This window comes from Scyliorhinus canicula, chromosome 6 (assembly GCF_902713615.1).
Source record: "Scyliorhinus canicula chromosome 6, sScyCan1.1, whole genome shotgun sequence".
Taxonomy (NCBI): Eukaryota; Metazoa; Chordata; class Chondrichthyes; order Carcharhiniformes; family Scyliorhinidae; genus Scyliorhinus; species Scyliorhinus canicula.
The window spans coordinates 118,371,685-118,628,897 of NC_052151.1; the positions used below are offsets into that span (position 1 = coordinate 118,371,685).

The following is a 257,213-nucleotide window of genomic DNA, read 5'->3' on the forward strand; positions in this document are numbered from 1 at the left end:
GACTTTCTCCAGGTAAGTCCAGAGTGTTTTGCGTGTGTTCTTTCGCGGGCGTGGGGACATAGCCCCATTATTGGAGAATCCCGCCCAGGGTATTATGTGTTTAAGCACAATAACCATTATGTGGGTAAGCAAAGCAGCCAATTTTGTTTCTGATAATATCTCATGAACAGCAATGAGAATAAAAACCACTTTGCTTTTATTGTTTTGGTTGAGGAAGAAATGCTAACCAGGGGAATTCTCTGATCAAATTCAAATAGGCTTGGGATTTTTTTTACACCCATCTGAACAGGCAGGCGGAGCCATATGGGAGTTTGATTTAATGTCTCATCCAAAAGGTGGCGTTTACAACAATGCAGGCATCCTTCTGTACTGCACCGAAGTGGCAGCCATGTTTGGTGCATCTGCCCTGGAATGTGGTATGGAGCCACAACATCTGGCTCAGAGGTGAGGATGCTGCCATCAGATCCAAGCTGCCTCTTTCTCATTCCTATCAAGGGCTTGGAATTCACACAAAATAACTTAATTTCATTTAATAGTGGTGAATGTATAATGCTTAATTCACACTATGTAGCATTGTGCCCCAGTGGGCTCGGTCTGTGAGCCGTTGCGCGGCTCTGCCCACAAGGGGAGATGAGGAGCTTGTGCAGGGCTCCACACTTGGCTCCACCCATGGCCCCTCTCACTACCGGAAGTATAAAGTGCTGCGGTCTTGTGAGCCTGCCCTCAGTTCTTCTGGTCGCAGGCAGGCTCAGTTGTAAGTCTATTAAAGCCACAGTTTACTTCCTCTCGTGTCTCGAGTGAATTGATGGTCACATCAATAGGCTACATCATTACTTTTTTAATTACACAAACCAATAACACCAACGTACCCTAATATTCTTGTATTTACAGATGCACATCATTTTCAGAAAACGGATGGACAAGTACAAGAGCCTACACATTCTTTAGGCACATCTGCCAAAAGCAAGGAAATACCTGGAATGGACATTAATAATCAGCAGTGTGCAGAGTGATGCAGTTTTCTACCGGCACATAACTGGCATTTAATTTTGACTGCAACGTGTGCCTAACAGTTTCAGCTCTATATTGCATATAACAAATGAATGATTGCCAATATTAACAAGGGAGATGCCAGGTCTGATTGGTTGCAAATCATCCATATTCTTGGAGGAAAAGTATGTAAAAGATCTGAGTCGCCATCTACTGCAAATTTGGAGTTTTTACTACAGTCAGTGCAGAAAATAAATTGCCTTTAAAACGACAAGCCTTTTTTCTGCAGTAACATAGGGTGTTCATAAGAAGCTACGGATATAATTTTCCATGTTGACTATTTGTGGGATGCTGGGGTGGTTTGGGTTTGGACAGGGGTTTATGGACTGGGTCCGGTTACTGTACTAAGCACCGGTAGCGAGTGTGCGGACAAACTGGGTAAGCTCAGAGTATGTCAGACTGATTGGGGGAAAGGAGGTAGGGATGTCCACTCTCCCCATTGCTCTTTGCTTTGGCTATAAAACCATTGGCAATGGTGCTGAGAGCATCAAGGAAATGGCATGGCATAGTACAGGGGGGTGGAGAATAGGTCTCATTGTACGCAGATGACTTGCTGCTTTACATTTCGGACCCATTGGAAGGTATTTTAGAGCAATTCGGCCAGTGCTCGGGGTACAAACTGAATATGTAGAAGAGCGAGGTTTTTCCGATCCAAGCAAAGGGGCAGGAGAAGAGGCTGGGGGAGTTGCTGTTTAGGGTGGTGGGTGTAACTTTCGATATCTGGATATTCAGGTGGTGCGGGGGTGGGTGTAACTTTCGATATCTGGATATTCAGGTGGTGCGGGGGTGGGAGCAGCTGCCCAACCTGAATCTGGCTCGGTTGGTGGAGCAGATGAAGGGGGCTTTTAGGAGGTGGAATGTACTCCTGTTGTCATTGGCAGGATGGGTGCAGTCAGTGAAAATGATGGACCGCCCAAGGTTCTTGTTTATGTTCCAGAACCTCCCGATTTTTATTCCTAAGGTTTTCTTTAGGAGGGTGAATGCGATGATTTCAGGGTTTGTCTGGGCTGGTAAGGCCCCGTGGGTGATGAAGATGCTGCTGGAGTGGGCCGGGGCGGGGCGGTTGGGTCTCCCGAACTTTATTAACTATTACTGGCCGGCGAATATAGCTATGGTTAGAAAATGGGTAGTGAGGGAGGGGTTGGTGTGGGAGCGGATGGAGGCAGCCTCTTACAAGGATATGAGTTTGGGGGCAGGGGAGCTGGGAAGTGGGGAGCCGGATGGAGGGGTGTTTGTTGGAGTCCTTTATTTGCAGCCCTGTCAGCTTGTTTTGTTTTGTGATTATGTTTGTTGTGTGAATATATAAATACCTCAATAAAATATTTTTCAAAAACCCGCATCCTCCATGGGGTAGTCACGCAGCCATTCATGCTTCCTGGCTTCTCCTCCATTTGTTCTCATCACATTCCATCTGTCTTTATGCAACAAAAGTGGCCCTAGCCCCAGCCCACCTTGGATGATGCCCTTACTGCGTTCACTTGAATCCTGCTGCAGCGCAGAGACACACACATTGGTGGGTCCCAGATCTACATTAAGCTTGGGTTCACCATCTGGAGAAAACCTCACAGACATGTCCCCCTTGCAGGGACAGCCAGGTGTCTAGCACTTGGAGGACTGCTGGAGAACAGACCTCTGCTGAATCCAGGTCAGATGATGAGACTCTGCAGTCGCCCATTGCACACATACTGGAGATGCAACGACAGGCATGGGAACTTCAGGCAGAGTTGTCCGAGGCCGTCACCAGACTAGAGTGAAGGATGGAGGAGTCTGTCTGCATTCTCTCTAATGTTGTGACTCCAGTATTGCAGTGCATGGAAAGGGTGTCTTGGAGCAGTTTCTGCCGGATTTACATACAGACCTACACTCCATTGCCCTAAGCATAGGTGAGATCCATCTGAGGCTAGGCGATAGGGATCGGGGAACCTCAACCCCCTCCGTGCCCTCTCTCCTTAAGGAATCAGGCCGTGGCCCTCGGGAATCCAAAGAGTGAAGCCACATCTGCCGAACACCCCAGGACCATCCATACAGGAGGCTGCAAGTGTGTCCAACTGTTCCCAATCCCCTCCGCCTGCCATCCCATCAGCTCCAGCTGCTCAGGCCAAGGTGGGTGAAGCTCCCCAGTGCAGGAGGGCCATGCAGGCCCTGGTTGCCCTGTGGATGCCCAGCAATGTCAGCTCAGACAATAGAACATAGATGTTAGCAGGCTGCCTTCACATCTGTTGCCAATGTCAGGGCTGCATCCAGGGATAATTGTATCTTGTGTAAAGGAATTATGATTGGACACTGGAAGCCAACCTTATTCCCGCATAAGAGCTGTGGAGGAAATGTGATTACAGTTTCACGAGCTAGCCAATGAGCAGTTTTGACAGGGACTTATTTAACATGGAATTGCTGCAAATGTTCTCCAACATAAGATTATAGGAGTAACAATGGGCAGACATCTGCTGTGATCAGGAAACAATTAAAAGAAGGATGGTGGGTGGGAAGGAGTTTTAGGTATCTGGGGATTCATGTGGCAAGGGACTGGGGTCAACTTCATGAACTAAATTTGGGCAGGGTGATTGAGAAAATGAAAGGGGACTTCTGAAGGTGGGATGTGCTCCCACTGTCGCTAGCGGGGAGGGTAAGACTGTGAAGATGACAGTCCTCACAAGATTGCTATTTGTGTTTCAGTGTCTCCCAATCTTTATCCCCAAGGCATTGTTTTGGAAAATGAAAGCGGTGATCTCGGGTTTTATATGGGCTGGGAAAACCCGGAGGTGAAGAAGGTCCTTCTTGAGCGGTGGCGCGAGGAGAGGGCTTGGCCCTTCCGAACTTTATTAATTACAACTGGGCAACTAATATTTTGATGGCTAGGAAGTAGGTAGTGGGAAAGGGGTCAGTGTGGGAGTGGATAGAGGCGCCACCTTGTAAGGGCACAAGTCTGGAGGCTCTGCTAACGACACCTCAGCCGTTCTCGCCGGCTCGGTACTCCACAAGCCCAGTGGTAGTGGCAGCCCTCAGAGTGTGGGGGTAATGGAGGCAGCATATGAGACTGGATGGGGCATCGGTGTGCTCACTGATCTGTGACAATCACCGGTTTGCTCCGGGGCAGCTGGATGGGGTCTTTAGGAGGTGGCAGTGGGCAGGGATTGAGAGATTTGGGAATCTCTTTGTGGAAGAGAGTTTTCCGAGCATGGAGGACCTAGAGGAGGAGTTTGAGTTGCTGGGTGGGAACGGATTTCGGTACCTGCAGGTCCCAAGTTTCCCTCTCCTCCCTCTAAGGAGATGACAGTATAAGGTGACGTCAAAAACAGGGGTTGGGGATGGGAGGGTCTCGGAAATATATAAGGAATTGATGGAGTGGAAGGGGTTCCAACAGGGGAGGTGAAGAGGAAGTTGGAAGGCGAGTTGGGGAGGGGGAGGTGGGGGCGGGTCGGATGTCGGGCTAACTATGGGAGAAGGCCCTGAAAAGAATCAATGCATCCTCATTGTGTGCCAGGCTTAGCCTGATCCAGTTCAAAGTGGTCCACAGGGCTCATATGACTGTGGCCCGGATGAGGAGGTTTTTTGAGGAGGTGGAGGATGGTGTGGGAGGTACGGGGGAAGTCCAGCGAATCATGTACATATGTTCTGGGTGTGCCCGAAGCTGAGGGGATTTTGGCAGGGATCCTCAGATGTCATGTCAGAGGTCCTGGAAGGGTGGGTGGCTCCGAGTCCAGAGTTAGCAATATTTGGAGTGTCGGAAGATCCGGCAGCCCAGGTGGGGAGAAAGGCTGACGTTTTGGCCTTTGTCTCCCTAGTGGCCTGGATACGGATTTTTCTGGGATAGAGGGACATGGAGCTTCCAAAGTTGGGGAGTGTGGGTCAGTGACATGGCAGTGTTTCTCAGGCTAGAGAAGATTAAGTTTGCCTTAATGTGTTCAATGCAGGGGTTCGCTCTGAGGTGGCAGCCGTTCATCGACTTCTTTAAAGAAAACTGGCCGTCAGCAGGAGGGGGGCTGGGGAATGGGGGGGCGGAAGCATGGAACTGGAGAATAAGCGCATGGAATCTAATATATGGGTAGCTAGGAGTTAGGGCGGGGGAAACTTGGGTATGTTACTGTGGGGTTTTTACGTGTGTCGGACTATTCTGTTATTTAGAATGTTAATATATTAAAATTAAAAATGCCTCAATAAAATGTTTCCTAAAAAAAGGAGGGCACACATTGGGCGTCACGGTAGCACAGTGGTTGGCACTGTTGCTTCACAGCTCTAGGGTCCCAGTGTCGAATCCCAGCTTGGGTCCCTCTCTGTACAGAGTCTGCACGTACTCCCTGTGTCTGCGTGAGTTTCCTCCGGGTGCTTCAGTTTCCTCCCATAGTCCAAAGATGTGCAGGTCAGGTGGATTGGCCATGATAAATTGCCCTTAGTGTCCAAAAAGGTTAGATGGGGTTACAGGGATAGGGTGAAGGTGTGGGCTTAAATAGGGTGCTCTTTCCAAGGGCTGGTGCAGATTCGATGGGCGAAATGTCCTCCTTCTGCACTGTAAAATCTAAGATTTACATGACAAAGGAGGAATGGCAAGAATCACATAACTGCCAGACGGGTACAGACATGTTGACCAAAAAAGGGCAGGGGCAGAGGCAATGGGTATCAAGAGACAGAGGGCTTGGAATATTCAAGAAGCTAAGCAGTATCAGCTACAGAAGGGAACATCTCATCAGAGCGAAAGAAGCAGAAACCTGCAGGAGGAACCAGCATGCAAGACCAACTCGGAGCAAAGACACAGTGAAGATCCTTCACATGAAGAGCCTGATCAGCTCCACCTCATTGGATAGTATCCTTAAGTCCAAGCTACTGAAACTTATTCTTGTCCGTTCTTAATAATAATCTTCATTGTCACAAGTAGGCTTACATTAACACTGCAATGAAGTTACTGTGAAAATATATAAATACTTGTTTATTAGTGGATCCAGTAAGTGTGTATTTACCTGCAATTTCTGTTGATCAGATTGGGACTCTAACGCTCAACAGTATGGAAGCCAGAAAGATAAGAGGCCGTGACTGTCTTGAGTGCTAGCGCAACATACGAGGCAGTAGCTGGGAGACAAAAAGCACAAGGGCCTGGCTTGCTGCAAATGATGGAGGTAAAGGATCTCTTGTTACTATTTGAAGTAGAGCATGAGAGATAACCCCAGTTCCCTGGCCGATATTATAATAGTAAGCAGTCTTACAACACCAGGTTAAAGTCCAACAGGTTTGTTTTGAATCACTAGCTTTCGGAGCACAGCTCCTCCATCAAGTGAGTCACCTGATGAAGGAGCTGTGCTCCAAAAGCTAGTGATTTTAAACAAACCTGTTGGACTTTAACCTGGTGTTGTAAAATTTCTTATTGTGCCCAACCCAGTCCAACGCCGGCATCTCCACATCATCAATATTATAATAATAATCTTTATTAATGTCACAAGTAGGCTTACATTAACACTGAAATGAAGTTACTGTGAAAGTCCCTTAGTTGCCACACTACGGCGTGTGTTTGGTACACTGAGGGAGAATTCAGAATGTCCGATTCACCTAACAGAACGTCTTTCGGGACTTGTAGGAGGAAACTGGAGCATCCGGAGGAAACCCATGTAGACACAGGGAGAACATGCAGACACCGCACAGACAGTGACCCAAGTGGGAGTCGAACCCGGGTCCCTGGCGCTGTGAAGCAACAGTGCTAACCACGTGCTGCCCTATAATTATCCCTCAATCAACATCACTGAAACAGGTCTGGATTTTGTAATTGCTGACCTCAGAGAAAGCAGTACTCACAGATCTCGCAGTCTTCGTGATGTGAACTTCACATTTCTCGGTTATTGTGAATCTGGCACCAAGTTATGGGAATCTCCAGCTGTTCAGCAACAGTGACATCTTCAAGCAGGCAAAACAGTGAATCACATTGATGAATTCTCACATATGGTAGACCAGGAAGTAAAATGCTCTAATGATCCTTCACTTCTAATTTTTTTTTTGCAAAGCACAAAATACAAAATAATGATTGGGACATTAAACTCTGAAATATAGGCAAACTTATTATTTGATATGTTGAAACGCTACAGTTTTTAACATAATGTAAAAATTGACATCACACAAATTCTCACAGCAAACCAGAAAGTAATAAAAAATCATTGATTATCATTCACCTTTTAATCATTTTTACAGTAAGTGAAATAAAGATTTGTTTTATTCTTTCATAGGATGTGGGTGTCACTAGCACGACCAGCATTGGTTGCCCATCCCTAATTGCCCTTGATACGGTGGCTTAGGCAATTAAGGTAGAAGTTGAGTATAGACAAATATAATTCCTATTATTTTAAACTCTTATGAAACTTTTATCATGGAATGGAAAGAACAGCATTCTAGATTCTAAAATTAGTTTTTCAGGGCCAGAGAGGCTGTTCAGCAATAACTATGATCGCCATGAAAAATCCAATTATATCTCATTCTCAAGAAGCCTTCACTTTATCAATGTTTTTTACAGCAACATTAGAAGTTGAAGTTCATGTGAAATCGCATGTTCTTTGCCAGTATCTGTGGAGAGCTCCTTGATGAAACGTTCATTGACCAGAAACATTAATTATTTTATCTCCACAAATGCTGCCTGATCTGCTGAGTATTTCCAACATTTTCTGTATTTTATCGCTGAGAAAATGGCACGAGTACCTTGAATCACTGGCAGCGGCTTCTGGATTTCTGAATTTAACTGTGCATGCATGGACACCAGATGTTGCTGACAGTTTCACTGTCATTGCCAATATCTGATTTATTTTCAAAAATCCTTTATCTGGATTTGGATTTTGTTTATTGTCACGTGTACGAAGGTACAGTGAAAAGTATTTTTCTGCGAGCAGCTCAACAGATTAAGTACATGAAAAGAAAAGGAAATAAAAGAAAATACATAATAAGGCAACACAAGGTACACAATGTAACCACATAAACACCGGCATCGGGTGAAGCATACAGGGGTGTTAATGAGGTCAGTCCATAAGAGGATCGTTTAGGAGTCTGGTAACAGTGGGGAGGAAGCTGTTTTTGAGCCTGTCTGTCTGTCTGTGCGTGTTCTCAGACTTTTATATCTCCTGCCCGATGGAAGAAATTGGAAGAGTGTGTAAGCTGGGTGGGAAGGGTCTTTGATTATGCTGCCCGCTTTCAGCAGGCAGCGAGAGGTGTAGATGGAGGAGGAGGATGGATGGGAGGCAGGTTCGTGTGATGGATGGGGCTGTGTTATCACGCAAATTGTTATCTCAAATTAAATTAAATCCACGGAAACATCAAAATGTGATTTTTCAATATGTAAATCTTAAATTGTATTTAAGCACATGGTTGATATCTCTGCATATTTATAACAGAAATAAATCTCTGAACACCAGGTTTAAATCCAACAGGTTTATTTCAAATCACAAGCTTTTGGAGCGCTGCTCCTTCATTGGGTGAAGTGGGGGCAGGTTCATAAACACAGCATATACAGGCAGAGACACAATTGTCAGATAATTAGAACGGAATACATAGAATTTACAGTGCAGAAGGAGGTCATTCAGCCCATCGAGTCTGCACCGGCTCTTAGAAAGAGCACCCTACCCAAGGTCAACACCTCCACCCTATCCCCACAACCCAGCAACCCCACCCAACACTAAGGGCAATTTTGGACACTAAGGGCAATTTATCATGGCCAATCCACCTAACCTGCACATCTTTGGACTGTGGGAGGAAACCGAAGCACCCAGAGGAAACCCACACACAAACGGGGAGGATGTGCAGACTCCGCACAGACAGTGACCCAAGCCGGAATCGAACCAGGGACCCTGGAGCTGTGAAGCGATTGTGCTATCCACAATGCTACCGTGCTGCCCCAATGTGAAGGATGTGAAGGATGGTTGGAATGCAAGTCTTTACAGGTCTTTATAAGTACAAACAGTATGAGTGAAGTGAGGTAATCCAGGTGTGAATTGTCTCAAGTCGGCACAGTTAGTAGGATTCTACAAATCCAGTCAGTATTGCTGAAGTGTTCCCTGACTGGAAGGGAACACTCCTGCCTGGCAATTGCTGTGCAGTGTCCATTCATCCACTGTCGTAGCATCTGCATGGTCTCGCCAATGTACCACGTCTGCAACGTATGAGGTAGACAACATTGGCCGAGTCAAATGTACCTGGTGTTCTCATGTGTGATAGTAGTATCCATGTCGATGATCCACATGTCCTGCAGCGGTGCCGTGGCAGGTTTTGTGGTCTCTGTTCTCCTGAAGGCTAGGTAGTTTGCTGCGAACAATGGTCAGTTTGAGGTTAGGTAGTTGTTTGAAGGCATGTCAGTGTGGAGTTTGCACTTTCTTCCAGTGTCTGCTTGGGTTTCTTTTGATTTCCTCCCACAGTCCAAAGATGTGCAGGTTAGCTGGATTGGCTATGCTAAATTGGCCCTTAGTGTCCACAGGGTTAGGTGTGGTTACTGGGTTACGGGAATAGGGTGGAGGTCTGGGCTTAGGTCGGCCCTTTCCAAGGGCTGGTGTAGACTCGATGGGCTGAATGGCCTCCTTCTGCACTGTAGGGATTCTATGATTTTATTCTATGATTCTATGAAGTAGTGGAGGTGTTGGGATGGCCTTGGCAAGATGCTCGTCATCATCGATGACATGCTGAAGGCTCTGAAGAAGTTGGTGTAGTTTCTGGTTGGGCAGCACAAGTGGCTAGCACTGTGGCTTCACAGCACCAGGGTCCCAGGTTCGATTCCCCGCCAGGTCACTGTCTGTGAGGAGTCTGCACGTTCTCCCCATGTCTGTGTGGGTTTCCTCCGGGTGGTCTGGTTTCCTCCCACAGTTCAAAGACGTGCAGGTTAGGTGGATTGGCCATGATAAATTGCCTTTAGTGTCCAAAATGGTTAGGAGGGGTTTTTGGGTTACGGGGATAGGGTGGAAGTGAGGGCTTAAGTGGGTCGGTGCAGACTCGATGGGCCAAATGGCCTCCTTCTGCACTGTATGTTCTATGTTCTCTGCTCCGGGGAAGTACTGGACGACAAGGGTATTTTGTCAGTCATATCCCATGTTCGTCTTCTGAGGAGGTCGGTGCAGTTTTTCACTGTGTCGCGTCGGAATCCTCGACTGTGTCAAGCGCCATATCCCGTTCTTACGAGGGCGTCTTAGATATCTGTTGCGTTCCTCCTCGTCCGAGTAGATCCTGTATATATGGAGGGCTTGACCGTAGGGCATGGCTTCTTTAACGTGTTTAGGGTAGAAGCTAGAGAAGTGGAGCATTGTGAGATAACAGTAGGCTTGCAGTAGAGCAAAGTGCTAAGGTGTCCATCATTGATAGATATACGTGTGCCCAAGAATGCAACTGATTCTGGAGAGTAGTCCATGGTGAGTCTGATGGTGGGATGGAAATTGTTGCTGTCATCGTGTAGTCATTTCAGTGATTCTTTGCCAAAGGAAGAATATAGACCAGAAGACATATGTCGGTGAAGTATTTTGTGTACAGTGTCGGTTGAAGGTCCTGTGCGGTGGAGGTCTTGCTTGAACTTGTGCAACTTCGTAAAAGAGCAACACACACTTGATGCTGGAAAACTGAAATAAAAACAAAATGCTGGAAAATATTCACCATGTCTGCCAATATTTTTGGAGAAAGCTCTTTGATGGAGAGTTCACTGACCTGAACACTAACTCTACGTTTGGCTCCACAAATGCTGAGTATTTCCAGCATTTTCTGTTATTTCTGCATACTAAATCTTCAGAAATTTCCTACAACAGCACTCTACAAAGTACTTAATTGGCTGTCAGGCAGCACGGTGGCACAGTGGTTAGCACTGCTGCCTCACAGCACTGAGGACCCGAGTTCAATCCTGGCCCTGGGTCACTGCCCATGTAGAGCTTGCACATTCTCCTCATGTTAGCGTGGGTCTCACTCCCACAACTCAAAAGATGTGCAGAGTAGATGGATTGGCCATATCTTTTGATTAAAACAGTAACCATCACATTTGTACAAGGGCAAACATAAAATTACATTGATGCTGCGAAGTAACCAGTGAGTTAAAGCTGACTCCAAATTGTCCCTTAATTGGGAAAAAAAAAGGAATTGGGTACTTTAATTTTTTAAAAATTGGCCATAAGGTGCTTTGAGTCTGCTTGGGGTCATGAGAAAGGCGCTATAGAAATACAAGTTATTTCCTTACTTGTGCAGCAAACGTTGGATTGTAACAAAGGTGCAATTGAGTTACACACAACGAGATGGTGGCACTGAGTTGCAGAAACCTGGTTCCATTCATTGCCATGATGTGGAGATGCCGGCGTTGGACTGGGCTGAGCACAGTAAGAAGTCTTACAACACCAGGTTAAAGTCCAACAGGTTTGTTTCAAACACTAGCTTTCGAGGCGCTGAGGAAGGTACCTACACCTGCTGTTGTAAGACTTTTTACTCCATTCATTGCACCATCTCCCAGCTGGAGACTCGAGCATGCGCACTGGCCGCCACTATATCCCATCGAGCATGCGCAGACGCGTCAGTTGCTTTCCAGGTCGAACGTTAATTTGGATTTCGAGGGCCCGGGACGAGGATCCAACTTGCTGAATGCACGGATCTGCAAACCGGGTGTAAACGCTAAAGTCGCTGTAGCCGATTAATTAGTTGGAGGCCATCGGTTTGAGGAGATGGCGATGCTGGCGGAGCGTGAGTACCGGACCGGCACGTGCGCCGCTTTGGAAGGTTCCCCCGGAGCACGAGCAGCAGGTCTGCCCGAGTCCTGGGACTGCAACGTGGTGCAAGGCCATCCGTTAAAATGTTGCACAGGAAAATCATGCATTTAAACAGCACCTTCTGTAGGCCCAGGGCGTCTCAAAGCAATTACAGCCAATGAAGTACAAACAAAAGTGCAGATAAACGTGGCAGCAAGGTCCCACAAACAGCATCCTGGCAATCCGTTTTTGTACTGTTGATTCATACAATCGTAGAGGGAGAAATACTGGCCAGAGGGTAACTTCTCTGCAGCTCCTCTTCAAAATATGTGTCATGTCCACCTGAGAATGGGTTTAACATTTCATTGTTTAAAAAAAAACTGCCAATAGTGTAGTACTCCCCTCAGTACTCATTTTTTCTGTACAGTAAGAAGTCTTACACCACCAGGTTAAAGTCCAATGGGCGAAATTCTCCCAAAACGGGAGAAATCGTAAAACTGCCGTAAAACCCGGGCGGGTTTTACGGCAGCGCGCCCCTTCCTGACGGGGGACCGATTCTGGTCCCCCGTCGGGGCTAGCAGCCCGACGTCGGAGGCTCCGACAAGTCGGGCTTAACGAAAATCGGTAAGCCCGCTTGCCGGAGTTAGCGCCGGCTGACGCGTCATATGACGTCAGCCGCGCATGCGCAGGTGGGAAGACTCCACCCGCGCATGCGCGGGTGACGTCATCGCGTTTTTGCGCAAAACCCGCGCATGCGCGGGCCGGGTTGCCCCTCAGCCGCCCTGCGTATTGATACTGCGGGGCGGCGGAAGGACAAATCCCGCTGCCCGCGATCGGTGCCCACCGATCGCGGGCCCATGGCACCCTTGGCACGGCCATGGTACTGCCGTGCCAATCGGTGCCATGGTTATTTTTTGCGAGTTTGTCACGACGTTTTTACGAACGGCAGGACCAGGTGTGTTTGCCGTTCGTAAAAAGGTCGTAAAGGGCTGGGACTTCGGCCCTTCTAACAGCTGAGAATCGCTGCCGGCCGTAAAAAAACGGCGGCAGCGATTCTTGTCGGGATTTCGGCGGGGGGGGGGGGGGGGGGGGAGAATAGCGGGAGGGCGTCAAAAAAGTCGGGAAGGCCCTCCCCCTATTCTCCCACCCGTCGTGGGGGGGGGGGGAGAATTTCGCCCAATATGTTTGTTTCAAACACTGGCTTTCGGAGCAATGCTCCTTAGGTGAATCCGGAGCAGTGCTCCGAAAGCTGGTGTTTGAAACAAACCTGTTGGACTTTAACCTGGTGTTGTAAGACTTCTTACTGTGCTCAGCCCAGTCCAACGCCGGCATCTCCACATCAATTTTTCTGTGTAAGTCCTGGAGTCGTAGAACTGTCTGGCCAAGTCAGCCACAGCTAATTCTGACAAATGTGTTATAAACTAATAGTAATCACTGGTACAAGGGACACGTTTTTCTTTTAGCACAATCTTAGTGCAAGTATCTGCTGAGGTTGTACTTGACAGCACTCTTGTCGCTGAGTCATATGGCTCTAGGTTCAAGCCCCACCACTCGGAGCTTGAGTAGAGAAATCAAGGCTGACACTCCAATGTAGTGAAGGGATCATAGGGTCCATACAGTGCAGAAGGAGGCCTATCAAGTCTGTACCAATCCTCTGAAAGAGCACCCTACCCCGGCCCACTCCCCTACAACCCCTTAACTCCACCTGCACACCTTTGGACTGTGGGGGGGGGAAATCGGTGCAAACTCCACACAGTCACCCACATATGCTTGCTTGAGCGGATGCAAAAGGTTCCATGGCACTATTTTGAAGAAGAGCACGGGAGTTCTCAGGGATGTCTTGATCATTACTTATCCCTCAAAACATTGCAAAGAACATTATCTGCTCATTATCACATTGCCATTGTGCAAAATTGTCTGCTGCATTTCTTGCATTGCAATAGTGATTATGCTTCAAAAAGTACTTAATTGGCTGTAAAGTGCTTTGAGACATTGTGGTTGTGAAAAACTTGATATAACTCAAGTCTTTTTCTTTGAAGCTGCTCGACTGTTCCAGTTTTATGTGCACTGTTATACCACTGTTTTTGAATAGAACGATACAGCGCAGTACAGGCCCTTCGGCCCTCGATGTTGCACCGACATGGAAAAAAAAACTAAAGGCCATCTAACCTACACTATGCCCTTATCATCCATATGCTTATCCAATAAACTTTTAAATGCCCTCAATGTTGGCGAGTTCACTACTGTTGCAGGTAGGGCATTCCACGGCCTCCCCACTCTTTGCGTAAAAAAACCACCTCTGACCTCTGTCCTATATCTATTACCCCTCAATTTAAGGCTATGTCCCCTCGTGCTAGCCACCCCCATCCGCGGGAGAAGGCTCTCGCTGTCCTCCCTAGCTAACCCTCTGATCATTTTGTATGCCTCTATTAAGTCACCTCTTAACCTTCTTCTCTCTAACGAAAACAACCTCAGGTCCATCAGCCTTTCCTCATAAGATTTTCCCTCCATACCAGGCAACATCCTGGTAAATCTCCTCTGCACCCGTTCCAAAGCTTCCACGTCCTTCCTATAATGAGGCGACCAGAACTGTACGCAATACTCCAAATGCGGCCGTACTAGAGTTTTGTACAACTGCAACATGACCTCATGGCTCCGGAACTCAATCCCTCTACCAATAAAGGCCAACACACCATAGGCCTTCTTCACAACCCTATCAACCTGGGTGGCAACTTTCAGGGATCTATGTACATGGACACCGAGATCCCTCTGCTCATCCACACTACCAAGAATTTTACCATTAGCCAAATATTCCGCATTCCTGTTATTCTTTCCAAAGTGAATCACCTCACACTTCTCCACATTAAACTCCATTTGCCACCTCTCAGCCCAGCTCTGCAGCTTATCTATGTCCCTCTGTAACCTGCAACATCCTTCCGCACTGTCTACAACTCCACCGACTTTAGTGTCGTCTGCAAATTTACTCACCCATCCTTCTGCGCCCTCCTCTAGGTCATTTATAAAAATGACAAACAGCAACGGCCCCAGAACAGATCCTTGTGGTACGCCACTCGTAACTGAACTCCATTCTGAACATTTCCCATCAACTACCACTCTCTGTCTTCTTTCAACTAGCCAATTTCTGATCCACATCTCTAAATCACCCTCAATCCCCAGCCTCCGTATTTTCTGCAATAGCCGACCGTGGGGAACCTTATCAAACGCTTTACTGAAATCCATATACACCACATCAACTGCTCTACCCTCGTCTACCTGTTCAGTCACCTTCTCAAAGAACTCGATAAGGTTTGTGAGGCATGACCTACCCTTCACAAAACCATGCTGACTATCCCTAATCATATTATTCCTATCTAGATGATTATAAATCGTATCTTTTATAATCCTCTCCAAGACCTTACCCACCACAGACGTTAGGCTCACCGGCCTATAGTTACCGGGGGTTATCTCTACTCCCCTTCTTGAACAAAGGGACCACATTTGCTATCCTCTGAACAAAGGGACCACATTTGCTATCCTCTGAACAAAGGGACCACATTTGCTATCCTCAATGTTAGGGGCACAGTGCAAATTGATGCCATTTACAAAGTTGTAAAATTGACTGCTTTGATGTGGTGCGAGGCAACATCGAAGTGTTGCACTGTTAGGGATTGTTGATTTGTTGCTGTGCGGATATTTTTAAACTTCCAATTTGAAACTTGCAGTGATGATAAAGAACTAAGCTTCCTATACACATTAAGTTATCTGTTTGATTTAGTTTTACCGGGTATGAGAGCACAAGCGGTTATGTTGTCATGTGTGCTTTGCCTGAGACAGGTTCTTGGCTCATGCTTTATCCGGAGCTGTTTCATCAGTGTTTATTTACCATTACCACCCACTCTGGGACAGGACGAGGAGGCTGGTCCCAAGTCTACCTCAGCCGGAAAGGAAATTGAACCTGTGCATTCTGAACTAGATGTCTAGCCAACTAAACTAACTTGAAGCACAACCAGGGAGTAGTGGAGATGATGCTTCTATCTAGGGCATAATGGTAACATGCGGTGCTTTGTTACTACTGCTTGGGCATTAGCAATTGTCAAGGCTGACTTAGACTGAAAAAATATAACCACTGACATCAGTAAAGATGAATTGTTTCAGAACTGAGTGAAGGGGTTAAAGAGTTAATTGACTCTGATACCCCAAATTCCAATATTAAGCAGAAAACATGTAAAACTGTGCTGCCAGTTGTGGTATAGTTGAGTTAAAGGAAGAAATATGAAACTAAAACAGAAAACACGCAGCAAGCATGTCAACATTTGAAGAGACTATAGCGAACTGTGGAAAATAATTTGCCTCTGCCATCCTCCTCTTTCTAACCTTTCTCCACCCTTTTCTCCTCTTCTCCCCATTCCCTCTTTCTCCAATTTCCCACTTATTCCCCTGCTGGACATGCAATTCGTCTTGACTCCCTGTGTGGACTGACACAGGAGTGGGACTTGTGTCTCTAGTGTATGCATTTGCAATCACTGTGTGAGGTCGTGGATCTATAATGTTATGTCAGTCTTTTATTATTAGCAGCAGGGAATAGAATTCACAGTACCAGATGGCAATTGTTTTGTTTGTAGCCCGTAGAAAGCAGAAATGGTCTGTGGATCCAAGGAACAACACTTGGAGCAATGATGAATCCAGGTTTGGGCAGAAGATGTTGGAAAAAATGGGATGGTCGAAAGGAAAGGTGACTATTATACAGCTAAAGTTGAGATGCATGAATTATGAGTGATTTGTCTGCTTTTAATTACCGTATATTTAAAAAATCACTGATGCAAATGCGATTTTGCCCAATACTGCGTTAGTTGATCCCAACTAGTACAGTGGTGTGGGTGCCACAGCATCCAGGAGTTGAGGAATTATAATCATTTTCCCAATGCCGCTCTATTTAATTTGTTCCATTTCTATATACTATCCCCACTGCCTTTCCAGATTTGCACCTTACAGTAATTTTTTAAATTAAATTTAGAGTACCCAATTCATCTTTCCAATTAAGGAGCAATTTAGCATGGCCAATCCACCTAGCCTGCACATTGTTGGGTTGTGGTGGCGAAACCCACGCAAACACAGGGAGAATGTGCAAACTCCATATGGACAGTGACCCAGGGCCGGGATCGAAGCTGGGACCTCGGCGCCGTGAGGCAGCAGTGCTAACCACTGCGCCACCGTGCTGCCCACCTTTAAAGTATTTTTAATTTCTTTTTCAAAGCTATTGGTGAACTTGCTTCCACCACCCTTTCAGGAAGTGCATTCATCAGAACTTGCTGTGACAAAATGTTTCTCCTCATGTTGCTGCTAGTTCTTTTGCCTTAAATTTGTGCGTTCTGATCACTGCCCCTCTGGAAAGGCCTTCTGACTTGCTCTTATCAAAACCTTTCATGATTTTGAACATCTCTATTAAATCTCCTCTTAACCTTGTCTGCGCTAAAGAGAACAACTCCAGCTTTTCGATTAATAAAAGCAAAATTATGCGGATGCTGTAAATCTGCAATAAAAGCAGAAAATGCTGGAAATCTCAGCAGCTCTGGCACCACCTGTGGAGAGAGAAACAGAGTTAATGTTTCATGTCCATATGACTCCTCTTCAGAGCCAGACCTGTTGAGGTTTCCTCGCATTTTTTGTTTTTACCCCAGCTTTTCAAGTCTTCTAAAATCCAGCATCCGTGGCACCATTCCTGTTTTAAAAAAAACCCAATATATTACGGATATTGGGAACTGACATGAGAACAAGAAATGCTGGAGTTATTCAGCAGGCCGGGCAGTATCTGCAGAGAGAAAAAACAGAGTTTTTTATGGAAATGTTTTTTGTTGAGTTTTCATATTTTATATCCAACAAATTACAAATTATTAGAGAAAAAAAACACGCAAAGATTATACATGTATATTTACAGGTAAGCATCTTCATAATAACAACTGTGGCCGCCCCCTTTAACCGGCATACATATGTTATATTCCCCAATATGGCCGAGGCACATGTTTATAGGCATTTATTTACAATTTGGTTTTGGGCCTTAGCTTGCCATCAGACTGTCGCTTGCGGCTTTGTCCTTCCTTTTTTTTTGGAATAATTTTTATTCAAGTTTTCAACAACAAGTTTTATCACAACAGAGAAAAACAGTAACCCCTCCCCTCCAATACAAAAACAATAAATTAACAAGAAAAATAAATAAGCGTAAAACCATGCGAACAAACCCCCATAACGAACCCGTAGCACCCCCCCCCCCCCCCCCCCCCCCCCCGGCTACCTTCCCCCGATTCCCGTCCATTTTCCCCTGATTCTTGGCCACCCGACTATTCTTCCTCTTGTTCGTTGGCCACAAACAGGTCCCGGAACAATTGCATGAATGGCTCCCACGTTCTGTGGAAGCCGTCGTCTGACCCTCGGATGGCGAATTTGATTTTCTCCATTTGGAGAGATTCCGAGAGGTCGGACAGCCAGTCTGCAGCTCTGGGCGGTGCTGCTGACCGCCAGCCAAACAGGATTCTACGGCGGGCGATCAGGGAGGCAAAGGCAAGGGCGTCCGCCCTCCTCCCCAGGAATAGATCTGGCTGGTCTGAAACCCCGAAGACCGCCACTATTGGGCATGGCTCCACCCTTTCAGGTCGATGACCCTTCATCTGAACTGGGAACAGGTTAGAGTTGTTCTAGGTTTTAGGTAAGTGCAGATACAGGGAAAGTGTGGATGGGGTTGGTGGTTGAAGGGTGGGAAAGAAAGAAGAAATTGGAGCCTGTGATCGGGTGGAAGGTAGGTGGGTTTCTGACAAAAGGATGATGGTGCAAGACAAAAGGTGATGGCAATGGAACAAGGAAAGAAGAAAAAGATGAGTCTGGAGCAGGTTAAATAGAGAATAGCAGCAGCTATTACCAACAGCTGCTTTCTGAAAAGAAAGTGGGAGCTGAAATGATTAAAATGCATGGTGAAAGCTGTAAAGTGCCAGATCAAAAGTGGTGCTTTTTCTCCAGCTTCCGTTGAGTTTTGTATAATTCCAGTAAATCTACTTTGCACCTTTTCTGCCACCTTCCTAAAACGTTGAACGAGATTCTCCAGCTGGTGCCCAAACAGCTGTTTATAAAGATTTAGCATAATCTCCTTGATTTTTTGTGTTTTACTATTTAGAACAGTTCCCATTTGCTTTTTTTAAACAGCTTTCCAACTTGCCCAGTCACCTTTAAAGATGAATGCACATACACCCCTCAGGTCTCTTTCTTCCTGTACCTCTTGTTAGTTTACATTGCTCCAATCCATTAATCCTACCAAAATGCAACACTTCCAGTTTTCTGTGTTAAATTTAATTTGCCTTATGCCTGCACCTATGCCCTATCACCAGTTTGCCTAAGTCCTGAAGTCTGTTATTATCATCCTCATTGTTTATTTGCATCTCTGAGGTAACCATCATTTGCAAACTTTGAAACGATGCCTGGTCAAGACAAGTCCAGATGACTAATGTATATAAAAAGAGAAGTGGTCCTTGCCAACCTCTGAAAAAAACCATATCCTCTAATTCGTAAAACAATTGTTCATCTCTACTCTAGTTTTCTGTTATAATAAAAGCAAATTACTGCGGATCCTGGAATCTGATACACAAACAGAAAAACAGCTTTTGACAAAAAGTCATCCAGGCTCCCTTCTTTCCACAGATGCTGGCTGACCTACTGAGATTGTCCAGAATTTTTGTTTTTGCTCTAGTTCTCTGTCCCTGGGTAGGTTTGGATCCATGCTGCCACAATCCCTTTTATGATATGGAGTTCGATTTTGCTAACAAGTCTATTCATTGGTTCTTTATCAAACACCTTTTAAAGTTAATATGCATATCACCCATACAACCCTCATCAACCTTTCCCATAACCTCATTAAATAACTCAATCAAGCTATTTAAACATGATTTGTTTTCAACAGATCCTTGCTGACTACCATTTAATTAGCTAATTTTTCAAAGTGACAATTAGTTTTGTCTCCGATTATTGCCTTTTAAAAGATTCCCCATTGTGGTCTTTAGGCTTACCGATCTTTAGTTGTTGGGTTTATCTTTATCCCCGTTTTTGAACAAGAATATAACATTTACAATCCTCCAGTCTTCTGACGCCATTCTCCAATCCAAGGAAATTTGGAGAATTGCATCTGGAGCCTCTGCTATCTCTGACTTTACTTTCCCCTGTAATCTAGGGTGCATCCTATCTGGAGCATTTAACTTTTCTATTTTGAGTTGCAACTTCTTAAATGTTTCTGCTTTTATCTATTTTATCCCCTCAAATTTATCTCCTGCAGGGCAGCACGGTGGCCTAGTGGTTAGCACAACCGCCTCACGGCACTGAGGTCCCAGGTTTGATCCCGGCTCTGGGTCACTGTCCGTGTGGAGTTTGCACATTCTCCCCGTGTCTGCGTGGGTTTCGCCCCCACAACCCAAAAATGTGCAGAGTAGGTGGATTGGCCACGCTAAATTGCCCCTTAATTAGAAAAAATAATTGGTTAATCTAAATAAAAAAAAAAAAAATTATCTCCTGCTTCCTCCTTAAATATGACATTGCCAATATCCTCTTTGGTGAAGGTGGATGCATGATATCTATTTAATGCCTCCGTCATGTCCTGTGCCTCCACTATAACATTTTCTTATTGGTCCCTGATTGCTTCCATCCTTCCTTTGACTACCTTTTTACTATTTATATTTTTAAAAGACTTTTGGGTTCCTTTTTATGTTAACCTGATGAAGTATTCTCATACACTCTCTTATGCCTCTTTCCTTTTTCAATTTTCAGCTGTATTTTCTTTATTTAACTTGATTCCCTGTTGTATAATAATATATGCAATATTTGCAATATATGTAAGGTTTCCATTTTCTATTTAATTTAAACATCTCGATCCTCATTCATGTTGCTCTAACTTTAGATGCCAGTCCTTTCTCTCGGATGAGAACGTGTCCATTCCGTTCTCAAGCCTCCTTGAAGGCCTTGTAATGCCCATGTGCTACTTACTCACCAGTCTTTGATTCCCATACACCTGATGGTCCAGGCCTCCTGTTAATACAATCCCAGTTGATGTTATAACAGGACGGGAAGATCCCAGAATGAAATACTGGCTCAAACAGCTGTAATTTTGTTTTATAAAATGTGGAAGAACAGAATCACAGGACTGCTAATTAGATTCAACCCCAAGGAAAAAACATTTATTAAACATGAAAAGTTGGATAATTTTCCAAGTACATCTTAAGCTACAATGGTCCCATTAACACAAAAAGCCCCTTTTACGCACACAAATACATACACACAAACACACACATACACACACACACACACTGGCTGTGGTGAAAAACACACATTCCAAGTTAGTGTCTGTGGGTTTCTCCTTGAATCCACCCAGGTAATGATCACTTGAGAATTTCCAAACTCCATTTCCAAAAACATACTTTAAAATCTTCTGTCATAACAATGCTTTCCTTAGAAGTTTGCAGTTCGAAATTCAGTCCAGGTTTTAAAAATTACACCTGTTAGGCAAAACCTCTGCTCCATTTTTGACAACGAAGCCAGTCCAGGATTTAACACAACTCTTTTTTTAGGATTTCCTTCTCTTAACTGCTTATGCAGAAATTCTGAGATCCATCCACCGATTTCCAGGGGTCAGTACTCAAACCTCAACTGTCTAAAATCTAAATAAATGATCTGTAAGCAGGGACAAAGTGTAACATAGCAAAATTTGTGGACGATACTAAAATAGGTGTGAAAGCAGGCAGTGAAGAGGAGAAAAAGAGTTTACAGACGGATATAGATAGGCTAGGAAAATGGGCCGAAATTTGGCAGGTGGAGATCAATGTGGATAAGTGTAAGGTTATCCATTTAAAAAAAAAAAAAATTTTTATTCTCCTTTTTCACATTTTCTCCCAAATATACACGCAACAATAATCAGTAACAAATGAAATGTCAATCCCCATATCAATAACAACGATCCCATCCTCTCAGCAAACCCCAAACATTAGCCCGCATGTTAACATAAACAAATGACACCCATAGTCACCATTAACACATACTGTTCCTACCCTCCCAGCCCCCCCATCCCAATGTTCAATGTAATCCAATTCTCGAAGTGCATAATAAATAACGCCCATGAATTGTGGAACCCCTCCATCCTTCCCCTCCGTTCAAATTTGACCTTTTCAAGCGTTAAGAATTCCAGCAGGTCCCCCCGCCACGCCAGGGCACAGGGTGGAGAGGTTGATCTCCACCCTAATAGGATCCTCCTTCTGGCGATCAACGAGGCGAAGGCTACAACATCTGCCTCTGCGCCCGCTTCTAACCTCGGCTGGCCCGACACCCCGAATATGACCTCCCGAGGGCCCGGATCCAGTTTCACGTACGCCACTTTAGAGATTACCCTAAATCTTCCAGCTTTGGACAGGACCAAAACATACGAACATGATTTGCAGGCCCCCCACCCCCCCGCCGCAACATTCACTCACATCTTCTACCCCCTCAAAGAGCTGGCTCATCCTCGCCCTTGTAAGGTGTGCTCTATACACCACCTTCAGCTGTATCAGCCCCAACATTGCACACGAGGTGGAGGCATTCACCCTCCGGAGCACCTCACACCAGAACCCCTCCTCTATACCCTCTCCCAACTCTTCCTCCCACTTTGCCTTGATCCCTTCCAGTGGCGCCTTCTCCAAAATAGCCCCATAAACTGCCGACACTACCCCCTTCTCCAGTCCCCCTGTCGATAGCACCTCCTCAAGCAATGTGGAAGCCGGTTCTACTGGGAAGCTCTGTATCTCCTTTCTGGCAAAGTCTCGAACCTGCATGTGTTTAAATATTTCCCCCTGCTCCATTAGCAACCACACCGCTACCTTTCAGCAAGATTTTTCTGAATCCGGTAGTGGTGTCCATCCTCAGCATCTGGAAGCAGATCAGGCAGCATTTCAAACATTGTTCCATGTCTTTGCTGGCCCCTATCTGCAATAATCACCTCTTTTGCCATGGGAGGGGAAGAATTTGAAGAAGTTTGGGGACTTCTTCTAGGAGGGAAGGTTTGCCACCTTTCAGGAGCTGTTGAAGAAATTTCAATTACCTGTTTGCAATATGTTTAGATGTTCTCAGATTTTAGTTTTTCGCGCAAGGCTTTCCCTCTTTTCACTTGGCACTCCCTCATCCCTGTTGAAGAAGGTTTTGTCTTTGGCCAGGTCTGGTGGGGGGAGTATTTCTGTATTTATGGCCATATCCTATCAGCGGAGTCGGCCCCATTGAATGAAGTAAAGGTGAAATGGGAAGGTGAATAGGGTCCTACTCTATATGATGAGGTATGGAATGAAGCTTTCCCCAGGGTCAACTCCAAATCCTCTTGTGCTTGGCTTAGACTGATTCAGTTCAAGGTGGTGTACAGGGCTCATCTGACTAAAGCGAGGATGAGCGCATTCTTCTCGGGTGGAGGACAGATATGAACGTTGTTCTCGGGGGCTGGCTAACCACACTCATATGTTCTGGTCTTGTCCCAAGTTAGTGAGCTTTTGGTTCTCTTTCTTCAACGCCATGACAAACATACTTAATGTTGAGCTGGAGCCATGTCCACTGGTGGCCTTTTTCAGGGTGTCAGACTCGCCGGTGCTCCAGACGGGGGTGAAGGTGGATGTCCTCGCCATTGCCTCATTAGTTGCCCGGGGACGATTTTTGCTTGGTTGGAGGCCTCCTACTCTGCCCAGTGCCTCTGGTTGGTTGGGTGACCTGATGTCTGTCTTGCACTTAGAGTAGGTCAAGTGCACCATTAGGGGGTCGGTAGAAGGGTTCTACCTAAGGTGGCAGCCATTAATTTCCATTTCTAAAGAGCTAGTCACCGTCAATTGTTAAGGAGTTTAGTTCAGTACAGGCGGTGGGGTGTTAAGTTAATTTGTGCATTTGATTGTTTGTTGTGTTTTTGTTGTAACTTGAATTAATTATGTTATATTATTTTGTTTGTCATTAAAAATTTTCAATAAACTTTTTAAAAGTGTGCAAATTTTGACTTGTTGGATAATTTAAGAAGGCAGCAACATTTTAAAACTGCCAAGAGGTAGTTGTGTTAATTTGCAGGAGATAATACAATAATAATCGTTATTATTGTCACAAGTAGGCTTACATTAACACTACTGTGAAAATCTTAAATTTTATTGGCAAACTTGAATCTTTAGTGCCAATTAAAAATGTATCTAGCATAAGCTAAGAAAAAAGGCAGACCACTACGGCTACATATGGACTTCTGATAAATTTGTGGCCTAATGTTCTTATAAAACATTATTTTCTTTTGTTTTCGAGGGTCTTGGGGCTCGTGAACAAGGGTCAACAGAAAACATTAAAGTTCAGGTGAAGAACAACACAGTGGGTCTTGGAGCAGCCAAGAATTATGAGGTAAGTTTTGTAGCAGTATACAAATTATTAAGTATTAGTCTTAATTTATGCTTGCCATGAATCCATTATCATAGAATTTACAGTGCAGAAGGAGGCCATTCGGCCATCGGGTCTACACCGGACCATGAAAGAGCACCTTATTCAAGCCCAAGCCTCCACCCTATCCCCGTAATCCAGTAACCCCACCTAACCTTTCGACACTAAGGGGCAATTTAGCATGGCCAATCCACTTTACCTTACTCTTTGGACTGTGGGAGGACACCAGAGCACTTGGAGGAAACCCACTCAGACATTAGAAGAAAGTGTAAACTTCACACAGGCAGTGACCGGAGTCTGGAATTGAATCGGGGTCCCTGGAGCTATGAGGCAACAGTGTTAACCACCGGGCTGCCCAGGATGTTGCCCAATTTAAAAATTCTAAGCATCTTGAATGTGTTCCATTGCTCAATTTATTCAATCTCCTGTCACCTTCCTTATTGCCTAAAATTTTAAACCAATTGAAATTCTATAGGTTTCAGCAGCTGACGCTACTGACGAGGGTTGCTGATGGACACCAGCCACGTCGCGCCCGAATTGGTGATGCGATGAGGCTGTCTCGTTGAGATTCCCGGCGCTCGAGACATCTCGCGAAATTCAATTGAACCTCGCGAGACATCGCGATCTGGATCTTGCCCTCGCTGGGTGAGATCCAGATGTACATATTTAAATGAGCCATTAGGATTCGCCTGCTGCCCGGGAACTAAATCCCAGCGAGGCCTGGACCAGGCACTGTTTAGTAATGGTCCTCGCAAAGGTCCTTGTTCATTGGAGATTCCTGGGTGATCAAGGACAGGACAGGGTGGCTCCTTGGCTCTCCATCAGGCATCTGGGCAATTTGGCACTGCCACCCTGGCACTGTGAAGTGCCTGAGTGGCATTGCCAGGCTGGCAGGGCACTTCCAGTATGCCCAGGTGGCAGTGCCAGGATGCCTGGATGCCAGTTGGCACTGCCATGGGGGTTATGCCCATGAAAGCGGAGATGTGGTGGGATATGAAGGGTGGGGTGGTGAAGGACGGGTATAAAGGTTGGAGGTGTCAAAGGGTCGGGTTCTGAAAGACGGTGTGGGGCCCAAAAGGGGATTAAGAAGGCCTGAAAATGGAGGGGGGGGGTGCCCTCACTTGGGGATTGTGGAGTAATGCCCATGGGGGGGGGGGGGGGGGTTGACCCTCAAGCTCACTTAGAGATCAGGGCATCCTTTCAAAATGGCGGCCTGATTTTTAAAAAAAAAAGTTTTTTTGCCAATTAAGGGGCAATTTAGCGTGGCCAATCCACCCACCCTGCACATTTTAGGATTGTGGTTGTGGGGGTGGAACCCACGCAGACTTAGGAGAATGTGGAAACTCCACACAGACAGTGACCCGAGGCCGCGATCAAACCCGTGTCATCGGCGCCGTGAGGGGGACCGAGCTCCGAGGAGCAGGTCTCATCGGTGAGTTCATTTCCCCAGCGTTGAAAACGTTTCTAAGTGTGGCTTGGAGAAACACTCCAAGGCCCCAAAAAATTACTAAGGGCGGGACTTACCGATCTCCCCGCTGTGTGTTTTGGCGGCAGAGATGGCCCGCCAGTGGATCTACCGGTCCCAACGTTGTCGGCGGGATTTCCTGGGTAACCCGTGCGCCGGCATGGGACTGGAATTTCCCATTTGCGTGAACAGCAGTGTGGTCCTCACTCAAAAACCGGCGAGAAACATCCCGCCAAACACACCCAAAGTGACACTTGATTCACGTCACATGTTTCAGTTTTGTGTGGGGTTGTAGATTTCAACCAGGCTCAAGTCTTCAGCTTAGGCACGGTGGCACAATGGCTAGCATTGCTGCCTCACAATGCCAGGGGGCCGGGTTCGATTCCGACCTCTGTCTCTGTAGTTTGCACGTTCTCCCCGTGTGTGCGTGGGTTTCCTCTGGGTGCTTTGGTTTCCTCCCACAGTCCAAAGATGTGCAGGTTAGGTGGATTGGCCATGCTAAATTGTCCCTTAATGTCCAAGAGATTAGGTGGGGTTACTGGGTTACAGTGCTAACCACTGCACCACCGTGCTGCCCCTGGAGTAATGGTTGCTTTTAGTTTGCCTTGAATACGACGGTGAAATCTGGTTGGTCTCTGCTAACCCTGTCAACGATAACAAGGTTTCCACTGATCATTCAGAAAGCAAGACTACACTTATAGAATCACATTCACAGGCTCAAAGAGTGTATTTCCTCAAACCAGTGCAAAAACGGCAAGTACCTGTTGGTGGTATATCAGAGTAACTAGGGTGCATAGCTGCTGTTCTTAATTTCACTTGGTTTCTGCCCATGATAGTCCAATTGAGTTTGGTGGAGTAGAGCTGTTGTATTTTGACTCAATTTTATTCAGGTGCAAAAGCAAAATTTGGGAAGAATTAATGAATTTAATCTTATAATTGTGCAGAGTTCACGGCTACACCTGACTTTTAAAATATGCTTTCTAGGTTTGCCTGCCATTTTGAAATATTCTAACATTTCAAGAGAAACTCTCAAGTCCAAATTCTGATTCCCGAACTGTTGTCTATTTTTATTAATGCTCAGTTTCCAAGGAAGAGCTCAGTGACGTAGCTTTCCCCCTTCCCTGGAGACAGCACATTCAAACATGCAGTCATTCAGCTTCTGAATTGCACTGGCAAGATAAATATTTTTGATCTTTATGCAGATAGAACTTGTAACATAATGTAGACCCAGCATTAAGAAATGTTAATGCTATATAAACTGACCCTATAAAGACCAGAGAAATAAAAACAAAAAATGTTGAAATACATAAATCAGTACCGTTGGAACACCCCCCCTCCCCCGAAAATGCAGGAAATACTCAAGCCTGTCAGCAGCTGTGGAGAGAGAAGCAGAGTTAATGGCTGGGATTTAATGGGAGGAAATTAATGCCTGCAGTGCCACCCTGAGCAATGAAAATGAAAATCGCTTATTGTCGGTAGTGATCCAGGGACTTGAGGGATTATTGTTGGCCATGGGCAAGTGAAGGTGTATTGGGGAAGAGGGGGGGCTGGGGCGTGGAGGAGGGAGAGCTGTGTGGCTCCCATTTAATCTGTTGCTGAATTCCATTGAAATAATTGGTGTCAGTTGGTTCATTAATGAACCTAATGGTCACCCTGTTGTAGCCAGCTTGTGCCTCTGACTTAATTGCAGGAGATTTTCCCATCACCAGCTGATCTGACCAGTGGGCCGCCTTGCGATTAAGTGAGTCCAAACACTATCTTTACGACCATGATGAGCTGGATTAAATTCCAGCCTCTGCTTCAGGTTTGTGACCTTTCAATAGATGAGCGATTCTGATGAAAGGTCACAGGCCTGAAATTTTAATTCTCTCTCTCTCTCTCTCTCTCTGCCCCTCTCTCTCTCTCATATTCTCTCTCTCTCTCTCTTCATATTCTCTCTCTCTCTCTTTCATATTCTCTCTCTCTCTCGCTTTCATATTCTCTATCTCTCTCTCATTCTCTCTCTCTCTCATATTCTCACACTCATATTCTCACTCTCTCTCATTCTCTCTCTCTCTCATTCTCTCTCTCTCTCATTCTCTCTCTCATTCTCTCTCTTTCATATTCTCACTCTCTCATATTCTCTCTCTTTCATATTCTCACTCTCTCTCTCATTCTCTCTCTCACATATTCTCTCTCACTCATATTCTCACTCTCACGCTCTCATATTCTCTCTCTCATATTCTCTTTCTCTCTCTTTCATATTCTCTCCATATTCTCTCTCTTTCATATTCTCTCTCATATTCTCTCTCTCATATTCTCTCTCATATTCTCTCTCTCATATTTACTCTCTCTTTCTCTCTCTTTCTCTTTCTCTCATTCCCTCTCGCTCATATTCTCTCATATTCTCTCTCTCATTCTCTCTCTCTCATATTCTCTCTCTCTCTCATATTCTCTCTCTCTCACCTCTCATATTCTCACTCTCACGCTCTCATATTCTTTCTCTCATATTCTCTTTCTCTTTCATATTCTCTCTCTCTTTCATATTCTCTCTCATATTCTCTCTCTCATATTCTCTCTCTCGCTCTCATATTCTCTCTCATATTCTCACTCTCTCTCATATTTACTCTTTCTTTCTCTTTCTCTCATTCCCTCTCTCTCATATTCTCTCTCTCATTCTCTCTCTCTCATATTCTCTCTCTCTCTCTCCTATTCTCTCTCTCTCACCTCTCATATTCTCACTCTCATGCTCTCATATTCTCTCTCTCTCTCCACACAGACTGTCAGATCTGCTGAGTATTTCTAGCATTTTCAGCATATCCAATATTTTGCTTTGCCTGAAAGAAAACAAATAATTAGGTTTCACGCTTTGTTTCCAGGTTTTGATGAAATGTTACATCTGAAATGTTAATCATCTTTTATCTTTTGGATGTTGATCAAGTTGCTTTGCACAATGTGTGTTTGGTTTCATATTTACACTATTGTTTACATGCACTTTTACAAATAAAATCCATTCAATTTCATTAGTGACCTGTTACTTTATTTTTGATAGGATAATTGGATAGCGCACCAAGATGAGTTTAACAAGCTTCTGTCTGAGCTGAATGACTGCCACGGACAGAACGGCAAGTATTTAGTTTGATCTTTACTGTTCAATACATTAAAAGTCACTGGATGGCAGCAGTTCTGCAGTGTTGTACTGAGGTCGCCATTCCCTCCTCGTAAGTGACACAAATTAAGGAAACAATTTTGTGTATCTGGTCATATCTCTTGTGTGGCTTTTTAAAAAATTATAAATTTAGAGTACCCAATTCATTTTTTCCAATTAAGGGGCAATTTAGCATGGCCAGTCGACCTAGCCTGCACATCTTTTGGGTTGTGGAGTAAAACCCATGCAAACACAGGGAGAATGTGCAAACTCCACACGGACAGTGACCCAGAGCCGGGATCAAACCTAGGACCTTGGCGCTGTGAGGCGGCAATGCTAACCACTGCGCCACCTTGCTGCCCCTTGTGTGGCTTTTCAATAGAACTGCTGACTAAAGTGCCTGAACAGGACTCTGCTTTTGATGCCACAGAAAAGAATGACATTTTATTTTGGAATGAAAAGTTGATTTATCCCAGTTGTTATGAAGGAAGTTTGAAGGTTTGCTGGTTATTCCACTATGTAAGATTCAGCAAGTTGTGTATTATAAACCTTGTAAATTAAATTTGTGCAGTAGCTCTTCCTGTAACCCTCGCAAACCACGTAAATGGTGTCGCAGACCCCAAATCCCGCAACAGTCGGCAAATGAGTTTCTCATCAGTGAGATCTCATTTCCTGATTTTCCCCATCGGTGATGTAACAAGGTTCCTGTGCAGAAAGGGCAGGAACCTCACTTTAATATGTTTTAGTAATTTCAGTATTATTAAAGGCCTTCCAGCAACTGCCATTAAATACGTATTTTATGACTTCAGTGTTCATGTGTTGTTTGGTCAGATCCACCCCTTCTGGAATGGTGTAGAATGTATCCTGGAATTGCATATTTTATATTGCTATCCAGGTGTTAATGATTTTGAGCCAAAGTGCCAGTTTAGATTGTGTTTTCCAAGTGGATACATTTTACTTACTTTTTAAGAATTGAATATTGGTAAATTGGTTTCCACACCTTTGCCTAATTATTCTGTAGATCACGTAAAATAATGTGCAAAACTAGGCTCCTGTATTCGACACTGTTCCTGGACATTTTGGGGAAAAGCAGTAAAATTACAAAGGATTAAATGGGCAGCGCAGTAGCACAGTGGTTAGCACAACAGCTCCAGGGTCCCAGGTTCGATTCCCCGCTGGGTCACTGTCTGTGCGGAGTCTACACGTTCTCCCCATGTCTGCATGGGTTTCCTCCGGGTGCTCCGGTTTCCTCTCACAGTCCAAAGATGTGCAGGTTAGGTGGATTGGCCATGTTAGATTGCTCTTAGTATCCAAAAGGTTGGGTGAGTTACTGGGTTACGGGATAGGGTGGAGGTGTGGGCTTAGGTAGGATAATCTTCCCAGCAGCCGGTGCGGGCTCGATGGGCTGAATGGCCTCCTTCTGCACTGTAAATTCTTTGATCATGAAGCAATTGCAGTTTACTGCCCCTTCTTCTATTTCTATGCTAATGTGGCTCAGATTTTATGGTCAGCAGCAAAGCAATGGTGCTCGCCATTGACCTTGAAGATAGCTGCCCACAAAGACCTAGTGATCTCTGTGAATTCCCCCTTTCTCAGTGTTTGTTTAAATTTGGCCCCAAGTCAGGAATATCCAGATGTCCAGCAGCACTGGTGTCTTCAATTGGCCAGTGAAGCTGTTTGGTAACCACTGCACCACCGTGCTGTCCCCCTGAGTTGTCCACATTGTTAAAACAATTGCATCTCATTCAAAAAAGGTTGAACATTTTTGAAGGATGTTTACAGTGAGACTAATAACACTGCAAGAATTCCTCAGGGTAGTGCCCTAGGCCCAGACATCGTTAGCTGCTTCAACAATGCTTCATCATAAGGTTAGGAGTGGGAATATTCACTGCTGACTGCACAATGTTCAACACCATTTGCGGCGACTCAGATGCTGAAGCAGTTCATGTCCAAATGCAGTAAAACTTGACAATATCCAGGCTTGGGCTAACAGGTAGCAAGTAACATTTGCACCAGTGCCAGGCAACAACCATTTCCAACAAGAGAGAATTTAACCTTCGTGCCTTGACATTCAATAGCATTACCATTGCTGAATACCCCACTATTAACATCCAAGAGGTTTACCATTGACTAGAAACTGAACTGGACTAGCCATATAAATACTGTGCCTCCAAGAGCAAGTAAGAGACTAGGAACCATGACTCCCCAAAGCCTGTCCATCATCTACAAGGCACAAGTCAGGAGCGTAATGGAATATTCCCCACTTGCCTGGATGAGTGCAGCTCCAACAACACTCAAGAAGCTCGACACCATCCAGGACAAAGCAGCTTGCTTGATTGCTCCTCCTTCCATAAATATTCAAACATGCACAACTGATGAACAGTGGCAGCCATGTATACCATTGACAAGATGCAGTACAGGAACTCACCAAGGCTCTTTTGGCAGCACCTTCCAAACCCACAACTACTACCATCTAGAAGGATAAGGGCAGCAGACACCTGGGGACACACTAACTGGAGGTTCCCCCCCAAGTCACTCACCATCCCGACTTGGAAATATATCGTTGTTCCTTCAATGTCGCTGGGTCAAAAATCTGGAATTCCCTCCCTAACAGCACTGTGAGTTTACCTACACCTCCGGGACTACAACAGTTCAAGGAGATAGCTCATCACCACCTGTTCAGTGGCAACTAGGGATGGACAATAAATGCTGGCTCAGGCAGAGACACTTACATCTTGGGAATGAATTAAAAAGCCAAAATAAAAGGCTCGGAGTCTTCAACAGTGCGCCCTCTGGGGAAATATAGACCAAGGTTTCTGTCATGATGGAGAGTCTCTCTGTTGTGGAGAAAATAATAGAACTGCCCAAAAATCGCAAGTCCCGCCGTCTAACAAGACAATTCCCATTTTTGTGAGGGCGGGGCATGTTTCGCACATGCAAGTTTTACTGAGGCAGCTGGCCATTTAAGTCATCAGCTATCCACACTGAAGTGGGATTTTGGTGTGAGAAACCCTAAGTATGCAGAAAAGACCTGGTAAGAGCTGGCCTGAACTTTGTGGATTCATTTGGATAATGAAGGTACCGCTTTAGAGAGGTAAGGTACCCCTCTGGATCTGGCCCTGCAACATCTTTGGGGGAGGTACAGTTCTCCTTTGGTGGAGGTGTGGTGTCCTTTAGAATTGTTGAAGTAAGCATAAGTGTGTGTGATAAATGCATGAACTTCTTACTGGCAAATCCATTGGAACTGTCAGCAGACCTGTCAGAACAGTTAGAAGCAGGGGCAGCACATGGTGCAGTGGTTAGCACTGCTGCCTCATGGCGCCGAGGTCCCAGGTTTGATCCCGGCTCTGGGTCACTGTCCCTGTGTCGTTTGCACATGGGTTTCTCCTCGTGTCTGCGTGGGTTTCTACTAAATGCTGTTTTTTTTTGTCTGCGTGGGTTTCACCCCCCCCCCCCCATAACCCAAAGATGTGCAGGGTAGATTGATTGGCCATGCTTAATTGGAAAAAAATAATTGGGTACTCTAAATTTAAAAAAAAGTTGGAAGAATCTGTCAAGAGGACTTGGCAAAGAGAGCTGTCAAGGCATTTAATATCCTGCTCTTTATACCTTTAAAAGAAATGTGTGCGTGTTTTTAAAAAAAAGACAGCTTTGTACAGAAGCCTGAATGTTTCCATTATTGGATTAGTGCTGCATGTCTGACTACACAACCATCCATTAACACAGTAGAATGCTGCCATTTCACTGTTTGATTGACAGTTACAAGTAGTTATAAGCCTCTTTGATATGGGACTATGAATTTCAATGTATGTTGTTATAAGGCGTTATTTCGTTATGAAATGAAAATGAAAATCGCTTATTGTCACAAGTAGCCTTCAAATGATGTTACTGTGAAAAGCCCCTAGTCGCCACATTCCGGCACCTGTTCGGGGAGGCTGGTACGGAATATAAATGTAATAAATAGGTTTTTAATGAATGAAAGTATTTGAATATTGTGAAGTCTGCGATAGGCACATTGAATTTTATTTGATTTAATGTCTGCATGAGTCCTGAGGTCTGCCCATGGTGGACTGGGTGAGTTTGCATGGTAGGTGTAAAGGGAAATGGTGATGTGTCAGTGGCATGGGTTAGCAGTAAGTTAGAATTAGAATTGAATTATAATGGGCCATGGGGTGGATGAAGGGCATAGATTGGCATAGTTTGCATGGAGGATTGTTTGAGGAGGGGGAAAATACCTTGGCATGGGGGCATGAAAGGGCCATATGAGTTGGGTGGTGGCATAGCAGACATGAAGGGTCAGAATGGTTGTTTGGGGGATGGGAGAATATGTTGACATGAGGGGCCACAGGTTTGGATGGGGGCATAGCTTTGCATTGGGAGTGAGCCACAAAGTGTAGGTGGGGCATGTGGTGGCATTGGTTGGAATCAATGGGACAAACAAGAGTGTGTTGTGTGGGTTAAGGGCTGGAGGGCTGTTTTAAGGTTTTTTTTATTAAACTTTGGGCATAGTGCCCGATCGCCGAGGTAGGCCTCTGCCCAGCTTGCCTATGTACCCAGCAGCCTCCAATGGAGTCGCCCCCTGACTAACCTGTCCCCCATAAAAAGTGATATCCAGGCAGCCATTTTTAAAGGTCAAATTCAAGGTGCAAAGAATTCTCCTGTCTCTGCGCATCCGACCCAGAAGAAAACATTGGGCCCGAGAATCACTGACAGTAACTTCTGGATTTTTGTATTAATGCTCGTGTGTCTACTCCAGAAGTTGGTATTAGTTTCTGAGGAGTAATGATGATGACAAATGCTGATAATTTATTTGTTACTGTGAGGTCCTGGAAACTGTTTCCCTCTTGTCTCTTTTTACTACTATTACTAATAATCTTCACCGAACATCACAGTTCTGGAATTCCCTTCCAAAATCTCTTCCGTTACCAATAGTTCTCCCTGGTTTCCAGAGCCCCTCAAATTCTGCCTTCCGAACCACGTCCTTGGTTGCTTCCATTAACCTATTCTCAAAGTGCCTTGTTACTTTTCACTATATCAAAGGTTCTATATCAGTGTAATTTGTTCGATTACTGTAAATTGATTAGTAATTGTTGTTGGGAGGTTGGGAGGGACTATACTCTGCCATGCTATTTATTTGAAGGAATACTGTTTTAAACAATGCCAGAATAGAAGGAAGACCACAGGCGGGATTCTCCTGTACCCGGCGGGGTGGGGGGTCCCGGCGGGACGGAGTGGCGTGAACCACTCCGGCGTCGGCCTGCCCAAAGGTGTGGAATCTTCCGCACCTTCAGGGGCTAGGCCGGCGCCGGAGTTGTTTGTGCCCCGCCGGCTGCCGTGGAAGGCCTTTGGTGCCATGCCAGCCGGGGCCAAAGGGACTCCGCTGGCCAGCGCGAGTCTGCGCATGCGCGGGAGCGTCAGCGCCTGCTGACATCACCCCCGCGCATGCGCAGGATGGGGGTTCACCTACTTGTCTGCCATCGCGGAGGCTGACACGGCCGAAGCGTAGGAAAAGAGTCACCCCACTGCACAGGCCCGCCCGCGGATCAGTAGGCCCCGATCGCAGGCCAGACCACAGTGGGGGCAGCCCCTGGGCCAGATCCCCCCCCCCCCCCCCCCCCCCCCCCCCCCCCCCGCAGGATCTCTGAGCCCACGCCGCCAGGTCCTGCCGGTAAGGGACCTAGTTCAATTTACGCCGGCGGGACTGGCAGAGAACCAGCAGGACTTTGGCCCATCGCAGGCCAGAGAATCGCTGGGGGCGGGGGGGGGGGGGGGGGGGGGGGGGGGGGCGATGCGAGCGGCCGCCGACCGGGGCGATTCCGGCCGCAGCAGAATCTCGGGTGGTGGAGAATTCGGCGGGGGCGGGATTCACGCCGCCCTGTGGCGATTCTCCGACCCCGCCCCACTTCTTCATTGTGATTTTAAACATCTACTTCAAGCTGAATGTTCATAAACTTTGATGAAAGAGAAAGTATATGAGAGTTCTGAATGCTGCGGTTTCAAATATGTGCATTCTGATTGTTGCAGTGACCACCTTACCACTGATGAGTACAAGGTACTTGTCACTAGGGGGCACTGTTGTCTAACTTTTATTGCATTCAGTGATTAAACTGACACCATTTTTATAAAGTTTGAGAGAGCAGTGGTGGCTGGGTCATTGAATTTATTCAAGGCTGATTTCTACTTCTGCTCCTAAGTACTGTTGCCAATGGCCCATAACTTCCTCGTTCCCCAGTGTAGTAATCCACGGGAGGCAGGAGTTCCGTCACCACACCAATATTTAGTTACAATAACGATATTACAGGAGCAGCTACAAACAGTGCTGCTCGCAGTCCAGTCAACTTAAGACTGCTCACAAAGCCTACACAGGTGATTATATGGGCCCCCTCAATGAGCTATCATTTAGGGAGCTCATACTCCAATTGGCCAACCAATAAAGCCAATTGGAGTTCATTACACCCAGTATCGCATTTAAGGAGTACAGGAGTACCCCAATGATGTGCTGGGGAATACCTCTAGGAACGTCCCACAGAAGCGCCAACTTCCTCTAGACAATTGCACTGGGCTGGGAATTCTCTGACAGAAACGATTTAAATCAGTAACTTGGGATGGTTCTGCCTGATAATTACTCTGAAAGAGTTAAAGGAATAAAATCAATTCTAACTCCAGAATAACTATTTAAAAAAAACCCCAGACCCAGCCTCACACGACACCCTGCGCACGCACATCCCACCACACCACCATCCCAACCCAATCCCTCTCGCGGAGCGACCCATTCCGACCCCCACCTCCCGGTCCGAACTCTTCTGCCCATCTGGTCTGGCTCCCATCTCTTGCTGCCAATTCTATGACCTGTGGCTTCACATGCTCCCTGATTCACCCCTCTCACTGCTCCTTCCTTTCGCCAAACGTCCCACTCCCTGACTCTCCCGCCTACTGCTTCCCTCTCCTGAACTTGCGTTCCCTTTCTCGATCCAGATCCAATCCGAAACTGGAGTTCCATGGTTGTGAATGTCTGGGTCCCGATAGTGCAGCTGAACTCGGGCTGTTATAATCCATGTTTGTTTTAAATGCTCCCACTCGCTACTTCCCTCTATTGCACCCTCACTGAAAGTGAGTGCTGTGGGGATGAGTGCCGAGACATGGGGAGCAGCTTATGTCTCATTGTTTTGCTGGATCAGACTGGTGAGCTAATGAAATTGTGGCTTAACGATTTTGGTCCTACTGTACCAACAGCCAGTGCTACCTGCGCTATTCATGTGCTGTATTCCTGAAGACTAATGGACATGTCAGCAAATGCTAGGTACACAGGCAGCCAGTAAGAGAGCTTGTACGCATTTACTTGGAGCCATTGAAGGAATCCATTGCCAGTGTGCATTGCTGCTTTATGCAAAGCATGCGAACCATTCAGTCCAGTGTGGACCAATTGTCTGTGTGAAGTCTGCACGCTCTCCCCGTGTCTGGGTTTCCTCCGCCGGGTGCTCCGGTTTCCTCCCACAAGTCCTGACAGATGTGCTATCAGGTGAATTGGACATTCTGAATTCTCCCTTTGTGACCCGAACAGGCGCCGCAGTGTGGTGACTGGGGGATTTTCACATTAATTGCAGTGTTAATGTAAGCCGACTTGCAACACTAAAGATTATTATTACATTATTATTAAATGGTCAGTTGCCTCTGTTGACTATTCACATGGTTGCTGTGGAAGTTCAGATGACTGCTTTCTGGTGTTGGACCATTACTTAAAGGCACCTGTCTATGACATCTACATGGAATCCGATATGACGGACACCGGGCACATTCTGCTGAATAAAAATTCCAGCTGAGTCCAGTTACACGGGTTTATAGTTTGTTTATTGGTTATTAATTCACCGTACCTTTTTAACTGCAACAATAGATTGGGTTGACCCAAAGGGAATAAGTATTTGTGCAGTGTAATTTTATGATCCATATGTGCAAACAGATTTCAGTTGCCAAAGACATAACCACTCGTGGTTCAAACCAGATCCTGGATGAAGTTGCACAGAGGGTTGGATCTGTTCCAGTTGCATTCAGAATTGATCTGGTTCCTTTACAGCTGCTTTACAGCTGACACACTTTTATGTGTCCATAAACAAAATACCCAGTGGGAACTGGGACAGTCTTGGGAAACACAGTACAAGGTTGTAAGAATCCCAGAAATGAAATGGTATGTTTATTAGAAATCACGTTACTTCAGAAGGCAGGAAAATGGTCTGGTTTATTAGTGCCTATTTTTTTAGAAAATATTTTATTAAGGCATTTATATTTTAACATTTTAAACAAAGAGATCCAACACACACAAAAACATGCCCAACACCCTGCCCAAGCATAAACTCTAATTACCCATACATTGGTTTTCCTATCCTTATTCGTCACTTCCACTACTCTTCTCTCTCCCTCTCTCTCTCTCTCTCTCTCTCTCTCTCTCTCTCTCTCTCTCTCCCTCTCTCTCTCTCTCTCTCTCTCTCTCTCTCTCTCTCTCTCTCTCTCTCTCCCCCCCCCCCCCCCCCCCCTCCCCTGCTGACGGTCAATTTACCTTTTAGAAGTCAATGAACTGCGGCCACCTCCAAGCGATCCCTTTGAGGCGAACTTAATTTTCTCTAACCTAAGAAACCCTGCCATGTCACTGACCCAAACACCTGACTTTGCTGGCTCCGACTTTGGAGGTTCCAAGTCCCTCCATCCCAACAAAATCCGTCTCCGGGCCACCAGGGAGGCAAAGGCCAAAACATCGGCCTCTCCCTCCCACCCTCGGCTCCCGGATCTTCCGACACTCCACATATTACCACCTCTGGACTCGGAGTCGCCCTCTCTTCCAGGACCTCTGATATGACATCTGAGAATCGCTGCCAAAATCCCCTCCACCTCGAACACGCGCATCTGTCCACCTCCTCACAATCCTGCTCATCCGGGCCACAGTCATATGAGCCCTGTGTACCACCTTGAATTGGATCAGGCTGAGCCTGGCACACACACGACGAAGATGCATTGACTCTCCTCAGGGCCTCCTCCCATAACCGACTTCCAACTCTTTCTCCCACGTCTTCTTCACCTCCCCTATTGGAACCCCTTCCCACTCCATCATTTCCTTATATATTTCCGAGACCCTCCCCTCCCCGACCCCTGTTTTTGACATCACCTTATCCTGTCGTCCCCTTAGAGGGAGGAGAGGGAAGCCCGGGACCTGCGTCCGGACAAAATACTGCACTTGTAAGTACCGGAACCCATTCCCCCCGGCAACACAAACTCCTCCTCTAGCTCCTCCAAGCTCGGGAAACCCTCCTCAATGAAGAGATCGCCAAATCTCTCAGTCCCTTCCCGCTGCCACCTCCTAAAGCCCCCGTCTAACCCCCGGAGCGAACCAGTGATTGTCACAGAACGGTGACCACACTGACGCCCCCTGCAGTCCCATGTGCTGCCTCCATTGCCCCCATATTCTCAGGGCTGGCACTTCCACTGGACTTGTGGAGTACCGAATCAGCGCGAACGGCAGAGGTGCCGTTAACAAGGCCTTCAAACCCGTGCCCTTGCAAGATGCCTCCTCCACTCGGTCCCACAGCGACCCCTCCCCCACTACCCACTTCCTAACCATCGCTATATTAGCTGCCCAGTAATAGTTAATAAAGTTCGGAAGAGCCAAAGCCCCCTCCCCGCACCAACGCTCAAGAAGAACCTTCTTCACTCTCGGGGCTTTCCTGGCCCATACAAAACCCGAGATTGCCGCGTTCACCTTCCTAGAAAATGCCTTGGGGATGAAAATTGGAAGACACTGAAACACAAACAGCAATGATGGGAGGACTGTCATTTTCACCACCTGTACCCTCCCTGCCAATGACAGTGGAGCACGTCCCACCTTCGGAAGTCCCCTTTCATTTGCTCAATCAACCTTCCCAAATTTAATTTATGAAGCTGACCTCAGTCTATTGCCACCTGAATCGCCAGGTGCCTAAAACACCCTACCACCAACTTGATCGACATCTCCCTCAGTCTCCTCTCCTGCCCCGTTGCCTGGATCGCAAACACCTCACTCTTGCCCATATTCAGTTTGTAACCTGAGAACCGGCCAAATTCCTCGCCACCCCCCTCGTTTTAAAGTCTAACGCCGAATAGAACACCTGCCCAATCAATCCCTTCCTTAACCTAAACAGATCCCTCACCTTCTGATGTGTCTCCTGCAACATGGCCATGTCTGCCTTCAGTTGCCTCAAGTGCGTGAACACATGGGCCCTTTTGACTGGCCCATTCAGTCCCTGACTGTTGCACATGGCCAGCCTGATCGGGGGTCACCCCGTCCCCCTCCCCTGCTGATCATCCATAGCCTCTCCTAGGCCAGTCTTCGACCCATGTCTCGCACCTCACCTGGCCCGCCCTTGGGCAACCACCGTCATCAACCCTCCTCCTCCTCCTTCACTTTGAAAGTCTTCCACCCCCCCCCCCCCCCCCCCCCCCCCCCGTCAGCAGTATAATTCCCCCCCCCCCATCGATCTTCTGCTCACCCCCCACTTTGCTTCCATAAACTAGCCCGCCTGGCAGCCCTCGCCCATGACGCCTAACATCCTACCCCCACTGATTCTCCTCCCTCCGCTCTTAGTGCAAACAGTCATAACAAAGGCACGGAGTAAAAACAAATAATCCCTCCCAAGGTCTGAAAACGGAGACCCACCCCTCATTCCTTAACAAAGAACTGTAAACCAGCCTGACCCCAAAAGAAACAAAACAAATGAGAGAAACACGAACACCAAAAACCCAAATTTCTTTACAGTACAATACAGTGCACTCCACTTCTCCTCCATCAGAGTTCAAGGTCCTCCTGCCAGTCCATTCTCCTTCATGACGTCCAATACCTCCACTGCCGAGCCAAAGTACAGCTCCTGGCCCCCATAGGTCATTCCATAGGCGAGCTTGGTACAGTAGACCAAACTTACTGCCCTTCTTGTACAGGGCCGACTTGACTTTATTAAAGCTCGCCCTCCTCTTCGCCAGCTCTGCCCCCGGGCCCTGGTACACATGAATCTCGACGCCTTCCAGGGTCCATCGCCTCGTCTGTCTGGCCCACCTCATGATACGTTCCTTATCCAGGAACCATCGCCCTCGGCGGCTTGCCACCCCGGGGTTTGCGCATCAGCGCCCTGTGAGCTTGATCCACTTCCAACGGGCGGTCAAACGCACCTTCTCCAAGCAGCTCCTGCAGCATTTTCCCAACATATGCACTCGCATCTGTTCCTTTGTTCCCCTTCGTCAAGCGATCCGGATGCCTACGAGAACGGTTCTCCAAGTCTCCACTTTCTCCAGCAGTTGCTTCTGCATCAGCCTCATCTCCGCTGCCATCGAGGTGGACTGTTCCTCATGCTCTTCCGCCAGCTCCTCCAAGCTCTGGATCGCCTGTCCCCGGGCTGCCAGTCTCATCTCCACGAGGTCAACCACCGCCTTGATTGGGTCCACCGCCCTGGCCAGGCTCTCAAACTTTCCTTCCGCAAGTAGGTGACCTTCTCGTTCACAAAGCTCACCAACTGAGCCGGCAGGTCCGGACCCTGCTCCTGCCCATCCGCCATCTCCGCTAGCGTTGTCAGCTCCTCACCCGACTCAGCCAACTGGTTTGCTCTTTTCCGGGCACTTCTGGTCTGTCATTCCATAGACGAGGGTGACTCTCTTCTGCTCTCACTTCCGCACCTTTTTCCTTCAAAATTCTTGCTACAAATCGGGGTAAATGCTACAAAAAGACCACCATGAACGGGAGCTGCCAGATATGCGACCACTCACTCCATGGTCGCCACCGGACGTTGTGCTCTCATTACTCCTGAGGAATAAATCTGTTTCTGTCTTTTAGAAGTTTTATTTTTTAGTAGATTCTTCCAGCGTTGTCATGCCCCGGAACACTTTGGAATTTCTGGACATCTTCACTGTCTGGAAGCAGTGCTTAGTTTAGAATACTTAGTGTAAGGTCTTGTTTATGCCATGTCTTCAGTATTCAATAGCATAGAATGTTAGGGATAAGTTTTACAACACCAGGTTAAAGTCCAACAGGTTTGTTTCAAACACGAGCTTTCGGAGCACGGCTCCTTCTTCAGGTGAATGATTCACCTGAAGAAGGAGCCGTGCTCCGAAAGCTCGTGTTTGAAACAAACCTGTTGGACTTTAACCTGGTGTTGTAAGACTTCTTACTGTGCTCACCCCAGTCCAACGCCGGCATCTCCACATCAGGGATAAGTTTGTTATTGAAGTTTAAATCCATGTACTGTATTGTGACATAAGTTAAACTACGGATGTAGTGGGGAACTGATTGGTGCTGTTCCCTATAGGGGTCTTAAGTAGCCTTGGGATAGAATAGGTTTTCTTTTTCACGATGGCTGAAACACAAGAACCTGGGGAAATGTGTTATGGCTTTTCCAAGAGGAAGTGGAACACAAAGTGGAAATGGAAATATCTCCTACAGATTTTACACTGCAGCCAGGTCAATAACAGTTATGTTGCCCTTTGAAGGCACTGCAGCAGGTGGATTGTAGGAAGCGAATTACAGCATATTCAAATTACTTCTTGTTTTAACATTTTTCACCATTGTGACAGATGAGGTGAACATAAAACGTAAGAAACAGGTGCAGGAATAGGCCAAATGGTTCCTTGAGCCTGTTCTCTAATTTAATAATGGTAACTTCTGCTCCCATGTCTTATTGACCAATAAGGTCATGACAGCTCCACACACCAGTCCAAGTCTTGTGTCCCTCTATTCCCTTAGACTCCAAAATTCTGCCAATCCTAGCCTTCAGTATACTCGTCAACTGAGCATTCACAGCACTGGGGTGGAAAATTCCAAAGATTCCCAATCCTCTGAGTGAGAACATTTTGCCTCATCTGTCCTCAAAAGCTGACCCTGAGCCTGGGACTATGTCCCCTCTGGTCTCTCCATGTCTACCCTGTCAAGGCTCTTAATTTTATATGTTTCAAAAAGATCAGCTCTCATTCTTCTAAAATCTAGGAATACTAGGCTTAAGTCTACTGAACGATTGCGGCAAGACTGCATTACGCTTGTACTCAATCCCCTTGCGTTAAAGGGATGAATAGTCATCCTGAGGAAATGAACAAAAGGGGATGGCACTGAAGCATTGTGGGTAGTCAGGCTAAGTCAGGAGCATCATGGTGAGGGGGATGGGTGATCATAGGGGCCTCAGGCAAAAGGAATGTGAGGGCAGCCTATTGGGACCAGTAATTGCTAAGATTACCTTATATGGCTAGGTTAAGGAATGTAAGGGAACTTATGGAAATCCTACAGTTGCCAAGTTAACTTATTTGGTCGTGTATGTAACCTCATATTTTTTTACCATTGTATATGAGACCAAGTTTCTTTGTTCTGTGACTCACTCACTCTGGGGACTCTACAAGACCCAGGCAGAGTGAGTCAACTTGCAAGACGCGCAATTAAATTAAAGTTGTTACCTACAATCCGATTTGGTATTTTTACTGAGGGCAAAAAGAACTCAAATTCTCAATCCAGACTTGAAACGGTGGCTCCTTTCTCTCCACGGATGCTGTCAGACCTGCTGAGATTTTCCAGCATTTTCTCTTTGGATATTGGATTGGAGTTGTTTATTGGCATGTGTACCGAGGTACAATGAAAAGTATCTTTCCACGAGCAGCTCAAACAGATCATTTAGTACATGAAAAGAAAATACATAATAGGGCAACACAAGGTACACAAACGTACATAGACACCGGCATCAGGTGAAGCAGACATGGGTGTAATATTAATCACGTCAGGCCATAAGAGGGCCATTTAGGAGTCTGGTAACAGCGGGGAAGAAGCTATTTTTGAGTCTGTTTGTGCGTGTTCTCAGACTTCTGTATCTCTTGCCCGTTGGAAGAATTTGGAAGAGTGAGTAAGCCGGGTGGGAGGGGTCTTTGATTATGCTGCCCACTTTCCCCAGGCAGCGGGAGGTGTAGATGGAGTCAATGGATGGGAGGCAGCTTCGTGTGATGGACTGGGCAGTGTTCACGACTCTCTGAAGTTTCTTGCAGTCTTGGGCTGAGCAGTTGTCATACCAGGCTGTGATGCAGCCCGGTAGGATGCTCTCTATAGTGCATCTGTAAAAGTTGGTAAAGAGATTTTTGGTGCCCCTTGTATTAAGGCCAACCCATCATTTGCCTTCTAGTTTCTTGCTATACATGGAGTTAACTTCTTGTGTTTCATGTACAAGGACACTCCTTAAGAACACCCAAGATTTAATAGTTCCTCATAATTAAAAAAAATATTTTTTTTCTATACTTCTCACCAAAGTGAGTGACCTCACATTTCACCACATTAAACTCCATCTGCCAGCCTTTTGCCCGCGCATTTAACCTGCCTATATCCCTGTGCTGGCCAGCAAAGCCAACTGTTCCCATTGATATAACTGTACAGTAATTTTCTTTACTTGTGAAAATCAGCAGCAGGTTCGAAGTCTACACTGTAACTGAACAGTGTGTACCGTGCACCATATATTTATAATGTGATATTGTTATTGCCATCTCTCCACTGGACTTAATTTTCACCTCCCTTTACTCCAGGCCAGTTCTGTGATGCCGTTTAATTTAATGGGACATCATTCTGGAGTGTTCTGGCAGTGGTGTGAGATTCTGTCAATGAGATACACCATATCCCTTTGGCATTGTGCCAGATTGTGTCCAAGCTCCAAAAGGTTTAAAAAAAAAAAAATCCAATTATGTGGCAATTTAATGTGGCCAGTCCACCTACCCTGCACATCTTTGGGTTGTAGGGTTGAGACCCACGCAGACATGGGGAGAATATGCAAACTCCACCCGGACAGTGACCTGGGGCCAAGATCGAACTCGGGCCCTCGGTGCCATGAGGCAGCAGTGTTAATCACTGCGTCATTATGCTGCCCCAAGTTCCAAAATGTTTGAGGGCAAAGTACTGTTGATGCTGGAAATCTGAAATAAGAACAGAAAATGCTGGAAATGCTCAGCATGTCTGGCAGCGTCTATAATGGGTGAAACTGAGTTTATGTTTCCGGCTAGTGATCTTTGTCAGGAGTGGGACTGCTTAACGATGTATGATTTGATGCAAGGCAGGGGAAGGGAAGAAACAACAAATGGGAAGGTTTGTGATAGGGTGGGAAGAAAAGAAAAATCAAATGACAAATGGGATGATAGTGAAAGCCAAAGGGAGATGGCGGTTGGACAAGAAGCAAAATATATATCTAGAAGAGATGTAAATGGGAAGACCATTATTGCCATAAGCTGAAGTCAAGAAAAAGGAGCGGAGGTTATGAATTGTTGAACTCTAAAAGTGTTGACTGCAAGGCTGTAAAGTGTGTGATTGATAGATGAGGTGCTGTTCCTTGAGCTTGCGTTGAGCTTCATCGGAATAATGTGGGAAACCAAGGACAGAAAAGTGGGAATGGAGTGGCACATTAAAATGGCAGGCTCTCAGAAGTTCAGCGTCACTCTTGAGCTGAATGAAGGTGCCCACAATGATTACCCAATCCATGTATGGTCTTCCCAGTGGGAGCTAGACCTCATTGTGAGCAGCGATTGAACTAGATTGAAAGGAGTGCTAGTAAATCACTGTTTCACCTGGGAGGAGTGTCCTTTTGAGTGTAAATGAAATTTCAACAATGTGGCAAATCTGAATTATTGTCAAACAACCAGCCTGGTGCTGAAAATTTACTTTTACAAACATTGAGTCTCATTCCCTCAGGGTTAATTATTGCTGAAGGTATGAAAAATTAAAATACACTTTTTTACTTTTTCCTTCAGTCTTTTATCTCTCTCTTAATCTCATCTTTCTTTCCATTGGTTTAATTTGCTTTCTGATTTGCTAATTGAATTAAATATTCTATCTTGCTCTTCCTGACTTATCCATGTCTCAGTGCAGATTCTTCAATCTGGTTGAAGAGACAAGCTGTTGTTTGTCCTGTATACATGGGCCACACATCCCAGTTTCTGGTTTCTGGCTCTTACTGGACCCCTGATGATTGGTGATTGTTGCTCAAAAATGCTTTGGGTAGCTGCAAGTGTTAACGAACAATAAGAATGTTTGTCTGCCAATGACTGCAAGATCTGGGCTAGTATTTTCATTTTTCTTTGTGGTACTTTTCGATATTGTGCAGGAGGCAAAATAAAAATTGGTCGAGTTACTTTAGTTCAATCTCTTTTGAGGTGCAACAGTTGTTCGCGATGCTCGTTCCAAAGTTATTTGTTGGCATGTCTCCCACTTGTTTTCCAGTGTGCTACATATGTAGTTTGTATCCTTTATTTATTTTGTATTTGGAAATATTCCAGGCACAAGATTCAACCAGGTTTTATTCAATCATCTTTCCTGTTCAGATATTTTAGATATGCAGTTGTCATATGTTTGGTTTAATTTCAATGGTCATTTCAATATGTGGATTATTTTTGTGTTTTTAGCATTTACAGAAGATTTGTAACTATTTTACAAGTCTTCTGTAAATGATGAGTTATCTCCCCATTGATGTTGGCGTTTGACATTTATTTTTCATTAAAAAAGCAGCTGAGTAAAATTTGGGGAATAGGAATTTGTGATTGGTGACAGTAGAACGTGGATATTGGCAAAAAAACCATAGTTTTTCAAAGAGAGGGTAAAATATGATGTAGAGGGACTAAACAGATAATCAGCATTAAAACATTCAGTGTGATTATTGTACATTTTTGAGATTTTGACACAACTCAGAAGTTGCATTTCCTGAGCCTTGCTTGGGAGTCTTCCTCTTACTAAGGTTAAATAATAATGTTTGTGTATCTCATTTTTAGACTTTGGTGGGATTTTAACCCCCCCACCCCCCACCCCCCACCCATCCCCATCCCCGTCACAACATTTTACCAGCGGCTGATGCAGCTCACCATTGGCCTGGAAAGGTCCCACTGATGTCAGTGATGTTTTGCGTTGTTCAAAAACCGCACCACCGGGAAACCCACTGTGGGGGACGCCGTTGGCGGGACCAGAAGATTCTGCTGCCGGGAAGGGCCAAAATACTCTCCCCTTGGTAATTAGCTTGGGACTGAAGTAAGGGGATAATTGATCTTGGTAACCGGCACGTTCGCACAGCACCTGGTTTCATTTTAACCACATAGTTGGATAGGTGATTAAAGGTTCACAAATTGGAATTCTCTGAACCTTCCCTTTAGTATTGCCTGACTGAATTTGTTTGTTTATGGCTTCAATTAACTTTAGTCAAAGTATTCCTGCCTAAATGTTCTGAGTTTTTGTTTTTAACAGATTCACCAGTGACTGAGGGTAAAACTACATTTAGCCTTGAAGAAAAATCTAAATCTTCCAAGAAACGAGTTCACTACCAGAAATTCACCAAAGGTGAGATTGAGTACAAAAGCAAGACACTGCTGAATCTGGAAATCTGAAATAAACATAAATGCTAGCAGGTGCTCGGGAGGCCCAGCAGTGAATGATTCAGGTCAATGACCTTTTATCAGAACAGTTTAGGACTCAAAATAAAGAACAAAATGTGGTATATTGAAATCAATACATATATTCGTCCAAATTCTGCCATTTTGACTTTTAAATGTTGTTATATTTAAAATACTTGTGCAATGATATTTTCTGATTAAGAAGATTTGTAGCTTAGTGTATGTAGTATAATATGCATCAGTGTCATTTATGGACATGTTATGGTTATTTGTATTTGCTGCAAGAAATATGCGTATTATGGGAACAGGTCATAATTATTAATTACAGAACACCTGAGCAAACATTTTTCCCGAGGTTCTCACTGTGCCTTCACTCTCCATTTACATCTAATTATGACTGAAAGGGTGCTACTCTGAAAATTGTGCTTAATATTTTATAGGTGACTTGGAGAGTTTGCTATGATTCCTAAGTTGAAAGAAGACCTGAAGATATGGCTGTGCAATTTCAAATGTAAAAGATAATTAAAAATTTAAAAAAGTTCACTTTCTAATTGGGAAAAATATTGAATACCTAAGTTTTTATGTATTTTTATGTTATTTGGTATTTTAGCTTATGAATCTAATTCTTAGGGCGGCACAGTGGTTTAGCACTAATCTTTGGTCTGTGATCAATGTTTTGTGCTCATCCGTGACCTCAATGAGAAACAAGGGAATGCACTCAGCAAAATTGTTCATTCAGCCTAGATAATAAGTCATGGCATTGCTGAATAGATGGGGAGCCATCTTTCCAGCTTCCCTCAAGAGAACCTACTCCACAATGGATGGATCAAAACTAGAAAAATTTACTTGAAGCTCTGGGGTGTCAACTGTGTGCTGGATAATATAACTAACTAGATTGATGTACCATTAGTTTGCCTCTGCTCCACAAAAGTAGGTTAAGCTGAAGAAGATGCTTTGGCCTGTTTGATCTCTTTGTTACAGGACATTTGTTCTACATCTTCCCATTGGAGTATGGAGGCATTTCTTAAATGAGCCCATTGTCCTGGTTCTTTACTAACTCTGTTCAAGTCCGTGGAGCCCATAGTGAAACCACTTTTAGAACAAGGCAGAACTGAGCTCGTGACCCTTTTCTTTTAAACATCCACATGTACATACTTTCATGTGGTCATTGTATAATGATCATGCATAGGAAACTTGGCTGACTTTTCCCCACTTCCCATCCTGTTTTTCTAACCTAAGAGCACTGAGAATAATAATAATGCCAACAGTACTGCCCCAGCTGGGATTAAATATTGAACCATTTGGGCCTTCGTGGTACCAGCTCATGTATTTCTCCTCTGAGAAATCAAGGGATCCCTTCGAGAAATGCATCTTGATTGGAAGAAAATAATGGACTTGTGTTGTTGCACCTATTGGCAATGATATACACCCCAGTACACACTCAGACTTAACTAAGTTTATTTCCTCCTTACAGGAGATATGGTAACAATATGCTCTTTGTTAGCTGAACAGTTGATTTGTGACGATTTGAAGCAAAATTAAAATGTACCTTGTAAAAGAAAAAATATTGATGAATTTCATAACCCATGATTGGTTTAGAGTTTATTCAGACTGTACGAGATATGTTGTACAATCAGTTACTCAGGTTAATAAACTTTTCTTGATAACTTTGTCTGTTACAAATTATGGGTAATTAACTGCTGACAGAGGAGTCCTAATTCTGTGAGTGTTTCACCTGACGGATACAGTGCAGTCGTTAGGATGCTGGCCTAGCAATTTTTTTCTTTTTTCTTTTAAATTTAGAGTACCCAAATCATTTTTCCCAATTAAGGAGCAATTTAGCATGGCCAATCCACCTACCCTGCACATCTTTGGGTTGTGGGGGTGAAACCACACAAACACGGGAAGAATGGCAAACTCCACGCGGACAGTGACCCAGAGCCGGGATCGAACCTGGGACCTCGGCGCTGTGAGGGCAGCAGTGCGTCACCGTGCTGCCCTGGCCTAGCAATTTTGAGATCATGAGTTGATGTCGTGCTATGGCAATTTGTGAAATTGAAATCAGTAGATTTATTTATTGTAAGCTGGCATTAGAAAAAGATGACTGGAAGTTGTTAAATTGTTGTTTATTTTTTTCAAAAAGCCAACTGGGTTCACTAATGTCTATTCGGGGAGGGAACTTGCCTTCCTCCAATATGTGGTTGACTCTTATCACCCTCTAATGTGGCCCAGCGACCATAAAGGCTACAGTGCTCCAAGGCGAAGGCCATCAGCTCCCACTTGGGACAACTAAGGATTGGTAATAAATGTAACATTGATGGTATTGCCTAAACTCTTAAGCACACAGTTTTAAAAGAAGTTACAATAGTCAACTTCTCAGCATGTAAAAAATCTATTTCAATTTTTTTTAAATGAGCGTTTGTTCGCTCTTTAAGCTCTTTATGTAGCTCTTTAAAGCTTAATGTGAAATATGCAGTTGGATTGCAGTGTATAGATCATGAATAATAAATCTGTAGTAAACAGGCACTGATTCAAAGCATTAAGCAGCTCACTCCTGTGTGGTAGTATTGCTGTCATTGGAGAGGCTTTTAGTTTTATGTATATTCTGCCTTTCGATGCCGTTTCTCTCCTGAACAGGTTATTGTTATTGCCTGGATTGCACATCATCCCTTATCCAGAAATGCAATGTTTTGGGACAAAATAGTTTTTGTTTTCCCAAGCTGGTTCATTGAGCAGCTTCTCTGGAAGCATTGACACTTTCAAAAGATGGTCCCGTTTTGTGAATGTCAGGACTGGGATTGGAATTCTGACACTTTTAAATGGAAGCAAGAGACAATCTCTGTTTACTATCAGAAGCTAGATACTTTTATATCTTAAACCAAAGACAGCAGTGTTCATTGTTTGCTTTTCTGTTGCAACACCCCTAAGCTTCCTTGTGGTCAGTGAGCTCCAATATCAGTGCTTTGTACAGCCCTCTACATGGTGCATGGCAGTAGTCTTCTGACCATCCCTCCTCCACATCACAATTAGCAAGAACAGGAAGTCTGTCTCATGGAGAAAATGATGGCTCACATCTTCCAAGCTGCAATGAGCGTTCAATTGCTGTTACGTCTGTAAATTCCCCCGACTCTCACTGCCGAACATTTCTGCCAGGGTTTTCTGATCCTGACTTTCACAGAAATGTGCAGCGAAGCGTCCCTCGGCAATCTCTGTTGAAAGAGTAGAGTTGGGGAAGCCAGGGCACAAGCCCCTTTTTACAGCAGAAGCTGGTGTATAGTAAGTTCAAAGGTCCAGTTTGATGTTTGTGAATGGGTGTGTGGATGAGGTGGGTAAGTAGCTGGTGTGGGATGAGTTGGTTAAGTGGGTAGGGGGCAACGGGGTGAGTGAGGAGTCAGAGTGCAAATTGAATGGTCGAGAAAGGTAGTTAGGTACATACAGTGGTGATCGAGTAGTAATTGGGTGGTCGGGAGGGTTGGTAATGTCGGGCGAAGGGGGGTGTGGAGGCGGGGGCAGTCGGATGGTTGGGGTGGATAATTCTGATGGTTGTGAGTAGACTGTTTGGGTTTCCTCCGGGTGCTCCCGTTTCCTCCCACAGTGGGTGGCACAGTAGTTAGCACTGCTGCCTTACAGCTCCAGGGACCCAAGTTCAATTCTGGCCTCGGGTGACTGTCTGTGTGGAGTTTGCACTTTTCTCCCCGTGTCTGCATGGGTTTCCTCTGGGTGCTCCGGTTTCCTCCCACAGTCCAAAGATGTGCAGGTTAGGTTGTTTGGCCATGCTAAATTGCCCCTTAGTGTCCAAAAGATTAGGTAGTGTTACGGGGATAGGGTGGAGGCATGGGGTTGCCTTCCCAAGGATGCAGACTCAATGGGCCGAATAGCCTCCTCTGCCATGTAAATTCTATGATGTGCAGGTTGCGTGATTGGCCATGCTAAATTGCCCTTTAGTGTCCAAAAGGTTTGGTGGGGTTGCGGGGATAGATTGGAGGTATGGGCTTAAGTAGGGTGCTCTTTCCAAAGAGTGGTGCAGACCCTATGGGCTGAATGGTCTCCTGCACTGTAGGGATTCCTGTAATCTGATGGTCAAGAGATGTAGCTGGGTCGGATTAGGAGAAGGAGCCAGGTTGGTTGGGGGCTCATTGGGTGGGGTCAAGGGGTAGTTAGAGACTCAGTGGGATTTATGGTGGGAGTGCGGGGAAGGTCAGCTATGTTGTTAGTCCACTTTTTAACCTGTCTAACATTTCCTGGATAGTTATTGGTTACATACAGTGGAAATAGCCAAAGTCTCTGACTCAGAACTTAGAGTTGGAGGCTTTTCCGGACAATCCGGGCAGCAGGAGAATTGCCTGTCAAAATTTGAAACTTCCCGGACAATTCCCATAGGGGTCCATACATCAGGATTTCCACAGTGTCCCGACGTGCATCTTTGGCCGTACATCCAGGTGGGGGAGGGAGTGGGGGAATGTAATGATGACGTTCTGTGACTCTGACGAGGCCTTGAAAGTTCAGACGGTTTGAGAAATTGCTATATGACTTGACATTGACGTTTTATAAATACTTGTATTATTTAAAGGAAAGGATCTCTCTTCTCGAAGTTCAACAGATCTTGCCTGTATTTTTGGGAAACGTAGCAAACGTGTTAGAGGACCCAGAGAGCAGGAAAAGCAAGAGAAGGTAAGATCTTTTACTTTTAATCATTAATGTACTTACAGTAACTTTCCTTATTTCCCTTTCTCCATCAAATTTTTATTTATAGCTACATTTGGGATATTTACAGAGAACTTCACTGGCTAAGAATATACTCCCCTCTGTCCTGAAGTGTGAGTTGCAGCACAAAATCACAGTTATGAAGGGTTATGATTAGGTAAATTCTGATGAGTTGTTTCCATTGGTTGGCGAAAGGGAACACCAGTTTAACATCATTAAAAGAGTTCATGGAAAATGAAGGAAAACTTCTCTTTAATAAAGAAGGTAGTTGAAATTTGGGATTCTGCTCCAAACTGAAGCAGTGGGAGTTCGACTGGAGAGCCAGATTGTTGCTTGAGAACATGAAAGGGTATAGAGAGCAAAGAAAAGTGGGATTTGATTATTTTAAAGGAAAAACATCTGTGCAGACTGGATGGCCTGAATAGCCTTTGTTTGTGCCGATAGACAATGGGTTATTTAGCCTTTTAAAAAAAATATGACCATTACCTTATGGAAGTGATCTTGGTGCTTATTTGAGCAAGGCTTATCTTTATTCATCAAGAAGACAAACAGCTGCTATAATTGCTCCTGATTAATGAAAACAAAAATGGAAACATCTATAATGTTCTCAAAGCCGATAAAAAGATTGAAAAATGGAATGAAATGAAAATAGTTTATTGCCACAAGTAGGCTTCAATGAGGTTACTGTGAAAAGCCCCTAGTCGCCACATTCCGGCGCCTGTTCAGGGAGGCTGGTACGGGAATTGAACCGTGCTGCTGGCCTGCCTTGGTCTGCTTTAAAAGCCAGCTATTTAGCCCAGTGTGCTAAACCAGCCCCATAATGTTAAATTAAAATTGCATTTGTGCTTTCTTGTTGCTCACACATTCAAATAGAATGAATAATTTCTATCAGTTCCTATCAAATTAAACTTCCTGACGCTCATAGTTTTTCTCTCACTTTGTTCAGACACCGTTTCCTTCCTTTTCCAGCTGTGTTTCCTGATATCGCCTTATCACTGGAGAAAATAATGTTGAATAGACAGGAGCTTGGCATAGACCACTCGCAAACTTTATAATTAAACAATATGTTCCTGAAAGAAATTGAGATATGGGGGTGGGGAATGTCTCCTGTTACCTTTAGGTACACTGAGTCCTTACAATTCAAAATAATTCATTCCGATGACTTGACGTAACTCAAGATGTGCAGTGTATCTTCATTGCCCTGGAGCATGTGACATTTTGAGGAATTCAGCCAGCCTGATTTAACGTTCCGCTGAGACTGGGGCTGTCTTTTTTTAAAAACGAGCAAACGGGAGCGTAATAATTTCGCACTTGTCGGGTGCAGATGATCTGTTGCCGTGACACATTTGTTGTTGAAATGAAATACTATTGGCGGTAAATGTTGGTTCACCAATTGCATTTTAAGGAACAATTAGATCCACCTGCATTACATACGAGTGACAAAGTATGGTAAAACTTTTATTATGCAGCGTGTGTGGCAAATGGGTGGTGCCAGTTAATCAAGAATGCTGGATATCTAAGAATTCCGTTTTCAACCAATCCCGGGTGATCTCGGGGTATCGGTCCCACATACGTAGAGCAGGGAAACAGCTCTTGGGTGTTGAAATTGGAGCGTTTCAAACTCAGGACAAGTTGCAAGGAATGAACAGGGCTGTCAGCATTTCTGTGGATACGTTAGTCTGTGACTAAGCCTCTCACTGTAAGCCTGCCATCATCCCGAGACATGCCAACCCTCACAAAATGATTGTGATGAGACACAATTTCTTAGTCAAACCCAGCTTCTCTCATGATCTCGCGAGAGGGCTGCAAAATCATGTGTTTTTTTTTTGCCCAGGGGTTGCTGACTCTGGAATTGGAGTGGCAGCCCTGCCTTTTTCCCGTGGCTCAGGCATTACAGAAGCCTTGGAGAGCTCACTTGAATCGCTTGACCTAGTTTTCAAATTCCTGCAGGCTGCCGTTTAACTTTCTGTTTATTCTGTGATCCTTTTTAACTCTTTTGCCGTTAGTTTAGTGATTGATTTAAAATAAATGGATGTCAGCAATTCCGATTGGTAGAGTGCCGGTAACACAAATTTTATCGTAGTTTCTTACCTCCGGTGCAATGCTTAAATATAGCATCATACTAGGCCTCTTGCCATATGCTGTTGATGCATAATCCTAACGTGTTTAGAGCTTCAATAACTAAAATCGATCAAATTATGGCAGAGGATGACATTGTTTTAGAGTAAAAGAATTCTCAAGGCTTGTATTTATTCTTGGATTTTCTTCATATATTATGTAACTGCACTATAAATTGTACTTTGTCCTTTCGCATGGTTATTCATAAACCTGAGTCCTCATGATGAGGGACTTAGCTGGTACAATAATGTTGTTTAGATAAAATATGAAATTTGTATTTTAACACTTCTGACTTTAGGTATTTATTCCTATAAAATGAAAGTCATCATAGTCCTTGAGCCCCCTTGGCTGCTCTCCTGATTTGAGAGAGAACTGATTGGTGGTGATTTAACCCAAGGGTCACCGCACCTCGGAAGGTACAAGGTTGAGAAGGTGAGGTCTTCATGAATAACCTCAGCCGGTACGGGAATTGAACCTGGTCTGTTGGTGTCGTTCTGCATCATCAAACAGCGGTCCAGCCAACTGAGCTAACTGGCCATTGGAGGGATGCAAATCAGTTTCCCTCCAGCCACTCCAGTGGGTTTCCCAATCCGCCATGGTGGACACAGAGGAAGATCCCATGGGAAATTCATCCTTGTGTAAAACCGATTTTTGGACCTCCCACAAAATTTCCCCCCATCCCCTAGTGAACCCACTGATGGGAGCTTGAGAGAATTCCGTCCAGTAACTCAAAAAGCCTTTGGGTCAGAATGTTGACTTTTTCCTTCCACCGATTCTCTTCCTCCTTAGTCACCTGTGTAAGATTAGCTGATGAAACACAAATCAGAACTGAAACATGGAACCTTCTTGACTTGAAACCACACCACCTTAGTTTTAAGCTAATCAAAATATCTTTCACTACCTTTACTTTATCGAGCCGTTGGTCTTTGAATCTTGAAATACAAAATTTCCTAATTTACCAGCGGTCCTTGTGTTACACTATTTTATTTAGTACTGTAATTGTTCTTCTATTGTTGCTCGCAATATGGTCTAATCCCTTATGCAGGCTGCTTCCCCAGTAAGTGAAAATTTAGTAAAGTTTGGAAGATAATATTGCTTTGAAAATATCGGCAAGGTGGTACAGTGGTTAGCACTGCTGCCTCACAGCACCAGGGACCTGGGCGACTCTCTGTGGAGTTTACACATTCGCCGCATGTCTGTATGGGTTTCCTTTGGGAGCTCCGGTTTCCTCCCACAGTCCAAAGATGTGCAGGTTAGGTGAACTGGCCAGGCTAAATTGCCGCTTAGTGCCCAAATGTTGGGTGGGGATACTGGCATAGTGCAGGGGAATGGGCCTAGGGTGCTCTTTCGGAGTGTTGGTGATGGGCCGAATAGCCTCCTTCATTTTGAGATTCTATGATTCTTCTATGATCCTAAGATTGACAATTTAAGTACTGGTGTTGCTTTGATTTAATAGTAGGTTTCGCCTGCTTGTTATACTGGGGCTGGTTTAGCTCACTCAGCTAAATCGCTGGCTTTTAAAGCAGACCAAGCAGGCCAGCAGCACGGTTCGATTCCCGTACCAGCCTCCCCAGACAGGTGCCGGAATGTGGCGACTAGGGGCTTTTCATAGTAACTTCATTGAAGCCTACTCGTGACAATAAGCGATTTTCATTTTTTCATCCCTCACTCTGTGCGACAGGTTTCAGCTGAGTGGGCCCAGCTTTTATTCGTTGCGGACTTGCTTCCAGAGTTATAGTCGCTTTTTACTCTGTCAGTAAAGGGCAGGAAGTACAGAAATGGCCCGCTGATGTGAGTGCTCAGTCTAACAGCTTACCTGAAAACTGGTCATCCAGGAAGTTGAAATAACCATTGAGTCATGACCCTTAGTTGAGGGTACCAAAATAGATTATATTTTTAAAAAAAGCTTGACCAAAGAAATTTCATACTGTGAAATACACGGCTTAGGATGTAGGATGACTCAGATTTAGTGCTCTTTTGATTTGTAGCTGATGATTTGCTGTGCAAAGTTTGCAAAGCATACAGCTGGTGTTGACAAATCGGCAGTGAAGTTCTTCAGATGCATGTAAATTGACTATAAATAAAGTCTCTTGAATTTGTTTGGCTTTTGAACTTTAGAAATGGCCTCCTTCTGCAATGTAAATTCTATGATTCTATGAAATCAGTGTTGACGGTCCCTTATTAACTTGCAGAGTAAATTTCCTTTAGTTGTTTCTGTTCAGTTTCTCCAAGGACCCGAGTTTGCTTCCCGGCTTGGGTCACTGTGCCATGTCTGCACGTTCTTCCCGTGTCTGCGCCGCCGTGCCACCCTTGGGCTGCATTTTATGAACCCCCACCGATGTATTGAAGGCCTGGAGGGTGGTGTTGGTTTGTAAAGTAAAGTGGGTAGCCTTCCTGTTCACCTCTGACCTGTCTCACATATTATGGTGGGTGGTAAAGGCATCAGGCATCCTGCCCACCCCTTAGACCTACTGAAGTGGCCAAATAATAACCACTTAAGGGGTTCATTCTGCTTCCACCACTATCTTAACTTGCATTAGAGAAAGGCAGAGGCCTGGTTTTCACTGTTGGGCAAGAAGTTGGTTTACCTTGTTTAGGAGTGCCTTGTGCAAATTGCAGGCAGCCCCTTCCTGCCCAAGCAGATTGTCCGGCAACTCTCTAGGATGGGATGGGGCAGCACGGTGGTGCAGTGGGTTAGCACTGCTGCTTCACGGCGCCGCGGTCCCATGTTCGATCCCGGTTCTGGGTCACTGTCCCTGTGGAGTTTGCACATTCTCCCCGTGTCTGCATATATTTTGCCCCCACAACCCAAAGATGTGCAATGTAGGTGGATTGGCCACGCTAAATTGTCCCTTAATTGGAAAAAAATAATTGGGTACTCTATTAAAAAAAAACTAGTATGGGACTTTCTTCCTGATGGGAGACTCAGTCCCACTCTGAATCTCCTGAGGTTGCCTCTGTGTATTATCGCTGCGGGACAGCCAACTTCTGAGTCGGCCGCCGGGCTCAAGACTGACGCTTCTGTCAGGGGGCCGGGGAGTACGTCTCCACATAAAATCCAGATCCTTATTTCAGGTAAGAGTTCCTACTTCCTGCCAATTCCACCCTGTCCTGAAGAGTTGAGTGGTTGGTGGGCGCTGATTTCACGAGAGCGGGTTGCTCTCCAGTACTTTGCCCAAGTGACCAATTGACAAGGTTTCCACACTAGTTGGCAGGTTATTCAAGTGAGGATTTGAGGTAGCCGGATATCAGGCTGTACCTAACGATTTTTTTTGTTTCGCCCTACTCTAACCACGTGCACTGAGGGCAATTGTTGACCCTTTACCACTGCAGCCCCTGCGAGATCAGTAAACTCAGCTGAGCCTTCGGGCAAACAAAGATAATTTTCTAATGCGCATTTAAAAGCAACCTTGGTTTATGTGATTCTCTATCATTCTGATCACGTAACCAATGTAAAAGGCACAGGTGCTCAATGAAACCATGGCTACAATGAGATTACACTAGGCTGTTAAAAGTGGGACCCTCTTAGTGGCACAGGAAATCGCCACTTCAGCCATTATTGTGAATGTGTCAATAAATCTACGCCTATTTAAAGACATTCCCTTTAAATAATTGTATATGACATCCATGTCGAGCTGTTTTCAAATTCAATAACAAGTAGGCTGAAACAAAAGGGAAGAAGGAAGCAATGAGTTATGGTTTTGAAGTGTTGTGATTTTGTTAAATTTAAAATTTCTTCTCACAAGATCTTCTCACACCAAATGTGAGACATTCTGCTGTATTCTTATTGTAAGTCACACTGACTTCCTATTTATTGTAAGAAAAAATATTACTACGGTCAACAATTTTGAGTTTCTGTGGGAAAATGGACAAAACTGTGGACCATGATGCAAAAAATATTTTAAAACTCCATGCACTAAAAACAGAATTTGGCTTATCCAGACACTGACACCTTGATTGTTTTTTAAAAAATCTTTCATGCTATTTATTTTATACCTATTTTTGTTGTGTTTTTGTAGCTGCACATGCAAACTTAAGAACTGAAAACTGACAGGAACATTGCAGTACTTTCTATATGTTACACTTGTCCCTGTGGACCACCCGAGGATCATATGCTTACTCTTTGTTTTTAATCTAAGGGGAGAATTTTCCATTCATAAGCCTAAGTGTAGTCACAGATAGGTTTGGCGGCGTCTATCCTGCTGCTTGGAATTGTGAGAACTCTAGCCCGATTGCTCAATCGAAAGCATATTATTTTTGCGCAGGTGAATATTGGACTGAATCACGTGATGGTTTGGGAACTGATTAATCTGCTGTCTGTTGGCTAGCAGGGTGAAAGATCCATTGAAACACCAGCTGAACACACACATCTGGGCTGGTTTAGTACAGTGGGCTAAATAGCTGACTTTTAATGCAGAACAAAACCAGCAGCATGGGTTCAATTCCTGTACCTGCCTCCCCGAATAGGCGCCGGAATGTGGTGACTAGGGGCTTTTCACAGTACCTTCATTTGAAGCCTACTTGTGACAATAAGCGATTATTATTATTAAACCTGACTACCACTACCATAGGTTTTCTTTTTACTCTGGGGCATACTCTCCTTAGCATCACCGCCTATACCTCCTTTGTATGGACACCCGGGGGAGTGCACTTCCCCCACTGTTACTAAAAAAAAAAGATTACGTCTGTCCCAACTGGGGAGACCCCATCACCGAAGAGAAGAAAAATCGTTAAGACACCCACTGACTGGGTGTCCTGGGAGGCGGCCATCTCCCTCTTCCTCTCGTACAGTACGGGGAACCACAGCATCGGACCTGGCCGAGCCTGGCACCCTCTGACACACAAAAGCCAGCTTCACCAGGACCTTCAGCGCACCACAAAATCTATACCACAGGTGGTCCTGCAGCTCCTCAGCCACGTTAGGGCAGTGTATCCGCCACACTGAACAGCACACTGCTCACCCAGATTAAGAGAAGAAAAAAAACCTTTAAGGGAAAAAAACTCGTTGGTCTAGGAACAATCAATCAAAGATTAACTGATGCCATCTGAACATGCACGGCCACTCATTCCCTAAAAATACCAACCTCCAGGAAAGATCACAAGGAACCCAGTCCTCCCCATGATACATAATCTGTCCAGGCCATCATTGGAGGTAGGCACGGATTCTTAAATTCAAAAGACATATGGACGATAAGGGAATAGTGTAGATGGGCTTTAGAGTGGTTTCACAGGTTGGCGCAACATCGAGGGCCGAAGGGCCTGTACTGCGCTGTAATGTTCTATGTTCTAAAATAATAAAAAACAGATACAATTAGCTCTGACTGGGGGACTATCCTCAATCTCAGTGAGGATTTAACTAACCCTATCACCCAACTCTCCACTAACCACCCACCCATCGCCCTGCTGTGGCCCCACTCATCTTCACTATTAAGATGATAAGAGGTGTCCAAAATACACTTCCTCCCCATAACCACAAGGATAACAGCACATAAAAAGGAAGGAGTAAGACTGTGCACATACCACTTAATCGACTTAATATTGTTTTTGTTAGAACAGGGTAACAGGCGACTTTGCCCTCGAGCACACACCTTGCACACCCTTACAGGAGGAAAGAAAACACTGTCAACTGCGTAATCATAAGGGAGTAACATCCAGGATTATTGGAGAACTGCAGTATAATAACACCATCTATGTTGCTTGAAAAGGCCAAAGCCATGACAGGGTCATTGAACAATCCTCAGGATTTTTCGAGGATTCCAACGAATGAAGCACCTTCACTGAAGAGGATGACATAAGGTCAGCGGTCAGGGGGCCCAACCAACCTGTGGAATCGAAGCCCGGATATATCTTGCTCTGTCGAAATTGATGCACCCAGCCTCCAAATTGGGATTACGAAAGCAGGGCAGCCAATCTTCAAACTCAGTCGGGAACTCGCCTCTCACTTCCCGCCAGAAACTGGACACAAGGACACTCCTCGTCTGCCTTGCCTCCTGAATCCGTCAGGATATGCCACACATCATACAGCAGGTTCCCAATAAATCAAAGGCCGGCCCTTACCAGGGAAACTGCTCTTATCAAATGCAAAGACTCTCTCCTGCGCCGCCACCATTCTCTGAAGGATACTTTGCGGTTCCCCAAGGTGATTACCAAAGGCCTGCAACACGGAGCCGAGATCATCATCCAGAACAACACTCAGAGACGGTCATCATCCTGATGCCCACTGCACCACCAAGGGGCAGACCTGCTCATCGGTAACAACACCACTGCTGGCTGGGCCCCACCCCAGTCAACTCAGACCGCCTCCATCACACAAGGATTCTTTATGATTTAACTGTGCTCCTCATTGTAAAACTTCAATCAGCATCATCCAGGGACATACTACCAAACATATATTCCGAAAAAAGGCAATTATGAAATGTGCACAAGGATAAAGTAAAGGAATAAAAGACGAGGAGAGCCAGAGCTCGTGAAAACACAGCTGCTCCCGCGATCACATCACGTGAGCGTGTTATTTGTGTCTTCACAAAATGACGATTTTAATACAATGCAGTTCATATTTGTACATTTCACTATAACCATCATCCTTTGTAATACATCATTCAATCAGATTTCCTAACGTTCACCTTTTCTTTTACTGTCACCATTTTCAATCAGTTTCAGCATCATTAACACAGTATTTACCAACAATATTAAAATTAAAGAGTTATGATTGATGCTTTTATATCCAGGGACCCGGGTTCAATTCTGACCGCGGATGACTGTGTGGAGCTTGCACTTTCTCCCCCTTGATCCATGGGTTCTCCGGGTGCTCCGGTTTCCTCCCACAGTCCAAAGATGTGCAGGTTACTTGGATTGGTCATCATAAATTGCCTCTTAATGTCCAACGGTTAGGTGGGGTTACAGGGATAGGGCAAGGGAGTGGTTAGGGTGCTCTTATGCAGACTTGATGGGCTGAATGGACTTCTTTTGCCCTGTAGGGATTCTATGATTCTATACCATTTGCAATTTGCATCCATTGTTAGGATCCCGGATGAGATCCCAAGTATTTGCTTTTTGTAAAACTGAGGAAACGTTACTGCACCACAGGAGTAATAACACTGACCAATAGGTATCTTTCATGTTAAAACAAACTTTAATTTAAACATAGAATCAATCACATCAGCAACAAAGAAATAGCTTTACAGGCAGTAGATACTACAGTTAGGAAAAAAAAAGATAACCTTAGCTTACTTCCTAAACCTACTACTACATTCCAACTAAGCAGACCAATATATTTTAAACACTACTTCTGAATAAAGTTCTGGGCCTGGATTCTCCGAGCCCACGGCGGATCGGAGAATCGGAGTTGACGGCAGAATGGCCCGTGACGCCGGGATGCAATTCTCCGGAGGGCGTACGCGATATGGGGGGGGGGGGGGGGGGGCTACCATTTTCAGCGGGATCGAAACTGGGACCTCGGCGCTGTGAGACAGCAATGCTAACCAATGCGCCACCGTGCTGCCCCGCGTCCCTTCAAACACAAACAATATTCCATTAGCTAGGTATCTAAACAAGGAAATGGTTCTCAAGATCTATTAGCACAACACCTGCATATCAATCACCTCACTTTTACAACATCCTTAATCACAGCTCCAGCAGTCTGTATACATCTTAACCCAGTTTTTAATAACATTAGTGCAAAAACTATGACAATTTGTTCCATTATCACACGATAGAAAGACATTCATGTTTAAAGTTGCACATGGACTTTCAGGTTTGCCTCCTTTATGTTCTTTATTTCTAATCTTGTACAGAATTGGCAGAGCATTAAGTGGGCAGGGTAAGGGCAACATTGGCTGGGATTCTCCGACCCGGCGCTGGGTTGGACAATCCCCGGGAGGGCTCGAGAATTGCACCCTGATGCTGGTGGGGGCTGTTAACACCCCCCCCCCCCCCCCCCCCCCCCCCACCGGGATTCTCTGGGCCCCGATGGGTCGAGTGGTCGACGAGTTTTGCCCAGTCCCGCTGGCGTGGATTACTCACCTCACACATGGCGGGACCTGGAAGGTAAATGTGCGGGGGGCCGTGGGGGGTGGGGGCAGGGCCCTACGGTGGCCTGGCCCGCGATCGGGTCCCACCGATCGGCGAGCGGGCTGTTCCTTGGGGGCTACTTTACTCCGCGCTGGGCCCCTGTAGGGCTCCGCCATATTGCCTGGGGGCCGGCGCGGAGAAGGGAACCCCCACGCATGTGCGGAAATACGCCGGCCGCTCCGCACATATGTGAGATCACGCCGGCCGTGTTCTCCGCCGGCTGGAGCTGCGGGAACATCTTCGGTGGCAACCTAGCCCTCTAGAAAGGTGAAAATTCCTCACTTTCAGGGGCGGTTGTCGCCGGAGCCGTTGGCACCGGTTTTTCCGCCGGCGTGGGTACATAGCCCCATTTTTAGAGAATCTCTCCCATTGTATTTAGCTACTGGTAGATAAACTTGACGCTTTCAGTAACATTTAGCTACAGTTAGATAATTTTAAAAGAGACCCTTTAAGAATGATACTGAGGACACCATGATGGTTGATTTCATTAGATTCAACCACCATTTCAAAGCAACATTGGAGGAAGACTGTGTGAACAAGTAGTTTGTACACAAGAGACCCTAATTTGGAGAGTCCAAAAGAAGTCAGAAGCAAATAAGAGGGATTTTATCATTTTCTTACAAAATTCTAGTATTTATCAATTCTTGTATCAATTCTGCGGCCGTGTGAAGAGTAGAATGACACCAGCAACCTTCCACCATTGTATGGTAGGATTTTTATTTTGTGTTTATAAATTTTGTAGACAGAGAGGTTGGTGAGGAGAATCAGAAATGTTTGATGATGCAATCCATGGTCATGTTCGTATTATTTGTAGACTGATGCTTCTTTGCAGCAGTTGAAGCAGTAAAAAGTCTGTGATGCGTTCCTGAATTATGGAAAACTTATATTTAACAAAAAGAAAATTGGACCTCGTTCATACATCAGAAAATAGTAAGCCCATGTGTCTATCACATTTCACACCATCGTTTTATAACTCATAAAAATGGCTGTGCTACTTTGATGGCTGGTAGTTGGGGTAGCCACACACACATGGCAGCATCACACACGAGAGAACTTAACCTCTTTTATTAAAAAAAATAAAACCTGATCTGACAAGTACTGACTATCAGGAGAACACAAAGTATCTGCCTGAATATCATAGTTTAACCTTTTTATACATTTGGCAAGGTAAGTTTCATTTTCTTCCGCATGTTGGCTTGTGAACAGTAGAGGGAGCCATCACCACAGCCTGCAAGTCGAATGAAAAGCTGTAAGATGACGATTTGTGGCGTTCATCAATTTAAAAAAACAAAAGTCACCCACCTACCTACAGCCATTCTGTAAATAATTTAATTTAGGTGATGAAAAGTACAAAAAAATATTATATTGTAACCAATAGTTCTTAAAGCTACATTTTTGCTATAACTGCTTGAATTTGAAGATGGTGCAAATTGTAACACCAGCAAAAAAATAGGTGTTATCAGAAATCTAGACATTTATTTATATAATTAAAACTCGCATTTTCTATGACTTTGGAAATATTTAATCTATTGAGCCAGATTTTCAAACCAAGCATGAAAAATGATGCAGTATGATTTGGATAAAGGAGGTTACCCATTTTGTTAGCAAAAACGATAAGGCAGACTATTATCTGAATGGCCATAAATTAGGAGAGGGGAATGAGCAACATGACCTGAGTGTCCTCGTACACAAGTCACTGAAGGCTAGCATGCAGATACAGCTTGCGGTAAAGAAGGCAATTGGCATGCTGGTCTTCATTGCAAGAGGATCAGAGTACAGGAGCAGGGATGTCTTGCTGCAATTATACAGGGCCTTGGTGAGGCCACAGCTGGAATTCTGTGCGCCATTTTGGTCTCCTTACCTGAGGAAGGATGCAGCAAAGGTTTACCAGGCTGATTCCCAGGATGACAGAACTGGCGCACGAGGAGAGATTGAATCGGTTAAGATTGTATTCACTGGAGTTCAGAAGAATGAGGGGTGAAACTTATAAGATTCTAACAGGACTAGACAGGGTATATGCAGGAAGGATGTTCCCAATGGTGGGGCAGTCCAGAACCAGAGGTCACAGTCTGAGAATATGTTGGCAGGAAACAGAATCCAATGCAAGTTAGATTTTAAATTATTTTTAAAACTACATCTGTTTGTAGAACCAGGGGTGGTTAGCACTGCTGCCTCACAGCTCCAGGGACGTGGGTTCAATTCTGGCTTTGGATGACTGTCTGTGTGGAGTTTGTACATTCTCCCAATGTCTGGATGGGTTTCCTCCGGGTGCTCCGGTTTCCTCCCACAGTCCAAAGATGTGCAGGTTAGTTGGATTGCCATGCTAAATTGACCCTTCATGTCTAACGGTTAGGTGTGGTTACAGGGGTAGGGCGAGGATTGGGCCTGGGTAAGGTGCTCCTTCAGAGGGTCATTGCAGACTTAATGGACCGAATGGCCTCCTTCTGCACTGTAGAGATTCTGTGATTCTATGGAGTAGGACTGAGATGAGAAAAAAATTCTTCACCCAGAGTTGTGAGCCTGTGGAATTCGTGATCACAGAAAGCAGTTGAGGTCAAAACCTTGTATGTTAGATATAGTTAGATATAGCTCTTTGGGCGAAAGTGATCAAAAGAAACGGAGGGAAAGTGGAGGCAGGTTACTGATTTGGATGATCTGTCATGATCATGATGAATGGCAGAGCAGGTTCAAGGAGCTGATTGGCCTTCTCCTACTCCTATTATTATTATTTTCTTCAATGATTCAATGCTTGAACAATGAGATGTCTGCAAGTTTGTCAAAAGCAAACATGAGCTTTGAACCCAGCACTGTTGTAGCTAAACATCCAAAGACAGCTTCCCAAATGGATCATCAAGTAGATCTGTGGAGTGTCTGAGCTTTGTAGCCATGGAGGCTCCCTAGTTGGATCGAGTTATCTGGACTCCAATTGGGTACCATTAGGCAATGTTGCAATTGGCTTCAGTGCTCCTGGGTTTAGGTGAACAAGTTGTGCAGGTTCTTGCATCTCCACTGCTATCCAAGGGGCCCGAGCTTGAAGTGAGAATGTCTCGAGATCCAGTAAGGACAGAATCATCTACAAGTGTTCTGTGAGCCTGACGGCACACATGGCTGGTTGCATGGGATAGCAGAGGTGCTTCTAGTACAACACCCCAGCAAGAGTCAACGCATTCAGGCGAGAAGGAAAAAGAAGTAGAACAATTTGCACCCATCCCGCCATGCATTACTATTTACCGAACTGTAGGTAAATGCCAAGTTCTGTCAAAAATTTGCCAAATTGCAAATGCAAAACCAAATTATTTTAAAAATTGGACCAGTGCTTGACCAAACCAGAATTGGTCAGGATGTTTATGAATAGGATCACAGAGGAAACAATTTAAAACTTTTATCATGAGCAGTACAAGTGAGAATTATGGGGAAGGAGGGAGTGTTTATTGACTGATCTGTTCAATGTCATTAATGCTGCTTTCCTCATGTTACCAGCTAATATCAACAATACATTGAGGCTATAGATGCAACAACTGGCAGAAAATCAGAGTGTTCCAAGAATCATCATAAATAAATAGCTGGAGGACTCGATCTACCTAATGACTATAACCTGTGATCCTGTCTAGGACAGACAGCCACTTAGAATTTTGTATGTTAGAATTTATAAGCTTTAGAATCCTTTCAGTTGGTAGATAAAACGGTGCACTGTCTTCAGGTGATATTAATCTTGGTTTTAGCTTTTGTGGCTTTGTTCATTTATTAGCGAAGGGATGATCCATTTTATTACAGATAACATTGTTTTTAGAGATTCTACGCAAGCCCTGTAAAGGCTGAATAAAGAGCTGTGCAAGGTGAGGGAGGGAGTAGGTGATCTGTGAATGGTGAAGTAACAGTTGGAACAGGAATGAGTATCAAGCGTTTTAGTGAGAACCAAAGCACAATACGCTGAACACAGTGTCTAAATAGTCACCAAAACCATCCACCAGCTGGCGATTTGCTGCATTGATTAATTAATAATCTTTATTGTCACAAGTAGGCTTGCATTAACACTGCAATGAAGTTACTGTGAAAAGCCCCCTAGTCACCACATTCCAGCCCCTTTTCGGGTACACAGAGGGAGAATTCAGAATGTCCAATTCGCCTCACAGCACGTCTTTTGCGACTTGTGGGAGGAAACCGGAGCACCTGGAGGAAACCCACGCAGACACAGGGAGAACGTGCCGACTCTGCACAGACAGTGGCCCAAACCAGGCCTGAGACCCTGGCGATGTGAAGCGATAGTGCGACCGTGCAGCCCCATGCATTTAAACCCAGCTGCCAAGATGTGAAAAGCTGGGACTTCTTACTGCAACAACTAATGCTGTTTTTATGTGTATTTTATCAGAACTTATCTTTTACTGGACTTTGTTGTTGCTTGTGACTCGATGCAGTTAACGGTCTTATTGAATTAGTGACATTAACTCCTTTTCATGTTTTGCTGAGTTGGTCGGTAAAGTATAGTCGACAAAATGTTTGAAATGATTCGCTCCATTTGTATTAATGGCGAAAGGAGCCAGGCTGGGACCTTTTCTTCGTTTTGACTCTTTATAGCAACAATAATTCGCAGTGGATGACTGATCTACATCTGAAAACCTAGGAAACACCACTTTTAATCGGACGGTTGTGGCAGTTTTTTGGCAGAGATTTGGCCCAGGTTGTTTGCTCCTTGGGGCTTTGTTAAGCTCCGCTGCAGAGCTGAAGGGAGAGGCTTTGATTTATTGGCAGCCCTTTGTTCCGTCAGTTTATCCGACCAGAAAGCAGAGTTGGCTGTAACGTGTCGCCATTAGAGACTGAACATTAGCTGAAATAAACCATCCTGTTCCCTGTGAAAAATGTCCTGTGATTGGTTAATTAATCAGTCAAAGGGGAATGACATGGCATTTGGCTTGAGGGACTAGGCTGCAGAGGTAAACCAGCCTATTGATAAATGGTTTGTTCCAGAATTCATATATCACAAATACTTAGTAATTTTTTACCTGAGTTTGCGTGAAGGCAGATTGCAGACGGTGCTTTCTCCTTTTTTGCTGCGGTTATTAAATTGCTGCTACGTTGAACTGTAGTTACAACAAAAACTGGCACCGCAATATTTCCATTGAACTTGTTTTCAAACCTTGGACAATTATGGTTGTGCCATTTAAGTTGGATAGGGCAATAACAAATTCCAACAATGTGTAGTTCATTCGCAATTGCAATCTTTTTCCTGCCAACGTTATATTATATTTTTCTAATTCAAACAAATGTCTAATTTAATTTGCTTTAATTGGAAAAACTTACACTGTGGTTGTGCTTCAAAGTGCTGCTATTCAAACATGAGGGAATTACATTCTTAGAAGATGTATATTTTTTTATTACCTTATCAGAGTTACAGAGCGAGGGCTCAGAGTGTGGACAGAAGCAAACCCCTAATCCAGCTCCTTGCCTGCTCCAAAAAAACAATTCAAATTCAAATTCAAATTGAATCCAATTCATGCTCCCCAAAAGAGAGACCCAGATCCAGGCATTAAACCTGACCTCACGCTCATCTTAGCCAAAAGGAGGGGGTGGCATGTGGCACAGTAGTTAGCACTGGGACTGCGGTGCTGAGGACCTGGGATCTATCCCACCCCTGGATCACTGTCCGTGTGGAGTTTGTACATTCTCCCCATGTCTGCGTGGGTTTCACCCCCACAACCCAAAGATATGCAGGTTAGGTGAATTGGCCACATTAAATTGCCCCTTAATTGGAGAAAAAATAATTGGGTACTCTAAATTTATAAAATTAATCAAAAAAAAATCTTAGCCAAAATGCCAGGAAGCAATAGAAGATGTATTTTTTGATAGATTTCGTGAACCGTACAAATGTTATAAGTTTGCGATTCACAATAATAAAGTAATTATATTCGTGAATTTCAACTTTCCCAATATTCATTGCGATAGTCACATTGTAAAGGGTTTTGATTTCTTGAAACTATATATCATAGACTTCTGCTGACTTTCATAGACTTTACAGTGCAGAAGGAGGCCTTTCGGCCCATCGGGTCTGCACAGGCCCTGGAAAGAGCACCGTTCTTAAGCCCACGCTAACTCTATCCCTGTAACCCTATCTAACCTTTTGGACACTAAGGGGCAATTCAGCATAGCCAATCCACCTACCTGCACATCTTTGGACTGTGGGAGGAAACCGAAGCACCCGGGGGAAACCCACGCAGACGCGGGAGAAAATGCAAACTCCACACAGACAGTGACCTGAGGCCGGAATTGAATCCGGGATCCTGGAGCTGTGAGGCAGCAGTGTTAACCACTGTGCTACCGTGCCGCCCCATCAACATGTTGAAGGTCCAACAAATGCTGCATCTAGTTCTGGGGAACGAAGCTGGACAGATGTTCAAGGTAGCAGTGGGGGAGCATTTTAGTGATAGTGAGCACACCACTACATTTTAAATTTGTCATGGAAAAGGAAATTGATACTTTGCAAAAAAGGATTTTGGATTGGGGGAAGGCTGATTTTATTAAAATAAAGCAGGATCCGGCCAAAGTAGATTCTGAACAGCTACTTCTGGGTAAATGTACGGGGGGTGGAGGGGAAGAGTTCAAAATGGAATTGGCGAGAGTACAGGTCCAACATTTGTTCCCTATGGGTGAAATATAGGAGCAACAAGTCCAGAGAACCCTGGATGTCTAGGAATATTCAGGACTGGATAGGAAGGAAACAGGTACAAAAGGAGCAAATTTACAGCAGTCCTCATGGAGAATAGAAAGTGGGAGGAACTTAAAAAAACAATTAGGAGAGCTAAGAGGGGGCGTGAAAAGCACTGGCAAGTACGATTAGGGCAAATCCCAAGATATTCCATAAGTATATCCAGGGGAAGAGGATAACCAGGGAAAGAGGACCCATTGTGCGTTGAGGCAAATTATATTGGTTGGATGTTAAATGAGTATTTCACATCTGTCTTCGCTTTGGAACCTTGATGTGGAATGTCCAACAGGTTTGTTGGGAGTCACTAGTTTTCGGAGCGCGGATCCTTCAGCAACACGGTAGCATAGTGGTTAGCACAGTTGTTTCACAGCTCCTGGGTCCCAGGTTTGATTCCTGGTTGGGTCGCTGTCTGCGGAGTCTTCACGTTCTCCCCGTTTCTGAGTGGGTTTCCTCCGGGTGCTCCAATTTCCTCCCACAGACTAAAGATGTGTGGGTTAGGTGGATTGGCCATGCTAAATTGCCCTTCGTGTCCAAAAAGGTTAAGTGGAGGTTACGGGGATAGGGTAGATACGTGGGCTTGAGTAGGGTGCTCTTTGTAAGGGCCGATGCAGACTCGACGGGCCGAATGGCGTCCTTCTGCACTGTAAATTCTATGATCAGGTGAGTGCAGGGGAGGTTATGTTGGATCTGTACAAGACTTTGGTTGGGCCACAGCTGGAATGTGTGCCGTTCTGGTTGCTCCACTATAGAAAGGATGTGATTGCACTGCAGAGGGTGCACAGTAGATTCATCTGTTGCCTGAGATGGAGCATTTGAGCTGAGAAAAGAGGTTGTATAGGCTCAGGTTGTTTTCTTTAGAGCAGAGAAGGTTGAAGTGAGATCTGATCGAGGTGTATATGATTATGAGGGGCATGGACAAGGTGGATGGAAAGCGGTTGTTCCCCTTAGTTGAAGGGTCAATAACAAGAAAGAAATGTTTACAAAGTAGGTAGTGGGAATATGGGGTGGGATTCTCCCGCAACTAGCTGGATGGCCTGACTCCGGCGCCAAGACCACTCCGGTGCGAACCACTCCGCACGTCTGGGGCTGGGCTGGCGCCAGAGTGGTTGGCGTCGTGCCAACCGGCGCCGAAGGGCTGGCGCAAGTTCGCGCATGCTTAGAAGCACCGGCATGGTTCCCCGCATGCGTAGACTGGCCGGCGTGTTTCCTGCGCATGCGCAGGGGGGTTCTTCTCCGCGCCGGCCATGGCAGAGCCCTACAGAGGATGGCGCGGAAGGAAAGGGTGCACCCACGGCACAGACCCGCCCGCAGATCGGTGGGCCCTGATCGCGGGCCAAACCACCATGCCCCCCCCCCCCCCCCCCCCCCCCCCGGCCCGAGGACTCACCTAGCCAGCCTACAAGCCAGGTCCCGCCGTGATGGACCATGTCCATTTCACGCCGGTGGACTGGCCAGGAAACGACAGCCGCTCGGCCCATCGGGGCTCAGAGAATTGCCAGGGGCGGCCAAACTCTCCCCTGAGAAAACCGCCGCCAGAGCGGCGGGGCGGGATTCACACTTAACCCCGGTGATTCTCTGACCCGGTGGGGGGTGGGAGAATCCCGCCCATGGAATGTACAACCTGGGAGATTAGTTGTGGCTGGAAACCTTACAATCTTTAATAAGGACTTGGATGAGACCTTGAATTGTCATAACATTCAAGGCTATGGACCAAGTGCTGGGAAGTGGGATTAATGAGGATTAGAGTCATTTATTTTTGTCGGTGCAGGCTTGATGAGCCGATGGGCCTCCTTTGTACCGTATCACTGTAAGGGTTGGATTCCAACCACCTGCTAGGGCCTGGAATGGAAGCGAGGGGCAGTGCTACAAATCCGGGCTAGTGGCCTGTGTGCCAGTTCCCTGTCTCCATCCTGCTGCCTGTTCCTTAAGGCCAATTGAAGGAAGACAACTTGGATTTTCCACAAGGCTTCCAGGTACCTGCAGATGATGGTCAGTTCAGCTGCCTTGAGGTAATCTCCTGATGGCATACTATGGCAGCCAGAGCTAGGGCAGACTTGGATGGCTTCCCTACTTGCCGGGGTGCAGCAGCAGCTGCAGGCTGCTCCCCCACAGTGTCCTGGTGGCAAAGGCCATTTCTTCTTCCATTTCAAATTTTAAAAAGTTGGAGAAAGAGTACTGCCATTTCAGGGCACGTTCTCTTTCAGTTACGTGCCATGGCATCTTGCTGCTTCTTTCAAGCTGGAGGTATCCTATTTGCCCTCCAGCTGCAGGAGCCCACTCAGTGCCCTTAATTGAACTCACCCTGTGGTAATTTACTTTCACAACATGGGCTCCTGAACCCCATTTGAATGTAACAACGGGGTTTAGAAATTCGCAGGGAAAATCCAGATCCGGAAGTCAGAATGGATTGATGACTGCACTGGGACACCAAGCTGATTCTGTAGTCTTTAACGGCACAAGAATACTTCCCACCAAGCCAGTGAAGGTGTCTTCTTTCTGCACAATAACAAAAGTAAATCATTAACCCTTTTGAACATTTAGGGCAGCACGGTTGCGCTGTGGTTAGCACTGTGCCTCACAGCGCCAAGGACCCGGGTTCAATCCCAACCCCGGATCACTGTCTGGGTGGAGTTTGCACATTCTCCCTGTGTCTGCGTGGGTCTCACCCCCACAACCCAAAGATGTGCAGCGTAGGTGGATTGGCCATGCTAAATTGCCCCTTTATTGGAGAAAAATAATTGGGTACTCTAAATTTAAAAAAAAAGGCAAAAAAAACAACCTTTTGAACATTTGATTTGGAACTGGTAGATTGCTAGTTTTGTGTGTGGAATTGATGGTTTTATTTTGAGGCCCAGTTAGTATTTTGGTGGGTGCAGGAAACTCAATGAATGAAGAAGTGGGTGCAAATCTTTGCTAATGGGGACTCTTAGCATAGTTTCAGTACCTGGAGCTAAATAATTATAAATAGAACAAGCACAGATAAAACTCAATTATATTAAGTTTCCGTCACATTAATTTGTCAATGTAAAAATACCCGGAAGCTGTTCTGAAAACATCAGCAAAATGGCGTGTGTTCTTGCAAACAAAAAAGTTAATGTTGAAAAAGTTTCCACTGTTGTGTCACTTGACCCTGACCTCACATTCCCAGCAGTGTTAATATTGCTCCGAACTAAACTCATTTTCAGCCAGTGTGTAAGCATAATGTGAAATAATAAATGGTAGCAATGTAAGTTAGCGTACTGTAGATAGAAAGGTCAAACTGACATTTGTTACACTATAATGATTTTTAGGATTGTGATTGCAAAAGTGCAATAATAAAACTGACATGAAATTGGGCTTTGCAGTGACAGCATATGAATATGTTAACTGGTACTTAAGAATTCCTCTACCTGAGTTTTAGTGAAGGTATTAGCATTTGTGATGTAAACAGGCTCAAAGGAAATTTTATACTGTGCAATATCCCGCATTAATGAACTAAATTAGATTTTCTAGTGAGATTTACATGTATATTTCAGGGGACTATTTTTCATAATTCTGGGAATTTTGGATAAATGCAGCGATTGAGTTGAAATGTTAAAAACTGCCATGTTTTACTGAAACCATTTTTCTTTCAATGAAAGCCATATGTCAAACTCTTTATGTGCGTTCACCAAAAAGTGATTCATTGTTTAAAAGCTTACGTTACCTATAAATGGTAATATTTGTTTATATTTCATAGGCTAATTTATGAGTTGATGTATTTTAATTGCAATATTTAAAAGGAACAGTTTTTTGTTTAACATGCCAAGTATTAGAGCTTAGATTTATGTTCCCGGGTAAGGTCCGCAGAGGTGGGAGAGTTCCCAGCTCTACGAGCCCAACCTTTAAAAATATTTTTGTTCCGCTGGGGAAGGGGGCAGGCTGCATTATAGGTTAGGCACACTGCACCCGGGATGAGTGCGGAGGCTGCCAGGTGCATATGTGGCTGTGCAGAAGGCCTGCTTCTGCTCCAGCACTTTGGTGAATTACATTTTGAAAAATTGAAACAAGAAACCACCTTCACCTCCTCTTCTTTCCCCCTCTCCCCTCCCACCCATGCCAATCTGTCATCTCATGCGTTCCCCTTCACCTACCCCTATGGCCCTTCATGTCCCTACATCCTCATGGCCCTTCATAACCCCTGTGCCAACTTAGTGCCCACATGCCAACCCGTGTCCTTCGCTAACCACACTTTGTCCATAGCCCCTCCTTGCAAACTCACCTAGTATCCTTTGTCAGTTCCAGTGAGCTTATGCACAATCATGGGCGCGATTTTCCCACCATGCACCTAATGAATCACAGGAGATACCTAAATCGTTCTTCACGCTGGCGTGAAACCTCGCACAAGTCACCCGACGCAGGACACTGAGAGCAGTCTGGATCACACCCTCGCTGGGATGTAAATGTCCCAACACCGCATTTACCCAGTGCCCAGGAGACACCGACCATGTCTGCGAGGTCTCAACCGGGTGTTAATTAATACTGGTTTCCACAATCATGGACCAGGCATGACGGCATCTCAGGGGGTCTCTGAGACCATTGTAGTCCCCTTGGTGGTCGGGTAAAGGGTAGGGTAGTACCCTGGCATTCCCCCTGCACCTGGCACCCAGGCAGAAAGAGGGCGGGTGGATATGAAGGGACTGCAGATAGCTTAGGGGAGGGCAAAGGGAGGGGGGGATCCTGAAAGGGAGGGGATTCAGAGATCAGGGCAGCCATTCAAGACGGTGTTCCGACCTATAAGATCCTGCTGCCGACTTCAGCTCCCCAGTGCCGGGAAAATGTAAAATTGTGGCCTCGACGGGAACAAAGTCCTCAAGGCCCCAAAAAATGGCCACGTGCCATTGAATAGTGGTCTCCCTTTCAGTATTGCAGCTGCAGTGAAACACCCCGCCAAACGTGCCTGAGAGCACACTTTGAAATTTTTCCAGTAAATCGTGCCCCCAAAGGGTGCCTTAACTCCCTCAAAGGTGTCCCGGGGCCATACACAAAAATGAAACGTACCTCTTCAGGGGGTAGTCTGGCTATCGAAGCAAATCGAACAAATTCAGACCTTCTGTAACCCAGTTTAATCTGCACATTTCAGGTTTCACGCTTCAGCATACCAAAATCTCACTTCAGTGGAGGCAACTGGTGCTGTAAATGGCCGGCTGCCTCCGTATACCTCGCATGTGGGGCTGGTTTAGCACAGGGCTAAATCGCTGGCTATGAAAGCAGACCTCGGCAGGCCAGCAGCATGGTTCAATTCCTGTACCAGCCTCCCCGAACAGGCGCCGGAATGTAGCGACTAGGAGTTTTTCACAGTAACTTAATTTGAAGCCTACTTGTGACAATATGCAATTTTCATTTTCCTTTTTTTTCATGTGTGAACCTTGAACTGTCTCCAGTCCCGTTCCCACCAAGATAGCAGCTCCTGTATTTGGTGGTGTGGGACTTCGGATTTCTGGGCTGCTATTTTCACCAAGACAGAGAGGCTCTCCGTCATGGTGAAAATCTGGGCCTAGAAGTGCTGTTGAGAGCCATAAAGGAAATTGAATACTCAGAAGGTGAAAAGCAAAAAAAAATTGTATTTATGCAGCATTTTCCACGACCACTCGACATCTCAAAATGTGTTTTGCAGCCAAAGAAATGCTTTTGAAGTGTTGTCACTGTTGTTTTGTAGGATCGAAAGCAGCCAAGTTGCTCGTTGCAATCTCCCAAAAATAGCAATGTGAGAATGACCAGTTAGTCTATTTTTTGTGAGGTTGATTGAGGGATAAATATTGGGAAGGACACCAGGGATAACTCCTCTGCTCTTCTACACAATCGTGTCAAGGGATCTTTTAATTCCATCTCGGAGGGCAGTTGAGCCCTCGGTTTTAATGTCTCATCCAAAAAAGAGCACCTCAATAGTGCAGCACTCCCTCAGTAGCTCATTGAGGTATCGGCCTAGATTTTTGTTGCTAAGTGCTGGAGTGGGACTGGGACCCACAACCTTGTAACTCGAGAAGTGCGAGTGCTACGGTGCCTGTGATGTCATTCTTCTTGATGGTATCGATATTGGGCAAAATGTGCTTTTGAGGGCAGGTGAAAAATTGCTCTTGTTTCTATACTTTGCTATCGAATAGGTTTGGTGTCTTGTTTCTCTCCCAGCTCATTTCCCATGCCCTCCCTTCAACATTGACAGCCATCCCTTCTTTGCTACCTGGAACCTATGTACTGGAATTTACTGTTTATCCCCATCTTTTTCAAGGCCCTCCTTAAAACTCACCTCTTTGATTGAGATTTTGGTCACGGTTCCTAATACCCTTCCTTTGGCTTTGTGTCCATTTTTCTGCTCATGCCTTTGTGAAACACCTTGGGCTATTCTTCTCAGTTGAGGGAGCTGTTTAAATTTAAGTCGTTAAATTATTTGGTTGGAAACTAAAGCTTATGTTCTGAAATGCAATAGTACAGGAAATGTTTTTATTGGCTGTATTTATGTTAATTTAGCAAGTAATGTTACATTTTAAGCGTGTTGAATATTACAGAAAAAGGACAGAATTTTAAACTGTTAGTCCCTGGCCAAATGGTGGGACTGTTAGTGTACTGGGAACCTGTTGGAATCTCCAGCGGGATTTGTCAAGTATGACGACTGGAAACCCTTTCGGAATACTGAATTTGATGTATTGGGTAATTTAAGGGTTAAAAACCAGGGATTGGTGTGTTTGACTGCAGTGGTCATATTTTAAAAAAGAGAATTGGTTTTGCAAGGCCTGGGTGCTTTTAACAGCCAGAAGGTAAAATTGACAAAGGAATGTGTTTTTCAGTCTGGACTAATGGACTGTGGTTTGACTGGGAAAGTCGCTGGGGAGTTAATGTGCTTTGCAGTCTGCGGAGAGAATTTATTTTTCAGCTTGGGGAGATGAGTTCATTGCTGGGTGGAGCCAAGGAAGGCAGAGAGACGTTTTGAAAAAGCTTTAGAGAGGCAGTTTTTTTGGAGAATGTTTTGGAGAGAGGAGTTGAATTCTTTATTTTAAATTTTTCCAGTTAAGGGGCCAGTTCACCTACTCTGCATATCTTTGGGTTGTGGGGTGAGACCCATGCAGACACAGGGAGAATGTGCAAACTCTACATGGACAGTGATCCGGGGCCAGGATCGAACCTGAATCTGTGGCGCCGTGAGCCAGCACTGCTAACCACTGCGCCACCATGCCGCCCAGAGGAGTTGAATTCTGATCTGCCTGACACTGAGTCCACAATTCTCCCACATTAAGATAGATTGAGTGCTGTATGTTTGTTTTCTTGTTGTTAAATGGGAAATTGAGAAATACAAAGTTTAGAGGAGATGTGCGAGGGAAGTTTTTACACAGCGAGTAGTGGGTGCCTGGAACTCATTGCCGGAAGAGGTGGTGGAAGCAGGTACGTTCGTGAGGTTTAAGGGGCGTCTTGACAAATACATGAATAGGTTGAGAATAGAGGGTTACGGGTCCCAGAAGTGTAAAAGGTTTTAGGTTAGGTGGTTGGCGCAGGCTTTGAGGGCCGCAGGGCTTGTTCCTGTGCTGTACTGTTCTTCTTTTGTTCTTTGGTCAAATGGACAGATAAGTGGCAGATGGAATGTAACCCTGAAAAGTGTGAAGTGATACAATTTGGAAGAAGTAATTTGACAAGGAAGTATTCAATAAATGGCATGACACTGGGAAGTTCTGAGAAACAAAGGGATCTTGGGGTGTTTGTCCATAGATCTCTGAAGGCAGAACGGCAGGTTAATAGGGTGGTGAAAAAAGCATATGAGACACTTGCCTTTATTAATTGAGGTATAAATTACAAAAGCAGCGAGGTCATGTTGGATCTGTATAGAACTTTGGTGAAGCCATAGCTGGAGTACTGTGTGCAATTCTGGTCGCCTCGTTATAGGAAGGATGTGATTGCCCTGGAGGGGGTGCAAAGGCGATTTGCCAGGATGTTGCCTGGGATCGAACATTTAGGTTATGAAGAGAGGTTGGATAGGCTTGGGTTGTTTTCGCTGAAGCAGAGAAGATTGAGGGGTGACCTGATCGAGGTGTACAAGATTATGAGGGGCATAATCAGGGTGGATAGGGAGCAGCTGCACCCCTTAGTTTAAGGGTCAGTCACGAGGGGATAGGAATTCAAGGTGACGGGCAGGAGGGGCAATTTTACCTTCTGGCTGTTAAAAGCACCCAGGCCCTGAAAAACCAATTCTCGTTTTTTAAACATGACCATTGCAGTCAAACACACCAATCTCTGGCTTTTAACCCTTAAGAGGAGATGTGAAGAAAAATTGTTTTACCCAGGGGGCAGAGACGGTCTGGAATTGCCTGGGAGGGTTGTAGAGGTGGACTACCCCACATCCTTTAAAAAGTACCTGGATGAGAATTTGGCACATCATAAAATTCAAGGCCAAGTGCTGGCAAATGGGATTAGGTAGATCGGTCAGGTGTTTGTGATGTGTCGGTTCAGACTTAATGAGCCTAAAGGCGTCTTCTGCACAGTGTATTTCTATGATTCTGTGAATCCAGGAGGTATCTAGTGCAAGTCCAAAATGGTAACACGATCAGTGAACTTTTCTCTTCTTTTAAAATTCTTATTTTTTCTTCAGTTTATTGGCAGCCTCCAGGACCTGCAGTGTCTCTGGTATTATTGGTAGTTGGATTGGATTGGATTGGATTTGTTTATTGTCAGGTGTACCGAGGTACAGTGAAAAGTAATTTTCTGCGAGCAGCTCAACAGATCATTAAGTACATGGGAAGAAAAGGGAATAAAAGAAAGTACATAATAGGGCAACGCAAGGTATACAATGTAACTACATAAGCACCGGCATCGGATGAAGCATAGAGGGTGTAGTGTTAATGAGGTCAGTCCATAAGAGGGTCATTTAGGAGTCTGGTAACAGCGGGGAAGAAGCTGTTTTTGAGTCTGTTCATGCGTGTTCTCAGAGTTCTGTATCCCCTGCCCGATGGAAAAAGTTGGAAGAGTGAGTAAGCCGGGTGGGAGGGGTCTTTGATTATGCTGCCCGCTTTCCCCAGGTAGCGGGAGGTGTAGATGGAGTCAATGGATGGGAAGCAGGTTTGTGTGATGGACTGGGCAGTGTTCACGACTCTCTGAAGTTTCTTGTGGTCCTGGGCCGAGCAGTTGCCATATCAGGCTGTGATGAAGCCAGATAGGATGCTTTTTATGGTGCATCTGTAAAAGTTGGTAAGGGTTAATGTGGACATGCTGAATTTCCTTAGTTTCCTGAGGAAGTATAGGCGCTGTTGTGCTTTCTTGGTGGTAGTGTCGACGTGGGTGGATCAGGACAGATTTTTGAAGATGTGCACCCCTAGAAATTTGAAACTGCTAACCATCTCCACCTCAGCCCCGTTGATGCTGACGGGTGTGTACAGTACTTTGCTTCCTAAAGTCAATGACCAGCTCTTTAGTTTTGCTGGCATTGAGGGAGAGATTGTCACTGCACCACTCCACTAGGTTCTTTATCTTCCTCCTGTACTCTGACTCGTTGTTATTTGAGATCCGGCCCACTATGGTCGTATCGTCAGCAAACTTGTAGATGGAGTTGGAACCAAATTTTGCCATGCAGTCGTATGTGTACAGGGAGTAGAGTTGGGGGCTAAGTATGCAGCCTTGCGGGGCCCCGGTATTGAGGACTATTGTTGAGGTGGTGTTGTTTATTCTTACTGATTGTGGTTTGTTGGTCAGAAAATCGAGGATCCAGTTGCAGAGTGGGGAGCCAAGTCCTAGGTTGTGGAGTTTTGATAGGAGCTTGGCTGGGATTATGGTGTTGAAGGCGGAGCTGTAGTCAATAAATAGGAGTCTGATGTCGGAGTCCTTGTTGTCAGGATGCTCTAGGGATGAGTATAGGGCCAGGGAAATGGCGTCTGCTGTGGACCGGTTGCAGCGGTATGTGAATTGCAGTGGATCAAGGCGTTCTAGGAGTATAGAGGTGATGCGTTTCATGACCAACCTCTCAAAGCACTTCATTACGGCTGAAGTCAGGGCCACCGGACGGTAGTCATTGAGACACATTGCCTGGTTTTTGTTTGGCACTGGTGTGATGGTGGTCTTCTTAAAGCAGGTGGGGACCTCGGAGTGGAGTAGAGATAGGTTAAAGGTATCCGCGAACACATCTGCCAGCTGGTCTGTGCAGGCTCTGAGTGCACGACCAGGGATCCCGTCCGGACCCATCGCCTTCCGCGGGTTCACTTTCAGGAAGGCCGATCTGACTTTGGAAGCTCTGATGGTGGGTATGGGTGAGTTACGGGCTGCTGGGGCACGCGACAGCAGATTGTTGGTTACCTGCTCAAACCGAGCATAGAATGCATTGAGTTCATCGGGGAGGGGTGTGCTGCTGCCAGAGATACTGCTCGGCTTCGCTTTGTAGCCCGTTATATTGTTTAGTCCTTGCCACAACCGCCGAAAGTCTGTTTGTGATTCTAGCTTGGTTTGATATTCTCTTTTGGATCTCGGATGGCTTTGCGGAGGTCGTACCTGGATTTCTTGTATAGGTCAGGGTCGTCTGACTTGAACGCCTCAGATCTGTCCTTCAGTAGGGAGTCAATCTCGTAATTGAGCCATGTTTTCCGGTTGGCGAACTTACGTACTGCTTTCTTTGGCACGCAGTCGCCCACACATTTGCTGATGAAGTCTGTGACGGTGGTGGCATACTCATTTAAGTTGGTCGCTGAGTTCTTAAATATGGACCAGTCCACTGTCTCTAAGCAGTCACGTAAGAGCTCTTCTGTTTCCTCAGACCAGCACTGCACGACCTTCTCAGCTGGATTCTCCCGCTTGAGTTTCTGCTTGTATGCCGGGAGAAGGATTTTTGGTCTGATTTCCCAAAGTGCGGTCGGGGTTAGAACGGTAGGCGCCCTTGATTTTTGAGTAGCAGTGGTCAAGAGTGTTGTCGCCCCTGGTGGGACAGGAGATGTGTTGGTGGAATTTTGGCAGCACGCTCTTGAGGTTGGCCTTGTTGAAGTCTCTGGCCACGATGAACAAGGCGTCCGGATGTTCTGTTTCGTAGTTGTTTATAACGGTACAGTTCATCCACCGCCTTCCTCACTTCTGCCTGGGGTGGGATGTAGACCGCTGTGATAATGGCTGAAGTGAACTCACGTGGAAGATAGTATGGGCGGCACTTCACGTTCGGGTATTCCAAGTCCGGGGAGCAGTAGGTCACCAGGGTCGCCACCTCCAAGCACCAGGAGGGGTTTATGAGGAGGCAAATCCCTCCATCCTTTGCTTTGCCTGATGACGTGGTACGGTCCGCCCGGTGAATTGAGAAACCTTCAGGTTGTATGTGAAACAGAGCACACAGCAGAATCTTATTCCCTCTGAGAGGTAAGTCTGGCGTTAAGTTCATCCAGCTTGTTTTCGATTGCTTGGACGTTTGCCAGGAGTATGCTGGGGAGAGGGGTCTTGAAACTGCGTTGCTTCAGTCTAACCTGCTTCCTCGGTCGGCGACTGCGGCTGGATGATCCTGGGATCCGATGGGAGCAGTCTGACCTTGTGGAAGGTAGGTGGTTGCGTCTGGTGGGGTCCAGGGCGCTGACGGGGACCAGGGCGCTGGTTACGTTTCCGGGGTCATATCTGGCAGGGTCCCGGGCACTGGTTGAGGTATAGGGGTTGCTAGGGGGGGCATGTTTGCAATCCGGATGGGTCCCGGTATTCTGCGGGCACGGGAATATCTTGCAGCGCATTCTGGTCCTTGCGCGGCGTCTCCTGCCATTTTGGGGGTCCTGGATCATGGGCAGGGACTTCCTGAGGCAGGTTGGGCCGGGTCCCATGATCTGTTCCCTCCTTGGGCGCTCCTGGGGTCGGGTCTTGAAGTAGGCCCGGTCGGGCCTCCATGTGGATTTTTCTTTCTTCCATCTCGAGGTAGGTCAGGTTGCTGGGCGGGCCTCTCCGGATCGGGCCGCTGGGTGGGTCTCTTAGGGTCGAGTTGGGCCGGGTCTCGTCGTCGGGGGTCGGGTCGGCAGCTCCAGGGACTGGGCCGGGCGATCCGGGGGCTGGCTTCTGTTGTTAGGCCGGTTGGGAGCTCCGAGGTCCGTGTCGGTTCCAAATCGAGGTTGGGGCTTCACTTCCGGTTTGGGCCCGATCCACTTTCAGGTCGTGGAGATCATGTCGGGTCAGATCAAAAGGTCTCCACGGGCCTTGGAGGATGTTCAAGCCTGCAAGAAAAGATAAAAGAGAGAGGTTAGTAATAGTGTTAGTTTTAGAATTAAATTTTAAAAGATTAAAACGAGTATAAGTTAAGTAAAAGGTGGATCTGTTGGAGAGAGCTCGCAGAGAGTCGCCTCGCTCTGGTGCCAACCTCTGAGTTTCAGTGAGCACTTGGAGTGATGGCCATTTAGTAGCCTGGAGTTCGCATTAATAATGATGTTGGGGCTAACAGCACTCACTCTTATTATGGAGTAAGTTGTTCAGCAACTTTCAGTGTCTGCACTTGAGTGGCGAAATGTGGAAATCAAGCTATTTCTCCATGATTTCTCCAGAAGCTTTGTTACATGGGTACTTCTCCAGGAGGTTTGCTATTAAAGGATGTGAAGGGTGTGGAGATGCTGTACTTAACCTACTAGTGAGCCACTGTATATGACAGAAAAGCATAAGAAGGAGCAGAATTAGGCCATTCGGCCCACCATCCTGCTCCGCCATTCAATCATGTCTAATATGATTCTCATTCCCATTCTCCTGCCTTCTCCCAATAACCTCTGATCCCCCTTATTAATCAAGAACCTATCTATCTCTGTCTTAAAGACACTCAGTGAATTGGCCTCCACAGCCTTCTGTGGCAAAGAGTTCCACAGATTCACGACCCTCTGGCTGAAGAAATTCATCTTCATCTCTGTTTTAAAGGTTTGTCCCTTCAGTCTGATGCTGTAGCCTTGGGTTCTAGTTTTTCCTACTAGTGTTTCTGTCTTTTTCTTCCAGCATTGCCATGCCCCGGAACACTTTGGAATTTCTGGACATCTTCACTGTCTTGAAGCGGATGCTTATTTTAGAATACTTAGTGTAAGGTCTTGTTTATGTCGTCTCCTGTATTCAATAGCATAGAACGTTGGGGATAAGCTTCTTATTGAAGCTTAGATCCATGTACTGTATTGTGACGTAAGTTAAACCACCATGCTGCCCATCTGTCAGTGCTTTAACTATGGAAATTACCTGATGAAATTGTTGCACAGTAACATGCTCTAACCCACTAAATAATTAGATGTTTAAATAGCGTAAATCTTAACGGTGTCTTCTGCACCATGAAGCCTATAAACCTGCAATTAGTATGGTCAAAATTCATCATAACTTTGTAGAAAACATTTGATATCCTTTACTACAGTAGCACAGTTGTTAACACTGTTGCTTCACAGCTCCAGGGTTCAATTCCTGGCTTGGGTTACTGTCTGTGCGGAGTCTGCATGTTCTCCCCCTGTCTGCGTGGGTTTCCTCTGGGTGCTGCGGTTTCCTCCCACAAGTCCCGAAAGACGTGCTGTTAGGTGAATTGGACATTCTGAATTCTCCCTCAATGTACCCAGACAGGTGCCGGAGTGTGGCGACTAGGGGATTTTCACAGTAACTTCATTGCACTGTTTTTTTTTGTTTTTAAAAAAATAATTTAGAGTACCCTATTCATTTTTCCAATTAAGGGGCAATTTAGCGTGGCCAATCCACCTATCCTGCACATCTTTATGTTGTGGGGGCGAAACCTATGCAAACACGGGGAGAATGTGCAAACTCCACACGGACAGTGACCCAGAGCCGGGATCGAACCTGGGACCTCGGTGCTGTGAGGCAGCAGTGGTAACCACTGCGCCACCGTGCTGCCCCTTCATTTCACAGTTAATGTAAGCCTACTTGTGACACTAATAATGAAACAACAGTGCTAACCACTGTGCTACTGATTGGTACTGAACATTAATATTTTCAGTTCCATACTGTCGAAGCAAAACGTGCTATCATTCTGATCAAAATTTTGATTTGGTCCTCAAATCAAAGAAACCTGAAATATCCGCTCCAATGCTGGTTTAGCACACTGGACTAAATCGCTGGCTTTGAAATCAGAGCAAGCAGGCCAGCAGCACGGTTCAATTCCCGTTCCAGCCTCCCCGAACAGGCGCCGGAATGTGGCGACTAGGGGCTTTTCACAGTAACTTCATTTGAAGCCTGCTTGTGACAATAAGCGATTTTCATTTCATTTTTTCATTTCATTTTGTTACACTCGAGCCAAAATTAGAGCAATTAACTATTACATTTGTTGTTTTTTGAGCTAGCATTCAACCCGTAGCCAATATTTGGGAAGAAAATTTCCGTATTCAATTCTACAATTCCGTGCACTTGCTAATTTGGGCCTCTTGCACCTTCCTGATTTTAATTTCTCCACTGAATGACGGCCACACCTTCAGTTGCCTAGGCCCCAAGATCTGGAATTCCCTCCCCAGGCCTCCCCACCTTCCTATCTCACTTTCCTCCTTAAAACACTCCTTAAAACCTGTTTTGTTAACAAAGCCTGTGGTCATTTGACTTGTCTCCTTATATGGCTTTGCGTCATATTTTGATTGAGAGTGCTCCTGTGAAGTACATTAGGACATTTATTACATTGATGATACTATATAAATATGAATTATTATCATAGAATCTCTACTGTGCAGAAGGAGGCCATTCAACCCATTGAATCTGCACCAACCCTCTGAAAGAGCACCCTATCCCTGCAACCCCGTGACCGCACTTAACCTGCATATCCCTGGACACTAAGGGGCCAATCATGGCCAATCCACCTAACATGTACATCTTTGGACTGTGGGAGGAAACAGGAGCACTCAGAGGAAACCCACGCAGACACGGGGAAAAAGTGCAAACTCCACACAATCACCCAAGGCCGGAATTGAACCCGGGTCCCTGGCACTGTGAGGCAGCAGTGCTAACCACTGTGCCATCCCTTAATTATAATTAAGATTCAAGGAAAAGTCGAGATTTATTTTTCCTGGGCTTATTTTGTATTTGGATGATTTCCTCAATATTTGTTCATACTTCATCTAAGACAGTTGTTGCCAGGCTCCATATAGCCATAATAAGCCCGGCTCCAAAAATAGAAATTACAGATAGCTGCATCAGTCAACGTGGCAGGTTAGCCTTTGTAGCTGAACAAAATCTAAGGCTTTACTTTTTAACATTTTTTTTATTAGGACTAATCAAAGCAATGTTTGCATTTGATTTAAAAAAAAACTGATGATCGATTTCTTACAATTTAATAAAATAATTGCAACCTCAGGCAGAATACTTCAGTCAGAATATTAGGGCAGTATTTTTTGCCCGGTACCCATTTTTAACAACCGGCCATCCTTCGGGATCCAAGTTGCCCGGACTTACTGATCCACCATTAATGTGACAGCCGAGCCTGCTTGGTCCTCACGATTTCACTTGCTTTGTCATTTAATGTTACACTTCTGCTAAGAACTTTAGCTGATGATACAAGTTCTTCCGTTGAAAAAAGTCAAGAGGTTTATCCTCGAACTTGCCATGCTTAGCCTTCAGATGCCTGTGAAGTTTTGAGGGTTTTAATCTTTAATTTGCTCGCACTTCCCTGCATATAACTTACATTGGCTTTGCATCCTGATTTACACTGGCACAATTAATGAACACATAGCTCAAGAAAATTCTTTATGCTGCTTTGTTCCCGATTTCAGCTTCTTCCAATGAGTTATTCACCAGAAGCCCTGGAGCTCACACCAGGACTGCCAGGATCTACAAAATGGAGGGATATCTCTTTGGCGGCATTTTAAAAAGCCGGTCCGGCGGTTAAATACCTCGTCCTGCGATCGGGAACGGCGCAACCGATGGTACCGCAAGCCTCCCAACACCTGCCTGCGACCCACCCATGGTTCGCAACTCTGAGTTTGAAAATGACTGTATTAGGGTACCTCAAATGAATTGTTCAGGCTTATTTTATGCCAAGTTGTAGTTATTCTTAAACGTTCGCAATATTTTAGCTCAATATGGGGAACATTATGAATGGGAGCATGCAAAAAATTAATTTAATTTTTGGGAACATTTGACCCTTTAGTTCCCACCAGGTTTAGTTCACCTACTGCTTTGAACCTCCCTGGTTGCCGTTCAGTGATGATTTTGGAGGTGCCGAACTTTGGGACATTTCTTAACTGTTTTCCTTTAAATTTATCTGTTTGCCTCATCTTTGGGTCAACTTTCCTCTTTATTGGCTTTTAACCTGTTTGGTACTCGGTGCTTTTCGTTCTAACTCTAAGATGCATTGAGAAGCTTCGTTGCACATGTGAGGTACCCTGTATGTAAAACTTTTTATTAAAATTGTGGATGATCTGAAATTTCTAAATACAATATCGGCAGCTGGTTAACAGCACCAGCGTCAATGTATTTTCCAGCTGCCCAAAGAGATTTATACATTTTTTTCCCCAAACTGTGTTAGATGTTCCAATTTAGTTGCATTATTTGTCTCCTGAGACCAGTATCCAAACGTTCTTGCTTGGATTAAGGAGTTAATTCATTGGAGTGTAGCCCAGATCAAGGATTCCTGATCTTTTAACCACTGTACTGTTTTTTCAGCAATCCGTTCAAAAAAGTAATCTAATTCACTACAAATAATTACAAGTTTATGGTAAATAAACCGCTAATTAGTTTTTCAAAGCAATAATTTGCAATTAATTAAACAGTTTAACCAGTGATGAAGTGGCTGCCTTCAACTTGAAGTAAATGGTGTGCACTAGAGTTGGATCTCTATCACTGCTGTTGGTGAACGGGCACCTGGAAACACGAACCATTTTTGACAACCAATACTTCACATGTTAATTGGGCTGCAAACTTTCTGACACATATTGATTACTCTGGACCTCTGCTTCTGTAACCTGTAACCACTGTTTGATTGGTGTAACTTGGTTACAGAATTCGGAAGGAATGCTCGGCAACCCCGCTGTTGCCAAGGGTCACTGCTGACGTGACTTCATTTTCTGGCAGTCGTATCAGAAACTACCTCTTCGAGTACAGGGCACATTTTAAAGAGGCAGAGGCTGCTTTTCTAGTACAACTTCATTTGATTGTTGATCCAAATAGAATCTCACTTTAGTTATTAACATTATCAGTTTTTGCTAAATTTGATTTAGAGTTGTTGCTTCACTTGTCCTTTTATCCAGAATTTTAAATTGACTTTGGTATATTCTACTTGCTGTCATTCTGATGGATCAAAACTGGAAGGTTGCCCCCAGAAGTATATGTCGGACAGTTGGCTCAGTTTAGATCCTTTGGCTCCCTTGTAGAACAGATCAGTCACTTTAATGTAAATCTCATTGAGCTGCTACTTTCAAGCTGGATTAGAGCCATAATTACCAAAACAAAAATGGAAATTTTAGATGAAATTTGCAGAAGTTTCTAGGGGATTTTTGGTGAAAACCAGCAAGACATCTTCCATATACTCAATAGATTGCCCTACAATCTCGCTCATTAAAATCCCTACAGCTAGCTTGACGCTAGCAAATCATTGACTTTATACTTGGAAAGTGCGTGTGCTTGGTTTTACAGCTTTCCAGAGGGGCAAGCTAACAAATTTGAATGAACATTTTGCAGCAACAGTTGCACATTATACCTGTGTAAGGATTAAAAAACAGAGGAAATTGTGCTCATATTGGGTATCCATAACATTTGAAATGAGGGGAGCTTGCGCTGTTCATGCAGATCTCTGGAATATAGATGTGCATTGATCGTCTTCTCCATTCAGGCACTTAAATGGAGGGTGGAAGCCTTCCCTGGATGAAGGACCCCAGGGGTAGAAATGCTGCCTGCCAAATGCTGTTGGCCAATCAAAGGCCAGTGGTTTTTCAATACTTGGTAGCACTACTGGGAGAGTGGCAGCAGCTACTGACAGTGCACTCACCAGAGGCTCAGGATGGTCAAGGAATGCAGGCCACAAGTGTGCGATAACAGGATTGCGGTCAGGTGCCTTTGAACAAGGGACCTTTCCCCACCAGGACCCCACTTTAGTATTCGTAAGACATGTCGCCTGTCCCCCAATAATTGCTCACTTAAAGGCCTCAATTGGCAGTGGGGCGGGAAGATCATCCGTGAACCTTCCAGACCTTCAGGAGGAGGGGGTGTTGAGGAGGAAATGAGTTAGAGCTTGTCCTTGCTGCCTGGACTTAATTAAATTTGCTAACCCCCCCCTCGAGAATGGGCATTACATGTTACCATGTGCTTAGGATGAATGGAAAAGGAAAAGAAGATCTGTAAATCTAAAAACAAGGTGGCTACTTTGAGAGAATGTTTTCGAGCATGGAGAATTTAAGTGAAATAACAGAAATTGCTGGATAAACTCAGAAGATCTGGCAGCATTTCTGGACAGAAACAGAGTTAATGTTTCAGATCTGAATAACCTTCTACAGAAATTAAGTGAGTTGGCTTTAAGTTGCAAAAGTTATAAACTTGCTGCCTACACCACCGTTCTAACACGAGGGTTAATTTCTGGTGGTCAGCAAGTAAACAGAAAGTATAACAACAGTGTTGTGTTTTGTGGTCGATGTCTAGTAAGGAATCTACCAAACAACTTGACTTGTCCAAACCAGGATCTTTATTAAATCACACATGGTAAGATAAGGATCTGTTACAGAGAAAGCTATGGAGTTTCTTTGTACTCTTCTGGAACTACACCTGGCACGACTGTCCACTTGTATGTCTTACAATCATCTCCTGAGGGCCAGATGTGCCCCCACTTATATTGGAGTGCCTTGTCACATGACCACTGTCTTGAGCCCACATGGGGTGTCTGTACCGCCACCTGCTGGTTGGAGGTCGCACCAGGCATATCACCACAAGCAGCGTAATTCACATTGCCAGACAAGTATGAGTACCCAACATAAGTAAACATTAACAGTCGCCACTATTCTGCTGTACCTCAACTTCAAAATGCTCGCCTTTTACGACATATTTAATGAATTGATCAGATGACATCATATACTTTAGGATGAATTCTAATTTTCATAAAGTATGGAAATATCTTTAGTATGGGGAAGAAGCATTTTATGTTAGCTGCAGCGAGGGGTCAGCCAATCTCACTCTTAAGTAGAGATGTACTTTTTTATTCGTTTGTGGGCTGTGGGCCAGCATTTATTGAGGGCATTTAGGAATCATTGCTGTGTATTTGGAGTGACATGTAAGTCAGACAAGGATGACAGATTTCCTTCCCTAAAGGACATTACATAGAAACATGCATAGAAAGTAGAAACAGGAGGAGGTCAATCAGCCCTTCGAGCCCCTAGTAGCCACATTCATTATGATCATGGCTGATCATCAAATTCAATACCCTGATCCCATCTTCTCCCCCCCCCCCCCCCCCCCCATATCCCTTGATCCCTTTAGCCCCAAGAGCTATATCTAATTCCTCTTGAAATTACACAATGTTTTTACCTCAACTACTTTCTGTGGTAGTGAATTCCACAGATTCACCATTCTCTAGGTAAAGACATTTCTGCTCACCTCAGTACCACCTTATCCTCAAACTATGACCCCTAGTTCTGGATTCCCCCACCATTGGGAACATTGTTTCTGAATCTAATTCTGTTAGAATTTTATAAGTTTCTGAGATCTCCCCCCTCCTCCTCACTCCTCTAAACTCCAGTGAATATAATCCTATTAGTGAACCATATGGGTTTTTAGGTCAAGTCGACAATGGTTTAATGGTCATCATTGGACTTTAAATTATAATTCCAGAATTCAAATTTCACCATCTGTCATGGTGGGATTTGAGCACGGGTCCCCAGATTAATATTAGTCCAGCGACACTACCACGGCTCCAATTCTTTCTCCAGTTAACTCTGTGTTGTTCCACATCCTCTTCAATAGTGTTAACCTTGGTCTATGCTGGCACTCTACCTTCTGCCAGAAAATCATGGGTTCACACACCACTCCGCAGATTGAGCACATAATCTGGGTTGACGTTTCAAAGTGGTACTGGAGCCATGCAGCACTGTTTGAGGTACAGTCTTCCTGGTGAAATGTCAAACCAATTAAATTAAAACCGTGTAATATATTGACATGAATGACTGGGAGGAGCTTCTTTCTAATCATTAAGAAGGTTGTCAACTCCTCCATCAAGCTGCAATATGCTTTGAGTCACGATGTCTTAAGAGGCAGAGTGCTGGCAGAGAAGGAAAGAAAAGGAAGCAAATCCTGCACTCTGGATCCCACGACCTCGTGATACATCCTGCCCCATGTGCCCAAAGATAACGTGGGGCACCTCCTCAGACACATGAAGCCCAATGGTAGAAACCCGCAACCGTGAATATACATCATCCTCGATTCGAGGGACTGCCAACAGTGACTGTTAAACAAATGAAGCGTTGTGGCAGTTTAATGCTTCATTTTAGTGTTACGAGACTCGCAAAATATTTATTTAAGGTGAAAAGGTGACTTGGCAGCAATGCAGGGTTTGGCATTTTCTTTAAGTCCTTTATAAAGATAGTTGAAAAATCCAGTGTCATTTCTCACAGCATTGAAATGCAGAACAGCAGTTGCTGTATGTGTCTGGCACAGAACTTTGTTTTAATTATGTAATCTGCTTATCAAAATGAAAGGAGAAAATACTGGGAAATGTGTTGCTTTTCCCCTCCCATTTTAGATCCATATTGTTCTTTTGCCAGGATTCCCCCTCCCTTGTGTTTCTTTATTGTTCCAGATTGTAAACACAATTCAAGGTTCAAATTCTCTGTTAGATATTGGCTTCAGAGTAACATGCTAGATGGTCCGTTTTTAACGCTGCCAAATGTGACTTCTCATTCTTGTGACCCTCACATAATCTATTCTTGCATCTTTTCCTTTTCTCTGCATCGTGTAATTGAAGAACTTGTTAATATCGATTACTGAGTATTAATGTGCCTGGCGAGAGTTTTAATCGGCAGGCACAGTGTGCCATTTGGCATGGTCCAGTGATGTCACCTGGGGATGGACTCGGCTAGCAGCCAACCAACTCTTTCGGAATACCGGGATTTAAGCGGTTCTTGATTTTGACTGGTAGAGAGCTCCAGAAGATTCTGGAAACCGAAGGCAGACTCCATTTTGAGTTTAGTTCTGCTTAGACTAGGCGAGCAGAAGGGACACAGGTTTGGACTCTCTCTAGCAGCCAATGCCTGGCGATTAACACTCTCACCAGCCAGTCTGTGAAAGTTTCATTCCTGATTAAAACGCTGCCAGCAGCCTCGCTCTGTAGGCCGGCTATGAAAGCTTAACCTGTCTGAAAGGCTGAGGAAAGCCCAGTCTGATACCTCCTGAGATGTAGAGAGGTCTTGAAGAAAATACTCTTTTTCTCTCTCTCCACTACAGTTAATCTTGACCTGCAGAAAGAGAAGGCCAGTGGTCAAGAGGCAGAGTGGGCGAAAAACCGTCTTTTAAATTACCAAGCAGATAATTTTTTTTGTGGAAATATTTTAATTAAAATTCTTAACACCACCTTCCCTTACAACAGTAAAACAGTTACTAAATCCACCCAACCACCCTATTCCCCCCCCCCCCCCCCCCCAACAGCTAACAGTGACCAGCTCTTTAAAATACATTATAAACGTCCGCCATCTGTGGTAAAACCCTTCCACTGATCCTCTCGCGGTACACTTAACCTTCTTGAGGAGTAAAAACTCCATCAAGTCACCCAGCCACGCCGAGGCGCTTGGTGGTATAGTCAACCTCCAGCCCATGAGGATCTGTCTCCTTGCCACCAGTGAGGCAATGGCCAGGTCATCCGACCCCGGCACAACCGAAAGCCCCAAAATCACCACCAATGGGGACGGCTCCAACCAAATGTTCAGGATTGCCGACATTGTCTTAAAAAGGGACCTCCAGAAGTCCACCATCTTTGAACACGTGCGCATGATGTACCAGGCCCCCAGACACTGATTACATCTGTCATTAAAAACGACAACACCTTAGCTAACAGCTTCGCGTCCACATTTAATAGGGACATTGGTCGATATGACCCACAGTCTAAGGGGCTCTTGTCTTTTTTCAAGAGCAGGGAAATAAAAGCCTGCCTCAGCTCCTGTGGCAAAGCACCAAGAAGTCCCTGAACATCCCTAATAATAGAGGCACTAATAGTTCTGTGAATATTTTATAGAATGCCTTCCTCGACTGTACCAGTTGGATGAGATTAAGCACCTGTTTGATCTTATCGAACTCCAGCCAGCTACAAGGTCCTTTCATAACTCCTCCTCTACCTTGAACATAGAACATACAGTGCAGGAGGAGGCCATTCGGCCCATCGAGTCTGCAACGACCCACTTAAGCCCTCACTTCCACCCTATCCCCGTCACCCAATAACCCCTCCTTACCTTTTTGGTCACTAAGGGTAATTTATCATGGCCAATCCACCTAACCTGCACGTCTTTGGACTGTGGGAGGAAACCGGAGCACCCGGAGAAAACCCACGCAGACACGGGGAGAACATGCAGACTCGGCACAGACAGTGAATCTGGGAATCGAACCTGGGACCCTGGTGCTGTGAAGCCACAGTGCTAACAACTATGCTACCGTGCTGCCCAAAGGTTCCATCGAAAACAAACATTTTGTGTGGGGAGTGGTGGGAAATAATTTACATTGAATTCCATCGTGCAGTATGGCACATTCTTACTCATTTGCCTAGGGGCAGTTAGGGCTCTGCGGCTAGAAGTGGCACTGCACCAATTAATCTTTTTTCCCCCCTCAAGTCCATTTTGGAATTTAATTAGAATTTGCTATGTTTATTTTTTGATCAATGACAATGGTGTTTCAAACAGTAAGAATAACAGCCGTAGTCTGATAACAGAAAGAGCTAAGACAATGTTGCCTTCTTTGAAGTTTGCAACAGTTGGGACAATAATAATGAAATCCGAAGTTTAAATGTGCTTCAATAACAGTGCCCACTCCCCTGCATGCACTTTTGAAAGCTGGAAACCTCCGGAGACATTAATCTTGTTCAAAACTAACTGAAGTGACCTTTCAAGTATGTTCTGTCAGTTGGAGAGTTTACTTATTTAATCCCAGAAGAGGTCATTTTTCATTTTCTTGTTTGCTGCTAAGAGATCGGCTCCTTTTCAAAACAAAAATGCACATCAGCTTTATTAGGTTTTCCTCCCTCCTGTATGTCGAGCAGCACTCACAAGCACTAATTGATATGATCTTCTATTTGACCCTGTTTTTCTCGAAACCAATAAGAGGAGGCGGGCATGCACCTGAAAGATATCAGATTCCAGGGCTACGGTCCACAAGGAAAATAGGACTTTGAATTGGGCTCTAGTCTTGGGTGCTGCAACATCTAATTTCTTTTTATTTTGTTTTTAGAACAGCTTTCTTTAACATTATTCTGTGAGCCAGGAGAGGATTCAGATGTACATTAGTTGATTATAGAATTCGGGTGTTTTTTAAAAGAATGTCAATTTTGCATCTCTACCCGCAGTTGATCAGATTGTCACCACAGGGATTCAGATGCCTTGGTGAACAGGCATTAAGCTTACTTATATCCATCTACTACTTGCAATTCTTACGGTCCAATAAAACTGCAGAATCAATGTTCAGAAATTTAAATTGTTATTGAGAAATGTACTTTGATTCACTTTTGTGATTTTTTTTTGAAAGCATTCTGCAGTTTCAAATAACAGTTCAGCTTAAAGGTGTACAGATCATGTACTAGATTGAACACGGTGTGGGAGTGTTATTTAATGTGCTGCATATTTGGTGTGATTAATGCACAACATGCAGACAAATATTGTTGATCCCACAGGAATTGCCGCTTGGTGTCAGTGGCAAAACCACCTGAAAGAGGGTTTAACATTTTGTAACAGCTGGTGCAAGTTTTTGAACTGCAAGTTTAGCTTGCGAAGGAAGTTCAGGTTTTCGCAGGATTCTCCTATACAAACTTGCCCAGTCTTCGCATACTGCAATGAAGTCAGGGTACAGTCAGACCATCCAGTCAACCATGATCTTGGCGGAAGGCTGTCACCTTATTTGCCTGGGGCTCCTGCGGCAGTTATTGCAGCTCCACCACCTTAGTCTTTAATATGATATTCAGCTGAATATCTGTTATTCATGATGTGTGTCTGAAACGTCAAACTGTATAAAGATTCTGTTACACACAGCTAAAAGTTGCATAGAACCATAGAAATGTTATGGTGCAGAAAGATGCCATTGTGACAATAAGCGATTATTATTATTTATCAGTCCATTGTGTCTACGGGGCTGGTTTAGCTCACTGGGCTAAATCGCTCGCTTTTAAAGCAGGCCAGCAGAACGGTTCGATTCCCGTACCAGCCTCCCCGGACAGGCGCTGGAATGTGGCGACTAGGGGCTTTTCACAGTAACTTCATTGAAGCCTACTCGTGACAATAAGCGATTTTCATTTCATTTTTTTCATTTCTACGCCGGCCAAAAAAAGAGAAAAATGAAACTAGCTACTAATTTTAATCCCATTTTCCAGCTACTGGTCCGTAGCTTTGCGGGTTACAGCACTTCCGATGCAGATCCAGGTAATGTTTAAATGAGTTGAGCATTTCAGCCTCAATCACCAACTTAGGGAGTGAATTCCAGACGCCCCACCCTCTGTATCCTCTAATACTACCAATCACCTTAAATCTATGCCCCCATCTATCCTCCAGCTAGGGGAAGCATGTCTCTCCTGTCCACCCTCTTTGGGCTGCTCATAATTAGCCCCTTAGCCTCCTCTGTTCTATGGAAAACAACCCAAGCCCATCCAGTCTCTCCTCAGCTGCAGCTTTCAGGCTCTGGCAACATTCTTGTAAATCTCCTCTGTACTCTTTCCGGAGCCAACTCTGTCTTTCCTATAATGTGGTGACCAGAATTGTACACAAAACTCCAGCTGTGGCCTAACCAGTGTTTTATACATTTACTTTTTTAAAAAAAATTCCATTTAAGGGGCAGTTTAGCGTGGCCAAGCTACCTACCCTGCACATCTTTGGGTTGTGGGGTTGAGACCCATGTAGGCATGGGGAGAATGTGCAAACTCCAAACGGACAGTGACCCGGGGCAGGGATCGAACCCGGGCCCTCAGCGCGTGAGGCAGCAGTGCTACCCACTGCGCCACCGTGCCCACCCCTAGTATTTTATACACTTCCATAATTACAGTCCTGCTTTTGTATTCAATACCTTGCCCAATAAAGGAAAGTATTCCATATGCTTTCTTGACTGCCTTGTCCACCTATCCTGCCACCATTAAGGACCTGTGGACAAGCACTTCCTCAACCCCTCTCAACATCTTAAGCCACCCACCACTCTGACTTTGAAATATATCTGTTTCTTCACTGTTGGTGGGTCAAAATCCTGGAACTCCCTAACAGCACTATGGGGGTACTGACACCACAGGGACTGCAGTGATTCAAGAAGGTAACCTACTCGAGGGAAATTACGGATGAGCAATAAAGGCTGGCCGAACCAGTGACGGCCACATCCTGTAAATTATTTTTTTTTAAAAACCTTGCTTCTTTAGCATTATGTTCGAGCTGTTTAAACCTATGTCTTTTTATCACCTCAGTCATTTATCTCTTCAACTTTTACTTTAAGTGTAATATTTGCAGCTCATAGGGATTATAAGAATCACAGACTTGTGACTGGAGACCTTACTTTGTTTGGTATACAGAAATACACAGCATGAGAAAGATTCTAAAGTTAATGCGACAGATTGTGTGAACTTTGGTTACTATTATGCTGCTATTCTTTCTGCCATTGTGCACTACTTCCCCTGAATGAAGTTGCCAATTCTGGTTGGAGCTATTTCTATAAGTTTGGTTGCATCACATTCTAAATTGTTGTTGGGTTTATTTAATGGTTAATTCTTCAAGTTCGGAACATTATAGAAGTCAATTAAGGTTAAGATTTCTGAATAAAACAGTTGAGTGCTGTGTATAAATCAGTGCTGGGTTTATATCAATGGGGTAATTAGCAAATAAGTTACTACCCCAGTGTCAAACTGCTTCACAAAGAATTACACAGAATTTTAGAGTGGAAACAGGCCATTCGGCCCAACTGGGCTGTGCTGCTCTTTATCCTCCACGTGAAGCTTCTCTCACCCGATTAAAATATTCTTCTGATTCTTTCTCTTCTATCTAACTGCCCTTTAAATGTATCTTTGCTTTCGAAAAATAAATTTAGAGTACCCAATTTCTTTTTTCCAATTAACATGTGGGCCTGAGTGAATGACAGGTCTGTGACCTCCTTATGCACTTATAGGCGGCTGACTGGGATATATCACATCTCTGCTGCCCTGGACCAAGCTGCTGGCATAGATGTCCAGAGCATCAGCACCTTTAAGGATCACAGGCAATGAGTGACCTCCCAGTCCATGTGGTACCAACTTTTACATCACCTGGCACAGGTGATCCACCATCTCCTGGAAGAGACACAGCCTTCCCCGACACTGGAACTCTGATACCTGGAGGTAGGAAGTTTGAATACCCTCGGCCGGAAATGTCTCCGCCGAAGCTCCAACATCTGTGGACCTGCTCCCGGAAGAGCACCAGGCCCACCCTCCCCCTCCTCTGCTATTCCTGACAGTGTGCAGCGGTACATCAATGTCTCTGCTGCTGTGCGATCGCAATCAATAGAAGAACCAACTGTACTGGCTGCTTGATTCTCCAGAACCATAACTGAAAAGAAGAGAACATCAAAGTGAGCAATGAGGATTCCTCACAGTGCCCTGACCTTCAGCCCTCTCAACACCTGGGACATCCATCCATGAACTTCCCCCTATGTGAGTGCCTTTCCATTGAACTGTGCTTCAGACACAATAGCCACTTTCCGAAGTTGTCCTAAACCTAATCAGCTCCACCTGAATGAAGCATTTCGACCATCGAGAGTCTCAGCAGTCACTAACCCCACCGACCAGCATTCTAACCTCACTGGAGACTTAGATGATGCCCTCTGTCATTGCCTTGAACAAGGTGGCTGATGAGATAACACCTTGCATTGGCAGCCACTATTTGTCATCTCTTTTATGTAGACATGACTATAAGCCTTGGAGTTCAATGCTTGGGGGCAATGCTTTCAGCCATTGTAATCAACATAAATAACCAAGTAAACTGAATCAAATAAACTGAGGGACAAATTAAAGCGACAGTCCCTTAGAGGGAAACTTAAAACATCAAATCAAAATGTGATTAAAAGGGTGAAATAGACACCCCAGCCCTCGCAGCGCCCAATGGGCACAGAAGGTCTCGAGGATGTCAGTGGACACTGCATGCTCCCTCTCCAAGGATACCCGACCACGATAGAGGGATATGTAGTCGGGTCTGACGACCCCCTCGATTGCCCACTGCCTGAAACTGTTGATGGCAAGTTTGGCCAGGCTCAGGAGCAGATTCCTGGGAGATTCTTCTCCTTCCCTCTCTGCACCAGCTGCCCGTAAGAGTTAAAAGATTGGACGCCAATCAGTGACACACTCATGCATTGAAATGCGGACTTAATTGGCACATCAAGGAAGGTTCAGGGAGCCGATCAGGCAACTGGTTTCCTCTTGTAGCAGATGAGATGCACCTGATACATGCATAGACTGCAATTAACATGTCAGTTTCAGTCTTAGAGGGCACCCTCATTCCCAAAGCTCATACGGGCAGTGTATTAAACATACCTTCCAACGTGAATGGTCAGCCATGCAGAAATTAATCCCGGACTGCTTGACCTCCATTCCATTACCAGTGGACTTGAACTTCCATACAATTCAAGAACCTCACAGTCGCCCTCAAGTGCTCACCCTATTCAGCTCCCACCACTTTCCAGCTGCCACTCTGGAAAAGCAATCCCTCACTTGTTATATTGCCGCAAGCCCAACAAGGTCACAGGAAGTACTACCTGCATAGCAACTGCCAGACCCCTTTACACCTTCGTACCCCCGCCAAGAACCATAGAACCGCTACACTGTAGAAGGAGGCCATTCAGCCCATCAAGTTCGCAACGACCCTTTGAAAGAGTATCCTACCTAGGCCCACTCACCCGCCTATCCCATAACCCCACCAACCTAACACCGTTGGACACTAAGGGGCAATTTAGCATAGTCAATTCACCTAACCTGCTCATCTTTAAACTGTGGGAGAAAACCGGAGCACCTTGGGACACCCCGCAGACATGGGGAGAAAGTGCAAACTCCACATAGTCACCCAAATCGGACACGGATCCCTAGTGCTGTGAAGCAGTAGTGCTAACCATTGTGCCACCGTGCCGTCCCCAACCATCGGCTCCAAGTTGGACCTACCCAGTTTCCCTGCGCCCTCTCTGTTGCCCCTTCTGGGACTGGCACCGGGATGATAATTGCGACCTGAGCACTCACCTCCCCTTCCGAGGTGAAGTCGGTAGATCCTCTCGTTTTTATGCAGCTGTTGTAAATCGCGCCAGCCATGATGTCACGTCGGCAACCGCCGAATAGTCAGTGAGTGGGGAAATCCTTGAGGGAGGGCTCATTAAATTATATTATAATGTGTTAAAACGAGGTTACCAGCCTTCTGCGGCGGATATCTCATGACGCCTCTGGCGAGGTTCCTGGAAAATCAGAAATTGTTTTCCAATTCTCACTGAATTTTCATCCCACGTCACCATTCTTACTGACGACGAACATGGGCTCAAAATCGTCCCATTCACTTAACACCAGTGGAGTCACGTGTTGTGTCCCCCCCCCCCCCCCCCCCCCCCCCCCCCCCCCATAGATTTATAGGGAAGCTTAGTTCTATTTAAATGGAGAATTTGCTTTCAAAGATTACGGAAACTATGGAAAATCGCTGATTCATGTTTGAAATCTAAACTAATTTTCATCGTACAGTGAGTTTCAAATTCCTTTCTTTTTTTTTGTCCTGCCCACTCCCATTCTTTCCTAATAGTCATTTAGCTTTTGACATGTTCTTTGAAGAGTAAATAGACTGCAAGCTGACTCTTGTCGCTCTGAGCAAGGTGTGTCTATTATAGTTCAGGATTGACTGAGCAATCAGTCTTGCTCTGGGTGATGTTTTTGTGCTTCAACATTGGTACTGCAATATTCAGGTATCAATTTATTAATGTAGAGGTATGAAGTAAGCGTTTAAATGAGAATACAAATAATTTATATGCACCCATGAGCAGGGTGGCAAGGTAAATGAAGATTGTAATTTAATTAGGAATTTATGGCAGCCAGGCCTGTCCGTCCTTGGTCGTTTTCAATTAAGAGCGTGTTTATAGCTGCCATTTTGGATTATTTCACATGTGGAATGATAATTTACCAAGCTATTCAACACTCCTTGCCTGCCAGCTATTTCTAGAATATAAAAATATTTTAAAATTGCTTGATTATTATTTCTGCATTTAGCCACGCAACAAGTTTTTTTAAAAAATGGCTGACATTTACATGTCACTTCTAAATTATGTGACAAAGAACGTGAAGGCCACATGGTTTTCAATCTGGTTTTCTCCGACTCAAGTTGGCTGATGTATTTGTTTCTGCATTGATAGTCCTGACCTGTTTGATAGTTAGCAGTTGTATTAGTTGAGCAGCAACAAGGGATGTTTGTTGGATCTATGCCAAGCATGTGTTGTTAACCTCCTGTGGGAAATATTTGGAATCAAGCCTTTCTTGAAGGATGGAAGAAAAGGTGATTATTGTATCCACTGGTTATAATTTCCCCAACCTGTCAAATAAAATCCTCTCCTGGATACAGCATTCTTATTATGTGTCACCATGAGGGTTCCTTGTGACCACAAAGAAGATATCGTTATGACCTGAATATATTGCCTATTGGAGTTGTTAGTTTATCCACCAGATGTAATGTATCAATAAGATGCCATTTGGCACATCTGGCTACTGCTTAAGCAGAGGTTTGATGCTTTGAAAGGGGATGTGTCAGAATTTAGTACAAACCAGACAAATCTGTCACTGGTAGGACATTGCTACCTCAAATCGCGTTTCAGTTTGCTAGTGAAGAGATCTAAGCCTTCACCTCAAACCAATATGTACAGCGAACAGTATCAAAATAGGTCATGGATTTGTTTAGTAATAGCAGTATTATAAATTTAACAAGACATAATAAAATGCGACCTGCCTAGTGACAACAGTAACCAGTATTTAAAGGGACGGATGAGAGTGTCTCTCCCAGTAATGAGAATAGAAGGCATTTAGATAGAATCAGATGTGAATAGCTTATTTGTAGCAACAGCTTACCTAGACAATTGTGAGATCAATGAGGTAAACACATGCTAATTTGTAGAGTCAAGGAATTTGATAGGGGCTGACACCCAAATACACAGAAGGCCGAATCAAAGTGGAAGAAAGGTATAATTGCCAAGACCCTCGAAGCAGGCAGGCCGGTTGAATTCTAGCAGCCTCAGAAGCAGACAAACCAGTTTCTAGCTAACAGCCTGGAGATCAAGATTTTTCATTTACCAGCCTCTGAGCCAAGGTAGTGCAGAAAACCTTTGTAACGGTAGTTTAAATATCTTTGCTGGACGAGGACAATACATTCCCCAGACTTTATTATTCTCCCTGCATTGTGTGGTTACTATAAGCTGGTTTTAACTTATAGATATATTTAATTTTGATGTTATTTGGGGGAAAGTGGAAGTCTTGAGGAAGTCAGATGTATTTTGGAATCGGGTGCGTTCTACATAAAACACGTGTGTGTTTGTAATTCAAATGCTTAATTGTTTCAATGTAATCCAGTTCGTGTGTATTTGTCTTTAATTTAATAAATAGACTTTAATAATTGTTTTATGGCGACTGGGCTGGCTACTCTTACTGGGGTTTCGCGAGTCTCTTCACACCGTTCCAAAAACAAAACTCTACACCCCCACGAACTGGTGTTTCAAGTTGGGATACCCACGGAGATAACATCAGCGTGATTTGTGATAGAAATTCTCTGATATGACAAGATTGGCTTCTTCTAAGTAGTCAAATGACCGTTGGGTGGTGTAGACGCTCCTCCCAATTCTGGCTGAAGTCATCGATGTACACAGCGCAGTGATTCAATACTCGAATCACTGTCCGTGAGCCTGTGAAAAGCTGCGGGGCATTTTTATCCTGAACGGCGTAACTTTGAATTAATTAGGGCCTTTGGAGCATCACAAAAGTGGAGATATCCTTTGCCCTCTCAGTCAAAGTGAATTGCCAATAACTATTTAGCAAGTCTATTTTGGTGATGATATTCAACACTTTTGATGCAGTCTTCCAAACTTGGAATAGAAAACAAATCCCTCTGGCTACGACATTCACCGCCTGTAGTCCACGTGTAGTCTCTGGGTTCCATCTGGTTTGGATACCATGGCTATTGGGGAGCTCCAATCGCCAAGATCAATTCAGTAATGTAATTCGTGAGCACATACTCAATTTCCTTCTGTACCTGTGATAACTTAACTATGGACTTAACCTATGTGGATGTTGTTTCATTGGAACAGTGTCCCCACATCAATGTCATATATTGCTAACTCCGTTCAACCTAGTTTATTCCTGCAAATACATTTATAAGACTGCAGTAGCTCTGTCAGTTCGCTCCCGCTCTTATCTGGGAAATAATTTCAGGGTATGGCTTCAGGGAATCAGGTGGATAAATCCATTATAGTTAGCAAATATTGATTACCACTTTGTGTTCTTGGCAATGGGCCAATACAGCCGATTTGGACCCTGGTAAAAGGTTCTTCAAATGCTGGGACAGGGATCAGAGGTGCAGGCGTGACTATCACTTGTGGTTTCCCTATTACCTGACAGGTGACAGGTTCGACCAAAGGTGACCATATCCCTGTGTAGTCTGGGCCAATAAAACTGTCTTTGGCTTTTGTCTTGAGGGTTTCTTTATTTCGAGGTGTGCACCTAATGTAATTCCGTGACCTATCCTCAATCTCTTGCCTGCACCTCAACCAATTTGTCCGCCACGCTAAAGTGTGGTGGTCACCACTTCCTCAATAATATGTTTTCCTGTACATTGTAACACTCGGCAATATGTTGAGCTTCCAATGTTGAATATACTGTCTGATAGAACTGTTTTAATTTGAGTACTCTTCTGCAATTACATCAACCTCTTTGAATTTAACACATCTGTCTTGTTCTTTGTGGCTGTCTAATTCTCATTTAGCTTGTTAAAGATGATATCAGATAACCTGATCTCACTGGCCTCACCTTAGACTTGCAACTCCTCCCTCTTTTGTCTTAGTTTATGAGCATGTGATCAAGTTATCATGCAATCCGGAAATATTCCTGAGAGGTCTGTTTGTAATTTCTCTCTGGCAGGATTCTCTATCTGCGGTTCGACTACAGTAGGCATCACTACCATCTGGGATCCTAGTATATCATTCCCTAGAAGGAATTAAATGCCTGCAACCATGCCTAGCGCTACATTCCCCGTCTTCAGGTTACTCTACAAGTTAGACCAAGAGACATTTTTGCAGCCTTCTTACTTGATATAACATATTCTTATTTGGTTCCACTTGTTCCTCGCTCATTGTGTTTAAAAAAAAAAAATCAAAAATTCCCAGGGCAGCTTGGTGGCGTAGTGTTCAGCACTGTTGCCTCACAGCGCCGAGGACCCAGGTTCAATCACGGCTCGGGTCACTGTTGATATAGAGTTTGCACATTTTTCCCCGTGTCTGCGTGGGTCCCCCCCCCCCCACAACCCAAAAAGATGTGCAGGGTAGGTGAATTGCCACACTGAATTGCCGCTTGATTAGGAAAAAAAGAATTGAGTACTCTAAATTTATTTTTTAATAAGTCAAAAATTCCTTACACCCAAGGAATTAAGCTTTTAAAGATTCCAGTCTTGAGCCACAATTTTCCATCACGAACGACATTGATGTTATCTGCGAGTGTATTCCAACTTGGAACACTAGTTTTCAGGGGTGTATAATTTTGTTTTTGGAATGGTGTGAGGAGTCATATAAACCCCCAGTAAGAATAAGTAGCCCAGCTGTCATGGAACAATTATTAAAGACTATTTATTAAATTAAAGACAAATTCACATGAACAGGACTACACTAAGCTAAGACAATTAAGTATCTGAATTGCAAAACACAGTTTATGATTCCAAAATATATCTACCATCTCTGAACTCCTTAAGACTTCTCCTTTCCCTCAAACAACATCCAAATTAAATAGATCTATAAGTTGAAATCAGCTGATAGTTACCACAATACAGGGAAGATAATCAAGCCCGGGAAATGTCTTGTCTTGGTCCAGCAAAGCTATATTTTTTTTGAAAAATATTTTTATTCTCCATTTTCACATTTTCTTCAGAATTTATCTCCCACCTGCAAACAGTAAACTTGACGAATAGAATGTCAATCCCCTTATCAACAGCAACGATCCCATCCTCCCATCAGCCACCAAATAACAGCCCAATTGACAATATAAGCATCAAATATAACTAAACCTCCCAAGGAGGAAAAAATAAAAAGGAATCAGGAATTGCCCCTGGTCGCCGTTGACACATATAGTCCATCCCAACCCCCTTCCCCCCCCCAAATATTCAATGCCATTCAATCCCCGAAAGAGTACCGTGAATGGCACCCATGAATTGTCGACACTCCCCACCCCCAGACTCCTCCCCTCCACTTCGTATTGTAAACTCCTCCCCTGAACCTCGGTTCCTTCCCCCAACTTTTCACCCCGGCTAGACTCACCGAAACCTGTTCTACCAGGCTCCGATGGCCGCAGCCCCTCCCCCCATCTCACTCCCGTTCACTGGCCGGCTTAAACCGGCCAGTGTGGAAGCCCCCACCCGGGTCTCCTTCCCCCTTGCCCGGTCCCAGGAAAGCCAAGAACTCCCCTTTGGCACACAACCCCAGCATACACACCCAAGCCCCAAAGGACCATCATTGCAAATGAAAGGCCCAACTCTTCCCTTGTCCAAATATACAGCGTCGACTCATTTAGTACATAAACCAACACACAGTGTAAAAATAAATTTACACGAGGCTACATCGGTACACGACCCGCTCTCAGTCCCATTTCTCAATTCTGCCACAGTCCTTCTGCCTTCGTAAACTCCTCCGCCGCTTCCGCCGTCCCAAAATAAAAGTCCTTGGATTTGTAGGTCACCTCAGCTTAGCTGGATATACTATGCTGCACTGCACCTTGCTGATGTACAGTACCTTCTTCACCCGGCTGAAGGCAGCTCCCCTTCTCGCCAGCTACAACGTAAAGTCCTGGTATATGCGTATACCAGCTCCTACCCACTGCACCACCCGCTTCTGCTTTGTCCATCACAGGACCTTCTCCTTCATGCTGTACCTACGGAAATACACAGTAACTACTCTTGGCTGCTCACCCGCCTTTGGCATATTCCTCCACGACCGATGAGCCCGATCCAGTTCGTATCGAGAGGGATTCTCCCTCCCCCAATAGCTCCGCCAACATCGTGGAAAAATCCTCCGTCAGCCTCGGGCCTTACACCCCTTCGGGCAAACCCACGATCCTCAGATTCTGCCGCCTGGATCGGTTTTCCAGGTCTTCTATTTTGGCTCGTAGATCCTTGTTGGTCTCTGTCACCTTCCGCAACTCCTTCCCCATCAAGGTGAATTGATCACAGTGCTGCGATAATATCTCTTCCACTTCCTTCAGTGTCTCACCTTGCTCCCGCACCTCTGCCGCTGCACTTGATACCACCGCCCTCACCGGGGCAATCGCCTCCTCCACCAGTACTTTCAATACCACCGCCGTCTCCTTCTTCATCGCTTCCATGTGCTTTGTGAACTGTTTTTCAAGTCCCACAACCATCACTTTGGTCATTTCTTCTGCTGTGAGCGATGCTGCCTGCCTTGGTGCTCTAGCCTCTTTTCCTTACAGTTATGGCGTTGAATTTTCCACTCAACAGCGGACTTTCATTAACCCCCTCTTTCACGGCCGTTTTTTTCCCAAGCTTGAACATTTCTCCTCCCTTACAGCCTTTTCAGCCTCCGTTGCCCCTGGGACAGGACGTTAAAACCCCGGAATTTCTATTCCCGAGCGGGGACCCTCCAGTGTGCAGCTGCCCCCTGCCTGCCGTCACCGGAAGTCCAGCAAAGCTTTTTAAAGTGCCTTAATGAAAGTTTACAGCACTGCCTTGGCTCCAGACAACGGCAGATGTAAAACCTGCCCAGGCTGCTAGCTAGGTACTGGCTTGTCTGTTTCTGAGGCTGCTAGATGTCAACTGACCTACCTACTTCTGAGGGTCTTGGGAATTAGACCTTTTGTTTCACTTTCATTCTGCATTTGTGTATTTGGCTGTCTGCCCCGATCAAATTCCTTGGGCGGAATTCTCCGCTCCCCACGCGGCGTGGGAGAATCGCGGGAGGGCCTCCCAACATTTTTTACGCCACCCTGGCGCCCCCAGCGATTCTCTCTTCCCCCCCCCCCCCCCCCCCCCCCCGGGGCTCGGAAAAATCGCCGCTCGCCGTTTTACATGGCGAACGGCGATTCTCCGAGCCCAATGTGCCGAGCGTCCGGCCCTTCATGCCCGTTTCACCACGGCAGCAACCACACCTCGTCGCTGCATTTGTGAAACGGGCGCCAGATGCCTGTTTGAGGCATCTAGGGGCCCAATTTGGACGGGAGCACCGCGACTGTGCTCAGGAGGGGACAGGCCCGCGATCGGTGCCCACCGATCATCGGGCCTGCCTCCAAAACGGACACTCTCTTTCCCCTCCGCTGCCCGGCAAGATCAAGCCGTCACGTCTTGCTGGGTGGCGGAGGAGAAAGACGGCACCGCGCATGCGCGGGTTCGTGCCGTCTGCGCGCTGATGTCATCCGCACATGCGCTGGTTGGAACCGGCAACCCGCGCATGCGCGGATGACATCAGAAAAGCGCCGTTTCCGCGTCATTTCCGGCGCAACGAGGTCGCGGCCGGGAACGACGGGGGCCCGCTCCTAGCCCCCTGGGTGGGGGTGAATTATGTGCGGGGAGCGGGCACCGAGGCCGTCGTGAAGCTCGGCCGATTTCACAACGGCCATCCCGATTTAGCATGTGTAGACCTCATTGATCTCCCAATTGTTTAGATAAGCTGTTTCTGCTAATAGGCTGTTCACATCTGATTCTATCTAAATGCCTTCTGGTAGAATCATCTCATCTGCCCTTTTGAATATTGGTTACTGTTGTTGCTAGGCAGATTTCTGTCTGTTGTTGGGCAGGTCGCATTCTATTATGTTTGTTAAGTTCCTGTTACTGCTGTTACTAGACAAATCCATGACAGCCATTCCGTCCAATTTTTCCATACTTATGTCTATGCTTCTAGCAAACTTCCTCCCACCCCCTTCATCTAACCCCATCAGCATATCTTCTATTTCTTCATCCACTGTGTTTACCCTGATTCCCCTTGAATGTAGCTGAGCTATTCAAATCAATTACTTCTTGAGGTTGTGAGTTCCATTTGCTAATTCCTTATGGGCTCATTAGTAACTATTTATATTGATGCCCTTGATCTGTTCTCCTCCACAAGTGGAAATCGTTTCTTGACCTCTATCCTATAAGATCCTTTCATAATTTTAAAGATCTTTATCAGGTCACTCCAATCTTTTTAAGAGAAAGGAGTTACAGCTTGTTCAGTCTTTCCTGACGATTTCTGATATCAACTTTGTAAACCATTTTTGCACCTTCATGACTGCCTTTATTTTTTATATAATCCAGAAAAACCTGATCAGCAAAACGAGCAGGTGAAATGCCAAGTGAATTGCAAAGCGTATTTTTGAGGGTGTTTTCTTCCTGTAATATGCATCTGCAGGTTCGTCGCTAATATCTAATCAGACACTTGTCACTCCCAAATGAGATCTGAAAATGAAGGCTACTTTAAATAACTATTACCAAGATGAATTCATAAGACCATAAGACACAGGAGCAGAATTAGGCCACTCGGCCCATCGAGTCTGCTCCGCCATTCAATCATGGCTGATATCTTCCTCATCCCCATTCTCCTGCCTTCTCCCCATAACTCCTGATCCCCTTATTGATCAAAAACCTATCTATCTCTGTCTTAAAAACACTCAGTGATTTGGCCTCCACAGCCTTCTGCGGCAAAGACTTCCACAGATTCACCACTCCTAAGGGACTGTTTAGCACAAGGCTAAATCGCTGGCTTTGGAAGCAGGCCAGCAGCACGGTTCGATTCCCGTAACAGCCTCCCCGAACAGGCGCCGGAATATGGCGACTAGGGGCTTTTCACAGTAACTTCATTTGAAGCCTACTCGTGACAATAAGCGATTTTCATTTCATTTCATTTTTGGCTGAAGAAATTCCTCCTCATCTCTGTTTTAAAGGATCGTCCCTTTAGTCTGAGATGGTGTCCTCTGCTTCTAGTTATTCCTACAAGTGGAAACATCCTCTCCACGTCCACTCTATCCAGGTCACGCAGCATCCTGTAAGTTTCAATAAGATCCTCCCTCATCCTTCTAAACTCCAGAGTCCTCAAGAGTTCCTCATATGACAAGCTCTTCATTCCAGGGATATTCTTGAGAACCTCCTCTGGACTCTTTCCTTCCTTAGATACGGGGCCCAAAACTGCTCACAATACTCCAAATGGGGTCTGAACAGAGCTTTATATAGCCTCAGAAGTACATCCCCTGGTCTTGTATTCTAGCCCTCTTGACATGAATGCTAACATTGCATTTGCCTGCCAAACTGTCGACTGAACCTGCACGTTAACCGTAAGAGAATCGTGAACAAGGACTCCCAAGTCCCTTTGTGCTTCTGATTTCCTAAGCATCTTCCCATTTAGAAAATAGTGTCTGCCTCCATTCCTCCTTCTAAAGTGCATAACCTCACACTTTTCCACATTGTATTCCATCTGCCACTTCTTTGCCCACTCTCCTAGCCTGTCCAAATCCTTCTGCAGTCCACCTGCTTCCTCAATACTACCTGCTCCTCTACAGATTTTTGTATCATCTGCAAACTTAGCAACAGTGCCTTCATTTCCTTCTTCCAGATCATTAATGTATATTGTGAAAAGTTGTGATTATAATCCCAGCACCCACCACTGAGGTACATCACTAGTCACCGGCTGCCATCCTGAAAAAGACCCCATTATCCCCACTCTCTGCATTATGCCAGTCAGCAAATCCTCTATCCATGTCAGGATCTTACCCTTAACACCATGGGCTCTTAACTTATTTAACAGTCTCCTATGCGGCACCTTGTCAAAGGCCTTCTGGAAATCTAAATAAAACAAGTCCACTGGTTCTCCTTTGTCTAACTTCCTTGTTACTTCCTCAAAAAATTCTAACAGATTTGTCAGACATGACCTCCACTTGACGAAGCCGTACTGACTCAGTTCTATTTTATCATGCACTTCCAAGTAATCCGTGGTCTCATCTTTAATAATGGACTCTAAAATCTTACCAATGACCGAAGTCAGGCTAACCGGCCTATAATTTCCCGTCTTCTGTCTCCCTCCCTTCTTAAACAGGGGTGTTACATTAGCCACTTTCCAATCCTCTGGGACCCTTCCTGCCTCCAGTGATTCCTGAAAGATCATCACCAATGCCTCCACAATCTCCTGAGCTATCTCTTCTAGAACCCTGGGGTGTAGTCCATCCGATCCAGTTGATTTATCCACCTTCAGACCTTTCAGTTTCCCCAGAACCTTCTCCTTAGTGATGGTCATTGCACTCATCTCTGCCCCCTGGTTCTCCTGGAGCTCTGTCATCCCAGTGATGGCTTCCACCGTGAAGAAAAGTAACCATTCAGTTCGTCTGCCATTTCTTTGTTTCCTATTATTACTTTTTCAGCCACATTTACCAGTGCTCCAATGTCTATTTTTGCCTCTCTCTTACCTTTTATATATTGAAAAAGCTCTTCCTATCTTCCTTTATATTACTAGCTAGCTTGCACTCACACTTCATCTTCTCCCCTCTTATTGGTTTTTTAGTTGTCCTCTGCTCTCTTAAATTCATAAAAGATGTTCCAAACCAGAACAAAGTTTTTAAAATACCTTTTGAAGACATCGCAAAGTACAATAAAAATGTATAATTAAACACCCATCAGCTGTAATTGGAGTGGAAAATAATGCATTAAGTTGGTGCTAAATGATGGAAATCGATTTACTGGGCTGGCTCATGATTGGGGCTCTCTCAGTCTCCAAGCATAACTTTGGCTAAATGTGAAGTATCACAAGGTGATGGTGGGTGTTGGCCTGGCGAAGACAAGGGGGTGAGTGTGAAAGGAGGACTGCGCAACGAGTTAAGGGGAAGGTTGAGGGCTCACAATGGTAGGTAGAGAGTCAAGAAAATGAATGAAGAAGACAAAAACTGGATGGCGGAGGGAAGACAGAGGGCGGGAAGCTGGACCACCACAAGCCTGCATGAAAATCTCACAAAGTAGTCAAAGGGGACACCACACCGTTTACTGGAAGGCGATTGCATAAACTCTCCAGATGTGATGGGTTGATGAACCTGCGGGAAGACGGTTGAAACGAGGAACAGACTTATTTTTGAGGCTGTTATCCTTTTGCCTTTGGGTTGCTGACAATCCTGCACCGTCTGGTGAAGGCAGGTGGACTGGAGAGAGTGATGCGAGTTTGCTGGACCATTTAAATATGTTGCCGGGACCTTCCAAATTGACAGCGGGCAGACGAACCAGCTGCCTGCCCGCCAGGAGATTGGAGGGGAACTCACCTGTGCATAATTAATGAGGTTCCAAGTGCAGAATCTGACGCAGTTTCCCGCCAGTTGGAAAAGCGTCATTGGAGCTGCCCGCCACCAAAGTTACTCAAAATTGGAGAATTCTGCCCAAAATTTGAAGTTTTGCTAAAATCTGAATGTATTGCATTTACGAATATCTGCTGTCAATGAGACGCATGATTTTCTCACAAGAGTTTTAATAAGTTTGTTAGGCAGGACCTTCTTTAACTTCAAACTGATACCGTTTCACCATAAATTACAGAACTGGCTGTTTCATAATCCATTTTGTAGGATGCCGTTTAACACTGAATTTCGGCCAATTCAATTGTCAAGGAAAGAGAAACTAGGGCCGGAATCTTCCCGCTGACGGTGAAACTCCGCTGTGTGTTTCCTGGCAATGGCAGGTGCATAGACGGGAAACCCAGTCCACAGTTGGTCAACAACGGGCTGCCTCCGCCACCGTGAAACATGCCGCGAGGGGCGGGGAAAATCCCACCCTGGGTAACTAGAGATATCAGTTAAGCATCAATTGTGGAAATTCAGAGTGCTGACCAACTGTATTTCTTCTAGATGCTTTGGGGAGAAAAGACATGTAGAACTTGTATTTATGTAGTGTTTTAATGTAAAAATAGTCCCCAGCTACTTCAACGTTTAAAAAAAAAGATTGTGTATTGACGCTGTTAAAGGAAGCCACTTGAAAATACTATAGCCTGGAATATGTCCATACATTGATGATTGAAGTAAAACTCCCGAAGCTGTGGTTATTTAAATATTTACCATGATAATTGTGAATTTAATTTATAATAATCACATTTTTCAATGACCTTTGTTTGCTTAAAACAAACTCCCAACTGTTCCCTGATAACTTTAAATGTCCCATATTCATCTGCCAGGAATTTATTTGACTTGAGGGAGGCGCTCACCTACCTGTCTCCATGCCCTGGTAGCTCTGTGCTTAGTGGAGCGTGAATCCCAGCATTCCCATAAATTCAAGTGCATGCTACTGGAGTTAACTGTATCAGAGATCAAAACGACTACTGTTGTGTAACTAATACTAAAGAGCTTTTTTGGCTTTTGTTCCAGTTCTGTATCATGCAAGTATTATGGGATGTGGCATACAAATCACTGATAATCAATTTCTTTAAAGTTCATCCTGTTTCTTATCCCTGAAAAGATAGTTAAAGAGCTTTGTTCTGTGGGTCTACTGTATGTAGTGAAGTTATTCTAATGTAAGACGATACACTTGAATCATTCTTAAGCTGCTTTCATTAGTAATGGTTTGCAGTTGAATTATGAGAACGGTAACCATGAAGAACAACTCGGCCATAACATTTCTGCGGTGCAGTGCAGACCAGCACCCCCCCCCCCCCCCCCCCCCCCCCCCCCCCTTGGCTAGGCCCATCCGGTGCCATGTAAGACATGGCATCTAAAGAAACCCTCCTGAGGGGGATGACACCACCTACCATCAAAAATAGAGGATATTAAAGCCGACCTCACACAAAAGTTCTGACAGCAGAAGAACAGTCAAAGAGGGAGACCCAATTCAGGATAAATGACTGACTCCTCTAATGGGGAGCTCGACAAAACCCTGCCCTCCGTCTCCCTGGGCCCATAGAAGAATAAGTGCAGCTAAAAATAAAAAGATTAAATCAGATTACGGGGGACCTTCCTCGAACATAGCGAGGACAAAATTAATCTTACCACCCACACTCTCCGCACCCCACCCTGCTCCTCCCCCCAAGGGTGCAATAGGATAAAGAATCTGTGCACCAATCCCACAAGCAATATTCAATTTAATGTGATAAAACCTTATTCATTTAGGATAATTAACAGTGCAGGACATCACCCTAAAGAATTCACTTCTCTGCAAGCAGATAGAGTGAAAACATTAATAGACAACATCATGATTATCAGGGAGTAAAGTCCAGAATCGCAAGTGAGGAGCAAGATAGTTATCAGGATAAATGAAGAAAGTAGACATCAGGGATAAAGCAGGATCTAAAACGGTGAGCTTTCTTCAAGATATTTCAACAATTGGAACGCAAAACTTTGTTACTTCCAGACTGCCGACTCAACTGGGCCCAGGCGGTCACACCACTTTACACAGGGTGGATTTGGTAACTTAATAGTGACTAATTGAAAATGTAAAATGACTAATGGGAAATGAAATGGTGATGTCCTGGGTTAAGATGATTGACCACCAGCACTCTCAACCATCTTCCTTTATCCAAGCTATAACTTAAACAACTGGAGATTTTCTCCCTCATTTCCATTGACTAGTTTTACAAAAGCTCTTTGATTGATGTCACACTTTTGAATACAATGTTAAAGATAATCGGACTCCCCTACCCCTGAAATTCCTGTTGTGTGACCATGTTCGGACCAACGCTGTAATAAGATCTTACGGTCGAATGGCCTTGGTGGAATCTGAATCATTGATGAGTAGGTTATTGTTGAGTAAGTGTCTGCTGTGATCATGGTTGATGGCTCCTTGTAGATGATTGTGAGTCGGCTAATGGGACAGTAATTGACTGGGTTCGATTTCGTTATAAATACGACTGGATATTGAATAAAAAGATGACAGGCCATAATGTTTTAAATATTGAATATGGAGGGATCTAGAAAAGACTGATGTCTAGGAAAATTCCATATCCTATGATATCTCCTGTGCCCTCTGATTTAATTATTTCTTGAATTTTTTGGTAGTGCTATTGAGTAGTGAAAAAATTGGGTCAATTGCTACTTTTTAAAAAACATTCCAATTTCCCTCCAATTTTCATTTGAAAATCACGCATTAATTTCCTCTTTTAAACTTGTATTAATAAAAGCAGAAAATAAGTACATTAGTTATTTAGTGTGTAGTAAATACTTAATGTGGCTGATATAGAGTGTTGGTGCCTAATATTAACTGGTGAAATTTATGGGGCTGGATTTGTACAGGGCGCCCTATTTCTTGCCACCCACACTGGACCGAAAAATCAGTTGTTAGCCCTCCCACCTTAAACCCGGCTACCCCGCGGCAATGTTACACTGGGTACAGCCTTAATTATTTCAGAGTGGGAATTCCTACTGCTCCCAATTTGGAAGGCTGTCCACCTCCAGCAGCGCTATGAACCAATAGTGACCACTGCTGAGACTACAGGAAATCCCTGAGAAAGAAGATTCATGGAGCATGGACTTGGAGGTAAATCTAAGATTTTGGACGGGAGTGGCTGGTAGACCCCAGCAAGGGGAGGAAGCAGGTATTGAGCCAAGTTTGAGAGGCTGGTGAAAATGGCAGGGGTGGTGGAGAAACAGAAGGATGCCTTTGAGTACAGGAGACCCCAAAAGGACCTACTCCTCTGCACACTTCCTGCCCTACGGTAGCCCGCATAGTGAAAGCTGGGCCACCTGCCTTGCTTCCGTCTTCTCCTGACACATGTAAAATAGCAGCAGAGACAGAATGAGGCTCTTAAATGGCCATTTATTAGCAACTTGAGAACCTCAGTAGGCCTAAAGGCAGATGGACTGTCTTTCTGTCTTCCTTACCCTCCATAATCTGGGGAACAGGTTGGGAGTGGGCAGGAAGTCAGTGGGAAGCTGGATGATGTTCCTCGGCCTCTTTCGCCTAAGAACTGCAACAGTGACCAAAGGGTGATCTTCGTTTCCCCAGGTTGGACTTGATTCAAACCCGAACATGGACTAACCCACCGTTGTTGCATATGTCAATGTTACGCATCTCCAATCAAACTGCTGACTGCATTTTAGTTCAGTTCTTAGCTAATGTGATTTTTTTCTATATATAACATACAAGAATAATAATGTAAGTTTGTGGAATGTCAGAATTGTTTATAGCAGTCTTTTAAACTTTTTTTTTTACAAGTGTGCGATTACTTGTAAAGATGTGCAAGCCTGCAAACAAACCAAAATGACGTTATCTGTAGTTGTTGGTTTATTTTCCCTGGCATGCCTTTCACTCCCTTGTTAACATCAAGCCATAGGTCCAACTCTAGTTCAATGTGGAATGTAGAAGGATGTGCCAAGAGGAGCAGCGGTCACATTTTAGAATAAGGTATCAATCCAGTGAAACTAGCATACTGAGCTACTTGCATGCGAAGGATTAAATTCAGCAGGTTATAGGCAGAGCAAAGCTCTGTAGCCCTGCCACATCCAGTTAAGAATGGTGGTAGCGAGCCAGGCAGTAGGGGCTCTATGATTACCCCCATCCTCGAACACGGTTGAACTCAGCATATGAGTTAGGTGAGGCTGAAATGTTTGCACATATTATCAGCTAAAAGCGCAGAGTGAATGTTGCTCCTTGGCCTCCTCCTGAGATTACCACAATTGTAGTTGTATAGTATCAAATTTGGTTCACTCCATATAGCATTAAGGAACAGCATAAGTACATTGCAAGCAGAAAAGGCTATAGGCGCTGGCAACATTCTGGCTTTAATTCACAACGCCAAAGCTGGTTGCTGTCCTAACTTGTTCCAGTATAACTGTGGTACTGAAATTTATCCAATAATGTAGAAGATTGTCGAGAAATATTTTTCATGAAAAGTAGTTTAAGCCAGCCGGTTACCATCCTAACGGCCCCCTTCCAATCAGTAAAATATAGAATGAGTCATCAATAATATCATCAAGTGACAACAGTCACCAATGACCTGCTCACCCTTGCTAATTTAGGTTCCAGATTTTGTACAATTTCATCCCAGATGTGGATGCAAATACTGCCTGCCAGAGAAGAGTGGTTACTCGTGACATCTGAGTAGTAAATGAACAGGTATCACACAGAAAAGCCCTAACAAAACTCTGGTCAGTTAGAGTTAAAGAGAAACCTTCCAATGGCTGGTTTCATACCCGACACAAAGAGAACAAAAAGAGAATGGGTACACAGACTGCAGCGGCTCAAGAAGGCGGCTAGCACCACCTTCTGTGAAAGACTGAAAAAGGATTACTGTGGAGTTAACACAGCACTAGCCTATTACTAACCCAGTTCCTCAGGGAAGCATCCTAGATTCAAACATCAACTATCTTGAACCATGTTGCTTTGGTGCTCTTGGGAGGCAACCTGGGTCCCAGGGGTAACAGGACATCCCTGTGGATCTCCACCTTCTGCAGAGGATCTCCAAGTCATGTTCGGAGAACCTGGGCACTGCTCTACGCCAAGATTCTTGGCCACATGGGCCGTCCTGGATTAAGTGAAGAGGAGGTATATGAGCCATGTGTGGCTTTCATTGAGCTGGAATTCATGGGATTCAATCATTGTGAGGGGATGTGCTATTAAATAGTAAGCACATAAATACATGTTTGTTTAAATAAAAGAATGCAATCAATGTACCTGCTCAAAAAGGGGGCAGTATTTTTTGGGTGGCTGGGTTTCTTTCTTTTTTATAAATTTAAGACCCAATTCTTTTTTTTCCAATTAAGGGGCAATTTAGCGTGGCCAATCCACCTACCCTGCACATCTTTGGGTGGGGGGGGGGGAGACCCATGCAGACACAGGGAGAATGTGCAAACTCCACACGGGCAGTGACCCGGGGCCGGGATTGAACCTGGGTCCTCGGCGGCGTGAGGCAGCAGTCCTAACCACTGTGCCACCGTGACGCCCCAGATGGCTGGGTTTCTTGACCCGAGTCGACAGGAATGCATCCCTGCCGATACCAGATATGTCCCACAGACATTTAACACTCCAAGATGGCCTATGTCCAGAATCTTGGGATAGAGGAATGCAAAGTTTCTCCAAACTTGACCTGGAGATCCTCTGTAGCGGGTGGAGGTCCACAGGAAGTGCTGTTACCCCAGGTAGACCACCAAGGCCGGTTATGTCCCTAATCCAATTGGCTGGCAGCTCTGTAGTCCCAGCAGCACCAGTTTTGAGGGGAGGCTGCTGCTGGGACTACAGGTAATCCACAAAGCATTGAGGACACTTAAGGGCCCAGACAAAATGGAAGCGTTGGGGCGGGCTGCATTTTTAGAAGCCCAACCTCTCCCACCCTCACCTTCAAAGGCACTGATGGGGGACAGTGACATTCCACCCAGGGAAAAAATGTTTCAGCAAACATCAAACTACACAGTGCCAATGATGAAAGGGTCACAGGTCATCTCCAGTGTTGTGGGAGACTTCTCATGCCCTTTCCTGCCCCTTTGTTGTCGGAGATGGGAAGTATTCCCCCTGTGCAACCCCCTCCCGGCACCCCTTCCTTCCATGAGTATGAGCCTGAAGGAAGTCCCATTTCGGAAATTATCCCTTATTGAAGAGACAGAACTCCAGGGAAAGCAAGCACTCGAGTCAAGAGTACGATTTTCGGAAGGTGCAAAAGCGCACAAGTTGCGATTTCCCATGCAAAGGTGAAAATCCCAACCTTTTGGAATTTTGAAAATCTGTATTTTTTTTATGTTGACTGAGCTTCAGTCAATCACAGACCATTTGTGATGTGCCTAATGGTTCATTACAAATACTCACTGCAAAGGTTTTCACCCTAAGCTCGAGATCGAGGTGAATTTTGTGAAGGTTTACGTTCCTATTAAGCCTGATAGCAGATCTGGAATGTCGTCCAGGTTGACTATGGTCAAAGCAGAGGTCCAGGTTTCTGACAGCCACAGGTTCTTAGTTCTGTATTTACCAGAACTTGGTGTGTTTGAAATCCACAGCCGTTCAGTGGTTCTGCTTCAGGCTCTCGTTCCTGCCCTCACAGAAATCTGTGTACGCCTTTAATACTGGACCAAATTGCTTTAGTAAAATGGTTTAGACTTTTATACATTTTCACCAGTAATAATATTTACTAGTCTTCCTGATACAAACCACCATGCATTTGTGAATAATTTATTTTTCAGTCCCATAATTTTGAAACTCCTTCACCTTTTTGGGATAATATAAACAGATTATTGCACAGAATTCTAGATCAGTGCTGATAATTGAATAAATGAAAATCAATGTTTAGATCATATTTTAACCTTTTAGGAATCTGTTATCTTGTCATGTTAAGAAAGATCAAATATTTTCTGCTGAAGCCTACTCTTTGACAGTAGCCATGAATAAGGACAACAATAGCAAAAGTCTCTGATCTCATTGGATGACAGATTCATTGATTGTTTTCTGCCTAATGTGGGAAAATAGCATATTTTACCACTAGAAATGGCGGCACAGTGGAATAGTCAGGAATGAGTCGCTCTGGGAGTCCTCAATATTGAATCTGGATGTCATGAAGTCTCATGATATGAGGTGCAACATGGGCAAGGAAACCTCCTGCTATTACCATCTGCTGTCCTCTCTCAACTGATGCATCAGTACTCCATGTTGAAAAGCATTGGAAGAAGCAAGGTGGAAATGGCACAGAATAGAATCTTCAATGTCCATCGCCAAGTGTGGCTCATAGCATCACCACTGACCCAACTTTCCAGTCCTAAAGGATATGGCTGGCAGACTGGGTCTGCAGCAGATGATCAGGAACCAATAAGAGGGAAAAACATACTTGACTTTGACCTCACCAATGCATCTGTTACAGGTGCTTCTTGGTCGGAGTGACCCCACACAGTCCTCCCATGGACCAGGTCCCATCTCCTCAATGAGGACAGACTCTATTATGTCCTGAGACACTACTATCATGCTAAATTGAATATCATGCTAAATTAAATAGGCACTGTGTGTCATCGTCAGCAGCAGGGTTGTAGTTGACCACAATCTGTAACTCCACTGCCCAGCATTACTATCAAGCAGTCAAAATCTTGGAAGTCCCTTCCTAACAGCACTGGGTGTACCTACTGGACTGCAATGTTTCAAGGAGGCAGCTCACCACCAGTTTCTGAAGAGCAATTAGGGACGGGCAATAAATGATGCCGAGCCAGCAACACCCACATCCCATGAATGAATAGGGGGAAAAAAGCCAGGGAACCAGCCCCGATTCAATTAAGAATATAGAGGAGTATGCCAGTAACAGCACCAGGCTTACTTAAAAGTTAGGTGCCAATTTGGTGAAGCTACAACACAAGATAATAAACTTGCTAAACAGTGGAAACAGCTAGATTGAAAGCGCCTTACTACATCTAGTCATCAATGATGGTAGATAATTAGACCATTGATGGGAGGAGGAAGCTCCAAAAACATCCCCATCCTCGACATTGGGGGAGCTTAGCACACCGATGCAAAGGTCGAGACTGGAGTATTTGCATCCATTTTCAGCCAGAAGTGGGGAGCGGACTGTCCATGTTATCCTGAGGTCACTAGCAAAAGGAAATCCAGTTTCCAGTCAATTTAGTTCACTCCACATAATATCAAGAAATGGTCGAAGGTGCTGGATACAGCAAAGGCTGCAGACCTGACAATAATCTGGCTGAAGACGTGCTCTAGAACCAGCCGTGCCTCAAGCCAAGCTGTTCCAGTACAGCTACAACACTGGCATCACCCTGACAATGTTGGAAATTGCCCATGTGTGTCCTGTCCACAAAAAGAGGACAGATCCAATCTTGCCAATTACTGTCCCATCAGTCTACTCTCAATCAATAGCAAAGTGATGGAGGAGGAACAGAATGCTGTCAAGCGACACTTGCACAGCACTAATCTGCTCAAACTGATGCTCACTATGGGTTCTGCCTGGGCCACTGGAATCCAGATCTCATTGCAGCCTTGGTCCAAACATGGACAAAAGTGCTAAATATCAAAGACAAGATGAGAGTGACTGCATTTGGATAGCATTTGACCAACTGTGGCATTGAAGAATACTTTCAAATTGAAAGGTATTGGGGTTGGGGTGGGGATGAATCTTTCCATGGTTTGGAGACATACCTAACTCAAAGCAAGTGGGGTGATGGTTGGAGGCCAGTTATCCCAGCTCCCAGACATCACTGTAGGAATCTCCAAAATCGGGCCGTGTCCTTTCAGCTGCCATCATCAGCTGCTTCATCAATGATCTCCCGTTGATCATTCGGCCAGACGTGGGGATGTTCGTTGATGATTGCACATTGTTCAGTAACATTCGTGCCTCCTCATAATGAAGCAGTCTGTGTCCATCACACCACACGCATCAAGACCTGTCAAACCTTAAGGTTTGGGCAGATAGGTGTCAAATAAGAAGTGCCAGTCAATGACCATCTCCAACAAAAGATGGTCTGACGTACTACAACATGAGAGAATCTTACCGATTTGCCTTTAATGTTTAATTGTATTACAATTGCTAAATACCCATCTTCAGCATCCTTTGCATTACCATTGACCAGAAACATAAACTGTTCCAGCTATATAAATACTGGGCTTTAAAAGTAGTGAGACCTTGGGAATAACCCACTTTTTGACTTCACAAAACCTGTCCCCCATATACATGGTGCAACTCAGGAGTTGTTTGAGTTAGCACTTACCAAGCACACTCAACCTCAACGCTATCAGGACAAAACAGCACGTTTGATCGGCACCCATCCATCCATTTACTGTTCCACCACTGGTAGCATTGCTTATCGTCTACAAGAAACACTGCAGCAACTCACCAGGCCTCCTTTGACAACACATTGCAAGACATGGGAACACCACCGTCTCCAGAGTTTCCATGCCACCCTGACTCGGAACTGTGTTGCCGTTCTTTCACAGTCACTGAGTCAAAATCTTGGAACTCCCTAGCTTACAGCACTGTTGGGTGTGCCTATCCCTGAAAAAACTGCAGTGCTCAAGAAGGTAGCTCATCACCCTCTCAAGGATAATTAGGAATAGGCAATACATGCTGACCACATTCTATAAATGTTTTGTTTTAAAAAAAACTTCAATTGTAGTATTACCCAGCAGGGTGATTATGTAAGAATGATCCTCCAACATTCCATGAACAAAGAACTGGGATCCAAATTGCAATAGATGCTCATCAACCAATGGATCAATCCACAAAAGATAATGGATTAGATTAAAATGTATATCCGACGGCAGCTTCCTACAATCACGCAGTGAAAATTGGTTATCAGGAAGTATGCAACTGTCCTGCAAATCCATAAGCTGTACTATAATAGTATCTTGTCAAGAGACTTCGCATTGAAACACCTGGAATAGCACAAAATGCTGTGCTTGCCTGATGCATATAGACACTGGACTTGCCAGAAAATATCAGGGTTTGCCAATTCCAGTCTTAACTAATGTTGGAGATTTAAAAGAAAAACAAGTGACTTTTTTTTAGTTTTCTGCACCTGATTTAACACAATTCTACCTTGCACTTCCTGGTTTAGTCACTGTGCTGTTGATATTTGATTGGTTAAGGTGGCACGCTGCTGATTACCCAGTTCAGACAGTTTGTGGATGCCGTGTGAAATCATAGAATCCCTACAGTGCAGACGGAGGCCATTCGGTCCATTAAATCTGCACTGATTTTCCGAAACAGCACTCTACCGTTCTTGGTTAATAAGAAATATTGGTCCACATGACCTGGTGACCCTTGACTTGAAAGGAGGAAGTATGTGGGTGCCATGTGGCCCGACACAAAGGAGAACCTCAAGCAGAAGAGCTTGAAAGTGAGGCCTAAATGCGGGCATAACGAGATCAGAGACAGAAAGAGGAAACAAAGAACAATACAGCACAGGAACAGGCCCTTCGGCCCTCCAAGCCTGTACCGGTCATGAGACCAACCTTGGCCAAAACCCTCAGCACTTCCTTGTGCCAAATCCTTCTATACCCATCCTATCCATTTGTTTGTCAAGATGTCTTTTGAAAGGCGTTAATGTATCTGCTTCCACAACCTCCCCTGGCAACGCGTTCCAGGCACACTCCACCCTCTGCGTAAAAAAACTGCCTTGCACACCTCCTCTGAACTATGCCCCACGGACCTTAAACCTATGCCCCCTGGTGACTGACCCCTCCACCCTGGGAAAGAGAGTCTGCCCATCCACTCCATCCATGCCGCTCATAATCTTGTAGACCTTTATCAGGTCACCCCTCAACCTACGTCTTTCTATGAAAACAATAAAATTCAAACATTTAATTTTTGTGCGAAGTCACTCAGGTCAGTTTTTTTGTTTGACAGTAAAGGAGATAGAAGCTCTTTAAGGCAAAATGTGAGCTGGCTAAAAAGTTGCTTACGCCTGGGAAGTGTGAATAGATGCTAAAGACTTGGGTGCTGTCCCAGAAGTTGCCAAACCATGAAATAGGGTGTTCATTATCAGTTGGTTGGAAAGGAACTCTAAAGCTAAACCATCAGGACTGGCATGACCTGAGGGGAGAGAACATTTGTAGAGGTGTGCCTTGCTGATGGTAATCATACTAGTGAAAGTCAAAGGTAAACCTGCTGTCGAATAGGACTCCTGACCTACCCTGTGTGACTAAAGAGCAGCATTAAGTGTGCAGCTACATGGTGCCATACCTGCGGAACGATTGTGGTTGTATAAGATGTATCTTTGTTGCATCGACGACATAGAGTGAAATTTACCTTTTTAATTTGAAGTATCGTTTGCCTGTTAATTCATGCTAATTTGCATTGGCTCAAATTCATGTTCACGTAAAAGTAACAAACAATTTAATCTTATTGGTAATTTCTTCATTTGGGGGCTGTTTAATAAATGATTGGGTAATTAAGATATTCTTTATTAGTGTCACAGGTTAGCTTACATTAATACTGCAATGAGGTTACTGTGAAAATCCCCTAGTTGCCACATTCCAGCGCCTGTTCGGGTACACCGAGGGAGAATTCAGAATGTCCAAATCACCTAACAAGCACATCTTGCGGGACTTGTGGGAGGAAACCGGAGCACACGAAGGAAACCCATGCAGACCCCGCACAGACAGTGACCCAAGCCGGGAATCGAACCGGCGCTGTGAAGCAGCAGTGCTAACCACTGTGCTATCGTATCGCCCAGACCCAGCCATTTTCAGCAGTTTCATCAATCACCTTCCTTCCATCAGAAGGTCAGAAGTGGAGATGTGTGTTGGTGATTGCACAATGTTCAACACCATCTGTGACTCCAGATACTGAAACAGTCCATGTCCAAATGCAACAAAACTTGGAAAATATCCAGGCTTGGGCTGATAAGTGGCAAGTAACATTCATGCCACACAAGTGCCAGGCAATGATCATCCCCATCTAACCATTGCCCATGACATTCAATGGCACCATTATCTACAAGGCAGAAGTCAAGAATGTGATGGAGTACTTTCCCCTTACCTGGATGAGTGCTGGGGCATCCCTTCCACAAATATTTACTCCTTCCACCATCGATGCACAGTAGCGGTCGTGTGTACCATCGACAAGATGAACTGCAGGAACTCACTATGACACCTTACATTGCAGCTTCCAAACCCAAGACCACTACCATCTAAAAGGACAAGGGCAGCAGTCATCGGGGAACATCACCACCTGGAAGTTCCCCCTCCAAGTCACTCACCATTCTGACTTGGAAAGATATCGCCGTTCCTTCACTGTAACTGGGTCAAAATCCTGGAACTCCCTCCCTAATAGTACAGTGGGTGCACCTACTCCTTATGGGCTGCAGCAGTGCAAGAAGACAGGTTGCCACTACCCTTACAAGGACAATTAGGGATGGCAATAATTGCTGTCCAGCGATGCCCACATCCTGTGAATTAATTAATTAAGAATTGGTTATTTTGGTTTTTGGTTCCCCCACAGGAATTGTAACAATGGACAACCAGGGGTTCCCTGCGTACCTGTGGGGCAGCACGGTAGCACAAGTGGCTAGCACTATGGCTTCACAGAGCCAGGGTACCAGGTCCGATTCCCGGTTGGTTCACTGTCTGTGCGGAGTCTGCACGTTCTTCCCGTGTCTGCGTGGGTTTCCTCCCACAGTCCAAAGACGTGCAGGTTAGGTGGATTGGCCTTGCTAAATTATCTTTAGTGTCCAAAAAGGTTAGGAGGGATTAATGGGTTACAGGGATAGGGTGGAAGTGAGGGTTTAAATGGGTCGGTGCAGACTCGATGGGCCAAATGGCCTCCTTCTGCACTGCATGTTCTATGTACCAGTGTTGTTTGTGAAAGCATTGATGGAAACTCGGAATGAAACTGCAAATTAATGAATTCATCGCTACTTCCGTGGGGTGCCCTTTACTGTACATGTATGAACTTTTCACGATCCTACACTTGCCATCCAGTGTTTTGTGCTGTTTGATCATGGTTACTGGTGAATATGCTGGGCTGATTTTACTCGGGCAAAGATGTCCCAGTAGATGATGCCAGAATGAAGCTGACTTTGTGATAAGTGACATCGACGTGCAACATTATTTCTATGTTCAATTCCCATTCTGGCTCTGTTCTCAGTCTCCAATACTCTTCCAATGAAGCTCCAAAGAAACCTGAGAATAGCGCCCCATGAGCATTTACCATCTGGACTCAATAAGGAATTCAACATTTTGAGATCGGAATTATTGCTCCTTTTTTGGACAGCAGGAGCTGGTAATAATAGCGCTGTTGCAATTTACTGCTCTTCTTGACCCATCTTTTATTTCTTATCCAATTCCTGTCCCCCTTTCAACTTGTATCATTGACCCTTTTCTCATTTTAGTTACTTCTGCCTTCTAACCTATCACAGACTTTTGTTCTGTTCTCCCCTCCTCTCCCCACCACCTTAAAACTTGTTATATTCCTAATGTCTTCCAATTCCCAACAAAAGGTTACCAACCTGAAACATTGACTACGGGAACAATTCTCCCAAAACATTTCTAAGTGTGTCTCTGGTGGGAAATGAGGTCAATTCCTGCCGGGTGGTTTAGCGCAATTCAGATCGCAATCTACCTACAATTAGAATTTTGTTTGGAGGTTGGGGTGAGCTGCACCCTGATTGGGGGGCGCAGAGCTGAAGACGCCGGCAGGTCCGGCTCCTCCGAGATCAGGGCACAATTCATCAAGGAAGATCTGACCTCAGACAAACGCTCAGCCCCCCACCTCACCCCATTGCCAGTACCAGCACCCCCCCCCCCCCCCAGGTGAGTGACAGCTCGCTATTAGGATGGCCAAATGCACCACCCCATGGCACTGCCAGGTTAGAACTGCTAAGGTGCCAGGGCACTGCACTGCCATGTTTCCGATCACCTGAGGGCTACGATGGTCTCCGAACCCACCCCCGTCTGCGTGGTCATCACTTCTTTTTCTAAAATTACTTTTTCTGAGTTATAAAGCGAGGGCTCAGATTGCGGACAGGGGCGAACCCCAAATCCAGCTCCTTGCCTGCTCCAAAAACCAATTCAAATTTAAATTGAATCCAATTCATGGTCCCCACAAGAGAGACAAACCAGATCTGAGCCAAAAGGCAGAGCAGATACTGCACTTGATCTTGGCCAAAAGGTCGAGAAGCGATATGACTTCTGATTTCCATCACTCTGACTTCACATTGCGCCGGCGGGTGGGAGAATTCCAGGAACCAGGAGAATCCGGATTAAAACAGAACCTGCAGATTTAAACAAGTGTGTTAGGCACGAACCAGATCACAGCAGCTGGAGCGGTCAAGGAACATCGGAAATTGTTTGACACCCGGCGCAAATCCCTTTTCAGGCCTCTCCCGGGATTTTCCCAACTTCGTAGAATTTGCGCTGGGCGTAATGCGGCTGGTGAATTGCCCCGCTGCTTCTCTACCGGTGCTGCTCAAATATTTCCAGAAATTTCTGTTCATGTTGTACATTTAATAACTGAACTTGTTCAACATTGCTGACTTAACTAAATACAAATAACAGACTGATGCTTGAGCAAGATTTATTTACATGTGCCAGGCATAGGTTGCTGTAAGCACATTCAATCTTGTGGAAGTTATAATTTGCCTACTGGAATCTTTTCACTACATGGTCATGCAGAAACTTAAACAGCATTTTGTCTCCAGCGCAAGTATGTTTAATGTTGTATGTTCATGTTTTTCAGAATGATGCCTGTTTAGTGCCTGTTGATGACCCAAAGGCCGCCAGTGCCACAGAGGAAATAAATACTGTGACTAGTTCTATTACGGTGCAGGAGTACTTTGCCAACAGGATGGCTCAACTGAAAAAATCAAAAACAGGGCATGAGATCAATCGAAGCAGTGCTGTTCAGGAACTCGAAGGAGATGATTTAAATTCATTTGAAGAAGTAAAAAGTAAATCCAAAAAGAAGAAAAAACGTTGCAGAGGAGATGCTGACAGGATTTGTAACTTCAACCAACTGTCTCTCCCCACAAAGCAAGTCAAGGGTGAAGGTGATGGAGAACTAAATAGTGGTCTGATAGAAGACAGCCCAGTAATGGAAAATTACCAGACTAAAAGGAACTCCAGAAAAAGCAGAGCGAAACCTTCGTTGTCACTCAACCAGAATATTTGTCCTTTAGGAGAAGTTGAATCGGAAGAGGTTCAGGTTGAACAGTACTCGGCCGTAAATGAGTCATCGGAGAAGCAAAATGAGCAGGATTGGGATGAGAATAAGAAGAAACGAAAGAAGACTAAGAAGAAAGCAACAACCACGGGTGAAGATGAAGTTTCTCAATCCTGCCATTCAATAGAAAGGAGGAGGAAAAAGAAAGAAAAGAAATAGAAGATTTGGGGCATGCCGAAATTGTTGGCCACATTTGTTAATTGAAAACGATCCAAATGACTTATTTTATTAGTAATTTCAGAGTACTTAAATTATTCCTCTACATTAAGGGCATTGTATTCCTTACAGCGACTGTAGGAATTAAATTTGAGCAGTAAGCTTGGAATGGAGGATGGAATACTTGAAGTAAGGAAAGTGATTAAAAGCATGTTAAAACAATTTTCTTTTATGCACAAAATAAAATGAGTATGTTTATTTGGGTGTTGACAATAGAGGGCCCGAGGGCACGATCAAACAGTCTCGGCGCGCCCGACTCAGTGACGTGACAAGGCCATTAAATCTGGTAAGAGGTCTCTTGCTAGATTTGCGACATTCGGCTCATTTATGTATGTTGGCGTCCAACTCCCCCGAGGTCCGGGAATTAGCAGCCCCGCCTGGGAGACGTCGCCATGGTGCTGTTTAGCACTGGTCCACAGAACCGGGGGCCAGGCATAACGGCACCTCATGAGGGGGGGGGACGAGAGGGAGGTTACCAGGCCATTGGAGACTCATGGGTGGTCTGGGATAGGGTAGAATGGCACGCTGGCTCTCCCTCTGCAACCCAGACAACTTGGCAATGCCAGGACACTCAGGTGCCAGGATGGTACTGCCAAGGTCGGGGCCTGGAGGAGGGGGCGGGGGGGGGGGCGTCATGCCCATGAAAGGATGGGTGTATGAAGGACGGGTATGAATGCATCGCCTGATGGTTGGGGTAAATGGTTGGGGTCCTGAAATGGGGGGAGTGGGGCTCAAAAGAGGCATGAGACCTCATTTGGTTGGGGTGGGTGGGGGAGTGAAATATTCTGTCGGTGGGGATGTGGGGCCCACAAATGGGGACCAGGTGGAACAGCACTTGGCCGGGGGGAGGGTGGTGGTTCTCCCAGGCGATCACTGACCCGTCCCAGATAACTGGACAGGGTGGCACCCTGGCACTGATGCCACCTGGGTGCCTTTGAAACTACTGACAGTGCCACTTAGCTACCCTGGCACTGCCACTGGCATCAGCCTAGCATGCCCAGATGGCGCTGGCAGGGATACTGCCAGGCTGGCAGTGCCAAGGTGCCCAGAACTAGCGCTTTGTTTTTGGTAAGATTAAGCTCTTAAGTGTGGGTAAATACCATTGCGGATCTCACTGAAAAAAACGGCGAGAAATATTCTACCAAACTCGCCCAAAATGACACTTTTAAAAATGTTTTTAATCAGGTTTTTCCATTTTATACAATACGAAATAAACACACCGGTGTAGACTAGGTACAATTTACAAATGCCAAACATTGGAGGTAATCACCAAGTCCCTACACCCCCCACCCATCACCAACTCCCCTGTCCCTTTTATTTCACTTTATTCAATTTTTACATCTGTACATTGTACAATAGGTGAACGAGACAGTTCGATGTATAGTTTTGTTACAGTTGGCCATATAACATGGGCAGCACAGTGGTTAGCAATAGTTCTTCACAGCACCAGGGACCTGGGTTCGATTCCCAGATTGGGTCACTGTCTATGCAGAGTCTGCACGTTCTCCCTGTGTCTCCGTGAGTCTGCACGTTCTCCCTGTGTCTCTGTGAGTTTCTTCCGGGTGCTCGGTTTCTTCCCAAAGGCCCGAAGGACTTGCTTGTTCGGTGAATTAGACATCCTGAATTCTCCCTCAGTCTAACGAACAGGTGCCGGAATGTGGTGACTAGGGGATTTTCAGTCATTTCATTGCAGTGTCAATGTAAGCTTACTCGTGACACTAATAAAGATTATTAATTATGCCTCTGTTGGGGGGGGGGGGGGAGGGGGGGTGGGAGCCTCTGTTGGGGGGGGGGGGAGGGGGGGTGGGAGCCTCTGTTGGGGGGGGGGGGGGAGGGGGGAGGGGGGGTGGGGCCTCTGGCCCCCTCTTTGGTGCCTTCCCGTGTCCCCACCTGATTTTTCCCTAGGTACCTCCCTTGCTGCTCCCCTTCCTCTCACATGTGGCTGTGGTCTGCCGGGCCTCCCTGGCACTATTGACACTGGTCATCCACCTCCTGGAAGAACCTGTTCATGTGGGTTCTGGTTAGGTGCGCTCTGTGCACCACTTTGTACTGCATGAGGCTTGTCCTTGTGCAGGAGGTGGTGGAGTTAGCCCAGCTCAGTGCTTCGCTCCAGAGTCCCCACCCTATGCGTTTGTCCCTAGTTCATCCTTCCTCTTCTGTGTTGCTCCATGTAATGGTGTCCTGATCTTCCTAACAGTTATCCCTAAATGTCCCCACAGTTCCCTTCTGAATACTGTCTGCGTCTAGCAGTTCCTCCAGCAATGTGTCTCTCCGGGCCCGGGGGTACTTCGCCGTCTCCTTGCGGAAAAAGTTTTTGACTTGCAAGTGTTGGAGCTCCTGTACGTTCGGTAGCTCCAGTCTTCCTGTCAACTGGTTCAGGGTTGTGATTCGGTCCGCCATGTAAAAGTCTCTAATCACTCGCATTCCTTGGCCCCAGCCTGTCTCCACTTCTTAACAATGGCGTCAAGCATTGCTGGGGGGAATTTGTGGTTACCGCATATGTTGGCCATGGTGGACATCCCGGTTAAGCCGATGTGCTGTCTCATCGCGTTCCACATTTGACGTAGCTACGACCACTGGGCTGGGTGTGAAATTTGCCAGGGTGTTTGGGAGCGCTGTCGTGGTTGGAGCTCGGAGGGTTGTTCCTGTACAGGAGGACTCCTCCCACTTTCACCCATTCCTTGCTTGGCTCCCTGACTCGTTCCCTTACTCTCTTGGCTGTAGTTTCCCAGTGGTAGTATTTCAGGTTCGGAAGGGCTCGGCCTCCCATATTTCTCTCCAGTGTATTTTTAAGGATTCTTGCCCACACAAACGCCATATTCATTGTCTATTCAGTGGAAAAAAGGCCTTGAGGATGAAGATCGGTATTGATCTTCTCAATGGTATTGAAATTTTAGAGTTAAGTTCCTGACCAGTGAGGCTTAATTGAGAGAGCTAGGTTACATTTATTCTAGTCTTTTCTGTGACCCTCCCTGGTAGCTTAATTCAGATTGTACTACAAGTTTTGGTATTTGATAAAGTCCCCTTCATAATGATAAAACTGGGACAGCAAACCCTGTGGAGAAGCAGGGATTCATTCTGAACTTCCACGTTTAACTATGGCTGTAGATACTGGAAGTTGTGCTAGCAGCCTTGCACTGTAGTGGTGTAAATACTGACATTTTTGAAATTCCAGGTGAATATAGATGGACATATTTAAGAAAGGCAAGGCCATTGCTTTGCCCGTCCCTAATTTATACCAACTGTGATAGATGATTAACCATTGCTAAAACCAGTGAAAGGGGCAAGTTTCTATTCTGGTGGGCTGCTCTTCTCAGACAATTTGATGATCAAATCCTCAGCCAAGTGTTGTATCAATCTAGCCCAGAGCAGGTTTATTCGTATAATTCTTGGCATGTGCCCGGATAGTTGATGTCATCTCAGAAGATTTATCCAAGAGCTCAGGTGTACAGAATCCACATCATGTGCAGCATAGTGGCATAGTGGTAGCACAGGGGCTGGTTTAGCTCACCAGGCTAAATCGCTGGCTTTTAAAGCAGACCAAGCAGGCCAGCAGCACGGTTCGATTCCCGTACCAGCCTCCCCGGACAGGCGCCGGAATGTGGCGACTAGGGGCTTTTCACAGTAACTTCATTGAAGCCTACTCGTGACAATAAGCGATTTTCATTTCATAGTGGTTAGCACTGTTGATTCACAATGACAGGGTCCCAGGTTCAATTCACACCTTCGCTCACTGTCGTTGCAGAGTCTCCAGGTCCTCCTGCGTCCAAAGATGTGCAGGTTAGGTGGATTAGCCATTCTAAATTGGTCTCAAAATGCGAAGGTAGGGTTATGGGAGGAGGATGGATGTGTGGTCTTAAGTAGGGTGCTCTTTCCAAGGGCTGCTGCAGACATGGGCTGAATGGCCTCATTCTGCACTGTAAAGTTTTATGACATTTAAATCTCATTTGTCCACCTTTCACTCAACTTGCCCTCTAAAGAGATTTTAATTATATAAAACAAACTACTGAAGACAATATTTTCCTCACCTCAACTTGCTGGAGACCTGTGTTTTGTACTATTGATCGAGTCTGAACATGAAGTTAAGAATTAACTTATTTGCTAATCTATTGTTTTGTGGCAGTGATTACTAAACATGAAAATGGGTTGCCATACTAAATAGTTAAATCTATTGAGTCAACAAGAGATGCCAGTGAATTAAATATTTCAATCATCAGTCCAATCCTATTGTGTAGAAAGGGGCCATTCCAATGGTCCTACCTGTGCTGTATTTGAAAAAACCACCCAGATTGTCTTACTCCAGATTTTCCCCTTAATTACCCAAAGTATACAGTTGCTCTTTGAACGTTACTGATTCCACCACACTTAGTGCGTTTCAGATTTTAACCAACCATACACGTGAATAAATTTCTCATTTCCCCAAAAGTCTTTGGTCAACTATTTTACCTCAATTTTGAATACATGTACTAGGTCTCTGTTAAGAATTAAGCTTACTCTTCCCTCAGAACAATCCCAGCATCTATTACAATGCTGGAACAGGTACAACTGCCAATGTTTTATTTTAATTTTGTCCGACTAAGGGAAAGGATACCTCACTCAGAGTGATTTTACACAATAGGGATATGGTATAGTATTAAATCAGAGAGTCAAAGAATTTACAGTGCAGAAGGTGCGCAAACCCACCTAACTTTCAGACATTGCACAGAGGAATATAGCATGACAAATCCACAACCTGCACATCTTTGGACTGTGGGAGGAAACTGGAGCACCCGGAGGAAACCCACACAGACACAGGAGAATGTGCAGACTCCACACAGTCAGCAACCTAAGCTGGGAATTGAACCTGGGGTCACAACGACACCCTCTTGGACTCTCCTGTTCGGCTCACTCCAAGCTCACCTTGACCTTGATGCCTCACCTCGTTCCCTTACCCAGAAGGTTCAGTTTGAGGTCAGATGCCCTTCTAAATTCCCTATGGAGGGGATTATTTCTGTAGACCCACCCCACCAAATCCTTCAACACCTCAGATCAGCCTCAATCTTTAACACAGGAAGATTCAAACTCAGCTCTTCATCCCCAGTCTTCACTCTGGCCAATCAGCATCAAGCCTGCTCAGAACAGGATGTCTCCTTTGATGTTGGATTGTTCGATTCCCAAATCCTGATGAGAGAGCTCAAAAGCAGAATAAGAGTAGAGGGGCCACTGTTCCATTATCCGATTAAAAACCATGCCGTTATCAGATTCCACCTGTATCACTTACCTGCAAACAGTTAGATATCAGGGACCCGAATGAAGTTCTTGACGGTTAAGCAATGTTCCCCCTGGGGGGGGGGGGGGGAAAGAGAAGAAACACCCTGGAGAGGAGACAGCCCCAGTAAATAGCCCACCAGCCAGGCTCAGCTCCACAAGGAGGTCCTAGACCTGCTCACACCCACTCCTCCACACTGGGTGGCTAAACAGCAACTGAGACAGAAAGTTAACAGCCTACATAAAAGCTACTTTCTCAATTAGAAGATACATTCAAGGAGATGTGGTTTTTGGAGTGCACAAACCCCAGCCATTATTTCCATGGACTCAGACTAACGAAATGTGGAGACCAATCAGCTCCCAGATACAAGGAATCACTGCTTTATTGAAAATTAATTTGATCACTGGGTGAACAGAGTTTGATTGAGTTTCCTGTACAGGAACAAGGTGATCAATGAAGCAGAGATCAGAGAGACAGCTGTCACAGTCAGGGTCACGATCAGGACCACCTCAGACTCCACACCTACAAACCAATGAGAAGCCAATGGTTAGTGAAGGAACCACCAAGGGGAAATGGAAACCAGCAGTCAGCCAACTCACCACTTGGGGACCTCTCCTGCATCCTTCCCTCATTCAGGGAGTCCGTTGCCAGGTTGGTCACATCAGTATCCAGAATGATCAGGGGTCCAAGTGAGGCCTCAGCCTCCCACTTCAATCCAACTTCATTCTCTGCAATATTAAACATTCCAGTTAGAGAGGGAAAAGGGGAAACCTCCACCATCTAGAGGATCAATATCCTACCAGCTTCAGCTACAAGATCTCTCCTTCCTCTGGATCCAAATCGCAGCTCCCTTGTGGCACAGTTACCCACACGGCAACAGGCACAAATGTCAATGCTCGATTCCTCCAATGGGGCCCAGCTAAGCAAGACAAAAATCAGTCAACCAACTGTATTGTGCATCACTTCTTCACAAAAGCCCAGAGAGAGAAGAGAGCGAGAGCTTACATATTCTGCATCTTCTGGAAAGTACAAGCTTTGTTCCTGGAATCTCTCCGATCCACTGGAGCTACTTTCAGGTGACAGGTGATGAAAATCTGAGGGAAACATCAACACGTTGTTATTTAATGACTCCCTCCCAACACGAGACCCCAATGATCAGTTTCCTCTTACCAATGAACGGTCATCTCCAAAGAAACGGAATGCATCCAGGTCAAACCGGAGCTTGTCCATCTCCCGCTCGCCACTTGGCAACACAAAGGTTGAAAAGGAGTCCTCAGCTTGGCTGTCCAGGAGGCAACTGAAGATAGATTAAAAAAGGGACATGAAGTGAATCAAGTGAAGCCAGTGAGATGGGAGCAGCTGGAGAAAGCAGAGAGCTCCTTACCCATTGTAATCAATAATGCTGTATCTCGGGGTGGAGTCCTTGTCCAGGCTCAAAGTAGCTACACAGCGGTCAATGTAGAGCTTCAGGGGCATGTGGTTGCTCATTGAAACAGAGGCCTCAATGTGAATGAGGTCACCCAGGTAGTAGACAGTGGAAGTGCGCTCTGTAAGCCAGTCACCTGAAGAACAAGAGGACAAGGGTTGGAGACAGTGGGTGTCACTCCCAGTGAGTGAAGACAGGAAATCACTCCCTATCCCATACCATTCATTAGGCGCAGAGAGAATGAAAGATGTCCTTCTCCAGACCTGGTGGAGCTGAATGGGATCCAGGTAGGCCTGATGGGGTTACTGCTCACATTGCCCTTCCTGGAAAGACAGCAGAGTCATTTTAGGACAACTTCAGAGAACACCAACAGCTGTGGATCTTATTGGGCATCCAATAAAGATTCTCACCTAAAGTAACGACACTCAATGGGAACAACAGCTCCATTCGTTCTCACAATGACAGATCCATGATACTCTGGGCTGTGGGTCAGGTGGGTGGTGTAGATCAGGAAATCTCCAGACATCTGAAAGACACCAGGTTAAGGAAGGAAGAATTGATCTGAAATGAGAAAGTTCTACACAGGGGTTAACAATGAACTCACCCCATCCAATTGAAACAACTCACAGGGATTGGCTGGGTCAGTGCAAAGAGGCTACTGGGCCCCAGCTGGAGAGTCTCTGGGGGTGACTAGGAATGTTCAGTCAGAGGATATTCAGGACAGATGGATTTATTTTTGGACATTAAGGAATCATGTGGAGGACAGGGACATGGAGGTGGTGGGAAGTTCAGCCCTCATTTTAATGAATGGGGAACAGGCTGGAGGGGCTGTATGGCCTCATCTTGTTATTAGTGTTGCTCAGCAACCCCCAGCCATTTATACAAAGTGAGAGATCATTAGTGCAAGACCAGGATCAATTAACAGAGAATTGATTCAATAAAGGGACAGGTTCAGTTAACAGGAAAAGGAGCCACAAGTTGACAATAATATGGAGCCTGGAAATAGAACAGTTTCAATCCAGGGCCCCATTGATTCCAATGACTGGGAAAGTGGGAAGTGTGGAGTTCCTCTTTGGTCCAATCCATCTGAATTCCCATTTCATTCTGTTCATTAACACCCAACCCAATTGGATTAAACTGGACTGAAACTGAACCCTCAGTTGGATTGAGGGGGAAATGAGATATGAAAAATCAAAAGAGGAAAAGTTTGGAAGAACCAAAAAGAGCAGCTTCCAGACCAATGGGGTTGATGTCACAAGGTTGAAAAGACTCAGACCAGTGGAAGCAAAGTACAATCCAGAACAGGAAGCTAGTTTGGGGGTTTAGGAATCAGGAGACCAGTATCTCCTCAATATCAATGACATCTCACCAAGTGTTGGAATAAAGAATGCAGCCCAATCTCCAGCCTAAGCTTAGAGCCAGAGTTGAGGTTTGACATTACCTGCAATTTGCTGCCACACTCATGGAGCCCATAGTCAAAGAGGACAGTGTGGTTCTGAGAGTAGATCCTGGTTGGCCGACAGCCTGCTGCCCCCAGGGTCAGGTCAGCAGCTTTAACCAGGTGTCTGGTTCCAAATAAATCCAGCTGGACCCTGACCAGCAGCTTGTCCTCTGCACACTGCACCATCACAGTCTGCAGTGGAGACACACTTTGACCCTCAGACACACGGAAATGGGAACCAAAGGGAGGAAGAGGGACTCTCTGAGGCACAGAGGTGGCTTTGACTCTGCTCCATGGAAACCTCTGGCCCAGAAACTGTTGCCAAGTATCAGAGGAACAAACAGTTCCAACTAACATCAGCACTGGGAACAAAGCCCTCACTCCAAAATCCCCCATGATACCAAACAACTGAACCATCCTGTCCACCAGGGAGCAGCACCTTTTATACTCACAACCTGTACTCACCTGTACTCACCTGAACTCTTTTGAGGTCAATCAACTAATCATACAAAAAGAAACAAACTCAGGGACAAATTAAAAGGGGCCGCTCCTGATAGGGGCACTGCCATAATAATAATAATAATAATAATCTTTCTTATTGTCACAAGTAGGCTTACATTAACCTACTTAATGTAAGTTAATGAAGTCACTGTGAAAATCCCCTAGTCGCCACACACGCGCCTGTTCGGGTACATGGAGGGAGAATTCAGAATGTCCAAATTACCTAACAGCACGGGCGCAATTCTCCGCTCTCACGGAAATTCGGAGAATAGCGGGCAGCGTAAATTTTTACGGACACGCTGGTCCGACGCCCTCCCGCTATTCTACCCCCCCCCCCCCCCGATGCCCGCCTCCCGACACGAATCGCTGCCCGCCGTTTTTTTTACGGCGAGCAGCAATTCTCTCCTGGCCGATGGGCCGATTTCCAAGGCCTTTACGGCTGTTTTTACAAGCGTAAAACACACCTGGTCTGACCGTTCATAAAAACGGCCGTAAAGTCCCGTTCTCGGGAACCATGGTGCCATGGGCCCGCGATCGGTGGGCACCAATCGCGGGCAGCGGGTACTTACCCCGCGCACTCTTTCTCCCTCCGCCGCCCCGATGGATCCATAACGGCCCGCGCATGCGCGGGTTTCACGCACAAGCGCGATGACGTCATCCGCGCATACGCGGGTTGGAGTCGTCCAATCCGCGCATGCGAGGCTGATGTCATCTGACGCGTCAGCCGTCGCTAACTCTGGCTAGCGGGCTTAACTAAATTCGTTAAGCCCGCGATGCCGGAGTTCACGGCCGCGCGATACAAGCCCCGACCGGGGAGCTGAATCGGTTCCAGGTCGGGGGGGGGGGGGGCGGAGGCTGGCGTCAAACGCGCCCGTTTTTGACGCCAGCTTCCCGAGTTTTCGTAACTCGGGAGAATCGCGCCCCACATCTTTCAGGATATGTGGGAGGAAACTGAAGCACCCGGAGGAAACCCACGCAGACACGTGGAGAACGTGCAGACTGTGCACAGACAGTGACCCAAGCCGGGAATCGAACCTGGAAACGTGGCACTGCGAACCAACAGTACCAACCACTGTGCTACCGTGACACCCCAAAACAAGACAATACCCCTTACAATTACCCCTTAAACAATGCTAATTAATACAGTGACACATTAACCCTTAACTGCTATCTTTATTTCCAGTCAAACAACAAAACCATCTCAGGTCACAATCCATTTTTAAATACAGTGAGCACTTAGGAATACTTGCTATATAGAGTTGTCTTCGATACTCCACTTTGTGAAAGAGAGATCTTTTGAGACTGTTTGAAAGAAAGAGACCTGACACCCTGTCAGAGTAATGCAGAATCTCTGACTGTATTTCTTCAGGAAACTTTTCGGCTCAACTTCCAGCCAAAAGCTAAGACTGAAAACCTTAACAGCTGACTGCTTCAACTCCTGGCTCCCATTAACTACATCATCTCACTAAGCTGAACACAATGGGCGCGATTCTCCGCACCCGCGGAAAATCGCGAAGTTGGCCGTGAAAACGGCCGAATTTGCCGACGGCCTGACATGGCCCCGTTCCCGAGGTATTCTCGCCTGGGAAATGGGCTAGGAACGGGGCCGCGGCAATTACATTCCAGATGACGTCGGAACGCGGCACGCCACGAACATGGCCACGTGACGCCGCCCAACGTCGTAAAAAGGCGCGGGCGAGCACAGGAACGGGACGGGAAACATGTCGGAGCCACGGAGGGCAACGCCGAGGTTTGCTGAGGCCGACATAGAAACGCTCCTCGATGAGGTGAAGCAGAGGAGGGGCATCATCTGCCCGCGTAGAGGGCATCGCCACCCTGCAAGCGCGGTGCGCCAGGCCTGGCGAGAGGTGGCTGCTGCCGTGTGTGCTGTGGGGCAGACCCCTCGCTCTGGGGGGCAGTGCCGTAAAAAGCTGCACGACCTCACCAGGGCGGCCAGGGTAAGTGCCAATAGGGTGCCCCCGGGTCACAACCATCCCTCCCCCCCCTTTACTTAATCACCCACCTCCCCCCTTGGCACGGGTTGTGGAGGGGGATTGGGGCAGAGTGAGTGGAGGGTGGTTCACTAAGTAGTCCCAGACCAGCACTCTGGCCCCCCTGGAGAGATGCAATGGTCTTGTTACAACTTGACCCCCAACCTGTGCCAGTATCTGAACGGCCTGCTGATACCTACCATATTGTAATGATCTACCTATGCCCCCTCCCCCAACAGGACAAGACCGCTCACAACACTCGTGAGCGGAACAAGACTGGAGGGGGTTCGCCCATCCTGCACCTCTTCACCACGTTTGAGCAGAGGGCACTGGACCTTGTTGGGGGATCTGCCACCCGGGAGGTCGCGCAATGCGAGGTTGGCGGAGCTGCACCAAGTGAGACAACCCTGCATGAAAACACCCCCCCCCCTCCCCCATCCTCTGTCCCTTCACACACCCTGCCCACTTGGACACCTCCCCCATCCTCTGTCCCTTCACACCCTGCCTACTGGGCCACCTCCCCCATCCTCTGTCCCTTCACACCCTGCCCACTGGGGCACCTCCCCCATCCTCTGTCCCTTCACACTCTGCCCACTGGGACCGTCCAGCGCACGGCCAAGCGTCTCTAAATAACCCGTTTCATTCTCTTCCCTAGGACGTGTGCCGAACGACCAGGGCCGTCTCCAGGCGGAGACAGGCATCTGCCCCCACCGCACCCAGGGCCGCACGACAGAGGGGGCCCGATCAGCAGGGAGTCCCATCCTCCCCCACCGAATCTGTGGAGCAGGACGCCCAGAGGGCGGCGAGAGAGGAAGAGAGAGAAATGGCCCGCGAACATCCTGCGGCCTCTCAGCGGGCCGATGACATTGAGGAGGCACCCACCCAAGACGACCTCGAGCTTGCGGCACAGCTATCTCCCACACCATCCACCATCCCAGAGACACTCACCCCGGTTGGCCTATTTAGTGATAAGGCTCCTGGGTCACAGTCTGGGTCGCACATCACAGCTGAACAGGTACAGCAGGTGGAGGTCGGAGCAGCCGAGGGCCCGGACTGGCGGAGGCCAGGCCAGGCCCAGCATGCAGCTGGCTCCCAGACGTTTTCCGAGTTCCTGGGGTTTCTCAACCCACCCGCACAGCCGATGCATCAAGAAACCCAGGGAAACAATGACGGGATGAGGGCTGTCTTCCAGACTCTGCAGACGCTATTTGAGGAGTCGAACCGCGTCTAGGAGCAGGGAGTGGTGCCGCTCATGGCAGCAACCCAGGCCGACACCGCACGGGTGGCATCCGCAGTGGAGGCAATGGGTCAGGTTATGCAAGGCATTGGGCTTAATGTGCACGCGTCATCCTCGGCCCTGGACAGGGTTGCCCTCTCACAGGCAGCAATGCGCCAGAGCCAACACGACATTGCCGGCGCGCTGCGGGCCTTGGCCGAGTCTCAGCAGGTCATGGCCCAGTCACAGCACGCCATGGCACAGTCACAGCAGTCGATGGCACAGTCCCAGCAGTCAGTCGCGGAGAGCATCAACCGCCTGACACACATGCTGGATGGCGTCGTGCACTCACAGGTTGAGATCGCACAGTCCCTGGCGGGAATGTCTAACTCCCTGGACTCCGTCTCTGCAAACCTTCGGATCCTGGTGGATATCGTTGCAGGCCTCCAGGACTGGCAGCGCCAGGTGTCGGTGGCGCGACGGGGCACCTCCCCGCTCGCACCTCTGTCCCACAGTGAGGCCCGGGGGCCACCAGACTCCCCGACGGAGGAGGAGGTTTCGGGGCCCGTCCCATTAACTCCATCACGGGACGTCCCGGAATTCTCGGCCTCCCTCCGTCCCATCCCTGGTGCATCGGGTGGGCAGCGGGCAGAGCAGGGTGGCACAACGTCACCCGAGACGCCCGCAGAGCAGCCTGGCCCATCAAGGCCGGGTCGCCCCAGGAAACGCTTGCCGAAGGAGAAACAAGTCGAAGGGGGCGATTTGCAGCAGTCCGCCTCCACTCCTGCTGTATCATCTGGGGATTCACTGAGACGTAGTGGTAGGGCCCGTAAGGCAACAAAGAGAGACACAGAGTAAGTTGGCACGGGTGAAGGGCACAGTTTAGTTGTAGGGGCTAGGGCAGCTGTAAATTATTGTTAACATTAAACGCACTGTTCCACCTTACTTGTAATACCGTGTGATTGTTCCACAGCCACAGGAATCGTGATGGTGACCGAGTGTCGCTGGGGTTGACGAGCGGTGAAACTTCGGTGCCGGGTGTGCAGTCCCTTCCCCTCCCCCCACCCCCTCCCACAGCTAGCCCACGCGGGCACGTGATGGAGTATCCGTGACGAACTCAGCGGCCACCAAGGTTGATGGTTCAGCTATTGCCATGGGTCAGACTCTCTCTAACGATTCTGAGCTCACAGCTCATCACAGAGCGGGCTGTCATCATTCCACATGGCACTGATCACACCCGCTGACACAGCCATCAATGTTGTGCCATTCGGTCTGTACCCAGTGGTAAGGGTGATGTCGAAGTGGAGCAGTGTACACGTAGAGGGGGTTTGGGGGGGGGGGGGGGGCGTTGTGGTGGTGGCAGTTGTGTGTTGACCCTCTGCGCGACTGGCGATGCAGATGCAGGTGGTGGTTTGGTGTTCAGCGGGGACGTCGCATGCGGCGCGTGAACCGTGCTGCCACCAAGGCGTCGCGTGCCCGCCGTCCTCGCCGGGTCCGTCGTGCCGCCTCCTGGACATCACCAGCACCTGGGTCGTGTCTGCGTTCTGCGCCCGCCACTCCGCTAGCCTCCTCCTCCTCCTCCTCCTCCTCCTCCTCCTCTGTGCTGGCACCACTGCCACTGGCTTCTCCCTCCGCCTCCTGCAGCAGGTCATCTCCCCTCTGCATCGCGATGTTGTGCAGCGCACAGCAGACCACAACAATGCGAGCGACCCTGTCGGGCTGGTACTGCAGGGCCCCTCCGGAGCGGTCCAGGCACCTGAATCTCATCTTCAGGAGGCCAAGGCAGCGCTCCACCACACCCCTGGTTGCTGCATGGGCCTCGTTGTATCGTGTTTCCGCATTGGTCTGAGGCCTCCGTATAGGCGTCATCAGCCAAGACCTCAGCGGATAATCCCTGTCGCCCAGCAACCAGCCCCTCAGCCGGATGGGGGACGTCCCTCAAACATCGCAGGGATGTACGACTGCGCCAGTATGTAGGAGTCATGCACACTCCCTGGGAACCTTACACAGACGTTCATGAACCTCATGTGGGGGTCGCATACCACCTGGATATTCATGGAGTATGACCCCCTCCTGTTTGTGAACACCTCCCTATCCCCTGTAGGCGGGCGCATGGGGACGTGAACACAATCGATTGCCCCCTGCACCATCGGTATCCCGGCCACGCTGGCAAATCCACGAGCTCGTGAATCTTGACTTGCTCGGTCCTCGGGAAAGGTGACGTAGCGATCGGCGATGGCATAGAGGGCGTCGGTCACATCCCGGATGCACATGTGCACCGATGACTGGGAGATCCCGGAGAGGTCCCCGCTCGGAGACTGGAAGGAGCTGATCGCATAGATGTTAAGAGCGACCGTCACCTTGATGGTAACCGGGATCGCGTGTCCTCACCCCGTTCCACGTGGGGCGAGGTGCGCCACGAGGTGACAGATATGTGTCACCGTCCCCCTACTCAGCCGGAGTCTCTTCCTGCAGGTGATGTCCGTCATTGTTAGGAAAGAGATCCGGGCACGGTACACCCTCGGCCTTGGTCGTCGCCTCTGGTGCCGTGGCTGCACCCTCACTCTCTCCTCCTCCCCCTCCTCCTCCTCCCCCCCATGCTGCTCGATGACTGGCAACTCCTCGGCCCTTCCCTCTGCTGCTACAGCTGGCCCACACTCCCCCCTCCGTCTCCCACTTCCCCCCTCAGTCTCCCACACTCCCCCCTCCATCTCCCATTTCCCCCCTCAGTCTCCCACACTCCCCCCTCCGTCTCCCACTCCCCCCCTCCGTCTTCCACACCCCCCCTCCGTCTCCCACACTTCGCCCCTCAGTCTCCCACTTCCCCCCTCAGTCTCCCACTTCCCCCCTCCGTCTCCCACTTCCTCCCTCGGTCTCCCACACTCCCCCCTCCGTCTCCCACTCCCCCCCTCCGTCTCCCACACTCCCACACTCCCCCCTCCGTCTCCCACTTCCCCCCCTCAGTCTCCAATACTCCCCCCTCCGTCTCCCACACTCCCCTCCTCTGCCTCCCACACTCCCCCCCTCCATCTCCCACACTCCCCCCTCCGTCTCTCACTTCCCCCCTCAGTCTCTCACACTCCCTCCTCCGTCTCCCACTTCCCCCCTCAGTCTCCCACACTCCCCCCCCTCCGTCTCCCACTTCCCCCCTCTGTCTCCCACTTCCCCCCTCAGTCTCCCACTTCCCCCCTCAGTCTCCCACACCCCCCCCCCTCCGTCTACCACACCCCCTCCGTCTCCCACACTCCCCCCCTCCGTTTCCCACACTCCCCCCCTCCGTCTCCCACTTCCCCCCTCAGTCTCCCACTTCCTCCCTCCGTTTCCCACACTCCCCCCTCCGTCTCCCACACTCCCCCCCTCCGTCTCCCACTTCCCCCCTCATTCTCCCACACTCCCCCCCCTCAGTCTCCCATACTCCCCCCCCCCCCTCAGTCTCCCACACTCCCCCCCTCAGTCTCCCACACTCCCCCCCCTCAGTCTCCCACACTCCCCCCTCCGTCTCCCCCCCCCCCCACCCACGCTCTGGACCCCCCTCCCGTTCTCGTGGATGCCTTCCCCATTGTGGCCAGACTCCAGCAGTGCGCTGAGCAGTGCGCTGAGCGGTGCGCTCACCTCCTCGAAGCTCTCGTCAGCCAGCACGACTGGTTGACGAACTTGAAAAGCAGGTGTGTTGGCCGGCGTGAAAACATTGCGTGATGACGTCGGGACTTCGGCCCATCCGGGTCGGAGAATAGTGGGGGGCCAAAAAGTCGGGCTTCTGGTCGTGTCGGGGGGCCTGTCGAGGCCTTTGCTGGGACAAAATATATGTTAGCTAACATTACTGATGGCACCAAGATAGGTATCATCCTGATAAACTCACCAATGTCTTCATATCCTTCCAAAAATGTGTTGACCAGAATTTCTTACAATATGCCTGAGGCCTAACCGGTGAATTGTGAAGATTTTGCATGATTGCCTTGTTTTTCTCAATGCCCCTGTTTACAGAGTTAAGTATGTTTTCTGAGTCTTGTTAGGCTGGGAGTTCTTAGACCAGAGAAGGCTGAGAGTGGACGTGGTTGAAGTGAACACAATTATGAAGCACAGAAGGTAGATAGGAAGAAGCCTTTCCCCTCAGTAGAGTCCAACCAGGGGCATAGATTTATGGATCAGGATATTTGGAGGGGATTTGAGGAAAAACCTTTTCATCCAGAGGATGTTGGGATTGTGGGTCTCACTGACTGAAAGGGTGATAGAGGCGAGAGCACTCAACATTTAAGAAGCATTCAGATGAGCCATAGTGTACAAGGCTAAGGACCAAGTACTGGAAGATGGGATTAGAATAGATTGGTGCTTGAATGTGCTTGATGGCCAGCACTGTCATGAAGGGCCGAAGGGCCTCTTTCTGTGTTGTAAAAATCTATGACTCAATGAATAAGAGTGTCAGTGACGTTCCTTACAAAACAAGTGATAGCAAATTGTGAGATGTTACAAAAATCTCCATCTCCAATCTGGAAGGAGCTGACACGGGTTCATGGCCACAGACACCTTCACAGCCTCTGGCCCTGCTCTGTGGCTGCAGTTGCGGCTGGTGCAGGTGGCAGGTTTCAGTGAGAACATTCTTAATGAAATGCAGATGTCATGCGCACTGTTTCTGAGGTTTAGGTAGGAGAATACTCCTTGAACATCTCGAATGGAAATTTGCCCCATCCCTGGTGAGAATCGTTCTTCCCCCTCCCCCTCCCCCTCCCCCTTCCCCTCCCTCTTCCCCTCCTCCCTCTCTTCGCTGGTCAGAGCAAACCATTCACAGTACTTTTGACAAAAAAGCTTTCCTATGTTCTTAAGTAGGGACAAAATGAATGTTAGCTAGCTTTACTGATGACACCATGATAGGTAGGAAAGTAAGTTGTCAAGATGAGGTAGAGAGTTTGTAAAGGGATATAGGCCGGTTGGATGCGTGGGTAAATCAATTGGCAGATGGAGTGTAATGTGGTAAAATGTGAACTTGTCCAGTTTGGCAGGAATAGTAATAAATCTTTATTGTCACAATTGGCTTATGTGAACACTGCAAGGTGGGGACACTGGGCACCACGCCATGGCAGCTCTCAAGGAGGGTGGGAGGGTGTGTTGCCCATGTGGGTCGTGTACAACGTGGTGTACCCTAGCCCGGGAGACATGGTGGGGGAGGGGGGAGGGGTGGGGTGTCGCCTGGGGGAATCCTTGGCGCCCAGCCTCTTCCCCGCCGCAAAACACTCCGGCGCCGGCCGAGCCCCTCCGCACCTTTGGGTCGGCCGGACGCCGGAGTGGTTCACGCCACTCCTCGGGGCCGGGACCCCCCCGCCCCACAGGGTAGGGGAGAATCCTGCCCCTGATCTCCATCACTCTGGCTTCACACTGCGCCGGCGGGTGGGAGAATTCTGGAGCCAGGAGAATCCGGCTTAAAACAGAACCTGCAGATTTAAATTAGGGTGTTGGGCACGAACCAACATGGCAGCTGGAGCGGTCAAGGAGCGGTCAAGAAATTGTTTGACACCCGGCGCAAATCCCTTTTCAGGCCTCTCCCGGGATTTTCCCAAGTTCACAGAATTTGCACTGGGAGCAATGCGGCTGGAGAATCGCCCCGCTGTTTCTCTACCGGTGCTGCCCAAATATTTCCAGAAGTTTCTGTTCATGTTGTACATTTAATAACTGAACTTGTTCAACATTGCTGACTTAACTAAATACAAATAACAGACTGATGCTTGAGCAAGATTTCTTTACATGTGCCAGGCATAGGTTGCTGTAAGCACATTGAATCTTGTGGAAGTTATAATTTGCCTTCTGGAATCTTTTCACTACATGGTCATGCAGAAACTTAAACAGCATTTTGTCTCCAGCACAAGTATGTTTAATGCTGTATGTTCATGTTTTTCAGAACGATGCCTGTTTAGTGCCTGTTGATGACCCAAAGGCCGCCAGTGCCACAGAGGAAATAAATACTGTGACTAGTTCTATTACGGTGCAGGAGTACTTTGCCAACAGGATGGCCAACTGAAAAAAATCAAAAACAGGGCATGAGATCGCCCATAGCAGTGCTGTTCAGGAACTCGAAGGAGATGATTTAAATTCATTCGAAGTAAAATTTTAATCCAAAAAGAAGATGCAACAGAGGAGATGCTGAGGGGATTTGTAACTTCAACCAACTGTCTCTCCCCACAAAGCAAGTCGAGGGTGAAGGTGATGGAGAACTAAATAGTGGTCTGATAGAAGACAGCCCAGTTACGGAAAATTACCAGACTAAAAGAAACTCTAGAAAAAGCAGAGTGAATCCTTCGGTGTCACTCATCCAGAATATTTGTCCTTTAGGAGAAGTTGAATCGGAAGAGGTTCAGGTTGAACAGTACTCGGCCGTAAATGAGTCATCGGAGAAGCAAAATGAGCAGGATTGGGATGAGGATAAGAAGAAACAAAAGAAGACTAAGAAGAAAGCAACAACCACGGGTGAAGATGAGGTTTCTCAATTCTGTCATTCAATAGAAAGGAGGAGGAAAAAGAAAGAAAAGAAATAGAAGATTTGGGACATGCCGAAATTGTTGGCCACATTTCTTTTTTTTTTTTAAATTTAGAATATCCAATTCATTTTTTCCAATTAAGGGGCAATTTTAACGTGGCCAATCCACCGAACCTGCACATCTTTGGGTTGTGGGGGTGAAACCCACGCAGACACAGGGAGAACGTGCAAACTCCTCACAGACAGTGACCCAGGGCCGGGATTCGAACCCGGGTCCTCAGCGCCGTAGGCAGCAATGCTAATCACTGTGCCACCATGCCGCCCGTTGGCCACATTTCTAATGGAAAACTATCCAAATGACTTATGTTATTACTAATTACTGTGTACTTAAATTGTTCCTCTACATTAAAGGGCATTGTAGCCTTACAGCGACTGTTGGAATTAAATTCAAGCAGTAGCCTTGGTAATGGAGGGTGGAATACATGAAGGCGGCATCCAGATATACATTTCAAATGATCCATTCGGCTCACTTAAATATGGCGGGGCCCAATTCCGCCGAGGTCCAGGAACTGGCAGCCTGGCCTGGGAGACCTCGCCATGGCGCCGTTCAGCACTGGTCCACAGAAACGGGGGCCAGGTGTAACGGCACCTTGGGGGGGGGGGGGGGGGTTCCCCAGGCGATTGGAGACTCATGGGTGGTCAGGGTGAGGGCAGGATGGCACCCTGGCTCTCCCTCTGACACCCAGACAACTTGGCAGTGCCAGTGCACTCAAATGCCAGGGTGGCACTGCCAAGGGTCAGGGCATGAGGGGGGCATGCCCATGAAAGGATTGGTGAATGAAGGGCGGGTATGAATAGATCTAAAGGCTGGGGGTGGGGGTAAAGGGTGGGGTTCCTGAAATGGGGCGGGGGTCTCAAAAGAGCCATGAAGAGGAGGGTCCCGCAGCAATCCCATAGCTGAGTGACTTCATTTGGTGGGGGAGGGGGTGGGTGAAGAGTGAAAATAAGCTGTGGGTGGGGGATGTGGGGCCCACAAATTGGGACCAGGTGGAACAGCACTTGGGGGGAGGGGGGGGGGGGTTTCTCACAGGTGATCGGTGACCCCCCCCAGATAACTGGACAGGGTGGCACCCTGGCACTGATGCCACCCAAGCACCTTTGCACTACCAGCCTTGCACCCTGACAGTGCCACTTGGCTACCCTGGCACTGACACCTCGTCATCAGCCTGGCACTGCCAGTGTGCCAGGTGGTGCTGGCAGGGATACTGCCAGGCCGGCAGTACCAAGGTGCCCAGAACTAGCGCTTTATTTTTGGTAAGAGTGCACTCTAAATGGGTAAATACCATTGCGGATCTCACTGAACAAAACGGCAAGAAATATTCTGCCAAACTCACCCAAAATGACACTTAGAAATTTTTCATCTTTTAAATGTTTTTATTCAGGTTTTTTATTTTATACAATACAAAATAAACACACCGGTGTAGACCAGATACAATTTACAAAAGCCAAACATTGGAGGTTACCCCCAAGTCCCTACCCCACCCTACCCATCACCAACTCCCCTGCTCCTTTTATTTCACTTTATTCAATTTTTACATCTGTACAATGTTCAATAGGTGAGCAAGACGGTTCGATGTATAGTTTTGTTACAGTTGGTCATAGTATGGGCAGCACAGTGGTTAGCACTGTTTCTTCACAGCACCAGGGACCTGAGTTCGATTCCCAGATTGGGTCACTGTCTATGCAGAGTCTGCATGTTCTCCTCGTGTCTGTGTGGGTTTCTTCCGGGTGCTCAGTTTCCTCCCACAAGTCACGAACATGCTTGTTCGGTGAATTAGACATCCTGAATTCTCCCTCAGTGAGGCGAACAGGCGCGGAGTGTTGTGATTAGGGGATTTTCACAGTAATTTCATTGCAGTGTTAATTTAAGCCTACTCGTGACACTAATAAAGATTATTTATTATGATTTTGTTGGGGGAAGCGGGGGGATGGTCTCTGGCCCCCTCTTTAGTCCCTTCCCGTGCCCCCTCCTGATTTTTCCCTGGGTACCTCCCTTGCTGCTTCCCTTCCTCCCACTTGTGAGTGTGGTTGGCCGGGCCACCCTGGCACTGTTCACACTGGTCTTCCACCTCTGGGAAGAACCTGTTCATGTGGGTTCTGGTTAGGTGCGCTCTGGACCACTGAGGGGCTAGTTTAGCACACTGGGCTAAACAGCTGGATTTTAAAGCAGACCAAGGTAGGCCAACAGCACGGTTCAATTCCCGTACCAGCCTACCCGAACAGGCACCGGAATGTGGCGACTAGGGGCTTTTCACAGTAACTTCATTTTAAGGCCACTTGTGACAATAAGCGATTTTCATTTCATTTCATTGTACTGCATGAGGCTTAGCCTTGCGCAGGAGATGGCAGAGTTTGCCCAGCTCAGCGCTTCGCTCCAGAGTCCCCACCCTATGTTTGTTCCTAGTTCATCCTCCCACGTCTGTCTTGCTCCATGTAATGGTGTTCTCACTTTCCTAACAGTTGTCCCTAAATGTCCCCACAGTTCCCCTTCTCAATGCTGTCCACGTCTAGCAGTTCCTCCAGCAATGTGTCTCTCAGGGCCCGGGGGTACCTTGCCGTCTCCTTGCGGAAAATGTTTTTTATTTGCAAGTGTTGGAGCTCCTGTCCGTTCAGTAGCTCCAGTCTTCCTGTCAGCTGGTCCAGGGTTGTGAGTCTGTCCCCCATTTAAAAGTCCCAAATCTCTAGCACCCCCCCGGCCTGTCTCCACTTCTTAACAATGGCGCCAACCATGGCTGGTGGGAATTTGTGGTTACTGCATATGTGGGCCATGGTGGACATCTCGGTTAAGCCGACGTGCTGTCTCATCTGGTTCCAGATTTTATTTGTAGCTACCACCACTGGGCTGGATGTGTACTTTCCCAGGGTGGTTGGGCTCAGAGGGTTGTTCCTGTACATGACGACTCCTCCATTTTCTCCTATTCCTCGCTCATCCCCTCACTCTCGGCTGTGGCTTCTCAATGGTGGTATTGCAGGTTCGGAAGGGCTCGGCCTCCCGTATTTCTTCTCTCGTGCATTTTTAAGGATTCTTGCCCACACAAATGCCATACTCATTTTGTCCATTCCTTGGAAAAAGGCCTTGGGGATGAAGATCGGTATTGATCTTCTCAATGGTAGTGAAATTTTAAAATCAAGATCCTGACCAGTGAGGCTCCTAATTGAGAGAGCTAGGTTACATTCATCCTAGTCTTTTCTGTGACCCTCCTTGGTAGCTTAATCTCAATCATACTATTTATTTTAACCTTTTCACTATTAATTTTGTCCTTGGTTTTGGTATTTGATAGATTTTCAGTCCCCTTCATAATGATAAAACTGGGACAGCAAACCCTGTGGAGAAACAGGGATTCATTCTGAACTTCCACATTTAACTACGGATGTGCTGATACTGGAAGTTGTGCTATCAGCCAAGGCACTGTAGTGGTGTAAATACTGACAACTTTCACTGTTACAAATTCCAGGCGAATGCAGATAAATATATCTAAGAAAGGTGAGGCCATTGCTTTCAATGGATCATGTACAGTTTGCATTGCTTTGCCCATCACTAATTCATACCAACTGCGATAGATGATTAACCATTGCTAAAGCCAGTGAAAGGGGCAAGTTTCTACTCTGGTGGGCTGCTCCTCAGACAATTTGATGATCAAATCCTCAGCCCAGTGTGGTATCAATCTAGCCCAGAGCACATTCACATTTACTCCCTGGCATGGGCCCAGATTGCTGATCTCATCTCAGAAGATTTATCCAAGAACTCAGGTGTACAGAAACCACATCAAGGGCACAGCAGCATTGTGGTTAGCACTGTTGCTTCACAACACCAGGGTTCAATTCCTGCCTTGGGTCACTGTCTGGGTGGAGTCTCTGGTTTCTCCCACAGTCCAAAGATGTGCAGGTGAGGTGGATTGGCCATTCTAAATTGCCCTTAATGTCCAATATGGGGACAGGGTAGAGGTGTGGGCTTAAGTAGGGTGCTCTTTCCAAGGGTCAGTGGAAACATGGGCTGAATGGCCTCATTTTGCACTGTATATGGCATTTAATCCTGTCTGTCCATCTTCACTCCTATAACTTACCCTCCAAAGAGATTTTACTGAAATAAAAATGAACTCCTAAAACAACATTTTCTCACCTCAACCTTGGAGACTTCTGGGTTTTGTACTATTGCTTGCATCTGAACATGAAGTTCAAGAATTAAGTTTGGCATTTTTATTTGCTAATCTATCGTTTTGTGGCATTGCTTACTAAACATGAAAATGGGGTTGCCATATCGGAAAATAGTTAAATCTATTTGCATCAACAATAGAGATGCCAGTGAATTAAATATTTCAATCCAATCCTATCGTGTAGAAAGAAGCCATTCTGATGGTCCTACCTGTGCTGTCTATTGGAAAGAACCACCCAGATTGTCCTACTCCAGATTTCCCCTTAATTACCCCCTTGAAGTACATATACAGTTGCTCTGAAAGTTACTGATTCCACCACCTTTGCAGATCATGCATTTATGATTTCATCAACGATACATGTGAAGAAATGTCTAATTTCCCCCAAGTTTTTTAACCTCAATTTTGAATACATGAACTAAAGGTTCCTTTTTTCTAAAGAACAATCCCAGCATCTCCAGTCTCTCCTATTACGATGCTGGACCAGACCCCAACAGTGGCTAGGATACTGGACAGAAAGCTCCAATATTTTATTTTAATTTTGTACAACTGAGGGGAAAGGATACCTTACTCAGAGTGATTTTGCACAATAGGGTTATGGCACAAGATTAAAATTTCTTTAATCAGAGAGTCATTGACTTTACAATGCAGAAGGAGGCCATTCAGCCCATCCAAGTCCTACACCAGCTCCTGAAAGAGCATCCTACCCAAGCCCACATCTCCACTCTATCCTGTAACCCAGCAAATCCACCTAACTTTCAGACAGTACAGAGCAATTTAGCATGACAAATCCACTGAACCTGCACATCTTGGAACTGTGGGAGGAAACTGGAGCATCCAGCAGAACCACGCAGACAGGAGAATGTGCAGACTACACAGACAGCAACCCAGCTGGGAATCAAACCTGGTCACAACAATACATCTTCAAAGGCCCATTGAATCTGCACCAACCCACTTACACCCTATCCTAGTAACCCCCAATAACCCCTCCTAACCTTCTTGGTCACCAGGGGCAATTTATCATTGCCAATGCACCTAACCTGGATGTCTGGACTGTGGGAAGAAACCGGAGCACACCAGACACTGGGATAACGTGCAGACTCCACACAGTCAGTGACCCAGCAGGGAATCGAATCTGGGACCCTGGCTCTGTGAAGTCAGTGTTATCCACTTGTGCTTCCATGCCACCTCGTGGACTCTCCCCATTTCTCTATCACTTCCTAGACTCACTCAAAGCTCATCTTGGCCCTGATGCCTCACCTCATGTTCCCTTAACCAGAAGGTCAGTTTGAGGTCAGGTGCCCTGGTTTTTAATTCCCCATGAGGGAATTATTTCTGCAGACCCACCCAACCAAATCCTTCAACACCTCAGATCAGCCTCAATCTTTAACACAGGAAGATTCAAACTTGGTTCTTAAGCCCCAGTCTTCATTCTGGCCAATCAGCATCAAGCCTGCTCAGAACAAGATGTCTCGTTTGATTCCCAAATCCTGATGGAGTTCAAAAGCAGAACAATGAGATTGGAGGGCCTTTAGCCCCGATTAAAAATCAGATTCTGTCTGTATCACTTGCCTGAAAACATTTGGATAACCACAAGGAACTCCCCCCACACTAGAGTAAAGGGGGGGGGGGGGGGGGGAAACTGAAGCAGACAGAAAATTAACAGCCCCCATAAAAACAACCCTCTCAATGAGAAGAACCATTCAAGGAGATGTGGTTCTTGGAGCTTTTGGAGTGCACAAGCCACAGCCATTATTTCCATGGACTCAAGACTAATGAAATGCAGAGGCCAATCAGCTCCCAGACACAAGGAATCACTGCTTTATTGAAAATTAATTTGATGACTGGGTGAACAGAGTTTGATTGAGTTTCCTGTACAGGAACAAGGTGATCAATGAAGCAGAGATCAGAGAGACAGCTGTCACAGTCAGGGTCACGGTCAGGACCACCTCAGACTCCACACCTACAAACCAATGAGAAGCCAATGGTTAGTGAAGGAAACACTGAGGGGCAAATAGAAACCAGCAGTTAGCCAACTCACCACTTGGGGACCTCTCCTGCATCCTTCCCTCAATCAGGGAGTCCGTTGCCAGGTTGGTCACATCAGTATCCAGAATGATCAGGGGTCCAAGTGTGGCCTCAGCCTCCCACTTCAATCCAACTTCACTCTCTGCAATATCAAACATTCCAGTTAGAGAGGGGAAAGGGGAAACGTCCACCATCTAGAGGATCAATGTCCTACCAGCTTCAGCTACAATATCTCTCCTTCCTCTGGATCCAAATCGCAGCTCCCTTGTGGCACAGTTACCCACATGACAACAGGCACAAATGTCAATGCTCGATTCCTCCAATGGGGTCCAGCTGAGCAAGACAAAAATCAGTCAACAAACTGCATTGTGCATCACTTCACAAAAACCCATCACAGAGAGAGAGAGAGAGAGAGAGCTTACATATTCTGCATCTTCTGGAAAGTACAAGCTTTGTTCTTGGAATCTCTCCGATCCACTGGAGCCACTTTCAGGTGACAGGTGATGAAGATCTGAGGGAAACATCAACACGTTGTTATTTAATGACTCCCTCCCAACACAGACCCCAATGATCAGTTTCCTCTTACCAAGGAACGGTCATCTCCAAAGAAACGGAATGCATCCAGGTCAAACCGGAGCTTGTCCATCTCCCGCTCGCCACTTGGCAACACAAAGGTTGAAAAGGAGTCCTCAGCTTGGCTGTCCAGGAGGCAACTGAAGATAGATTAAAAAGGGACATGAAGTGAATCAAGTGAAGCCAGTGAGATGGGAGCAGCTGGAGAAAGCAGAGAGCTCCTTACCCATTGTAGTCAATAATGCTGTATCTCGGGGTGGAGTCCTTGTCTGGGCTCAAAGTAGCTACACAGCGGTCAATGTAGAGCTTCAGGGGCATGTGGTTGCTCATTGAAACAGAGGCCTCAATGTGAATGAGGTCACCCAGGTAGTAGACAGTGGAAGTGCGCTCTGTAAGCCAGTCACCTGAAGAACAAGAGGATAAGGGTTGGAGACAGTGGGTGTCACTCCCAGTGAGTGAAGACAGGAAATCACTCCCCATCACATACCATTCATTAGGCGCAGAGAGAATGAAAGATGTCCTTCTCCAGACCTGGTGGAGCTGAATGGGATCCAGGTAGGCCTGATGGGGTTGCTGCTCACATTGCCCTTCCTGGAAAGACAGCAGAGTCATTTTAGGACAACTTCAGAGAACACCAGCAGCTGTGGATCTTATTGGGCATCAAATAAAGATTCTCACCTAAAGTAACGACACTCAATGGGAACGACAGCTCCATTTGTTCTCACAATGACAGATCCATGATACTCTGGGCTGTGGGTCAGGTGGGTGGTGTAGATCAGGAAATCTCCAGACATCTGAAAGACATCAGGTTAAGGAATGAAGAACTGATCTGAAATGAGAAAGTTCTACACAGGGGTTAACAATGAACTCATCCCATCCAATTAAAATAATTCAAGGAGATTGGCAGGGTCAGTGCAAATAGGCTACTGGGCCCCAGCTGGAGAGTTGAGGGAGGGCAGGGGGAAGGAGGGTCATCTCAGGTCAACAGCCAATCATGACAATGAATTTCTTCATTTAGCAGCTCATGAATTCTCTATCCCAGAAAACTGAGAATGTTCAGTCACAGGATATTCAGGACAGTGGATTTATTTTTGGACATTAAGGGAATCATGTTGAAGACAGGGATGAGGTTGAGAAAAGTTCAGTCCTGATCTTAATGAATGGGGTCCAGCCCTGATCTTAATGATCAGGAAACAGGCTGGAGGGGCTGCATGGCCTCATTTTGTTATTATGTTGTTCAGCAACCCCCAGCCATTTATACAAAGAGATCATTAGTACAAGACCAGTATCAATTAATAGGTAACTGATTCAATAAAAGGACAGCTTCAGTTAACAGGAAAAGGTGCCACAAGTTGACAACAATATGGAGCCTGGAAATAGAACAGTTTTAATCCAGGGCCCAGGGCCCCATTGATTCCAATGACTGGGAAAGTGGGAAGTGTAGAGTTCCTCTTTGGTCCAATCCATCTGAATTCCCATTTCATCCTGTTCATTAACACCCAACCCAATTGGATTAAACTGAACCCTCAGTTTGAGTGATGTGAATGAGAGGGAAATAGAGCTGAAAATCAACAAGAGGAAAAGCTTGGAGGAACCAAAGAGAATCTTCCAGACCAATGGGGTTGATGTCACAACACTGAAGAGACTCAGATCAGTGGAAGCAAAGTACAATCCAGAACAGGAAGCTAGTTTGGGGGTTTAAGACATAGAAGACCAGTATCTCCTCTATATCAATGACATCTCACCAAGTGTTGGAATAAAGAGTGTAGAACAATCTCCAGCCTAAGCTTAGAGCCAGAGTTGAGGTTTGACATTACCTGCAATTTGCTGCCACACTCATGGAGCCCATAGTCAAAGAGGACAGTGTGGTTCTGAGAGTAGATCCTGGTTGGCAGACAGCCTGCTGCCCCCAGGGTCAGGTCAGCAGCTTTAATCAGGTGCCTGGTTCCAAATAAATCCAGCTGGACCCTGACCAGCAGCTTGTCCTCTGCACACTGCACCACCACAGTCCGCAGCAGAGACACACTTTGACCCTCAGACACACGGAAATGGGAACCAAAGGGAGGAAGAGGGACTCTCTGAGGCACAGAGGTGGCTTTGACTCTGCTCCATGGAAACCTCTGGCCTCGAAACTGTTGCCAAGTATCAGAGGAACAAACAGCTCCAACTAACACCAGCACTGGGAACAAAGCCCTCACTCCAAAATCCCCCATGATACCAAACAACTGAACCATCCTGTCCACCAGGGAGCAGCACCTTTTATACTCACAACCTGTACTCACCTGAACTCTTTTGAGGTCAATCAGCTAATTATACTAAAAGAAACAAACTCAGGGACACATTAAAAGGGGCCGCTCCTGATAGGGGAACTGCCCAAATAATAATAATAATCTTTCTTATTGTCACAAGTTGGCTTACGTTAACCTATTTAATGCAAGTTAATGAAGTCACTGTGAAAAGCCCCGAGACGCCAGAGTCCGGCACCTGTTTGGGTACACGGAGGGGGAATACAGAATGTCCAAATTACCTAACCACACATCTTTCAGGACATATGCGGGTAACCGGAGCAACCACAGGAAACCATCACAGACACGGTGAGAACGTGCTGCTTCTGCACAGACAGTGACCTGCCGGGATTCGACCCTGGCGCTGTGAAGCCACAGTGCTAACCACTGTGCAACCGTGGTCTCCCTAATAGTTCACAAGTAGGCTGACATTATCACTGCAATGAAGTTTCTGTGAAAATCCCCTAGTTGCCACATTCCAGCGCCTGTTTGGGTACACTGAGGGAAAATTCAGAATGTCCAAATCGCGTATCAAGCACATTTTGCAGGATTTGTGGGTGGAAACCGGAGCACCCGGAGGAAACCCGTGCAGACACTGGGAGAACATGCAGACCCCACACAGACAGTGACGCAAGCCGGGAATCGAACACGGGACCCTGGTGCTGTGAAGCAGCAGTGCTAACCACTGTGCTATCATACCGCCTCGACCCAACCATTTTCAGCAGTTTCAAAAATCGCCTTCCTTACATCATAAGGTCAGAAGTAGAGATGTGTGTTGGTGATTTCACAATGTTCAACAACATTTGAGACTCCAGATACTGAAACAGTCCATGTCCAAATGCAACAAAACCTGAAAAATACCCAGGCTTGGCTGACAAATGGCAAGTAACCTTCATGCCACACAAAGGCCAGACAGTGACCATCCCCAATAAGAGAGAATCTAACCATTGCCCCATGACATTCAATGGCACCACCATCTACAAGGCACAAGTTGAGAATGTGATGGAATGCTTTCCCCTTACCTGGATGAATGCAGCTCCAACGACAGTCAAGAAGCTTGACACCATCCAGGACAAAGCAGCCTGCATGATTGGCATCCCTTCCACAAATATTCACTCCTTCCACCACTGATGCACAGTAACAGTTGTGTGTACCATCGACAAGATGAATTGCAGGAACTCACCATGACATCTTAGATTGCAGCTTCCAAACCCAAGACCACTACCACCTAAAAGTGCAAGGGCAGCAGTCACCTGGGAACATTGATGTGTTGGGTAGGCTGGGTCTATGTGGACTGCGTTTGATGCAGTGTAGCAAGAGATAGACTTCCAACACTTGATGAGATGCAACATGATTTTATTTAACACCTAACTATTTTACATGTTCAACTGTGGGTTGGCACTATGCTGACTTGACTGGAGATCTGAGGCTAGCCTGACCAGACTAACTGATTACCACATGGTGTTTGTTCTAGCTGCTGCTTACGAGCTCTGACTGTCTCAGAGGCTGGATCCCGAGAGAGCGGGAAAACTGGTGCCCTCTGGCTTTATAGTGGTCGGGTCCTGTCTGGTGATTGGCTACTGTGTTCTATGTGCTTACTGGTCATCCTGTGTGTCAATCACTGCCTGTCTGTACTCCATGATATACATGGATGCATATTCTGACATCTCCTCCAATTTAAAAAAAAGTGTGTTCAGATAATGAATAGTAAGGTTTATGTGCGTGAAGATGTGTATATGTACGTGACTGTATATAGAAAATGCTAAAATGGACTTATATACATAGGAAGTTGTCGCTAGTGCAGATATAGGGTAGATGAAATGGTCAAAAAACGATATTTACAGATGTCAAAACGATGAGGTAACAAAATTGTGCAAACATTCAGTCTATAAGTTTAGTCTCTGTGGCGGGCGACGAATTCTGGTTGATCGCCTCAAGGGTGGATCAGGGGCCGCCTGCACTTGGATGGGCGGGACTGCCTCCAATGCGGTGGTCGCAGAGGTAGGTAGGATTGCTGGGAGATCGGTGGCCTCGTGGCAGGGCCTGTCCAGGGGAAGCAGTGTGTGAGGTGGGACATCACGGTCGGGTGGTGGACGTGGAAGTCTGCACAGCGTCCACCTGTTGCGTCGTAGGAAAGAGCCATCGGCCATACGAACGAGAAACGATCTCGGGGCCACTTGCTTGACCACCACAGCTGTGGCGGACCAGCCGCCGTCAGGCAGCTGTACACGAACCCGATCAGTTGGGACCAGCTCGGGGAGATCCGTGGCATGGGCATCGTACGCTGATTTCTGTTGGGCCCGAGACTGCTGCATCTTCTGTATGACCGGGAAGTTGTCAAGGTCTGGAATGTGGATGGCTGGAACCGTTGTTCGCAGAGTGCGGTTCATGAGCATCTGCACTGGAGACAACCCAGTGGACAGCGGGGTCGCCCTGTGTGCCAACAGTGCCAGGTTGAAGTTGGAGCCTGTGTCTGCAGCCTTACATAGTAGTCTTTTGACGATGTGTACCCCTTTTTCGGCCTTCCCGTTTGACTGTGGGTAGTGGGGGCTGGATGTGACATGACGGAAGTTGTATAGCTGGGCAAAATCAGACCACTCCTGGCTGTAAAAACAGGGGCTGTTGTCATTCATCACCGTGAGTGGTATACCATGTCTGGCAAATGTTTCTTTGAATGCCTTAATCACCGCCGCCAACGTGAGGTCAGATACTCTCACCACTTCGGGGTAATTGGAAAAGTAGTCGACCAGGAGGACATAGTCACGCCCCTTGGCGTGGAAAAGGTCGACACCGACTTTGGACCATGGGGAGGTCACTATCTCATGTTGCAGCAGAGTTTCTTAAGGTTGACCTGGCGGATGTTTTTGACATGTAGGGCAGTTGAGGACTGTGTTGGCAACGTCCTAGCTGTTGCCCGGCCAGTAGACTGCCTCCCGAGCTCTACATTGACATTTCTCGACCCCCAAGTGACCCTCGTGGATTTGGCCGAGCACCATAGCTCGCATGCTCTGCGGGATCACGATTCTGTCAAGCTTCATGAAGATGCTGTCTACCACCGTCAGATCGGCCTTGACGTTGTAAAACTGGGGACACTGACCCTTCTGCCAGCCATTCGTGAGGTGCTGCATCACCCGCTGGAGCAGAGGATCCCCGGCCGTTTCCTCACGAATTTGAATGGCTCTCTCATCAGAGGCCGGAAAGTTGGAGGCAGAGAATTGCACCTGTGCGTCGAATTGACAAACGATGTCAGTTTGCTCACACGGTGTGGTGATAGACCTGGAAAGGGCAACTGCAACGATGAGTTCTTTGCCTGGGGTGTAGACCAGTTCAAAATCATAGCGGCGTAGCTTGAGAAGGATGCGTTGTAACCGTGGCGTCATGTCATTGAGGTCTTTTCGGATGATGTGGACCAATGGCCCGTGGTCCGTCTCAACCATGAATTTGGGGAGGCCATACACATAATCGTGGAACTTGTCGATTCCTGTTAGGAGGCTCAAGCATTCCTTCTCAATCTGAGCGTACCGTTGCTCAGTGGGCATCATGGCTCTGGAGGCATACGCCATTGGGGCCCAGGAGGAGGAGTCATCCCATTGGAGGAGCACTGCACCAATGCCGTCCTGGCTCGCGTCAGTGGATATTTTTGTGTCCTTGGCGGGGTCGAAAAACGCCAGCACTGGGACTTTGGTGAGTTTTGCCCTCAGCTCACGCCATTCTTTCTCATGAGCGGGCAGCCACTGAAATTCTGTCGACTTTCTGACGAGATGGCACATCACCACCTGGAAGTTCCCCCTCCAAGTCACTCACCGTTCTGACTTGGAAAGATATCGTCCCGTCACTGTGGCTGGGTCAAAATCCTGGAACTCCCTCCCTAATAGTACAGTGGGTTTACCTAATCCTTATGGGCTGCAGCAGTGCAAGAAGACAGGTTGCCACTATCCTTACAAGGACAATTAGGGATGGCAATAATTGCTGGCTTGCGATGCCCACATCCTGTGAATTAATTATTTAAAAATTGTTTATTTTGGTTTTTGGTTCCCCCACAGGGATTGTAACAATGGACAACCAGGAGTTCCCTGCACACCAGTGTTGTTTGTGAAGTCATTGATGAAAACTTGGACTGAAACTGCAAATTAATGAATTCATCTCTACTCTGTGGGGTGCCCTTTACTGTACATGTATGAACTTTTCACTATCCTACACTTGCCATCCAGTGTTTTGTGCTGTTTGATCATGGCTACTGGTGAATATGCTGGTCTGATTTTACTCGGGCAAAGATGTCCCTGTAGATGATGCCAGAATGGAGCTGACTTTGTGATAAGTGACATTGACGTGCAACATTATTTCTATGTTCAATTCCCATTCTGGCTCTTTTCCCAGTCTCCAATGCTCTTCCAATGAAGCTCCAAAGAAACCTGAGAATAGCGCCCCGTGAGCATTTACCATCTGGACTCAATAAGGAGTTCAATGTTTTGAGATCGGAATTATTGCTCCTTTTTTGGACAGCAGGAGCTGGTAATAATAGCGCTGTTGCAATTTACAGCTCCTCTCGACCCATCTTTTGTTTCTTATCCAATTCCTGTCCCCTTTCAACTTGTATCATTGACCCTTTTCTCATTTTAGTCACTTCTGCCTTCTAACCTATCACAGACTTTTGTTCTGTTCTCCCCTCCTCTCCCCAGCACCTTAAAACTTGTTATATTCCTAAAGTCTTCCAATTCCCAACAAAAGGTTACCAACCTGAAACATTGACTCCGGGAGCAATTCTCCCAAAACATTTGATCGCAATCTACCTACAATTAGAATTTTGTTTGGAGGTTGGGGTGAGCTGCAGCCTGATTGGGGGGGGGCGCAGAGTTGAAGACGGCGGCAGGTCCGTCTCCTCCGAGATCGGGGCACAATTCTTTAAGGAAGATTTGATCTCAGGCAAATGCTCAGCCCCCCACCTCGCCCCATTGCCAGTACCAGCATCCCCCACGTGAGCGACAGCTCGCTATCCGGCTGGCCAACTGCACCACCTGCGTGGTCATCACTCTGATCTCCATCACTCTGGCTTCACATTGCGCCGGCGGGTGGGAGAATTCCAGGAACCAGGAGAATCCGGCTGTAAACAGAATCTGTATATTTAAATAAGGGTGTTGGGCACGAACCTGGGGCGGGATTCTCCCCTACCCGACGGGGCAGGCGGTCCCGGCGCCGAGGAGTGGCGTGAACTACTCCGGCGAAGGGCCGCCCGGAGGGTGCAGAATCCTCCGCCAGCCCGCGCGAGTTGGCGTATGCGCGGGGGCGCCAGTGTTTGCTGGCATCTTAGTGCATGCGCAGGGGGGTTCTTTTCCGCACCGGCCATGGCGGAGGTTGACAGCGGCTCGTGCGGAGGGAAAGAATGCCCCCACGGCACAGGCCCGCTTGCGGATCTGTGGGCCCCCATCGCGGACCAGGCCACCGAGGGGGCACCCCCCCCCCCCCCCGAGGACTACAGAGGCCGCCAGCAGAGCCAGGTCCCGCCGGTAAGTACCAGGTCTAATGTACGCCGGCGGGACCGGCCTACAACAGGCAGCTGCACGGCCCATCGCAGGCCGGAGAATCGACCAGGGGGCCGCTGCCAACGGCCATCGACCGGCGTAGCACGTTGCCCGCCCCCACCAAAACCCCGGCGCCGGACAATTCAGCAGCCGGCGGTGGCGGGATGCACGCTGACCACCGGCTATTCTCCAGCCCCATGGGGTCGGAGAATCACACCCCTGATCACAGCAGCTGGAGAGCTCAAGGAGCATCGGAAATTGTTTGACACCCGGAGCAAATCCCTTTTCAGGCCTCTCCCGGGATTTTCCCAAGTTCGCAGAATTTGCACTGGGCGTAATGCGCCTGGTGAATCGCCCCGCTGTTTCTCTACCGATGCTACCCAAATATTTCCAGAAGTTTCTGTTCATGTTGTACATTTAATAACTGAACTTGTTCAACATTGCTGATTTAACTAAATACAAATAACAGACTGATGCTTGAGCAAGATTTCTTTACATGTGCCAGGCATAGGTTGCTGTAAGCACATTGAATCTTGTGGAAGTTATAATTTGCCTTCTGGAATCTTTTCACTTCATGGTCATGCAGAAACTTAAACAGCATTTTGTCTCCAGCACAAGTATGTTTAATGTCGTATGTTCATGTTTTTCAGAACGATGCCTGTTTAGTGCCTGTTGATGACCCAAAGGCCACCAGTGCCACAGAGGAAATAAATACCGTGACTAGTTCTATTACGGTGCAGGAGTACTTTGCCAACAGCATGGCTCAACTGAAAAAATCAAAAACAGGGCATGAGATCGATCGAAGCAGTGCTGTTCAGGAACTCGAAGGAAATGATTTGAATTCATTCAAAGAAGTACAAATTAAATCCCAAAAAAGAAGTAAAAACGCTGCAGAGGAGATTCTGAGGGGATTTGTAACTTCAACCAACTGTCTCTCCCCACAAAGCAAGTCGAGAGTGAAGGTGATGGAGAACTAAATAGTGGTCTGATAGAAGACAGCCCAGTTGAGGAAAATTACCAGACTAAAAGAAGCTCCAGAAAAAGCAGAGCGAAATCTTCGGTGTCACTCATCCAGAATATTTGTCTTTTAGAAGTTGAGTCGGAAGAGGTTCAGGTTGAACAGTACTCAGCAGTAAATGAGTCATCGGAGAAGCAAAATGAACAGGATTGGGATGAGGATAAGGAGAAACGAAAGAAGACTAAGAAGAAAGCAACAGCCACAGGTGAAGATGAGGTTTCTCAATCCTGTCATTCAATAGAAAGGAGGAGGAAAAGGAAAGAAAAGAAATAGAAGATTTGGGACATGCCAAAATTGTTGGCCACTATTTTAATTGAAAACGATCCAAATGACTTATTTTATTACTAATTACAAAATACTTAAATTGTTCCTCTACATTCAGGACGTTGTAGTCTTACAGTGACTGTTGGAATTAAATTTAAGCAGTGAGCTTGGTAATGGAGGATGGAATACTTGAAGTAAGGAAAGTGATTGAAAGCATGTCCCGCAATGACCCCATAGCTGAGTGACTTCACTGGACAGGGTGGCACGCTGGCACTGATGCCACCCAAGCACCTTTGAAACTACCAGCCTTGCACCCTGACAGTGCCACTTGCCTACCCTGGCACTGACACCTGGGCATCAGCCTAGCACTGCCAGTGTGCCAAGTGGTGCTGGCAGGGATACTGCCAGGCCGGCAGTACCAAGAATTAATGCTTTGTTTTTGGTAAGATTGCACTCTAAGTGGGTAAATACCATTGTGGATCTCACCTAAAAAAAAGGCAAGAAATATTCTGCCAAACTCACCCACAATGACACTTAGAATTGTTTCATTTTTAAAAAGTTTTTATTCAGGTTTTTCATTTTATACAATACAAAATAAACACGTCTGTGTAAACCAGATACAATTTACAAAAGCCAAACATTGGAGGTAACCCCCATCTCCCTAGACCCCCCCACCCTACCCATCACCAACTCCCCTCTTCCTTTTATTTCAATTTATTAAACTTTTACATCTGTACATTGCACAATAGGTGAGCAAGACGCTTCGATGTATAGTTTTGTTACAGTTGGTCATAGTATGGGCAGCACAGTGGTTAGCACTGTTTCTTCACAGCACCAGGGACCTGGGTTCGATTCCCAGATTGAGTCACTGTCTATGCAGAGTCTGCATGTTCTCCCTGTGTCTGTGTGGGTTTCTTCCGGGTGCTCGGTTTCCTCCCACAAGTCACGAAAGACATGCTTGTTCGGTGAATTAGACACCCTGAATTCTCCCTCAGTGAGGCTAACAGGCGCGGAGTGTGATGACTAGGGGATTTTCACAGTAATTTCATTGCAGTGTTAATGTAAGCCTACTCATGACACTAATAAAGATTATTTATTATGGGTTTGTTGGGGGAAGCGGGGGGTTCGTCTCTGGCCCCCTCTTTGGTCCCTTCCCGTGTCCCCTCCTGATTTTTCCCTGGGTACCTCCCTTGCTGCTTCCCTTCCTCCCACTTGTGGGTGTGGTTGGCCGGGCCACCCTGGCACTGTTCACACTGGTCTTCCACCTCTGGGAAGAACCTGTTCATGTGGGTTCTGGTTAGGTGCGCTCTGCACCACTGAGGGGCTGGTTTAGCACACTGGGCTAAATAGCTGGATTTTAAAGCAGACCAGGGCAGCCCAGCAGCACGGTTCAATTCCCGTACCAGTCTACCCGAACAGGCGCCGGAATGTGGCGACTAAGGGCTTCTCACAGTAACTTCATTTGAAGCCCACTTGTGACAATAAGCGATTTTCATTTCATTTCATTTCATTGTACTGCATGAGGCATAGCCTTGTGCAAGAGGTGGTGGAGTTCGCCCTGCTCAGTGCTTCACTCCAGAGTCCCCACCCTATGTTTGTCCCTAGTTTGTCCTCCCACGTCTGTCTTGCTTCACGTAATGGTGTTCTCACCTTCCTAACAGTTGTCCCTAAATGTCCCCACAGTTCCCCTTCTCAATACTGTCCACGTCTAGCAGTTCCTCCAGCAATGTGTCTCTCAGGGCCAGTGGGGTACCTCGCCGTCTCCTTGCGGAAAAAGTTTTTGATTTGCAAGTGTTGGAGCTCCTGTCCGTTCGGTAGCTCCAGTCTTCCTGTCAGCTGGTCCAGGGTTGTGAGTCTGTCCCCCATGTAAAAGTCCCGAATCGCGAGTGTTCCCCCCGGCCTGTCTCCACTTCTTAACAATGGCGTCAAGCATGGCTGGTGGGAATTTGTGGTTACCGCATATGTGGGCCATGGTGGACATCCCGGTTAAGCCGATGTGCTGTCTCATCTCGTTCCAGATTTTAACGTAGCTACCACCACTGGGCTGGATGTGTACTTTCCCAGGGTGGTTGGGCTCGGAGGGTTATTCCTGTACATGACGACTCCTCCATTTTCTCCCATTCCTCGCTCAGCTCCCTTACTCATCCCCTCACTCTCTCGGCTGTGGCTTCTCAATGGTGGTATTGCAGGTTCGGAAGGGCTCGGCCTCCCGTATTTCTTCTCTCGTGCATTTTTAAGGATTCTTGCCCACACAAATGCCATACTCATTTTGTCCATTCCTTGGAAAAAGGCCTTGGGGATGAAGATCGGTATTGATCTTCTCAATGGTAGTGAAATTTTAGAGTTAAGTTCCTGACCAGTGAGGCTCCTAATTGAGAGAGCTAGGTTACATTTATTCTAATCTTTGCTGTGACCCTCCCTGGTAGCTTAATCTCAATCATACTATTTATTTTAACCTTTTCACTACTAGTCTTGTCCTTGGTTTTGGTATTTAATAGATTTTCAGTCCCCTTCATAATGATAAACTTGGGACAGCAAACCCTGTGGAGAAACAGGGATTCATTCTGAACTTCCACATTTAACTACGGATGTGCTGATACTGGAAGTTGTGCTATCAGCCAAGGCACTGTAGTGGTGCAAATACTGACAATTTTCACTGTTACAAATTCCAGGCCAAATGTAGATAAATATATTTAAGAAAGGTGAGGCCATTGCTTTCAATGGATGATGTACAGTTTGCATTGCTTTGCCCATCACTAATTCATACCAACTGTGATAGATGATTAACCATTGCTAAAGCCAGTGAAAGGGGCAAGTTTCTATTCTGGTGGGCTGCTCCCCTCAGACAATTTGATGATCAAATCCTCAGCCCAGTGTGGTATCAATCTAGCCCAGAGCAGGTTCATTCGTATTCACTCCCTGGCATGGGCCCAGATAGCTGATCTCATCTCAGAAGATTTATCCAAAAACTCCGGTGTACAGAAACCACATCAAGGGCACAGTAGCATTGTGGTTAGTACTGTTGCTTCACAACACCAGGGTTCAATTCCTGCCTTGGGTCACTGTCTGGCTGGGGTCTCTGGGTTCTCCTACAGTTCAAAGATATGGAGGTTAGGTGGATTGGCCATTCTAAATTGCCCTTAATGTCCAATGTGGGGGGGGGGGGGGGGGAGAAAGATGATCAGGTGGTGGTGTGGGCTTAAGTAGGGTGCTCTTTCCAAGGTCCAGTGGCACCATGGGCTGAATGGCCTCATTCTGCACTGGATATGACATTTAATCCTGTCTGTCCATAGCCACTCCTGTAACTTGCCCTCCATTGAGATTTTACTTTATGAACTACTCAAGACAATATTTTCTCACTTCAACCGTGCTGGAGACTTCTGGGTTTTGTCCTATTACTTGCATCTGAACATGAAGTTCAAGAATTAAGTTTGGCATTTTTATTTGCTAATCTATTGGTTTGGTGGTGGGGTTGCCATACTGGAAAATAGTTAAAGCTATTGCATCAACAATAGAGATGCCAGTGAATTAAATATTTCAATTATCAGTCCAATCCTATTGTGTAGAAATAAGCCATTCTGCTGGTCCTACCTGCGCTGCCTATTGGAAAGAACCACCCAGATTTTCTCCTTGAAGTACATATACAGTTGCTCTTCGAAAGTTACTGATTCCACCACACTTGCAGATCATGCATTTTTGATTTTATCAACCACACACGTGAAGAAATTTCTAATTTCCCCAAAGTTCTTTAACCTCAATTTTGAATACATGAACTAGTTCTCTGTTAAGGTTCCTCTTTTCCAAGAACAATCCCCACATCCAGTCTCCTATTACGATGCTGGACCAGACCCCAACAGTGGCTAGGATACTGGACAGAAACCCCCAATATTTTGTATGACTGAGGAGAAAGGATACCTCACTCCAAGAGTGATTTCGCACAAAATAGGGTTACGGTATAATATTAAAATTTCTTTAAATCAGAGTCATTGACTTTACAGTGCAGAAGGAGGCCATTCAGCCCATCCAGGTCCTACACCAGCTCCTGAAAGAGCATCCTACCCAAGTCCACAATCTCCACCCTTTCCTGTAACCCAGCAAATCCACCCAACTTTCAGACCCTAGAGCAATTTAGCATGACAAATCCACTGAACCTGCACGTCTTTGGACTGTGGGAGGAAACTGGAGCATCTGGAGGAATCCCATGCAGACACAGGAGAATGTGCAGACTCAAACACAGACAGCACCAAGCTGGGAATCAAACCTGGTCACAACAACTCCCTCTTTAGGAGGCCATTGGGTCCATTGAGTCTGCACCGACCCACTTACACCCTATCCTTGTTAACCCCCAATAACCGCTCCTAACCTTGTTGGTCACCAAGGGCAATTTATCATTGCCCCGAACCTGGATGTCTTTGGACTGTGGGAGGAAACCGGAGCACACCCATGCAGACACAGAACATGCAGACCCGAGTGTGACCCAGCAGGGACTCGAACCTGGGACCCTGGCTCAGTTTGAGGTCAGGTGCCCTTGCTCTTAATTCCCCATGAGGGGATTATTTCTGCAGACCCACCCTACCAAATCCTTCAATGCCTCAGATCAGCCTCAATCTTCAACACAGGAAGATTCAAACTCAGCTCTTCAGCCCCAGTCTTCACTCTGGCCAATCAGCATCAAGCCTGCTCAGAACAAGATATCTCCTTTGATGTTTAAATGTTCAATTCCCAAACCCTGATGGGAGCTCAAAAGCAGAATAACGAGATTGGAGGGCCTTCAGCCCCAATTAAAAATCAGATTCCATCTGTATCACTTTCCTGCAAACATTTGGATAACCAAGACCTGAATGAAGTTGAGGCACCAGATCAGATCTCTGGGGATCAGCACATGTCAGTTCTTGACAGTCACACAATGTTCCCCTCGGGGGTTGGGGGAGGATTCCAGTGAATAGCCACACCAACCATACTCAACAAGGAGCTCCCCGACCTATACAGCCCCTCCCCCACACTAGAGTAGGGGGGAAACTGAAGCAGACAGAAAGTTAACAACCCCCATTAAAAACAACCCTCTCAATGAGAAGAACCATTCAAGGAGATGTGGTTCTTGGAGCTTTGAGTGCACAAACCGCAGCCATCATTTCCATTGTCTCAGACCAGTGAAATGAAGAGACCAATCAGCTTCCAGACACAAGGAATCACTGCTTTATTGAAAATGAATTTGATCACTGGGTGAACAGAGTTTGATTGTGTTTCCTGCACAGGAACAAGGTGATCAATGACGCAGAGATCAGAGAGACAGCTGTCACAGTCAGGGTCACGATCAGGACCACCTCAGACTCCACACCTACAAACCAATGAGAAGCCAATGGTTAGTGAAGGAAACACTGAGGGGCAAATGGAAACCAGCAGTCAGCCAACTCACCACCTGGAGACCTCTCCTGCATCCTTCCCTCATTCACGGAGTCCATTGCCAGGTTGGTCACATCAGTATCCAGAATGATCAGGGGTCCAAATGAGGCCTCAGCCTCCCACTTCAATCCAACTTCATTCTCTGCAATATCAAACATTCCAGTTAGAAAGGGGAAAGGGGAAACGTCCACCATCTAGAGGATCAATGTCCTACCAGCTTCAGCTACAAGATCTCTCCTTCCTCTGGATCCAAATCGCAGCTCCCTTGTGGCACAGTTACCCACACGGCAACAGGCACAAATGTCAATGCTCGATTCCTCCAATGGGGTCCAGCTAAGCAAGACAAATATCAGTCAACCAACTGGGGTGTGCATCACTTCTCCACAAAAGCCCAGAGAGAGAGAGAGCTTACATATTCTGCATCTTCTGCAAAGTACAAGCTTTGTTCCTGGAATCTCTCCGATTCACTGGAGCTACTTTCAAGTGACAGGTGATGAAAATCTGAGGGAAACATCAACACGTTGTTATTTAATGACTCCCTCCCAACACGAGACCCCAATGATCAGTTTCGTCTTACCAAGGGACGGTCATCGCCAAAGAAACGGAATGCATCCAGGTCAAACCGGAGCTTGTCCGTCTCCCGCTCGCCACTTGGCAACACAAAGGTTGAAAAGGAGTCCTCAGCTTGGCTGTCCAGGAGGCAACTGAAGATAGATTAAAAGGGACATGAAGTGAATCAAGTGAAGCCAGTGAGATGGGAGCAGCTGGAGAAAGCAGAGAGCTCCTTACCCATTGTAGTCAATAATGCTGTATCTCGGGGTAGAATCCTTGTCTGGGCTCAATGTAGCTACACAGCGGTCAATGTAGAGCTTCAGGGGCATGTGGTTGCTCATTGAAACAGAGGCCTCAATGTGAATGAGGTCACCCAGGTAGTAGACAGTGGAAGTGCGCTCTGTAAGCCAGTCACCTGAAGAACAAGAGGACAAGGGTTGGAGACAGTGGGTGTCACTCCCAGTGAGTGAAGACAGGAAATCACTCCCCATCACATACCATTCATTAGGCGCAGAGAGAATGAAAGATGTCCTTCTCCAGACCTGGTGGAGCTGAATGGGATCCAGGTAGGCCTGATGGGGTTACTGCTCACATTGCCCTTCCTGGAAAGACAGCAGAGTCATTTTAGGACAACTTCAGAGAACATCAGCAGCTGTGGATCTTATTGGGCATCCAATAAAGATTCTCACCTAAAATAACGACACTCGATGGGAACGACAGCTCCATTTGTTCTCACAATGACAGATCCATGATACTCTGGGCTGTGGGTCAGGTGGGTGGTGTAGATCAGGAAATCTCCAGACATCTGAAAGACACCAGGTTAAGGAATGAAGAACTGATCTGAAATGAGAATGTTCTACACAGGGGTTAGCAATGAACTCATCCCATTCAATTAAAACAATTCAAGGAGATTGGCAGGGTCAGTGCAAAGAGGCTGCTGAGCCCCAGCTGGAGAGTTGATGGGGGGGGGGGGGGGGGGGGGGGGGGGGGGGGGGGGGGGAGAAGAGAGAGAAAGAGAGAGGAGGGTCCTCAAGTCAGGGGCCAATGATTTAGGATAATCATGACAATGAATTTCTTCATTTAACAGCTCATGAATCTCAAGAATTCTCTATCCCAGAGAACTGGGAATGCTCAGTCAGAGGATATTCAGGACAGTGGATTTATTTTTGGACATTAAGGGAATCATGTTGAGGACAGGGATGTGAGAAGTTCAGTCCTGATCTTAATGAATGGGGAACAGGCTGAAGGGGCTGCATGGCCTCATGTTATTATGTTGCTCAGCAACCCCCAGCCATGTATACAAAGAGATTAGCATGAAGACCAGGATCAATTAACAGGGAACTGATTCAATAAAGAGGACAGCTTCAGTTAACAGGAAAAGGAACCACAAGTTGACAATATGGAGCCTGGAAATAGAACAGTTTTAATCCAGGGTCCCATTGATTCCAATGACTAGGAAAGTGGGAAGTGTGGAGTTCCTGTTTGGTCCAATCCATCTGAATTCCCATTTCATCCTGTTCATTAACACCCAATCCAATTGGATTAAACTGGACTGAAATTTAACCCCATTTCAATTGATGTGAATGAGCAGGAAAGAGCTGAAATCAACAAGAGGAAAAGCTCAGAGGAACCAAAGAGAAGCTTCCAGACCAAGGGGGTTGATGTCACAAGGTTGAAGAGACTCAGACTAGTGGAAGCAAAGTACAACCCAGAACAGGAAGCTAGTTTTGGGGGGTTTAGGAATTAGGAGACCAGTATCTCCTCAATATCAATGCCATCTCACCAAGTGTTGGAGTAAGAGTGGAGAACAATCTCCAGCCTAAGCTTAGAGCCAGAGTTGAGGATTGACATTACCTGCAATTTGCTGCCACACTCATGGAGCCCATAGTCAAAGAGGACAGTGTGGTTCTGAGAGTAGATCCTGGTTGGCAGACAGCCTGCTGCCCCCAGGGTCAGGTCAGCAGCTTTAACCAGGTGCCTGGTTCCAAATAAATCCAGCTGGACCCTGACCAGCAGCTTGTCCTCTGCACACTGCACCACCACAGTCTGCAGTGGAGACACACTTTGACCCTCAGACACACGGAAATGGGAACCAAAGGGAGGAAGAGGGACTCTCTGAGGCACAGAGGTGGCTTTGACTCTGCTCCATGGAAACCTCTGGCCCAGAAACTGTTGCCAAGTATCAGAGGAACAAACAGCTCCAACTAACACCAGCACTGGGAACAAAGCCCTCACTCCAAAATCCCCCATGATACCAAACAACTGAACCATCCTGTCCACCAGGGAGCAGCACCTTTTATACTCACAACCTGTACTCACCTGAACTCTTTTGAGGTCAATCAGCTAATTATACTAAAAGAAACAAACTCAGGGACAAATTAAAAGGGGCCGCTCCTGATAGGGGCACTGTCCAAATAATAATAATAATCTTTCGTATTGTCACAAGTTGGCTTACGCTAACCTATTTAATGTAAGTTAATGAAGTCACTGTGAAAAGCCCTGAGACGCCAGAGCCCGGCACCTGTTTGGGTACACGGAGGGGGAATACAGAATGTCCAAATTACCTAACCACACATCTTTCAGGACATATGCGGGTAACCGGAGCACCCGGAGGAAACCCTCGCTGACATGGTGAGAACGTGCTGCTTCTGCACAGACAGTGACCTGCCGGGAATCGAACCTGGGACCCTGGTGCTGTGAAGCCACAGTGCTAACCACTGTGCAACCGTGCTCTCCCTAATAGTTCACAAGTAGGCTGACATTATCACTGCAATGAAGTTTCTGTGAAAATCCCCTAGTTGCCACATTCCAGCGCCTGTTTGGGTACACTGAGGGAAAATTCAGAATGTCCAAATCGCGTAACAAACACATTTTGCAGGATTTGTGGGTGGAAACCGGAGCACCCGGAGGAAACCCGTGCAGACACTGGGAGAACATGCAGACCCCACACAGACTGTGACGCAAGCCGGGAATCGAACCCAGGACCCTGGCACTGTGAAGCAGTAGGGCTAACCACTGTGCTATCGTACTACCTAGGCCCAACCATTTTCAGCAGTTTCGTCAATCGCCTCCCTTCCATCATAAGGTCAGAAGTAGAGATGTGTGTTGGTGATTGCACAATGTTCAACATCATCTGTGACTCCTCAGATACTGAAACAGTCCATGTCCAAATGCAACAAGACCTGGAAAATATCCAGGCTTGGAATGACAAATGGCAAGTAACATTCATGCCACACAAAGGCCAGACAGTGACCATCCCCTATAAGAGAGATTCTAACCATTGCCCCATGACATTCAATGGCACCACCATCTACAAGGCACAAGTTGAGAATGTGATGGAATACTTTCCACTTACCTGGATGTTTGCAGCTCCAACGACAGTCAAGAAACCTGACATCATCCAGGACAAAGCAGCCTGCATGATTGGCACCCCTTCCACAAATATTCACTCCTTCCACCACCGATGCACAGTAACAGTTGTGTGTACCATCGACAAGATGAACTGCAGGAACTCACCATGGCATCTTAGATTGCAGCTTCCAAACCCAAGACCATAACCATCTAAAAGGACAAGGGCAGCAGTCACCTGGGAAATTGATGTGTTGGGTAGGCTGGGTCTATGTGGACTGCGTTTGATGCAGTGGAGCAAGAGACAGACTTGATGAGATGCAACATGATTTTATTTAACATCTAACTATTTTACATGTTCAACTTTGGGTTGACACTATGCTGACTTGATTGGAGATCTGAGGCTAGCCTGACCAGACTAACTGATTACCACATGGTGTTTGTTCTAGCTGCTGCTCACGAGCTCTGACTGTCTCAGAGGCTGGATCCCGAGAGAGCGGGAAAACTGGTGCCCTCTGGCTTTATAGTGGTCGTGTCCTGTCTGGTGAGTGGCTGCTGTGTTCTATGTGCTTACTGGTCATCCTGTGTGTCAATCACTGCCTATCTGCACTCCATGATATACATGGATGCATATTCTGACATCTCCCCTCTTTTTTTAAAAAGTGTGTGTTCAGATAATGAATAGTAAGGTTTATGTGCATGAAGATGTGTATATGTATGTGACTGTATACAGAAAATGCTAAAATGGACTTATATACATAGGAAGTTGTCGCTAGTGCAGATATAGGGCAGATGAAATGGTCAAAATGTGATATTTACAGATGTCAAAACGATGAGGTAACAAAGTTGTGCAAACATTCAGTCTATAAGTTTAGTCTCTGTGGCGGGCGACGAATTCTGGTTGATCGCCTCAAGGGTGGATCAGGGGCCGCCTGCACTTGGATGGGTGGGACTGCCACCAATGGGGTGGTCGCAGAGGTAGGTAGGATTGCTGGGAGATCGGTGGCCTCGTGGCAGGGCCTGTCCAGAGGAAGCAGTGTGTGAGGTGGGACATCACGGTCGGGTGGTGGACGTGGAAGTCTGCACAGCGCCCACCTGTTGCGTCGTAGGAAGGAGCCATCGGCCATACGAACGAGAAACGATCTCAGGGCCACTTGCTTGACCACCACAGCTGTGGTGGACCAGCCCCCGTCAGGCAGCTGTACACGAACCCGATCAGTTGGGACCAGCTCGGGGAGATCCGTGGCATGAGCATCGTATGCTGATTTCTGTTGGGCCCGAGACTGCTGCATCTTCTGTATGACCGGGAAGTTGTCAAGGTCTGGAATGTGGATGGCTGGAACCGTTGTTCGCAGAGTGCGGTTCATGAGCATCTGCACTGGAGACAACCCAGTGGACAGCGGGGTCGCCCTGTGTGCCAACAGTGCCAGGTTGAAGTTGGAGCCTGTGTCTGCAGCCTTACATAGTAGTCTTTTGACGATGTGTACCCCTTTTTCGGCCTTCCCGTTTGACTGTGGGTAGTGGGGGCTGGATGTGACATGACGGAAGTTGTATAGCTGGGCAAAATCAGACCACTCCTGGCTGTAAAAACAGGGGCTGTTGTCATTCATCACCGTGAGTGGTATACCATGTCTGGCAAATGTTTCTTTGAATGCCTTAATCACCGCCGCCAACGTGAGGTCAGATACTCTCACCACTTCGGGGTAATTGGAAAAGTAGTCGACCAGGAGGACATAGTCATGCCCCTGGCGTGGAAAAGGTCGACACCGACTTTGGACCATGGGGAGGTCACTATCTCATGTTGCAGCAGAGTTTCTTAAGGTTGACCTGGCGGATGTTTTTGACATGTAGGGCAGTTGAGGACTGTGTTGGCAACGTCCTAGCTGTTGCCCGGCCAGTAGACTGCCTCCCGAGCTCTACATTGACATTTCTCGACCCCCAAGTGACCCTCGTGGATTTGGCCGAGCACCATAGCTCGCATGCTCTGCGGGATCACGATTCTGTCAAGCTTCATGAAGATGCTGTCTACCACCGTCAGATCGGCCTTGACGTTGTAAAACTGGGGACACTGACCCTTCTGCCAGCCATTCGTGAGGTGCTGCATCACCCGCTGGAGCAGAGGATCCCCGGCCGTTTCCTCACGAATTTGAATGGCTCTCTCATCAGAGGCCGGAAAGTTGGAGGCAGAGAATTGCACCTGTGCGTCGAATTGACAAACGATGTCAGTTTGCTCACACGGTGTGGTGATAGACCTGGAAAGGGCAACTGCAACGATGAGTTCTTTGCCTGGGGTGCAGACCAGTTCAAAATCATAGCGGCGTAGCTTGAGAAGGATGCGTTGTAACCGTGGCGTCATGTCATTGAGGTCTTTTCGGATGATGTGGACCAATGGCCCGTGGTCCGTCTCAACCATGAATTTGGGGAGGCCATACACATAATCGTGGAACTTGTCGATTCCTGTTAGGAGGCTCAAGCATTCCTTCTCAATCTGAGCGTACCGTTGCTCAGTGGGCATCATGGCTCTGGAGGCATACGCCATTGGGGCCCAGGAGGAGGAGTCATCCCATTGGAGGAGCACTGCACCAATGCCGTCCTGGCTCGCGTCAGTGGATATTTCTGTGTCCTTGGCGGGGTCGAAAAACGCCAGCACTGGGACTTTGGTGAGTTTTGCCCTCAGCTCACGCCATTCTTTCTCATGAGCGGGCAGCCACTGAAATTCTGTCGACTTTCTGACGAGATGGCACATCACCACCTGGAAGTTCCCCCTCCAAGTCACTCACCGTTCTGACTTGGAAAGATATCGTCCCGTCACTGTGGCTGGGTCAAAATCCTGGAACTCCCTCCCTAATAGTACAGTGGGTTTACCTAATCCTTATGGGCTGCAGCAGTGCAAGAAGACAGGTTGCCACTATCCTTACAAGGACAATTAGGGATGGCAATAATTGCTGGCTTGCGATGCCCACATCCTGTGAACTAATTATTTAAAAATTGTTTATTTTGGTTTTTGGTTCCCCCACAGGGATTGTAACAATGGACAACCAGGAGTTCCCTGCACACCAGTGTTGTTTGTGAAGTCATTGATGAAAACTTGGACTGAAACTGCAAATTAATGAATTCATCTCTACTCTGTGGGGTGCCCTTTACTGTACATGTATGAACTTTTCACTATCCTACACTTGCCATCCAGTGTTTTGTGCTGTTTGATCATGGCTACTGGTGAATATGCTGGTCTGATTTTACTCGGGCAAAGATGTCCCTGTAGATGATGCCAGAATGGAGCTGACTTTGTGATAAGTGACATCGACGTGCAACATTATTTCTATGTTCAATTCCCATTCTGGCTCTTTTCCCAGTCTCCAATGCTCTTCCAATGAAGCCCCAAAGAAACCTGAGAATAGCGCCCCGTGAGCATTTACCATCTGGACTCAATAAGGAGTTCAATGTTTTGAGATCGGAATTATTGCTCCTTTTTTGGACAGCAGGAGCTGGTAATAATAGCGCTGTTGCAATTTACAGCTCCTCTCGACCCATCTTTTGTTTCTTATCCAATTCCTGTCCCCTTTCAACTTGTATCATTGACCCTTTTCTCATTTTAGTCACTTCTGCCTTCTAACCTATCACAGACTTTTGTTCTGTTCTCCCCTCCTCTCCCCAGCACCTTAAAACTTGTTATATTCCTAAAGTCTTCCAATTCCCAACAAAAGGTTACCAACCTGAAACATTGACTCCGGGAGCAATTCTCCCAAAACATTTGATCGCAATCTACCTACAATTAGAATTTTGTTTGGAGGTTGGGGTGAGCTGCAGCCTGATTGGGGGGGGGGGGGCGCAGAGCTGAAGACGGCGGCAGGTCCGTCTCCTCCAAGATCGGGGCACAATTCTTTAAGGAAGATTTGATCTCAGGCAAATGCTCAGCCCCCCACCTCGCCCCATTGCCAGTACCAGCATCCCCCACGTGAGCGACAGCTCGCTATCCGGCTGGCCAACTGCACCACCTGCGTGGTCATCACTCTGATCTCCATCACTCTGGCTTCACACTGCGCCGGCGGGTGGGAGAATTCCAGGAACCAGGAGAATCCGGCTGAAAACAGAATCTGTATATTTAAATAAGGGTGTTGGGCACGAACCTGGGGCGGGATTCTCCCCTACCCGACGGGGCAGGCGGTCCCGGCGCCGAGGAGTGGCGTGAACTACTCCGGCGAAGGGCCGCCCGGAGGGTGCAGAATCCTCCGCCAGCCCGCGCGAGTTGGCGTATGCGCGGGGGCGCCAGTGTTTGCTGGCATCTTCTCAGTGCATGCGCAGGGGGGTTCTTTTCCGTACCGGCCATGGCGGAGGTTGACAGCGGCTCGTGCGGAGGGAAAGAATGCCCCCACGGCACAGGCCCGCTTGCGGATCTGTGGGCCCCGATCGCAGACCAGGCCACCGAGGGGGCACCCCCCCCCCCCGAGGACTACAGAGGCCGCCAGCAGAGCCAGGTCCCGCCGGTAAGTACCAGGTCTAATGTACGCCGGCGGGACCGGCCTACAACAGGCAGCTGCACGGCCCATCGCAGGCCGGAGAATCGACCAGGGGGCTGCTGCGAGCGGCCATCGACCGGCGTAGCACGTTGCCCGCCCCCACCAAAACCCCGGCGCCGGACAATTCAGCAGCCGGCGGTGGCGGGATGCACGCTGACCACCGGCTATTCACCAGCCCCATGGGGTCGGAGAATCCCACCCCTGATCACAGCAGCTGGAGAGCTCAAGGAGCATCGGAAATTGTTTGACACCCGGCGCAAATCCTTTTTCAGGCCTCTCCCGGGATTTTCCCAAGTTCGCAGAATTTGCGCTGGGAGCAATGCGGCTGGTGAATCGCCCCGATGTTTCTCTACCTGTGCTGCCCAAATATTTCCAGAAGTTTCTGTTCATGTTGTACATTTAATAACTGAACTTGTTCAACATTGCTGATTTAACTAAATACAAATAACAGACTGATGCTTGAGCAAGATTTCTTTACATGTGCCAGGCATAGGTTGCTGTAAGCACATTGAATCTTGTGGAAGTTATAATTTGCCTTCTGGAATCTTTTCACTTCATGGTCATGCAGAAACTTAAACAGCATTTTGTCTCCAGCACAAGTATGTTTAATGTCGTATGTTCATGTTTTTCAGAACGATGCCTGTTTAGTGCCTGTTGATGACCAAAAGGCCACCAGTGCCACAGAGGAAATAAATACCGTGACTAGTTCTATTACGGTGCAGGAGTACTTTGCCAACAGCATGGCTCAACTGAAAAAATCAAAAACAGGGCATGAGAGCGATCGAAGCAGTGCTGTTCAGGAACTCGAAGGAGATGATTTGAATTCATTCAAAGAAGTACAAATTAAATCCCAAAAAAGAAGTAAAAATGCTGCAGAGGAGATTCTGAGGGGATTTGTAACTTCAACCAACTGTCTCTCCCCACAAAGCAAGTCGAGAGTGAAGGTGATGGAGAACTAAATAGTGGTCTGATAGAAGACAGCCCAGTTGAGGAAAATTACCAGACTAAAAGAAGCTCCAGAGAAAGCAGAGCGAAACCTTCGGTGTCACTCATCCAGAATATTTGTCTTTTAGAAGTTGAGTCGGAAGAGGTTCAGGTTGAACAGTACTCAGCAGTAAATGAGTCATCGGAGAAGCAAAATGAGCAGGATTGGGATGAGGATAAGGAGAAACGAAAGAAGACTAAGAAGAAAGCAACAGCCACAGGTGAAGATGAGGTTTCTCAATCCTGTCATTCAATAGAAAGGAGGAGGAAAAGGAAAGAAAAGAAATAGAAGATTTGGGACATGCCGAAATTGTTGGCCACTATTTTAATTGAAAACGATCCAAATGACTTATTTTATTACTAATTACAAAATACTTAAATTGTTCCTCTACTTTCGGGACGTTGTAGTCTTACAGTGACTGTTGGAATTAAATTTAAGCAGTGAGCTTGGTAATGGAGGATGGAATACTTGAAGTAAGGAAAGTGATTGAAAGCATGTCCCGCAATGACCCCATAGCTGAGTGACTTCACTGGACAGGGTGGCACGCTGGCACTGATGCCACCCAAGCACCTTTGAAACTACCAGCCTTGCACCCTGACAGTGCCACTTGCCTACCCTGGCACTGACACCTGGGCATCAGCCTGGCACTGCCAGTGTGCCAAGTGGTGCTGGCAGGGATACTGCCAGGCCGGCAGTACCAAGAATTATTGCTTTGTTTTTGGTAAGATTGCACTCTAAGTGGGTAAATACCATTGTGGATCTCACCTAAAAAAAAGGCAAGAAATATTCTGCCAAACTCACCCACAATGACACTTAGAATTGTTTCATTTTTAAAACGTTTTTATTCAGGTTTTTCATTTTATACAATACAAAATAAACACGTCTGTGTAAACCAGATACAATTTACAAAAGCCAAACATTGGAGGTAACCCCCATCTCCCTAGACCCCCCCACCCTACCCATCACCAACTCCCCTCTTCCTTTTATTTCAATTTATTAAACTTTTACATCTGTACATTGCACAATAGGTGAGCAAGACGCTTCGATGTATAGTTTTGTTACAGTTGGTCATAGTATGGGCAGCACAGTGGTTAGCACTGTTTCTTCACAGCACCAGGGACCTGGGTTCGATTCCCAGATTGAGTCACTGTCTATGCAGAGTCTGCATGTTCTCCCTGTGTCTGTGTGGGTTTCTTCCGGGTGCTCAGTTTCCTCCCACAAGTCACGAAAGACATGCTTGTTCGGTGAATTAGACATCCTGAATTCTCCCTCAGTGAGGCTAACAGGCGCGGAGTGTGACGACTCGGGGATTTTCACAGTAATTTCATTGCAGTGTTAATGTAAGCCTACTCATGACACTAATAAAGATTATTTATTATGGGTTTGTTGGGGGAAGCGGGGGGTTCGTCTCTGGCCCCCTCTTTGGTCCCTTCCCGTGCCCCCTCCTGATTTTTCCCTGGGTACCTCCCTTGCTGCTTCCCTTCCTCCCACTTGTGGGTGTGGTTGGCCGGGCCACCCTGGCACTGTTCACACTGGTCTTCCACCTCTGGGAAGAACCTGTTCATGTGGGTTCTGGTTAGGTGCGCTCTGCACCACTGAGGGGCTGGTTTAGCACACTGGGCTAAATAGCTGGATTTTAAAGCAGACCAGGGCAGACCAGCAGCACGGTTCAATTCCCGTACCAGTCTACCCGAACAGGCGCCGGAATGTGGCGACTAAGGGCTTCTCACAGTAACTTCATTTGAAGCCCACTTGTGACAATAAGCGATTTTCATTTCATTTCATTTCATTGTACTGCATGAGGCATAGCCTTGTGCAAGAGGTGGTGGAGTTCGCCCTGCTCAGCGCTTCACTCCAGAGTCCCCACCCTATGTTTGTCCCTAGTTTGTCCTCCCACGTCTGTCTTGCTTCACGTAATGGTGCTCTCACCTTCATAACAGTTGTCCCTAAATGTCCCCACAGTTCCCCTTCTCAATACTGTCCACGTCTAGCAGTTCCTCCAGCAATGTGTCTCTCAGGGCCAGGGGGGTACCTCGCCGTCTCCTTGCGGAAAAAGTTTTTGATTTGCAAGTGTTGGAGCTCCTGTCCGTTCGGTAGCTCCAGTCTTCCTGTCAGCTGGTCCAGGGTTGTGAGTCTGTCCCCCATGTAAAAGTCCCGAATCGCGAGTGTTCCCCCCGGCCTGTCTCCACTTCTTAACAATGGCGTCAAGCATGGCTGGTGGGAATTTGTGGTTACCGCATATGTGGGCCATGGTGGACATCCCGGTTAAGCCGATGTGCTGTCTCATCTCGTTCCAGATTTTAACGTAGCTACCACCACTGGGCTGGATGTGTACTTTCCCAGGGTGGTTGGGCTCGGAGGGTTATTCCTGTACATGACGACTCCTCCATTTTCTCCCATTCCTCGCTCAGCTCCCTTACTCATCCCCTCACTCTCTCGGCTGTGGCTTCTCAATGGTGGTATTGCAGGTTCGGAAGGGCTCGGCCTCCCGTATTTCTTCTCTCGTGCATTTTTAAGGATTCTTGCCCACACAAATGCCATACTCATTTTGTCCATTCCTTGGAAAAAGGCCTTGGGGATGAAGATCGGTATTGATCTTCTCAATGGTAGTGAAATTTTAGAGTTAAGTTCCTGACCAGTGAGGCTCCTAATTGAGAGAGCTAGGTTACATTTATTCTAATCTTTGCTGTGACCCTCCCTGGTAGCTTAATCTCAATCATACTATTTATTTTAACCTTTTCACTACTAGTCTTGTCCTTGGTTTTGGTATTTAATAGATTTTCAGTCCCCTTCATAATGATAAACTTGGGACAGCAAACCCTGTGGAGAAACAGGGATTCATTCTGAACTTCCACATTTAACTACGGATGTGCTGATACTGGAAGTTGTGCTATCAGCCAGGCACTGTAGTGGTGCAAATACTGACAATTTTCACTGTTACAAATTCCAGGCCAAATGTAGATAAATATATTTAAGAAAGGTGAGGCCATTGCTTTCAATGGATGATGTACAGTTTGCATTGCTTTGCCCATCACTAATTCATACCAACTGTGATAGATGATTAACCATTGCTAAAGCCAGTGAAAGGGGCAAGTTTCTATTCTGGTGGGCTGCTCCTCTCAGACAATTTGATGATCAAATCCTCAGCCCAGTGTGGTATCAATCTAGCCCAGAGCAGGTTCATTCGTATTCACTCCCTGGCATGGGCCCAGATAGCTGATCTCATCTCAGAAGATTTATCCAAAAACTCCGGTGTACAGAAACCACATCAAGGGCACAGTAGCATTGTGGTTAGTACTGTTGCTTCACAACACCAGGGTTCAATTCCTGCCTTGGGTCACTGTCTGGCTGGGGTCTCTGGGTTCTCCTACAGTTCAAGATATGGAGGTTAGGTGGATTGGCCATTCTAAATTGCCCTTAATGTCCAATGTGGGGGGGGGGGGGGGGGGAAGATGATCAGGTGGTGGTGTGGGCTTAAGTAGGGTGCTCTTTCCAAGGTCCAGTGGCACCATGGGCTGAATGGCCTCATTCTGCACTGGATATGACATTTAATCCTGTCTGTCCATAGCCACTCCTATAACTTGCCCTCCATTGAGATTTTACTTTATGAACTACTCAAGACAATATTTTCTCACTTCAACTGTGCTGGAGACTTCTGGGTTTTGTCCTATTACTTGCATCTGAACATGAAGTTCAAGAATTAAGTTTGGCATTTTTATTTGCTAATCTATTGGTTTGGTGGTGGGGTTGCCATACTGGAAAATAGTTAAAGCTATTGCATCAACAATAGAGATGCCAGTGAATTAAATATTTCAATTATCAGTCCAATCCTATTGTGTAGAAATAAGCCATTCTGCTGGTCCTACCTGCGCTGCCTATTGGAAAGAACCACCCAGATTTTCTCCTTGAAGTACATATACAGTTGCTCTTCGAAAGTTACTGATTCCACCACACTTGCAGATCATGCATTTTTGATTTTATCAACCACGCACGTGAAGAAATTTCTAATTTCCCCAAAGTTCTTTAACCTCAATTTTGAATACATGAACTAGTTCTCTGTTAAGGTTCCTCTTTTCCAAGAACAATCCCCACATCCAGTCTCCTATTACGATGCTGGACCAGACCCCAACAATGGCTAGGATACTGGACAGAAACCCCCAATATTTTGTATGACTGAGGAGAAAGGATACCTCACTCCAAGAGTGATTTCGCACAAAATAGGGTTATGGTATAATATTAAAATTTCTTTAAATCAGAGTCATTGACTTTACAGTGCAGAAGGAGGCCATTCAGCCCATCCAGGTCCTACACCAGCTCCTGAAAGAGCATCCTACCCAAGTCCACAATCTCCACCCTTTCCTGTAACCCAGCAAATCCACCTAACTTTCAGACCCTAGAGCAATTTAGCATGACAAATCCACTGAACCTGCACATCTTTGGACTGTGGGAGGAAACTGGAGCATCTGGAGGAATCCCATGCAGACACAGGAGAATGTGCAGACTCAAACACAGGACAGCACCCAAGCTGGGAATCAAACCTGGTCACAACTCCCTCTTTAGGAGGCCATTGGGTCCATTGAGTCTGCACCGACCCACTTACACCCTATCCTTGTTAACCCCCAATAACCTCTCCTAACCTTGTTGGTCACCAAGGGCAATTTATCATTGCCCCGAACCTGGATGCCTTTGGACTGTGGGAGGAAACCGGAGCACACCCATGCAGACACGGAGAACATGCAGACCCCGAGTGTGACCCAGCAGGGACTCGAACCTGAGACCCTGGTTCAGTTTGAGGTCAGGTGCCCTTGCTCTTAATTCCCCATGAGGGGATTATTTCTGCAGACCCACCCTACCAAATCCTTCAATGCCTCAGATCAGCCTCAATCTTCAACACAGGAAGATTCAAACTCAGCTCTTCAGCCCCAGTCTTCACTCTGGCCAATCAGCATCAAGCCTGCTCAGAACAAGATATCTCCTTTGATGTTTAAATGTTCAATTCCCAAACCCTGATGGGAGCTCAAAAGCAGAATAACGAGATTGGAGGGCCTTCAGCCCCAATTAAAAATCAGATTCCATCTGTATCACTTTCCTGCAAACATTTGGATAACCAAGACCTGAATGAAGTTGAGGCACCAGATCAGATCTCTGGGGATCAGCACATGTCAGTTCTTGACAGTCACACAATGTTCCCCTCGGGGGTTGGGGGAGGATTCCAGTGAATAGCCACACCAACCACTCAACAAGGAGCTCCCCGACCTATACAGCCCCTCCCCCACACTAGAGTACAGGGGAAACTGAAGCAGACAGAAAGTTAACAACCCCCATTAAAAACAACCCTCTCAATGAGAAGAACCATTCAAGGAGATGTGGTTCTTGGAGCTTTGAGTGCACAAACCGCAGCCATCATTTCCATTGTCTCAGACCAGTGAAATGAAGAGACCAATCAGCTTCCAGACACAAGGAATCACTGCTTTATTGAAAATGAATTTGATCACTGGGTGAACAGAGTTTGATTGTGTTTCCTGCACAGGAACAAGGTGATCAATGACGCAGAGATCAGAGAGACAGCTGTCACAGTCAGGGTCACGATCAGGACCACCTCAGACTCCACACCTACAAACCAATGAGAAGCCAATGGTTAGTGAAGGAAACACTGAGGGGGAAATAGAAACCAGCAGTCAGCCAACTCACCACCTGGAGACCTCTCCTGCATCCTTCCCTCATTCAGGGAGTCCATTGCCAGATTGGTCACATCAGTGTCCAGAATGATCAGGGGTCCAAGTGAGGCCTCAGCCTCCCACTTCAATCCAACTTCATTCTCTGCAATATCAAACATTCCAGTTAGAAAGGGGAAAGGGGAAACGTCCACCATCTAGAGGATCAATATCCTACCAGCTTCAGCTACAAGATCTCTCCTTCCTCTGGATCCAAATCGCAGCTCCCTTGTGGCACAGTTACCCACACGGCAACAGGCACAAATGTCAATGCTCGATTCCTCCAATGGGGTCCAGCTAAGCAAGACAAATAATCAGTCAACCAACTGGGGTGTGCATCACTTCTCCACAAAAGCCCAGAGAGAGAGAGAGAGAGAGAGAGCACACTTACATATTCAGCATCTTCTGGAAAGTACAAGCTTTGTTCCTGGAATCTCTCCGATCCACTGGAGCTACTTTCAAGTGACAGGTGATGAAAATCTGAGGGAAACATCAACACGTTGTTATTTAATGACTCCCTCCCAACACAGACCCCAATGATCAGTTTCCTCCTACCAATGAACGGTCATCGCCAAAGAAACGGAATGCATCCAGGTCAAACCGGAGCTTGTCCATCTCCCGATCGCCACTTGGCAACACAAAGGTTGAAAAGGAGTCCTCAGCTTGGCTGTCCAGGAGGCAACTGAAGATAGATTTAAGGGACATGAAGTGAATCAAGTGAAGCCAGTGAGATGGGAGCAGCTGGAGAAAGCAGAGAGCTCCTTACCCATTGTAGTCAATAATGCTGTATGTCGGGGTGGAGTCCTTGTCTGGGCTCAATGTAGCTACACAGCGGTCAATGTAGAGCTTCAGGGGCATGTGGTTGCTCATTGAAACAGAGGCCTCAATGTGAAAGAGGTCACCCAGGTAGTAGACAGTGGAAGTGCGCTCTGTAAGCCAGTCACCTGAAGAACAAGAGGATAAGGGTTGGAGACAGTGGGTGTCACTCCCAGTGAGTGAAGACAGGAAATCACTCCCCATCACATACCATTCATTAGGCGCAGAGAGAATGAAAGGAATCCTTCTCCAGACCTGGTGGAGCTGAATGGGATCCAGGTAGGCCTGATGGGGTTACTGCTCACATTGCCCTTCCTGGAAAGACAGCAGAGTCATTTTAGGACAACTTCAGAGAACATCAGCAGCTGTGGATCTTATTGGGCATCCAATAAAGATTCTCACCTAAAATAACGACACTCGATGGGAACGACAGCTCCATTTGTTCTCACAATGACAGATCCATGATACTCTGGACTGTGGGTCAGGTGGGTGGTGTAGATCAGGAAATCTCCAGACATCTGAAAGACACCAGGTTAAGGAATGAAGAACTGATCTGAAATGAGAATGTTCTACACAGGGGTTAGCAATGAACTCATCCCATTCAATTAAAACAATTCAAGGAGATTGGCAGGGTCAGTGCAAAGAGGCTGCTGAGCCCCAGCTGGAGAGTTGATTGGGGGGGGGGGGGAAGAAAGAGAGAGAAAGAGAGAGGAGGGTCCTCAAGTCAGGGGCCAATGATTTAGGATAATCATGACAATGAATTTCTTCATTTAGCAGCTCATGAATTCTCTATCCCAGAGAACTGGGAATGCTCAGTCAGAGGATATTCAGGACAGTAGATTTATTTTTGGACATTAAGGTAATCATGTTGAGGACAGGGATGTGAGAAGTTCAGTCCTGATCTTAATGAATGGGGAACAGGCTGAAGGGGCTGCATGGCCTCGTGTTATTATGTTGCTCAGCAACCCCCAGCCATGTATACAAAGAGATTAGCATGAAGACCAGGATCAATTAACAGGGAACTGATTCAATAAAGAGGACAGCTTCAGTTAACAGGAAAAGGAACCACAAGTTGACAATATGGAGCCTGGAAATAGAACAGTTTTAATCCAGGGTCCCATTGATTCCAATGACTAGGAAAGTGGGAAGTGTGGAGTTCCTGTTTGGTCCAATCCATCTGAATTCCCATTTCATCCTGTTCCTTAACACCCAATCCAATTGGATTAAACAGTTCTGAAATTTAACCCCATTTCAATTGATGTGAATGAGCAGGAAAGAGCTGAAATCAACAAGAGGAAAAGCTCAGAGGAACCAAAGAGAAGCTTCCAGACCAAGGGGGTTGATGTCACAAGGTTGAAGAGACTCAGACTAGTGGAAGCAAAGTACAACCCAGAACAGGAAGCTAGTTTTGGGGGGGTTTAGGAATCAGGAGACCAGTATCTCCTCAATATCAATGACATCTCACCAAGTGTTGGAATAAAGAGTGGAGAACAATCTCCAGCCTAAGCTTAGAGCCAGAGTTGAGGATTGACATTACCTGCAATTTGCTGCCACACTCATGGAGCCCATAGTCAAAGAGGACAGTGTGGTTCTGAGAGTAGATCCTGGTTGGCCGACAGCCTGCTGCCCCCAGGGTCAGGTCAGCAGCTTTAACCAGGTGCCTGGTTCCAAATAAATCCAGCTGGACCCTGACCAGCAGCTTGTCCTCTGCACACTGCACCATCACAGTCTGCAGTGGAGACACACTTTGACCCTCATACACACGGAAATGGGAACCAAAGGGAGGAAGAGGGACTCTCTGAGGCACAGAGGTGGCTTTGACTCTGCTCCATGGAAACCTCTGGCCTCAGAAACTGTTGCCAAGTATCAGAGGAACAAACAGCCCCAACTAACATCAGCACTGAGAACAAAGCCCTCACTCCAAAATCTCCCATGATACCAAACAACTGAACCATCCTGTCCACCAGGGAGCAGCACCTTTTATACTCACAACCTGTACTCACCTGAACTCGTTTGCGGTCAATCAGCTAATTATACTAAAAGAAACAAACTCAGGGACAAATTAAAAGGGGCCACTCCTGATAGGGGCACTGTCCAAATAATAATAATAATCTTTCGTATTGTCACAAGTTGGCTTACGCTAACCTATTTAATGTAAGTTAATGAAGTCACTGTGAAAAGCCCTGAGACGCCAGAGCCCGGCACCTGTTTGGGTACACGGAGGGGGAATACAGAATGTCCAAATTACCTAACCACACATCTTTCAGGACATATGCGGGTAACCGGAGCACCCGGAGGAAACCCTCGCTGACATGGTGAGAACGTGCTGCTTCTGCACAGACAGTGACCTGCCGGGAATCGAACCTGGGACCCTGGTGCTGTGAAGGCCACAGTGCTAACCACTGTGCAACCGTGCTCTCCCTAATAGTTCACAAGTAGGCTGACATTATCACTGCAATGAAGTTTCTGTGAAAATCCCCTAGTTGCCACATTCCAGCGCCTGTTTGGGTACACTGAGGGAAAATTCAGAATGTCCAAATCGCGTAACAAACACATTTTGCAGGATTTGTGGGTGGAAACCGGAGCACCCGGAGGAAACCCGTGCAGACACTGGAGAACATGCAGACCCCACACAGACTGTGACGCAAGCCGGGAATCGAACCCAGGACCCTGGCACTGTGAAGCAGTAGGGCTAACCACTGTGCTATCGTACTACCTAGGCCCAACCATTTTCAGCAGTTTCGTCAATCGCCTCCCTTCCATCATAAGGTCAGAAGTAGAGATGTGTGTTGGTGATTGCACAATGTTCAACATCATCTGTGACTCCTCAGATACTGAAACAGTCCATGTCCAAATGCAACAAGACCTGGAAAATATCCAGGCTTGGAATGACAAATGGCAAGTACCATTCATGCCACACAAAGGCCAGACAGTGACCATCCCCTATAAGAGAGATTCTAACCATTGCCCCATGACATTCAATGGCACCACCATCTACAAGGCACAAGTTGAGAATGTGATGGAATACTTTCCACTTACCTGGATGTTTGCAGCTCCAACGACAGTCAAGAAACCTGACATCATCCAGGACAAAGCAGCCTGCATGATTGGCACCCCTTCCACAAATATTCACTCCTTCCACCACCGATGCACAGTAACAGTTGTGTGTACCATCGACAAGATGAACTGCAGGAACTCACCATGGCATCTTAGATTGCAGCTTCCAAACCCAAGACCATAACCATCTAAAAGGACAAGGGCAGCAGTCACCTGGGAAATTGATGTGTTGGGTAGGCTGGGTCTATGTGGACTGCGTTTGATGCAGTGGAGCAAGAGACAGACTTGATGAGATGCAACATGATTTTATTTAACATCTAACTATTTTACATGTTCAACTTTGGGTTGACACTATGCTGACTTGATTGGAGATCTGAGGCTAGCCTGACCAGACTAACTGATTACCACATGGTGTTTGTTCTAGCTGCTGCTCACGAGCTCTGACTGTCTCAGAGACTGGATCCCGAGAGAGCGGGAAAACTGGTGCCCTCTGGCTTTATAGTGGTCGTGTCCTGTCTGGTGAGTGGCTGCTGTGTTCTATGTGCTTACTGGTCATCCTGTGTGTCAATCACTGCCTATCTGCACTCCATGATATACATGGATGCATATTCTGACATCTCCCCTCTTTTTTTTAAAAGTGTGTGTTCAGATAATAAATAGTAAGGTTTATGTGTGTGAAGATGTGTATATGTATGTGACTGTATACAGAAAATGCTAAAATTGACTTATACACAGAGGAAGTTGTCGCTAGTGCAGATATAGGGCAGATGAAATGGTCAAAAAGTGATATTTACAGATGTCAAAACGATGAGGTAACAAAGTTGTGCAAACATTCAGTCTATAAGTTTAGTCTCTGTGGCTTGCGACGAATTCTGGTTGACCGCCTCAAGGGTGGAGCAGGGGCCGCCTGCTCTTGGATGGGTGGGACTGCCGCCAATGCGGTGGTCGCAGAGGTCAGTAGGATTGCTGGGAGATCGGTGGCCTCGTGGCAGGGCCTGTCCAGGGGAAGCAGTGTGTGAGGTGGGACATCACGGTCGGGTGGTGGACGTGGAAGTCTGCACAGCGCCCACCTGTTGCGTCGTAGGAAAGAGCCATCAGCCATGCGGACGAGAAACGATCTCGGGGCCACTTGCTTGACCACCACAGCTGTGGAGGACCAGCCGCCGTCAGGCAGCTGTACACGAACCCGATCAGTTGGGACCAGCTCGGGGAGATCCGTGGCATGAGCATCGTACGCTGATTTCTGTTGGGCCCGAGACTGCTGCATCCTCTGTATGACCGTGAAGTTGTCAAGGGCTGGAACATGGATGGCTGGAACCGTTGTTCGCAGAGTGCGGTTCATGAGCATCTGCACTGGAGACAACCCAGTGGACAGCGGGGTCACCCTGTGTGCCAACAGCACCAGGTTGAAGTTGGAGCCTGTGTCTGCAGCCTTTACATAGTAGTCTTTTGACGATGTGTACCCCTTTTTCGGCCTTCCCGTTTGACTGTGGGTAGAGGGGGCTGGATGTGACATGACGGAAGTTGTATAGCTGGGCAAAATCAGACCACTCCTGGCTGTAAAAACAGGGGCTGTTGTCATTCATCACCGTGAGTGGTATACCATGTCTGGCAAATGTTTCTTTGCATGCCTTAATCACCGCCGCCGACGTGAGTTCGGATACTCTCACCACTTCGGGGTAATTGGAAAAGTAGTCCACCAGGAGGACATAGTCATGCCCCTGGCGTGGAAAAGGTCGACACCGACTTTGGACCATGGGGAGGTCACTATCTCATGTTGCAGCAGAGTTTCTTAAGGTTGACCTGGCTGAAGTTTTTGACATGTAGGGCAGTTGAGGACCGTGTTGGCTATATCCTAGCTGATGCCTGGCCAGTAGACTGCCTCCCGAGCTTTACGTCGACATTTCCCGACCCCCAGGTGACCCTCGTGGATTTGGCCGAGCACCATACCTCGCATGCTCTGCGGGATCACGATTCTGTCAAGCTTCATGAAGATGCCGTCTACTACCGTCAGATCGTCCTGGACGTTGTAAAACTGGGGACACTGACCCTTCTGCCAGCCATTCGTGAGGTGCTGCATCACCCGCTGGAGCAGAGGATCTCCGGCCGTTTCCTCACGAATTTGAGTGGCTCTCTCATCAGAGGCCGGAAAGTTGGAGGCAGAGAATTGCACCTGTGCGTCAAATTGACAAACTATGTCAGTTTGCTCACACGGTGTGGTGATAGACCTGGAAAGGGCAACTGCAAAGATGAGTTCTTTGCCTGGGGTGTAGACCAGTTCAAAATCGTAGCGGCGTAGCTTGAGAAGGATGCGTTGTAACCGTGGCGTCATGTCATTGAGGTCTTTTTGGATAATGTGAACAAATGGCCTGTGGTCCGTCTCAACCATGAATTTGGGGAGGCCATATACATAATCGTGGAACTTGTCGATTCCTGTTAGGAGGCTCAAGCATTCCTTCTCAATCTGAGCGTACCGTTGCTCAGTGGGCATCATGGCTCTGGAGGCATACGCAATTGGGGCCCAGGAGGAGGAGTCATCCCATTGGAGGAGCCCCGCACCAATGCCGTCCTGGCTCGCGTCAGTGGATATTTTTGTGTCCTTGGCGGGGTCGAAAAACACCAGCACTGGGACTTTGGTGAGTTTTGCCCTCAGCTCACGCCATTCTTTCTCATGAGCGGGCAGCCACTGAAATTCCGTCGACTTTCTGACGAGATGGCACATCACCACCTGGAAGCTCCCCCTCCAAGTCACTCACTGTTCTGACTTGGAAAGATATCGTCCCGTCACTGTGACTGGGTCAAAATCCTGGATCTTTCTCATGAGCGGGCAGCCACTGAAATTCCGTCGACTTTCTGACGAGATGGCGGAGGGCTGTGGTATGGGACACCATGTTGGGGATGAACTTCGCAAGGAAATTGACCATCCTAGGAAGCGGAGGACTGCCTTCTTGTCTTCTGGGGTCTTCATGGCGTTGATCGCCGAAACCTTGTCAGCATCTGGCTGCACGCCGTGCTGCAAGATGTGGCCGCTAAGGAATTTGATTTCTGATCGACCGAATGAGCATTTGGCCCTGTTGAGTCGGAGGCCATGCTCGTAGATCCTGTGGAATACCCGCTTGAGGCGATCGATGTGTTCTTGAGGAGTTGACATCGTCGACATACACTCGCACCCCCTCGATGCCCTCCATCATCTGTTCCATGATGCAGTGAAATACCTCTGAGGCAGAGATTTTGCCAAAGGGCATCCGGTTGTAGCAGTAGCAACCGAACGGGGTATTGAATGTGCACAGCTTGCGACTGGATGCATCCAGCTGTATTTGCCAGAACTCCTTGGAGGCGTCCAGCTTTGTAAAGAATTTGCCGTGAACCATCTCGCTGGTTAACTCTTCTTGTTTTGGTATCGGGTAATATTCCCTCATGATGTTGCGGTTTAAATCTTTGGGGTCGAGACAGATTCGAAGCTCCCCTGACGGCTTCTTGACGCAGACCATGGAGCTAAACCAGTCCGTGGGTTCTGTGACCTTTGATATGATGCCCTGGTCCTGGACGTCTTGCAACTGCTGCTTGAGGCGGTCCTTGAAGGGTGCCAGCACCCGACGTGGTGCGTGAACCATAGGGGTGGCCAGCGCCGGCCCTAGGGATTGCTGGTGCCCCGGGCAAGCTGAACTTCGGCGCCCTTCGTGGGGGGGGTCGGGTCGGGTCGTGTCGGGTCGGGTCGGGGGGGTCGGGTCGGGTCGGGTCGGGTTGGGGGGGGTCGGGTCGGGGGGGGTCGGGTCGGGTTGGGGGGGTTCGGGTTCGGGTTCGGGTTCGGGTTCGGGTTCGGGTTCGGGTTCGGGTTCGGGTTCGGGTTCGGGTTCGGGTTCGGGTTCGGGTTCGGGTTCGGGTTCGGGTTCGGGTTCGGGTTCGGGTTCGGGTTCGGGTTCGGGTTCGGGTTCGGGTTCGGGTTCGGGTTCGGGTTCGGGTTCGGGTTCGGGTTCGGGTTCGGGTTCGGGTTCGGGTTCGGGTTCGGGTTCGGGTTCGGGTTCGGGTTCGGGTTCGGGTTCGGGTTCGGGTTCGGGTTCGGGTTCGGGTTCGGGTTCGGGTTCGGGTTCGGGTTCGGGTTCGGGTTCGGGTTCGGGTTCGGGTTCGGGTTCGGGTTCGGGTTCGGGTTCGGGTTCGGGTTCGGGTTCGGGTTCGGGTTCGGGTTCGGGTTCGGGTTCGGGTTCGGGTTCGGGTTCGGGTTCGGGTTCGGGTTAGGGTTCGGGTTCGGGTTCGGGTTCGGGTTCGGGTTCGGGTTCGGGTTCGGGTTCGGGTTCGGGTTAGGGTTCGGGTCGGGGGGGTCGGGTCGGGGGGGTCGGGTCGGGGGGGTTGGGTCGCGTCGGGTCGGGGGGGTCGGGTCGGGTCGGGGGGGTTCGGGTCGGGGGGGTTGGGTCGGGTCGGGGGGGTGGGTCGGATTGGGTCGGGTTGGGTCGGGGGGGTCGGGTCGGGGGGGTCGGGTCGGGGGGGTCGGGTCGGGTCGGGGGGGGTCGGGTCGGGTCGGGTCGGGGGGGGTCAGGTCGGGTCGGGGGGGGTCGGGTCGGGTCGGGGGGGGTCGGGTCGGGGGCGGTCGGGTCGGGTCGGGGGGTCGGGTCGGGGGGGTCGGGGGGGTCGGGTCGGGTCGGGGGGGTGGGGTCAGGTCGGGTCGGGTCGGGTGGGGGGGGTCGGGTCGGGGGGGTCGGGGGGGTTGTGGGGGGTCGGGGGGGTCGGGCCGGGTCGGGGGGGTCGGGTCGGGTCGGGTGGGTCGGGTCGGGTCGGGTTGGGGGGGGTCGGGTCGGGTCGGGGGGTCGGGGGCGTCGGGTCGGGGGGGGGGTCGGGTCGGGTCGGGGGGGTCGGGTCGGGTCGGGTCGGGTGGGGTCAGGTCGGGTCGGGGGGGTCGGGTCGGGTCGGGGGGGGGCCGGAGTGTCCTGGTATATGATTGGGACTCACCGATCGGCGGGCCGGTCTCTCTGTCGGCAGGTCTCTGACGCCGGTCACGCACTCGTTGATGGCGCCCCCTAGCACATGGCGCCCCGGGCGACTGCCCGAGTTGCCGGTACCTTGAGCCGGCCGGGGGTGGCGTTTGGTTTCAGCAGGATTTTGTATCGGTATGGGAGCGTGCCCATTCCATCGAACACGCTGTGGTACTGCGTGATGATGTCATCAATTTCAGCCTGGAAGTTTTCATCAGGTGAGGCCGTCGCCTGTGAGGATGACATGGTGTGGACTCACTGAACCAGGTTCAGGAGTTTGCACCCGAGCACCGAGCACCGAGCAGGGATGCTCTGTCAGGTCCGACAATCTCAAATTGCAGCGTCGCTTTAAGTGACCTATTGGAAATGCCGAGTTGGCACGAGCCACTGGCAGCAATGGCATTGCCATTGTAGTCAAGGAGCTGGCAGGCCGGTGGAAGAATGCTGGTCTGACGCGGATAGTGTCGAGATAGGATTTTGAAATGAGGTTCGCTGATGCGCCGGTACCCAGCTTGAAACGGATGCGGGCCTTGTTGACTGAGGACAGCACGCCACTTGTCATTAGGATCCACGCTTAGGATTGGGAGGTGTTTCACCATAGAACATAGAACAGTACAGCACAGAACAGGCCCTTCGGCCCTCAATGTTGTGCCGAACAATGATCACCCTACTTTAAACCCATGTAACCCGTATACCCGTAACCCAACAATCCCCCCATTAACCTTACACTACGGGCAATTTAGCATGGCCAATCCACCTAACCTGCACATCTTTGGACTGTGGGAGGAAACCGGAGCACCCGGAGGAAACCCACGCACACACAGGGAGGACGTGCAGACTCCACACAGACAGTGACCCAGCCGGGAATCGAACCTGGGACCCTGGAGCTGTGAAGCATTGATGCTAACCACCATGCTACTGTGAGGCCCCATCTTTGAGAAAGGCAGCGCATGCTTGGTAATGATGCCTGTGGTGGTATGAATGTGAGCACTGCCATTGGTGCAGAACATGGGTTTCCCATTGGCTCTGGCTGGTCATGTGCCTCTCGTCCGATTGGCTGGGACTAGTCATGTGACTGCTCATCAATTGGTCGATAGGCAAGTAGACCCCGCCTCCGAGGCGGGGTATAAGTACCCAGAGTTCCCGGCGGTCGGCCTTTCTCTGTAGTCGACCAGCGGGCTAACAACTAGCTGATTAAAGCCACAGTTTGGATCTTAATCGTGTCTCGAGTCCAATTGATGGTACATCAATTTAATCAGCTAGAATTTTGGAATGGAGCTTCGCATCAAGCCTCACTGCCTCCGCACCAGCCCACATGCTTCAAATGCATCTGCAATCTTTAAACATTGGCAGGCGTGTTTTAATAGCTATCTGACGACTGCAGCCGGCAAGCCCACCATGGAGCAGAAACTCCACATCCTCCTCTCATGCGTGGGCACAGCGATCTACTCAATGATTGAGGACGACAGCGATTATGATGCGGCCATGGAGATTCCCAAAGGACACTTTCTCCGGACGGTCAACAAAGTAAACGCACGAAAGTAAACATTCTCATTTGAGTTCAGTTTTTCATTCCTTAACCTGGTGCCTTTCAGATGTCTGGAGATTTCCTGATCTACACCACCCACCTGACCCACAGCCCAGAGTATCATGGATCTGTCATTGTGAGAACAAATGGAGCTGTTGTTCCCATTGAGTGTCGTTACTTTAGGTGAGAATCTTTATTTGAAGATCCACAGCTGTTAGTGTTCTCTGAAGTTGTCTTAAAATGACTCTGCTGCCTTTCCAGGAAGGGCAATGTGAGCAGTAACCCCATCAGGCCTACCTGGATCCCATTCAGCTCCACCAGGTCTAGAGAAGGACATCTTTCATTCTCTCTGCGCCTAATGAATGGTATGTGATGGGGAGTGATTTCCTGTCTTCACTCACTGGGAGTGACACCCACTGTCTCCAACCCTTATCCTCTTGTTCTTCAGGTGACTGGCTTACAGAGCGCACTTCCACTGTCTACTACCTGGGTGACCTCATTCACATTGAGGCCTCTGTTTCAATGAGCAACCACATGCCCCTGAAGCTCTTCATTGACCGCTGTGTAGCTACATTGAACCCAGACAAGGACTCCACCCCGAGATACAGCATCATTGACTACAATGGGTAAGGAGCTCTCTGCTTTCTCCAGCTGCTCCCATCTCACTGGCTTCACTTGATTCACTTCATGTCCCTTTTTAATCTATCTTCAGTTGCCTCCTGGACAGCCAAGCTGAGGACTCCTTTTCAACCTTTGTGTTGCCAAGTGGCGAGCGGGAGATGGACAAGCTCCGGTTTGACCTGGATGCATTCCGTTTCTTTGGAGATGACCGTTCCTTGGTAAGAGGAAATTGATCACTGGGGTCTCTGGGTTGGGAGGGAGTCATTAAATAACAACGTGTTGATGTTTCCCTCAGATTTTCATCACCTGTCACCTGAAAGTAGCTCCAGTGGATCGGAGGGATTCCAAGAACAAAGCTTGTACTTTCCAGAAGATGCAGAATATGTAAGCTCTCTCTCGGATGGGCTTTTGTGGAGAAGTGATGCACAACCCAGTTGGTTGACTGATTTTTGTCTTGCTTAGCTGGGCCCAATTGGAGGAATCGAGCATTGATATTTGTGCCTGTTGCCATGTGGGTAACTGTGCCACAAGGGAGCTGCGATTTGGATCCAGAGGAAGGAGAGATCTTGTAGCTGAAGCTGGTAGGACATTGATTCTCTAGATGGTGGACGTTTCCCCTTTCCCCTCTCTAACTGTAATGTTTAATATTGCAGAAAATGAAGTTGGATCGAAGTGGGAGGCTGAGGCCTCACTTGGACCCCTGATCATTCTGGATACTGATGTGACCAACCTGGCAACGGACTCTCTGAATGAGGGAAGGATGCAGGAGAGGTCCCCAGGTGGTGAGTTGGCTGACTGTGGTTTCTATTTGCCCCTCAGTGTTTCCTTCACTAACCATTGGCTTCTCATTGGTTTGTAGGTGTGGAGTCTGAGGTGGTCGCTTACGTTGCTGGCATGCAGTCCCCTTCTATCCGCCAACGATTGCTGGAGAAGAACACCCTCAGCCTAGCTGAGGCACGGACTCGTGCAACCTCCCTGGAGGTTGCTGACCTGAACGCCCGCGCATACGCCCCCGGCCGCGCAGCAACCCCCTGGACTTCATGGCACGCGCCACCCCCGTCCTCCGTGGACCCCCCCCCCCCCCCCCCCCCCCCCCCCCCCCCCCCACCCCCAAAGCCTGCGCTGCAGGTCACTCTGACAAACTAGCGGGGCCCCGTTGCTATTTTTGTGGTCTCTCCAAGCACCCTCGCCCCGCGCTGTCCGGCCCGCTCCGCTCTGTGTAAGAGCTGCGGGAAGAAGGGCCACTACGTAGTGGTCTGCCAGACCAAGTCGGTCGCTGCTGTTCCACGCAGCGACCGCGGATCGCCCCCCCCCCCGGGCCCCCCTAGGGCCCAGCGCCGCACACCAACCTCTTCGGCCCGCCTCCCTGGCCCCCGAACGGCCCCGCGGCCCTCCCGACCCTCGCTCCCAGCTGCCCCGACCGGCCCGCAGACGCCGCTGACACTGCCCCCAGCCGCCATGAGGTTCCCACGGGCGCCACCTACTTGGGCCCCGGACACCATGTGCGGGCCATGGGCGCCGCCATCTTGGGGCCCCGGATCCATGTGCGGGCCCTGGGCGCGGCCATCTTGGGACCCCGACTCCACGTGCGAGTCCTGGGCGCCGCCATCTTGGGCCAACACGGAAGGCTCTGCCAGCGATTACTCTGCCACCGAGGAGGATCTGGAACTCTCACCACGACTTTCTTCCATCACACTCGACCAGTCGCGACCACGCACGCTCGCCAAGACTACGACAACGATCCAGCTCAACGGACACAAAACGAGATGCCTGCTGGACACCGGGAGCACGGTAAGTTTCGTCCACCCCAACACGGTAAGACACTGCGCGCTCCCCACCCATCCAGTTAAGCATAAGATTGAATTGGCCTCGGGTTCGCACTCCGTCCAAATCACCAGGTGCTGCATAGCGGACCTCACGGTCCAGGTGAGGGTTTTCAAAAACTTCAAACTCCTCATTCTCCCCCGTCTATGCGCTCCGGCACTCTTGGGCCTGGATTTCCAGTGCAACGTGCAGAGCTTGACCTTTCAATTCGGCGGCCCTATTCCCCCTCTTACTGCTGCCTCAAACGCTGCCTCGGCTTCTTCTCATATTATGCCCAGTGGGTCCCCAACTACGCCGACAAAGCCCGCCCCCTCATCCAGACCACCTCCTTTCCCCTATCGATGGAGGCCCGCCAGGCCTTTAGCTGCATCAAAGCAGATATCGCAACGGCCACGATGCATGCTATCGACGAGCCCCTCCCATTCCAGGTCGAGAGCGACGCATCTGACGTAGCTCTGGCGGCCACCCTGAACCAAGCGGGCAGACCCGTGGTCTTCTTCTCACGAACCCTCCACGCTTCCGAAATCCACCATTCCTCGGTGGAAAAGGAGGCACCGGCCATAGTCGAAGCTGTGCGATACTGGAGGCACTATCTGGCCGGCAGGAGGTTTACCCTCTCACAGACCAACGGTCAGTAGCTTTCATGTTCGATAATGCACAGAGGGGCAAGATCAAGAACGACAAGATCTTGCGGTGGCGGATCGAATTGTCCACGTACAACTACGATATCTTGTATCGTCCTGGGAAGCTCAATGAGCCTTCCGATGCCCTATCCCGCGGTACCTGCGCCAGCGCACAGATTGACCGCCTCCGCTCCCTCCACATGGACCTCTGCCATCCAGGGGTCACCCGTCTTTACCATTTTATTAAGACCCGCAACCTGCCCTACTCCGTTGAGGAAGTCAGGACCGTCACTGGGGACTGCCACGTCTGCGCCGAGTGCAAACCGCACTTCTACCGCCCCGAACGAGCGCATCTGATCAAGGCGTCCCGCCCCTTCGAACGTCTCAGTATAGACTTCAAGGTTCCCCTCCCCTCCAACAACCGTAACACATATTTCTTGAGTGTTATCGACGAATACTCCCGCTTCCCTTTTGCCATTCCCTGTCCCGACATGACCACAACAACCGTCACAAAGGCCCTCCTATCCATCTTCTCCCTGGTCGGTTACCCCGCGTACATCCACAGCGACCGGGGGTCCTCCTTTATGAGTGACGAACTGCGTCAGTTCCTGCTCAGCAGGGGCATAGCCTCTAGCAGGACGACCAGTTATAACCCCCGGGGTAACGGTAAGGTCAAGCGGGAGAATGGCACCATTTGGAAGACCATCCTGCTGGCCCTACGGTCCAGAGATCTCCCTATTCCCCGTTGGCAAGAAGTCATCCCCGACGCCCTGCATTCAATCCGGTCTCTCCTCTGTACTACCACTAATCAAACACCTCATGAACGTCTTCTTGTTTTCCCCAGGAAGTCGTCCTCAGGATCCCCTCTCCCGACCTGGCTGGCCACCCCCGGGCCCATCTTGCTCCGGAAGCATGTGCGGGTGCACAAGTCCGACCAGTTGGTCGAGCGAGTCCAGTTACTCCACGCCAACCCGCAGTATGCGTACATGGAGTATCCCGACGGTCGGCAGGATATGGTCTCACTTCGGGACCTGGCACCCACCGGCGTGCGGCCTTCTCCCCCTACATCAACATCTCCCCACCCAACCCCAATTCCCCCCCAGTGCCCCCTGCGCCCCCACGACCCAGCGCACATGCCCCCTCGTCTCCACCACCAGCCCGGGGTACGGAGACACATCTACGATCGACGCTCCCAGAGGCAAGGACGGCCATCGGCCCGACATCACCGGCTCCACTGCGACGGTCCTCCAGAACACCACGGGCACCCGACAGGCTGATCGTCTCCATCTGATGCGACTATGGGACATTTTGGACTTTGTTGTTATTCTGTTGCACCTTAAGTTGTAGTAGTAGTATTATTTTTTGCCATGAGCCAGTGGGCAGCCCACCTTTCTCGATTTTCGCTGCTCATACCACCAGTCCTCGGATCCCCCCCCCCCGCCTCTCTTCCACTTACACCCCCCCCCCCCCCCCCCGGCCTTCTTTCTCCACAAGGGGTGAATGTGGTGGTATTAATGTGAGCACTGCCATTGGTGCAGAGCATGGGTTTCCCATTGGCTCTGGCTGGTCATGTGCCTCTCGTCCGATTGGCTGCGACTAGTCATGTGACTGCTCACCAATTGGTCGAGAGGCAAGTAGACCCCGCCTCCGAGGCGGGGTACAAGTACCCAGAGTTCCCGGCGGTCGGCCTTTCTCTGTAGTCGACCACCGGGCTAACAACTAACTGATTAAAGCCACAGCCAGGCCGGCAGTACCAGGTTCAGGATCCGATGGGCTGTCGGGGTCGGAGTCTGGCACAGCCTGCTGAATCGAACGGACGCTCCTGCGCCTTGGCTGGGATCGCTGTGTGCTGGGCAGTGCAGCAGATCTGCAAAGGGTTGCGTAGTGGCCAAGCTTGCCACACTGTAGACACCGTCGTGATTTTGCCGGATATTGCCGCTTTAAATGGGCGGAGCCAGAATTTGGACACGCCATGACGCCAACGTCAGCGCGTTCTGTACGCCATCGCTCATGCGCAGTGTGGTTGAATGACGTACGCACCTGCGCAGGCTGGTCGTCGGTCTTGCCGTCCCCTCGGTCGTGGCGCGCATACGCTGGAGCCCAGGAAAAGCTCGGGAAATGGCCACTCTCATCAAGACTCAGGCCCTGCATTTGTGCGATTGCCTGCACCCATTCTGCCTCGTGGGGGGGTTAGCTTAGCCATTTCTGCCGCCCTGATGTGGGAGAACCGGTTGTTAGCATGCATGTGGAGAACACACGTTTCGATGGCGATGTTGAGGGTGAGCTGCTTGACTTTCAGGAGCTGCTGGTGAAGGGAATCAGAGTGGACTCCGAAAATGATCTGATCCCGGATCATGGAATCAGTTGTCGAGTCATAGTTAAATGACTGCGCGAGGATGCGGAGATGGGTCAAAAAGGATTGAAAAGGTTCATCCTTATCCTGAAGCCTCTGCTGGAAAACGTACCGTTCAAAGCTCTCATTCACCTCAATGTCGCAGTGGCTGTCGAATTTCAGCAGGACTGTTTTAAATTTCGTCTTGTCTCCGCCTTCAGCGAATGTAAGGGAGTTGTAGATGTGGATGGCGTGGTCCCCCGCTGTGGAGAGGAATAGTGCGATCTTCCTGGCGTCCGATGCGGCTTCGAGGTCGGTGGCTTCAAGATAGAGTTCGAACTTCTGTTTGAAGATCTTCCAATTTGTACCGAGGTTGCCGGCGATGCGGAGCTGCGGAGGAGGGCAGACGTTGTCCATGTTACCGGATGGCTGTTTGCTGGTCAATGCCGATTCACTCAAGGTAGGTCCGTCAATTTTCAGCACCGAACCTGATACCATGATGTGTTGGGTAGGCTGGATTTATGTGGACTCCGTTTGATGCAGTGTAGAGAGAGACAGGCTTCCAACACTTGATGAGATGCAACACGATTTAATTTAACATCTAACTATTTTACATGTTCAACTGTGGGTTGACACTATGCTGACTTGACTGGAGACCTGAGGCTAGCCTGACCAGACTAACTGACGACCACATGGTGTTTGCACTAGCTGCTGCTCACGAGCTCTGACTGTCTCAGAGGCTGGATCCTTAGAGCAAGGGAAAAATGGTGCCCTCTGGCTTTATAGTGGTTGTGTCCTGTCTGGTGATTTGCTGCTGTGTACTGTGTGTTCACTGGTCATCCTGTGTGTCAATCACTGACTGTCTGCACACCATCATATACCTGGATGTATATTATGACAAACATCACCACCTGGACGTTCAAACATTTTGAGATCAGAATTGTTGCTCATTGTTTGGACAGCAGGAACTGGTAATAATAGCGCTGTTGCAATTTACAGCCCATCTTTTGTTTCTTATCCAATTCCGGTCCCCCTTCAACTTGCACCATTGACCCTGCCTTCTAACCTATCACAGACTTTTGTTCTGTTCTCCCTTCCTCTCCCCACCACCTTAAAACTTGTTATATTCCTAAAGTCTTCCAATTCCCAACGAAAGGTTACCAACCTGAAACATTGACTACGGGAACAATTCTCCCAAAACATCTCTAAGTGTGTCTCTGGTGGGAACCGAGGTCAATTCCTGCCGGGTGGTTTGGCGCAATGCAGATCGCAATCTATCTACACTTAGAATTTTGTTGGGAGGTTGGGGTGAGCTGCAGCCTGATTGAGGGGCGCAGAGCTGAAGACTCCGGCAGGTCCGGCTCCTCCGAGATCGGGGCACCATTCATAAAGGAAGATCTGATCTCAGGCAAACGCTCAGCCCCCCACCCCGCCCCATTGCCAGTACCAGCACCCCCCCACGTGAGCGACAGCTCGCTATGGGGATGGCCAATGCACCACCTGCATATTCATCACTCTGATCTCCATCACTCTGGCTTCACACTGCGCCGGCGGGTGGGAGAATTCCAGGAGCCAGGAGAATCCAGCTTAAAACAGATCCTGCATATTTAAATAAGGGTGTTGTGCACAAACCTGGGGCGGGATTCTCCCCTACCCGACGGAGCGGGCTGTCCCGGCGTCAATGAGTGGCGTGAACTACTCGGGCGTAGGGCCGCCCAGAAGGTGCGGAACCCTCCGCCGACCGGCGCGAGTTAGCGCATGCGCGTGAGTGCCAGCGTTTGCTGGCATCTTCTCAGTGCATGCGCAGGGTGGTTCTTTTCCGCTCCAGCCATGGCGGAGGTTGACAGCGGCTCATGCGGAGGGAAAGAATGCCCCCACGGCACAGGCCCGCCAGCGGATCTGTGGGCCCCCATCGCGGACCAGGCCACCGAGGGGGCACCCCCGGGGCCAGGTCCCTCCGCGACCCCCGGAGGACTACGGAGGCCGCCAGCAGAGCCAGTTCCCGCCGGTAAGTACCAGGTCTAATTTACTCTGGCGGGACCGGCCTACAACAGACAGCTGCACGGCCCATCGCAGGCCGGAGAATCGATGGGGGGGGGGGGGGGGGGGGGGGGGGGGCGCAGCGAGCGGCCATCGACCGGCGTAGCACGTTGCCCGCCCCCACCAAAACCCCGGCGCCGGACAATTCAGCAGCCGGCGGCGGCGGGATGCACGCTGACCCCTGGCTATTCTCCAGCCCCGTGGGGTTGGAGAATCCCACCCCTGATCACAGCAGCTGGAGCGGTCAAGGAGCATCGGAAATTGTTTGACACCCGGCGCAAATCCCTTTTCGGGCCTCTCCCGGGATTTTCCCAAGTTCGCAGAATTTGCGCTGGGCGCAATGTGGCTAGAGAATCGCCCCGCTGTTTCTCTACCGGTGCTGACTAAATATTTCCAGAAATTTCTGTTCATGTTGTACATTTAAGAACTGAACTTGTTCATCATTACTGATTTAACTAAATACAAATAACAGACTGATGCTTGAGCAAGATTTCTTTACATGTGCCAGGCATAGGTTGCTGTAAGCACATTGAATCTTGTGGAAGTTATAATTTGCCTTTTGCAATATTTTTACTACATGGTCATGCAGAAACTTAAACAGCATTTTGTCTCCAGCACAAGTATGTTTAATGCCGTATGTTCATGTTTTACAGAACAATGCCTGTTTAGTGCCTGTTGATGACCCAAAGGCCACCAGTGCCACAGAGGAAATAAATACTGTGACTAGTTCTATTACGATGCAGGAGTACTTTGCCAACAGCATGGCTCAACTGAAAAAATCAAAAACAGGGCATGAGATCGCCCATAGCAGTGCTGTTCAGGAACTCGAAGGAAATGATTTGAATTCATTCGAAGAAGTAAAAATTAAATCCCAAAAAAGAAAAAACGCTGCAGAGGAGATGCAGAGGGGATTTGTAACTTCAACCAACTGTCTCCCCCCACAAAGCAAGTCGAGGGTGAAGGTGATGGAGAACTAAATAGTGGTCTGATAGAAGACAGCCCAGTTAAGGAAAATTACCAGACTAAAAGAAACTCCAGAAAAAGCAGAGTGAATCCTTCGGTGTCACTCATCCAGAATATTTGTCCTTTAGGAGAAGTTGAGTTGGAAGAGGTTCAGGTTGAACAATACTCGGCAGTAAATGAGTCGTCGGAGAAGCAAAATGAGCAGGATTGGGATAAGGATAAGGAGAAATGAAAGAAGGCTAAGAAGAAAGCAACAGCCACAGGTGAAGATGAGGTTTCTCAATCCTGTCATTCAATAGAAAGGAGGAGAAAAAAGAAAGAGCAGAAATAGAAGATTTGGGGCATGCCGAAATTGTTGGCCACATTTTTAATTGAAAACGATCCAAATGAGGTATTTTATTACTAATTACAAAATACAAAATAGTTCCTCTACATTCAGGGTGTTCGCCTTACAGCGACTGTTGGAATTAAATTTAAGCAGTGAGCTTGGTAATGGGGGATGGAATACTTGAAGTAAGGAAAGCGATTAAAAGCATGTTAAAAAAAATTTCTTATAAATGCACAAAATAAAATGAGTATGTTTATTTGTGGGTATTGACTATAGATGCTACGGTCAAACTCGGTGATGCGACAAGGCCATTAAATCGGGGACGAGGCCTCTCGCTAGATTTGCGACGCTCGAAACGCCTCTCGGGATCCCATCAGATGTTACAATCTGGATCTCGCCCTCACTGGGTGGTATCCGGATATACATCACAAATTATCTATTTGGCTCATTTAAATAGGTCAGGGCCCAATTCCCCCTAGCAGCCTGGCCTGGGAGACGTCGCCATGGCGCCGTTTAGCACTGGTCCACAGAAACAGGGGCCAGGTGTACCGGCGGGGGTTCCCAGGCCATTGGAGACTCATGGGTGGTCGGGGACAGGGCAGGATGGCACCCTGGCTCTCCCTCTGGCACCAAGACAACTTGGCAGTGCCATGGCACTCAGGTGCCTGAGGGGGGCATGTCCCTGAAAGGGTGGGTGTATGAAGGGCGGATATGAATAAATTGTGTGGGTTAAAGGGTTGGTGTCCTGAAATGAGGGGTAGCGGCTCGAAAGAGGCATGAAGAAGAGAGACCCTCAGCAACCCCATAGCCGAGTGACCTCATTTGGTTGGGGTAGGGAGGGGGACAGTGAAATTTCCTGTGGGTGGGGGATGTGGGGCCCACAAACGGGGACCAGGTGGAACAGCACTTGGGGGGGGGGGGGGGCTTCTCCCAGGCAATCGGTGACCCGCCCCAGGTAACTGGACAGGGTGGCACACTGGCACTGATGCCACCCAAGCACCTTTGAAACTACCAGCCTTGCACCCTGACAGTGCCACTTGGCTACCCTGGCACTGCCACCTGGTCAACAGCCTGGCACTGCCAGGGTGCCCAGGTGGTGCTGGCAGGGATACTGCCAGGCCGGCAGTACCAAGGTGCCCAGAACTCATTCTTTGTTTTTGGTAAGATTGCACTCTAAGTGGGTAAGTACCTTTGCGGATCTCACTGAAAAAAACGGCAAGAAATACTCTACCAAACTCACCCAAAATGATACTCAGAAATGTTTATTTTTTTAAAATGTTTTTATTCAGGTTTTTCATTTTATACAATACAAAATTAACACATGTGTGTGGACCAGGTACAATTTACAAAAGCCAAACTTTGGAGGTTACCCCCAAGTCCCTACCCCCCCCCCCCCCTCACCAACTCCCCTGTCCCTTTTATTTTACTTTATTCAATTTTTACATCTGTACATTGTACAATAGGTGAGCGAGACAGTTCGATGTATAGTTTGTTACTGTTGAACATATTATGGGCAGCACAGTGGTTAGCAATGTTTCTTCACAGCACCAGGGTCCTGGGTTCGATTCCCAGATTGGGCCCCTGTCTGTGTGGAGTCTGCACGTTCTCCTCGTGTCTGCGTAGGTTTCTTCCGGGTGCTCGGTTTCCTCCCACATGTTCCAAAAGACGTGCTGTATGGTGAATTAGACATCCTGAATTCTCCCTCAGTGTAGCGAACAGGCGCTGGAGTATGGTGACTAGGGGATTTTCACAGTAATTTCATTGCAGTGTTAATGTAAGCCTACTCGTAACACTAATAAAGATTATTTATTATAGTTTTGTTGGGCAGGGAAGCCTTCTGGCCCCCTCTTTGGTCTCTTCCCGTGTCCCCTCCTGATTTTTCCCTGGGTACCTCCCTTGCTGCTCCCCTTTCCTCCCACATGTGGGTGTGGTTGGCCGGGCCACCCTGCCACCGTTCACACTGGTCTTCCACCTCCGGGAAGAACCTGTTCATCTGGGTTCTGGTTAGGTGCGCTCTGTGTACCACTTTGTACTGCATGAGGCTTAGCCTTGTGCAAGAGGTGGTGGAGTTCGCCCTGCTCAGTGCTTCACTCCAGAGTCCCCACCCTATGTCTGTCCCTAGTTTGTCCTCCCATGTCTGTCTTGCTCCATGTAATGGTGCTCTCACCTTCCTAACAGTTGTCCCTAAATGTCCCCACAGTTCCCCTTCTCAATACTGTCCACGTCTAGCAGTTCCTCCAGCAATGTGTCTCTCAGGGCCCGAGGGTACCTCACCGTCTCCTTGCGGAAAATGTTTTTGACTTGCAAGTGTTGGAGCTCCCGTCCGTTTGGTAGCTCCAGTCTTCCTGTCAGCTGGTCCAGGGTTGTGAGTCTCGGTTGTGACTTCCTGTCAGCTGGTCCAGGCATTTAAAAGTCCCAAATCTCTAGCGTCCCCCCGGCCTGTCTCCACTTCTTAACAATGGCATCAAGCATGGCTGGTGGGAATTTGTGGTTACGGCATATGTGGGCCATGGTGGACATCTCGGTTCAGCCGACGTGCTGTCTCAACTAGTTCCAGAATTTAACGTAGCTACCACCACTGGGCTGGATGTGTACTTTGCCAGGGTGGTTGGGAGCACAGTCGTGGTTAGAACTTGGAGGGTTGTTCCTGTTCAGGAGGGCTACTCCATTTTCACCCATTCCTTGCTCGGCTCAGTTACTCATCCCCTCACACTCTTGGCTGTGGCTGCCCAGTGGTAGTATTTCAGGTTCGGAAGTGCGAGGCCTCCCATATTTCTTTCCAGTGTATTTTTAGTGAGTCTTGCCCACACAAATGCCATAATCATTTTATTTATTCCTTGGAAAAAGGCCTTGGGGATGAAGATCGGTTTGGATCTTCTCAATGGTATTGAAATTTCAGAGTTATGTTCCTGACCAGTGAGGCTCCTAATTGAGAGCTAGGTTACATTTATTCTAATCTTTGTGACCCTCCCTGGTAGCTTAATCTGGATCGTACTATTTATTTCAACATTTTAACTAGTTTTGGCCTTTAAAAAGGTTTTCGGTATTTCATAGATTTTCAGTCCCCTTCCTAATGATAAAACTGGGACAGCAAATCCTGTGAAGGAGGAGGGATTCATTCTGAACTTCCACATTTAACTATGGCTGTGCAGATACTGGATACTGTGCTATCAGCCAGGCACTGTAGTCGTGCAAATACTGACAACTTTCACTTCTGACAACTTTCACTTCTACAAATTCTAGGCCACTATAGATAAATATATCTAAGAAAGGCAAGGCCATTGCTTTCAATGGATCATGTACAGTTTACATTGCTGTACTAATTCATACCAAGTGCAATAGATGATTAACCATTGCCAAGTTTCTATTCTGGTGGGCTGCTCCCCGGAGACAATTTGATGATCAAATCCTCAGCCAAGTATAGTATCAATCTAGCCCATTGTGGGTTCATTCATATTCAATCCCTGGCATGTGCCGAGACAGCTGATCTCCTCTCAGAAGATTTATCCAAGAACTCAGGTGTACAGAATCCATATCAAGGGCAGCACAATGGCATAGTGGTTAGCACTTTTACTTCACAGTGCCAGTGTCCCAGGTTCAGTTCCCACCTAGGGTCACTATCTGTGTGAAGTCACCAATTCCTCCACTTTCCTCCCACAGTCCAAAAAAGTGCAGTTATGAGCCATTCTTGTCCTTAATGTCCAAGATGGTGGAGGTATGGGCTGAAGTAGGGTGCTCTTTCCCAGGGCTGGTGCAGACACAATGGGCTGAATGGCCTCCTTCTGTACTGTAAATTTTATGACATTTAATCTTTTGTCCACTTTCACCCTCTAAAGAAATCTTAATTATACAAAATGAAATACGAACTACTTGAGAATATTTTCTCACCTCAACTTTGCTGGAGACTTCTGGGTTGCGTCTGAACATGATTTACTTGGCATTTCTATTTGCTGATCTACTGTTTGGTGACACTGCTTACCTGAAAATCTATTGAGTCAATTTAAAAAAAAAATGACTTAAAGATACCAGTGGATAGGCAGCAATACAGATGCCAGTGAAAATTAAATATTTATATCATATTGCATAAAAGAGTCAATTCTGCTGGTCCTGCCTCTTTGAAAGTGTGACCCAGATTGTCCCACTCCAGATTTTCCCCTCAATCCCTTCATTTAGCCCCTTGAAGTTCAGATCCAGTTGCTCTTAGAAGTGACTGATTCCACCATACTTTGTTTATGCATTGCAGATTTTACCAACCATACGCATGAAGAAATTTCTCATTTCTCCAAACGTTTTTTGCCAACTATTTTAAATACATGTGCTAGGTTTCTGTTAAGTTTGCTCTTTTTCCAAGAGCAACCCCAGCATCTCTAGTCTCCTATTACGATGCTGGACCAGACCCTAGCAGTGGCTAGGATAATGATAAGATAAATCACTTATTGTCACAAGTAGGCTTCAATGAAGTTATTGTGAAAAGCCCCTAGTCGCCACATTCTGGCACCTGTTCGGGGAGGCTGTTACAGCAATCTAACCATGCTGCTGGCCTGCCTTGGTCTGCTTTCAAAGCCAGCGATTTAGCCCAGTGCTAAACAGCCCCTACTGGACAGAAACACCCAATATTTTATTTAAATTTTGTATGACTGAGGGGAAAGGACACCTCACTCCAAGAGTGATTTCACACAATATAGGGATATGGCATAGTATTAAAATTTCTTAAATTCAGAGAGTCATTTACAGTGCAGAAAGAGACCATTCAGTCCATTGAGTCTACACCAGCTCCTGAAAGAGCACCCTACCCAAGCCCACACCTCCACCCTATCCCCGTAACCCAACAAACCCACCTAACTCTTGGATATTGGGGGCAATTTAGCATGACAAATCCACTGAACATGCAAAGTTGTGAATCAAATCTGGTCATAAACAACTCCATTTCTCAATGTCTTCAGGCTCACTTCAACCCAATGCCTCACCTCATGTTCCCTTAACCTTAATGGATTGGTTCAGTTGCCCTGGTTCAATTCCCCATGTCTTCTTTGATGTTTGATTCCACAATCCTCATGTGTGAGCTCAAAAGCAGAAGAAGAAGATTGGAGGGCCTTTAGCCCCGATTAAAATAATGCAGTGATCAGATTTCCAGTTGGATATCAGAGACCCAAATGAAGTTCAGGCATCAGATGATGGCTCTGGGGATCAGCACATGTCACTTCATTGATTGTTACCATCAAGGTGGGGGGGGGAGGAAGAGGAGTGTGAACACCCTGGGAATACAGTGTTTCCCCTATCCAGAAGGGGGGGGGGGCTTCAGTGATCCAGTAAACAGCCCCACCAGCCAGGCTCAGCCCCACCAGTATGTCCCAGACCTGTTCACACCAGGGAGGAAAAACAACTGAAACAGACAGAACATGAACCAGCCCCCTTAAAAACTACACTCAAGTAGAAGAACCATTCAAGGAGGAGATGTGGTTCTTGGAGCACACAAACCCCAGCCATTATTTCCATGGACTCAGACTAATGAAATGCAGAGACCAATCAGCTCCCAGACAAGGAATCACTGCTTTATTGATAATTAATTTGATTACTGGGCGAACAGAGTTTGATTCCGTTTCCTGTACAGGAACAAGGTGATCAATGAAGCAGAGATCAGAGAGACAGCTGTCACAGTCAGGGTCACGATCAGGACCACCTCAGACTCCACACCTACAAACCAATGAGAAACCAATGGTTAGTGAAGGAAACACCAAGGGGGAAATGGAAACCAGCAGTCAGCCAACTTACCACCTGGAATCCTCTCCTGCATCGTTCCCTCATTCAGGGAGTTTGTTGCCAGGTTGGTCACATCAGTATCCAGAATGATCAGGGGTCCAAGTGAGGCCTCAGCCTCCCACTTCAATCCAACTTCACTCTCTGCAATATCAAACATTCCAGTTAGAGAGGGGAAAGGGGAAACCTCCACCATCTAGAGAATCAATGTCCTACCAGCTTCAGCTACAATATCTCTCCTTCCTCTGGATCCAAATCTCAGCTCCCTTGTGGCACAGTTACCCACATGGCAACAGGCACAAATATCAATGCTCGATTCCTCCAATGGGGCCCAGCTAAGCAAGACAAAAATCAGTCAACCAACTGTATTGTGCATCACTTCTCCACAAAAGCCCATTTGAGAGAGAGCTTACATATTCTGCATCTTCCTGGAAAGTACAAGCTTTGTTCTTGGAATCTCTCCGATCCACTGGAGCTACTTTCAGGTGGCAGGTGATGAAAATCTGAGGGAACCATCAACACGTCGTTATTTAATGACTCCCTCCCAACACAGACCCACAATGATCAGTTTCCTCTTACCAAGGAACGGTCATCTCCAAAGAAACGGAATGCATCCAGGTCAAACCGGAGCTTGTCCATCTCCCGCTCGCCACTTGGCAACACAAAGGTTGAAAAGGAGTCCTCAGCTTGGCTGTCCAGGAGGCAACTGAAGACAGATTAAAAAGGGACATGAAGTGAATCAAGTGAAGCCAGTGAGATTGGAGCAGCTGGAGAAAGCAGAGAGCTCCTTACCCATTGTAGTCAATAATGCTGTATCTCGGGGTGGAGTCCTTGTCTGGGCTCAATGTAGCTACACAGCGGTCAATGTAGAGCTTCAGGGGCATGTGGTTGCTCATTGAAACAGAGGCCTCAATGTGAATGAGGTCACCCAGGTAGTAGACAGTGGAAGTGCGCTCTGTAAGCCAGTCACCTGAAGAACAAGAGGACAAGGGTTGGAGACAGTGGGTGTCACTCCGTGAGTGAAGAGAGGAAATCACTCCCCATCACATACCATTCATTAGGCGCAGAGAGAATGAAAGATGTCCTTCTCCAGACCTGGTGGAGCTGAATGGGATCCAGGTAGGCCTGATGGGGTTACTGCTCACATTGCCCTTCCTGGAAAGACAGCAGAGTCATTTTAGGACAACTTCAGAGAACACCAACAGCTGTGGATCTTCAAATAAAGATTCTCACCTAAAGTAACGACACTCAATGGGAACAACAGCTCCATTTGTTCTCACAATGACAGATCCATGATACTCTGGACTGTGGGTCAGGTGGGTGGTGTAGATCAGGAAATCTCCAGACATCTGAAAGACACCACGTTAAGGAATGAAGAACTGAACTCAAATGAGAATGTTCTACACAGGGGTTAACAATGAACTCGCCCCATCCAATTAAAATAATTCAAGGAGATTGGCAGGTTCGGTGCAAATAGGCTACTGGGCCCCAGCTGGAGTGTCGGGGGGGGGGGGGGAAAGAGTCATCTCAGGTCAGGGGTCAATCATTTAGGATAAACATGATAATGACTTTCTTCATTTAGCAGCTCATGAATTCTCTATCTCAGAGCTGGGAATGTTCAGTCAGAGGATATTCAGGACAGATGGATTATATTTTTGGACATTAAGGGAATCATGTTGAGGACAAGGGCATGAGGTTATGGGGAGCCCAGCCCAGATCTTAATGATCAGGGACAGGCTGGAGGGGCTGCATGGCCTCATCTTGTTATTAGTGTTGCTCAGCAACCCCCAGCCATGTATACAAAGAGATCATTAGACACAAGATCAGGATCAATTAACAGGGAATTCATTCAATAAAGGGACAGCTTCAGTTAACAGGAAAAGGAGCCACAAGTTGACAATGATATGGAGCCTGGAAATAGAACAGTTTCAATCCAGGGCCCCATTGATTCCAATGACTGGGAAAGTGGGAAGTGTGGAATTCCTCTTTTTTCCAATCCATATGAATTCCCATTTCATTCTGTTCATAAACACCCAACCCAATTGGATTAAACTGGACTGAAACCAAACCCTCAGTTGGATTGATGTGAATGAGGGGGAAATAGAGCTGAAAAATCAACAAGAGGAAAAGCTCAAGAGGAACAAAAGAGAAGCTTCCAGATCAATGGGGTTGATGTCACAATATTGAAGAGACTCAGACCAGTGGAAGCAAAGTACAATCAGGGAGCTAGTTTGGGTGTTTAAGACACAGGAGACCAGTATCTCCTCTATATCAATGACATCTCACCAAGTGTTGGAATAAAGAGTGTGGAACAATCTCCAGCCTAAGCTTAGAGCCAGAGTTGAGGTTTGACATTACCTGCAATTTGCTGCCACACTCATGGAGCCCATAGTCAAAGAGGACAGTGTGGTTCTGAGAGTAGATCCTGGTTGGCCGACAGCCTGCTGCCCCCAGTGTCAGGTCAGCAGCTTTAATCAGGTGCCTGGTTCCAAATAAATCCAGCTGGACCCTGACCAGCAGCTTGTCCTCTGCACACTGCACCATCACAGTCCGCAGCGGAGACACACTTTGACCCTCAGACACACGGAAATGGGAACCAAAGGGAGGAAGAGGGACTCTCTGAGGCACAGAGGTGGCTTTGACTCTGCTCCATGGAAACCTTTGGCCTCGAAACTGTTGCCAAGTATCAGAGGAACAAACAGCCCCAACTAACACCAGCACTGGGAACAAAGCCCTCACTCCAAAATCCCCCATGATACCAAACAACTGAACCATCCTGTCCACCAGGGAGCAGCACCTTTTATACTCACAACCTGTACTCACCTGAACTCTTTTGACGTCAATCAGCTAATTATACTCAAAGAAACAAGCTCAGGGACACATTAAAAGGGGACTGCTCCTGATAGGGGCACTGTCCAAATAATAATAATCTTTCTTATTGTCACAAGTAGGCTTACATTAACCTATTGAATGTAAGTTAATGAAGTCACTGTGAAAAGCCCCTAGTCGCCACAGTCTGGCACCTGTTCAGGTACACGGAGGGGGAATTCAGAATGTCCAAATTACCTATCTGCACGTTTTTCAGGATCCGCCCCCGTCGTCCACCGAATTCTCTAACCCCCCCAAAAATTGCCCCGGCGTGAATCATGCCACCCGCCTCGGAGAATGGTGGGGACCGGTGCGACGCTATGGGCCACTGGGCTGCCTGAATTCTCCCGGCTGGATGGGCCGAAGTCCCGCCGATGTGACTACGGGTCACGTTGGCGTAAATTAAACCACCTATTTAACGGCGTCAGCCAATTCCGATGGTTGACGCCGGGCCAGCGTGGCGTGGCGTTGTGTGTGTGGGGGTGTGTGTGTGTGGAGCGGTGGGGGTGTGTGTGTGGAGTTGGGTGTGTGTGCGTGTGGAGGGGGGTGTGTGTCTGTGGAGTGGGTGTGTGTGTGGAAGGGGGTGGGTGCAGTGGGGGGGTGGATAGGTGGAGAGGAGAGGGCGAGTGCCGGGGATGGGGGAGGGTGAGTGCCGGGGATGAGGGAGGGCGAGTACCGGGGAGCAGGGGGGTGGGTTGGGGAGGTTGCCCGCATGTGTGTGTGGAGGGGGGGGGTTGTGTGTGGAGGGGGGTGGGTGTGTGGTGTTGGAGGGGGGTGGGTATGTGGAGTGGAGGGGGGTGGGTGTGTGGAGTGGGGGGTTGTGTGTGGATTGGGGTGTGTGTGTGCGTGAAGGGGGTGTGTGTGTGGAATGAGTGTGAGTGTGTCTGTGGAATGGGGTGGAGGGTGTGTGTGTGTTTGGAGGGGATGGGTGTGTGGTGTGGGGGGCTGTGTGTGTGTGGAGCGGGGGTGTGTGTGTGGAGCGGGGGTGTGTGGAGTGGGGGTGTGATGTGACCATCAATTCACGATACACGTGGTTGGAAGTGAACAGTGGTTTTAATAGTCTTACAACTGAGCCTGCCTGCGACGAGATGAACTGGCAGCAGGCTCACAACTGCAGATCTTTATACTTCCAGTTAGTGGGAGGAGCCATGGGCAGAACCATGGGCGGAGCCACGGGTGGAACCCAGTACAAACTCCTCATCTCCCCCTATGGGCAGATCCGCGCAACTGCTCGTATACCGAGCTTACAAAGACACAACACATACAATATAACACAGTGTGAATTGCTCGGATTGTGATTCACCACATTCACCCTCTGTAAAAAATCAAGTCCAGCGGGGGTGATGGTCTACAAATTGAGTCGGTCCGGCAGTCGAGTCGTCCCCTGAGATCTACGAAGTACCGGGGTTGCAGCCTCTTCTGGTGGCTGGGTGGTGGCGGTTGGCGAGGGTACCATGGCGGACTCCAGGGGTGATTCGGTCCGAGCTTCGTACCCGAGTGGTTCGACTGGCGACGGGGAGCACCGGAAACCCATAGGCGCGGGGGCGCGGAGCACGGACAGTGAACCTGCAGGCGTGGGGGGGACGGGCGCAGGGGTTTGGGTGGGGTGTAGTGTGAGGGGCACCTCGGCGGTAGTAGTGTCAGAGTTGGATCCTGCAGGTGCCAGGTCCCGGAGGGAAACAGTGTCCTGACGGCCGTCAGGGTATTCGATGAACGCGTATTGGGGGTTCGAGTGGAGTAGGAGAACTATCTCAACGAGTGGGTCAGTTTTGTGGGTCCGGACGTGCTTCCGAAGAAGAACCGGGCCCAATGTCTTCAACCATGCTGGGAGCGAAACCCTCGTGGTAGTGCCCCTGGAAAAAACAAATAGCCGCTCGTGAGGGGTCTGATTGGTGGCTGTGCATAGGAGGGACCTAATAGCATGGAGCGCGTCGGGGAGGACCTCCTGCCAATGGGAGCTCGAGAGATTCCTGGACCGGAGGGTCATTGGACGGTCTTCCAGACCGTCGCGTTCTCCCTCTCCACCTGCCCGTTCCCCCTGGGGTTGTAGCTGGTAGTCCTGCTCGAGGCGATGCCCTTGTCGAGCAGGTACTGACGCAGCTCGTCGCTCATGAAGGACGAACCCTTGTCGCTGTGTACATAGTTGGGGAAACTAAACAGGGTGAAGATGCTGTGCAGGGCTCTAATGACTGTGTGGGAGGTCATATCGGGGCACGGGATAGCAAAGGGGAAGCGGGAGAACTCGTCTATGACGTTTAGGAAGTCCACATTCTGATTGGTCGAGGGGAGTGGCCCTTTGAAATCGATGCTCAGGCGTTCAAAGGGCCGGGAGGCCTTGACCAGGTGGGCCCTGTCTGGTCTATAGAAGTGCGGTTTGCACTCCGCACAGATCGGGCAATCCCTGGTGATGGCTTTTACCTCCTCGGTGGAGAAAGGCAGATTTCGGGCTTTGACGTAGTGTGCGAGCCGGGTAACCCCCGGGTGGCAGAGGTCACTGTGGATAGCTTTCAGGCGGTCGTCTTGCGCGCTGGCGCACGTGCCGCGGGACAGGGCATCTGTGGGCTTGTTGAGCTTCCCCGGTCGATACATAATATCGTACTTGTAGGTGGAGAGTTCGATCCTCCACCGTAGGATCTTATCGTTTTTAATTTTGCCCCTTTGTGAGTTGTCAAACATAAAGGCAACTAATCTTTGGTCGGTGATGAGGGTGAACCTCCTACCTGCGAGGTAGTGTCTCCAGTGACGTAAAGCTTCCACGATGGCTTGTGCTTCCTTTTCGACCGAGGTGTGTCGGAGTTCTGAAGCAGAGAGGGTTCGGGAGAAAAAGGCGACTGGTCTCCCTGCCTGATTTAGTGTGGCTGCAAGAGCTACCTCTGAGGCATCGCTCTCTACCTGGAAAGGGACGGATTCATCCACCGCCCGCATGGCCACTTTGGCGATGTCCTCCTTGATGCAGGTGAAGGCCTGGCGAGCCTCATCTGATAGAGGAAAGAGTGTGGCCTTAAATAGGGACTCACTGGACATAATACGAGAAAAACCCCAGGCACCTTTTGAGGGTCCTGGGACAATGAGGGAGAGGGAGAGGGAGTTGGCATACGTTCCGGGTCGGGGCCCAGAACTCCGTTTTCTACGACATAGCCGAGGATGGCTAGCCTGGTCGTGCGGAAAACGCATTTCTCCGTGTTATACATGAGGTTGAGTTTCTGGGCACCCTGGAGAAATCGATGGAGGTTAGCGTCGTGGTCCTGCTGATCATGGCCGCAGATGGTGACGTTGTCCAAGTACGGAAACGTGGCCCGCAGCCCGTACTGGTCCACCATTCGGTCCATTGCTCGTTGGAACACCGAGACCCCATTCGTGACACCAAAGGGAACCCGGAGGAAGTGGAAGAGGCGGCCGTCGGCCTCGAACGCCGTGTAGTGGTGGTCCTCCGGGCGGATTGGGAGCTGGTGGTATGCAGACTTCAGGTCCACCGTGGAGGAGACGCGATCTGATTAGCCATATCTGCAATCCTGGGGAGGGGATACGCGTTTAGGAGCGTAAAGCGATTTATGGTCTGGCTATAGTCCACTACCATTCAGAATTTTTCCCCGGTCTTGGCGACCACCACCTGAGCTCTCCAGGGGCTATTGCTGGCCTCTATGATCCCCTCACGTAGAAGCCTATGGACCTCGGTTCTGATAAACACCCTGTCCTACAGGCTGTATCGCCTGCTGCGAGTGGCTACGGGTTTGCAGTCCGGCGTGAAATTGGCAAAGAGTGGAGGGGGGTCGATTTTTAGCATAGCGAGGCTGCAAATAGTGAGCGGGGGCAAGAGCCCGCCGAAGCTGAGTGTGAGGCTTTTGAGGTTGCACTGGAAGTCGAGTCCCATTAAGAGTGAGGCCCAGAGTTCGGGGAGTACGTATAGCTGGAAGTTCGAGTAGCTAGTGCCCTGGATCGTTAGGGTTGCGACGGTGCGCCCTTGGAGGCCAACAGAGTGTGAGCCCGAGGCGAGGGAGATAGTTTGCCGTGCAGGGAAGATAGGGAGCGAACAGCATCTTACCAGATCTGGGTGTACGAAGCTCTCGTTGCTCCCGGAGTCAAAGAGGCACGGTGCCCTGTACCCGTTGATTGTAACGGTCATCATAGAGTTGCGGAGGTGTTTCGGACGTGACTGGTCCAGCGTGACCGCACTGAGTTGCGGGTAGTTGGCGGCTCGATCAGCTGTGCTGGAGTGGCCCCGTGATGACTGCCCTCTGAGTTCGTAGTCTTCGAGGTGCGTTTCAGAGTTTGAAGAGGATGGATCCCAAGATGGCCGCCCCCGTGGATCGCACGTGGTGGGCAGTGAGTAAGATGGCGCCCAAGATGGCGGCCCTCATGAGTCGCACGTGGCCGGCCGCATGGAGTGGGGTTGCCAAGATGGTGGCCCTCATGAGTCGCACGTGTCGGGTGGGGTCGGAGTCGGAGTACAGGCCGCAGCATTTCGGGGCCTGCGGGCCTGTGAGTTTTGGAAACGAGTGCTCTGGGCTGCGGGAGAGTTTGGGAGAGGGGGATTTCTTTGCCAGGCAGACCTGGGCATAGTGTCCTTTGTGACCGCAGCTGCTGCAGGTCGCGTTGCGGGCCGGGCAGTACTGCCGTGGGTGCTGTGGCTGTCCACAAAAATGGCACACTGGGGCTGCGTAGTGGGTGGGTGGCCGTGCGCACAGGCCTGGGGCAGTCGCTGGTTGGGGGCCCAGGATGGGGTCGCTTGGTCCACGGGGAACGAGGTGAGGCTGCAGAACGAGACCTCCATGGTTGTAGCTAACTCTACAGTGTCCTCCAAGTTCTGGGCCCATTTTTCAAGCAAACGCTGGCGCACATAGTTTGACCTGAGCCCTGCCACGTATACATCACGGACAGCGAGCTCCATATGCTGTTCGGCTGATACAGCTTGGTAATTACAATCCCGAGCTAAAGCTTTTAAATCCCACAGGAATTCATCCAATGACTCCGTGGGGCGCTGGCGGCGGGTCGTAAAAATGTGGCGCACGTAGACCTCATTGATGGGCCTCACGTACATCCGATCTAGCATGTCTAGTGCCTCCGTATACGAGGGAATACTGTTAAGTTGAGTAGAGATACGGTGGCTCACCCTTGCGTGCAGTAGGCTGAGTTTCTGCTCCTCTGTAGTTTCTGATGTGCTTGATTCAGCCAGGTAGGCCTTGAAACATCTGAGCCAGTGTTGAAAGATTTATTTCGCCTCTGCAGCCTGCGGGTCGAGTTCTAGTCGATCAGGTTTGAGGGCTGATTCCATAGTCGTTTTCTTCAAGTTTCCTAAGACTATTAAATTGATGTGACCATCAATTCACAAGACACGTGGTTGGAAGTGAACAGTGGTTTTAATAGTCTTACAACTGAGCCTGCCTGCGACGAGATGAACTGGCAGCAGGCTCACAACTGCAGATCTTTATACTTCCAGTTAGTGGGAGGAGCCATGGGCGGAACCATGGGCGGAGCCAAGGATGGAACCCAGTACAAACTCCTCATCTCCCCCTATGGGCATAACCATGCAACTGCACATATACCGAGCCTACAAAGACACAACACATACAATATAAGTGTGAATTACTAGGATTGTGATTCACCACAGGGTGTGTGTGTGGAGTGGGGGTGAGTGTGTGTGTGGAGTGGGGGTGTGTGTGTGTTGAGTGGGCGTGTGTGTGTGTGGAGTGTGGGTGTGTGTGTGGAATGGTGGCGTGTGTGTGGAGTGGGGTGTGTGCGTGTGGAGTGGGGTGTGTGTGTGTGGAGTGGGAGTGTGTGTGTGGGGGTGTGTGTGTGTGGAGTGGGGGTGTGTGTGTGACGAGTGGGTGTGTGTGAGTGTGTGGAGTGGGGGTGTTTGTGTGAGGAGTGGGGTGTGTGTGTGTGGAGTGGGGCTGTGTGTGTGGAGTGGGGTGTGTGTGTGGAATGGTGGTGTGTGTGTGTGGAATGGGTGTGTGTGTGTGTGGAGTGGGGGTGTGTGTGTGTGGAGTGGGGGTGTGTGTGTGTGGAGTGGGGTGTGTGTGTGGGGTGTGTGTGTGGGGGTGTGTGTGTGTGGAGTGAGGGTGTGTGTGTGTGGAGTGAGGGTGTGTGTGTGTGGAGTGGGGTGTGTGTGTGGAGTGGGGATGTGTGTGTGGAGTGGGGTGTGTGTGTGTGGAGTGGGGTGTGTGTGTGGAGTGGGGTGTGTGTGTGTGTGGAGTGGGGTGTGTGTGTGAGAAGTGGGGGGGGGGTGTGTGTGGAGTGGGGCTTTGTGTGGAGTGGGGGGGGGTTTGTGTGTGTGAAGTGGGGGTGTGTGTGAGGAGAGGGTGTGTGTGTGTGGAGTGGGTGTATGTGTGTGTGGAGGGGGGCGTGTGTGTGGAGTGGGGGTGTGTGTGGAAGGGGGTGGGTGGAGTGGGGGGGGTGGAGAGGTGGAGAGGAGAGGGCGAGTGCCGGGGATGGGGGAAGGCGAGTGCCGGGGATGAGGGAGGGCGAGTGCCGGAGATGGGGGAGGGTGAGTACCGGGGAGGAGGGTGGGTGAGTGCCGGGGAGCGGGGGTGTTGGGGAGGTTGTCCGCCTGTGTGTGTGGAGGGGGCTGAGTGTGTGTGTGTGAAGGGGGGTGTGTGTGTGGAATGGGGGGGAGGGGTGTGTGGAGGGTGTGTGTGTGGGTGGAGGGGGGAGGGTGTGTGGAGTGGGGGGCGTGTGTTGAGAGGGGGTGTGTGTGTGGAGGGGGGTGGGTGGAGTGGGGGGATGTATGTGGAGTGGGGGGGTGTGTGTGGAGAGGGCGTGTGTGTGTGTGTGTGGTGTGTGTGTGGAGGGGAGGTGTGTGTGGAGTGGGGGTGTGTGTGTGGAGTGGGGCGTGTGTGGAGTGGGGGGGGTCTGTGTGTGGAGTGGGGGGGTGTGTGTGGAGGGGGGTGTGTGTGTGGAGTGGGGGTTGTGTATGTGGAGTGGGGGTGTGTGTGGAGTGGTGTGTGAGGAGTGGGGGTGTGTGTGTGTGGAGTGGGGCGTGTGTGGAGTGGGGGGTGTGTGTGGAGGGGGGTGTGTCTGTGGAGTGGGGGTTGTGTATGTGGAGGGGTGTGTGTGTGTGGAGTGGTGTGTGTGTATGTGTGGAGTGGGGTTGTGTGTGTGGAGTGGGGGTGTGTGTGGAGTGGGTGTGGTGTGGAGTGGTGTGTGTGTATGTGTGGAGTGGGGGGTGTGTGTGTGGAGTGGGGTGTGTGTGTGGAGTGGTGTGTGTGTGTGGAGTGGTGTGTGTGTGTGGAGTGGGGGTGTGTGTGTGGAGTGGGGGTGTGTGTGTGGAGTGGTGTGTGTGTGGGAGTGGTGTGTGTGTATGTGTGGAGTGGGGGTGTGTGTGTGGAGTGGGGATGTGTGTGTGGAGTGGGGGTGTGTGTGGAATGGTGGTGTGTGTGTGTGGAATGGGTGTGTGTGTGTGTGGAGTGGGTGTGTGTGTGTGGAGTGGGGGTGTGTGTGTGTGTAGGGTGGGGTGTGTGTGTGGGGGTGTGTGTTGTGGTGTGTGTGTATGTGTGGAGTGGGTGTGTGTGTGTGGAGTGGGGGTGTGTGTGTGGAGTGGTGTGTGTGTGGAGTGGTGTGTGTGTATGTGTGGAGTGGGTGTGTGTGTGTGGAGTGGGGGTGTGTGTGTGGAGTGGTGTGTGTGTGTGGAGTGGTGTGTGTGTATGTGTGGAGTGGGGGTGTGTGTGTGGAGTGGTGTGTGTGTGTGGAGTGGGGGTGTGTGTGTGGAGTGGGGGTGTGTGTGTGGAGTGGTGTGTGTGTGTGGAGTGGTGTGTGTGTATGTGTGGAGTGGGGGTGTGTGTGTGGAGTGGGGGTGTGCGTGTGGAGGGGGGTGTGTGTGTGGAGTGGTGTGTGTGTGTGTGTGTGCGCGCGGAGGGTGTGTGTTTGTGTGTGGAGTGGGGGTGTGTGTGTGGAGTGGTGTGTGTGTATGTGTGGAGTGGGGGTGTGTGTGTGGAGTGGGGGTGTGTGTGTGGAGTGGTGTGTGTGTGTGGAGTGGTGTGTGTGTATGTGTGGAGTGGGGGTGTGTGTGTGGAGTGGGGGTGTGTGTGTGGAGTGGGGGTGTGCGTGTGGAGGGGGGTGTGTGTGTGGAGTGGTGTGTGTGTGTGTGTGCGCGCGGAGGGTGTGTGTTTGTGTGTGGAGTGGGGGTGTGTGTGTGGAGTGGTGTGTGTGTGTGGAGTGGGGGTGTGTGTGTGGAGGGGGGTGGGTGGAGTGGGGGGTGTGGAGAGGTGGAGAGGAGAGGGCGAGTGCCGGGGATGGTGGAGGTCGAGTGTCGGGGAGGGTGGAGGGTGAGTGTCGGGTTGGAGTGCCAGCTTCCAACATTCGTGACCATGAGGCCCATTGCATTTGGCTGGGGGGGTGGGGGGGAGGGGGGGGGGGGGAGGGGGAGGGTACGGGCAATGATGACATGTCGCCTGTTCCCCCCCCCCCTCCCCCCCACCCCCTGCAGGCCGTTATGTTTGGTGATCACCCAGCGATGTTGGCCGCACTTCTACATGTTACCCTGGGGCCTGGGGCAACCGCAGAGTAGCATGCCGCGGTGGGGCAGGTGGCAGCCGCCCAGGCCGGAGCCCCGCCCGTCCGACAGGACGAGGAGGAGGAGGAGCACAAGGAGGAGGAGGAGGAGGAGGAGGTGGTGGTGCCATGGTGATGGAGATGCCCGATGAGGCCCCGTGTGTACCGGCCCCGCTCGTCGTACCAGGACCTCACGGACCGCGCATGCAGGAGGAGACTCCAGATGAGCCAGGAAACCGTCGCCCATATCTGCCACCTGATGGCACACCTGGCACCACATGGCACTGGGGGAGGACCTCCTCTCCCCCTGGCCATCAAGGTTACAGGGGCCCTGAACTTTTATGCCACGGGGTCATTCCAGGCGCCAAGTGGGGACCTGTCCGGCATCTCGTAGGCATCGGTGCACCGGTGCATCCGGGCAGTGACAGATGCCCTTTATGCCATTGCAGACCGCTACATCCCGTTCCCAATGGACCAGGCCAGCCCGGATGCCCGGGCAGCGGGCTTCCCTGCGGCGGCCGGGATTCCCATGGTCCAGGGCGCGAACGATGGGATGCACTTCGCCATGCGGCCACCTACGGATAACAGGGCCGTGTTCATGAATAGGAAGGGGACCTATTCCATGAACATTCAGGTGGTCTGCGACCAACGCATGATAATCCTGCACGTTTGCGCACGGTACCCGGGCAGTGTACATGACTCATTCGTATTGGCGCAATCTTTCATGCCCGGCATGTTCGAGGGCGCCCCCCCCTCGGCTGAGGGGCTGATTGCTGGGCGACAGGGGTTACTCGTTGCGGGTCGTGGCTGATGACGCCTACATGGAGGCCACAGAATGAAGTGGAGATCGGCTACAACAATGGCCATGCAGTGACCAGGGGTGTGATAGAGCGGTGCTTTGGGCTGCTGAAGATGCGTTTCAGGTGCCTGGACCGCTCTGGAGGGTACCCGCCAGATAGGATCGGCTGCATCGTTGGGGTCTGCTGCGTCCTGCACAACATAGCCCAGCAGAGGGGCGATGTGCTGCAGGCAGAGGAGGGGGATGTGGAGGAGCAGCAAGAAGAGGCGCAGTCCCCAGATGAGGAGGATGGGGGCAATGGTCAGGACAGACGGGCTGGACATGGATGGGAGGCTGCCCACCGTTACCAGCTGGAACAGCGGGCACAGGACAAGCTGATTGCCGCCCGGTTCACTGACTAGGGGGGCGTGGGAATCACCGAGCATGGGCACAGACTGCACACCACGGCACCAGCCGACTACCCTCACCCCTCCCACTCACCCATCACCAACCACCCTCACCCTACCTGCATTGCACATCCACCTGCGGCTCTTGGCTCCATATCGTTCGACAATATCTGACCCATGGCTACTGTACCACCCTCCATCCGGACCATCCCTGCATGCGGCCGTGACACGGCAGAGCACGGTCCCGTCCTCTGCCCCGGGGGATGGCAAGGGCAACCCGGCGGGTGGGGGGGAGGGGGGGGAGCACACTTACCTGGGGTTGACGTTCTATCACCCCTCACACACACACTGGCGCTCACCTCACACCACACACCCGCACGCTTTGGACAGAGCACAAAGGCAGCTTCTGTAGGTGTGAAAGTGATTTTAATAACAGTTCATAAACGTGCCCTAGCCCCCATAACTCATCTGTGCCCTGCACCCATGCCAACGAACTCAGTGTCTATTTGTTTGGCCTTACGGGCCCTTTGACTACGTCTAGCTGGTTCCTCAGACGGTACAGCAGAGACTCCTGTCATTCCTGCCCTGTGACTCGGGATCCCTTTGGCGGTGTTTCCTGGGGCAGCCCGGCCTCGATGGGCCAGGCTGCGGCACGGGCGACTGGGATGACGAGCTGCCAGCCTGCCCTGCCCGTTGCCCACCAGATGCACCTGGAACGGAAAGGGGGGAGTCTGAGGTGTTGCGGTGTTCCAGAACCTCCCCTACAGGGGGACCCGGAATGGGCCTCAGCACCTTCTCCTCCCTCGGGGTGCCAATGGCCCCCGAGCCTCTACATGGGTCAGGGATGCGAACGGACCGACCATCCGACGCCCCCCTGACAACTGGCGTTGCCAGTCCTGGAGGCCCACCCTGGTATCAACAAGGTTCTGCAGGTTTGCAGCCATGAGCTCAGGGCGTTGGCCATCCCTGTCTGTGTCTGGCGACGCCGACAACACCTGGGCAATGGCACTGATACCCTCAGCGATGGCCTGCTGAGACTGGGCCACTGCCTGCAGAGACTGGGCCATGGCCTACAGAGACTGGGCCATGGCCTGCAGAGACTGGGCCATTGCCTGCAGAGACTGGGCCATGGCCTGCTGAGACTGGGCCATTGCCTGCAGAGACTGGGCCATGGCCTGCTGAGACTGGGCCATGGCCTGCAGAGACTGAGCCATGGCGTTGAGCGCCTCTCCCATCTGCCACTGGCTCTGGCTAATGGCTTCCTGTGAGAGGGCAGCCATGTCCAGGGCCACAGATGCCGCCTGCACGGAAAGCCCCAGGCCTTGCAGACTGCTCCCCATGCCTGACACCATCACCCCCATTGCCTCCACCTCGGACGCAACCCTTACGGTTTCGGTCTGGGTGGCACACATGACGGGCACCACTGCCAGCTCCTGGACGCGGGTGCACTCCTCCACCTGCGTCTGCAGCTGCCGCAAGCTGGTCGTCACCCCCTTCGATCGCCCTGGGTCCGTGACTGCATCGGGTTTATGGGTGGGTGGGGTAACTCCAGGAACCCGGGACCCTTCTGGGCGGCAGATGTTTGCTTGTGCCGGGATGCCCTCCGACCTCCCGGCCCCTCTGCTGCTCCTACCTCCACCTGCTGTGCCGGTACGGCTGTGTTGTGCGCACCAGTGAGTGTACCAGAAGCCTCATCACTAAAGAGCCCAACCGAGGTGAGTGTCTCTGCGATGGCGGAGGGTGTTGGAGACAACAGTGGCGTTGTGTTGTGATCATCATCCGACCCAAAGTCCATGGTCCCCTGGGGTGGTGGCTCCTGTCCACCCGTCCCCTGTGTGTCAGTGTCCTGGGTAGCAGCGTCCTGGTTGGGGTGTCCTGGGTAAGGGTGTCCTGGGTAGGGCTGTCCTGGGTAGGGATGTCCTGGGTAGCAGCGTCCTGGTTGGGGTGTCCTGGGTAGTGGTGCACTGGGGAGGGGTGTCCTGGGTAGGGGTGTCCTGGCTTAGCTGCAAAGGGGGCCTATGGCTGCCCCCCCTCGTCGCTGCGCCTTGCCCGCCTGCGTCGCCGCACTCGCACTCGACGGGGGCGTTGTCTCCCTGGTGCTCCGGGTCTGTCCCTGTTTCGTGGCCACCCTGGGACGTCCTGTGGGTGTGGAATGCCTGCTGGGCCGGGTCGCTCCCTGTCCCGTGGCCGTCCTGGATCGTCCTGGGGGCAGTCGGCATCCTCGGGGACGGGTGCCTCGTCATTTGGTCCTGCAATACACAATACAGCATACACAGGCGGTGATCAGGGGATATGGGGGAAGGGGGATATGGGGGAAGGGGGATAAGGGGGAAGGGGGATAAGGGGGAAGGGGGATAAGGGGGATATGGGGGAAGGGGGATATGGGGGAAGGGGGATAATGGGGAAGGGGGATATGGGGGAAGGGGGATAAGGGGGGAAGGGGGATATGGGGGGAAGGGGGATAAGGGGGAAGGGGGATATGGGGGAAGGGGGATAAGGGGGAAGGGGGGATATGGGGGAAGGGGATAAGGGGGAAGGGGGGATATGGGGGAAGGGGGATAAAGGGGAAGGAGGATATGGGGAAGGGGGATAAGGGGGAAGGGGATATGGGGAAGGGGGATAAGGGGGAAGGGGGATATGGGGGAAGGGGGGATAAGGGGGAAGGGGATAAGGGGGAAGGGGGATATGGGGGAAGGGGGATAAGGGGGAAGGGGGATATGGGGGAAGGGATATGGGGTATATGGGGAAGGGGATATGGGGGAAGGGGGATAGGGGGATATGGGGAAGGGGATATGGGGGGGAAGGGGGATATGGGGGATATGGGGGAAGGGGATAGGGGATAGGGGAAGGGGATATGGGGAAGGGGGATATGGGGAAGGGGATGGGGGATATGGGGAAGGGATATGGGGGGATATGGGGGATGAGGGATATGGGGGATATGCTGGAAGGGGATATGGGGAAAGGGGTTATGGGGATATGGGGGAAAGGGAATATGGGGGGTATGGCGGAAGGGGGATTGGGGGATACGGGGAAGGGGGATAGGGGGATAGGGGGAAGGGAATGGGGGATGAGGGAAGGGGATATGGGGATATGGGGGAAGGGATATGGGGATATGGGGAAGGGGATAGGGGGTAGGGGGAAGGGGGATATGGGGGATATGGGGGAAGGGGCGATGGGGAAGGGGGATATGGGGGAAAGAGGAATATGGGGGAAGGGGGATATAGGGAAGGGGGTATGGGGAAGGGGATATGGGGGGAAGGGGGATATGGGGGAAAGGGGGATATGGGGAAAGGGGGATATGGGGAAAGGGGATATGGGGAAGGGGGATATGGGGATATGGGGAAGGGGATATGGGGGATATGGCAGAAGGGGGATATGGGGGAAGGAGATATGGGGTATATGGGGAAGGGATATGGGGGAAGGGGGATATGGGGGATATGGGGAAGGGGATATGGGGAAGGGGGATATGGGGGATATGGGGAAGGGGATATGGGGTATATGGGGAAGGGGATATGGGGAAGGGGGATATGGGGAAGGGGGATATGGGGATTATGGCGGAAGGGCCATATGGGGGGGGGGGATATGGGGGATGAGGGATATGGGGGATATGCTGGAAGGGGATATGGGGAAAGGGGTTATGGGGATATGGGGGAAAGGGAATATGGGGGGTATGGCGGAAGGGGGATTGGGGGATACGGGGGAAGGGGGATAGGCGGGAAATGGGGGATATGAGGGAAGGGGATATGGGGATATGGGGGAAGGGGATATGGGGGATATGGGGAAGGGGAATATGGGGGTATGGGGAAGGGGGATATGGGGGTTATGGGGGAAGGGGCGATGGGGAAGGGGGATATGGGGGAAAGAGGAATATGGGGGAAGGGGGATATGGTGGATATGGGGAGGGGGGATATGGGGGATATGGGGGAAGGGGGATATGGGGGAAGGGGGATATGGAGTACATGGGGGCGGGGGGATATGGGGGATATGGGGGAAGGGGGATATAGGGATATGGGGAAGGGGATATGGGGATATGGGGGAAGGGGAATATGGGGATATGGAGGAAGGGGTTATGGGGGAAGGGGAATATGGGGGTATGGGGATGGGGATATGGGGAAGGGGTTATGGGGGAAGGGGAATATAGGGGAAGGGGATATGGTGGATATGGGGAGGGGGATATGGGGGATATGGGGGAAGGGGGATATGGGGGAAGGGGGATTATAGGGATATGGGGAAGGGGATATGGGGATATGGGGAAGGGGAATATGGGGAAAGGGGAATATGGGGGGTATGGGGGAAAGGGGATATGGGGAAGGGGTTATGGGGAAGGGGAATATAGGGGGTATGGGGGAAGGGTGATATGGGGAAGGGGGATGGGGGAAATGAATATGAGGGAAGGGGGATATGGGGGTTATGGGGGAAGGGGGATATGGGGGAAGGGGAAAAGGGGGGCAGGCCGTGGTGTTTCTCACTTGGTGGTGCGCGCCCGACCTCTGCATCCGCAACCTCCGGTCCTTGGATCCGCCTGCGAGTCCCAGGGCCTTCGCCTCATAAACAGTTATTGGTCTCTCATCAGCTGGACCCCCTCCGGTCCTCCCACGCTCGCGCGTGTGCGCGCTTCTCCTGTGGGGGGGGGGGGGGGGGCTGAGTGGCAGGGATAAAGGGCAACAGTATTCGGCAGAGATATACATGCAGGCCAGCGGTTGTGTGTACAGTGGCAGAGGTGAGCAACCCAACCTGCCACTGCAGGCTGCATAGTTGGTGCAGCCATGTCAGTTGCACCTAGTGGTGTGCTGCACATCGGAGGTGGGGGAGGTGGGGGGGGGGGGGGGTGCTACTCACCCTGGATGTTCTAACAAGGTCATTAACCTTCTAGTGGCACTGTCGCCGGTCACTTTCGGGGAGCTGAACGGCTGAGGGACTCGCGCCATTTTTGGCGCCGAGTTTTGTCCATCGCACAGATTATCGGAGAATCCCGCCCCGGGCCTCTCCCGGGATTTTCCCGACTTCGCGGAATTTGCACTGGGAGCAATGCGGCTGGTGAATTGCCCCGCTGTTTCTCATCCAGTGTTGCCCAAATATTTCCAGAAGTTTCTGTTCATGTTGTACATTTAATAACTGAACTTGTTCAACATTGCTGACTTAACTAATTACAAATAACAGACTGATGCTTGAGCAAGATTTCTTTACATGTGCCAGGCATAGGTTGCTGTAAGCACATTGAATCTTGTGGAAGTTATAATTTGCCTTCTGTAATCTTTTCACTACATGGTCATGCAGAAACTTAAACAGCATTTTGTCTCCAGCACAAGTATGTTTAATGCCGTATGTTCATGTTTTTCAGAACGATGCCTGTTTAGTGCCTGTTGATGACCCAAAGGCCACCAGTGCCACAGAGGAAATAAATACTGTGACTAGTTCTATTACGATGCAGGAGTAATTTGCCATGGATGAACATGAGGTTTCTCAATCCTGTCATTCAATGGAAAGGAGGAGGGAAAAGAAATAGAAGATTTGGGGCATGCCTAAATAGTTGGCCACATTTTTAATTGAAAACTATCCAAATTACTTACTTTATTACTAATTTCAGAGTACTTAATTATTCCTCTAAATTAAGGGTGTTGTAGTCTGACAGCGACTGTTGGAATTAAATTTAAGCAGTGAGCTTGGTAATGGAGGATGGAATACTTGAAGTGAGGAAAGTGATTAAAAGCATGTTAAAAAAATGTTCTTATAAATGCACAAAATAAAAAGAGTATGTTTATTTGTGGGTATTGACAATAGAGGCTACGATCAAACGGCCTCGTAGCGCCCGACCCGGTGACGTGACAAGGCCATTAAACCTGGGACGAGGCCTCTCGCTAGATTTGCGCCGCTCGGAACGCCTCGCGAGATCTCGTGAGACGTCACAATCTGGATCTCGCCCTCACTGGGCGGCATCCAGATATACATCTCAAATGGTCCATTCGGCTCATTTAAATATGTCGCGCCCAATTCCCCCGAGGTCCGGGAACTGGCAGCCTCGCCTGGGAGACGTTGCCATGGTACCGTTTAGCACTGGTCCACCCTGGCTCTCCCTCTGGCACCCAGACAACTTGGCAGTGGCAGGACACTCAGGTGCCAGGGTGGCACTGCCAAGGTTTGGGCCTGAGGGTGGATGAAGGGCGGGTATGAATGGATCGCCTAACGGTTGGGGGGGGGGGGGGGGTTTAAAGGGTGGAGTCCTGAAATTGAGTGTTAAGCATACTCACCCAGAACGAGCAACACTGACAAAATGCGAAAAGATGGGTTATGGAGGTGGCTAAGCATTTAAATTTGCCTGAGATACAGTTTGACTCATTGGAAATGGCAAAAATCCAGTTACAACTTAAACAAATGGAACATGAGAAAGAATTAAAGCAGCTTGAATACGAAAGAGATAGAGAGGAAAAAGAAAGAGAGAGGGTGGAAAAAGAAAAGGAGATAGTAGAAAGGAGAAAAGAAAGAATAGCCCTAGCAGAACAATAAGAAAGAGAAAGGGAGATACAGATCAGGGAAAAAGATAAATCGAGAGAGTTTGAATTTCAGAAAATGGCCATGAAACATGACAGTCAGTTAAAATTAGCAGATGTAAAGGGAAACATACAGTTGGATGATAGTGATGCTTGGTGATGTCCATACAGTGCCAAGGTTTGATGAGAAGGAGGTAGAAGCCTTTTTCATTTAATTTGAGAAGGTTGCTAAACAAATGAAATGGCTACAGGGCATGTGTGTATTACTGATTCAAACAAAGCTGGTAGGTAGGGCTAGTGAAGTGTTTGCATCACTACCGGAGGAGGTATATGGGACGTATGAGGAGGTGAAAAATTCCATCTTAGGTGCGTATGAACTAGTGCCTGAAGCTTACAGACAAAGGTTTAGAAATTTAAGGAAAGAATTTGGTCAAACTTACATGGAGTTTGAAAGGATCATTCCTTTCAAAGCACGGTAGCATGGTGGTTAGCATAAATGCTTCACAGCTCCAGGGTCCCAGGTTCGATTCCCGGCTGGGTCACTGTCTGTGCGGAGTCTGCATGTCCCCCCCGTGTGTGCGTGGGTTTCCTCCGGGTGCTCCGGTTTCCTCCCACAGTCCAAAGACGTGCGGGTTAGGTGGATTGGCCATGCTAAATTGCCCGTAGTGTCCTAAAAGTAAGGTTAAGAGGGGGGGGGGGGGTTGTTGGGTTACGGGTATAGGGTGGATACGTGGGTTTGAGTAGGGTGATCATGGCTCGGCACAACATCGAGGGCCGAAGGGCCTGTTCTGTGCTGTACTTTTCTTTGTTCTATGTTCTATAAACAGAGTAATTTTGATAGGTAGATAAGGGCTTTGAAAATAGGTCAAATGTATGAAACTCTCAGAGAAATTATGCTTCAGGAGGAGTTTAAAAATTCAATTCCTGATGTAGTGAGAACTCATGTGGAAGAGCAGAGAGTTAAAACTGCAAGGTTAGCAGCAGAAACGACAGATGATTATGAATTAGTTCATAAATCAAAGCTTGGTTTACAACATCAGTTTCAGCCTGTGAAGGATAGAAACTGGGGACATGAGAAATACTCAAGTGGAAAAGGTAAAGGTGATCTGATGGGAGAGAACAAGGAGAGTGTGCCTCAGATTAAAAAAGAAATCCAGGAGGGTGGAAAAGAAATGAAACGTTTCAAATGTTTTCACTGTAATAAACTAGGGCATGTAAAGTCACAGTGTTGGTGGTTGAAGAAAAGCACTGGGAAAGCTGATGTGTAAAACAGGATAAGACAGTGTTTTTTTCTTAAGTGGTAAAGGAAAGCCCAAGTGAAGCGAAGGAGGTGCAAAAGATTGTACAGCCTGATCAAGAGGTGATTGACAAGAAGGTGTCAGATCTCTTTAAAGAATTTATTGCGTGGGTAAAGTTTACTCATGTGTATCAAGATGAGCAGGTAAAGAAGTCACAATTTTCAGAGATATGGGAGCTGGTCAATCTTTAATGGTAAGAGATGAGGAGTTATGTAGTTTGGGAAGAATCGTGCCAGAAAAGGTGGTAATCTGTGGAATTCAGGGTGAGAAGAGTAGTGTTGAATTATATAATGTAAGGTTGGAAAGTCCAGTGAAGAGAGGTGAAGTGGTAGTAGAAGTAATAGAGAAACTATCTTGTCCAGGAATACAGTTTATCTTGGGTAATGACACAGCTGGATCGCAGGTGGGAGTGATGCCTACTGTGGTTGATAAACCAGTGGAAAATCAGATAACTGAAGTGTTGAAGGACGAATATCCTGGTATTTTTCTGGATTGTGCAGTAACAAGGTCACAAAGTTACTGGTTAAGAGAAGAGGAGAAGTCAAAGAGTGAAGATGAAGTTGAAGTGCAATTATCAGAAAAGATTTTTGGCCAGATGGTTGAAAAAGAACAAGAACAGATGGAGGATGAGGCAGATATTTTTAGTTCAGGAAAATTGGCGGTGTTACAACAAAAGGATATAGAAATAAAACGGATGTATCAGAAAGCATATACAGAAGACAAATCTGAGTGTATACCAGAATGTTATTACCGTAAAAGTGTTGTCTTGATGAGGAAATGGAGACCTTTACATATGCAGGCAGATGAAAAATGAGCAGAAGTTCATCAAGTAGTATTGCCGGTAGGGTATAGAAAGGAAGTGTTGCGAGTTGCACATGAGGTACCAGTGGGAGGTCATTTGGGAATAAGGAAAACTCAAGCTAAAATACAAACACATTTTTATTGGCCTGGACTACATAAAGATGTAGTTAAATTTTGTCAATCATGTCACACATGTCAAATGATAGGGAAACCTCAAGCAGTGATAAAACCAGCGCCCTTAATACCCATTCCAGTATTTGAGGAACTTTTTACAAGGGTCCTAATTGATTGTGTAGGACCGCTTCCTAAAACAAAAAGTGGGAATCAATATCTTTTGACTATAATGGATGTATCTACTAGGTTTCAAGAGGCCATTCAGGTACGTAAAATTACAGCTAAAAAGATTGTGGAGGAGTTACTTAAATTCTTTACTAGATATGGACTACGCACAGAAATACAATCAGATCAAGGATCAAATTTTACCTCAAGGTTATTCAAAGATGTTATGGATAACTCAGGAATTAAACAATGTAAATCAACTGTGTACCATCCAGAATCAGAGGGAGCATTAGAAAGGTAGCATTAGACATTAAAGACAATGTTGAGGACATATTGTCAAGATTATCCAGAGGATTGGGATAAAGTAATTCCAGTCGTACTGTTTGCAATTAGGGATGCACCTAATGAGTCAACCAAATTCAGTCCTTTTGAACTAATTTTTGGTCATGAGGTAAAAGGACCGCTTAAATTGATTAAGGAAAAATTGGTGACTGAGAAATCAGAAATTACATTATTGGATTACGTGTCAAATTTTAGGTAACGATTAAATATAGCTGGTGAATTGGCTGGACAACATTTAAAAGTTGCACAAAATGAGATGAAACGGGTAGCGGACAAGAAATCCAAAGTTCGTAGTTTTGACAGTGGAGATAAAGTTTTAATATTGTTACCAGTGGTAAGTGAGCCTTTAAAAGCTACGTCTTGTGGACCTTATCAGATTGAAAGGAAATTAAGTGAGGTGAATTATGTGGTAAAAACACCAGATCGAAGGAAGACTTACCGAGTGTCATGTGTATATGCTTAAAAGGTACTTTGAAAGGGAAGGAGAAATAGGAGGAGGTTTTAATGATTCTAACTCAGTGACAAACCAAATCCAGATGATTGTGAATTTGACATAACTCAAATTAAATTGGAAAATGAGTATGTTCTTAAAAATTGGGATAAATTGTTGAGTTACCTTCCAGAGAAAAAATGGACTGACCTGAAGGAGTTATTGATATCACATGGGCAAGTTTGTGGAGATAAATTGGGAAGTACTAAAGTGGCTATACATGATGTAGATGTGGGAAATGTTGTTCCAATCAAACAACATCAATACAGACTTAACCCTTTAAATTTGGCACAGATCAACAAAGAGATTGAGAGTATGCTTAAAAATGGCATAATTGAAGTGGGTCGCAGCCAATGGAGCTCACCCATAGTTATGGTACCTAAACCAACGGTTGTGTGTGGACTATAGAAAGGTTAATACAGTTACAAGAACGGACTCTTATCCTACCCCACATTTGGAGGATTGCATTGAAAAAGTGGGACAATCAGCATTTATTTTCAAACTGGATTGACTTAAAGGTTACTGGCAAGTACCTTTTTCCAAAAGGGCGAAGGAGATTTCAGCTTTTGTGACTTCAGATGGTATATACCAATTCAAAGTTATGCCATTTGGCATGAAAAACACCCCAGCCACATTTCAACGGTAAACTAACAAAGTTGTTTCAGGATTACCCAACTGCAGGGAATACATCGACGATCTGGTGATTTTCAGCCAGACATCTGATGGAATTATTTGATTGACTTCAGGAGGCGGGTTTGGTGATAAACCTAGCCAAAATTGAATTTGGAAATTACCCTGTCACTTTCCTTGGCCATACAAGCAGACAGGGTCGAATGGTCTCACGGCATGTGAAAACAAAAGTTATTTGACGGCCTGAAGGTTGTGTTAACCACTGCTCCTACGTTAGCCATCCCAAACTACACAAAACCATTCAAAGTGGCGGTTGATGCAAGCAATGTGGTTGTAGGTGCGGTGCTTCTACAGGACAATGACGAAGGGCTAGAGCAGCCTAATGGCTATTTTTCAAAGAAATTGAATTCTCACCAGCAAAAGTGTTCCACGATTGAGAAGTAGACTTTGAGTTTGGTGCTGGCTTTGCAACATTTTCATGTTTGTGACCAGCAATCCACCTGACACCGTTATATATACTGATCATAATCTGTGACGTTTTTGGAGCGATTCCGGAATAACAATGCAAGGCTGTTTCACTGGAGTTTATTGTTGCAGCCATTTCATTTAAAAATAGTACATGTGGTGGGACGAGAAAACGTGATAGCCAATGCTTTGTCACTAATGTGATGAACGGAAGCAGTTTCACTTGGAGGAGAAAGAACGAAAAAAAAATGGACTATATTATTATACCTGTTTACGTCTGTTGTTTTTTTTTAAACAAAAAAATTATATTTACTGTGTGCATTTCTTAAAGAATAGTAAAATGGTGAAAAATGAAACCATCTTGATGTTGATGGTTTTTTTTTTCTTGGGTGTGGGAGGAGGTGTCATGTGAGAGTGCCTTTAAAAATGGATATTTATATAAATATCTGTAGTGAGAGTACCTTTAAGAAAAGGGTGTTTACCACTGTAATGATGTCAGAGAGTGGGTGGAGCTGAGCTGTCTGTCAGCTGTCGACTTTTGTTTTAGGTTGTTTGCTGCAGGGTGTGTTTTAGTTTTGTTTTCGGAGCTGGATAGCTGCAGTCACAGCCAGAAGGTGCATGAGTTTCTCTGTAATCTAAAGACTGTAAATTGATCCTGGTGAATTAAAACTAATAACAGTAGTGACTTTAACCTGATGTGGTTCTGGTATGGATGTTGGAAGAAAAGCTCAAAGGATTACTTAAGTGTTGCATTCTTTGGGGTTGCATTTGAATTAATGGTTGCTCAGATGTTCACTTGAGTTCATAGAATATTGTTTTGCTTTAAAAAATACTTTTCCATTTCTGCTGTCCCACACCTGTAGAGTGGGCCGTGTGCTCCCCATACCACAATCTATTAAAAGTTGTGGGTCAGGTGAACTAAACCCTGGCACATAACACAATAAATCATGTACAGTTTAGATTGCTTTGCCTGTCACTAATTTATACCAACTGCCATTGATGGTTAATCATTGCTGAAACTAGTGAAAGAGGCAAGTTTCTATTCTGGTGGGTTGCTCCCCTCAAGACAAATTTGATGATCAAATCCTCAGCCCAGTCTGGTATTGATCTAGCCCAGAGTGGGTTCATTCGCATTCAGTCCCTGGCATGTACCCGGATAGCTGATCTTAGCTCAGAAGATTTATTCAAGAACTCAGATGTACAGAATCCATATCAAGGGCAGCACAGTAGTTAGCACTGTTGTCTCACATCACCAGGGTCCCGGGTTCAATCCCCACCTTGGGTCACTATCTGTGCAGAGTCTCCAGGTCTTCAGGTTTCCTCACACAGTCCAAAGACTGGGTTTTGTACTATTGCTTGCATCTGAACATGAAGTCCAGAATTAACTTTGGCATTTCTATTTGCTTGCTCATCTATGGTTTTGTGGCATTTCTATTTGCTAATCCAGTATTGGCATTTCTATTTACTAATCTATCGTTTTGTGGCATTGCTTTCCGAACATGAAAATAGGATTCCCATACAGTGGACAGAAAGACCAATATTTTATTTTAATTTTGTCCGACTGAGGGGGAAGGATACCTCACTCCAAGAATAATTCCACACAAAATAGGGATTATGGTATAGTATTAAAATGACTTTCAAATCAGTGCATCATAGAATTTACAGTGCAGAAGGCCATTCAGCCCCACGTCTACACTGGCTCCTGAAAGAGCATTCTACCCAAACGAGCACCGGGAGGAAACCCACACAGGACACAGGGAGAATGTGTAGACTGCAGAGACAGCAACCCAAGCTGGGAATTGAACCAGGTCACAACAATCCCTCGGACTCCCTGTTCCTCAATCTCTTCAGGCTCAGTCCAAGCTCATCTTGCCCCCGCTGCAATGGACTAGTTCAGTTGCTCTTATTCTTAATTCCCCCAATGCCCTATGAGGGGATTATTTCTGCAGACCCACCCAACCAAATCCTTCAATGCCTCAGATCTGCCTCAATCTTTAACACAGGAAGATTCAAACTTAGCTCTTATGCCCCAGTCTTCATTCTCGCCAATCAGCATCAAGCCTGCTCAAAACAAGATGTCTCCTTTGATGTTTGACCCATACCCAAGGAGGTCCCAGGCCTGCACACACCCACCACCCACTCCCCCCACACTGGGTGGGGGAGAAGAAGGGGACTGACACAGACAGAAAATTAACAGCCCCCATAAAAACTACCCTCAATTAGAAGAACAATTCAAGGAGGAGGAGGAGGTGATATGGTTCTTGGAACTTTTGTGTGCACAAACCCCAGCCAATCAGCTCCCAGACACAAGAAATCACTGCTTTATTGATATAATTTGATTTGATCACTGGGTGAACACTGTTTGATTGAGTTTCTTGTACAGGATCAATGAAGCAGAGTTCAGAGAGACAGCCGTCACAGTCAGGGTCGCAATCAGAATCACCTCAGACTCCACACCTACAAACCAATGAGAAACCAATGGTTAGTGAAGGAAACACAGAGGAAAATGGAAACCAGCAGTCAGCCAACTCACCACCTGGAGACCTCTCCTGCATCCTTCCCTCATTCAGGGAGTCTGTTGCCAGGTTGGTCACATCAGTATCAGAATGATCAGGGGTCCAAGTGAGGCCTCAGCCTCCCACTTCAATCCAACTTCACTCTCTGCAATATCAAACATTCCAGTTAGAGAAGGGAAAGGGGAAACATCCACCATCTAGAGGATCAATGTCCTACCAGCTTCAGCTACAAGATCTCTCCTTCCTCTGGATCCAAATCGAAGCTCCCTTGTGACACAGTTACCCACACGGCAACAGGCACAAATATCAATGCTCGATTCCTCCAATGGGGTCCAGCTAAGCAAGACAAAAATCAGTCAACCAACTAGGTTGTGCATCACTTCTTCACAAAAGCTCAGAGAGAGAGCACGGGAGAGGGCTTACATATTCTGCATCTTCTGGAAAGTACAAGCTTTGTTCGTGGAATCTCTCCGATCCACTGGAGCTACTTTCAGGTGACAGGTGATGAAATCTGGAGGGAAACATCAACACGTTGTTATTTAATGCCTCCCTCCCAACACAGACCCCAATGATCAGTTTCCTCTTACCAATGAACGGTCATCTCCAAAGAAACAGAATGCATCCAGGTCAAACCGGAGCTCGTCCACCTCCCGCTCGCCACTTGGCAACACAAAGGTTGAAAAAGAGTCCTCAGCTTGGCTGTCCAGGAGGCAACTGAAGATAGATTTAAGGGACATGAAGTGAATCAAGTGAAGCCAGTGAGATGGGAGCAGCTGGAGAAAGCAGAGAGCTCCTTACCCATTGTAGTCAATGATGCTGTATCTCGGGGTAGAGTCCTTGTCTGGGCTCAATGTAGCTACACAGCGGTCAATGTAGAGCTTCAAGGGCATGTGGTTGCTCATTGAAACAGAGGCCTCAATGTGAATGAGGTCACCCAGGTAGTAGACAATGGAAGTGCGCTCTGTAAGCCAGTCACCTGAAGAACAAGAGGACAAGGGTTGGAGACAGTGGGTGTCATTCCCAGTGAGTGAAGACAGGAAATCACTCCCCATCACATGAAATGAAAATAGCTTATTGTCACGAGTAGGCTTCAATGAAGCTACTGTGAAAAGCCCCTAGTCACCACATTCAGGCACCTGTCCATGGAGGCTGGTACGGGAATCGAACCATGCTGCTGGCCTGCTTGGTCTTCTTTAAAAGCCAGCGATTTAGCCAAGTGAGCTAAACCAGCCCATACATACCATTCATTAGGCGCAGAGAGAATGAAAGCTGTCCTTCTCCAGACCTGGTGGAGCTGAATGGGATCCAGGTAGGCCTGATGGGGTTACTGCTCACATTGCCCTTCCTGGAAAGACAGCAGAGTCATTTTAGGACAACCTCAGAGAACACCAGCAGCTGTGGATCTTATTGGGCATCCAATAAAGATTCTCACCTAAAGTAACTACACTCGATGGGAACGACAGCTCCATTCGTTCTCACAATGACAGATCCATGATACTCTGGGCTGTGGGTCAGGTGGGTGGTGTAGATCAGGAAATCTCCAGACATCTGAAAGACACCAGGTTAAGGAATGAAGAACTGATCTGAAACAACTCACAGGGATTGGCTGGGTCAGTGCAAAGAGGCTACTGGGCCCCAGCTGGAGAGTCTCTGGGGGTGACTAGGAATGTTCAGTCAGAGGATATTCGGGACAGATGGATTTATTTTTGGACATTAAGGAATCATGTGGAGGACAGGGACATGGAGGTTGTGGGAAGTTCAGCCCTCATTTTAATGAATGGGGAACAGGCTGGAGGGGCTGTATGGCCTCATCTTGTTATTAGTGTTGCTCAGCAACCCCCAGCCATTTATACAAAGTGAGAGATCATTAGCTCAAGACCAGGATCAATTAACAGGGGATTGATTCAATAAAGGGACAGCTTCAGTTAACAGGAAAAGGAGCCACAAGTTGACAATAATATGGAGCCTGGAAATAGAACAGTTTCAATCCAGGGCCCCATTGATTCCAATGACTGGGAAAATGGGAAGTGTGGAGTTCCTCTTTGGTCCAATCCATCTGAATTCCCATTTCATTCTGTTCATAAACACCCAACCCAATTGGATTAAACTGGACTGAAACTGAACCCTCAGTGGGATTATTCTGAATTCAATTGACCAGTACCTCCTCAACATCGATGACATCTCACCAAGTGTTGGAATAAAGAGTGTGGAACAATCTCCAGCCTAAGCTTAGAGCCAGAGTTGAGGATTGACATTACCTGCAATTTGCTGCCACACTCACTAGTTATACTAAAAGAAACAAACTCAGGGACAAATTAAAAAGGGCCACTCCTGATAGGGGCACTGCCTAAATAATAATAATAATTTTTGTTATTGTCACAAGTTGGCTTACATTAACCTATTTAATGCAAGTTAATGAAGTCACGGTGAAAAGCCCCTAGTCGCCAAAATCCGGCGCCTGTTCAGCTACACAGAGGGAGAATTCAGAATGTCCAAATTACCTAACAGCATGTCTTTCACTATATGTGGGGGGAAACCGGAGGACCCGGAGGAAACCCAGACAGACACGGGGAGACCGTGCAGACTGCGCGCAGACCGTGACCCAAGCCGGGAATTGAACCTGGGATCATGGCGCTGTGAAGCAACAGTACGAACCACTGTGCTACCGTGCTACACAGAGACAATACCCCTTACAATTACCCCTTAAACAATGCTAATTAATATAGTGACACAATAACCCTTAACTGCAGTCTTTATTCCCACTCAAACAACAAAACCATCTCAGTTCATAATCCATTTTTAATTACAGTGAGCACTCAGGAATATTTGCTATGTAGTGTTGTCTTGGATACTCCACTTTGTGAAAGAGAGATCTTTTGAGACTGTTTGAAAGAAAGAGACCTAACACCCTGTCAGAATAATGCAGAATCTCTGACTGTATTTCTTCAGAAACCTTCTCGGCTCAATTTCCAGCCAAAAGCTAACACTGAAAACCTTAACATCTGATTGCTTTAACTCCTGGCTCCCATTAACTACACCATCTCACTAAGCTGAACACAGTGTCTCTAAGAATCTACGCTCCAGGGAACCCTCTGAATATAAAATAACATTCCATTAACCCAAACTTTAAAAACTATTTAATTGCACCTCTGGCTCCAAATAATTTGGGCGCGATTCTCCACTCCCCACGGCGGGTGGGAGAATCGCGGGAGGGCCAGGTGAATCACGCCATAACGCCCTGGCACCCCACGCGATTTTCCCACCCTCCCCCAAAATGGCGTGTCGCGTTTTGTGACACGCCACTCGGAGAATCACCGATCGCCGTTTTTCCCAGCGACGGGCGATTCTCCGGCCCGGATGGGCCGAGCGGCCTGACGACCCTGACGGGTTCATGGCGGCAGCAACCACACCTGGTCACTGCCGGCGTGAACATCGCGCGACAGGTAAGTGTGGGGCCTGTTGGGGGCGGATAGAGGATCGAGCACCATGGGCGTGCTCGTGAGGGGACTGGCCCGCGATCGGTGCCCACCGATCGTTGGGCCGGCGTCTCTAAGAGATGCACTCTTTCCCCTTCGCCGCCCCGCAAGATCAAGCCGCCACGTCTTGCGGGGCAGCGGAGGGGAAGACGGCAACCACCCATGCGCGGGTTGGAGCCGGCCAACCTGCTTATGCGCGGCTGGCGTCACTTAGGCGTCATCGGCCGCGTCATTCTCGGCGCCCCGCTTTGACGCAAGCGTCAAGGCCCGGCGGCCGAGTTTCTCGCAACGCCGTTCCTAGCCCCCCGTGGGGGGGGGAGAATAGGGGGCGAGGAGCGGCCTCCGACGCCGGAGTGAAACACTCCGGGTTTCACTCCGGCGTCAGCCGTTGCGGAGAATCGCACCCCTTAGCTGACTTTCAAATGAGGATTCTTAAAACCGTAACTGCAGCAGTCACACACTATCCCAGGCGTTTACCCCTTACTGCATCAAACACATATAATATATCTGAAATTCTTACATTCTTTACAGTCCACACAACTGAGATCCCCTATGTTCCTAAGTAGGGACAAAATGTATGTTAGCTAACTTTACTGTTGGCACCAAGATAGGTATCATCCTGGTAAACTTACCAATGTCTTCATATCCTTCCAAACATGTGTTGACCAGAATTTCTTTCAATATGCCTGAGGCCTAACCGGTGATTTGTGAAGATTTTGCATGATTGCCTTGTTTTTGTCAATGCCTCTGTTTACAGAGTTAAGTATGTTTTCTGAGTCTTGTTAGGCTGGGATTTCTTAGAGCAGAGAAGGCTGAGAGTGGACGTGGTTGAGGTGAACACAATTATGAAGGACAGAAGGTAGATAGGAAGAAGCCTTTCCCCTCAGTAGAGTCCAACCAGGGGCATAGATTTATGGATCAGGAGTTTTGGAGGGATTTGAGGGAAAACCTTTTCATCCAGAGGATGTTGGGATTGTGGGTCTCACTGACTGAAAGGGTGATAGAGGCGAGAACACTCAACATTTAAGAAGCATTTAGATGAGCCATAGTGTACAAGGCTGAGGACCAAGTACTGGAAGATGGGATTAGAATAGATTGGTGCTTGAATGTGCTTGATGGCCAGCACTGTCACGAGGGGCCGAAGGGCCGAAGGGCCTCTTTCTGTGTTGTAAAACTCTGTGACTCAATGAATAAGAGTGTCAGTGACCTTCCTTACAAAACAAGTGATAGCAAATTGTGAGATGTTACAAATATCTCCATCTCCAATCTGGAAGGAGCTGACATGGGTTCATGGCCACAGACACCTTCACAGCCTCTGGCCCTGCTCTGTGGCTGCAGTTGCGGCTGGTGCAGGTGGCAGGTTTCAGTGAGAACATTCTTAATGAAATGCAGATGTCATGCGCACTGTTTCTGAGGTTTAGGTAGGAGAATACTCCTTGAACATCTCGAATGGAAATTTCTCCCATCTCTGGTGAGAATCGTTCTTCCCCCTCCCCCTCACCCTCCTCTCTCTCCGAGCTGGTGAGAGCAAATCATTCTCGGCACTTTTGACTAGAAAGCCTTCCTATGTTCCTAAGTAGGGACAAAATGAATGTCAGCTAAATTTACTGATGATACCAAGATAAGAAGGAAAGTAAGTTGTCAAGATGAGGTAGAGAGTTTGTAAAGGGATATAGGCAGGTTGGATGCGTGGGTAAAACAATTGGCAGATGGAGTGTAATGTGGTAAAATGGGAACTTGTCCAGTTTGGCAGGAATAGTAATAAAATCTTTATTGTCACACGTAGGCTGACATTAACACTGCAATGGAGACAAAATGCTGTTTAGGTTTCTGCATGACCATGTAGTGAAAAGATTACAGAAGGCAAATTATAACTTCCATAAGATTGAATGTGCTTACAGTAACCTATGCCTCGCACATGTAAAGAAATCTTGCTTAAGCAAGCTGCATTCTCCTGGCTCCTGGATTTCTCCCACCCACCGGCGTAGTGTGAAGCCAGAGTGATGGAGATCAGAAGGCTTTTGGCGAAGATCAAGTGCAGTATCTGCTCTGCCGCTTGGCTCAGATCTGGTTTGTCTCTCTTGTGGGGACCATGAATTGGATTCAATTTAAATTTGAATTGGTTTTTGGAGCAGGCAAGGAGCTGGATTAGGGTTTCTCCCCTGTCCACACTCGGTAACTCTGAACAAGTAATTTTAAAAAATGAAGTGATAACCACGCAGCTGGGGGTGGGTTCAGAGACCATTGTAGCCCTCAGCTGGTCAGAAACATGGCAACGCAGTGCCCTGGCACCTTGGCAGTTCTAACAAGGGGTGGTGCATTTTGCCATCCCCATAGCGAGCTGCCGCTCACCTGGGGGGGGGGGGGGGGGGGGGGGGGTGTGCTGGTACTGGAAATGGGGCGGGGTGGGGGGCTGAGAGTTTTCCTGAGATCAGATCTTCCTTTATGAATTGTGCCCCGATCTCGGAGGAGACGGACCTGCCGGCGTCTTCAGCTCTTCGCCCCTCAATCAGGGTGCAGCTCACCCCAGCCTCCAAATAGGTAGATTGCAATCTGCATTGCGCCAAACAACCCGGCAGGAATTGACCTCGGTTCCCACCAGAGACACACTTAGAAATGTTTTGGGAGAATTGTTCCCGTAGTCAATGTTTCAGGTTGGTAACCTTTTGTTGGGAATTGGAAGACATTAGGAATATAACAAGTTTTAAGGTGGTGGGGAGAGGAGGGGAGAACAGGACAAAAGTCTGTGATAGGTTTGAAGGCAGAACTGACTAAAATGAGAAAAGGGTCAATGGTGCAAGTTGAAGGGGGACAGGAATTGGATAAGAAACAAAAGATGGGGCTAGAGGAGCTGTAAGTTGCAACAGCGCTATTATTACCAGCTCCTGCTGTCCAAAAAAGTAGGAGCAATAATTCCGATCTGACAGGATTTGTAACTTCAACCAACTGTCTCTCCCCACAAAGCAAGTCGAGGGTGAAGGTGATGGAGAACTAAATAGTGGTTGAATCGGAAGAGTTTCAGGTTGAACAGTACTCGGCAGTAAATGAGTCATCGGAGGAGCAAAATGAGCAGGATTGGGACGAGGATAAAAAGAAACGAAAGAAGACTAAGAAGAAAGCAACAGCCACAGGTGAAGATGAGGTTTCTCAATCCTGTCATTCAGTAGAAAGGAGGAGGAAAAAGAAAGAAAAGAAATAGAAGATTTGGGACATGCCGAAATTGTTGGCCATGTGGTGATCACAAGTTAACCAGATGCAACACAACTGAGCGACCACTAGAGGGAGCACGGGAGAGCCATATAAATAGATCAGGACAGGAAGTGAGGACACACACTTCACAGCAGGCGGGCTGGTAAGCAGGACACACAGCAAGCAAAGCTGGTAGTTAGCACTGGAAGGTAGTTCTAGGTCGAGCTCTGGAAACTGAACGAACACACAATAAAGCATCTTCTCCACATTTGAGACTGCGAGCTTTATTAAGACACGAGGAACAACACATGGTACCAGCAGTGATTTCAGACGCTTACGACAGGACAACTCAGCTGCAGATACAGAAAGCACAAAATGGCATGGAAATCTCCTACTGGACATTTGACTGGGGAAGACATCGCTAATTCGAGGATGTGGCATGGATACCCACCTCAGCTGGACACGACTGGTAATGTAAGAAATGTCTGGAAAAGGTTTAAACAAATGTTCGATTTTTATCTCATAGCTAATGATGTAGCAGAAGCCTCAGACAAAATTAAAATAGCAATTCTCATCGAAGGGCCTGTCAATAGGAAAGTGTATAATGGATTTAAATACTCAAAAGGTGAAGACAGGAACAGCTTACAAACGTTACTAAACAAATTTGAAGAGTACTGTGAGAAATTTGAACAGCAAGGCATGCTCACAGTCCAACCTGCACAGAGACTGAGTGATGCAAGACTTAAAAAATCACAAAAAGATCAGGAAATCGCGAATGCACAGTACAGATCAAAAAGAAGAAATAACATGAATTTTTCACAAAGCCAAAACGCTGAAATCCAGTCCAGATCGGAAAGAAAAGGTAACTTACAACTTTTAGAAAGAAAAAACGCTGAAATCCGCGATAAAATGGCGTCGGAGCACATTTTGCAGTCTATGGTAAGCAAAGAACTACAAATCGCATCTGCGCATGCGCCGGAACCGGAAGTCGCGCATGCGCCGGAACCGGAAGTCGCGCATGCGCAGTTTACAAAAGATCGCGGCGCCGATCGTTATGCGCATGCGCAAGCCGCGCATGCGCAGTCAAAAAAAGTCTTCGTCGCGGACCGTCATGCGCATGCGCAAGCCGCGCATGCGCAATGGACACCGAACCGCACAAGGAAAGAAAGCCGATTTGCGCATGTGCAAGTCGTTCCTACGCGTGACGTCATGACGTCTGAGAATCCTGACCACGCCCACTTAAAAGGGAAATGCCCGAAAATTGAAAACAAGACACTTAAAGTGGTAAAACCAAATTTTCTTGCCTCAGAACACAGAAAAACGCCTGAACTTAAACCAACAGTGAAAAACAACTTGCACAAAACCTTGGAAAAAGCTGCCTTCACCACACACAGTGAAGCGAACAAAAAGAATTCCGAAACAACAAAAGATGATTTGTTTTTCGACGATTACCTCTCAGACCTGACTGGGTCAGTCGGATATGCTTATCACAGCATCAGCGACACGGTCGCAAAGTTCAACACGAATCAACTCGTGGTAGAAGAATCCAACCAGGATGATTTGGTTTTCGGAGAATACTACTCAGACACAGCTGAGTCAGTCGGATATGCTTATCACAGCATCAGCGACACGGTCGCAAAGTTCAACACGAATCAACTCGTGGTAGAAGAAGCCAACGAAGATGAAATGGGTTTCAAAGAATACTACTCAGACATGGAGGAGTTATTTGGACATGCTGATCACAGCATCAGCGACACCGTTGCAAAGCTCAACACGACTCTACTCATGGTGGATGAATCCAACACCATGGTGCCATGGCAGCTCGTCGATACATTGGATGACAGCAATACCCAAGACGAAGACGACGCCACACAGAGAGCACAGGAAGACTCCACGGAGCGAGCGATGACAGGCTCCACAGTGCGAGTGATGAAAGACGCCAACAGGGATGCAAGCAAACACTCCCGGGCGGACACCAAGCATGAACAAGACCATGAAGGTAAACCCGCTGTACCTGAGCAACTGCAAGCAGACTATGAAAGTCTACCAAGCTCACAGGAACAAGAAGAAAGAGCGGACTATGAAAATCCAACACGCTCACAGGAACAAGAAGAAAAAGCAGACTATGAAAGTCCAACACGCTCACAGGAACAAGAAGAAAGAGCAGACTATGAAAGTCCAACACGCTCACAGGAACAAGAAGAAAGAGCGGACTATGAAAGTCCAACACGCTCACAGGAACAAGAAGAAGACAATGCACCTCTGCCCACTGCATGCGAAGACAGTGACAAGGTGATCACACTCAACGTACAGGATCACAGTGAGACTGACAGTTCTCAGCTTGTCTGTACCGAAGCACAGAGCGAAAACAGTGACAAGGTGCTCGCACTCGACGTACAGGATCACAGTGAGACTGACAGTTCTCAGCTTGTCTGTACCGAAGCACAGAGCGAAAACAGTGACAAGGTGCTCGCACTCGACGTACAGGATCACAGTGAGACTGACAGTTCTCAGCTTGTCTGTACCGAAGCACAGAGCGAAAACAGTGACAAGGTGCTCGCACTCGACGTCCAGGATCACAGTGAGACTGACAGTTCTCAGCTTGTCTGTACAGAAGCACAGACTCGGGCCACCCAACAGTCCAGAGAGACGATGCCGAAAGAAAACATGCAGATTTTGACTCCAGAAGAGGAGCACCTGGAGCCCAGAGAGGCAACGCCAAAAGAAAACATGCAGATTTTGACTCCAGAGGAGGAGCACCTGGAGTCCACAGAGACAATGCCGAAAGAAACCATGCAGATTCTGACTCCAGAAGAGGAGCACCTGGAGTCCAGAGACATCAAACAAAAAGAAACCATGCAGATTTTGACTCCAGAAGAGGAGCACCTGGAGTCCAGTGAGATAACATCAACAGAAATCATGAAGATTTTAACTCCAGAAGCGGAGCACCAAGAGTCTAGAGAAACCACGTCAACTGAAATCATGCAGATTTGGACTCCAGAAGAGGAGCGCCGAGAGTCCACAGACACCGCGTCAAATGTAATCAAGAAGACTTTGACTCCGGAAGACGAGCACCAAGAAAGCCAAGATGCGGAATCCAATTCTCCACAACTGATTGATGTCACCTGCACCGATGCAACATCAGATTATTCGCACCACTCGCGAGAAGACGAGCACCAAGAAAGCAAAGATGCGGAATCCAATTCTCCACAACTGATTGATGTCACCTGCACCGATGCAACATCAGATCATTCGCACCACTCGCGAGACGGAATGCTCAATGACTCAAATTATCCACTCGGGACACTCTAGAGTATAACAAGAAAAACAAAAGTCAAAAGAAACACAGCAAGAACAAAAACAACATGAAGCGCGACAAGACCAACAACAATAGCAAGAAGCACAGCAGAAACGAGAACGACAACAGCAAGAAGAAAAGCAACATGAAGCGCGACAAGACAAACAACAATAGCAAGAAGCACAGCAGAAACGAGAACGACAACAGCAAGAATAAAAGCAACATGAAGCGCAACAGGACAAACAACAACGTCAGGCACAAAGATAGCGACAACGACAGAGACAGAAACAACAAGAATGGCAACAAACACAACAAAGTCAGGAGCAAAGATAGCGACAACAACAAAGACGGAAACGACAAAAACAGCGACAAGTACGGCAACGGAAACAACAAAAACAGGAACGACAGAAACAACAGCAATGAAACAACGACTTGTACACAATGGCACTACTTGGCACATGATGGACGATGCCACAGCACACTACAAAACGATAACAAGACTACAAACATGTCATGGGATGACAACGAATTGCACAAACTCACGTCTGCTCCAGAACAAGCAAGCACACCAGCATCCAAGGCGGATGAGACAATAAATCAACACCACAAGCACAGAAAAAAGTCCATGCCAGTCAACATCAGTGATGTGACCATGCAAACACCTCGGGATGACGCATTGGGTACTTAAGATAACAAGGAACACCAACAACATTCACAGCGGACTTGCAATATCAATATCACCACGGCATCAACAACAAAAAGAAAAAAAAAAAAAGCTCTGAACAAATTCATCAAGTTTGGACTCATAAATGTGTTTATTAAGTTTGGACATATAAATACATTGGCTTTGTTAACTAAGGCAATAGCATCATCACTTGTATAGATACGCATATCATAAGTTACTGTTTTGTATAATTTTCCTTAATGATGTACAGAAACTATGTAATGAGAAAGAGGGGGATGTGGTGATCGTAGATTGACCAGATACAAAAACAACAGAGCAAACACGAGCGGGAGAGCTATAAATACACTGGGACAGGATGTACAATTTTCTTTAACGATGTTCAGAAAATATGTTAAGAGAAAAAGGGGGATGTGGTGATCACAAGTTAACCAGATGCAACACAACTGAGCGACCACTAGAGGGAGCACGGGAGAGCCATATAAATAGATCAGGACAGGAAGTGAGGACACACACTTCACAGCAGGCGGGCTGGTAAGCAGGACACACAGCAAGCAAAGCTGGTAGTTAGCACTGGAAGGTAGTTCTAGGTCGAGCTCTGGAAACTGAACGAACTCACAATAAAGCATCTTCTCCACATTTGAGACTGTGAGCTTTATTAAGACACGAGGAACAACACAGGCCACATTTTTAATTGAAAACGATCCAAATGACTTATTTTATTACTAATTACAAAGTACAGGGGATGGTTTAGCACAGTGGGCTTAGACAGCTGGCTTGTAGTGCAGAACAAGACCAGCAGAGTGATTTCAATTCCCGTTCCAGCCTCCCCGAACAGGCGGCAGAATGTGGCGACTAGGGGCTTTTTACAGTATCTTCATTGAAGCCTACTTGTGGCAATAAGCGATTATTATTATTATTAGTGGGGTAGTATGACTAGAGGTACTACGAACCTGGGAGTGTGAGCTGCTATTGGTGGAGAAGGCTCGCTGCTCATTGGCCCAAGTGTTGCTTTCTCATTGGTCAAGACGAAGGTAGCTCCGCCCAATGAGGCGGAGTATAAGAACCTGTGTTTCCCAGCAGCCATCGTCTTTCTGTACTCAAGCTGCTGGGGAAACATCTTGTAGATTAAAGCCTTCAATTCGGACTACTCCTTCGTTTCTGTGGTTATTGATCGCACATCAATTTAATCTACAAGATTTTAAAGGATGGAGCTCGGCATCAAGCCGGAGTGTCGTCGACTCAGCCCCCATGCAGCTAACGCAGCAGCTACATTCAAGCACTGGCTGGCTTGTTTCAACAGCAACTTCTGTACAGCGGAAAATGTACCGACGAGGGAGCAGAAGCTACACATCCTCCACTGGTGCGTCGGCACCGCCATCTACACGCTCATCGAGGACACGACCGACTACGACGCGACCATGGAACTGCTCGAAGGACACTTCATCCGGCCGGTAAATCAAGTTTATGCTCGGCACTTACTGGCTTTGAGGCATCAGATCCCTGGTGAGTCGTCGGACGATTTTTACCGTGCTCTCCTCGTACTGGGGAGGAACTGCGGCTGCCCACAAGTGTAGGCTCGTGAAATCTCGTGAGGCCTCACAATCTGGATCTCGCCCTCACTGGGCGGCATCCGGGTATACATCTCAAATGATCCATTCGGCTCATTTAAATATGTTGGCGCCCAATTCCCCCGAGGTCCGGCAACTAGCAGCCTGGCCTGGGAGACGTCGCCATGGCGCCGTTTAGCACTGGTCCACAGAAACGGGGGCCAGGTGTAATGGCACCTGGGGGGGGGGGGGGGGGGCTTGCAGGCCATTGGAGACTCATGGGTGGTCGGGGACAGGGCAGGGTGGCACCCTGGCGCTCCCTCTGGCACCAAGACTACTTGGCAGTGCCAGGACAATCGGGTGCCAGGGTGGAACTGCCAATGTTCGGAGCCTGAGGGGGGGCATGCCAATGAAAGAATGGGTGAATGAAGGGCTGGTATGAATGGATTGTATGAAGGTTGGGAGGGAGGGAGGTAAAGGGTGGGGGTCCTGAAATGGGAGGCTCAAAAGAGGCATGTGGAGGAGGGTCCCTCAGTGACCCCATAGCCGAGTGACCTCATTTGGTTGGGCAGGGTGGGGGGGAAGAGTGAAAATATCCTGTGGGTGGGGGATGTGGGGCCCACAAACGGGGACCAGGCGATCAGTGACCCGCCCCAGGTAACTGGACAGGGTGGGACCCTGGCGTTGATGCCACCCAAGCACCTTTTCACTACCAGCCTTGCACCCTGACAGTGCCACTTGGCTACCCTGGCACTGCCACCTGGGCATCAGCCTGGCACTGCCAGTGTGCCAGGTGGCACTGGCAGGGATACTGACAGGCCGGTAGTACCAAGGTGCCCAGAACTAATGCTTTGTTTTTGGTAAGTTCACGCTGTAAACCAGATACAATTTACAAAAGCCACACATTGGAGGTTACCCCCAAGTCCCTACCCCCCCTTACCCATTACCAACTCCCCCTGTCCCTTTTATTTTACTTTACTCAATTTTTACATCTGTACATTGTACAATAGGTGAGCGAGACAGTTCGATGTATAGTTTTGTTACTGTTGGCCATAGTATGGGCAGCACAGTGGTTAGCACTGTTTCTTCACAATGCCAGGGTCCCCGGTTCAATTCCCAGATTGGGTCACTGTCTTATGCAGAGTTTTCCCCGTATCTGCGTGAGTTTCTTCCGGGTGCTCGGTTTCCTCCCACAAGTCCCAAAAGACGTGCTTGTTCGGTGAATTAGACATCCTGAAGACCGTTCACACTGGTCTTCCTCCTCCGGGAAGAACCTGTTCATGTGGGTTCTGGTTAGGTGCGCTCTGTGCACCACTTTGTACTGCATGAGGATTAGCCTTGTGCAGGAGGTGGTGGCGTTTGCCCTGCTCAGTGCTTCACTCCAGAGTCGTCACCCTATGTCTGTCCCTAGTTTGTCCTCCCACGTCTGTCTTGCTCCATGTAATGGTGCTCTCACCTTCCTAACAGTTGTCCCTAAATGTCCCCACAGTTCCCCTTCTCAATACTGTCCACGTCTAGCAGTTCCTCCAGCAATGCGCGTCTCGCCATCTCCTTGCGGTAAAAGTTTTTGACTTGCAAGTGTTGGAGCTCCTGTCCGTTCGGTAGCTCCAGTCTACCTGTCAGCTGGTCCATTGTTGTGAGTCTGTCCCCCATGTAAAAGTCCCAAATCGCTAGTGTCCCCCCCCGGCCTGTCTCCACTTCTTAACAATGGCATCAAGCATGGCTGCTGGGAATTTGTGGTTACCGCATATGTGGGCCATGGTGGACATCTCGGTTAAGCTGATGTGCTGTCTCATCTGGTTCCAGATTTTAACGTAGCTACCACCACTGGGCTGGATGTGTACTTTGCCAGGGTGGCTGGGCTTGGAGGGTTGTTCCTGTACAGGAGGAATACTCCACATGCACTGTAGTGGTGTAAATACTGACATTTTTACAACTACAAATTCCAGACCAATGTAGATAAATATATTTAAGAAAGGTAAAGCCATTGCTTGCAATGAATGATGTACAGTTTACACTGCTTTGCCTGTCACTAATTCATACCAACTGTGATAGATGATTAACCATTGCCAAAACCAGTGAAAGGGGCAAGTTTCTATTCTGGTGGGCTGCTCCTCTCAGACAATTTGATGATCAAATCCTCAAGCCAAGTCTGGTATCAATCTAGGCCAGAGTGGGTTCATTCGTATTCAATCCCTGGCATGTGCCCAGATAGCTTATCTCATCTCAGATTTATCCAAGAACTCAGGTGTACACAATCCACATCAAGGGCAGCACGGTAGCATAGTGGTTGGCACTGTTGCTTCACAGCCCCACAGTTCAATCCCCATCTTGTGTCACTGTCTGGGCAGAGTCTCCGGGTGCTCCAGTTTCCTCCCACAGTCCAGTGATGTGCAGGTTAGGTGGATTGGCCATTCTAAATTGCCCTTCATGTCCAACGCGGTACGGTGTGGGATAGGGTGGAGGTGTGGGTTTAAGTAGGGTGCTCTTTCCAAGGGTCAGTGCAGACACGATGGGCTGAATAGCCTCCTTCTGCACTGTAAATTTTATGACATTTAATCCTATCTATCCACAGACCTCCGGTGGCGGATATGAGGGAATAAGTCGCACATTTGGTGGCTCTCGCTCCAGTGGGACGTTTGGACTTTTTCCCCCAACTTTCTTGTGCTATGGATCTGAAGGCATAGGCACTCAGGCACTGACTCCAGATATAGGCGTACGGAATTAAGAAGCAGAAAGACTCGTAAACAGTTGAAGAAGTGGGCAAACAAGGGCGGTGTGGAGGCTGCTGCTGAGGACAGTATGGCCGCTGTCCGGACCCCGGTGCAGGCAGCCCAGCCAACAATGGAGCATCTCCTGAAGGTCATCCAAGAGGCCTTCACCGCACTGAAATGGGGCAGTTTAGACCCGATCCAGAAATCCATCGAGCGCCTGGAGCACAGGTTGGATGCCCAGGATGGGACGATCCAGAAGCTGGAGAAGGTGCTGGAGGAGCACCAAACAGTGGTGGAGATAGAGACGGGGAGGCTGAAAGACCAACAGAAGAGGCTTCTGGAGGAGGTGGGCGGCCTGGAAAAAAGGTCCCGTCGGCAGAATTTAAGAATCGTTGGTCTCCCGGAGGGGGCCGAGGGAATGGATGCCGCCATATATGTGGCAGACATGTTCCAGAAGCTGTTGGGGATTCTTCTGTATTCGAGTTTTTATTGGTGAAGAGGGAAGTTAAGGTATTTGGTTCTGGGGGCTTTTTGTGTTCTGATGCGGATGGTTGGAAGTGCCCGTTACTTACTTTGTATTACTTGAATAGCACTAGTGTCGGGGTTTTCTTTGTCGGTGTTGTCGATGGGTGGGGGGGGGGGGGGGGGGAGATGGGGATGGGTCAGAGGGAACAATAGGTGGGATTCTTGTTGGCGCCGGAGTCAAGAGCCACCAGGCTAGCTGGGTGAGCTGGTCTACTTAAGCCAGGTTTGGGGGGGGGTGGGGTGGGGGAAGGTGGGTGCATATAGCTATTTTATGGCAGGGGTTAGGTTACAGGGGGTTGTTGCTGGGGGTGGGGGGGTAGTTGATCTGATGAGGGAGGGACTTGGGTTTAGTAATATGGAGGTGGTCGGTGGTGGGGGCTGCCAGGAGGCGGGCCAGGGGAGGCGTGACACAGGGGCTAGGGGCGGGCCCAAGAAAGGAGATGGCTGATCAACGAAGGCAGGGGGGGGGGGGCATGGTGCTCCCCAACCAGGCTGATCACCTGGAATGTTAGAGGGTTACACGGGCTGGTAAAGAGGGTACGTGTGTTCTCGTATCTGAGGGCGCTGAAGGCGGACGTAATAATGCTACAGGAGACTGATCTGAAAGTAGCTGACCAAGTCAGATTAAGGAAGGGCTGGATTAGCCAGGTCTTCCACTCGGGGCTGGATACTAAAACCAGAGGGGTCGCGATTTTGGCTAACAAACTGGTGCAATTAGAGGTGGGCAGCACAATTTCAGATGGGGGAGGTAGATTTCTCATGGTGAGTGGCAACCTTGAGGGGGTGAGGGTAGTTTTGGTCAATGTATATGCCCCAAATTGAGATGATGTGGATTTTATTAAGAGACTGCTGGGGAAGATACCTGACCTGGACTTGCACAGGCTGATTATGGGAGGTGATTTTAACACAGTCCTTGACCCCGACCTGGACCGGTCATGTTCGAGAACAGGTAGGGTGCAGGCGATGGTAAAGGAACTGAGGGGCTTCACTGCGCAAATGGGGGGCGGGGGGGCGCATTGACCCATGGAGGGCTAGTTGGCCGACAGAGATAGTTTTCATTCTATTCACATGTTCATCAGGTGTATTCCCAAATTGATTTTTTCATCATGAGCAGGGATTTGCTGGTGGGGGTGACGGACGTAGAATATTCAGCAATCGCTATTTTGGACCATGCTCCACATCTGGTTGATCTGCAGGTCTGTAAGGAAAGCTTTCAGTGCCCACAATGGAGGCTAGAGGTGGGTCTGTTGGTGGACGAGGCGGTGTGTGAGAGGGTGAGGAAATGTATGCAAAACTACCTGCAGGTCTATGACCCAGGGGAAGTCTCAGCTGTGGTGCTCTGGGAGGCACTGAAGGCAGTGGTGAGAGGGGAGCTGATCGATTCGAGCACATAGTGTGAGGACGGAAAGGGTAGAAACAGACCGACTGGTAAAGGAGATCTTACAGATAGACAGGAGGTATGCAGAGACCCCGAGGACAGAGCTATTAAGGGAACTGTGTTTGGCGTGTTGTCCACAGATAAGGTGGTGGAGCAACTTAGGAAGGCGAGGGGCACGATCTACGAGCATTTGGAGAAAGCCAGTAGAATACTGGCACAGCAATGGAAGAGAGGCGCAGCTAGGGAAATAAGGAAGGTAGTCGATAGGGGGGGGGGGAAAACTTGGTAGGGGATCCGACAGGGCTGAACAAGATGTTCAGGGACTTCTACAGTAAACCTTATACCTCGGAACCCCCCCGTGGGGCCGGAGGGGATGAGGCGATTTTTGGACAGACTGTCCTTCCCAAAAGTGGGTAGGGGGTTGGTAGACTGGCTGGGGGTCCCGATTAGGACTGAGGAAATATTGGAGGGCTTGAGGGCTATGCAATTGAGTAAAGCCCCGGGGCCCGAATGGGTATCTGGTGAAGTTCTATAAAAAAAAGTTCTGAGGTAGTGGGACCGGTGCTGGTTAGCGTTTTTAGTGAGGCAAGAGACAGAGGGGTTTTACCCCCGACAAAGTCACAGGCCACCATCTCCCTGGTACTGAAACGGGACAAAGGCCTGGAGGCATGTGGGTCCTATGGGCCAATCTCTCTGCTCAATGTAGATGCAAAATTACTGGCCAAGCTTTTGGCATCTAGGATTGAGGACTGCGTGCTGGACGTTATTACGGAAGACCAAACTGGGATCGTCAAGGGCAGGCAGCTGATGGCCAACCCAAGAAGGCTGCTAAATGTGATCATGATGCCCCTGGGAGTAGGGAGGTAGAGGTAGTCGTGGCAATGGATGCCGAGAAGGCTTGCAACCTGTTTGAGTGGAACTATTTATGGGAGGTGTTACGGCGATTTGGGTTCGGGGGAGGGCTTTGCCGACTGGATTAGGCTGCTGTACCAGGCTCCGGAGCCTAGTGCAAGGACGAACAGAACGACGTCTGACTATTTTAGACTGTACCGAGGGACTAAAAGCCCCCAACGTCAGAGGCCTGGATATCCGACATGGTGAGCTTCCTCAGTCTGGAGAAAATTAAGTTTGCTCTGAGGGGGTCACTGTCAGGGTTCGCACGGAGGTGGCAATCATTTAATCAACTTCTTTGTGGAATCAGTGGCTGGGGAAGAAAGAAGCAAAAAGGAGGGATTAGGGCAATGTAGATTAGGGGAATAACTGGGCGGGTCCTTGTGAGATTGGAGCTGGTTTTTGCACTGTTCTGTACTGGTAGCTTACTGTGCCAAAATGACTCAACAAAATCCTCTGTCCACCTTTCACTCCTATAACTTGCCCTCCAAAGAGATAGAACAACTACTGGAGACAATACTTTCTCACCCTCAAACCTTGGAGATTTGCTGGGTTTTGTAGGAATTGCTTGTGTCTGAACATGAAGAATTAACTTGGGCATTCTATTTGCTAATCTATTGTTTTGCAGCATTGCTTGCTAAACATTGACTCAATAGACTACCTATTTTCAGTATGGCAATCAAAAAATGACTTCAAGATATACCAGTGGATTATGTAACAATACAGATGCTAGTGAAAATAAATATTTCAATTAAAATAATCAAATCCATATTGTGTAGAAAGAGGCCATTCTGCTGGTCATGCATGTGCTGCCTCTTTAAGAGCAAACCAGGTTGTCCCCCTGCAGATTTTCCCCAATTATCCAGTTGCTCTTTGAACATTACTGATTCCACCACAATTGCAGATCATGCGTTTCAGATTTTACCAACCATATGCGTGAAGAAATTGCTCATTTTCCCAAAGCTTCTTTTGCCAACTATTTTAAATACCTGTGCTAGGTCTCTTTTAAGGCTCCTCTTTTCAAAGAATAATCCCAGCCTCTCCAGTCTCTATGATGATGCTGGACCAGACCCAAACAGTGGCTGGGATACCGGATAGAAACACCCAATATTTTAATTTTGTACGACTGAGGTGAAAGGATACCTCACTCCAAAACCTGCACATCTTTGGACTGTGGGAGGAAACTGGAGCATCCAGCAGAATCACACAGACACAGGAGAATGTGCAGACTACACAGACAGCAACCCAGCTGGGAATCAAACTGGTCACAACAAATCCCTCTTCAGAGGCCATTCAGCTAATCAAGTCTGCACCGCCCACACTTCCACCTTATCCTTGTAACCCCCAATAACATTCCTAACCTTTTTGGATGCAAATTAGCATGGCCAATCCACCTAAACTGCACATCTTTGGACTGTGGGAGGAAGAGCACCCGGCAGAAACCCACAGACAGGAAGAATGTGCAGACTACACAGTCAGTAACCTTGCAGGGTATCGTACCTGGGACCCTGGTGCTGTGAAGCCAGTGTTATCCACTGGTGCTTCTGTGCCACCTCTTGGACTCTTCCCCGTTCCTCCACCGTTTCATAGACTCATTCAAAGCTCATCTAGGCCCGGATGCCTCACCTCATGTTCACTTAACTAGGACAGTTTGAGGTCAGGTGCCCTCGTTCTCAATTCCCTATGGAGGGGATTTTTCTCTGCAGACCCACCCTACCAAATCCTTCAATGCCTCAGATCAGCTTCAATCTTCAACACAGGAAGATTTAAACTCAGTTCTTAAACCCCAGTCTTCCTTCTGGCCAATCAGCATCAAGACTGCTGAGAACAAGATGTCTCCTTTTATGTTTGAATCTTTGATTCCCAAATCCTGATGGAGCTCAAAAGCAGAACAATGAGATTAGAGGGCCTTGAGCCCCAATAAAAAAAAAATCAGTTTCCATCTGCATCACTTACCTGCAAACATTTGGATAACCAAGACCTGAATGAAGTTGAAGCACCAGATCAGATCTCTGGGGATCAGCACATGTCAGTTCTCAAGTCAGACAATGTATTCCCTTCCCAGAGAGGGGAAACAGTGTTCCCACTCTGCAGGGGTTGGGGAATAAGAGGAATCCAGTAAACAGCCCCACCAGGAGCTCCCTGACCTACACACCCCCTCCCCCACTGTGTTGGGGGTGGGGGGGAAGAAACTGAAGCTGACTGAAAATTAACAGCCCCTGTAAAAACAACCCTCAATTAGAAGAACCATTTAAGGAGATGTGGTTCTTGGATCTTTTGGAGCGCATAAACCCCAGCCATTATTTCCATGGACTCAGACTAACGAAATGCAGACACCAATCAGCTCCCAGACACAAGGAATCACTGCTTTATTATAAATTAATTTGATGGCTGGGTGAACAGAGTTTGATTGCGTTTTCTGTACAGGAACAAGGTGATCAATGAAGCAGAGATCAGAGAGACAGCTGTCACAGTCAGGGTCACGATCAGGACCACCTCAGACTCCACACCTACAAACCAATGAGAAGCCAATGGTTAGTGAAGGAAACACAGAGGGGCAAATAGAAACCAGCAGTCAGCCAACTCACCACCTGGAGACCTCTCCTGCATCCTTCCCTCATTCAGGGAGTCCGTTGCCAGGTTGGTCACATCAGTATCCAGAATGATCAGGGGTCCAAGTGAGGCTTCAGCCTCCCACTTCAATCCAACTTCATTCTCTGCAATATCAAACATTCCAGTTAGAGAGGGGAAAGGGGAAACGTCCACCATCTAGAGGATCAATGTCCTACCAGCTTCAGCTACAAGATCTCTCCTTCCTCTGGATCCAAATCGCAGCTCCCTTGTGGCACAGTTACCCACACGGCAACATGCACAAATGTCAATGCTCGATTCCTCCAATGGGGTCCAGCTAAGCAAGACAAAAATCAGTCAACCAACTGTATTGTGCATCACAAAACGCCATTTGAGAGAGAGCTTACATATTCTGCATCTTCCGGAAAGTACAAGCTTTGTTCCTGGAATCTCTCCGATCCACTGGAGCTACTTTCAGGTGACAGGTGATGAAAATCTGAGGGAAACATCAACACGTTGTTATTTAATGACTCCTCCCAACACAGACCCCAATGATCAGTTTCCTCTTACCAATGAACGGTCATCTCCAAAGAAACGGAATGCATCCAGGTCAAACCGGAGCTTGTCCATCTCCCGATCGCCACTTGGCAACACAAAGGTTGAAAAGGAGTCCTCAGCTTGGCTGTCCAGGAGGCAACTGAAGATAGATGAGGAGACATGAATTGAATCAAGTGAAGCCAGTGAGATGGGAGCAGCTGGAGAAAGCAGAGAGCTCCTTACCCATTGTAGTCAATAATGCTGTATCTCAGGGTGGAGTCCTTGTCTGGGCTCAATGTAGCTACACAGCGGTCAATGTAGAGCTTCAGGGGCATGTGGTTGCTCATTGAAACAGAGGCCTCAATGTGAATGAGGTCACCCAGGTAGTAGACAGTGGAAGTGCGCTCTGTAAGCCAGTCACCTGAAGAACAAGAGGACAAGGGTTGGAGACAGTGTGTGTCACTCCCAGTGAGTGAAGACAGGAAATCACTCCCCATCACATACCATTCATTAGGCGCAGAGAGAATGAAAGATGTCCTTCTCCAGACCTGGTGGAGCTGAATGGGATCCAGGTAGGCCTGATGGGGTTACTGCTCACATTGCCCTTCCTGGAAAGACAGCAGAGTAATTTTAGGACAACTTCAGAGAACACCAACAGCTGTGGATCTTATTCAGCATCAAATAAAGATTCTCACCTAAAGTAACGACACTCAATGGGAACAACAGCTCCATTCGTTCTCACAATGACAGATCCATGATACTCTGGGCTGTGGGTCAGGTGGGTGGTGTAGATCAGGAAATCTCCAGACATCTGAAAGGCACCAGGTTAAGGAATGAAGAACTGAACTCAAATGAGAATGTTCTACACAGGGGTTAGCAATGAACTCATCCCATCCAATTAAAACAATTCAAGGAGATTGGCAGCGTTAGTGCAAAGAGGCTGCTGGGCCCCAGCAGCTCATGAATCTCAAGAATTCTCTATCCCAGAGAATTAGGAATGCTCAGTGACAGGATATTCAGGACAGAGTGATTCATTTTTGGACATAAAGGGAATCTTGTTGAGGACAGGGACATGAGGTTGTGGAAAGTTCAGCCCTCACCTTAATGAATGGGGTCCAGCCCTGATCTTAATGATCAGGAAACAGGCTGGAGGGGCTGCATGGCCTCATTTTGATTAGTGTTGCTCAGCAACCCCCATCCATTTATACAAAGAGATCATTAGCACAAGACCAGGATCAATTAAAAGGGATTTGGATTCAATAGAAGGACAATATTGACATGAAAAGGAGCCACAAGTTGACAATAATATGGAGCCTGGAAATAGAACAGTTTTAATCCAGGGTCCCATTGATTCCAATCACTGGGAAAGTGGGAAGTGTGGAGTTGCTCTTTGCTCCAATCCATCTGAATTCCCATTTCATTCTGTTCATAAACACCCAACCCAATTGGATTAAACTGGACTGAAACTGAACCCTCAGTTGGATTGATGTGAATGAGGGGGAAATAGAGCTGAAAATCAACAAGAGGAAAAGCTCAAGAGGAACCAAAGAGAAGCTTCCAGACCAATGGGGTTGATGTCACAACACTGAAGAGTCTCAAACCAGTGGAAGCAAAGTACAATCAGGGAGCTAGTTTGGGGGTTTAAGACACAGGAGGCCAGTATCTCCTCTATATCAATGACATCTCACCAAGTGTTGGAATAAAGAGTGTGGAACAATCTCCAGCCAGGGCTTAGAGCCAGAGTTGAGGTTTGACATTACCTGCAATTTGCTGCCACACTCATGGAGCCCATAGTCAAAGAGGACAGTGTGGTTCTGAGAGTAGATCCTGGTTGGCAGACAGCCTGCTGCCCCCAGTGTCAGGTCAGCAGCTTTAACCAGGTGCCTGGTTCCAAATAAATCCAGCTGGACCCTGACCAGCAGCTTGTCCTCTGCACACTGCACCACCACAGTCCGCAGTGGAGACACACTTTGACCCTCAGACACACGGAAATGGGAACCAAAGGGAGGAAGAGGGACTCTCTGAGGCACAGAGGTGGCTTTGACTCTGCTCCATGGAAATCTCTGGCCTCGAAACTGTTGCCAAGTATCAGAGGAACAAACAGTTCCAACTAACACCAGCACTGGGAACAAAGCCCTCACTCCAAAATCACCCATGATACCAAACAACTGAACCATCCTGTCCACCAGGGAGCAGCACCTTTTATACTCACAACCTGTACTCACCTGAACTCTTTTGAGGTCAATCAGCTAATTATACTAAAAGAAACAAACGCAGGGACAAATTAAAAGGGGCCACTCCTGATAGGGGCACTGTCCAAATAATAATAATAATCTTTCTTATTGTCACAAGTTGGCTTACATTAACCTATTTAATGCAAGTTAATGAAGTCACGGTGAAAAGTCCCTAGTCGCCAAAATCTGGTGCCTGTTCAGCTACACGGAGGGAGAATTCAGAATGTCCACATTACCTAACAGCACGTCTTTCAGGACATGTGGGAGGAAACTGGAGCACCTGGAGGAAACCCACGCTGACACAGGGAGACTGCAGACTCCGCACAGAAAGTGACCCAAGCCGAGAATCGAACCTGGGAACATGGTGCTGTGAAGCAACAATGCTAACCACTGTGCTACCATGCCGCCCAGAGACAAGACAATACCCCTTAAATTACCCCTTAAACAATGCTAATTAATATAGTGACACATTAACCCTTAACTGCTATCTTTATTTCCAGTCAAACAACAAAACCATCTCAGATCACAATCCATTTTTAAATACAGTGAGCACTCAGGAATGCTGTCTTGGATGCTCCACTTTGTGAAAGAGAGATCTTTTGAGACTGTTTGAAAGAAAGAGACCTAACACCCTGTCAGAGTAATGCAGAATCTCTGACTGTATTTCTTCAGGAAACTTTTCGGCTCAACTTGCAGCCAAAAGCTAACACTGAAAACCTTAACAGCTGACTGCTTCAACTCCTGGCTCCCATTAACTTGCACCTCTGGCTCCAGTAACCCCAGCTGACTTTCAAATGAGGATTCTTAAAAACATAACTGCAGCAGTCACACACAATCCCAGGCTTTTAACCCTTACTGCACGAAACGCATATAATATATCTGAAATTCCTACATTCTTCACACTCCACACAACTGAGGTCCCCTATGTGCCTAAGTAGGGACAAAATATATGTTAGCTAACTTTACTGATGGCACCAAGATAGGTATCATCCTGATAAACTTACCAATGTCTTCATATCCTTCCAAAAATGTGTTGACCAGAATTTCTTACAATACGCCTGAGGCCTAACCGGTGAATTGTGAAGATTTTGCATGATTGCCTTGTTTTTATCAATGCCCCTGTTTCCAGAGTTAAGTATGTTTTCTGAGTCTTGTTCGGCTGGGAGTTCTTAGAGCAGAGAAGGCTGAGAGTGGACGTGGTTGAGGTGAACACAATTATGAAGCACAGAAGGTAGATAGGAAGAAACCTTTCCCCTCAGTAGAGTCCAACCAGCGGTATAGATTTATGGATCTGGTGATTTGGAGGGGATTTGAGGGAAAACCTTTTCATCCAGAGGATGTTGGGATTGTGGGTCTCACTGACTGAAAGGGTGATAGAGGCGAGAACACTCAACATTTAAGAAGCATTCAGATGAGCCATAGTGTACAAGGCTAAGGACCAAGTACTGGAAGATGGGATTAGAATCGATTGGTGCTTGAATGTGCTTGATGGCCAGCACTGTCACGAAGGGCCGAAGGGCGAAAGGCCCTCTTTCTTTGTTGTAAAACTTTATGACTCAATGAATAAGAGTTTCTGTGACCTTCCTTACAAAACAAGTGATGGTAAATTATGAGATGTTACAAATATCTCCATCTCCAATCTGGAAGGAGCTGACACGGGTTCATGGCCACAGACACCTTCGCAGCCTCTGGCCCTGCTCTGTGGCTGCAGTTGCGCCTGGTGCAGGTGGCAGGTTTCAGTGAGAACATTCTTAATGAAATGCAGATGTCATGCGCACTGTTTCTGAGGTTTAAGTAGGAGAAAACTCCTTGAACATCTCGAATGGAAATTTGCCTCATCCCTGGTGAGAATCATTCTCCCCCCTCCCCCTCACCCTCCCCCTCACCCTCCTCTCTCTCTGAGCTGGCGAGAGCAAACCATTCTCGGCACTTTTGACAAGAAAGCCTTCCTATGTTCCTAAGTATAGACAAAATGAATGTCAGCTAAATTTACTGATGATACCAAGATAGGAAGGAAAGTAAGTTGTCAAGATGAGGTAGAGAGTTTGTAAAGGGATATAGGCAGGTTGGATGCGTGGGTAAAACAATTGGCAGATGGAGTGTAATATGGTAAAATGTGAACTTGTCCAGTTTGGCAGGAATAGTAATAAAGTCTTTATTGTCACACATAGGCTGACATTAACACTGAAATGAAGTTACTGTGAAAATCCCCGAGTCGCCACATTCCTGCGGCTGTTTGGGTACACTGAGGGAGAAATCCAGAATGTCCAAATTATGTAACAAGCACATTTTTCAGGACTTATGGGAGGAAACCGGAGCACCCGGAGGAAACCCGTGCAGACACTGGGAGAACATGCAGACCCCGCACAGACAGTGACCCAAGCCAGGAATCGAACCTGGAACCCTGGTGCTCTGAAGCAGCAGTGCTAACCACTGAGCTATCGTACTACCTAGGCCCAACCATTTTCAGCAGTTTCGTCAATCACCTTCCTTCCATCATAAGGTCAGAAATGGAGATGTCTGTTGGTGATTGCACAATGTTCAACACCATTTGTGACTCCTCAGATAATGAAGCAGTCCATGTCCAAATACAACAAGACCTGGAAAATATCCAGGCTTGGAATGACAAATGGCAAGTAACATTCATCCCCAATAAGAGAGATTCTAACCATTGCCCCATGACGTTCAATGGCATCACCATCTACAAGGCACAAGTCAAGAATGTGATGGAATACTTTCCCCTTACCTGGATGAGTGCAGCTCCAACGACAGTCAAGAAGCTTGACACCATCCGGGACAAAGCAGCCTGCATGATTGGCATCCCTTCCACAAATATTCATTCCTTCCACCACTGATGCACAGTATCAGTTTTGTGTACCATCTACAAGATGAACTGCAGGAACTCACCATGGCACCTTAGATTGCAGCTTCCAAACCCAAGACCACTACCATCTAAAAGGACAAGGGCAGCAGTAACCTGGGAACATCACCACTTGGAAATTCCCCCTCCAAGTCACTCACCATTCTGACTTGGAAAGTTTTCGTTGGTCCTTCACTGTAACTGGGTCAAAATCCTGGAACTCCCTCCCTAATAGTACAGTGGGTTTACCTACTCCTTATGGGCTGCAGCAGTGCAAGAAGACAGCTTGCCACTACCCTTACAAGGACAATTAGGGATGGAAATAATTACTGGCCAGCGATGCCCACATCCTGTGAATTAATTATTTAAAAATTGGTTATTTTGGTTTTTGGTTTCCCCACAGGGATTGTAACAATGGACAACCAGGAGTTCCCTGTGTACCAGTATTGTTTGTGAAATCATTGATGGAAACTCGGACTGAAACTGCAAATTAATGAATTCATCTCTACTTCTGTGGGGTGCTTTTTACTGTACATGTGTGAACTTTTCACTTTTCTACACTTGCCATCCAGTGTTTAGTGTAAAGGGGCTTCGGTGGACTCTGGAGCTTGTGATGATCTGTAGAGTTCTGTGCAGAGTGAGTTTGAACCATTAAAGGTGTGTTGGTGAAAAAGGAGCTGAACTCTTGCCTCTTCATACCACAGCATCTAGTACATGTTAACAATGGTAGCAGAGAATGTTTGCTGTGTAAATGTGAATGCTTGAAAGATACAGGGCGAAATTCTCCGCCCCCCACGACGGGTGGGAGAATAGCGGGAGGGCCTTCCCGACATTTTTCCCGCCCTCCCGCTATTCTCCCACCCCCCCGCCGAAGTCCCGACCCGAATCGCTGCCGCCGTTTTTTTACGGCCGGCAGCGATTCACAGCTGTTAGATGGGCCGAAGTCCCAGCCCTTTCCGCCATTTTCACGAACGGCAAACACACGGGGCGAGATTCTCCCAAAACGGGAGAAATCGTAAAGCTGCCGTAAAACCCGGGCGGGTTTTACGGCAGCGCGCCCCTTCCCGACGGGGGACCGATTCTGGTCCCCGGTCGGGGCTAGCAGCCCGACGCCGTAGGCTCCGGCAAGACGGGCTTAACGAAAATCGTTAAGCCCGCTTACCGGAGTTAGCGCCGGCTGACGCGTCATATGACGTCAGCCGCGCATGCGCAGTTTGGAAGACTCCAACCCGCGCATGCGCGGGTGACGTCATCGCGTTTTGCGCGAAACCCGCGCATGCGCGGGCCGGGTTGCCCCTCAGCCGCCCCGCGAATGGATACTGCGGGGCGGCGGAAGGACAAGTAGTGCGCAGGCATCGGGCCCGCTGCCCGCAATCGGTGCCCACCGATCGCGGGCCCATGGCACCCTTGGCACGGCCGTGGTACTGCCGTGCCAATCGGTGCCATGGTTATAAAAAGCGAGTTGGTGACGCCGTTTTTACGAACGGCAAGACCAGGTGTGTTTGCCGTTCGTGAAAACGGCGGAAAGGGCTGGGACTTCGGCCCATCTAACAGCTGTGAATCGCTGCCGGCCGTAAAAAAACGGCGGCAGCGATTCGGGTCGGGACTTCGGCGGGGGGGTGGGAGAATAGCGGGAGGGCGGGAAAAATGTCGGGAAGGCCCTCCCGCTATTCTCCCACCCGTCGTGGGGGGCGGAGAATTTCGCCCACCTGGTCTTGCCGTTCGTAAAAACGGTGTCACCAACTCGCTTTTTATAACCATGGCACCGATTGGCACGGCAGTACCACGGCCGTGCCAAGGGTGCCATGGGCCCGCGATCGGTGGGCACCGGTCGCGGGCAGCGGGCCCGATGCCCGCGCACTACTTGTCCTTCCGCCGCCCCGCAGTATCCATTCGCGGGGCGGCTGAGGGGCAACCCGGCCCGCGCATGCGCGGGTTTCGCGCAAAAACGCGATGACGTCACCCGCGCATGCGCGGGTTGGAGTCTTCCAAACTGCGCATGCGCGGCTGACGTCATATGACGAGTCAGCCGGCGCTAACTCCGGTAAGCGGGCTTAACGATTTTCGTTAAGCCCGTCTTGCCGGAGCCTACGGCGTCGGGCTGCTAGCCCCGACCGGGGACCAGAATCGGTCCCCCGTCGGGAAGGGGCGCGCTGCCGTAAAACCCGCCCGGGTTTTACGGCAGCTTTACGATTTCTCCCGTTTTGGGAGAATCTCGCCCACAATTTTTCCAGATCAAACCAAGGAGTGAAAAAAAAAAGGGAAACATGGCTGAACCCAGGACAAAGATGGCTGGTTATGATTATCTTCCCCTATTTTCTGAAAGGGAATCATACGAGTAATAGAGAAGTGCAGTAGTTATGTGGACTAAGGTGAGTGCTTTAGGAAAGAGAAAACAAGGTATGGCATTGGCTCTTTCTTTACCATATGGCAGTAAAATACGAAACAAAGTGCTTTCTGAGCTGGAGTTGGAAGAGTTAGACTCAGAAGAAGGTCTGGCGACTTTATTACTTTATATGGACAAGATTTATAAGAAAGATGACTTGTTAAGTGCGTATGAAGCATGGTCGGATTTTGATAAGTTCCGGAAAATGGAGGCTTTATCTATTGAAGACTATATAATGGAATTTGGCAGACTATATAAAAAGCTACAGAAACACAGGCTGGAATTTCCACAGTCTGTTGGCCTTTAAATTACTTGACTATGCTAGAGTGAGCAACATGGATAGGCTCCTGGTTTTGACAGGAGTTCAGTTTACGGATAACGATACCTTATTCGAACAGATGATAGCAGCTTTAAAAAATGTTTTGGGGAAACATTCGATTCCAATGGCTCTGATGACCCAAATAGGTCAGCCTGCTATAAGGCAGAATATGGAAGATACACTACTAACAGGATGGCGAAATCGTATGGCTACGAACAGGCCTCAAGACTATAAAAGAAGACCGAGACAAGGAAATTATGAAGACAGAAACCCAGTTAGAACCTACAATAGGAGGATAGAACATAGAACAGTACAGCACAGAACAGGCCCTTCGGCCCTCAATGTTGTGCCGAGCCATGATCACCCTACTCAAACCCACGTATCCACCCTATACCCGTAACCCAACAACCTT

At 47.8% G+C, this 257,213-nt stretch overlaps 6 protein-coding genes, 1 long non-coding RNA gene and 1 other non-coding gene across 9 annotated transcripts; 1 reads left to right on the forward strand and 7 right to left on the reverse strand.

Annotated features, from left to right (window-relative positions):
- The first annotated feature begins 11,494 nt into the window (after positions 1 to 11,494).
- On the forward strand, positions 11,495 to 122,942 carry pinx1 (PIN2 (TERF1) interacting telomerase inhibitor 1). The gene is made up of 7 exons (XM_038799984.1): positions 11,495 to 11,706; positions 16,334 to 16,443; positions 24,027 to 24,119; positions 28,652 to 28,724; positions 45,993 to 46,085; positions 50,709 to 50,809; positions 122,082 to 122,942. Exons 1-7 carry the CDS (start codon positions 11,688 to 11,690, stop codon positions 122,721 to 122,723), a joined length of 1,131 nt encoding a protein of 376 aa, XP_038655912.1. The 5' UTR covers positions 11,495 to 11,687; the 3' UTR covers positions 122,724 to 122,942.
- Positions 121,328 to 121,527, reverse strand: LOC119968108. The gene has a single exon (XR_005461127.1). It is a non-coding gene; the product is annotated as a U2 spliceosomal RNA (small nuclear RNA).
- Positions 122,943 to 128,387: 5,445 nt separating the features above from the next.
- On the reverse strand, positions 128,388 to 131,325 carry LOC119967433 (zona pellucida sperm-binding protein 3-like). Its single transcript, XM_038799976.1, has 9 exons — positions 130,896 to 131,325; positions 129,865 to 129,980; positions 129,674 to 129,777; positions 129,413 to 129,590; positions 129,199 to 129,325; positions 129,034 to 129,122; positions 128,829 to 128,947; positions 128,628 to 128,756; positions 128,388 to 128,550 (listed from the first exon to the last, which is right to left on the reverse strand). The coding sequence occupies exons 1-9, from the start codon at positions 131,310 to 131,312 to the stop codon at positions 128,429 to 128,431; spliced, it is 1,401 nt and encodes a 466-aa protein (XP_038655904.1). The 5' UTR covers positions 131,313 to 131,325; the 3' UTR covers positions 128,388 to 128,428.
- Positions 131,326 to 147,078: 15,753 nt separating this feature from the next.
- Positions 147,079 to 150,049, reverse strand: LOC119967439 (zona pellucida sperm-binding protein 3-like). The gene is made up of 9 exons (XM_038799985.1): positions 149,699 to 150,049; positions 148,560 to 148,675; positions 148,369 to 148,472; positions 148,108 to 148,285; positions 147,895 to 148,021; positions 147,731 to 147,819; positions 147,523 to 147,641; positions 147,322 to 147,450; positions 147,079 to 147,243 (listed from the first exon to the last, which is right to left on the reverse strand). The coding sequence occupies exons 2-9, from the start codon at positions 148,673 to 148,675 to the stop codon at positions 147,113 to 147,115; spliced, it is 993 nt and encodes a 330-aa protein (XP_038655913.1). The 5' UTR covers positions 149,699 to 150,049; the 3' UTR covers positions 147,079 to 147,112.
- A 12,091-nt stretch (positions 150,050 to 162,140) lies between these two features.
- Positions 162,141 to 165,216, reverse strand: LOC119967434 (zona pellucida sperm-binding protein 3-like). Its single transcript, XM_038799978.1, has 9 exons — positions 164,777 to 165,216; positions 163,612 to 163,727; positions 163,421 to 163,524; positions 163,160 to 163,337; positions 162,948 to 163,074; positions 162,783 to 162,871; positions 162,585 to 162,703; positions 162,384 to 162,512; positions 162,141 to 162,305 (listed from the first exon to the last, which is right to left on the reverse strand). The coding sequence occupies exons 1-9, from the start codon at positions 165,191 to 165,193 to the stop codon at positions 162,184 to 162,186; spliced, it is 1,401 nt and encodes a 466-aa protein (XP_038655906.1). The 5' UTR covers positions 165,194 to 165,216; the 3' UTR covers positions 162,141 to 162,183.
- Positions 165,217 to 177,220: 12,004 nt separating this feature from the next.
- Positions 177,221 to 205,118, reverse strand: LOC119967435 (zona pellucida sperm-binding protein 3-like). 2 transcript variants are annotated; one of them, XM_038799979.1, is made up of 9 exons: positions 204,701 to 205,118; positions 203,576 to 203,691; positions 203,394 to 203,497; positions 203,135 to 203,312; positions 202,922 to 203,048; positions 177,878 to 177,966; positions 177,665 to 177,783; positions 177,464 to 177,592; positions 177,221 to 177,385 (listed from the first exon to the last, which is right to left on the reverse strand). In XM_038799979.1, the coding sequence occupies exons 1-9, from the start codon at positions 205,115 to 205,117 to the stop codon at positions 177,264 to 177,266; spliced, it is 1,401 nt and encodes a 466-aa protein (XP_038655907.1). In that variant the 5' UTR covers position 205,118; the 3' UTR covers positions 177,221 to 177,263. The 2 variants fall into 2 exon arrangements, with proteins under 2 accessions (XP_038655907.1, XP_038655908.1); XM_038799980.1 differs by lacking the exons at positions 202,922 to 203,048; positions 203,135 to 203,312; positions 203,394 to 203,497; positions 203,576 to 203,691; positions 204,701 to 205,118 and adding exons at positions 178,042 to 178,168; positions 178,253 to 178,430; positions 178,514 to 178,617; positions 178,705 to 178,820; positions 179,840 to 180,077.
- Positions 205,119 to 228,252: 23,134 nt separating this feature from the next.
- On the reverse strand, positions 228,253 to 228,701 carry LOC119967440. The gene is made up of 3 exons (XR_005460985.1): positions 228,615 to 228,701; positions 228,409 to 228,527; positions 228,253 to 228,336 (listed from the first exon to the last, which is right to left on the reverse strand). It is a non-coding gene; the product is annotated as an uncharacterized LOC119967440 (long non-coding RNA).
- A 19,538-nt stretch (positions 228,702 to 248,239) lies between these two features.
- On the reverse strand, positions 248,240 to 251,168 carry LOC119967436 (zona pellucida sperm-binding protein 3-like). The gene is made up of 9 exons (XM_038799981.1): positions 250,763 to 251,168; positions 249,698 to 249,813; positions 249,507 to 249,610; positions 249,246 to 249,423; positions 249,036 to 249,162; positions 248,873 to 248,961; positions 248,684 to 248,802; positions 248,483 to 248,611; positions 248,240 to 248,404 (listed from the first exon to the last, which is right to left on the reverse strand). The coding sequence occupies exons 1-9, from the start codon at positions 251,156 to 251,158 to the stop codon at positions 248,274 to 248,276; spliced, it is 1,389 nt and encodes a 462-aa protein (XP_038655909.1). The 5' UTR covers positions 251,159 to 251,168; the 3' UTR covers positions 248,240 to 248,273.
- Positions 251,169 to 257,213: the final 6,045 nt, after the last annotated feature.

Excerpts from the sequence above, each read along its gene's own strand:
- pinx1 (XM_038799984.1), top strand. Across the intron at positions 16,444-24,026 it reads TGGGATGGTCGAAAGGAAAG|GGTCTTGGGGCTCGTGAACA; the intron begins GTGACTATTATA and ends TTTGTTTTCGAG. Across the intron at positions 46,086-50,708 it reads CTACCAGAAATTCACCAAAG|GAAAGGATCTCTCTTCTCGA; the intron begins GTGAGATTGAGT and ends TATTATTTAAAG.
- LOC119967433 (XM_038799976.1), bottom strand. The coding sequence starts at position 131,312 with ATGGTTCAGTTGTTTGGTATCATGGGGGATTTTGGAGTGAGGGCTTTG. Across the intron at positions 129,591-129,673 it reads CTCTCTGCGCCTAATGAATG|GTGACTGGCTTACAGAGCGC; the intron begins GTATGGGATAGG and ends CTTGTTCTTCAG. Across the intron at positions 128,948-129,033 it reads TTCCAGAAGATGCAGAATAT|CTGGGCCCCATTGGAGGAAT; the intron begins GTAAGCTCTCGC and ends TGTCTTGCTTAG.
- LOC119967439 (XM_038799985.1), bottom strand. The coding sequence starts at position 148,675 with ATGTCTGGAGATTTCCTGATCTACACCACCCACCTGACCCACAGCCCA. Across the intron at positions 147,642-147,730 it reads TTCCAGAAGATGCAGAATAT|CTGGACCCCATTGGAGGAAT; the intron begins GTAAGCTCTCTC and ends TGTCTTGCTCAG. Across the intron at positions 147,244-147,321 it reads GCAGGAGAGGTCCCCAAGTG|GTGTGGAGTCTGAGGTGGTC; the intron begins GTGAGTTGGCTA and ends ATTGGTTTGTAG.
- LOC119967434 (XM_038799978.1), bottom strand. The coding sequence starts at position 165,193 with ATGGTTCAGTTGTTTGGTATCATGGGGGATTTTGGAGTGAGGGCTTTG. Across the intron at positions 163,338-163,420 it reads CTCTCTGCGCCTAATGAATG|GTGACTGGCTTACAGAGCGC; the intron begins GTATGTGATGGG and ends CTTGTTCTTCAG. Across the intron at positions 162,306-162,383 it reads GCAGGAGAGGTCTCCAGGTG|GTGTGGAGTCTGAGGTGGTC; the intron begins GTGAGTTGGCTG and ends ATTGGTTTGTAG.
- LOC119967435 (XM_038799979.1), bottom strand. The coding sequence starts at position 205,117 with ATGGTTCAGTTGTTTGGTATCATGGGGGATTTTGGAGTGAGGGCTTTG. Across the intron at positions 177,784-177,877 it reads TTCCAGAAGATGCTGAATAT|CTGGACCCCATTGGAGGAAT; the intron begins GTAAGTGTGCTC and ends TGTCTTGCTTAG. Across the intron at positions 177,386-177,463 it reads GCAGGAGAGGTCTCCAGGTG|GTGTGGAGTCTGAGGTGGTC; the intron begins GTGAGTTGGCTG and ends ATTGGTTTGTAG.
- LOC119967436 (XM_038799981.1), bottom strand. The coding sequence starts at position 251,158 with ATGGGTGATTTTGGAGTGAGGGCTTTGTTCCCAGTGCTGGTGTTAGTT. Across the intron at positions 249,814-250,762 it reads AGTGTGGCAGCAAATTGCAG|ATGTCTGGAGATTTCCTGAT; the intron begins GTAATGTCAAAC and ends GGTGCCTTTCAG. Across the intron at positions 248,962-249,035 it reads TTGGAGATGACCGTTCATTG|ATTTTCATCACCTGTCACCT; the intron begins GTAAGAGGAAAC and ends TGTTTCCCTCAG.